Source organism: Leuresthes tenuis, unplaced genomic scaffold (genome assembly GCF_036924035.1).
Source record: "Leuresthes tenuis unplaced genomic scaffold, fLeuTen1.0.hap1 SCAF_4, whole genome shotgun sequence".
Classification (NCBI taxonomy): Eukaryota; Metazoa; Chordata; class Actinopteri; order Atheriniformes; family Atherinopsidae; genus Leuresthes; species Leuresthes tenuis.
Window position 1 is genome coordinate 26,666,754 of NW_027325358.1, and position 266,613 is coordinate 26,933,366.

The window sequence follows — 266,613 nt, forward strand, 5'->3', positions numbered from 1 at the left end:
AATTTCTAAACACATACGGTTTTATAGGGACGAAGGAAACCAAAGACAGAATAAACTGAATCTATTTCCATACCCATAGTTTCAGATATCAACTCTTGGTGAATTGTGAAGTTTCTAAAAAAGTATCTAAAATTAATGTTAAAACAGTTAATGGTATTGATTACTCTCAGCCTTTCTCTCACTTGTGGCACAAACTATTGAAAATATAATGAGGGTGCCTTAATTCTTGTTTTAATTCATGCTAAGCCTTAGATGCTTTCAAGATGTATGTAAGGCTTATTGAATTTGGAAGAGAGGAAGTGGGAACTCATTCACCCCCGGCATGCAGCTAATGAGACACCATGGCTTTTTTTGGTCATTCTTTGAAAGTTTTGGTTTGTTTCAGGGTGAAATTACAGAATTGATTTAGCCCTCCTGTATCTCCTTTTGGACTGTAATTCATGGAATATTTTTAAGAAAGCAGGTTCACATCCAACATAAGGTAAAAGAACTAAGGTAAAATAACTAAGAAATTATTCAACATATGAAATAAATCCAAAATTTTCTTTTTTTTCATGAATTGTCTGTACCACTGCTATGGGCATATGACAGAACTGCTTCATCAGTGCTTTTTATGGGTGTTTCATGGGAATCTGGATCTCTCAGTTAAGTTTAATGAGTGTCAATTATGTCCAAGTTCAACAGTTAACTGGTCTGGTATTGGTCTTGACTTAATCTCGACCTCTCAAAATCTTGTCTGGGTCTCGAGACACTCCTGGAATCGACTTAGCCTCAGCTTAAGCTGTCTTAAAGGGAACATTACTGTAGGGAGCAAAATAGCCCAGGGTCAGAATGTCACTATCAGACATACTTTACATATGTCTGATGGTGATCTTTTTATGCACAGACAATACATGCATATTGACTTGCTTGTCAGAGAAAACACAAAAGTTTTATCATTAAAAAGACTGAGAGCTGGTGGTTTCAGGGTAAATGAGCCATCAAGTGATAAGCCAACTCCAACATTAAGATGACTAAAAACATCTAAAAAATCTGCAGTACCATGGAAACTGAGTGAGACAAACTCACTGATGAGTGCAAAGGAATTTAGAGTTGAAAATGAAATGTCAAGCTGAAATTAGAAAAACAACAGCTGCCTCGTGTTAGTTCTCAACTTTTATAACAAAACTTTCAAAGTAAATCTCCCAAACTGGTGGAATAAATAGACACAGACACTGTCAACGTTATCTATACATCTGGTAGAGAATTAGTTAAATTTCAACTTGTGTTTGCCCCATTCGAAGCACTGTACTCATATCTGTATCACTTTCAACAAAGCACAAATTTGGAATGCTATGGATACATTAACATACAGACATGCACAGCAGCAGGGGATTCATTTGTCTTCTGATGAAATGTTCAGAGGAACCCGACAGATTGTGTTACTAAATAAATAAATAACACAGCTATTCAAGCGTTCATCTTTCATGGGTTTATCTGCAATAATTAGCTGCAGCACTGAGTGTTTTTTTTCTCAGTATCTGAGCTTCATATCTGTATAAATATCAAAATTTTCATTTTTTTTCCTTCCACTTCCATTTTGTTTAACACAATCCTCTGTGGTTGTTAGCTTGATGTGAAGTTTTATGGAAAAAAAGACTCCAGAGGGACTAACAGAGTTTTATGTGTTTGAGAAGCTTTATTTCTGACAGACGATGCATTCACAATGTGGCTGCCTCAGGTGAAGTAAAGGTTTCCTTGAGCTGATTGAAAACTACATTGTTACTTGTTGTTGGATAAGATATTGACTTAAGCATGTCACAGTTTCATCCTCCCTGTCTCCCCTCCTAGCCTTATGCCTCACTAATTTTCCACTCTCCCTGCCTCTGCTCCTCTCTCCCTGCCTCTGCTCCTCTCTACCTGCCTCTGCTCCTCTCTACCTGCCAGCCACTCCCACCTAATCAGCCCAACTACACTCACCTGCAAGCTCAGTAGCAGCTCATTCCCAATTAGCCCTGCATATAAGCCTCTCCTGCACACACACCCTTGCCAGGTTGTGTTACTACATCCATGCGAGACACGCCAGTGTCCGTTAGCCACCTGATCGCTTGTTGCCGATCCTGCCTGCCCTCCTCGCCTGCCTCCCAGTGAACTTACCTACCTTCTGTCGCCTACCACGTGCTCTGCCTCAGCGTCTCTGGGGTCTGTCTGTTCTCCTGGCTTCGACTCTGCTGCTCGCTCCTCGTTGGCCCCTCTGCAACATCTTCTGGCTCTGGACGCCGTGACTTCCTCTACCTTGAGACTGTGTGTTGGGTATTAGCCTGAAGAATGAGCTGTTTGCCGAGTTTCCTCATCTGCTCAAGCTCCAGTTCTGCTGGTATAAAAATAAAAGTCATTACCAACTGTTCCTGGTTTCCAGAGTGCTGCTTTTGGGTCCTAAATACACCTGTTACAAAGCACAAATTTGTAGTAAAGTTATATTTTCCAATGCTTCCATCCACTGCTGCTATGTTTCCCACAACCCTTGCATGCTTGGCATGCTCTGAAATATTAAAGTGACATGACCTGTTGTTATACCTCACTTTATGTAATGGAAAATACATTTGTATTTGCAAATACATTCTCTGTGGCTCTTTCCAGTGACTTAACCGACAGGTCTGAATGAAGCTCTGCAGAACATTAAAGTGAATGGCTGAATGCCATTGCTTTAACAAACGTACAAAGCCATTAATATGTCGTATCTCAAGCGTGAAAGGGCTTATTGTAGTGACCCACATTTTTTCTCCTTATAAGTATATGATGAATGAATATTGTGCAAATTCAGTTCTGATGCGTTGACCCAGAAAATGTGTCATGCAGAGCTCTTGTTAGGCTTTTTTTTTTAATACAAATTACATTTTCATTCCTCTGCTTCTTTTAACGAGGTCACGATAGGGTGAATCACTGGAGTTTTCTGTATTAAGTTTTTGTTGTTTTGAATTTGTGTGATGTCATTTTGGGAAACAATGTTGCTGTGTCATAAGCATGGAAACTTTTATTTAGTTAGAGTAAAATCATTAGCTGTGAGCTTGTGAAAACAGTCATCAGTGCAAAAGATTTACTTTCCATGACATGTTGTTTTTGTCTACAGGGGATCTTTCACTTTGAAATTTCCCCAGTGTTTTGGGTCTAAAGAGAGTGTTAGACCTACTTTTCTCAATCACGAGCGTCATAAACATAGAGTTAAGCTAAGTATAAAGTTGAGAGAAAACTTTCACTCCAGATTTTCTACAGCTGTTTCACAAAAGCAGCTCATATAGCAAGCTACTTGTTTACTTCAGTATAACTCAGAGGCTCGTACAGACGTCATCCCTCCATCAATCCTCACAGAGTGGACTGTAATCCATTCAGCTTGCTACAGCTTATCTGAATAGCTACTCAGTGTCTCTTTTTTGGGGGAATTGAAGCAGGATAGAAGACTACATCAAAGTCCTCCTCTGGCTCCCTTTCATTGCTTCTGCAACAGACTGTCAGAATTACTTACCACATCACAACAAAATAGATAATCTGTCCTAATATGTACTTCTTTCTAACATGCTAACTGTTTTTTTTATACTTTTTCAACAGCATGATTATAAAAACAACACACAAGGCAATGTTGGTTTTCAACACCACAGTGAGTGCAGAAATGGGTGTCTGGATGAATAGGACATTAACTGTATTCATATGATCATCTGTGTTGTCAACCATGTAAACTGTGATTAATGCTCAAAGTCCACCCAGAAATAAACAATGTTTTCTATGTTTTCCCGAGACATTTATTAACTATAGCTAAATTGGGTTTGAATATAAAGCTACCTTATGTACACAAAATTCCACCATCGATTTTGTTGTGAAAGTTCTCTTCTGCTTATCAGAATTTTCTTTCAAACTGGTTTTATGCTGTTTTATTCATCACAAGTACTGCTGTATGTTTTTTAGCTTGTAAGACAAAACCGATGAGTCAGTTTTAATCTTTGATGGAAAATTCTCTTAAGAGCATGATTTCAGATGTTTTATGTGGCAGTTCTCGTGTTCTTAATGTGTGAAGAGTCGACTCTGCTCTTACTTTTCATTGGAAGTAAGAATACTGGAGATGACTGCTTCCTCTTGTGGCTCGCAGGCTTGTATTTCATGTACGTTGCATGAATCAGAGGGTTCACTTTTCTTCGCCCTGTTTCGCTGTCCTTCACTCAGCCCCTTAGCCCCAGCTGTGCCAGCGACCAAGACTCAGTGGGAATCTTGCATAAACATATCTGTGTATCACCATCAAATATATTTATCCAAGCTTGATATTACTTCAAAATATTAACCAGATGAATGGGCGCTGTTAGAGCTTGGCGTGGGGGATCTGAATCCTCCAAAGCCTCTCTTGGTATGGGTCTCAGTATGTGACAGACAGAACTCATTTAACACGTGCTTGTGTGCGGAAGGTGAAGTCTGAACACAGATCTTCACTTTTCAGTTTGGCACTGAGAGCAATTAACCAGGCCAGAGTAGTGACGCACTGATTCACTGACCTTTGAGTCTGTGTAGACTGACAAGAAGAGAGAAGCAAATACAGTGGGACACTGTGCACTCCGTAGAAATAAGTTCAACAAATTGGAGTGGAAATTATCCGTTGGAGACCAACATTATTATATGTATTATATTATGTATTATTTGTCAGTCTGAATAAAGTGAGAATAGAGGTCCAAAAATGAAAGACTGCAGTGCACTCTGCAACTGCAGAGTTAAAAATACATTTTTCATGAACTATGTATTTCAGAACCTCTGATTATCTCAGTAAAGGAGTTCATGTGGTTGGCTGGGTTGTTTGCTTACTGGATTACTCCAAAAGTCAGTAGATTTGCATGAAAGTTTACCAGAACTTCTTCTTATTGTTCTTTTTGCCGATTTGTTTTTAGAGCATCTCATTTTTGTAATTTGCTTGTCAGTTTAAGATTTTTTTCAACTCCTCTTATGTTTATCTTCACTGTGACAACATGTTCAGCTATGCAACTGATACTAAAGCAAGAAAGCATAACTGTGCTGCAAGAGAATCTCTTCCTTCTAAGCATTGATTGCTTTGTACAATGTTCTGAGAAACCTGTCAGTGAGAGACACGGATGTCTTCTGTGAAGAAGTTGTGATTGTTGAGCTACATTTCTTTAAACTGCTTTAGCTACTTGCACAAGCCTTAGAGTACAAGCTAACAAAAGTACAGATTTAGTGGTTGTTGGGGCAGTAAATGCATGATTAGAGATGCACCATATTCCACTTTTCAACTGGTTCTGATTGAAGGTCCGATAAGCAATTGTCTTAGCATTACAGTTGCAAAAATCCAAATAATTTTTGGTTTTAATTAAAAAAATTCAGCTTTTTTATCTAATTTATACTCTGAAATAAATAACTTATACAGTTTCTCCAAGGCTTCAGCTTGTTACAGAAGCTTCTGTCTGTTACTGGATAGCCAACAAACACAGTTCTTCGTGTTACTGAATGGGTATTTGTACAAACAACAACTGATAACAAGTTACAGTATCTCCCTCTGTGTACCAGATTATAGGTTCTTTATCATTTTCTGTAAACACATCTGTAAATATGTAAGTAAATCAAATAACAGGACAAATCTGGCCAAAAACAGATACATTAGATAATAAAAACAGAGAAATTATATAACGTGCCAGTGACATTAATTTTCCTCTCATTGGTTTTATGTTTTATTGCTCAGAGCAGAAAAGTATAATTTTGAAATCTAAATGATCTCGTACCCGCTAAGATCAGGTGATTGAATCTTTTCCAACTGAGGAATACACACACACACACACACACACACACACACACACACACACACACACACACACACACACACACACACACACACACACACACACACACACATCAATAAAAAATCTAAATCAATAAAAGCAGGAATTAATAATGATTTCTCTTGGTCTGATGTTGCAGTGACCTTTCATATCCATTCAAGCTGAAAATGTACTGTTTCCTGTCACCACCGCCCAAGCAATCAGTCACATATGATAGGACCTTGGTTCATGACCTTGGTAACAAGTTGTTTTTCCACTTTGTTTCGCATTGGGGCACCACAGTTCCGGCCTTTTGCTTTCTGTGAGAGGATACTTTATTTCTGAGTTCTCATTCCCATTCACTGTTTGGTAAGAGAGAGAGAATATTTCTCTAAATCTAACCAAGTAGTTTTGCTCAAAATTAGGCAAAATACAGGTTTAATCAAGGTAGCAACAAAATGGGGTTGATAATTTGGTTGGGATTGAGTAGGGTTTGGGATCAAATAGAGCCTTTCACATTACTTTCCCAAACTGTTTTTTGACAAAAAAAAACGAACAAAAAAAACAAGAAAAACACTGTGTTGTGTCCATGTCATGAGAGGAGTGGTGTTTTCATCTTTTATTAGCGTCCAATTCAGTGCAGTGATGCTGACAGGCAAGCTGTCAGAAGCAGCACTGGGAAACGGCCTTCAGGGTTTTTATGTGCTGATAAGTCACAATTAGTTGAGTAACTGTCAGCTATCTGAAGTCTAAATTGTTCAACTCACTGCATGCTGTCCAAGAATGCTGTAGGCAAAAGCAGACTGGCAACATTAATCAAAAATACTAGATATGTTTTTTTATTTTCTATGTTTTTGTGAACGTACACAAAAGGAGCTTGAAATTGTAGTACAGGTAAGGCTACCTGTTCAGCATCTGCCTGGTTAACTTCCGCCTGAAGCCACATCTCACAAGTGTTTCACTCTTTTAATCCCAGAACACCTGGTGGTGGAGCAGTGGTGGGGACATCTCCCTACCATCCTTAGGATCCCTGGATCTCCTACAATTTAGCCTTTCTGCGGAGCCAGAACTAGAAATTCCCCTCTTCCACCTGTACTTTGGAGTGGTGGGAGCCATTTCCCTGACTGAGACCTAACTCTATGGACAATCTGCTTGCTACCAATCAGAAAAACTTGAAAGCTGCTGTAAAAAGGATGGGGGAGATGGAGCAGCCCATTGCCATCCCATTAGATATGGTACCATCCAGTAGAGAGCTCCTGGGTTATATAGCAGATAAGAAACTTCCTGAAGTATTTTCGTACTATGGTCTTGATAGTTGTCGGTATGTAGAAAAAATCGAGAGCGAAGGCTATGACTTGGTGGGTAAACCGTTAATACAAACTTTTTGGCAGATAAACTCATGAACCCAGCGTTGTAATTCAGGAATATAATTCCGTTTTTGTTTTTGCCTGTTGCTAAAGTTTTTGTAAAAACAAAAGTTAGAACTGACACAACTAAAGTAATTATCACAATTTATTTTAATGTTTAAGGCTGTATGCCCACAGATTTAAACTTCATCTGCAACAGAAAAGCCCCTATTTGAGCTCTAAAAGCAATTTGAATGATGTTTTTAAAGAAAGCAAGAGTTATTTCTATTTATATATACAAAGACATCAACAAAGCTAGTAATAGACTTTTGAAAACATTTAGTTAAGAATCAGCCTGGGGGATGTTAGCATTGTTTTCTGTGCCTGAGGAAAAGGGAGCGTTCTGTTTATTATGCTGTTCATATTCAATTAGTGACATATGTTGATGAGAATTTTAGAATGTCATATTAATTAAATTGTGTCACTGTTTGTTCTCTTCAATGCCAAAACAAAGCCAGACCTCAGACAAGTGGATTTAGTGAATGTAAAGCTCGATCTATCGATCTATCGAATGATAGATAAGTAGATCTAAGTAAAAAAAGGAAGCAATCCTTTAAAAATACAATACATTTGTTGCACAAATGGACAAACATAATAGTTTGGTGTTAAAATATACAGTAAATACATTTAATTGAGAAAAGGTGTGCTGATATTTCCTGACACTGCCATGTCACAAGCAGGCTCTATAGGGTACCTTCTCCATTCAAAACCAGCGCTCCGGGCTCTCCACCAAGTGAAAATGTGTGATGAATTTTAAGTGAGAATGGGTTACTAAAAGGGAAGGTAAACAGCATCTGCTTGAAAATGCGAAAAAATTTGGATTAGTGTCATAAGCCATGTTGAATCAACCATGCAGATTTTTCTGTATATTTTCCCCTTAATCTTGCCTCAAACCACTTGATGCTGAGAAAACCCATGAAGATTAAAAGCTTTGCCTGTTCCAAATGTTTAAGCATGGTAGGCTCCCATTAGCTCCACTGGCAGACACGATATTTCCCCCTGGCAACATGTCGCCCCACAGGTCGTCTTTACACCTACCTGCCTAAAAGATTACAACTCCAACTGATATCCTCAAAACCCCCACATGCTGAAGAGAAAGCCAGTTTCTGCAGAGAATAGAGAAGGCTGAATATCTAGGGAAATCAGCTCCTGTGTCTTATCACACTTCTCCACCTTATCCTGATTACTTCTCATTCTACTTTGCCCCTACTTCATCTTCTCATCACTCCTTCTGCCTTTTGTTATTTTGTAATAACTCTCTGTCCTTTATCTAATTTTGCCCAACAATGCTTAAACCATTCCATACATAATACCTCTGTACACCTTCCATAGACGGGAGAAGGCAGAGGACAGCAAATTGACAGCTCTAGCCTGCCATCTCTACTCATATCTCTATCATCTGAAATGCTTTGTTAGTTGTTGACTGGACTGTGGGAGCTCTTACATTTTTTTCCTCAGTTCTCTCATCATAATTTAGACTGCATGGAAAGCTTCTCTGTGGTGTTTCTTGGAAAAAAGAAAGTCCCAGCATATCAGCTTCCTTAGTTGGTCAAAGAAGCTTTAAGAATCAATCAAGTGCATGTGACAATTTCAGATCATAGGCATCACTTTTAAGCTGAATGGCATCAAACACCTGCTCACACACTCTTGCCTCTTTCTGTTTCTATCTAGAATGGAGATGGGGCATTTGTTGGAAGTTAAGGTCGTTCTTGTGCATGGACTAAAACCCCAAAAAATCCTCTACATCCATTACTTATAAATGGCTTTTTTCATGTGTCTCTCCTGAAAATAAGAAAATGTATTCCATGGGTAAATATATTCTATAAAGCAATGTTGGAGACCAGTGTTACATCCATCTGGCTACAAAGTGCCTCTCTGTAACACACTGAGTACTCTTTGATAGCTTTTTTTCAATGTGCTGGTCTAATATTGTGATAATTTCCTTCTGTAACAAGTTGTATTTGTGCCTAAATCAATTTCTTTTTCATGCTTGAACCGAAAAAAAAAAAAAAAAAAAAGGTAGTGAAATGCTCTCATGGTAGTTACAGTCACTGAAACGTGATTTCATAGGTCAAATTAAAGGGGAAGAAAAGAGGAATGAGGATGTAAATGGTGATGTAGAGCAGAAGTCAGTGTGGTTGGAAGAAAAAACATTTCCAAATGGGGCGGAGCTCCTGGAGATGAAACAGGAAGCCACTTCCACATGGGTCCACAACTCACAGGGTGGAAATTTGAGGTCAGGTGCCAATCCCACACATTCCAGACTGGCTCTTGATCAGTTTCCACAGCGTGGTCTCTGGAATCAACCTGCTGGAGAGGGGCTGGACTCATACTTGGAAGTTGCCCATAGAGAGAGGCGTCGAGTGAGTATGGGGATACTCACAAGCCCCCAGCTGAGCAATTTGAACTTGGAGTTTTCCCCACTGAGTGAGAAGGTCACCTAACTGTGGCCGAAAGACTTTGAGGATCTCCTCAATCTGGCTAACCTGTCTTCCATTGAGGAGGCAGAATGGGAGGACTTGGGGGAAGATTCTTCCATGAACTTGGTTGAAGTCATCAGGCTAGTAAAAAAGCTTCCAGGTGATAAAGTGCTGGGGGTGAATGAGATGCACTCTGAGATGCTAAAGGCTATGGATATGGCTGTCTTGGCTGACACGCCTCTTCAGTGTCACATGGAGGTCTGGGATAACCCTTGTGGAGTGGCAGACCGGGGTGGTGTTCCCCATTTTTAAGAAAGAGGACCGGAGAGTGTGATACAACTACAGGGACATGGGGGTGTTGGAGAGGAGACTTTGACCAATCGTCAAACCTTGAATTCAGGAGGAGCAGTGTGGTTTTTGCTCAGGTCATGGAACAGAATACCAGATCTGTTCCCACTGCAGATTTTTAAAGGGGGATAATGGGAGTTTGACCGTCCAGTCTACATGTGCTTTGTAAACTTGGAAAAGACTTATGATGACAAACATCATAACCATAACCACACATCTATTGGATGCTGGCATCAATATAGCCTCAGTTGATCATGAAGAATTTAAAGCAATATGTATGCTTATATATGGCTATATATATGGCAATATGTTTACAGAAAATACACTCCTCCCCATCTGTGTCTGCTCCCTCAAAGTGAAGCCAATATATTGCTTTCAGCCATAAAATAACACTAATAAAAGGATTTGAGGAACATACCCAGGTGAGTACTTATCAAATTCATGTTTGCTTTCTCGCGTACAAGTCAGTCTCACCACAGTTTCCCAAGCAGTAAGAGTCTGATGAAACTGTCTGTAAGCCTTGGCACCAGGCAATCCTCTGCAGAGGAGGCTGGTTGTTCTAAAGAGGGATATTTAGAACAACCAACATAAACACTTGAACTTGAAGACTTCAGCTGCTGATGATAAACACAATTAAAAGGGGTAAAATAACACAATAAAGTGCACCCAAGTAATAATCAGCAGTGTCTTAGTTTTCTCAAAGCTAACAATTTGTTAGTGTTACAGTTTGTGTTCTTAAGTTAAGTTTTTTATATATATAGATGTGTGTTTTACCTATATTTTGCATATTTGATCTCTGGTTCCTATATTCTTTGGAGTGTTGCTCTCTTTAATGGTGTCCACATTTTCCTCAGGTTTAAACAATTATCAGTTGCAATTGGATACCATGAACGACGCAACTGAACTGTTAGTAGGACTATTAATAAAGGATAAATAAAGGAAAAAACAGTGGATAATCTGTTCTGATTATTACATTAATTGTACCAGATAGCAGCAACACCAAAAGTAACCTAAAAAAGAGAATGCATAAAGACTGTTGTCTTTAGAATTAATTGATTGCCAGTTTTTACCTAGACTACATCCATCAGTTCATTGGTGTTTCTGTTGAAACAGTAAAAAAAGTCATATTTGCAATGCTTTTACATTTTTTAAATAGAGGTTTTATATTCTTCTAACAAAAGCATGTATCTGTATTTATCCACAATAACAGTGGAAAGCAAAAAGGACAGCAGCAGTAAATACTCTACTAAATACTTGCTGACACATTAGCACGTTTTCTCTCCTGTTGATATTCCAGAGGTTTTATTTGGGGGCTTGGTGGTCTGTACATACCGTATCTGCATGCATGTTTCCTCTGTGCATATTTAGGAGGAATTTACATCCAATCAAGAGACTGCATATATTGACTGACTGCATGTTCACATTCATCTAAATGTTTATATAAGATTTTCATTTTAAAAAAGTTAAGAGGAAATCTGTGAAACCCAAAATATATATTTTAATATGAGGAAAGTGGCAAATATTTCAGAAAATAAGCCTCCAAATTTGGAAAAATTGCCTTTGTTTTAGCTCCTGCAGCTGAAGGTGTTTCCAAGAGCACATCCTGTCTCAGCGACACACACATGCACACATAGACTCAAAAGGTGAAAATGATACTAGCCTCACAGCTGGTAACAAACAGCAGTGTTTCATCATCTAATTGATTTTTTTATGTGTGAGTGTGCGCCTCTGTGACTACGCATGTGTGTCGTTTTGACCCATTGCCCCTGAGGTTTTAATCTATCTGGAAAGCTCTACAAGGCTTCTGCAAAAATAAGTAGGTCTCATTGATCGTGTCTGAAAAACTTCTTGTCTGAGGGAGGTCAGAATGTTCATTGGGTATCTGCAGACCTCTTTTACCTCAATTATCTTACTGGTGGTTTTGTGTGTTTGAAGAGTTTTACTGACATCAAGATTTTTATTCCCTCCCAACATACCTGTTTATAGAGCAATGGCTTTTACTTAAACTATAACTCTGTTTTGAGTTAATGTTAAATTCACAGAGAAAAGAAAATGCATCCAATCAAAAAGCACAATTTAAGTTTTTCAATAGTATTTTTTACTGACATAAAAAATTGTGACTAACAGGGTTAGGAAATATAATCTGAGTACTGCATGTTCTACATATCCAAATGACACATCACACATCTGAAACATAATTAATTCAGCCAGCATCAACACATCAACCAATGAAAAAGAACAAAACAGTTGGTAGCTTGAGCGTGCTTTTGAGAAACTGGATTTTCTTTAAGGAACCTGTACTTTTTTTTATCTCTTTTTTTTTACCCGTTTTACCTCGGTTTCTACCTTAGCTTCCTTGCTGGTTTAGAGAATATATGAGCAACGGATTAACTTCAACCCTCCTGTTTGCATTCTGGTATAGTGTTTAGCACTGTCACCTCACAGCAGCTGGGTTCCTGGTTTGAATCCCAGTGGGGGTCTTTCTGTATGGAGTTTGCATGTTCTCCCTGTGCAAATTTGGTGTCTGTCTGGGTACTTTGACTACTTTGGTTCTAAATTGACCCTGGGAGTGAATATGAGAGTGCATGCTTAATTGTTTCTGTGTGGCTATGCTGTATGTGTAACCTGCTTCTCACCCAATGGCAGCTGGGATAGGATCCAGCCCCCATCAGCCTTGAACTGGATCAAGCAGATGTAAAAAATGGATAGATGGAAGGACAAGTTTTAAGATTGGGATAGTTATTGTTTAGTAAAAGTGTTGAAACTGAAAATAATGCACCATATGTGAAAGATCTTGTTTGCACATTGTTTTAATATATTGTGTCATAACCAAATTTGTGCTCCTTCATATTTGCAGAAATTAATAGAATTTTTAGAAAACATTTTGCTAGCGATATTTAACCACGCACTGAAACAGATCTGAAAAAAAGGTGAATATGTTGTCATTAGAAACACATTTGATGGTTTTCACATTCTGTGTTCAGTGTTGTTGGAGAACCCAAATGCAGACCAGATGACCGGATGACAACAGGAGGTTGAACACATTTATTCCTTAACAAACAAATAGAAATAGAAATAGAAAAATACTTTATTCATCCCTCAGTGGGGGAAATTCAAATTAGCAAATTATTGATAAAAATATGATAAATATTTACAATGATTGCATATTAGACAACAACAATAATAATAATAATGTAAAATAATGTAATATAATGTAAAATATACAAAAAATAAAACGAAATGTAAGTAAAAAGCAAATCACTAAAAAAGTTTAGATAAAAATTACATATAATTATATAAACAACGAACAAAATTGAGAGTTACACAGACTTGCTGCCGATAAGGCCGGCGCATAGCAACCTTGGTAAATAGCGTGGCAGAGTCGGAAATACACAAATCCAAACTGGAGAAGAACAAAAACCAAAACACTGACAAATCTAGAAAAGACTAAACTAACCAGAAATCAAATTAAACTTTAACTAGAAATGAAAGTTATTCAGTTAAATAACTTTAACTGAATGAAAGGTTGTAAAGGCGAGGATCTGACAAATGCTGAGAAACTACAAGGAGACTAAATACTGTGGGGAGAGTGACTGGTTAATGAGTGCAGCTAATGAACAGGCTGTAGGGAACTGAGAAAGAACAGAGAGGGATGGTGGAGCAAGAAACAGAAGACAAGTGTAACCCTCTTGTTACTATAGAGATGTTAATTTAAACCAAATGTACTTCAAAATGTTTTGGACCAGAAGGTTCGGCTACTTACAGGAGCAGTGATGTGAATGAGACCCAGACAAAAGCTTAAGTTTTGAATGCCGGCTTGTATTGAAGACATAAAATAATAAATGTTAGAGAAAATAAAAGTATTCTTTGGTACCAGCAGTATTTTCAATAATACTGTTACAACAATCACAGTAGTTTCTACCTGGGTGCACCCTTTTTAAACAATCACATTTCAATGTAATTTCAAAAATAAATCTGGATCAAATAACATTACAACAAAAACTTCAATTGGAGGATTTACTCTCCCCAGCCCAAGTTCACTTCCTGTTTGTGAAGATATGTATAGTCTGTAAAGTCCTTAAGAGTCCATGGTAAGTCAATTGTTCCAGGGAAGTGTGTGTATAAAGGGCAGCAAGTGAAAAGAGTGTGGAAGGACTCCTTGTTGCAGTGGGCCTACCACACTGCACCGTGCAGCAGAGGATCCAAGTGTTCAGTTCGTCCAGTGGGGTGGCTCGCCATCAATGACAGGTCCGCCCAACTAAAAAACCTGACCTGTCAGACAGTGTCATAATACTCTTAAGTAAGTAAATAAAACAACTTTACAATCTGTCCTGATTGTAATATTGCTTTAAGCAATTGTAATTAACCTGTATTTCTGTCTATACAGTTTGCCTTTTTACACATTAAGTACATTTTCAAGTGAAAACAAAACAATAATACTCTGCATTAAAACTGCAGTAAAACATGAACATTAATAATTCCTCTCAACTTCTTTTCGCAGTGTAAACATAAGAATTCAAACATGTGCAAGAGAGCTGAATGTGAACACCTGTCTTTGAGAATAGTGCTAATAGAATTGACAGACTTTGTTTGAAATGTTTTTAAAATAAAAGCTCACACACTTTGCCTAAGCACACAAACCTTCCCATGAGTAAGTAACCGATGTTCTGCATAACACACAAATGCTTCTTTATCATAACAAGATAACTATTCACTCATTTTCCATTTTCTCTATGATTGTTTCAAACTCATCAAGTTCTGGCTGGAATAATTAAATTCTTCTGCTATGCAGCGGTGAAATTACAGTTGCAAACATTGATATTAATGACATGATGATCCCTATGTAGCAGCTACATTTCCCTGCAACCCTGGTATTGTGAGTGCTTGCACACAGTTAGAATATCATGATTGAGTGATAGTAACACTTGAGCAGTAATTTTTTTATTATTCAAATTGTATTGACGTTGAAAGTATTTTACAAAACATCTTCAGCAAACAAAAACAACCAAGAATGATTCTATTGAGTGTAAATGAAAATGTTGGTTTTCATAGCCCTTTTCATACATGCACTGGAGCCCTGAAATGTTCACGTTCTGGAGGGACAGCATGTGAGAAGCTGAATGCTCACATCAGCTGTAATTTTTCCAGAAAAGAACTAATTGAGATCATTTATGAATATAGCAGGTAATCCTTTGAGGGATTTGGCATGATTGAGTGTGCGTGCTGAAAAGAATAGCTTCCTCATCCTGGGTCTGGAAGAACCTTGAAGATTCTGCTGCAGACAGCTGGCAGATGTGGTCGGGCCTTTGTCCATAGGTAAACATTTGAATGCATGCTTTAAACAACACTGTAACCCAAAGAAGTCCCAAAAATATACACACAAACCTAACTCTATATTGCTTACAGTTACATTAGATTAGGAGATGCAGGGCTCAAAGAAAAACCAGACCCTATAAGGACACTGGCCAGGACATCTTTAGATGGGTCCTGTATGTGCTGTAAAACTCACTGCTGAGTTACCAACATTAGCATTACCAACACTCAATTTTGTCCCTCACTGAAGCAACTGTCCCACTTCAGTTTAAAAAGACCATCATTAACCTAGTCACCAAGAAATGCCCAGTAACCTGCTTGAATGAGTACTGACCAGATGCATGTAAACTAGTTACTGTAAAGTGCTTCAAGAGAACTTTATAGGAACACATTAAATCCACACCACACTGAACTCTATTCATTTTGCATACTGGCCCCACAGATTTACCGAAGGTGTCGTTGGTATAACCAAACACAACACACTTTCCCTCCTGGATAATAAGGACACCTTCATCAGAATGCTTTTTGTGATCTAAAGTTCAACACTCAATAAAATCAGCCCCACCACACCGACACAGAAACTGTGTATCTCTCAAACTCTGTGACTGGATCTCAGACTTCCTAATCTACATACACTAGTCAGGTCTATCAGGTTTGAAATCCATCTCCAGGACACTTGTTTTGAAAACTGGCTGTACACTCTACAACCATCACTTAGTTGGTTGACGTGAGAATGTTCAAATTTCGAGAATGTTGAACGGACATTTGGAAATTTACTGACAAGACAACAGTCCATAGCCTCGATAAAATGAATGATGAGGCAATGTACTGCTGTGAGGAAGGAAACCTGGAGCAATGGTGGCAAAATTACAACCACACGCCAAATATTTGTGAAACTGAGGAGGTGTCGGTGGATCTGAGGAGGAGGAGAAGCCATCTTGTCATAATTATTAGTGGGTGAGAGGTGGAGTATGTCAACACCTTCCAGTTCTTCTGTGTATAAGTCACTGAGGACTTTACCTTTTTGTACCTTCTTTTTAAATGGTCTACCGCTGAAAGTATGAGTTGATGCAATTGGCTAATCATTTCTGAAAATATATTCACGTTATCGTTTACGTCATTAAATGGAAACACAGGAAACCAAGAGCTCATTGTACTGATAACTTATTCATTATTGAAATGAAAAAATAAAATACAAAAATACTTAATTTATTCAATGATTATTGCAAATTTAAGAATTTCCACCTGGGGATGAATAAAGTATCTATCTATCTATGAAAAAAAAGCTTTAGATCTTCTTTACCTTTGTTAGATCTAGTCCTCCTTTTATTCAGAGACTAAAAAGTTTGTTTCATTTAAATTCTTCTACAGAAATTCATTGACTATATCAACACACTTTTTAAATTAAAATTTTCATTTTTTTTGTGTTTTTTATTTGTTATTATTATTTGTGTCATAATTATACTAATTATAAAAGAGCCATTCCCAAGGCCAAAAATGTTACAATAATATATTGTTACAATCATATATATCATATAGTGGTATATACGGTTTTATATGAAATGACATATGAGCTTAGTGTAAATTATGTAATCAAGCGTAGTGAGTTGGTGAGGTTTATAATCAAGAGGTGTCCCAGGGCAACCAAGCCTGCAAAAGACTAAATGCAATACAGGTTAGCGTTGCCTGAACCTGAACAAAAGCAAGCAAAGAGGAAGGCCTGAATGCCATAATACCAGCCTAATGTGAGTATGCACATACCCCCTTTGCCGGGGAGAGGCGTGTATACTCCATTCCGTTGCTGTACTTTCACACATGACAAGGTGCACAAAGAAAGCTCATTAGTCCTGGCTTGAAAAGGCGTATGTGAAATAGGGCCGTGATTGTTTGAAGGCGGTATATCTTCAGATAAAGGCTATCCACTTTCATTTACACTAAGAAAAGATTCTCTACAGCTTTTCTGCCACCACTTTGAATGTGGAACACCTGTCATGGCATGCAGCTTAGCTGATGTTTTTTCATCCTCATACCTTTCACTTCTTCGGTTTCTGCTGCTGTAACCGTAGCATTTCAATACACCCCAGCACAGAAATTAAAACAGCTGAGACATAGCTCATATATCCTTCTGAGTCAGTCATGCATTGATCTCTTTACAACTGTCACATAAAGCCTTTCAGTAGCCCACTCTAAATGACATAAAACAAACTTGTACGTACCCTTCCAACCTCAGGAAATGCGTCTGAAAAGAATCTTTCAACTATGTTAAAATCAAGTCAAGTAGTGTTTAAGGCAGTTATGCTCTCTGATTGGCTATACAGAGATGAAAGTAAGGCTAAATACACCTTCTCTACTGTTGCCTGTAGACAATCTCCGCGAACACTGATGTACATTCAGTGTTTGAGACAGGTCTGCTATATGTAGCAGCAAACCACTGTCCAGGTTCGGATTAAGTTGTGAAAGCATGTTGCTGCTCACACTATCAAGTACAAAGCCAGAAAAATGAGTGAATTTCAATTTACTGCACCACATAAGTAATGATAACAAAAGCAGTACAACTCTAATTCCAAAAGGTTGGGACGCAGATCTCATACACCAACATCTAATTCACAATAGAACATAACTAAATATTCAACTCATTTCGAAAGAATTTTAGATCATTTTAAATTTGATGGCAGCAACACGTCTACAGCTTGGACAGAGGGAAAAAAAGGCTGTGAAAATAATTGGTACTAAAAAGATTTTTTTTATAAAAAAAGATAAAATAGAAACATGTTGCAGCTAATTAAATTAACGGGCAAAAGGTCAGGGACATTATTGGGCATAAAAAGAGTACCTTAGAGAGGCCGCGCATGCTCAGGATGGGAGATTGGACTGGAGAGAAGTTTTGGTGCAATCTGTTGGTTTCCTTAGCTAGGAAATTGTTTTTGAATTAGCTTTGTATGTATGAATCGGATTGTTTTTTATTTAATTAATTGGATTTGATTGTCCCGGGTGGGGCCTTTCTGTGTGGAGTTTGCATGTTCTCCCCGTGTATGTGTGGGTTCTCTCCGGGTACTCTGGCTTCCTCCCACCGTCCAAAAACATCTTAGGTTAATTGACAACTCTGTGAGAGTATGTGGCTGTTTGTCTCTGTGTGGCCCTGTGATGGACTGGCGACCTGTCTGGGATACGCTCCAGCTCCCCTCGCGACCTGACCGATAGATTAAGCATGTATAGAAAATGGATGGATGGATGGATTTGATTGTATTATGATTACAATGAATTGAACTCCAATTGGCTTGAATTGGACTATATTATTGAAGTGCCTTGAGATGACATTTGTTGTAATTTGGTGCTATATAAATATAACTGAATTGAATTAAAATTGAATTAACTAAAGTAAAGCTACAAAAATCTAAGTCTACAAATCATGGAGCAATTTCAGAATAATATTACTCAACATAAAATTGTGAAGACTTTGAGTATACTCTTATCTACAGTATGTAATATCATCAAATTTGCTGCATGGGCTCAGGAACACTTCCAGAAGTCATTGTCTGTGGATGCAGTTCACCGTGCTATCCACAAATGCAAATGGATCTGCCATGTAAAGAAGAAGCCTTATGAAAAAATGGTACCGAGAGGCAGTTCTTTTCTTAAAAGCTCATCTAAAATTAAATGACGCCAGCCAGGTCTCACAGAAAAACATGACATTTTTTGTCATTGACAAGGGTTATTCAGCATTATGAGTATTGTGTTTCTTTTTAAAAATGATTCAGAGCTTTTTAGGGCAGGATTGCTTGTTTACAGAACTGAGTAAAGGCATACAGACCATCGGGCTGTGAGCAAATACTGATGTTTGTTGTGATTTTAAAATATGTTGGTGTATTTTATGAAAGAAGCATACAATAGATGCTCATAATGCGATTGGTATACTGTATATGCTTCTTACAGCTAAAATAGATGACAAATATTCTAGAAGAAGATAGACAGCACAGAGAAGTCAGTCAACAACACTGAGTCATGTGTACATCAGCTCTCAGGGCAATTAATCCTAAATTGATTCCCATTTACCGTAATGTTAGGTAACAGACTATCAGTGCTTCGCATAAATCTCCTCTGTTTGTTGATATAATCTGGCTTTTATCTCCTCTTCCCATCCCTCTGACCCTGTCTTTTCTTCCTCTCTGTTCAATCCATCCATCCTGCATTACTGCTCCTGTCAGTCAGCCTCTTTCCCTTTGCCCCTCTCTCAATTCATGTGTATGGCATGACTAACTGTGGTCACTCACCTGAACAACGACCACCCAGCTGTCAGGGCAATAATGTAAGCCTTTGCCAAGAGGAGATAACAGCCGACCAGGATAATTTGTCAGACGCGCGAGCACACAGCCACACACCCCCCAAACACACACACACATGCACACACAAATGAAGTCAAGGCACACAGTGAGAAACCTCTCAGTTACCATAGGAACATGACCCAAAGCCCCGAATAGACTCGTAACAGTGAACTGACCAAACACCCCCCTATGTGTACTTTGCCCAGACAAGGCGCTCACAGGAGAACAAAACTTCAATCACAGAGATGATGTAACAAGGCAGCAGGATCCCTTACAAAACCAGGGACCTGCTTCATCAAGTGACAGAAAACCATAAAGGTCACATACAACACCAGGAAGGTTTCTGATCATGTCAGGGTAACAAGGAAAAGAAGCAAAATATTGAGAAATATAGGTGTAGATTGACCTGCTCAATGATAATAGTGTAGCCATCTGTTTAGTTGTATCTTAGAAATAATTCATAACAAAGTGAATTGCTGGATGTACATGAAAAAGACTTTACTTGGATTAAATTAAGCCTGATAACTTGGACATTTTGTACCCTGTGGCTAAAAATCACCACCAATGCGGCTTCTTATCAGGATTTTGTCCTGTATGTTTTTCTGTATGTAACTTGCACCTCCTTGTGGTTACAATTTGATTTCACAGCTAAAAAAAAGAAAATAATCCAGATAATTCTGTTATTGAACAAGGGAGGAAGTTGTCTTTCTTTTTAAAATGTTTCTTTATTGATTTATTTTTCTAATCTCCAAGTCCAGACTGAGGATAGAGACTTCGTTCACTTTAGGTTATCTCCATAAGCATTCTTTTTATTTTAAAAGATTTTTAAGAAGTATAGCTTCGTATTGACTCCTAAGCTGCATCAATTACCATTGCAAGTAAAGTTTGGAAATATGAAACTCTTCCCTGTTTAAAATTATATGTAAGATTTTAGTATTTTAGATGCAACTATTTGTGGTAAACTATCTGAAACCATCACCTTATATTCAGTCCTTGAAGTCAAGTTGTAGTGATTTATGTCTTAACACATTGCTTTCTTTATAATGTCATTTAACTTAACCGTTATTAATTTGACATACACATTTCTCCAATTTAAATGCCATACAGTCCAACCTACAGTCAATCACGTGATGGTACCATAAGACTTAGACGTTGAGCCAGAAAAAAAAAGAGCAGGAGTAATTTTTTGTGAATGCACCTCTTTATTTACAATTTGGATCAATTACAGCAATTATCGATTACCAGAAACATTTTTCTAAACAATAACAGCAGTTAAAATTTTCCAAAAATCTGAAATTATGAAAAGCATGAATTTGATATCCTAAAAGCCTTCTTCAAATTAACTTGCTTGAACAAATACCAGTAAAACTATGGCTCAGTGATTTAATGCTTGTGTAAAAAAAAAGAAAGTTTTTAAAATCAATAATTCCCATTAATTTCCTGAATCTTCTCTTGTTCGGCATCCAACAGAAAAAAAACATGTTACACTCAAGCTTATGTTGTACATCATTGTAATTGTTCTGACTCATTGGTGCACCTAAAAGGCTTTAATTCTGCTCTTCTACATAGTTGTTCAGTGTCAGCCAATTATACAGTATCGTGTTTCTTTAGGCCATTAGCAATATTTTTCCAAGTGAGGCTTTGACAGATTGTCGAAATACATTTGAAAGACAACGCAAATAGCATATTTGAACTGGTGTATGTGAGGACATAAATCTGTTTGTCACTTTCAAAACAAGTAACTTCCGTTGCTGTGAATGACTGTGGTTTAGAGATGTTGATTCAAGCTCCTAATGTGAGGTACACAGCCTTTAGTGATCTGAGCTTAACTTTGTGTGATTGCTAGTCTGGATGCGTCCATTCTGCAATAGTCAAGGTGATCTCAAGCTAGTTGACTGAGGGGCACTCAGCTGCAGACCCATCTCACTCAAAAGCTCAACCTTCACCTGCGAGGCACCGACTGAGTGACCTCATTAGCAAAGTGGCATTCTGACTTTAAAAAGCTCTTAGATGTCTTGTCGGATGAGGAAGTACTGAGGCATAAAGAAGGTAGGACTTTTCTCTTGGAGCTGGTTTTGTCCCCTGGCTACAAGCTCTACCTGCAAGGGCTTGATCAGTGACAGGCTGAGCTAAACTGAACATTGTAAACACGGAGAGATGATTTATGTTCGTCTTTTTGCTCATGCTGACAGTTGGTCTGATTTAAATTGAAAGTAAACAAAACTGAATGTACAGATAACCACAAACTTCATGTTTAAATTTAACCATCTAAGAGAGTTGATCCAAGCAGTCAACACATTTTTTCTCTTTTTTTGCTCTCTGAGAGTAATACAAGGTGAATGGAAATTCATATGTGGTACACAGAGCACTAAATATGAGCACACTGCTCATCTCTGAGGGTAAAACCAAAGCAAATTCAGTTGCACTGCTACATATCACAAATAAAAAAGAAAGCTTAAATTGATGTAAATCAAACCTTTAAATGAAAACACATTACCTGCTATGTGTGCAGCCCTAAATTGCCTTCACCCTCTTGCTCTCCCATTTGGTGACTTAAGTGTTTCTTAATTAACAATATTGGAAATAAGCCTTTTCTACCATTCTGTTTAGGTATCTTATTCTATCACTTTTTCAAATGTTGAAACTTTTACTACCCAGTGACATCTTAACCTTAAAAAAACAATGTTGAGTCTTCTTTCCCCAAGGGAATGAAAGCGCAACATAACACTGTTCAATTATTTTCTTGAGGACATTAAACAGTTATAGTTGCTTCTTGCTTATTGACGATCACTAATAGTTCACTAGAGGGCAGCATCCAACCACAAACAGAACTATTGCTAAACTGACAGTTCGTGTATACTGCTTTTTTTTTTTAAGCTCAAAGGCTTCTGTTTTCTATAAAAAAAATGTATCATGTATATACCAGTCAATAGTTTAAAAAACAAAAAACACCTTAAAACAGATTTGTAGCTTGAGACTAGTTGCCAGTCTAGTTACATGAAAGTGTGCATCCTGTTAATGTTTAGCTGTGTGTCCTAGTTGTTTTCTTTGACTCTCTCATCAATGACTCTCTATCAAAATTAAGCAGTAGTTATGTCTTACACAGAGTAATGATTATCAGCTCCCTTGTTATCACCTCCCAACAGTCTGTAATTTGCTTGTTTACTTTAGCCATAACCTGAAAGACAAGACTACCTGTGCTGTGCAAAATGATTCACTTAATCTAGAGCACTGTTTTTGTTTTATGGGAAACAAAGAAAGAAAAGAAAAGAAAAGAAAAGAAAAGAAAAGAAAAGAAAAGAAAAGAAAAGAAAAGAAAAGAAAAGAAAAGAAAGAAAGAAATCTCTGTACCTTATTTGTTTTGATTAATTTTAATCATTTACGATGTTTGCTTTGTGATGCGGTCTTACTTTGTCAGATCCAGTGTTTCAGTGTGATAATGAGTGAAAATAAGACAGATAAAGCTGTCGTTATGCTTTCCTGTGATCTGGTTTTACAGGCTTCGGAGTGTAAATGACTGTCTCTGACCTGATATTCAAGTTTCTGAACCAAAGAACTTGCAATGTATCTACCAGATGTAGCACTTGTCAGGGAGCAGTTGTAAGGCACATTTGAACTTCTCCACTCCAGGTTATCAGGGATAGTCAGCCAACTATGGATGGTCACCCATCCCTGTCCGTCCACACTTTTTGTAGTGTCATGCCTCACAGACTCATCCGAGAGATTGTGGGAACCGTGAAACCAGTGTACATCTCCATCTGGATAGACACGTTTGAAGGTGCAGCTGGGACCGTCACTCCTTAAAACACTCTCAATTGTCCCACAACATTCTAAAGAGAAGACCACAAAAAGTGTGTTGAAATGCATTTGTTGTGCAAAACTTTTGGGACATTAAGTGTTCTCATTTAGCAAAACCGTCAAATTCTGGATGTGCTTACCTAATTTTCTCAATCAAAAAGTACCATTGTTGGACAAATTTACATCACACATTATTTGACTATATCCAATGAATATGGCATATTCATAACTGAATAGAAAAACTTCCTGAAAAGTGGAAACAAATAGCTTGCTTTAGGTGCACAAAACAAGACATGCTGACGTGGTTTCTGGGAGATCGGCAGGTACAGTATGCATACAGCTGATGCTTCACACATCTCTGTCTATTGTTTCATGATATGTTGATGATCTGAAAACAAAGGCAGGAAGGAAGAAACCCGCTACCCAGCAACACTTTTTATGAAGGGGAAAGAAACGCCTGTGGTACATTTGTTAGAGCTCAAAGTTAAATGTTGATAATAACGCTGAAAGGGCATTTTTATTTTGTGCATCCATTACATCAGTTTTAAAAAAGCTTTTAAGAGACATTCTTTGCTCAGCAAGAATAAACATAGACTCTGACCTTGTAGCTCCACCCTTGTATATTCATGGAGCACTCCTCGGTTAGAGCGCAGTTTGCACCTGTAGGGCATCGATTTTACGACCTCCAGAGGCAGGACTTCTTGAAACACGAGGGACAGCCGCCCATCTTTGTATTCACAATGGAAGTCACTGGGAGAGTTTTTCTCGTACGTGATAATTCTTTCCTCACTGTCCACCAAACATAGAGGATTTTTATCTTGGGACCACTCCATGTGTGTAATTGATAGTCCATGCTGAGATGAGGATATGTTGCAGTGCAGGGAAACTTGTTTGCCACACTCTGCCGAAAGCGCAGCACTCACGTTCAGTCCCACTAACTCTGCAGACAAAGATACAGATATGCTTAGGTTTAAGTTAAACTTGCACTATCAAGATATCATCACACAGTTGCACAGTAACCCCTTACATTTTCTTTTTTTTCATGATGTTTAGCTCTGTAACTCAGAGAGGTTGACAGATCACATACATACCTTGTGTTGTAAGAGTGAATGCAGAAAGAAGCCAAAGAAAACACAAAGCTGTGAACTCCATTGTCAGCGCTTTTGCATTTCACTGTAACACACAGAACCATTAAATTAAAACCCCTCTTAATACATACACTCTACAAGTTTCCCTGCAGACGGGCTATCACCTTGATTGTAGAAAGCTGGTTTCTAACCAACACGTTTGTTCAGTTTTTACCATTGAGCAGAACTGACCTCTGGAATATTGTTGCTTCTCCTTATTTCTTCTTCCGTGCTTGAATTTCAGAGTCCTACTAATTCGTTTCCTTCTTCAGGCTTAGGAAGACATAAAGTTAATCATTACAGAATTACAAAGCAGAATTACCAGGAAGGCTGACGACTTGCCACTGTGGAGGGAGTGTGCTGAAACCTAAACAACAAGGAGAGGGCAAAGGAAATGTCTGTGCATGTCTATGTATGCGTGAGGAAGAGAGAGAGTGAAAAGAACAGAGAGACTGAGAATGAAGAGCTATTCATGAAGCAGAAAAAGCTGCCACAAACAGACACTTGTATGATGCCTTTGATGTGTTGCAACAGTCTTCTGCAGCTTAATTTTATTGATATAGACTTTTCCCATTACGTCATTATGGCTATTTAATACTGTTCTAATCGGCCTCAAGAAAAATGCTCCATTGCACTGTACCATGCTCCAGAGTGTCACTTTTACTCTGTCAAGAGCTTAATTGTGTAAAGTCATGAGTCACTTTACGGGAATCAGTTGTACTCTCATGGAAGAGACATGTACATGTCGAAACAGTCTTTTTTTCACTTTCAGCTGCCAAAGGTTGGGTAATAAAAGGCAAAGACTAAAAGCATAGTTGTATTGCATAAAACCAACGATACAGTGAATGTAGATAAAAGTAAAAAAAAAAACTGTATACATATATATATATATATATATATATATATATATATATATATATATATATATATATATATATATATATATAAAGAATTTGACTCTGATGGTGAGCCACGGTGGATGATTGGGATAAGATCCCCAGAGCCTAGACACTTGTGGTGGATTTAGGAGATGGCAGACTTCTAGTGAAGCTACTTATTGGGCTTTATTTTTCATAAGATCTTATTTCACTGGTATTCGCAGTCTGACCCTGACAGGGATTATAATCAAAGTTGATGTCTTGGATCTTGAACAGCCTGCTGCTGATTTTAGTCAATGCCATTGACTTGGCATTTTTACGCTAAAGACTGCATTTTACGGTGTCATTGGTCAGCCTCTGGTAACTCATTATGTATGACACAATGATTTTATTGGACCAGCTTCTGCAACTACACAAAAGATAGCTTCTTCCAGCTGGTGGCCCAACCCCTTTGATCTCCTCAGTCTAATATTTACAGGTACAATCAACTTTTCAGCAAACACTTTCACCTCTGGTTAAGTTATCTATTCACTGACCTGTACTGGATAGTGCTCAAGCCATCTCTGCCACAGCTATCACTGTCTGATTGTGCTTTTGTGCACATTAATATATTCTTTAATAGTTAAAATACTACATTGTTTTCCAGTTCCGTTAATCCGTTAATCTCCAATTTCTCTTATTATTTCACAAAAGAGACATTAAGAGAGATTCTGGTAGATTTTAGAGTAAGGATCCAGAGACCTGTAAAAGTTTCCAATGTGATCATTATCTTGTCATCTGATCTGATGAGACAGTAAAGGAAGTAGCCAGGCTGTTGGAAACAGCTTTATTGGAATATTACTATTGCAAAAGTATGAAACAACCCATGGATGACAGAGCCAGTGGTGATTGATTAGTTACTAATATGTACTGATAACTAATATTTATTTCTACAAGTCATTTCCTGAAGAGACACTGTACAAGTAAGTCTACAAAATTTCAGTATGGTAACAAATTGGCACAGAGTTGAAGTGATGTAGAAATGATTGCAGTTTTCAAAAACAAGACACAGATTAAATATATATACATGAAATAAACTTATAGGTGAACCTGCAGCTTTTGAGCCAGATCTGCAGCTTTGAAGCAAAAAGACTCATAGGCCTTTCCTACTGCATCGTGGTATGTTGAGTTTTATCCTGTTTTCTCTGCTGACCAGATGGAGAGTTTTATGATGCAGAGTTTTAAATGTGAATTTTGCACGATGTACTGAAGGACTGAAAACTGCTGAAGATGGTATCTCTCTAAACATAGACTGACAAAAAGGTTGATCACGACAGTCACTCTAAAGATTCATTAGGTAGCAAGTAGTCTGTAAAAGTGTGTCTGCTCTGACCACACAGGAGGTAAAACGTGAAGAGAACACTGTAGAAATTGATGAATTCCTTATGACACATCACAAATAGCATTTAAGGCTCCTTGATGGCCATTGTGTTATTATCAATACTGATGTCTGAAAAAAATTCACAAATGTAAGGAGTGAGTTGAAAAACAGGTCTGCAGAAAGGAGACTTGAGAGCAGTACTTAATAGTATGCACACTCATTCCAGTAGCACCTAATACTCTGGAATACTTGTTGCTATGTTTTGCATGTCATCTCACCTGCTGATGTTCCAGAGATTTTACTTGGGTTCTGCATGGAAAATCTCTGAAAGACGCCTTGGGTGAACGTTGCTGACTTTTGCGTTTTCACATAACATCTCTCCAAGACATCTCTAGAATATTTTAAATAATTCTGTGACCTCTCCCGGATGCCACATTATTAGACAAATCCCCTGTAACAGTAATCGTAACTTTAGGTAATTCCTCTAACTGCCATTCCTCAACTTCCTTGACAACTGAAAAAGAAATGAAGCAGTGAGGCATCTGTTTTCGGTTGAAGATTATTACTTGAGCTGTTGATCATATATTGCATCACAGCTTTGAAGGTACAAGTAATAATGTCTGCACCCTGTTACACCCCCCCCCCCCCCCCCCCCCCCCAAGTCCTACTCAGCTTAGCCTCAGAGAGATTTTAAGAATTTAAGCAGTGCTTGCACTGAAATGAAAAAGGTTTATCCAAATTTCAGCAGTTTCTATTTAAATTACCATTCCTTGCAGTACTTGTGACGCCTCAAGACATCTGCATTTCTTGTGATTAAACGGATGTCTCTACACTGTGAGTTTAACAGATTTAAACCAGTTCAAAAAAACATTGTAGGAATTACTCATATCAATTCACAGATATAGATGTGAGCATTTACAGTCACCGTTTTAAAAGGCATGGCATTGCCTCAAGGTATCCCACATAATTGTTTTGCATGTTTAAACAACGTTTTCTGTTTCTCGTGGATGGCAGGTTGGGACATGCCTTACAAGTCCTTCTACCTAAATGAGGTGACTTGTACCTGCTGTCAGTTACAATTCAAAGTAGTGCCCCTGAAATGACACTGAGGAGTTTGTCCCCTTTCAGAAAGAGCAACAAAGTTTTTGTAAAGATGTTGAATTGAGTAAGGAGGAAAATTCCCAGTTTGACACCACACTGTGACCTTTATTCTTTTTTGGGTTTTAGTTTAGCTTTCACTCACTGTTTGTTTCTGCTTGCTGTTTAGTTTGTTAATGAAAAGTTAACCTCACTCCTTCACTATTTATGCGTGAGAGTTCAACGTTCTGGAAGTCCATCATGTCCACCATGTTACCAAAGGTTGTACATATACAGAAATGCTATGGAAGCACTCCACAGTGGTCCCCATCCCTAAGAGGAGCTATGTTAAAACCCTGAATGACCTCAAGCCTATGGCTCTCATGAAGGCTTTGGAGAGGATCATAAAAAACAGGCCAAGGATGGACCCTCTCCAGTTTGCCTGCCAGACGGGAAGGGGGGGTCGATGATGCCAAAACATTCATCTTGGACACTGTACACAAGCACCTGGAACAACCCAACACCACAACCAGATTCTTGTTTGCAGACTTCTCCTCTGTATTCAACACATTACAGCCACACATCCTGGCAGAGAAACTCTCCACATGCTTCCTCTTGAATAACCAGCTAATCCTGTGGATCACTGACTTCCTGATCAACAGGTCACAGAGAGTGCTTGTCAACACCTTCTCCTCTACTGGCTCCCCTTAGGGCTGCATCCTTTCACCTCTGCTTTTCACCCTCTACACAGATGATTGTAGGTCCACCCACCCAGACTGTCATCTTGTCAAGTATGCAGATGACACATCTATGTTTATGTTTATGTATTTAGCAGACGCTTTTATCCAAAGCGACTTACAAATGAAGATTTAACAAGCTATATAAAGCTAACAATAAACTACATAGAAGGAACCCACTAGTCTGACTATGTCAGAGGTGACAGAGTAGAGATAGGGTGTAGGCATAGAAAGAAGTGCAGAAAGATAAAGTGCAGAGATAGAGGGGGTAGGGAAGTACAAGGTAAGTGCTAGGATAGGAGATGCTCTCTGAAGAGCTGGGTTTTCAAGAGCTTCTTGAAGATAGACAGGGACGCCCCTGTTCTGGTAGCGCTCGTGGGACGACACATGAAAAGAGTTTGGATTGTCTTAGGCGTGGTGAAGACCCTGCTAGACGACAATCCTGGGACGAACGGAGGGACCGAGTTGTGACATAAGCCTTTGCAAGAGCATTCAAGTAGATGGGAGCCGTTCCATTAAGCACTTTGTAGGCTAACATCAGTTCATCTCTCTCATCTCCCTGCTCTCAGGACCCTCGCATCACCTCGGCTCAGTCTTGATGAGTTTGAGAAGTGGTGCAATAACTGCTCCCTTGAGTTAAATGACAATACCAAAGAGATGGTGGTGACCTTCTCTAACAAGCAGAGGCAGTTGGCTGTTGCAGCACGTTCCATGGGAGGACCATAGAGATAGTGGGGGAGTATAAATACCAGGGCGCCATCTCTGACAACACCCTGAAATTCAATGTCAATGCAGAGGAGATGCTCAGGAGATGCAAGCAGAGACAGTACTACCCGAGAAAACTCAACTTTTGGAATTGACCAAAACGTCCTACGGACCTTTTATTATTCCTTCATGGAGAGAGTCATCACATTCACAATAACTTTCTAGTTCCACTCCATTAGCCTACAAAACACGACTCGCCTACAAAACACAGTAAAAATCTGCTCTAAAACTATAGGACTCAGATCACTCTCCACTGTGTGACCAGCAGAGTCTGAGGACAGTGCGCAGGGTCCAACAGGACCCCTCACAAATGTCCTCCTTTTTTAACTTAACTTTTAACTTCACTTTTACTTACCTTGACATGTGTCTTAACAACTGCTCTACAAACATTTAATTGCCCCACAGGAACAAAAAAAAGTTGTTTAAATTTAATTGAATTGAATTAAAGTAGCACAACTGATCAGTGCTGTTGTTCTAATGGGAATCAGATGAGGTGGTGGTGGTGATAGTGGTGTTGGTGGTGGAGTGGGCACTGGGGCACTATGGAAACAGCTGGCCCCTCAAGTTACAGTATTGTTAAGTGTTGCTTGTTTTACAGTGTGGTCATTGCACAGAAAAGCCAAACAGAGACAACTCTCTCCCCTGAAGATGGGATGCTGATTTTAAAATGTTGAAATTGGCTGAATACACACACCATTTTGAATTTACTTTGATGGTTTAAATACTGCTGAAATAACTAAGCCCTTGCTTTGTGGTATTCACAAAATTCTCACCTAATTTATACATACAATGTCACTGAAATCATTTCACCTCTAATATACAGTGCTAGTTGCAAACTGCTCTTTATCATTACTGGAAGATTTGTGTGAAATTTACGAGGTAATAACTTCTTACCATAAACTTGACAGTGCTTTATAGATCCCCATTCATTCATCCGGCAAATATACAGATCAGTTCCATGATGAATTTGCCTAAAATAGCAAGATAATCAATCAATTGAGCATGTGAGATTGATCTTTCTTTGAAAAGAAATGTTTGCTTCGTTCTAAGTTCAGTTTTTAAGTTTATTTCCAGTAACACTTGCTTTTCCTCACTCTGACAGCCACACCTTCAAATCACTTGAACTTTGACTTTTGCTTCCTGTATTCGTGTTAGAACAGCTCTTTCTTTCCAATTAAACCTTGTAGACCAGTTGAAATAAGAGTAAAGAGAAGAAAGCTAAGCAGGTCTTGCAAATAACACACTGATTTATTCATTCAATTATTCTACTCTATTTCCATTTTTTCAGTTTTTCCGTGATTTCCTTCCTCTGCACTTTGTACACCCAGTCAACAACAGGTTGTAGGTTTATAGTGCCATTATCCAAAAGTAACAGGATATAATCAATACTACCAAGAGAAAATTCAGGATGAGGAGAACAAGACTCTAAATTGCTCAGAAATTGTTTCTTGAGCAAAGAAGAACAGAAGCACTTTAAGCAACAGTCATTTTTTTTTGTTTGTTTGTGAGAGTGGCTTTGTGTATGTTGCAAGTGACTCACCATTAAAATAAAATGGAGCCAATTTTCCCAAACTGTCATTAGACTGACATCAGCAGGTTTGTGTTTGTAGGGTTTTTAGTGTGTTTTTTAGGTGGAAAACATTTGAAGAGGCTGAAAGTGTGCTATATGGATGCATTTGGGACATTTCTTCAAGACTTGGCATCTTATCAGAACCAAGTTGATAGTTATTTCTGGGTATGTTCAAATATACTATATAAATATCCCTGCAAGAGGTAAACATACTAAGACATTACTCAAGGTGAATCAACATGTTTACCATAGATTTTTTTTAAACAATAATTGTTAAATTATTCTATTGAGTAACAAATTCCTTTTTAAGATGCACAAAAAATGTATAAAAATATCAGTTGTGAGAAACATAAAACTTAAACTTATATTCCTCAGATTTATAAAAGATAAACATTTCAAAGTGCCCTGTGAATGTATTCAGGAAAGGGTAATGGCAAATGTTCATAATTTACATCTACAGTTCTTTGACATAGACATACGACAAAGTGCATCAAGTCACATCAGATCAATGAATATTTATCAATCTTTTTGTCAGGGAACGGTGGTGAAGGTAGGACCCAGATGCAGTTCTTCAAAGTAAAACCTGATTTATTTTCAAAAACAGGGAGCAAGAACAAAAAGCGCAGCTGAGCCGGATAATCAAAAATACTAAACTGTGGAAACAAATCAAGATAAGGCAAGACTATGGACTGAATAAATAAACAAGACTATGAGGCAGGAACCAGACTTAACAAGACTTAACTGTGGCATGAAAGGTTAGTGGGGATTCTGCAATGGGTGCAAGTGAACATAGAAACTAAATAGTGTGGGGAAGTGATCAGTGATGACGTGCAGCTGTGAACAGAAACAGGAGACATGAGTGAAAAAAGCATGACCTGGAACATAACAAAGAACCTGAAAACATGAAGATCAAACATAAAACGTGACAGAACCTGAACATAACAATAATCAAAACATAAACTGTGACACTTTTATGTATGTGCAAATTATTGTTTCACTCTGTCATACCACATTCTTTTAAATGTCATTTCATTTAAAATGTTTGAAAGAAGTCAACACTACAGTAAGGAATAGCTTGATATTACAACACAAAAAGTGGCACTGTTGCAGAAATTACCCTCATGATAAGACAACGCTGCAGCAACTATGAGAACATTGAGACATTAGGGAGCATTGTGCTTTGCCATCTGTGCCCTCATTATACACCACTTTCACTATAATCTACAGACAGCTACAGGCTTCAGAAGGATGCGTCTGAATAATCTTGATTGTGGTGCAGCTGCCTGCTTCAGTTGGCAGGAACAGGGCTTTAAGGGCTCTGAGATTATAAAAACTATCCTGGGAATATTCTTACTGACACAAAATAGATGATACCTGGAGCACAGCAGAGAACTTTGCCTTTGCAATGACTTTCACAGCTCTCAAAGTGAGAAATGTTTAGATTTTTACTTGTACGTAATCTCTACAATAGATTGAAATGTGTGAAAAATGTGGTTTGATTTGGTTTGTTTTTGTTTGTCGGTTACTCTGAGTTATGGATGGACTAAAGTTGGCGCATAGCCCAACTTTGGAAGTGATTAACTTTCGACATTGAGTAAGATCTATATCTGTTAACAAGTATTTTTTAATCCAGTCTCAGACTCCTATTATTGATTTTTGTAGCACTGAAAATACAACCATATTTTCAAAAAAAGACTGACAATACTGGAAATGTCCATGTAGATCATACCAGATGAGCATCATTATGTCCTGCACAGAATCAGTATTTTCCGAGCCGTAATTGTCTGTAATTGTCTGTAATCTCTAAAAGAGCAGTCAATGCAGGGATCAATTTTTTTTTTTGTTTGGACTAAAAATAGGTGAAATATAGCATTTGGATAAATATGATCATATATCATATGGTTCCTGTGAACCAAACCTTGTCAACAGCTTTACTGCATCACAAAATTGTGTTTGAGGAAGAGTTCATCACTCTTAAACCATCTTGGAGGAGATCAAAGGCATGTTTTGCCGAATCAGAAAGCTAATCTGGCTCAGAGCATAGAGGAAAGCTGACCTACCTTCTTAGCAAACAAAGAGCCATGCTCAAACTTAATGCCAGTATTTGCCGGAGCAAATGATTAGTTTCCTATGTTTGCTTGCAGTTTGCAGTTGGTGATGTCTTATTACAGTATTACTAGACCTAAACTTATTCTTTATCTTGGCTCAACTCCCAGATTAGATTCTGGCCACTAAAGGTGTTTTGTGATAGGCTGATTAAATGTGGTTCAAACTGCCCCAGTGAAAATGATGACCCACTCTGTGATAAACAACACTCAGAAAGCCACATCACACTGAGGTGCTTATAGACTGAGGGTTTCGTTTCCAGAGATTTAAAGTGAGTGCATCTGTGTCAGTTATAAAAAGGAAAAGATTATGGTAATTAAACAGGAAGCAAAGGAGGATCTCTAAGCACTCCATCCCCTCATGAACTAAAGAGAGAATCATGTTGCACTCATTGCCAAGATTGTACAGATACCTGCACACAGTTTCTTACAATATGCACCGTTAATTCAGCTTAAAGTTTTTACCTTAATTTGGACATGGTGAGTCTGCAAGAATCAAAATAAGGATAAACAAATGATGGCCCAGAAGACGGAAGAAACACAGTAGCAGAGATCTACAACCAAACAAGTGGTTCTGCGAGGCTGTAAATTGTTTTTGATTTAATCTTTAGAAATGCACCAGTCACAGTGGCATTAATCCTGCTCACCAGAGGGCATATTTGATAAACTATCTCACAAGCGTTTATTGAGCTGACTTTACAGAACAAATTAGAGAAATTCCAAACTTCTATATTTTTGCTGGTTCTAAGCATTTATTTGAAAAAAGATGTATGAGGTAGTGAACATTTAGATATCAAGTATTTATGAATTATAGCCAAATCTTTTCTTATCCTTCATTGAACACTCATTTGAAATAAGTAGGACGATTGATTGTATTACAGGTTTTTATATAATGAAGTATGGTCAGTTGAAAAATGTGATTTGTGTATGATAACATTTTATGTTAGAAAATGATCTGATCAAAGGTTATCTGACCTATTTACAAAGAGAACAGGTAACGACCACAAACTGCACATAAATGATGGTTGTAGCAACTGTGACTTCACGCACTGGTGTGTGAACTGTCTGAAACCTTGTATTTGTTATTTAGCTGTTGCCATCTTTGGCTTCAGCCAGAATGTGTAAAGTATAAGTCTTAGCTTCAACCTGAGAGCCTATGCACATCCACTGGGTAACTCAGCAGTCACTCACGGTTGACCTTCTCATGATAAGGCATAACTTTTAGTCTTATTATGATTTAAGCTGATAAAGGTGAAATCATAACAAAACAATAAGTCTTGATTAAAGAGTTATAGGTGGCCCTTTACATGACAGCACGGTGATAGGATGGTAAGTGAAATAAACAAGTAAGTAACAAGATGGAAATAAACAGGGAGTAGTGAGGTAATCCTTCATTTTTAGCGTGTAATTAAAAGGTAATAACTAGGTAATAGACTGGTTAAAAGCAACAGGTACAACTTAAAATAAATAAAACAAATATTTCAGGTCGCAGAAACACGTGTTCTACAGCTCATTTCAGTGGTAGCTCCATGCACAAATTTGAGCAGAAATGCACTACGGAGGGAAGGAAACACATTTCCTTTAACCTCCTATTGTTAAGGCCGGTGGACTTAAGTGTTTGTGAAGCAGGAAAGCGGCATCTCTCTTGATGCACTCTCAAACTGTCCCCTAGTACTACATCTTTAGCCCAAATTGTGTGTACAATTTTCAATTGCCCTGCAGTTTTAGAAGTGATCTCGCCTCCCCTGTGGCTGTGCAGCATAGGCCCATCCATCTTTGAACTGACTATGATTAGAGATATTGGACTGGCCTCGCTGCTGATGGTATTCATGGACAGTGTGTATTAGCCTTCCAGCCTCCCCTGGGCGCTCACCACTGATTTAGTGAAGCTGAGGAGCCATGAATTTTCAGTCAGGTACTTGAGAAGAAGCCTTGTTGATTTATGCTTTTGTTTACAGGGTGCTGTGGGGACCTCAATCAGCAGTGATGAAAAGGGCAGAGTGTGTAACTACACTAGACATATGTGGGTATGAGTTAGTGCTTGCACACCTGCATGCATACCTTTCTGACTTCTGATTAATGAACAAGGTGCACAAGAAAAATCAGGAAAACAAAATCAAGAACAGTGGAAAACATTTTAACTTTTGAAACAGTGAGAACAGAAAATTCCTGGGGGAGAACACCTTAGCAGGTAAATTGAAGATGTATGTCCATATGTAACATGATCTCATGACACTGCATAATAGCTCACCACTTCAACCACATAGTGTAAAGCATTTCTCAGCACAGTCTCTCAGAACCAAAGTGAAATTGTTACGTCACAGAAAACTAAATGCAGACGATTTAATATTTCATTTTTTTAAGTGGTATCCAGCATAACTTTTAAAGTAATGTATTTCAATAGATCTTCTGTATCGTGTGTCCAACAGGTTTTACGTGTTTAGCTCAGGGGGCAGAGCTCGTCAGCCTGTAATCCAAGAAAGGATATTGCCATCCTACAACCACTTTGACCATTTGGGCTTTTTTGCATATTGAATATGTGTGCATATCAGTCAGTACATGACTATTTCACAAAATGCTGTGGCATTTTATTTCTTCATTATTTTTGTGTGCTGTAGGACTAAAAAACTGCAAATTATTTCTGGCATTGAAATGATTCACATAATGGCAGAAGTGCCTTTACAGTATATGCTATGCAATAATACAGAAAACAACAAAAGTTGAATAGTAATGACATGATGTGATAAGACTTGGTGTTATTACTCTATTTTCTGAAATCAGGCTGTCACAAAATATTTCATCTACCAAAGCCATAGTCAGTGAGTTGACTGTAGGAAAGTTTGGGACAAAGCCTCGAATTAAGAACTATGTTATCTCTTATTCAGCTGCAGGGTACAACATGTATGTAGTAAATCACTGAGTGAAATTAAGGAGCTTGGCAAAAGTCTACCATTAACATTTCTGTGATCAGCTAACAATTTATCACCAGAAGTACCTCATAAAAGTTAGTTTGAATGTCATTCACAAGAAAGAATTCCCTGGGACATAGACTTGGTCAGATCATTAGCCTTCATTGATGTCCCCTTTGAAGGCATTACCCTTCCTAAATGACGCCCCTCTCCATTAGGTGTGGAGCATAAAATGAGCCTTTTGAGTGCTGATCAAAATAGCCTCAATCAGTGCTCCCACATCTCTCTGACACTGTGAAAAGAGAACTCTTCTCTTTGCAGGAAAGGGAGTGAAGGAAGTGCAATCCATTATCTTTGCCTTAAAGGTCACTATTACAGAAAGCAAACATCAATAATGTGTTTCAGTGATCCCTACAGATTTCAAGTGTTAAGTGGTGTCCTTGTTGGAGCTGAGAGGGGTTTAGACCTTAAGGTGGGTGATCTGAGGGATGGTGTTAGAGGAAAGTATAGGTTAGGAATGGACAGATATATTTAGGTGAAAAATACCTCTAAGTATAAGACAAGAAAAGTTGTGTTGGAACTCCACCTTTTTACACACATGCATGTGTATGCCATGCTATTTTTAAAACTGACAATCTCTATTGTTCTAGGAGAATGATTGTGGAAAAGGAGGTGTGGGCAATTCACTCATATTTCCAACATCAAAGAATTTGGCCTTCAATCCTTTTTCTGGACTCTTTGACAAAGTGACAAAGTTATTTTGCCAACTCTATTTTAACACTCAGTTGAAACATCAAAACATGTTTAAGAATTAAGCCGGTGCTTCTGCTCACCACTGTCTTTTCCATTTTTGTCTGACAGCTGCAGCCGCAGGACTTGTCAGAGTGATGTCAGAATTAGTCTTGAACATAACTATAATCTAAATGTTAGTCAAAATCAATACATGTTGGAGAGGGCAGATTGCCAAAGGCTGTCCGGTCAAGTCTCTCACATCAAATTATATGAGCAATGTTGAGGATGACCGCTGGACTGTCTTTGAAAATTCCACAAACGACAAATAATCGCAGACAAAGGGAGACCAATAGGAGTAGAGACCCAAATTAAAACAGAAAAGATCATAAGGGTAATGGGTTATTGACCCTTTTCTCGTTTCATCGAGGAAAAAAAGACACAGCTCACATTTATGGATGCATTTGTTCCAGTCGTAAAAGCAATGCAGAAACTTGCTTTGAAAATAAAAGCTTGTTTTTTCCCCCTCTTTTTTTTACTTGTAACAACTGAAATTTAGTTGGGTATTTTTGCTTAAACCCACCATGTGCCTGGAAAAATATCCAAAATGTTAATGAAATTAAAGTACAACTCAAATTAAAAAAACGTTTGGACATTATGTAAAATGTAAGAAGAAAAGAAAATGTTTTCATTCACATAGTGGAAGGAAAATATATCTAATGTTGAGATGTTTTATTATTTCAATAAAAACTATTTGCTCACATTGAATTTGATGGCAGCAACATGGATGAATGAAATTCTTCTACTATGAAGTCTTGTTGAAAGATGAAAGGACTTCCCTGTAAAACCTGTATATATCATTCAGCATTAATTGTGTCTTTTCAGATGTGCACATTGACAGTTCCAAAGGCACAAATACACTCCCACACCATCTGAAATGCAGGCTTTTGAACTGAGTGCTGATAACAAGCTTGGTTGTCCCTTTCTTCTTTAGAGTTCCCATATACCAAACCGATGCCAAGAACAAGATGGCAAACCCTCTGCTGCGTCTCCTCAAGTTGGCAGTGTCAGGGAGAACAATTGCACTTGAGCACACCACAAGCATAACCTCCAGGTCAATACTCCAATGTTCAATGCATATTGCCATAAAGAATTGAGAAGTCACTTAATTTTTTAATAAGATAAAATTTTAGAAACAAAACAATTTTTGTATGAAGTTGCAGAAATTTTCAAACACATTTTTGACACTGTTTTAATGAACCCAAAATTAACTTTTAAACTCTCAAAATCTGACTAATACACCCAGATAATGCAGTTGTGGATTAAATCACTCAAACTTAAATAGGGCAAGGTGCTCAGCACAAGCAAAGATTACATTTTATATACCTGCTCTTCGTAGACTGCTAGTTTTTCATCAGCACATCGAATACATTCCTTTAAAACTACTTAGGACTGTACCTCCAATGTTTTAAGCAAAACATAAGCAATGGGCTGTAGGTGTTGCTATACATACTCAAATAAGAAATCCCTCGTCATTGTCAGTACGGATGGTGCGGGAGAAGGGAGGACCCAGATGCAGACTTCAAAAAGGTATCGGAGGTTTATTTTGAAAAAAACAAGGCATGAAAAAAAAAGCGCAGCTGAGCTGGATAATCAAAAATACTTGACAAAAGCGAAACAAGACTGTGGATAAATAACAAGACAAAACAAGACTATGGATTAATAACAAGACTTAACTTTGAGGCCCAAAAAAACCAGACTTGCAACCCATTGATGTGAATCATGGAAGGTAAGGTGAGAATCTTGCCAAGACTGTGACTGAACCTAGAAACTATATACTGTGGGGAGGTGATTGGTGATGAGGTGCAGCTGTGGAACAGAAAACAGGTGACTAGAGTGAAGCTAAGTGACAGGGGAAAAAACATGACCAGAAACCTGAAAACATGATGAGGAACCTGAAAACATAACAAAGAACCGGAAAACAAGAAAATCAAAACATAAAACGTGACAGTATTGCATTGATGCCTGATTTTGCTCATGACATGTCTTGTATACTACTGAAAAATCAACTTGGAAGGGTGAATATTTTACAAAGTAGACTTGTAAACAATTGTCTGTGTCTGTCTGTACTTGGGACTTCGATCTATCAAACAAAAAGATAGACAGAATTGAAAAATTACACACATAGCTCAAAAATTGCAAAAACATGCATAACATCTGGAATCCAGTTATTCCCAATGAATCGATGGTCTTCAGCTATAGCTACTTTTCATTGTGATAGTAAGTGATCTTTGTGATTATGATTGAAGCATGGAAGAAAAAAACTGTATCTGTGTACCTATAAAATGCTTTGATGGACTGTAGTCAGTGGGTCAACACATACCCATACACTGCAATCATGACAACGTAATTAGATTAAATCAAGACAGAGAGTAGAATGTAGTTCCACAACCTAAGAATATCGCTTGGCCTTATTTAGCAGAAACACTGCAGGATACTGTGTCCATGTACATGGCAGACTGATAAAAAGGAAAGTGTCACTCCTCACAGAGCAGCAACTCTGGTCAAACAAGATGAGGGTAGGATCGCCTGGAAAAGAAATGTACAACAAACCCAAAGAGTCACTAAAACTTTGACTGTAAATCATTTGTCAAACACGTCAACAAATTTCCCATAAAAGCTGGCAAGATTTTTGTCACTTCACCCAAATGATGATGAAATCATACAGGAAGTGGTCCCAGAGTCTGACACTGCTTCATGAGCAACTTTGAAACATAATAGGCTAATTCAGGAGCATATTGAATGAATATAGATTGAGAGGAGCCGGTTGGAAAGTAACTGAGCTCACCATCATTTTAATTTCCTCTCAGTGCTGAAAGGTTTTGAGATTTTTTCCATTAGGCCTGTGACCACCAACAAGCTCTTACTTGGCCACAACATGTTGCTAGTACTGTGTGGTTGGGACTATGATGAGATTTTAATGGGCCTCTGTCAATAGCATTTTGCCACAGTTTGTTGTACCATGTAAGAAAGCTACACTAATGTTTTAAAACAGCTTTGCAGGAACATTAACACAGATCAGCATTCATTACTGGCTGATGCAGCATGTAAGTGTTCTAATGATGTCACAACTTTCTTCAGAATTCTGTTTTCTTGAAGAACTTTGTATGAGTTTCTAGTCAGATGCTAGATTTTGTATTTTGATTCATGAACACACCTGCATTAACTTGTTGCTGAAAGTGTGAATATTTTCTTCACGAGCCTCTGTTCATTGCACATGCAATTTCAAGAACAGAGGGAAGCTACGAAAGGGTCAGTTTCTCTGTCACACTTGTTCAGTCCTCTCTGCTATTGTTCCAATGCTCCTCTGACTCTGTTCAATTCTGCTAATTGACAGCAGGAGACCTCATTGTAAAAATATAAGAATTACTATGCTTGTGAAAGTTTTGATTGTCAGTAAGTGCATTCCTGTATCTCCCTCCCTTCATCATTCTGCCCAGCCATCTTAGTATACAGCCTTTTATTATGGTTTCTCAATTCCCAAGGTTTAGAACTGATAGCATCTCTGAAATGGCATTATGAATGTTTCCACTGTCAAAAAGAGCCACAGAGGGGGCTGTAGGGTTGGAGGATTTAGATGGATCGGATAAGAAGCAGTAGATCTGAGTCTTATACTGAGATTACTTTTCCAGTTTTATTTTTGCTTGTTTTTCCTTGTGACATAATTAGGTGTCGTCACTAAAACTGCCTGACAGCAAAAATACTTGGTCAGGTTGAAATTCATGGTTGGGATTAGACTTCACTAGATGTCAACCAGATTTCAGTGAATCCGGGTAATGAGTAAATTGAAATATTTCCATACATTTCCTCTCATTTCCGCTGGAGGTCATTTTATTTTAAACATGAACCTCCTGTAGTTTGGCAAACATGAATCTGTTGCTGTTAGTGAGAAATATTTTATAATAATGTATTTTATTCTGACGTTTGTGTGGAATTATTGACTCAGTGCAGCTTGCTGCTCAGGACAGTGCAGCAGCTTTAGGCAAAGCTGTCAGATTAGGTGTAGTTGTTCAAATGTCATATAGTGAAACAACTCTGATGTCTCAGATACTAATAAATGCTTTCTGGATTTATTTTACTTTTTAGCACTACACTGGCATTGTCTGCATATTTAGTTGCATTTGTGTAGTGCAGAAATATAGCACCCTGGTGAGCGTTTGGATTACAAGACACTTATGTGACTGCAGATTTTCCTCACCAAGGGAATTAGCCCAGCTGTGTGTGTGCTCACACCACTCGTCTGTGTGCTTCATCTTTCAGCCCTCACTGGAAGCCAGACAAACAATTTGTTTGTTTTAGGAGTTGATTTTTCTGTCCTCTCCATTTTTGTGTACCTCCTTTGCTTGTCATGATTCTGCATGTGGCATATCAATAATCTAATTCTTAACTCATGGCTGCTGGGTGCTGGACTAATTACCTCCTCCATTATCTGACCACATCTCTCATTACGCTGTAAGCAGCATTCATTAGGGCCGAAAGGAAAAATACTTTGGGGGGTGCTGATGCAGAAAAGACACACACATGTGCGCCAAAGACTGATGTGCATCCACGAACATCCTCTGAGCAGTATTACACATGAGTGCTCAGGAAGACAAACAGACAAACCTGTCACCTTTCTGCACTCACTATCTTCCCTTCCTCACCTGTCTTCCTCTCTTTGCCCAGTCAATCAGATATCCATTAGCTAGTATTGGTCCCAAGAGGTAGTCTCTCACATATTGCACATCCACGGGAGCATTTCCATTCAGCAAGATGGCTCACCTCCTCACCTCACTGTGATAGCAGTGCAGCCCAGGGGAAATAAAGATAGCTGCAGCCAGTGGGAGAGATGATGGCTCAGATCAGCACGTTACTGACCACTTCAGGCTTCATGAGCCAGGATATGGTGTGGTTCTCCTGGTTTGGTACCATTTACGCTGCAAAGGCTGAAAAACTACCATACGTAGTGTTGAGGGAAAATCTAAAACGGTATCCTTTGTCAAATACTGCACAGTGCTTAGCCATGCACTGTTTGTAGTTAACCACTATCTCACTCTCATCTCTTTAAGACTTTACTATGAAGTACATTTTCGGCAATTGTTTGCTTGATAGCCCTTTCAGCAAAGGCAACAGTCATGGTGCATTAGCATGAAATGCGGAGATAAAGGCCAGTGTGTGACAGAAGCAGGTCACTGTACTCAATGACCTTTGTAGGTAAGACTTATACAGCCTTGTTAGTTGTGGAGTACTGGACCAGTTTCAGCTCTCCTGCAAAAATGAAAATAAAAAAGTAAGAAATTATTTGGTTGTAGGATCAGTTAAGGTTTGATAGTTTTAGTATAAAAACAATGCACGTCACTGTACACTCAGTAGGCAGCCTGTGTAAATGCACTGTTTAACATTGTGTGTATTCTCTGCAAATGAATTCATTGTCATCCCTCTTTACCCCTCTATCCACCATACCTCTTAGAGCTTGCAGCGAGAGATGCAGTCTGACCTGTAAGAAAGAATTAGGTGTTGTGTTGTTCATCATCAGCTGCTTCTCTGTCCTTTCTCCTCAGCTATCAGCCTCTTGTTATACGACTGTTTATCAGCCTGATGGCAGTTTGCTAATGGTGTCAGCGGACTTCAATTAGCTCTCTGCCACGCTCGATAGCACCGTCCTGCTGGAGAGGGATTTTAAATTGTTTGAAATAGCAGAGCCATTAAGTGTGAATGTGTAATGGGAGTTTAAACAAAGAGAGAAGGAAGAAGAGCACAGCAGCACCAAGCTAGTCTGATTTTCTTTTTTTTTTCCTCTGCAAACTGGCTGAAGGTTATAAACACACTATATGACTTCTTCTAGCAGCGGACTGCAAATGACTCTCCCTCCGAAATGTAAACAGAGACACTTTTTATTTCAGTTCACTTTATTTCAGACTGATTGTTTTTGGGTTACACACTGTGGAACAAGTATTTATGAGAATTTAAAAAAAAAAAACATGACATGAAATCCTCTTTGTCACTATTACATGAGCATTCTGGGATTAATGAAAAAAATTTAAAAAATAGTGCAGTGTGACATCATAAAGATCTCTGTGTTTACAGTTTGATGTGGTTTGTAGCTCTATGCATTTACATCAAAATGACATTTTTAAAAAAAAAAAAAGAAAGAGAAAGCCAAAGTTTGCAATCCTACTGCCACTGTCAAGATAATACATGTAGATACATGCACATTGTTTCCACAAGATTGGAATTCGTGTACAATGTAAATAAAGACTGAATTAATCAACTTTTAAATAGTCCAAACCCTATATTTGATATATAAAGATTCATGTGGGTTTCACAAGATTACAAACACAAAATAATCCATTTCCTCAGCTTCCAGGCTATCTATTTCTCGCCAAAACACAAAACTTCAGACCAATGAGTGTCCTATACTGGTAGCTAGAGGGAGCATTAGGTGGGGTGAGAAACACAGTGTTTTTGTCTGGTTTCAAATGCTTTATCTGACTGGCTGAAGTTAACATGTGACTTTGACAGAAAGATTCCTCATTCAATCACCTGATAAGTGTGTTTTTTTAAGTACCTGTACTTTTTCAAATGGTTTTCTACAAAAGACATCCAAAGTCTTTCTGGACACCATCGAGCAGTTGTTTCAGGTTACTTACACACATTTCAGAAGCCAAAATCCCCATGTAAGGTTAGCGAAGGACACTATTAATGCTGGAAGCTGTATAAAGGTTTTGGTGCATCATATGCTGCCATCCAGGCAACATTTTTTCACAAGGAAGAACTTCCTTACTTCAGCTAGATAAACAATGTTTTGTATGCAGAAAGTCCAGCCGCTTAGTCTGCTGTCCAAACCTGTCTCTTATGGAAAACAATTGGTACATTGTGAAACAAAAAACAAAACAAGGAGGCCCTTTGCCTGTTAAACAGATTAAATCATATCTAAAGCAACACAGAGAGAATATTTCCCTTTTAAAACTACAATAATTGTTATCTTCAGTTGCCAAAATCTTGTGCTATTAAAGAATACATGATTAAACACAGTGACAAACATGTCCTTGTACCAATTTTTAGAATTGTTGCTGACATCAAATTCAAAATGAATTTGTAATTTTCAAAATACAATAACATTTCTCAGCTAAAACACGCAAAAGGGGCTTTTTTATTTTTTGTAAAGCAAATGAGGCTTTTTAAAGCTGGTAAAAGACAATTGCTTTTCGTTTAATCTAATAAGTTATATGTGCCAAACATCAGTTAGTTTGTGAATGTTTCTTGGCTAGTGGAGATCTTTAAGCATAAAAATCGCCTGTGACAAAACGCCTGATCAGGAATGGACATATCTGGTTGTACAGACACAGCAGGTGTCTCAAAATAAAAACTAATTTATTTTTGGTCTCCAGGCATATTAGATGCTACTGTTCTTCTCTAAACCAACACCAACTTATAAGTTATTTTGAACAGGGAAAGAAGGGAGCAACCTACAAAGAAGTTGTTTCTATGAAGATTAAGGTCAAGTTATATAAGCTTATCTTATAAACTTTGCACGTCTGAAATATATATATTTGATGTCTTTTAACTAGCAGACAACTGAGAAGGGTAGAGATTGTGGTTTTCTGTGTTGTTTCTGTCAATAAAGAATCAATTAAAGAAAAAAGTCGGAGAAAAAACCCATAAAGCTGCCTAATATGTCAATGTCACCTTTTGATGGGTGGCCTCTCACTGATCAATCGCTCCTGACTGAAGTCATCCCTCAAAGGTAAGATTTAAAGCTTGTACTTAAATGCAAACTAGCTAAAGTGTCTGACTGCATTTTATCAAATAGATTTTTACATATGTAAATGTATGCATACTGGGTACTTAAGACCCAGATATGCAGTACGGTACCCCGCAAACATGCAGAGACTGTTCCTGTTGGAAAATGGTTACAGGAGGACAGGAAAAACTGTTGCTAGGGGGGCAAATGATGATATGGTTTGAGTCTCCAGTAATGATAAAGACTTGAAAACAACAAAATACTCAGAAAGCCTTATTGGCTTGAAAAAGGGACCAAAGCAAGCTGGATCAATAACTGAAAATTGTCTTAAAAGCCTAAGTTACATTACCAGTCACAGCCTGTATGATCTCTCTCAACAAGAGTAAGAAACAGTACATGTTTATTTGCCTTTAGTGGACACTTAGTGTTCACTCCATTATGAATATAAATAGAAAAACATGAAGCTTATATACTGAACAGACTGATGAAACAAGTGACAGAAGTTGACACCAATTAACTATAGTCAGGCATCTGAGGACTGAGGACAACTACTGGTGAGTATGGGCAACTAAAACATAATAAATATATTAAAAACTAAGATCAGGACTAAAATAAAATAAACACAAGAACAAAACTGAGGCAAAACAAACCCAAGACTATAGATAAATATATAAAAAAGCAAGAACAAAATTTAAGGTAAATCATAAAGGAGAGACGAGAAACACCAATAAGTAAACACCTCACAGAAACCAAACCAAAGCAAAGGTCACAGACTACAATAAAAAAAAATTAAGAAACTAAATGGAGCAAAGAATAAACTAGAATAAGAAGACCAGTAATTACAAAATACTAGGGAAAAAAGTAGAAAACATGAATCAAATTAAACACTGAAAAAAAAATCATAAACCACAAGCAAAAACAGGAAAGCCAAAAACCCTAATACAGGATCAGTAATGCAGAATAAGGGTAATAGGATCATTTTCTAATAATTCTTAGAGACAGGACATAGTTTGATATTCAAATAATGACACTTAGATCTCTACATCTTATCTTGAACAGTAATCTGCTATTTGAAAGACAGACTTCCAAACCATTTGAAAATACACACTTTTTCATAAGAGGGGTCATACTGGTATGCTCTCGATTGTCTATTCGTCCAGTCACAGAGAACTCTCTTTTAGAGTTTCTTAGACAAACTGCTAGTAGGCTGGATGCTTCAGGTTCATGAAAAAAAATCTGTAGGCGGTAACCAACACCCAGCACACTGAACAGCTTATGCAACATACGGCTTCCTGTATTGTGCAGCTTGTATGTGTACTTGAGTCTAACACTCAGCCTGGGGCTTTATTTCAGTGATGAAAAGCACAAGCAGTTGGGAAACCATGAAAACATTTGGGAGATAAAAATGTAATAGGAAAAATCAGTTAAATCATAGAAAGTAGATCAACATTTTTGAAAACTGAAAATGTCATTGTCAATGTCAGATTTATTTATATAGCACATTTAAAGGCCAATGGCCAGCCAAAGTGCTTTACAGGATGAAATAATCAGCCGCAATAAACAATACAAGCAAAAGTAGAACAACAAACAAGCAAAAATAGTAAAACAGTGAAAGGCAAACAGATAAAAGATCCATTACAGGTGACTTAACTCAGCCAAAGGCTAGGGTAAACAAATGGGTCTCAAGGCGTGTTTTAAAAGTGGAGAGGCTAGTCGCAGACTGCACAGAAAATGGCAAAGAATTCTACTGTGTGGGAGCCTGCGGGGCCTGCGGGGCCTGTGGGGTCTGTGGAGCCGGCGGAGACTGCGAAGGCTTGATCTCCTTTAGTTTTAAGGAATGAACTAGGAACGTCCAGAACTGGTCAGCTGACCTCAGGGCTGTGAAGGCTCAATACATTCATAAGGTTGGATAAGTATTCTGGGGCCAGTCCGTACAGAGACTTAATAACAAATAAAAGATTCTTAAAATCAATTCTGTACCTAACCGGAGGCCAGTGAAGAGAGGAAAGCACCGGCGTTATGTTCTCATATTTCTTTGTCCTGGTTAGGAGACAGGCGGAAGAGATAAAAGCTTGCATTACCTTTTCAAGATCAGCCCTTCTTAGATAGGGTTGGACTTTGGCTAGAAGCCGAAGCTGAAAGAAACTAGCCTTAACCACAGGGCTGACCGGCTTATCCAATTCAAATGCCCAATCAATAATTACACCAAGATTTATGGCCTGGGAACCTATGTAAGGTGCTGGGGGGCCAAGGGAGCTGGCAAGGACTGGGTCTGGCTAGTGTAGTACTTTATTCCCTTTGTTGCCAGTTGTCAGTTGAGAAGGCAATTGGTTAGAACACTTTAACACCCACATTGGATACCCTCTTGCTGCAACCGTGTGAAGATGGAGTTGAACCATCCAACTCCGCCCACATCCAGGCTGTTAACCATGTTACTTAAAAGCCGCGCCCACTAACCTATAACCCTAAACAGTCAATTTGAGTGTGGTTTCTCGATATAAAGAAGCAGTTTCTTAGCTTTTGTAAAAAGTGAAATAAATCAATTGTAATACATTCTTGGCTGTGTCAAAAGACAAATTTCAGCCTGAAACCTGTTGCTCTCAGGTCTTTGATCAAGGAGTCATGCAGCTTGTGTAGTTATCTTCAAAATCTACAACAGAGCCAACTTGGCCTTTGATCAGATATTATCAGCAGGTAGCCAGGAAAAATGTTATTTAAATTTGCCATTTCTTACATATCCTTTAATGTTTTATGGACAAAAAAATATGTATATATATATATATATATAATCAATTAACACACCTCTCCTATTCTATTCTAATATTCTTGGCTTACAGTTTAAATGCACCTGTCAGTAAAATCCAGATGGCATTCATATTAGAAAGCAGAAAAGCTGAGTAAAATACAAATAATTTACATATACGAATCTGATGGATGACAAATAGTAGCACAACTTGAATCAACAAACTAACTTTATGTATATGTACATGACAAGATTGTTATCTTTCCCGTTAGTTTCTAAGTGCAAGGCACAGCTGCTGGAAGAGTTTCTTATTACGGCCCCATTCTGCTGTCCTGGAGAGGACAGTTTGTGTTTTGCTTACTGTGGAAGTAAAAGTCAATCACATTTGATGTTACTAAATGTTGGCTCTGATGCCATACTAACACAGGATTAATAATGCAAACAGAGCTGTGAAATGAAAGACAGGATGATTATATTTTCTTGGGGTTGGTGGGATGGGTTCAGCTCTAAATAGTTTAAGAGGAAGCACATTGTGTAGAGGTGAGTAAATATGACATCAAAATAATCACTTTAATGTTTTAAATGTTAACTATTTTGAGGGGAAATTTGACTTTACCTTACTTCTTTAAGTCAGTCAGCAATATTTGATTATCTTGGCACATTTGCTAAATGTGTACAATGTTACACAACGTCATCATAATCCTATAAGAATGCAGGAATTTAGAAAAGACAAGCAAAAGGCTAAGATTGGTATTTTTTCGAAACATCATCTGACATCGAAACATCATCATCTGTTCCAGACTGAAAACTCCAGGTCTAGATAATGATGGTGTAGGCTATGTTGATTGGTGGAACATTAAACTTGCAAACAATAGTAAAACTTCAGCCATGTAAAAAACAATTAAATAACTGTTCAGTTAATCTTAGAGAATGTGTACAAGAGGATAGCTGGATAGCTAGCTCTAGCCCTATCTAGATTAAGGTGACCAAACGTCCCCGATTTCCGGGGACAGTCCCCGTTTTGGGTGACCTGTCCCCGGTCAAAGTGTGTGTGTGTAGTGATGTGACATTAAAGTAAGTATGATTGTTTTTCTGAATTGAAGACCTAACGTAACGTTATAAAAGTCAGTGAACATTAACATTATGACACTGTTTTCATGTCTGTCATTAGTGAAGCTGTAACGTTAATATTAGCATGAGATTACCAGGTGATGACATGTTTTTCTCATGTTCTCCTCTGCTCTTATTCTACCCAGGCTCCTGAGGTGGAGGTGGATGAATGAGGAGATAACTGTATGTCACTCATTTTTTTTATTGCCACCTTTTGTGTAAAAAAAACAGGTTAAGATACATGAAAAAGTAGTTGACCCTGTTTTTTATTTCATAATTTTTCACCACTGCAATGAAAATGTCCCCGATTTTAATTTCAGACATCTGGTCACCTTAATCTAGATTGTTTAGCAATGTTGTTTTGGGATGCTAACTGTCCCATCCTTCTCCAGTGACACAACCTGATCTCAAAGCAGAACAACTAATTACTACCCTGGTCCATAGTGCAAAAAGTTGTAGTTTCATGATAAAAAACTAACAAATGGACTGTTTTCCACTCTCATCTTACTTTCTCTATGTGGACACAAAGCTTACGCAATGACATATAAGTTCATTGTCTTCCCACATTCTCAACGTGGTGACTTTCAACTGGTATGTGTCCCCTCGTGAGGACTTTGTTAACCTGCAATGTCTTGCTTTTGTTTTTACTCTCACTGTACTCTTCTACTTCCCTCTCACTCGCAAATCCTTAATTTTCTAGTGCACTTTCACCCACAGATGATTAAAGTTAGGTGCATAAAGTGCACTGTTTGTTTATAGTTTACTTGGTTGTATATAAATGGATAAGAAAAATATACGTTTAGGGCTTTAATATCTATGCACCGTTATGGTGGTGTCACGTAGACAGAACCCCTTCACAAAACAACAGCCTACACATAATACCAACTCACGATTTTCAACCCTGATTTGTGAATGCTTTTGATATGGGACTGGAAGGCTGGACTTGGTGAAAACCAAATTTTTTAAGGTGCATTGAACATGTTCAACTGAACACTATACTAGCCTACAATTTGCAATAAAACTTAAACCCCCAATGGAGCGGGACTCTGATTTATGATATGAACAGTATGCTGTATTACAGAAAAGCTCAAACTTGCAACTATTCTATTTATTAGAATAGTGTGAACTGAGGCGATAAATCAAGTAAAAAGGGTCAAATTCTAAAGGACTGCTATACAATCTGCATTCAGCTGGCTGTTTTAGTTAGATTAGAACAGTTTATACCATTGGTCTGTGGCTAATGTAAGACTGTATTTAAACCAAATATATTTTCATTTAATTTTGGCTCCAAAATTTAGGATTTTCTTTTCTTTTTGCTTGAAACAAAAGCATTATTTTGGTCATTATTTTTGTTTCCATTTGGAATAATGAAATAATGCCTGTGACTGTGTTAAGCAGCAGGGACCCTCCCTGCTCCATTGCTCACCATTGCCCACCTGCAGGTAGCATCTGAACTCCTTTGCTCACGGCGTGACAAAGTGATTGTGGCTTTCTGAACACATCGACTATCTGGATTTATGAGTCTTGTTTTGACTAGCGAGGGATGAGAGTGAAATTGAACACATTTGTACGCAGCAGTATAAACAGTGGAATTAGAGATGTGTCTACATCAAAACATCTCTCTTTATCTCGCTCAGTCACATGCACACCACTCCAGGTCCTGTAGTGTCAGTAAAGTATTTCTGTTGCTGCTTTTGGGCATCTCAAATTGCCAGCTTGCGCGCGAGATGACGCCAGGGGCTGAGACCTCCTCAGTAGTGATTCATTGCTTTAATCACTCGAGCTCTCCAACCTCTCACCAACCGTTCTAGAGTTTGACACATCACTGCCTTTTTTGAGTCTTCACACCATTTGTCCTACTTAGAACACTGTCTTCACTCCTGTAGACAATTACAAAGTGGGAGCGCAGTGTTGTGTGGAGCTGGTAAAAAATGGCAGCCAGCTGAACAGACTGAATTGCTATGAAATTCATTATAAAGTTTTCCTCTATTCACTTGAGATGATGGTGGTTTTCTTGCACATTTTTTAAAACATCGACATCATCTCGCCCTATGACTGGAAAAATCTCAGAAACTAGAGAAAGAAAGATCCTACATGTTGCTTGCATTAACAAACTTTTTCTCAGGTCCTCTCTTCTTACTTTTCCTTCACCTCACTCTGTTATAACTTTATATTCACAGCACAAGAGCAACCTTTCTAAGCCTCTATTGATTTTTGCCTTGGTCTGTCTTTTTATTGTTGTATGATGGAAAAAGGACAGAATCAATCACACCTATTTTCTCCATTTGCCACCTAAAGGCAGCAATCTCAGGAGCTCTACAACACTAGTGAATGAAAAACGCCCACAATACGACAAATATGTTGCTGCTTTCCAGAGTCAACAGAGGATACTGCAGCTGAGAAGCAAAACCTTAATCTTCTTCTCATTTATGCCAAAATGTTTAATTGCATGAAGAAACCGTGATGGTGGGCAGCTACTGTGGCTACTATTTGATTAAATCGGTGAGAAGGTTACAGAGAAAGAAGCTTTACAGATGGCAGTGATTCCCTTCCAGAGTTTTTGAGGACACGGATATATACTGTGTGTGGCAAGTAGCATGGTTGTTGGCTGAGAAAGCCATCTTGGGACTCAGCTCACATTGAGATAAGAAGTTTATCTGAAGTAAGCTCCAAAAGGATGTGACTTCTCACTCACTTACACTACAGCTCCTAGTTTGCTTTCCTTATGCTTCATAGTCAAGCCTCCTGACTGCTTCTCTCTAGCATAGTTTTCCAACAACAAAAGCGGGGCAAAAAATTACACACAGAAATGATGCCGGATGATTGTGGCCATGTTTGAAACTACTGAGATGTGGCTCTATGGGAGGCGAGAGCTGTTCCAAATAGGACATATATCAGAGTATCTCGAGTTTGCATCTTATGGGACACTGATGTTCCACTCCCAAACCACCATTTAATCCAAAGAAACTGAGTCAGAGGCTTCAATAGCTGAAGTTTTTTCCCCCATGTTGCCTCCTGTGAAACACCCACAGCTCGAAAATCTAATTCTAAATCCATGGACATCACTATGCTCTCAAAAAGAGATTCAGTTAGTCCAAGATTTTGGGACCTGACTACAGGAATTTTCTCCCCAAGAAATACGAGAGTATTTGTGAATTCAGCTCAGCTGGTGGATGATGAAGCTCAGCTTGCAGCTAATGTTGCAGTGCCATCTCAGATGTGAATGGGATTCAGGACAAGGTTGGGTGCTGGAAAGATTTTTCTTTATGGACCTTTAAAATGTATGTAATTAAAAAAGCTTCCTAGAATAAATTATGCAAAAAAGGATTTAAAAAATCCAGAATGATTTTAGATAAAATGATAAAAAGCCTGTGATTGGAAAATAATGCATGGTGACCTCATATCCTTTGAAGTATAACTGTCTTCTTCCCACTTGCTGAGGAAATACAGGAATTAGAGCGCAGACTGAAGTGATGAAAGGAGAAGGTCTGCTGCCCCCTGTGCATGCTTAAGTATAATTTTATAGTCTAATTTTAACTCAAGTACCTCCAGTATTTACTTCTGCCAGGACAGAATATGTGTGTTGGCTGCCCAGTGAGTTTTGTGTGAGATCCAAAGAAAAATTATATTTGGATCACAGTGTGGGGGATCAGCTCCTTCTGTCTTCTGGAAGATGCTTTTAGGAGCCTTTCTTCTATTGCCTATTCCCTCCTTGCCCTGCTGTCACAGAGTAGGACTGCTGATCTGTCATTCACTATGTCAGTTAAAGACCCTCAGTGGCTTCTGCAGCCATTTATTCTTTGGCGTTCTGTTGTCATGCTACAGTCAGATGGCTGCTCCTTTCAGCTGAGGGCCACTGGCTGTCAAAAAAGTCGGCTTGACGAAAGTGACTTTGTGAGAAACCATGTGTGTGGTGTGTGTGTGTGTGTGTGTAAAATTTATGTAGCTTCACCACACAAAAATATACAAAGCAATATCTCAAAGTCTGGTTATTATGAGCTTGTTTTTTCAAAATGTAACTTACAAGTGTTCACAGACCTGTATTGCGTTTGTTTCTTTGTCTTTTGTTGTGGGCATATTGCTAATGTGTCTATCTGATCTCATGACAGAATGTGAAATAGATATTAACACATTTTCTGTCTCTTTCCTTCACAGATACAAGTTTCCACACATACAAGAGCTTTGATGTCCTACGTCTCCATACCTGATGGAAGAAGAGAGACAAATCTCTAGACCTCCGTGACCACTTTTGAGCAAGAGATCACTAGTTTGAGACTCGTTCTGCACATTTACGACAATAATTCTACTTTACCTCTTTCCTCCCACTCGTAGTTCACTACTTTTTGCCCTCTCCTTCCATTATACACAAAGATGACAGTGAGTAGTGAAATCAAAATAGCTTGATGAAGTTTCTCTAGTTACTTTTCAAACAGTGCTCAGGGCTTAGTGGCTGAAAGGATGAAATATAGCAAAGAGTGGGACAAAAGACTTGATTTGAGTAGAGGCGAACATATTTTTTAACATTTTTAACTAGTTATTTTGTATATATAGACTAATAAGATAAACTATTATGTATACATGTTAAAGAACACCCACTTCTGGGGAAAAAAATTAAACAAGTACAGCAAATTAACAACAAATGTGCATCACAGAAAAGGTTAAGAGCTTTTTAATGATTACTTTTCCTACAAAACATCTCGGTTTGTTACACTTTGATGTAAAAACAAAACTAACAAAAAAAAACAATAAATAGAAGCAAAAATATTGATATAATTACATCCTTTAAGCTGCAGAGCAGTTTCTAAAGTAATTAATTAGTTCCAGTTGCTACATTAAAGTGATTTATTCCACACTGATTCAAAATTTATAAACAGTGATGTCCTGTATATGAATCTGAAATGGGCATTTCGACATAATCATACATCAGGCAATATAAGTACAGTTTAACTTTACTTTTGTACTTTAGGACAGCAAATGCAGATTTCTTGTTGACTCCTAACAGAGTAGTTGCACTTTTTCTTTCACAATTTCTTCCTTCAAAGAGCTACAATAAATCTTCTTCCCTGTGTGTTCATAGAGCAGTGGCGGCATAAATGGATCAGATATGTCTCTCTTAGATAGGGATCAATAAGATCACATCGTTTTGACATTGTTTTGTAGGACTCAGTCGCTTGTTTTGGGATTGTTTTCATCATTTCTGTCAATAATCTGGCAACACAAGGCTGTAACAACATACCATGATGAATTTGTGTGTAGGTGCACGTGTTTGGCTTTGACTATGTGCACGTGTGTGTGTGTTAAACCAGAGAAGAAAAGGGAGTCAATTTCGATTGTAATGAAAATGCAAATTTCTCTCTCTCGTGCCGACCTGCACTGTCAATCAGCATCGCAACACTCCATTCAACATCTGACAAAACAGCTCACAGTCAGCACTGTCGTGACTGGGTCAAATCTCTCCACCAAGCCATTTCTATCACTCATACAAATAAATCACCCCCCTTATTGTTAAGTTCACCCCTCCTCTTCATTCCCTATCCCTCCATTGATTTCTGTCATCCCTGAGTTTGTCTGAGCTGTTTTGTCTTTAACTCTCCTATCAGCACTTTCCCTCCCTACCAATCAGATTGAAGAGGTTTTTTTTTTATTGGCAGAAAAAAAGTTAGTGGAATAAAGAGCTCTAAATGTGGGCAGCTGGTGGGATGATTAATGATTAGTAATTAACTTATGGCTCCGCTTTCAATTACAGTTCAGAAGTAGGCCTAATGGATTGTTTTTCATTTATTTTCTGTGACCAAGTGCTGACTACCAATTAGCTTGTCTGAAGGGGGTAGGATTAACAAAATGAGGCCCCTGTCATCACTTGATCTAATTTCCTGTCTTTGCTGGATTGGACAACATGGATAAACTGTTAACTACTTGTAACCAGCATTTTTTGACAGTAACATGCCCTTAATGTTATAGCAACTCATTGTATCTTTGAAGGGAATTCTGGTTGGATGTACCAGCAGTGGTAGTGAGGAGCTGGAAATTTGACTTTTCAGCATATTCGGTTTGTTGAACAAGAACTCTGACAGGCTTCTCACTCATAAATACTTTATTTTATTCAGAGTAACAAATTATTATCAATTCCAGAAATACATCTGTCCTTTCACAAGGGCAAGTTGTGTCCCTGTCATTGGGTACTGTGTGAATATCTTACAACAGATGGAGGGGAAGCTTCAGCTCCAATGCTGTAGAGAAAAAAAAGTGAAAAAAACCCCCCAAAACTTGCACATCAATTTGAATTGAGAAGAGTTGCCAGCAAGAAGCCTATTCTTTCTACAAAGAACATGGCAGCACAGCTTAGGTTTGCAAAGTTGCATCTAAGCAAACTAAAGGATTTCTGGAACAATGTCCTTTGGACAAACAAGACCAAAGTGGAAATGTTTGACCACATAACACCACATTAGGAGTAAACCAAATACAGTTTAACAGCACAAACCCTACGGCTCAAGTAGAAGAGCTGAACCACATGTTGAAGTGTCCTTGGACTAGACACTGAAGCCCACATCGCCAACGATTGATATTACGCATGTGTGTGGTAGAGAGAGAAACACTGTGTAGCTTATAATAACATATTGACTAAGAAGTAGTGTGTGTGTGTGTGTGTGTGTGTGTGTGTGTGTGTGTGTGTGTGTGTGTGTGTGTGTGTGTGTGTGTGTGTGTGTGTGTGTGTGTGTGTGTGTGTGTGTGTGAGTGCGTGTGAATGTGGATGGTGAGTAAAAGTGCTTTGAGTGGTCAGCTACAAAAGCACTACTTAAATGCAGTCAAATTTCAATTAGTTTTAGCAGTGACTGCCTTGGGTTTACAGTTATCAGTATCTAACGTTATTCCTTCATGGTTCATGTGAAGATCACATGTAACCGCTAAAACAAATGTCCATATATGCCCTCCTTCCTCTGTCCCTGTTTGCTGATGGGTGTATTGCATTCCCTCACTTGTTAAGTTTCTCTTTGTGAGTCTGTTTGTTTGTGTATCAAGGTTTAACAGCTCCCCTTGATATCTGTACACTGGTTTTATTATATACAGCTCGTTTTGTGCAGCATTCTGTTGGGGTTTTTTTAGCTTTCGTTGGATCCCTTGTTGGGGACTGTATGGTGGTGTGGCGGTTAGCACCATCGTCTCACAGCAAGAGGGTTCCAGGTTCAACTCCCGGCTGGGGCCTTTCTGTGTGAGGTTTGCATGTTCTTCCCATGTATCTGTGGGTTCTCTCCAGGTCCTCCCATCATCCAAAAACATTCATGTTAGGTTAATTGGTGTCTCTAAAATTGTCCTTTCTCATTTGTCTCTGTGTGGCCCTGTGATGGACTGGCAACCTGTCCTCTTGCCCGATGACAGCTGGATGGACTGATAGATGGATAGATCCCTTGTGTTTGCATCGTACTTCAATTCAGCCCTCTCATATTGTTCATACCAACATTGACACGTCACAGCAGTTAGACACCCTCTGTTCCACTTTTTCAGGATAAACTTTGATGAAGTTTTTTTAAAAGACAGCAAATGCACAAAAACGAAGATATCTGAAAAAGTCAGTTCTGTGCAGAGGCTACAGGTAAAATTTGCCACATATCTATTGAAAGGCATTTTTTAAAATCTTTATATAAACTAGTGTTTATCATATAAACCATCTGCGTTGAAATTTTGAGTTCACACAGTTTAGAATTGAACAAGTTCATAGTTCATCATTTGAAATTCTTCCACAGCCACAAAATTAGTTTCTCACTTTTTTATGACCTCTAAATTCTCCTCTTTATATGGAATGTCGTCTTATGGAGTGCAATGAAACAAGAACATGGGCCCCACAGCCATCTGAGCAGATACATGTACATCTCTACATTCTTCTGTTGTATTACAAACCATCAGTCTGATGTTCATTATGAACATCCAGCAACAACATGTCATGCACCTAAAACAACGTCGGAAAAAAGATCAGTACTAGTAAAAAATAACAAACAAAAAAAACAGTTGTAGGAGCAAGACACCAAATAAAATCATACTTAGTGGCAGGGCATGAATAATGTGAGGATACAGTCAGTGCACAGCTGTCTGCGCCAAGACCAAAACAGAAGTTAAACTTAGATTAGAGTTGCTTTCGTCTGGCTTTCTGTTGTACACAGTCCATCCTTCAGAGCCACATTTTTAGAAATCACCACTTTTAGTCAGTTTTTGTTTTGCTGTATGTTGAGGGAGCATTGCTTTTCAGTTCCATAACTACACATGTCAGTAACTGTCCTAATGCAGTTGCATTAGTTGTATGTGAGGTAGCTGCCTGTGACTGGTGCAGAAATCATTGAAATGTCTGTGGTTTTTGCCGGAGTGCACTGGGTGCGTGGAGGCATTATTCAGCATGGTCTGTTCCCTTTTGGCAAGAATGTCGTTGAACTGCTGCAAGAAAGGACTAAGATTGCTTCAGTTAAGAACAGCCTCGTTCATTCAGAATTCACAGAAAATATGAAAGCAGCTCATGAACGTACTCATTTTAATGCATTCATGCGCAATGCTGTAAATCAGAAGGATTGTTTTTAGGGAATTATGAAACTGTAAAACTCCAACTGACATGTCTGGGTACATTTCCTATGGTTTAAATGGTGACAAAATTCAAAATTCAAGTTTATACTAAACCTCAAATACTTTTGTCCTTTTTTCCCTTAACAAAAACATCCTCCTTGCTCTATCCCGATCCTCCCTGATGCACAGGCAATTCATTCATTTAATATTGTTGTTTATTTTATGCATTCTAAATAGCTGGCTGTCTAATAAATTCCCTGAAGATCTTTCAGTTGATCCAAAATGCTGCAGCCAGAATACTGACCAGTACTGCCAAGAGAGATCGCATCTCTCCAGTTTTGGCCTCTCTACTTTGGCTCCCTGTATAGGCCAAGTCCCCACCTATCTGAAAGATCTTATTATTCCCCATCACCCACAAGAACCCTTCTCTCAGTGCTCTGGTCTTCTTGTTGTTCCCAGAATGTTTCATAGTAGAACGGGAGTGAGAGCATTTAGTTTTCAGCATTGCCTCCTCTCCTGCGGAATCAGCTTTCTGCTTGAGTGCGGGACACAGACACCCTCTCTGCTTTTAAAATGAAGCAGAAAATGTCTCATTGAAAGAGCCTATTTTTAATGCATTGATATGCATGTGAGCTACTTGTTTTCGAGAGGTTACTATATTCTGTGCTGCATTCCGTTGATACTGCACATTGAACAGTCTTTGGCAGCTTAAATATTTTTGACTTAATTCAGCTAAATGTTATATTAATCAACTGAAAGATGACACTAACTGATCAATTTAGTCATTGGCTATATGAGCTAGAAAGACATCATGTGTAAAGTGTCAGGGCATTACAAAATGTGACGACAAACACACAAAACATCAAAACTGTCTTTAGTTTTTATTACAGGTTCTCTGGTGCTTATGTGGCTGTGGTGGCTTTATAGATGCTTCTGGCTGTCTCAGCCTCAGGGGAGATTTGGTTTGAACACAGACGTCTCATTAACAATAATGACATGTTCTACTGGGGGAACTACGTCAGTTGAGAAAAAGGAAGACAGGAGGACTAAAAGCTGTATAGTAGAGATGTGATAAGAGTTGTCATACTTTTCTGTATATTTCACACCTCTTTTGTTCTTCCAAGGAAAAATCAAACAGATGTGGGCAGACTGTGCATTTTAAGATGTCATATTTTTCTAAATAATTCCTTAAAAGTAGGATTAAATAAAGTATTTAATGGCTTTGTAAAAGCCTGATTAGGGCTGATTCTTCAGACAGTACCTATGGGTTTTCTCTCTGTCTGATGGAATGCTATTTAAACTTGAGTGATTTCTGCTACTGTGCTTGCAGGATATGCCTAATTCCCGTGTTTAAGAATTTGTGTGGACTGATATATAGCCATCACACATGCTCACACAAAACTGAAAGGTGTTGAAAAAAAAAATCAAAAAATCCAGTGTCTGTGCAGTGGATCCCCGCTGACAGAGTATAACTATTCCCACAACCCAAAGAGAGGAATAGCAAAGTGTGCGTGGTGGACTGTCAGTCAAAACCACATGTACAAGTACAAGTGATGCATGAAGGGAGTTTGAGATTTCACTGTCATCTTTAGTCTGGGCCCCAACAAACCATACACACACACATCTGGTTCCATTTCTGCTCCAATTCTCTGCTGGCCACAAAGGCAGTATAATCTGTGCTGTAACTAAAACTGTTTGAAAAATTATTTAAGTTAACAGATAAGGTGGTTGACAACTGTAGTTATTGTTCCTCCTCATTTGTTCAAGCTAATTTTGCATAGTGCTGCCGGTTGTGTTTTCTGTGAATGTACAGCAATGTACAATGTGGTTGCAGAGGAAAAAAGACTGTAAAAATGTATTGTTATATATATATATATATATATATACATATAATACATATATAACATATTCTTATTATCTATACCTGTTTTTGTTACTACTATTTTAATGCTACTTCTGCTGCAGTCACGCGACCTACAGCTGGGTGCCGCTGTGCCATCCTGATCTCATTCGCTGTCCATGGTGCTGATAAACCTTTTACTGGCGTCTACCTTTTTAAGCCTTGGTAGTGGCAGATATACAACACAACTCTGGCCAAAACTCTTTCTACTTATTATTATCATAATTGTTATCGTTATTATTGTTAATATTGGTATTATTATTATTATTATCGAATATTATGTAAAGTTGTAACTACAGTCAGTAAAACCTACTCTGTTTAACAAAAATGTACCAATTTAATATTCAACTTATATCTGAAACGTATATCTATTTATGTTATATTTGAAAACTGAGTTAGGTAACTGGTAACAGACCCTTTGCAACTCAACTGAGGGAGTCACAACTCTGAAGAAATCGATCTGATACAGGTGGGCTCTATTAAAAAGCATGCTGTAACAAATTCATAAATGCTTATTGTGATAGGAACAATGGCAGCCAACCCTTTACGCACTTCTTGATTGCTTCTTAAATTGCTGATGCCACCATGCAAATATGAATGCAATTGTGGAGGGTTTCAACAGCATCTGTCCGTCATTGTGTCGGACCAGCATCAAGTCAGCCAGAGGGAGCTATGAGGATGCAGGAAACAATGGTGATGTGCCTCCCAAGTAAAATAACTAAATGTTATCTGCAGTCAGTGTTGAATGTGTATGGATAGTTAACGTTTGAATTCAATGACAAAATACACCAGTATTGACCCTTATTAACCGTGTACAAATAGAATAGAATAAAATAATAAGAAAACAAAAGGACTCCTACCAGGAAATCCATTGTGGATACAGTGGAGAAAATTAACTGATGGAGAACAGGGTATTAAAAAAACCTGTGTTAATGCACCAAGCAGCATTAACAAAAACACAAATTTGAGGAAAATGGTGTTCACAAACAAGCAAACAACATTGGAGAATTATCATTGGAGAATTTTTGTTCCTTTTCTCCTGTTTGTTATCATTGTTATTATTTCTAATCTTAGTGGTTGTTCATTATCGATTGACTGACAAAAAAAGCATGAATTCAAGGTTTTTGTATTTCGAAATGTGTACAATTCGTAATGCTTGTATATTTTTTACGCGCCTTCTGCAATCATGAGAAATCACCGTTCATTGGTAAGGTATTATTTTGAAAAGACAAACCGGAAGCTGTAGCTTTCACCAGAACAAATCACTTCTAGAGAAGTGAACATGTAGACTGATAGACCGGTCACAATTGCGCTGGCTTCGGAACGAAGTTAATTCCTTCCCGCGGTGCTTTTCCTCCCTTGAAATCCTTCTAAATCCAAATGACACGCACCCCCCCCCCCCCCCCATACTTCACCACAACGAAATTTTGGTGAAAGACTCCAGGCAATTGTCGAGAAAGCCCGCGGCGACCTCACCTCTGATTCGCAGTGATTCCGTGACGACGGGATAACGTTTTAAACGCGATTTTTCATACCTGGATGAGGAGACTTCCTGAAAGAAACTTTCCACCATTTTTTGCGCGTGAGTTTCGGAGCGCTAATGGCTGCTGTACACATCCGAGATAAGTAAGCTGACTGATGCTGTGGACCGCTGGATGGGACAGGTGTAAAATGTTCAGTCCTTTCAATTGTCAGGTCGGGAGGTTAACAACAATGTCGGAGGTCGCTCGTTTTGGAAAATGATTACTGGCAGCACCGACGGTAAAATAATGGTCAGAAGATGTCTAGTAACGTTCAGACCTTTCAGGTAAGAGACAAAGAGCTGACTATCTTTTCCTTTAGTCTCCAGCATTGCGATTGCTTAAGTTTTTTGCCTGTATGTTTAGTATTGTAGCTATGCCCCTGTCAGCTAGGCTGACTGGAGCTAAGGTGTTTGGACGTGAGCGATCACTCATCCAAACGCCCACACGCCAGATGTTACTGTCCTTCGTCCAGATGAATTACATCTAAATCCATATGGATAAGAGCGACAACAAGCAGCTGGAAATCTATAAAGAGCCGTTTTACTGTAAATAAGCCCATACTGCCGGTCAGCTGAGCTCTAACTTAGTTTCTCACTGCATGGATAGCTCTGTTATCAGGCTATGTGGCTTTGCTTTGTTTGAGGGTAGACATGGGGAGCTGGAGGGGATTTTGACAACCATATTAAAAGTTGATACTTTACAACCCATTAAACCATGTTCTGCCAACCAGCGTAATGTAATTTATCATCCACAACATAACCACCAACAAGTGAAGTGATTGCTTGATTATCTTGTACCTGATCATCAAGTGAACAGTCATCACTTGAAGTTCAAGTGTTGGAGAAGAAAAGGTGTGAAGGTGTGAGGAACCGAGCGGACCTCACCGAGAGGAAAGTGTAAAGACTGGGACAGAGGATTTCTAAAACAGCATTTTAAATTTTTTTTCAAGCCTTCCAGGAAAACATAATCCTAAGTGGTCCAAGGAAGGGCAACCAGTGAACCACCTGAAGAGTTGTGACAGCTCGCATGTGAGAGAGGAATAGCTGGATTGCTTGGTCTGATCTCGCAGCAGAGCGAGCGTGGCACAGAAAACCTTAATGCTGTTTATGGGGGAAAGTTATCGTGACGCAGTGGTAGTGCCCTTCCTGACCTCTGCCCACTTCTTAAAGGTTCTGCAATGTAGATGTTAGCACCAGAACTGGATCATGGAGCAGTGTTAGGGGAAGTCATGTTAGAAGAGGACAAGTCATTCACAGCGTGATGCTCAGTGCAGCGTTTGGATGGGATGAGTCCAGACACAACAACACCAAAATGCGAGTATCATAATGCAATTAATGGAAAGAATTAAAAGTCTACATGATATAAGAACGCACTCTTTGTATAAGCCCATTACCAGAATTTAAGCTAGGAATTGTTTCTTGGAAATCACCGCAGCTAACACCTTCAACAAGGCTCCTCCACACCTGGCAGAACTGTTCTACCTAGAGGCAAAATCTGATAAGTCAATGTGTGTAGGAAGCCAGTTAGTTGATAGCACATCTCTCCCACTGATCCAATTAAAAGGAGCAGAGCGTTTACTTTAAGCCTGTTAATTAAAGACTCGTCAGGCAGGACCGGGGCTTAATCCTTTCATATCACCTATCTCACAGCACTTTGGAAAAGTCTTAAAGATATGAAAGGATGTGATTGCCACTGGACAGCATGACACGGCATTCTTTACTCCTAAATGAGCTGATTGTCTTTTTTTTCCTTCCTTTTCCCTTTAGTCAGTCTTGGTTGCTTGCCCCTTGTTCCGTTGATAGCTAAAAAGAATAGATAAAGCTGACAAGAAATGTTACAGTTTGCTTTAAATCCACCAATTTTCTCTCCTATCCTGAGCATTACCGCTATCTTTTCAAAGTAATGGGTCTGCTGATTTTGATTTTCAGTTTGTGCTCACTGGGTTTGCTGACCAGATGGTTGTATAGTCGGCATATAATCCACAAAGGTCAAAGTATCTTTCGGTCATGGCCTCATATTGTTGATAAATAATCCCATGATTATAGTGGTGTGGTATGTGATTAAATTCACATGATGTTATTTATTGCTGGTCTCTGGCTGTCAATGGCCGAACTATTCTAATGTATTCAACAAAATGCCCAGAACAGATGGGGAAGATTTTTATCATTTAATAACATTATAGTTTTCTTGGAGAGACAATGAGGTAAATGAGAAAGCTTAACACTTAAAGCACTTAGATGTGAACGCTATGACCACGTTTTCCACACGTTTTGTTGTGTTAATAAAGAAATGCTACACAGAGGAGCTTTCAGTAACGTGCTGATGCATTGCTTTTAAACCACTTCATGTCCTCTTGATAATGACACTGATCATTTCATGACAGTGTTGCTGAATAGTCTGCCTCTGCCAACTACAGTCATGCACAAATTACTGGCACTGACAGGCACTTTGAAAAATACTGAGCAGGTGACTGCATGAAACATCTGTCCATCACAAGCAGACGACAAGATACACAAACTTCAGCCAATTAGATGAACCGAGCGTTACACTTGGAGCCAGTAAGTAAATAGGAGCCACCGTTAATGAGGCTGTTATTGTGGTTTTGAAGATGTTGAAGAGAAATTAGAGAAATGTGTAAAGAAAAAGACGATATGCTCAGTTGAGGCTTTACACTCGCTTGGGTTTGTTTTAGTCTTTAACAAAGACTTGAACGACAATAGTGGATGAAATGGAGACAACTGTACGGACAGCATCACCGAGCAGAGGTTAAAATGATGTGACTCACCAGTACCTTAAGAGGGAACTCAGGTCACTGATGAGCATCTCTCAAGTTCACATCAGATTTGTGAATGGAGACCTGGCTCTTGCTGATTGTCATCATTGTTGCAGCCACAAATAAGCAACATGGATCTCGCAACATGGTCTCTCTTTTTATTCTAATCTTGCAAAAATGCAGCCGTTTTTTACATTAAACAGTTGTTGTGCAGCAGAATACAAAAATGACTTGTTTGAAAGCCATCAAAAAGAAAACAAAAACATCAAATTAATAAAAAACACTATTTTAACCTGGACTTTAACCAGGATTCATAGATTTACAGAAGGATATTACACGTCCTAAAATCCTAAACCACAACCCTAACCCTGGTCAGACAGTTTATTAAACCCACAATAAGAAAAAAAGACTAAACTGAAGAGAGAAATGACTTGTTTGTGGGAAAACCAAGATAAACTACCCAAGTCATCAAGATATCATTACACTTGCTTTGCCTTTTGTAGGTGATCAGACAGCTGTAATCATGTTTCATTTAATTCAATGATCATTTAATGTCAACTGGTTCCTGTGTTGTAAAAGAGAAACACTTCTCTCTCAAAGAAGTCGCATGGCTGTCCTTAAAGCAGCCTGAATGAATTATAACTCAGGACAAGGGACACTAGCTCTATCTTGGACTACAGCCTCGCCCTGTGGCGTGCCAACTATCAAGCTCTGTACTTAACAGATTATTTGACATCATCTTGATTCTTTAGGTCAATTAGATCGGCTCAGCAAATGTTCTTTTAAGTGGCCATCCTCCCATCCTATCAGAGGTCAGAGTCATTTTTTACAGCATCATAAATAATGAGAAGTTTCACTCAGATGTTTGCGTGACAGGAGATACTTACCATTCTAGGAAGTGCTGTCAGACATCATGCTGAGCCAGACATTCATGCAAACAGCGCTCACCTAGCTTTGGAGAAAAAAGCAATAGTTATGAATAATTCATATTTTCTATGTTAGGATAAAACATTTTTGTCACAAAAAAGTTCTCTTTACCTCTCATGTATTTTCTTCATTTACATTCCCACTGTTGTGTATTTGTTCCATCTTCTTTCGTATTGTGCCGTTTCTTCAAATTCTTCCAAGACTTTTCTCCTGCGGGGTGAGCAGTGGAGTAACAAGCTTTATAAAAGTAGGATTTGACTTGTTAGTCATGGAGGCTGACTGGCATTTTGTCCGCTGGATGAAAATCAGAGGGAGCTTTTCCTCCCCGTTTCCCCAAAGAGTCCCAGCGTAATAAGGTAACCCTTGATCCATATACTCTGAGGAGAGTAACTCAACGAGGGATGAATTTAAAAGACCTTATTTTGAACTCTTTTGAGTCAAAGATCTGTGGTGTGGTAGCATTCAGATATCAGATCTGAGCCACTGAGCAGGGTAAAGCAGAGGTTCATGCTACAAAGCCCGGCCTGGATCTGAGCCACAGTCCAGATGTATGACAACGTATAATCACCTGAGACTGATTTAATACAATTTAATCCACAGAACATTTTTCATACAAAGTCGAGAGCACTTTTAATACTGCGTGTTCAAAGTTGGACTGATGCAACTTGACTGAACAAATGCATTCCTGTTTGCTGTAGACGCAGGTTTTTGTCGGCTAGCGCTTAAACGCAACATCCAGGTGCACATGCTAACTTTCACTGAGGATGATGTGGCCATGGCAGCATGAATGGCTGCAGCTAACTTTTTCTTGTTTACCCACCATAGCAGGATGAGCATATAAAAGCTGTGATGTGTTGCACTAAATCATTGTCACCTGGTTTACTATTTTAGGACATCTATTCCTGTCAAATAAACAGTGGAATGAGATGAACGTCTCACACGGGGGCTTTGAAACTGACAGAAACTCATGGACAAAAAGTGATAAGCTTGATCAGTTTTACCTAAGAACAAGACAGCTGGCAGCAAACTTTCAGTCAGGCTATCTGTAATCACCACAGACCACTCCAAAAAAAAGTAGCCTAAATAACTGAAAAAGCCATGCTTATCAGAAATTGTTACACAATCTGTTGGCAGGATTATGTGCAAAAAGGAGTGTGCCAGATCTATATCTGAAACTTAGGACATAAACAGAATTGATGACATTCATTATTTTCTAAGGCGGAACTAAAACTTCAGACACTTTCTTTACTCAAAAGAACTGAGAGAATCTTTCTTAACTATGAGACTCAAGACCTGAGGTTTATGCCAGTTTTTCTCATAAAGCAACGAATAAATGAAAAAACTCAAGAGGCTCCTTTAAAGCAAACCTGGTTATTCTAAATGCGAATTATCGATGTGAAACCTGCGTATGGGTTGCTATCAGTCTTTACAGAGATTCCATTCATACATCTGCATTGAGTTTTTAACTGCCTGCCGTCATCTCTGTGTCTACACGCATCTATATGTGCATCTATGTGTTGCATTAATAATCACAGCCATTTTGCCTGCACTTAGAAGCAAACTGCTCTCTGTCATTCATGGAGTTTTCCTCCATGTATGCTGGGTAATAACATCACAACACTAGTTTGTCTCAAGTGCTCTTCGGGCTTTGAATTCTACTTTTCTGCCTGTGATCTCTCCTCTGTTTATGCTCTGTCTTCAGGAAATGCCCCCTGTGTTTTCCTCACTCTTTTATTCTTCCCCTCTCCTCCTCTAGTCTCATCCTGCTATTTTTGCTGCTGTATTTCCCATACCTCACTCTTTCCCTTCCTGTCAGTCTTCCATGATAATTGGCAAGTGAATCTGCCTGCATTCCTGCTTTTGTTTTTTATGCCACTTAATGTTGATCTGCTCTATTGTCTGCCCTCATATATATCTTACTTTCCACTTCTGTCCATCGCCTTTTTTCTGTCCATCTTAATGTATTACTGCGACTCACCCAAAAGATCTATTTACCTGCTCTGCACCATAACTATGTTTACTCCTCTTTCATCAGTTCACTCTCTCCTCCTCCTGTGTTGCAGGATATTCGTGGTGGGAGTAGGCTTCTTCAGCCTGTGCTTTCTAATGACCTCTCTGGGGGGGCAGTTCTCAGCCAAGAGATTAGGGGACTCCCCTTTCACCATCCGAACAGAAGGTATTGATCTGTGTTGTGTGTATGTGTGTAAACAGTTCCTTCATTAAGTTGAAATGCAGTTGTGTCACTGCAGATTGCAAAACTGTACGTTTCTACCTTCCTGCTTGTGCTTCGCTGTCTATATGCAACTCCTACATTCATTTAGATTTTCAATAAGCACTGGCAAACAAAGGAAGCACATCCTTGTGTTCTTAAGTCAGTGAGTGGTTTACTGTTAGGGTACAAGGTTGCCCACATCCACTGAGAGGCCAGAGAGAGGCTCAAAGACGTTGTTTTGACACAGTCCTGAGATGAAAGATAACCAGAGAGTAATTTCAGTCTGTGTTAGAAGTTTTGGATGGTCATCCTGCAGTGACAGCTGCCACGATCTCTGAGCAAACCAACGTAAACACAGCGGGGAGTGATGTGTGAATCATTGTGACTTTGGCACCGTTGCATAAACCAAAACTAAACTGAAGAGTGTGGAGGGAAGCCGGATGAGGTAAATGTAAACTGCATTATTCAGACAGTTAAATTATTCTATCTGCATTGTGGCAGAAGAAGCCTTGTCTGTAGGACGTGTCCTTCAGCTCAGACCCTGGCTGTGCCAAGACAGATGCAGCATGAAATGAAAAATCATCAGCTTACAAACACTCCTCTCTTTACATATCTTTAAAGGTGCTGTAAGAACTGTGTTAAAAGAAACCTGTTGCTGTTTTAGTTATTTTTTCCACCTATGTTAGTTTTATGAAACTGGTTTATTAACTGCCTGTGTCATATTTTATTAAAAGTTGAAATAATCTTTTATGTGAAACCTTATGTTAATATTTTGTCTTGTATTGCATCTTGACCAGCCTTCCCTGGAAGAAGATATCTTGTATCTCAATGGGACTATCCTGGCTAAACAAAGGAAATAAATGAATAAATACATAAGATAGCAGAAGAATTACATCTCTCAAGTAGTACATTCATTTTACAGTCTGTCAGATTATAAATCCTAAGTCTGTGCTGCTCTTCACTCGCAGCCTGCCACTATTCAGATGGTAAAATAATTGTGCAGGCAACACATGATGTCGTAGCCAGATGACATGGCTTTCAGTGTACTAATAAGATGGTTAAAATCGCACAGTGTACAATTGCCAGAACATATGCTAAGCTTGTGAAGTATTCAGCCGCAAGATGGGAAAGGTGAAAAGCCAGACTAAGAGAGAAAAGAAAGAGACAGAAAAAGAAATACATGCAGGGGCTGACAAGTCATAGGAGGCAGTAATCAAGAGTAAGATGATAGGGACAGGCAAGCAGGGAGAGTAGAAATAACCAAACTGCAGAAGGGAAGCGGATTTAATAGTTTTACTATTCAGGCTGGAACAAAGAATCACTCATATCAAGTCTAGCTTTTGCTTAGAGATGAGATCATTAACACATCAAAGGGAGTTTTTTTCAGGCGATTTGTGGATTTCTGCTAAAATCATTCTAAACATCAAAATGGATCTTAAGTCCCTTCTAAAGATGAAGCCACTGCTCAGTAGCTATTACGAGCTTGTTGTAGTGGCACATAAAGCAAAGGGATTCATTTGAGATATAGCTAAATAAACAATGACATCAGTCTCTGGGACCAATAAAAAAGGTATATAGATAAAAGAGTATAAAAGGGTTGCCAATTAAATGTTGTCAGTCATAATACACCGAGTCTTAATAACGTCAGAGATATGTGCAGAAAATGTTTTTTTCCATTTACAGAAAATATGTCCGTGAACTGATAAACAACTCCTAAAGATTATGCTGTAAGCATCACTAACCTGATGTGTGCATCAGCTTTTGATCATCTGAGATCACATTTTTGCAGGACATGGTTCACATCAATAGATTCTTCTTGTGAATACCAATCTCAGAATAGTGTTATGCACATCAAAGAGACATCTTATTTAAAATGAATGGGTTTGACTCCAATTTGTTTGTGTTGAGGTTAGCATATTTTTTCCTTCCACACAGTAAATGCTGTGTCCATGGACACGCACATTGCAATTACCAGTATTTATGAAATATCCAACAAATACTTACAGATTGAAAGTGATTCCCTGGGTAGAACTTTTCTAGCTTTAGTGCAGCTCTGTGGTCTTTGGTCCACAGACACTACTTCTGACCTTAAAAGTCATTAAATCTCATATCACTGAGCCCAGTATAAGGTTTCTGCACCTACTGCTGCAAGGAAAGTGCTTTTTTTTTGGCAAAGCCGCATCTTACCAGTGAAATGTCATACACTGGTCAGCCAGCAATATCGCATGACCCAGAGTGTGGGTTGATACCAGTGGCGAGGCAGAAAAAATTAGCCCTGGTGGGAAAATTGAAAGTCAGAGGTCATTTGTATGGAGGCCAATGATTTTCCTCTCGCACTAGTTAGAGTTCTGAGGGCATTCCTTGACGTTTGTGCGTTGAAGCTTTGCTGTAGGTCAGTTTGTGTTGGCGTGAGAGCACCGTAAAGACAAAGCGAGCATCGTTGTGAGTGTGAATTCAGGAATTGGTATGTATGAGTCTGTCAGACGGAGAGATGAGCGGATGAAAATGGAGGTGAAAACTACTGGTTTTTAACACTAACGCAGACACAAATCTCAGCTCAGGAGCAGTGTGTGTGAGAGCAATAGAGTAGGGGGAGGAAGAGGTGTTGTGTGTGTGGGAGGAAGGTCATCTGGGATTATGATGTCAGAGATAAATTGAGATTACTGTGTTTGTGTGATGAATTAGGATTCGTGTATATGTGTCAGTGATTCTTAGTAAAATGTGCTTGATTAATCAACCATTCATGTGCTGCAGCCTGGTAAGACATCTGGAGCAAGCTCATTAAAAACTGCATAGTCTCCAACTACATTTTCTCATAGGAGTTCAGTGTGTGTGCGTGTGTGTGTGTCTGTCCATATTTGTTTGTGTCATTTCTGTAGTTAAATATCTTAATTCTTGACAATGCACGGAGGCTGCTCATAACCCTGTGGTCTTCTTTGCCTGGCTTCAGTTGTTCACGTGTGCCCAGCTGTTTCAGCTCTTTTCTCTCTGGATGCGTGTGGTTCGCTAGCACACGCTGTTGTGCTGCTTTCTTCTTTTGTGTTTATTTGTGTGCTTCTGACACACGTGTGTTTCTGACGAGCTGGCTGGAAATTGGCTGTTAAATGGGGCGATGGCAGAAATGTGGGACAAGATTTAGACCAGAGAGACAGAAAGACTGATCCATCTGCTCCCTGCGAAATCAGCTTGGCAAAACAACTGGCCCTTTCATTAAGCTTCCACTCGCCACCTGCAGTGCTGCACACACACTCTCACAGACAGACACATGCAGACCCACTCTCACTTTCACATCAAGTTCATGTCATCTCTCGCGGACCGTGTATGTGAGATCAGGAAACATTGGCAGCAAAACACACTTTATCATGTAATAATTTTATTCAGGGTCATTTTCCTGCCACTTACAACATCTGGCCTTTTCATGATTGTAACTATTTCACAGCTGCCAAGAAATTTAGAGCCTTGCGAAAGATTTCAAATTGCAAGAACCAAAATTGTAATTGCCCTTTATACAAGTCCATCCCCAACAAGGTCAGGACACTGTGTGAAATATCAATAAAAAGTCTCAACAATCAATATTTTATGTACAGCAGAGCAACACAAACCACATTTTGAAAGTGAGACATTTTATTATTATGTGAAAAATATTATCTCATCTTCAATTCGATGGCAACAAAAAAGTTGGGACAGGGCCACGTTCACCGCTGCCTGGCATCCTCTCTTCCTTTAACCACAATGTAAATGTTCAGGGACTGAGGAGACCAGTTGCTGGACCTTTGGAAGAGGAATTTTGCCCCATCAGCAGTTCTGTGTCCTCTGTTTCATATTTTCATGATGCACCAAATGTTTTTAGTTGGTGAAAGGTCTGGACAGCGAGCAGCATGGCCTCTCCGGCTGCTTCCTTGTATGATAGAGCAATAACCTGCATTTGCGGATGGCACGATGAACTGTGTTCACATACAATGATTCCTGGATGTGTCCCTGAGCCCATGCAGTGATTTCCATGACAGAATCGTACTCGTTTTAAGAGCAGTGCGGCCTCAGGGCCCGAAAATCAAATGAATCAAATCAAAAATAGATTTTTGGCAATGGCCTTTGAGCACGGAGATGTCTGCGATTCTCTGAATCTGAATATCATCTTCTACAGCACATGATATTCAGAGAACAGTTTTATCATATTCTCATGATATTTTCTGAGTATCCAGTATTGCAGATGGTGGAATATTCAAAGTCTTTTTGCAGATTACCCGTCTTTACTTCTGAGACACTCTGCTTCTCTGAGGTGCTCTTTTTATACCCGGACTTGTTACTGACATATTTCCAATTAATCCAATTATCTGCAACATATTTCTCCAGCATTCTTTTAAGTCCCACTTCCTTTTACAGCTTTTTGTTGTCACTCTCCCTAACTTTTTTTTGGATGTTTTGCTGCCATCAAATTCAAGATGAGGTAATACTTTCTTATTAAAGAGTAAAAGGCAAATTTTCAACATTTGTTATGTTTTCTATGCTCTATTATGAATAGAGTATTGGTTTATGAAGATTTGTTAATCGTTGAATTTCTCTCTTAATCTGCATTTCACATAGGGTTCCATCTTTTTTGGAGCTGGGGTTGTGTTTCTGGAGAAATGTCACAGGACAACACAGCACATCTGCCTCTGACTGAGGACAGTGGAGGCAATGAGACGGGTGTTTCTGTAGTATGATAAAGACCTTGCTATTGCAGTGCAATACTGGCAGTGCTTGTCCTAAAAGTAGCCAGATTTCACGCTAGTTGCTAAGAATACATGTTTAATTAACTGGTCAAGCTGGCGACTGTTTCCACTTGTTTTCTCATCATTTTCAGACAGTGTAAAGTGTGAGCATAATTGCAGTACTAATGATTGCAGCAATCGGACTTTGCCAAGTCAGATCACCATCATCAGTGGTATTCCCCATCCTGAGAAGGCTGATGATGTGGGAGCTTCTCCAGCTGAAACGACTGAACATGTCTAATTTTGTCCGGTTATGCTGCCTTGTCTCAAATGCTCTTAGTGCACTTGACAGCACATCCTGACAGAGGAATGTCTAAGACCAGTGTCTTCAATCCAGTGCCTTTAGCTTTTCACTGACATGACCTCTTTATCAAAGGACTTCATCTCAGAAAGCCCTCACATGGGTAAAGTGAACTTCTTTCTAAAAGGGCAATATGTCTATGTCTAGGATTTAAAGTCATTCATGGGGAGATTTTTCTTTTGTATTTTGTTTTATTCATTTCTTTTGCTAAAGACTTGGAATAATAAATATGCGATCCAGATGAGTTTGCAACTCTCCTTCGGTGCAATGATTTTCTAAATATATAGACAATCATATTTTGTTGCTTTTATCAGTATCTGTTTTCTGAGGCTAATCAGCAAACATGTTGAGTTTACTGCAAGATTATTATGAACACAAGTAGTCATTTTCTCTGTATGAATCAAATAAATAGGATTTCATCTCACATTGTTTTTTTTGCTCAAAATAGCATCCAAATTTCTGTGAGGCTCTGTGACCTTAGTGGAAGCTGGACTGATAGCAATTGTCTGTGTATTAGCTGGATTTCATCGCCACCTCTCGCTTCCTTGGATTATCAGCTTCCACCGGAGATTCAGAGTGCTCAAATCCTTCCTCAGTGACTCATCGAGAGCTGCGAACCGGAGATGGAGAAGCAGCCTTTTCAATGGCGAAAATGGAAAAGTGGAGTATGCAGCAGGAGGTGCGGAATTGAGATGTGTTTGTGTGTCTGTGAGAAGCATGAAGATTGCATTGGTCAAAAGAGACAGGAAAAGAGAGATTAAAATGTGCATTTATTGAGTTTTTTCTCATGATTAGAAACACATCATATATATTAAGGTAACACTGTTATTGCAGCTTATTACTCAGGCAATTCTCTCCATTTAGGTGCTTGCAAAATGGGACAGAAAATTTGAACTTTTACAGTTTTCTGGTGTACATTTTACTGCTACCTCCTTGCAAATATCATAAATCAGCAAGAAGAAATCACCCAAAATGGGAGACATTGAATTATCAAGAGCAGAGCTCTCTGTTTGGAAATGCTGCTGTACTTTGATCCAAGCAGGGGCTGAGACGAATGGCTGCTTGACTCAGATTAAACTGTTTTTTTGTGACGCTCCTTTGCCCTCAGCCAAAAAAAGGATTCATGCTAATGTGTCACATTCATGAGAGACATTTTTACTTGCGTCCTAAGAGGACCTCAGTCCAGAATTTACACTGATTAAAAGTATTATGCTTCATAAGTGTCATTAAAAGCATGCACACGCTGTTTTCACGAGAAGGAGTTCACTTTACGTCACCTTAATTTCGTTGTACCTGTAGAATGAACAATAAAGATATTCTACATTCTATTCTATTATTCTCAACAGTTTCTTGCAACACTGACAGACTTTAGTTTGTTTCTGCTGGTCAGCTGCAGCTTTTCAGTGTGGAGTATTAGTGTTTTCAGCAGACTATTTTTGAGTGGGCTACCCTTGTATGTTTGGCATCTTGTTCACATATTTATTTTGTAATTCCTTTATGACACAAAGTACATTTTCTATGTGCTCAACACTTCTTCTCTCTCTTTTTTTTTTGTTAAAATGCAAAGCCAGTCTGAGCCCCACAGAACATATATATACAGGAGTAATTTGACTTCCATTGGTATTATCTGGTGATGTTAGTCTGACTTTGACAAATTCAGTTTTGTAAGCTTTTAGTCTGAAGTGTTGACATGTATTTCAAAAGTCTAATTTTGTTGGACTAAAAAAAATTGACATGACATTTTTTTCTGATGGAAACATATTGTCTGTTACAATTAATGAACACTGCACAAAAACATCCATCCGTCATCTATACCTCTTAATCTGATTCAGGGTTATAAGGAGCTGGAGCCCAGTCCCTCACAGGGCCACACAGAGACAACAGACAAACAACCGTGCACGCTCACGCTCACTCCTTGGGACAATTTAGAAGCACCAATTAACCTGCCATGCATGCTTTTGGACAATGGAAGTAGGCTAGAGTGCCTGGGAAGAGCCCACGCAGACGCAGGGATTTGACGCAGGAAGCCTTTTGGTGTGAGGCGACAGGGTTAACCACCACACCACCGTGCACATCCATCACTGTTTTGAGCTAAAGTTAACTGCTTTCTGTCTCTCGCACTGCCCCTCTTCACTGCAGACAAAGAAGGAAGATTTTGCATTGATACATTACTACAGCTTGTTTGACCACAGGTAGCAGCTTTTTGGCGCCCGAGAGGACAAACAGCAACATGGCTCCTGACTTTGATATGACATGTGAGTCAGAAAGGAGGAATTAAGACATGCTGTTGCCTCCAATGTGATCATGTTTTAATCACAGCCAAAAGTAACTGAACTAACCAATATTTTAAGTCTTCTTTTATGTAGTAAAGACCGTGGGACACCCAAGGTTGAATGACTTACTTTTAAACTCTTGCATAGCGTACTTTCTATAATATATACTTTCTCCTGGAAACCTTTCAAAAGAAATCATTCAGTGCATGTTTTTTTCATTGTATTCTCATTAACTTTGACATTTAAACGTGCTAACTGAGTCCTGTAGAGCCTGAGATGTGGCTCTTCAGTTTTTTGCAATTTCTCTGATCATAGCTCAGCCTGACATTGTGTTGAGCTTGCTGTGACATCCACTCCTCAGAGGATTGGTGATAGTGACAAAACTCTTTATAACTTTATAACTGTCCCCAGAGGTTTGGGGAGCAACAATTTCATCAAGATCGTTATTCGTATCAGTATCTTTCCTTCTTGGTATTGTGTTAACACACACAGGAATGCTTCTGACCAGCAAACTACCAAAACATTTATAGAGGTAATAACACTGACTGATAATCAAGTAATCAGGTGGTTTTGATTAGCAGCACCTGGCTGCTCCTTACCTTCTTAGTTCCTCGCAGTGTTTATAGTGTTGCATTTTAGCCCAGTTGTTCTGAAACAATGACAAGATGTGTTGAGTTTTGCTGTTCATCAGAAGACATATTTACCACATTTAACTTGAAGACAAAAGGACCAGGTGTTCCTTTTATTATGTCCTGATTTATAAAGCCTGGTAGTTGAAAAAGGGTTTGCATTCTCTTAACATGTGACTGTATATGTCAAAAATGAAAATGCAACATTCTATTAAGGCATTGACAAGCATTGAAAGGTAATGATGTACTTTGTTTTTACAGCTAACCGACCTTAATTTAGTCAGTTTTACAGAGATGGAAATTCAGCTACAGCTTTATCATTTGACAGCAGACATTTCACTGTGTATATCTTAGTACGTCTGAATCTAGTAGCTTGTATCAGTGAAGCACATCCCACACCCACACTACTGCGGTCCATATTAATGTTTTTTCTTCTCCCCTCTACACTGGATGTTGATCTCTAAGGTACCTTCCCTGCAGTTATGTTTTCTTTCTTGCTTCATGTCGAACAAATCTGGCGTGACAATCTTCTTCATGTCACTGGTGCTGGATGCAGCTGGGGAGTCACTTAGGGAGTCCACTTTATCAGTGCAGTCATAGCCTGTGGAGTTTGAAAAGATATGTGTGTGTGTGTGTGTGTGTCTGTGTGTGAGTGAGAGAGTGTGTTTCTCTCTGAATAACACCATCAACTACAGTATGGGCCAAAAGTATGAAATTGTTTGAGAGATCAAAGAAGCCTTCTGAAACTGAAAGATTTTGTTGAATCTTCTTTTGTTATTGCTATCCCACATGCTAGATTAAAATGAACAAGGTACTTTAATATTAACTGTTCTATTTGGTGTAACATATAGAAATGAGAGAACACCAGGTTGCCTTCTATGTGTCTGCATGTGTTTGATTCCAGCCTGAGTGCATTGTATAAGTAAATGTGGGCGTATGCAGCAGCTACAGTTTATTACTTTGTCAGCATAACCTGAACAAATTGATCCAAATGTTTTCAGAGGAATGATCCATATTACAGTAAGGATGTGTATCAGAACTGTGGACCCGGTGAGTTTCTAGCTTGCAAATGTGAAAATTTACAAATCCATTAAATACAATTTAGAGACTACTAAAGGCATCTTTTACAGAAGACTTTTTGTGTGCATTTGTTTTGTGTGTGGAGCTGCTTTTTGATTTCCATCCAAAAAATTAAGTCCAGAATAGCCAAGTTCCCAGTATAGAATGAAACTGTACACAGAATCATACAGAAGTTTAACGGCTGAAATGGTTTCTCTTAATTACCAACGCATTTTCTAAGAATGTGGAGAACTCTCCATTTGTCGAAGTTAAGATAAGCTATGAGGTCATGAGTAGGGTAGTGTAAGAATAAAAGGACGAAAGGTCACAAAAAAACAAAGAAACCCTGTCAGGTTGTGTTTGTATTCATCATCAGGTAATACCTGACGTGACTTTACACTTGCAACTAAAGAACCTGCCCATACAAGTGTACTGTTACTTCAGTCGTCTCTCTAAACTAAAGCTGTACTTTGTTTTAGCCATCGGGAATATTGAAATGGATCTCAAAAGAAGGATCCTGATGTGTGAAGCTCTTTGAGGTTATCAGAATTTTCAAAAGAATTTATGTAAAATATATTCTGAAGTCCCAGCCTCAAGTAAAGTATGTTTAAATCTGGGCTGCATCTTGTCAACACACCTTCATTATCTGTATTTATAACTTTCCAACTCTGTTACCCCTCTTTGCAAACCTCAGAGTTTGAGTTTGTCGTGTTGTCCTCAGTCCAACCTTAACACAAATATACATTAGTGAAAAAGCCCATTTAATTCCCAAAGAAAAAGGGACATTTTATTTGATTTTTTTTAACTTAAGTGCTTCAACTCCACAGTAAATGTGCAGTTTCTCCACAGCACATTATATAATCGTCCTCTCTCATCGAAGGTTACTCTGCAGCAATTTGCTGTTGCAATTACCCGGTCTGCATCAAGCTTTGTCTGAAGGTTGCTAACACATCATTTCCTGTGCCATAAGGTGGTTACTTTCCTAGATCCTGATAGTCATCCACAAGTGTGCTCAAGCTTCCATTTTGCAGATATACACTAACGGTGTAAAGCAATAGGCCCTGTAGGCTCACAGTTTGGAAAGACTGCTGCTTGTATTGTTTGCGATGACAAAAAGGGCAGCTGTATGTGTCTGGTTTCTTTCCTGGTGAGGGCTGATAAGGCTTTAAAACCACACTAAGTGTGACTTGAGATTACTTTTTTTTACCTTGAACCAACTCTTTGTCTCATTTTCTATTGTTGTCCTCTTGCTCCCATTCTCTCTATTTCTTTACCGCAGAGATGAATCTATTAAGTATACGATGCGATAATGGTACTGTAGCTGTTATTTTGCTGTTATTTCCTGCTCCTACACCAGGACCTGTGTGAAATACATTTAGACTTTTCCTCCGACGCCAAAGGAACATTTTCATAGTTGTTTGAAAAATGATGGTTGAAGTTATTTTAAAAGGCTGGAGAATTCTTTTATTTGACACAAAGTGTATTTCACCATTAAAGTTATGTCAACATTAATCATGACATTTACATTTAACATGCATATTTTAGCTGTTTTTATACAGGTGATTGAAGAGGATTATGATGATTTTGCAGAAATATCCCAGTTATCTTAAATGATTGCAGTCATACACTTTTGTAGCAACTGTGGCAAGCCAAACAGGACCTATGACCTTTATCTCACTGTGTGCTTTAAAAAAGACTGCACTTAACAGACAGACATTAACATTAGCAACACATCAGAGTGCTGTAGTGGCCATCATTTCAGTGGTTTTCACAGGCTTTATGGCATTGAGTTCAACAACATTTGACAGTGTAATCTGCAAAATACCGCATGTATATAAAACAAATCTGTGCAGACATGAATAAGTCTAACGGAGAATCACTGACCATTTGTTCTCAAATTGTCATACAAGCTGCACAACAGCTGTATGCAACATAATAACTGACAGAGAGCAGAATCAAGTGTCTGCATAAGCTTTTATAAAGAATATGTTTCATACACTGATTGTAGATTAGCAGCACAGTGAATCCTACATTATATATGCACTGTAACTAAAGTGCATTGTTGGATGTGGTGCTTATGTAGCAGCTCAGCACCTATGAGGACACTGGTGCTATTTTAAGAAGGGCTGCTAGGAGCAAGTGAAATGCCTCTGAGGGCAGCAGAACTGCACTATAGATAGACACGTGATGAGAAAACAAAAGATGAGGGAGATTGCTCCCTCATTGTGAGTTAACTTTCCACAGTTCTTCTTGTTTGTTTCTCCCTGCAAAACACAACAGTTTTATTTGCATCATTTGGTGCACTCAGACTGCAGCTCTTTTTCATCTTTGTCTCTGCGTTCTGCTCTTTCTCTCCACTTTGCTGTCGTTTTATTGTCTTTTGGTGTGGTGTCTAGTTTCAGGCCATGTGCTGTTTGTAGGAGCGAGAAGTTGGTGTGGACGCACGACGAGCTGATGCAGTTGATTTAGCTTCATCATATGTCTGTGTACTAGCCTCATAAGGAGTTTCTTTGACAAGATTAACATGAGGTGAAGTTTTCAAGTCACTATGTAAAGTTAATGTGGTTTGTTCATGTCCATGTATCGAACTATCATCTCCAAAACATGTTGTTTACTCAATTGTGTGACATACTGTAACTGGTATTTAAATTAGCATTTAAAGCACATCTGTTCTGCTTTGGGGAACTATCTGGAATGTGGAATTTTCTTTTTTAGATTTGCTGCTGACCAACACTGTCTACCTGACTGAGTTCCAGCATAACACTTTGTTCACTTCTATTTTAATTTAGAAAGTTCAATCTATTTATGTTTCTCTTTTACAAGCATGGTGCTCAAGATTAAATGTCTCTTGTGGCCTCATGAGAGCTATTTCCAAATGGGATTGCGATTCAGCATTTTGCTCATGTGAAAATAATGTTTATAACAAATGAGCTTTACTCCATTCTGTCTGATGTTTAACACCAAGCACTATAAAAGCATTGTGATCTCTTCTTATCCCTACCTTAGTAAGTAAATGCTTACTAGATAAATCTAGTGTCATGGGTCATGGCAGAGAATGAGGAAAAAGCAGTTCAGTTCCAGAAAAGGAACTGAAATAGATAGAGGTGAATAGCATCTTCGACGGAATCTTGCTATAGACTAGACAGGTGGACATAACCTCATTTAGTTGTGTGTGTGTGTGTGTGTGTGTGCAGCAGAGTGAGCGATTAATTGTGTCTTTGCTAAAAGAAAGGCTGAGTGGTTGGTGTTAGTTCAGGAGAGCTGGCAAACGCTGGGACGTTTTCATTTTAAGCGACGGAATATATGGCAAAAGCTAAGATGAGATGGAGCAAGTGTGCTGAAAATGTATGAAAATGTATATCTCAATACATTGAGAGACTGTCACATAGAGATATAATTACAGCCAGGCTCCCTGCATCCACTTCTTTCTACCCTTTGCTTATCGCTCCAGCTCGCATCTTTTCTACCAACACACAAATGTGCAAAATGACATGGCAGCAGCAATGACACGGGCATCACTTATATTACACGTTGTGCTGCACATCCATCAGCAGGTAATGTCAGCCATTGCTCCTGTCAAACAAAGATTCTAACAAAAGTGCTCCCTAACGATAGCCTCGTCCAAGTCACCGTCCAATTGCTGATGTCTTTCGTTCCTGTGAGGTGTTGTTCTATCGACAGTCTTTTTGATAAATGTTGAAGGCTGAAGGAGAGAATTTATAGTTTCTTCCCAATCAAGGTTTCCTCTCTTGACTCTGCTCCATTCATTTGACTGTGCATTGAAAAGATAAGGACTGATTTTAATTTACCTCTTAAACCAGTGCATTCCATTTGTGGCATATTTACATAATGTGATAATGCATCAGAGAGGGCCGTATGTCTCGTGAAATCAGACACGAAAAGCAAACCAGGACATCTTATTAGTAAGATGCCGTGCGCTCTTGATTATGACCCAGTAAATCATGCTAGAATTTACACACTCAAAGCCACATACTAATCTTTTAAAAACAGAATTATAGTATGATGGCCTAGTTTAATGCAGGCATTAGTTTAGAAGTGTTCTGAGATAATTGTACGCCAGGTGTCATACTCCCAAGCCTTGGATATCTTCTATCATTCAGTTTTTGTACACCTTTGAATGAGAACAGCTTTAAAAAGCACATCCCTTTTTCTCTGTCAGAGATGCTCATCTGACACCCCGTGTGGTTGTGCGGTCACTGTCATGGAGTCTCACAAGAGCCAATATTCTTCCGTACAAAAATACCGGCACTAAGAAGCTGGCAATTACGGAGCAAGATTATGGAAATTCTTACCTCAATAACTAATGGCTATTGTGAGCCACTGTAGAAACTGGATTAAATTGAAATCGCTTGTAGCTTGTATCCTTTGGATGACTTTGTGCATTACCAGCAGTGCAAAAGAACTGATTCTCACAGCTACATGTCAACACAAAAAACTAAAGAACAAAGAAAAATGACATTGCCTCATCCATTAACCGTCTTACTATCACAGATTTTATAATTATTTATTTGTAATGTAAGTATAAGATAAATATTATTAAGTATAAGTTAAATATTACAAAAACGCTGTTGTTGCTTTACCCTCAAGTGAAAACGGCAAAGTTTTTGGCTCAATTTCTTTTTTCTTCCTGAAACACAATGAAATGTCTGGTTTCACATCACAGACTATGAACAGTTGTAGCCTGCTAAGCAAAGTCTGTAAGTTCATATTAACAGAGCAATCTAACCCAATATCTGAACTGGAGTTTAAAAAATGGCCTGAAAACATGTCCACAACCTGCCAAGATTTAAGTTAAAGGTATAGGTTCAAGTATGAAATATTTATAAAAATCACCAGAATCTCAGTAAGATTCTCAAGGTTCCTCACGTTTGAGTTGGAATCTGAAAGCTTGCAGCTTTACTTCAGCCCACATGGTATAAGTGCACATATTCATATTTTTAGACATATTTTAGATTTAATATTTGTATTGTTAGATATTTGAATAAGCTGAATCCCAATACTTGTACCCAGTACTACAGCATATTGTTTTCACAGTTGATTCCTTCACTTGTTTCCCCTCAGAGGTTCACAAAGCAATTGCTTCTGGACATTTCTGCATTATGGCTCAAGAAGAAGAGAGATGACAAAATCTTTTTGGTGACAGCCTCTAACAGATTCAGATAACAGTCGTCCGCCCCGTCTTGATCTTTTGAAAGCAGTGCTGAAAACCATTTTCTATTCACTGGTTACAGTATAGTTTGTGTATTTTACTTGGACTCATTCATTTTTATTGTGTATTTCAGTTTATATTTGTTTCTCATTTAGTTTATATTATATTTGTACAGCTTGTACAGCACCTCTGTCAACCGAGACTATTTTTCAGTGTGCCACAGAAATAAACTCGACTTCACAGGTAAAATTATCACAGCTCCAAACAGAATGACAGTAAACACAGAGCTGAGCAGAAATCTCATTCTGAACATACTGAAGTACCTTAAAGTGCAATACCACAGATGACCACGCAAAACATCCCCAAAGGACATCCATTCAAACTTCTCACATAAAATACTAAGCCAATCAGTTTTGGTCCACAGGTCCTTATAGTGCACGTAGTTTTCAGGAGTAAGCCTTTATTGTCACACTTTTGTCCTATAATGGTCACTTATGACTCCAATCAGACCATCTGGCAACAGGAAAATGCTGTTTTGAAGGACTCAAAACTTAGAAACATTAGATCCAAAACGGGTGGCTGACATCATGGTGGAATCGTCCATTATTTATTTGTAGTCTGTGCTCGGATCAGATCCTTGTTGGCCTCCTTTTACATTGGCTTAAATTACATCATGGCTTTTAATCTCTCTTCTTGCTTTGGAAGGGTGTTTTTCCTTCAAATACTTGATAATTACTGCTATGTCATTACACCCCCATTGGGCAGTATGTATATGTCTAAATGAGAGCAGAACTTTGAATATTTGTAGGTGTGCATCTGACTGCATTGGTCCAGATTTAAGTTTCTTGATTAGCTGCAGAAGATCAAGTTGGAGTAATGTATGTTGATTGATCATTCTTAATTTCCTTAATGGATCTTCTTGAGGCAGTCTCAAAGCGGCTCGGGAATCAATCTATGAAGAATGAAATGTGCCCGGCTCAGCATCCTGTGGTTTGTGAATCTGGGAAGGAATATAAATCCGAAATTATCGATTACACATACAAACATATAAAGGTCGTTACAAAACTGTAAACACCAACATGAGAAAGGAAAAAATAGTTTGCTTGATCTGCCACTGTCAGTACCTTTAAACCAAATGTTTGCCACCATCTGCAGCTCAGCAGATTGATACCACACAACTGTAAGATACCAATCTGTTGTCACTGTTGTCAGGACAAGATTATATCTGTTGAGATAAAGTGGTGTGTGGGCGTGTGTTTGTCTAAATCTGTATACTTTCTTGGCTTCTGTTAGACAATGGACAGTGTTATTTATTACCAGCAACACTATTAAGAAGCCAAAGCCACAGAAATGAAACACATTCACACTATTATAGAATCGTAAATTATATACAGAGACAGTTATGTGAAAAAGAGAGTACAAGGTTTTGCCAGAAAAAGCAATTTTGAAAGAAAAAATAAATAAATACAAGATCAGATGAAGAATAAGAAACAATATATTACACTGTGAATTCTTTTTTAACATCAACTAATCTAATGTGCAGATAGACTATTTGAAACACTAAGTCCTTCATTATTGCTTCCATTAGAATTCAAAGGATAAGTAACAATCAGGTACAGCTAAACAAATACACTGGATTAATTCATCACCAGCAGGTGTGAGCACCTCTATAAAAGCAAACGTTTTGTTAGTTTGCTGGTCTGGAGCATTCAGATGTGTGTTAACACAATGCCACGGAGGAAAGACATCAGCATGATCTTACAAAGCTGCTGCTCATCAGTCTGAGAAGAGCAACAAGGCATTTCCATTTCACAAGTGAAGACAGTTGACAATCTTCCCAAGAGTGGATGTTCCAGCAAGTTCACCTCAAGGTCAGACCATGTAATGCTCAGAGAAACCCAAGAGCAGCCTCTGGGACTCTGTGGGCCGTAGTTAGCATGTGATGTAGAAAAAGACTGCACCAGTATGACTTTTTTAGAACAGAAAGCCTCTTCCTTCTTAAAAGAACATGGCAGCATGACTTAGCTTTCCAGAGTTGCATCTGGGCAAACAGCAAAACGTCTGGAACAATGTCCTTTGGACAGAGACCAAAGTGGAGAGGTCCTCATACCAGCAATCAAGCACGGCTGCAGAGGGGTGATAATGGAGCTTGGTGCCTTGCAGTCTTTGAATTGACCATGACCTCTTCTGCAAATCAAAGTCTTATGTGAAGCCATTTGTCTGACAGCTAAAGCGTGGCACAAATTTGGTCATTCAACAGGATGATGATCCCAAGCAAATATGCAAATATGCAAACTCAACATTGTGTTACATCAGTATGCTTTTATTTAAACTTATTAATTATTTGGGAACCTGGAATATCAACTGTTGCAGTTTTGTCTAATGAATGAGATTACACTTCAAACATACAAATAAACAAGACTTGTATTGATAGTAACTGGTAATAATCACATACAGCATCCATAGCCACTTCTCTTATCTTCTTTCTGACACTTTTATATATCAACTTTTATATGCTGAAAGGTTTCATCTGGAGGTGAAATCCAGACTTAAAAAAGCAAGTTATTTTCACAAAAATAAAATTGACATATACACACTGTGGTGCTCTGTTTGCGGTACTGTTTGATGATTGTTTTTCGCAGTTTGTGTCAGGGAGAAAGCATTTGCACTGAGAGGCAGAGGACAAAAGAGACTGAGCTAATTTGCCTTTTTGTATTGATTTTGTAATAGATAGTTTAAGTTCAAGGGTTAAATAGATTGTTTTAAAGGAGAACAATATTTCAATATATTTTTACAGGTTTAATACTTGCCCATAAGATCCCATTTTTGAATCTATGGTCAAAAATAGGGGAAACATATTGAAATATATATTGTAGCATTGTTTTTATAATGTTTATACACTGCATTGGGTTATTTATGGAGATCTGTTTTTGCTTTCATCTAGCTATTTGTCCCACCTGTTTTATCTTCTAAATTGTGCAGAATGCCGTATTGTCATAATTAATCCATCTTTTCAGAGCATTTTCTGCCACATTAAACTGTCAGTTGCCTTGAAACGGCATAGATAACAGCAAAAACTGATTTTAAAAAGCAAAAGAAAATATTCATATCGAGTAGAGCCCTAAATTAGCTCCCTAAACTACGAAACATTTCAAACAAAATGTTTTTAAGGGGGAACGTTTTAAAAGGAGATGGTTTGATGGAATAGCCCTGCTGAGTTATATCTTCTTATATCAATACTGTCATCCTCAGTCTATTTAGTATTCTTCGAGCGTGTAGGATGTTTAAAAAAAATTCAACTTTGTCCATTTGGGGCTCCTCTTTGATTGAATTTATGTATCTCTATAACAATCATATTGTTGTATATTAGCTCCACTTTAAAGAGACTTTCTTGGCGTTTTTACACTGAAAGGTGGGAAGCTGCCGGATGACAATGAGAGTGGATGCTGACTCAAAAACAAGGTCAGTCTAAATATGTAATGACACTCATTTAAGCCCATGAAACTGGCTTTGTGTGTCTGCAGGATATATATCATTCTCAGTATATGTTTTACTGTAATGCCTTACAAATGAAAAACACCTGAGTATGCATAGTCGTACCAAATGTGTCCCAAACAAAGTCCTGGTGCTGCAGTTGTGCTTTTTCTGACCTGCGCATTCACACACAAAGTAACAACACAAAAACACACTTGGCACTGTCAACTTGCTGTTATCAATATTTCAAAGAGAGCATCATCCACATCCCAGAGGAGTTTGTGAATAATTGATTAGCCATCCTGTGGGATTTAATATGTGTGTTCTTTCCATGCATGGTGTTATCATCGCCGTGCTGTGGCACTCAAATGTGACAGGCACTCATTTCTACCAGGGAAGGTAATATTGGCCTGTGTTCTTCATTAAGTGGCCAGCAGTGTTCATCAGCACAGCACACTTTGTTTTGAATGTCTCTCTACACTCACTAACATCTCATTTCTGCACCACCATCATCAGAAATAAAGCCCAGTGGGGTCTCAGGTAGCTGAAATATAATGTAATTAGGGGGAGACCACAGAGCCTCGGATGCAAACAGAAGCTTATTGAAGCTGTCAGATTACGCTGGCAGGGAGGTCGATCAGAGTCTAAGCTTCAGTGTATGCATGTGTTGATTTGTGTGTGAGTGTATGAGTGTGTTTTGAGACAGCGATAGAGCAGGCAGACACTAGCCTGCCGCAGATTACACAACAGCGTGTCAGTTGGGAACAGAGGGCACTCGTCATCTGGCCTGAATTCTGCCTTATGGTTTTTCCTATCTGTTTTCCTCTCTTTTCTTCCCTTTGTTCCAAATGCCCCAACAGTAGATTCGAAACAGCTTTTAAATATTTAGGTCTTCTCTCCATTAATTTGACACTCTTTCACACCTCAGAGCTATCAGTTCAGTAGCCTTGCTAAACACCAAACATCACCAACATTAACTGTGTAAACCCCCTTCTAAGGGCTAGAAACACTGTAAATGAAGCAGTGACTCGCTGAATAAGGGGCAAAAAAATGATTAAATCCCTTGTTGGTCAGTTGTATATAGAATATATATTTATATATTTTTTTAAATTGCCAACCCAGTATCATTATAAAAGCGACAGACTAAATTTTTTTGCATATAGACTAAGTTCTGTATCTGATCTTAAAGCTTTAAGAGCAAAGTAGACACATAGTAGTAAACATAATCAAAATGTATTCACCAATATGAATATGTATACCCGCCATTAAACATATAAAATATTGGTTGGAATGGGTTGGAAACTAATGTAGAGATTTGTATCATTTATTCATAACGTTATAATAAATTCACTCAATTATTTAGTGCATCTTTTAAGAGTTACTAGCTGTTTCTTTGAAATTGAAACAATTCCCTCGGTTTTCTGATTTAGCCATCTCAGGGCAAAACACAACAATTTGAAGTGTTAAAGTTTGGCCCTGTATAAGACAGTGATATCTATTCCAGCTGCTGTTTATTATTCTTTTGGGGGTCAAAGAGGCAGCTTGCAGTCAAGTAATATGGAGTATGGGCTAATAAAAATAACATGAATATGGGTAACTGACCACTGTTCTACCCCTTCAGAACTGCCTGGCATTTCCCAATTTCGCTTTTTTGTACAACATATAGCACACTTGTCTGAATAAAACCCTTTTTGCAACCCCAAAATACCTAACCTGGCCTCATCCTAGCTGTTCACATCACCTGTAAATGTTTGTACATCCCCAGTTTGCAGCTCACCTTTCACCTTTGTCCATTCTTGCTACAGAAATGGTATGTCTTAAATCCCTCACACACAGTTTCACCAGTCATTTGCTTCATTACCCATTAGTCAGAGTCAATGAGATGAGTGAAGATGCCAGGTCGCAAAAACAAGACATTCTGCCAAACCCCCGAGCACAGAGCAGAGTCTTGACAGATGTTAATCTATACCCTGTAGATTGAATTAAAGGTCCAGACGTCCACACATATAACAGCAGATAAAAAGAAGACAGCAATCCTGTAGAATAGTTTCTCTCTGGGAGAGAAATTAGAGACAAAAGTCACACTGATTTGAAATGTCACGGACATGTTAGTATTATGGTGGGGAAAAACTCAAAATCCCCAAACTATTTGAGAATTTGAACTCTACCAGGCAAATAAATGTAGAGAGATAAGGAAATCCTTTTTTGGTCACCAAATAAGCCAACCTGAAGCAAACAGTGGATTTTACAACCTTTACCAAAAGATGTAGTTCCAAATAAGACAAAACAAGGTATGAAAAACATTGGATGAAGCTTGAAAGCTGAAAGATCTTGGAAGAATTAAGAGGTTGGTAAAGAAAGCAAAGTTGTATAAAAGATGGCGTTATTATCTGAGTCACAGATATTCTTTCATGTCTCCCTGTCTGATATTTTCTTTGCTTCCTGTATTTTCTAATTTCTCTAAAACTGATGGATGACTGTCTTTTTCACCTCCTTCATTTCTCTCTCTTCCTTCAGGGCTGCAGTGCAACCACGTTTTACTGTGATGTTCCCTTTTAGCTTATGTCGTGACACAGTTCATACAACAACTGCCTTAGGTTTGGGTTTCACCTTGCACATGTGCACAACAATAGTGTTGTACAAAATGCCAAAACATGTGCTCCTTTCATTTTAGATCCATGTTTTTTTTTCCTTGAACATAGTTGACATTCATAAAACATAGCAAACCATCTTTGTTCAATTAATCCACATCTGGTTAGGCTAAAAGAGCTCTGAATCACTACGATTCTTCATTTGCTGGTTTCAACGTACAAAAAAAACTTAAAACCCTTAAAAAAACACTATTTTGAAACTCAAATTGGATGATTGGAATGGATCTTTTAAAATGAAAAACTGTGAACCCATCTTTTAGTTTATTGTAGTAAATTACACTTTGTCCCAATTATATTCTGCAGTATTTTTTTCTGCTGTATCCCGTTTTCCAACCCCTTCAGCAAATGTGAAAATAGCCCAATCATTTAACAACACCCAGCTGTATGGTAGATATACTCTATACCTCTATTCCAGGAAATTCCTCAGTATGACCTAATTTTCACCTACTCATATGTGCACTCAGACACACACACACACACTCACACACACACGTAAACACACAGCTGAGCACACATATGACCGCTCAAACACGACGCTCTGCGAAAAGGTCACATCATACATATTTCTCATCTAAATTCTCTCATGCCCCAAACTAACAGACACACACCCATTCACACACTTTAAACTCAAAGCCTCGCCGTCTCTGCCAGTCTCAGAGTGAGATAGAATTCTCTGTCACACAAACATAAATAGACATAGCTGTGGGCAAGTAGCCCCTGCAGCTCAGTGTTTGTCTGCTCCGAGCAGCAGAGCAGCAGACAGCAGAGCTGAAAACGTGAAAGTCAAAAAAACAAATGCTTTCTGAGAAACAGTTGGGGGAAATAGTATTGGTTTTGGTGAGTGTTCTACATTCTGATACAGTACAGACTGTGTGCATTTGACCAATTCTAGTATGCATTTTTTTCTTACTGTGGAACATATACCAGGCTTTTGTTGTTCTCATGTAACACACACCTCCTCTGGTCCAAAAAGGCCTTTGATGTAAAATGACATGAACCTCTTCTTGTTTTAGCAAATGGCAGAAAAGGAAGATAAGCAATACCAGCAAAGGGCACTGCAAGGAGGACAACAACTGTGTGGAGGAGAGGAAGCACAAACCATTCAATAAAGCATCCAAAGATTGCTTATGCTTTCTGCAAGCAGCTTTGCAGCAAACACTGGAGAATATAGGGAAAGTGTCCAGAGACATACAGCTGACAGTGACAGTAGCAGCCAATGCACCATGCTAACAATACGGGATTTGATTGCTATCCCAAAAGTTTTAGATTTTTATTGTCTTGATTTTTTTAATCTTTTTGAAAAAGTGCAATGATGGCTTGCACTTGAATGTTTCTGTCTTCAGCCTCAGCACAATGTCTGTGATCGGCTTCACTTTACTGTATGTTCAGAGGCTCTGCACAAGCACACTAGCCAAGCTGTTGCAGGCGTGGTCTTCACAGTCAGTGATCACTGCTATTAAAAATTTAATTTATTAATAAAATTGCTCCATTACCATTAAGCAATGATTATAATCATTGAGTGCTATTAGTGCTTGGAATCAGAGCAGTGCATGAATGTTGTACTTCTTAAAAAAGAAGAAGTTTTTGCAATTAGTGAATAAGTAGTGAATAAGTAACACCACATGTGTTTTTTAGAATGATCTGCAAATCCATGATTCATAAGAAAGGTGCATCAGTCTTGGCTTGAAAGTCATCCGTGAAAGGCCTAGTATTAGTTCAGCTCTGCAGCTGCTGCTCTCATGGCGTGAAGAAAAGATAGGGCTCAGGCTCGTGCTCTTCGGGCTACTCCGTTAGCACTAATCAGTGAAATTTATTTATGGTTTGCCCAACATGTGGCTACATAAAAGTAATTTAAATGAAAGTCAGTATAACACTGAGCTCTACCTGAAGACAACTGCATTGTCTGTATAAAGTGGCAGTCTCTGTTATTGCTGAGGTATGTTCAGCTGACAGTGAACTAGATGCCTGCAATAGTTTTATTCAATTGAATAGTTAAATGTAAATTAAAAAATTTAAAAAAAACTGGATGACATTTCATCATTCGGGATTATTACACCCTTCGACGTACAGATTCAGCAACCAAAGAACATTTTACGGGAGAGGAGATGCATTCCTGTTGTTAAAACCAGACTAAATGCAGTAAAGCTTAACAATGAGCAAGAGTGGAAGGTGTCTGCAGTGGAGATACATAGCTTTTGATTATCGCTTACAAAAGACTTACAAATGATCTAATATGAAGATTTTGTTTGACTTTGTGTGGATCCCCTGAGTTTTAAAGGATATGCTGTACTCCAATGCCTTAAGGATAACAGGGATGCAATGACTCACCTAAAAATTTGCTTTGGTGTGCTATCCATTAGTAGTATCCACTATTAAATTTGAAACTCAATGTGCTGAGACACAGTGTCAAAACAAACACTTCTTTGACGTGATTGTGATTCCAAGAAGAATAATTCTCTCTTATGAAGAAAGACCCCCCCCCAACCAATAAGGCAGGTATAGAAAATGGATGGATGTATTTTTGCAGTCATGGTCATGATGCAAGTGTTGTCACCCCATTTCATCATAGTTTCATCAAGAATTAGATACACCCACACATACACATGGCATTTGTCAAGAGATTAGTCTTTCCTAATGCATATGTGTGTATGCAATTTGGTCTTCATTCAAATGTGTTTTTCTCCTTTTCTTTCTCTAGTCCTTTGTTTTAATGTGCGTCTGCAAGCTTAGTCATGCTGCTTTTTCATCCTGTGTCATCCTTTTAAGATAATCTGTGATAAACCAAAATGACAGAGTGAGATAGAGGGGAAATTGTAGAGTGTTTGAGAAATAAAAGATCAGAGGATAAGTGGCCTTTTACCTTCCTTCAACCTTGGGCAGTTGGTGGAAAATGCTAAAGTCAACCAAAGATCAGTGTCCATTTTGAATGCCACATCTTACAGATAGGAAGTGCTCATGAAATGTAACAGCTCCTAACAAAGGCATAAAAAGAGCGGTAAAGATGGGGAGAGGGCTGAAGAGGATAACATCTGACTTGAAACTGAACTGTTGCAACACAAATGGCGAGATTACAGCCATTTACAATCTTACCACATCTCCTCTTTGATCACTCTAAAACATAGGAAATGGAATGTGGAAAGTCTCTTAATAGTCTTTGTAGATGTGTTTTTTCTCCCTTTTTTATGCATTTTAATTTCCTCTCATCCGGCCCATCTCCCTTCATGAAATCTAATTTGTTGGATAAATGATGAGAAAATATCAAAACCAAATGAACAATAAATATTTCAAAAGTTAATCCATGATGAGGGAATTGAGAGGAGTGTCCCATCCCCCGAACATTTCCATCTGGTTCTATTTTATTAGATTCTATTCTGCTGTGTTCTGTACGGTGGAAAGTCTTATTGATCAGCCCATTACTTCTGGTCTTACATCTTATTACACTTTATTGCAGATCAGCGCTATGCGTTGTTTACTTTAATGCCAGCCCTACACACCACATTCCAAATTCTTCATTTGTTACATTTTTATTTGGCGAAGCCCTTCTCTCACCCTCCACTTCATTCTCATTGTGCAGTCAAAACACTCACAAACACACACACATCCCACCCTTTCCGTCTGCACTCAGTCATGGTGTTTTTTAGCTAATGAACAGTGGACCTCTTGCATCTTAATAATTAAACTCTGTGGGATTTGTAGTAATTGAATATGGGTGTGAAAATCTGGAGAGGAGATGTTCTGGAGTTTTGAGTGTTCGACAGGCATTAAACACAGGTCTGTCTGACTATGCGTCTGTCTGTCTTTGAGTTTTATTGGTTAATGTGCACTTTCCCAGCCTCATCCTGCAGAGGAGAGGATGAGAAATTAGCAACGGGAGTTGGAATTAAGCACAAAGAGACCATGAAGATGCTCGGGAAGATGAAGGCGGTAAAACAGAAGGATAAAGATCAAGGAGAAGGTGTAATGAAAAGCAGAGTGGACAAATGGCCTGGCATTATATAGTACATTCTAATCTTGGCTAGGTTCTACAAAGTGATTCTCGTTCACACACATACAGCACGTTGTGCAGCCTTTCATCAGGTTTTCCATGGACACATCCCACCGCTCCGCTACCTGGGCGACCACTGATTAAGATAAATTCGATTATGGTTTTTCAACATGACAACATGTACAATTAAAGTCTGCTCTGTGATGCTCATAAAAATATCTATAGTTGAAGGAAAATTAATTATTTGCCAGGTCAAGCTAACATACATTACTGTTGTGAGTCCAACCAGAACTCATGACTGATTATAAAATATCTGCACTACTCCACAGCACAAAACATTATAGTTTTGCAATTAAAGCTCAAACATTGTACAGAATTTAATGTTTTCCTTACTCTGTTCCCTACATCCATAGTGTTTTTTTTATTTAGAAGCACACCTACATCTCTACACGTGTTGCTACGTGATGATGACCACTTTCCATGTCCTTCTGCTGTTTACTTGGCCACAAATGCTGATGAGGAGGGAGCTCAAAGTGGTTGTTAGAATTCATTTAAACATTTTATAAAGTATGTGGTTAGACAGTTACAAAAAAGGTTGTAGTCACAGTTTAGAGATTTTTGTATTCATGCTTTATGATTCCTGCCATGTCACATGAAAGCTGCCCTACAGAAAACAACTGTCCGGGGATACCACACTTTCACCTTACTCCACTGGAGTTTTCCATCACAGCAGGCTGTGCTTTTCAGGAGTGGAAGGCCTCCCTCGCTTTGCTTTTACAGAAAGCCTTTATATATGTTAAGTGCACACTGGTAGCTGGTAAATAGGAACTTAAAGTTTGGCCTTTATCTGAGACTGTGGCGATGATGTAATCTAAAGACAGAAACAAATGGGAGAACACCACAACAACAGATATGGTCATACTTGATCGAGACTGCATTTTCAGACATAGCTAGAGGTCTTAAATATAAATCATAATCTCACTGGGTTGAAATATTTAAAAAATAACAGGGAAGTTATCAAGCACTGATGAATTGTCTCAGTAATGTGGTATGTGTCACCATTAAATCAAGTTTGAATGATTTTTACGATCTTGGCTATAAGGTGAGAAATAATCTAAGAATTATGTAAAGAAGTGTATCCTCCATACCATGTGTATGATTTTATGTGTGGGTGACAAAATGACATCAGCCTAAAGTTAATTTAGCTGTGTCAGTTCCTATCCAGCAGGCCCTTCCGTCAGCATCTATCAAACCACAAGTGGTTTTCTCTTCATGAAAATGCAAACATCCCTGCAGCCAATCACACACTATCCAGTTCTGGCACTCATAATGGACTATATTTAGTGTGTGTACACAGGTGTGTTTTTGTTTATATATGCACGTATGAGTAATTCACTCATCATATGTGTTATAAGCAACCTTCCTCAGAGAGATGAACCCACGACACAGAAGTTCATGGGGGTACGTGCATGCCCACACTAACGATCGGCTTACTCACCGTAGGAAGGTTAATAGTTCAAAGCTCTCTCATAAACACACCACATATCATACCATAGCAAGTGTGCCTCAAGGCAGTTTCATTTTCTAAGACAGAGCTCTATCATGCTCGAGATGTTGAGACTAAGAAAGCTTTCTCAAATGGCCGTTGCTCTACTCCAGTTCTACTCTCATTTCTCACTGTTTCTTGATCGGTTTATATACAGCTGATCCTGATCCTGGAGACTGTGGCAGTTATGTAGCATGTAGCATGTAGAATGTTGTTACCCTATTTTAGTGGGCACTTAACTTAATTAGCAAGGAAAAAAGAACTCACAACCCACATCACTCTGTTGACGTGTGCTCCCTCACTCTAATTTCAGTTTTACAATCAATCACACACATAATCACACAGGCTGCCAGAGCACCTTAAGGCACAATTACACTATAATAAGGAGCCCCACTGTTTTTAAGAGCCCCCACAGTTTTTTTTTTTGTTCAACATTCAAAGATAATCAAGACTGCAGATGTAACATTGCATGTTCGGTGTGGTCTTATCCTGATGTTTATCCATTTTCACAAAAGAGAAATTTAGCATGAAACCAGACAGTTTTTTTTTTTATCTCATTGTGGTTCCTTACATTAGTTTTGATATTATCTGAGATTGCCCGGATTGTGTAGTTTGAAATGATAAATGGCTCAGCCAGTGCTTTTGACTTCTTAAGCTGTGTGAAAAATTAAGTTCGCTGTAGCTCTCATGCTGAGGATATAGTGCAGCTTTGTAAATCTTGAAAATAAATATTTACACAGACATATATACACATTTCTGCATTTGTGTAGTCTCACAGTTGATGCCAGTTATTGATACAAGTGCAAAAATCAGCTTATGGACTTTGCCCTTTTGCACCCTGAAATGAGAGAATGCACAGTGTTGGGGAATTTGTTTTTGACATTAGATAGATCTAGAAATGCAAAATAAACTATATTATCAATCTCATCAAAGGATTTAACTTATTGCATAGGATTATGTCTCTCAAGGAATGTTTTAAAGTGTCACTGCAGTATTAAACTACAGTGCCAATCAATAACTTCCACAATTAGAGCTCACACTGTGAAATTAATTAAATGAACGCACACGTGGGGACAGCTCTGTGAGCCACATTCCACCTGGTGTCTGAAGACATGCCTGCAGATGACACTTGTCATTCCTGCATTATGAAAAGATAGAAGAAAACATCATGAAAGTTGCTATCATCATAGTAGTTTTTCACATGTAATGTTGTTGTAATCTGCAACATTTTCAGATTAGACGTTTTTCTCAATAAGCTAATATAGTCACAATAACTTTTACTTTTGTACATGTAAAACGTTTCTCCTGGATATATACTAGGGGCTAGTACATAAAACCTACTGCTCTGACCGCTTTCTTGTCTCACTGTTCTGTTGTTTATCAGCAGCTGTAGGGTTACTGCTGCTTTTAAGTATTGCATGCAACTGCCTCCTATAGTAAAAAGTAGCATTTGATGCTTTATTCATGAAACACTGTTGTAACATACAGCAAAATAAAGCCGTTATACTTTGAACTGCTGTGTTGCGGTCACATAATCGCTTTCATCAACACACACTGTTATTTACTTCTGCCTTCTGTGTTACTGTATGAGCACAAAGCCATACTGTCTGCCTCTGGCTGCAGATTTCAGGTGTTGTATGATCAGGTCGTGCCATTCTGCACCATTCAGACAGTAAGGTAATTTCTTGCATGAGGGAATTTCTGCTTGTTGACTTGTTATTGTCATACATCACTGTGATTGGCGCTGCTGTATCAGAGTGATGAGAGCAGTGATGTGAATTGAGAATGAGAACCATAACCTGTAATTTACAGACCAATTCGTCTGCGCTTTTAGCAGCTGTATATATAGAACATTACTTTTACATGCTCTCTTTCCATTGTCTTTAAGTGGGGAGGATTGAGTGGTCATCTTTCAACCAGAGGGTCGGCAATTTGATTGTTAAAGTGTCCATGTGTTGAAATTTCCTTGGGCAGGACACTGAATCCCACACTGCCCATGATATGTTCATACAAACACTATATGATTGTCTGAGTGAATGAGAAACACATGCAAAACATTTTATAGAACCTGCAGGAGGTTAAAAAAGAGCTCTAAAATGATGTGTTATTTAAGTCAAGCAGCCAGTTGATGGTGTGTTTATTTCATGAACTAATTTCAAAAGTACATGCAGGGTATACACTTGCCAGGACTTTTTGGTTTTAGCATTCTGTAATATTTCTTTCTGGTATTCAATCAATAGTCCTCCATAATAACTGTACTGCACTGAAACTGATAGGGGTTGATTTAGAAAAAAGAAAGAAAAAGCCACCTTTCTGCACATACTGCAGTGTGCAACCTCACATCAACATTAACGCATGCACAAAAAGTCTCTCCTACTCCTCAGGAGTCAGTTTAAAGGCATTAACCAGGATTCTGGTCATGCATTGCAGTCCTCAACAGAAATGACTAAATATTCTGCCCAAATATGGAAGCCGAAGTGGGGCACTGTATATTTGAGAGTGTGTGTACTGTACGTATGTGTGAGGTGATTTATTCCGCCCATGTCAGTCGAGGAGTTCAGGCACTTCATGAAAAAGTATGCCATGAGCTTTGTGCTGTTAACTCACTGCTTTCACTCTCTCTGGATTTATACACCAGCACAAACAGCTTGTCAGTCAAACAGTGCTCTGCTCGATTCCCAGCTGACAGCTCCAAAGCAACTTTTGTTTGATCGCAAGACAACTCATCCCTCCCTTGTACATGAGATAAATTGCAGCGCTGGCAACTTTTGTAATTGATTTGATGTCAGTTTATACATCTTTATTTCACTTTTAAGCTTTCATGTAATCCTTTTCAAGGACAACCAGTACAATGCACAAATACAACTAACTTCCTACTGCGTGCTGTGGTTTCTATCAGTATGTTTTATGATCAATGTCATGAGTTCTTTGGAAAAGATATGTCTTTTTAAATTTTCGCTGTAATTTAAATATACTTTGAACTGAATGTAGATGTTTCACTGGCCAGACATACTTGATTTTATTCGGTAGTCGTCTTTTTCTTAATCTTTTTTTCTTTTTCGATCCTGATGCTGTTGTCCTATTTTTCAGCTGCTTTCTTTGTCTCTTTCTTGTTTGTGACTTCACGGCACTTTGAGACTTAACAGGTCGACCCATAAATTCCCAGGTGGAATATTTCTTCTCCTGTCTTTTAGATACTGGTAGACACTTTAGTTGCACAGATATTACACCTGAGAGATTTGAATGATGCTTTATTTGATGATCAGATGTTGTCTGTTAAATTATTTCTTTTAATTGAATATCATTTGCTGACAGCAGTCAAAAATATAAAAAAATATTTGTTATATATCTAATATTGACATTGGCTGAACTTTACTGGCACAAAGAAAGACTGCTGCTGTTTCTCTTTGGTACTTTACACAAAGCAAACGATGTGTGTCAGCGTTGTAACAATGTGTGCTTACGATGTGTCGTTTGGAAGGCTGGTGTGTTCAACGATGCTCTCCCTTACACAAAAAGACTATTTTGCCTCTGTTACTACCTAGCTTGATGCCTCAGAAGCACACCAGCAGTGAATTAACTTTGACCCTTGCACCGCCTCTGTGCTTTTACACATGACACCAATAAATAACGGAGGTGTATCGGTCCCAGCTTGCCAGTATGATGTGAAATTGACAACCATTGGAATGCAGGTTCTATGACTACGCTTTATTTATATAGTGCCAAATCACAGCTAATGGAATCCCAGGGCACTTCAAAGATATAGTCCAGTTCAAGCCAATAAAATCCAATTCATTGTAATGCTGTCATAAATCAGTCAAATCCAATTCATTCAATTCCAAATTAGTCCACACAGAGACAATTTAGATCATTTAGTCACAATGATTACACTTAGGTGACCCACTGGCATACTCTGACACAGCAATCTATCATAGGCAGAGGACATGGCTCTGTCACTCTCAAATGAATACATCTGTCTGTGAGATGATAACTCACTGAGTGAGTTCCTCCTATCATCCTCCTGTGGCTGGTGGAAATCGTGGTAGACAGTGACCTTGTGCCAGAGCTGATAGGCACTGGAGCCCATTGGCTGTAATTGCTTGTCAACCAGCAGACATGGGTTTGACAAAGTGGTCAGGAAGCGCAATCCAGCTGTTTTCAACACAAAACCAGACCCTACTAAATATTCTTGAATATACTTCAACCTTTGTGTCTCTTTTGCATCCAGCTGTATGCCATAATACTGTTAACCGACACCCTCTATGGTAGTTAAAGAATCAATTGATTCAAAGCCTCTTTACTTGCAAGAAAGCATATTTCACACATTTGGAATCTACAGCTGTCATGTCTTGGTATGAATCAAACAATAAAGTTTGTTTGTTTGGTTGTTTGTTCAAATACAGGGTTGGATGGTGGGTTAAGGACAGCAAATGGCCAACAATCATTAGACATATGCCAACTGTTTTTCAACACAAATGTTGTCACTTCCTGGTTGGCTTTTGGCAGTTAGATTACATGGGTAGGATTAGAAATTTAAGATGTTTAAATGTTTATATAGTTGTAAAACAGCATCTTTATGGACATTGTTTGGATACCATTTTAACATTTTACATGCAGAGCTCTCATTACCACCAGAGGTCATATAGTCTTTGCATTAAATCGTAGATTGTTTCTGGCTGCAGGGACATTTTTGTAAGGAGGACAAACTTGTAGAAATAAACTAAAACAGTTGTTATATCAGTTTACAATAAAGCTATTTGTATAATAACACACCAACCAGCTGTTCAGTTCTATCTATAAGATACTGTCTATCCACCATGATGGAATTTGAGCACTAAACATCATTAATAGTTAAATGCAGTCGAGGTCCATTTTCAGAGCTCTCCAGGGATTCTCTGCTTAGTTCAGGTCTTGGAGTCAGACTGGGCTACTCCAGGACTTTCACAGAGTTTTCCTCTGTGTTTTCTTAGAGGTATGCTCTGGGTCTTTGTCATATTGAAATGTAAACATTTGACTTTAAGTCAAAAGGTTGTCAATTTGTTAGCTATATAGTTTCTAAAGGTTTTTACTTTATTTTCAACGTTTATTTATTGTTTTTATTAAATTATCAACAACTGAAAACAAAGCACCAGCACACCACAACAAATTCCTTGTATGTGTAAACCTACTTGGCAATAAAACTGTTTCTGATTCTGATTCTGAACATGACCGTTCATTAAAGCGTGTTCATGCCTTTGTTCTTGGACGATGCAGAGACTTGGAGGCGTACGAATGACAAGATGCTTTTGGTAAAACTATGTAAGATTGTTCCACATGTGGAGATTTGTGCTTACATTAAAGAATAGAACCCAACTCACTGAATGTACTTTGTTCCTTGATGTTTATTATATGTCATCCACTATCACTTGTACTGAATGACTCATTTATTATGACTGGCTTAAGGTTGGAAAGAAAATGTTAACATCTGCATCATAACATCATTGAACCATAATTCTTCTTGTCTCTTGTTTTAGGTTTCCTTTTTTTTCTGTTAGGATTTAAAAGTTAGGGCTTAGTCCTAGAAATTATCTTTCTTATTATCACACTTTCATTGTCCTCAATTTGGACCATAATGACAAAATTCACAGAAAGTCTGAGCCTGGCAGCGTCAGTGCAATTGTTTTCATGAGGTCTGGTGGACCTCTTATGCAGTGTATTGTTCTGTCCTTGTTGTTTCTGCATCTGGGTGTGCTCATTTGTGTTGTGGCCTGTTTTCTCCTGCAACACAGCACCAAGGCCAAAATAAGACATCCGAGTGTTGGGAATACTCTGTATAGCTCTGTGATTTCTGACTATTAAATGGATGTAAGCTCCACCCTTGGCAGAGACTCTTTTACTGTAATTACTGCATTGCAAGTTGTTGAAGATCAAGTTGAATGAATGAAAATATTAATGTAAACATAAACTTTACACGCCTGATAACTGTGCCAATGGGTCATACTGCACTCCTCATCTTTTTGGAGTGTTTCAGTGCATACCACTAGACCCATGAGGGGAAACACCGGTTCTGACTCACTTTTCCTCACATACAACAGAATGCACAGCTTCTTCTTTCAATTCCCCTTTTCATATACCAAGTGAATGAAATAGATTGGCCTTCAAACACACTGAGCAAGAGGCGAAAAAGACAGAGACTGAGCGCCTGGCCATAATTAGTTCTTGACTTTTCATAACTCATAGTCTTGGTGGAAATCTCATTTTCACATTGTCATATCAAAGGGTATTAAAGGATATAAAGATAAGCCCACATACAGACATCAGACTCCAGAGTGTCTGGGTGTCTGCCCTGATCAGAACTCAGTTTATGATAAGAGATGAGAATAAAGCACTGGGCAGAATAGATCAAGCGGAGGATAATCAGGTTAAGGACTGATATAATCAAACCGTTGGCTTTTAGATTTCAAGATGAGAAGTAACACACAAAAAGGAGCAAGTATGTAAATGGGATGCCGTTCTTCACTGTAAAAAGCTAAAAGTGTTAGAGCTTGTATGAAGTATTGTATTTTGTTCATATACTTGAAAATAAAACAATGTTTTCAAACAAATTTATTTGAGGACTTTTTCACAGTTTAGCACGTAGCAGATGGGACTTTGTTCTTAATATTCACAGAGAGACAGTTCTCCAAAATCAGCTACCATCTGGTTAGCCAAAGAGCTGCAGGCTTTGTGGTGAATTGGCATGCTGTTTGTTGTGTTTGTCTGTACTCACTGTCCAGCCTTCTAGTGATCTCACGTTTCTCCTTCCACATGTGTTTCTCCACTCAGTGCTGGGAGGTGTGGAGTCGCGTGGTGTGCTGAGGAAGATCACTGACATGTTGGAGGTGATTTTGAAGAGGATGGACAGCTTGTCTAAACTCGACAACACCACCGCCACAGACGCAAGGCGCCTGGATGAGCTCAGCTCTGCTATCAACAGGTATTCTGAGTTTTTTCTTTATTTTAAAGCTTTCGCATAGATTCATGTTGATTGTTTCTATCATCCAATTGTTTATGTTACAGCTCAAAAATGTAAGTGGTTTGAATAAACATCACAGTTAATGATGTTTGGTACCTTTGCTTTTATTTCTCTCTCAACAATAGCAATTGCAAATACATAGATAATAATTTAACATAAATTTTATGAAACGAAATAGACTTCCATTCTGTTAAGTGGGCACAGTTTAAGTGTAGTAAATGTTGCCTGGATCGTGCGACTTATGATGCTAAGATCTATTTTGCTAGTACTCGCAAGAGTGTGTTGCTGAGACAAAGGGTTCCAGGGTCGTAAATGCAAAAAGAATTTCAGATTTCTTCAACAAAGATAAATCATCATCAAACATGGAAAACGTATGGCTTGTGTAAAACGGGTCCAGTATTTAATTTAGAGACTATGGAATCAAAGAACGGGTCGGAGTCTGAGCTCACACTGGAATGAATAGATTCAGGACCTGCAACCAATCCCTCTAAAGATGAGGTTAAGTGCATGTGACACACAAAAGGGAACTTTTCCTAAGGGGGCAGTATTGTTTCTCAATAATTCTCTGGTGTGAGTTATACTCTTTTTATTTTTGAGCAGAAACTATGGAGCACCTCGTGATGGGATCGCATGTGTTTTATTCTCTGGCTGATGCCTCTCTGCTGAGGCCATACTGTGACAAAGACTCACAAGGTGGAAAACAATATCACTGAGTTGGACTAATCAACCTTTTAAGGATCAGAACTGCCTCACTTCACATGTCTACAGATGAAACAGCTGGTAGAGCTCTGTAGGATTACTTATTCTTTACAACACATAGATTTACAGTACATCACCTCTTTATCTTCATTATAGTCATGCTCTCTATCTTTTTCCCTTCATACTCTTTGACGTACTGTAACATAGCATTTTTGTCCACTCTCATTTTTTCCCTTCTTATGTTCTCTTCTGGAAATCTCTGGCTATTACCACTAAATCCCTGCTGCAAATAGAGAAGTAGTGTATGATCTTGCTGCTCCAGGTTTACCTAACTGCTTCTCTCTTTGCCGTGTTAACACTAAAACGTCCCATTTGTCCATTATATCTAGCGTTCTCTTGATTTCAGCTTTCATTTCACACAGCTTCACTAAACTCAGCAGGTGTGATGTGATACACACTGACAGAAATCCCCTCATTTCCTCAAACCTTGTTAAATGATCCCCGATAAGCACTCAGGTTCAGATCCACGTCGAGGCACCGGAGCAGAAGGATGAAACGATTAATATGGTCTGACGCGGGTGTTAACTGCAATCAATGTCTAGTAATGGGCTGTTTAATGCAGAGGAAGCTGCTCTACTCTTAGGCCATTACAGCGAAGTGCTTTGGTAAGGCTGTAACTGTCTGTCGCCAGAGACTCAAACTAGAATGGTGCATCCATATATTACTGATGTGATAGGGGTCGGTTGGGTTGGGGGCTGGGATGAATATAGATTAACCGTTAAAATGTAATTTATTTCAAACATGAGCTGCAATCAATGTCTGTTAAATATGGTTAACCTACAGTTTTACCTCAATCACTGTATATATTTGATAACATTTTATTATTATGTAATTATGATTTTTGTAAAACGAAGAGTATGGTAATAAATGTGTTTGTTCTTCAACAAACTATATATGGTGATTATCATTTTTACATCTTCATCAGTCAGAAAATATGAAACTATCCTCTCTTATGTTGAGTTCATGTTATATAGGCTTGGTAGAGATGGAAATAATCTCCATGGTAACAGCTTGTGCCTTTGGAGTGTTCAGGTTGTCACTTGGCAGTGTTTGTAGGAGCCTAACATGTTCATTTTCATATTCTCTGAGCAGCTGTAGGGTTCATTTGCAGAGTTGGCAATGTAGATAAAGTGTGTGTGATCAAAATAACATTCAGTTCTTTTAGGCCGGGCTGCTTAAGTGACACAGTGCGGTAATAAAAAAGAAGTACTCAACCAATGCTGCAGTCAGCTGAGCTTAATCTCCAGCAGTACTTTGGTGCTGGGTGAGGCGCCTTCATGACACACAAGTGGGCAACTATGGCAACCTATTGCCCATATTACTAATGATGAGCATTAGTACTTTCTACACTCGTGCTAACAAATTAAACCTGTGTGAAATAAACTCAGTACAGCCTGACTTTAGCTGGCATGTATTTAAAAAGAGATATAACAATCTTTTTTCAGCCAGTTCAAGGGCATGGAGTGAACAACTTAATGCCTCTTTTGAGATCGGTAGTATTCAATGAGCCTTTGAGCATATTAATACTCTATTACAGAACAAACAGCCTGAGAACTCACACTACCACACATCAAACTGATGCTGTAGAAAAATATTTGACTGGCAATTTAAACTCAATTACTTTGTGTTTTTCCTCCAACAAAGCAAAAAAGCAAAAGAGTTTCCACTTCCTACTCAGCGAATACAGCACTCAGAGATACAGCGAATGGAGCAAGATTTGATCTTGAAATTGGGAGGAGGTCAAGAAGAAAAGATGAAAAAAGATTAACAATTCTACTCTGAGCTAATAATGTGGATTTGAAATCCACTACAAATTGGAACGGCTCATTGAATGGGATATTTTCATAGGGGACCCAAAAAAAGTGCTGGGTTTTTTCTGGGTTTTCGCATCAGCAGTGACTGCAGACACCCAAAAATGTACTCTAAAGCACAGAAAAAGTCATTATGTTCCTTTTTCAGGCTTCGTTTTTTGCCGTGTCTGCATTATTCAAATTTTCCCTTCACGACAAAAGTCAACCTATGCAAGCCATGTCACGCTTCTCCCATCAGAGACCAAACATTATGTTTGTTATTATCAGTTTCATTCAACTGGAGTTCTTCGTGAACAATCTAAAATCAAAATCAGACCATCCTGAAAAAAAAAAACTATTTAATTTTGTTCTCTGCACAGCATTGATGCTTTTTTGACTCAATAGATCATTGGACCTCTGATGGCTGGAGCTTTGATTCAGCAAGCAGAATGAAAAGGTTATTGACTGAGGAAGCTGTGTTGGCCGCTGACATGCATGAGCAGCGTACACACATGCACATATTCCTGTTGATGATGTTCCTGTGATGGAAAAAGATATGCTTTTAGCACATATCTGTGTGTAATTGTAATGTGCGGATAAGCATGTTTGTGTGTATTTTAGTTTATTTGAGGACATTTGTCAAAGCCACTCTGAGCGTGTCACCAGGGTACAGTCCCCTAACGGAACACATGACCTGAAGGATTAATGGCTTGCCACACACAAACTCAAACACACTCACTCCGACTGTCACACAGGGATGACCTAAGTCCCTCTTCAGTCCAGTAATTTTCATTCTGTCATTTATTTCTCCTCTCTGTCTGTTGCTGTCTGTCCATTTTTCTCTCTACATTTACTGTGTCTGCTTTCGCTCTTTATGTCCTTCTTCTATGCTCTCTTGTCCTCTGTCACACATACAGGAAAGTGTGATTTGTTTACCAGTGGGTGGAGTAGCAAATGGGAAAGGAGGGCTTTCTGGAAACATCCCAAATCCAGGCCAGTGTGGCACATATTTAGAGAAAGAGACACATGTACAGGCATACTGTGCAGGAGTCTTATCTCTGTGTGAGCTTCATTGGTGCTGACACACTCCCATGTAGCAGTGAATGGGACTTGATGTCTGAGCCCCAGCCTGTGATTCGCCCACAGGGCAGTCACTCGTTAGAGCAGAAAACGGAGGGAAATAAAAAGGAAGGGAGACGCATGGCAAAGAGTCTGAGAAAATGAGAGAGGGTGGATGAGGGAGGGGGAAAGGATGTAGAGTTGATTTGCTATGTTTTACTGTGCTATGTAGAAGAGGGGAAATTGGTAAGCCTCTCCCTGAGGGATCTGCTCTTTAAAGATCAGTGCCCGGGCTTGGCTTTACCTATCTCTCCCCCCTTAAGCACTCGTCTAAGCTCTGTCAGTAACAACACTTATCCCAAGGGGCCTTCTTTCCACAGCACTGTACTAAGCATGTGGCTTTGCTGGAGGTACTCCGCTAAGGAAAAAAAAAATCCCAATTTATTTTTATTCACAATTTATTTGCTCCATCTTGAACCTTGTATGCACAGGTGCAAATGCTGTTCCAACTGGAGATGTGATGAAACACTCTGAAAGCAATAATAGCTCTAAACAGTTTAATTCACTCTGGTTCCTGTCATGTTTTTATATGAGCACAACGCAGCCCTCATGTATTCCTACGTTGCCACTGGGGCATGCCATTCTGCTTGAAGCAACGACATATCAGGAAAAAAAAACCCAGCAAATGCTTATAAGAAGGAGCATGGGAATAGTGGGAGACACTTAACCACAGGCCTTTGTGACTGTGAACACTTTGTGCCATAGATTGCTGGGTCAATATTTGTTCCGAGCTATGTTTTCCTTGTACTTTACGTTGCAATCCATCCCACTCATGATTCCTAACTTTTCTACTCCACTCTCACCTGTGAATGGTAAGGATCAGCGCATGTTTCAAAATACATGGTTAGACAGTTAAAGCTATTCTAGAGAAGTTTGTGAATATTAAAACTACCGTACATGCTTTTGTTTTGCACATACCCAGGCCTGAAGCTGCTCTAGCGCGCCCAGGGGCTGAGATACAGCAGATACACATGTTCCTTTTTTACTTGAGTGTGTGGTGGTGGCGAGCATGGACGCAGCAGCTCGAGGCACCCTTTTTGAGTGTGCTATTTTGTGAGTTTGTTGCCTTTTTTTGTTGTATCACTAACATGTCCTCCCTCAAAAACTTTTTCTACTGTGTGTATATGGAAATATAGCCATGTGTACATGTATATATATATATGCATATCTATGTGCATATACGTGTGTGTATATTATAGTACGTGTGTGTATATATATATATATATACATCTGCATAATTCTTTTATACTTCACTCTTTTTATTCTTTTTTTTAATTCAGTGCACAAGCTTATGGGGCGAACCCACAATTGTACACACCTTGTACCCTGGTGTGCAATGACAATAAAGTCTATTCTATTCTTTTGGTTTCTAGCCCCACACCACAGTAATTTGCTTTACAGTCACTTTACATTTTGGGGGGCTTTTGATGGTGTCTCTGTGATTTTTGCAACCAAGCTCCTGATCTTCACACTTAGCGTTGCTTCTGCTATGTGGCACTAATCCCAGGAACTGAACTACCACTAGGATCACTTGGGTAGCTAACAGGTCTGAGTTGACCTGGCTCCTGGAGCTAGCTGCACCAGAATTGCTGAAATCATACAGAGTGAATACCATGTCATTATGATACTTACCTATGCATACAGCCTTATATAATTCATGGGTTTTCTTGAGAATCACTCTCTGGTTCAAAGTTGTATAGTTGAAATTATTATTATCTTTTAATTTAGCTTTATTTATTGAACTGTCATAACACATTGGATATATAAAGGTACGTCTTATTTTTACTTATTCTACTTTAAATGTACTCTTGGGTGGTACAGAGATATAATTTTATAGCTTTTATAACTTGCAGAGTGTGACTTTAAGGTTTCTTTGTGTCTTGTTCTTAAATTTCCTTAAATGTTCATCAAAGAATTTCATGTTTTCATCTTAACTTGTCGTTCCTCATACTAGAAGAATTCCTTAAAATAAGGTTAACTGTTGTTAAATTAGATGAATTGACAATGATCCACTGCTTTTGCATGACAGATTTGACTGTTTATGATTTGTTAGGCTGTTTATAGTTGGATCTACTTTATGCAGCAGTGCTATCCCTTCATAGTTAATGGTTGCTCAGTGGTTTTGTGTTATAGAATCTTTTCACACTTATTGGTGAAGAATTTCATTTCCACAAATTAGCTGCATTGTTTACTGAGTCTCAGTCGCTCCTTTTTTCAACATTGTGATAAAGTTTCTGTCTGCAAAAGGCGAGATGACAGAACAGCATGCCTCTCTAAGTTACCTAAGTATGTATCTCTAAGGAAACCAAGGGCGAGTGCAAAAAATACAACCTTAACGCAATCCTCTCCGCCACACCAATCAAGGTATAAATATTTCATACACACAGTGGGATAGTGATGCCATTTGAGCCTGTGTGCATTTCGGAAATTGAATAGTCACTGCAGAGCCTAACAGTTTAACTCTATGGCGTGATGGAATGAATCCGCATGAACAGAAACCCACAGGTTGATACCTTGTTATGTGCATGTCTTGGCCAGATAACTTTGTCTGATGGGATACTGCCTCAGCTCTCATCCTCCTTGAACAGGATGATGTCATTAGACAGAAAGAGAGGGAGAAAAATAAGAACATGAAAGCACATTTCTATTTGTATCCTTAGAAGGGCAAGTTAACATTGATTTTTCTCATGCTGTTTCACTTCCACTTGGCATCTGTCTGTTTCCTCTTGTTACTTATCCCACATACATTCCCCCATTTTGTCTTATCTTTGCTCTTCCTCGTTTCTGTTTTGTTCCTCTTGTTTATAAAAGAGCCAACTGTCGAAAATCATCAAAAGGAATGGAGGTTCATTTCAAGAAGCATGCTACAGTGGGCCATCAAATATGTATATCCATGTCCTTCTTTGATCCTAATCATCGTTTAATGTTTCAGTCAAGCTGTCTTGTTGGCTTCCACACGAAGGCACAGAGGATCTCTTCATTTTATCATCTCTCTTAACACGAAGGTCCCTCTAGAACTCTTGTTCTTTATGCTGTGGATCGTTGTTCAAGTTCCTTTTATTTTCTGCCAGATTTTATTCCTGCTAAACCTCCCAGAGTATGCTTCTCTACGTCGTATTTTTTGTCCTATTTAGAGCTCATTGTGCAGTCCGTGTCTTTCAGTCTTTGCAATCCACTTTAACTGCATTAGTGTCTCCTCTTGTAACAGCTTCCTTTCTTGTTGCCCATTTTGTCATCTCTTGGGAGAAGTTTACGTTGCAGCTGACACAAGATATGAGAGAAGAGGGTCACACTCTAGAGAGGCCAAGTTGCACAAGCAAAGAGAGCTTTAAAGTAAGACCGATTACCCATTTACCAACTGAATGTGTTGTCCTTCAAGCCATTGCAACTTCGTGAGATGGTAGCGGTGATGCTCTGTAGCTGGAAGCTGTTTCTGTTAACTTTACAGTAGTTAACTGGCATGACATACTGTTGGTTAGAATTACTCAGACGAATCTAAACTGATTCAGAGTATTGGATGATTTCTTCGTCCCAGTTGATATGAGAGTCAGCAGTTAACACTGTTGTTCATTTTCTACTGAAAGCAGATTAAAAAGATTATCATTCTTCATCCAGACGCAATGCCTTGAGCTGTGGAGACTTTTTGAGTCAATGGGACAAAGGCTCATGGGACTGTTTTATATTTCTACTTTGGTTAATAATTGGGAACAGTTTTGATTTGTAATACAGCTACTTTACACATATTGGGAAAGTGCTGTGATGTCTTTAATGTAAGTGCAAGCCGTTTTCTAAAAGTCCCAAAATCTGAAGGTGTAAGAATGTAAATGTCCACAACATCAGTTCTGGACGTCTTGTTGAGATTTTCCATAGAGTCCACTGTTAAAATCTTCTCAACGTCAGCGGGTGAGGCAATGTACGAAGGTGTCAGCAAATGCGAGTGTGCGTATATTTGGACTTCAAATATGTTGAAATTGCTTCAACGTGTATATGAAAACTTAAATTGATGGCACTGATACTTAGACATGTAAGATAATATGCTTTACTAATTCAAGCCCTGAAAAAGCTTTACTTAATAGAGGAGTGGAATTAGATTAGTGCCATGCAATGCTTGGTGCAGATGCAGCACACTTACAGGTACAGTAACCACTATTAGACTATTTGTCAGATGATGAGAAATGTAGACGCAATTTTCCTTTTTTTCTTTCAGAAGTTTTGCTGTAAAAACAAATGAAATGGTATGAATGTATGTATCATGCTTTTGTCAAGATACCATAGCAAATACGGCAGCAGAATTTTTCATTATGAAGTGAAAACTCCATTTAGACTGGCCTGTTTTTTTTTTTTTGGGGGGGGGGGGGGGACCAACTCCACTTCAATCCACCATTTTCTTCCAGAAGATGTGCCTCTTTTCAGTAAGCCTTGAAAGACATTATTATGTGACAGAGCACACTGCATCCAATGAGCACACAGAAAACTGAGCCTTTCTATCATAAAACTGATAATGAAATATTTGATAGTAAAATGTATCTTAAAAAACATTTAATATTATGATTACATATTACGGCAGGTACCAATTCCCATTTTAGACACATTCTCATAGCAAGTCATGGATTTAACTGTCCAGGATTAAAAAAACAGCACTACACATGACTGACAGCCAGCTGATTAATACACAAGGCAAAAATCATGTAAAGTCTTCATAAATCATTAGCTTCACTGTGGGTTATTTTATTTGTGTTTTAGGTTTTAAAGGACTATCATTTAAAATGTTAAATGGGTAAATTTTTCATAATATTTCATCTGTAGGCATTTTAAGCTATTTACATATGATTTTCTTTGAATTGAAAAGAACACCCGGATGGTGTACATCACTCAGATTTACATACAAAGCTACTTTAAGCCATTACATGCAGAAGCTTTATCTCATTGAACAAAATTACTCTGCATCACCTCATTTCACATTTCAGCCTTTCCACATTCTGCCGACAGCTGTTGCCTCTGAAATGTGGATGCACTTGAGAATAATGGTCTCTCTGTAGTAGTGAACATAGTGAAGAGGAAGCTAAGAGAAACACACATGGGGAAGCTTACAAGTGTCACTTGCAAAGCTGTTAATGGAGCATAGAGACCGCCTGCTACTTTGATGACTGCCTCATTTTTTTGTTTACACTTTGTAAAGCAACAAAAGGGCTTTTTGCATATTCCCTAGGTCCCATGATTTGCTCAGTTTCATACAGTTGTTATTGACATTTAGTTATCAGCCTTGCATTGAATCCTGTACACACACACGCATCGAGACACACAAAATCAATAATTCTGATCACCTTTTCCTGATGTTTTATTCTGCTGTATTTCAGATTTGCTATTGAAATTTAATTCCCTCTGTTGGATAAACATCAAAGTGAGACATGCATACACAGATAAACAACTTTCGCTGAAATGGAATTATCTAAATGGACATAATGGGCACAACAGTAGAAGTGTGTTTGTACACGTGCTTGGCTTTTATAGCAGGATGTGCAACCATCTTGCAATATGCAGAACCACAATGAACACACAAACCAAAGCCAATTGAACTATACGCACAGAATGCACACAGAGATTTTATTGTGTGACTGGGTAGTCTGTCACCTTATAGAGGAAGTGGTTTTAACAGTGCAGGTCAATTACTAGTTGCACTCAAACCAAGAGGATACCAATTTGCATCTTGCACCACTAAGACTTCTACATCAACTGAAATGTAAAAAAAACAAATGGAGGGGGACAAAGGAGAGGAAGAGGAGAGGAAGGAAAAAATCAGTATGGTAAAAGTATAATAGGGGCTGCCCGGTGCTGTGGTGGTTAGCACTGTCGCCTCACAGCAAGAGGGTTTCAAGGTTCAATTGAATTCAATTCCCAGCTGTGATAGAGATGCTTCACACTGATGCACTGAAGTGTGTGGTTTTTTTTTAATCTTTTGGTTCTTAATTGAGTTTATGTTACATTGGAACACTATAGATTATCTGTCACTGTCTTTGCATGCCCTAACTCTGCATTTGTGTATGTTGTGTGCTTGCAGGTTTCAACCAGCCGGCCTGGTGGAGAGGATCCAAGCTATAGCCCAGAATGTTTCCAACATGGCCATCAGGGTGGAGCAGATACTTCAAAACAGTATGGTCCAAGGCAGAGGTAGAGTATCATCATCGTAACTATGGTATCCTCTTACCTTTTTGGGATGCCTCACACTTATCTTGTTCATACTGTCAGACTTTTAGCTTTCATCTGGACTAAAATAACAGCCAAGGAACGTCCCCATGACCACTGTTAAGAAGAAACAGCTGAACCTTGGTCACACAAAAACACGAGGTCTAGTTTGATTTTTCTTTTGTGTGAAAATATTTTAAAAATGCTTTGGACATTCTGGCCAATCAAAAGAAGTTATAATAGGCTAATTTTGAAATTATAGAGTAAAAAAACTGAGCTGCAGCAGTATTTTGGGGGAGGGGACCAGGGTTTTCTTTCATCTTTTGTAATATATTCCCACACGCCTTAGCTGTCTCTTCTGAAACTGAGTTGAAAAGACCCACAGGACTCCTAGAAGTCTGCACCTGTAATGCCATAACACTATTATTACATTGGTAAAGAATTACTTCCATGTCGATGAATTCACACTGGAAAAAGCTACTTGATAGCGCATTGATACAGAGATTTGTGAGACTTGAAATACAGAGATCTCTGTATAAAACAGGACATAGTTATGCTAGCTAAAGGTATGTGGTAAATCTAACTAGATCAAGTATGTGTAATTAAAACTTTCCAGAGTTAAAAAGCCTTTGCAGTCATGTTAAAAAGAAAGTACACCCTGTGTCAATTGTAAAGTTGTAGGTATCGGGACATAATAGAAAAAATGAACAAAAAACAAGTTAAAATAATGAAGCAGTGTGTGAAGAAAACATGATTCAACAGCCTGTCCATAACTTAGTAACTTCAAGTAATAATTTTCTATATAACGTGATCAGACTCTCACATTGTTGTGGATGAAGTTTGACTCATTTTTAAGTTTGTTTGTTTTCACTTCTGCAGAGCTCTCTTAAGGTCCTGCCACAGCATTTCAATCAGATCTAAATTATGACTGAACCCTTGCACCACCTTGAGTTGTTTCTTTTCCAGCCATTCTGTTGTGCATTTGCTGGTGTACTTGGACTCTTTTTACTCTTGAACGACTTGGGTTTGGCCAAATTTTAGCTGTCAGACAGATGGCCTCACATTTGATGGTATACAGAGGAGTTCGCCTGTGTCACCTTGTTCATTTATTCACTATTGTAAATAAAACCACCTACTTTTTCTCATCTTTTGCCTCACTCTCCTTTTGGGATCCTGCCTAACCACTCACCTTAACACATGAGGTGTTTGTGTTGATATACTGGCTTTGACTTCACCAGACATGAAGTGCAGAGTGCTCTGCTTCATGCCCAAACATATCCACTTTGGTCTCGTCTGTCCAAAGGACATTTTATTAAGAAGGTTTTGTGATTTGTTTAGATGCAACTATAGAGCCATGCAACCATTTTCTTTTTACTTGTTCGCTCTTTTTATGATTTTGCTGGCGCAAAGGTTAACATTTAACATGTTAGTAACTGGGGCTCCTGGAGTCTGATATGTAGCTCATGGGTTTTTTGCTCTGAGCATTGCACTGTCTGACCTTGGGATGAACTTGGCTGGGATGTGCACTCCTGGGAAGATTGACAAATGTCTTTTCCACTTGTGAAAAATCGGAACTGTAGAATGATGGACTTCAAATTGTTTTGAAATGGCCTTATAATTCTTCCAGATTGATTAGCAGCAACAGATGCATCTTTAGGATGATTCCTGATGTCTCTCTTCCTTGACTTTGAGAGAACATACACTTGAATACCTCAGACCGGCAGACCTTTCATAGAAGTGCTCACAGCTGCAGAAGTGCATTTGATTAATTGGTCAAATGCTGTTGTTCATCTGAAGTTGTATTCTTAGTTTCGAAACCTTTTTGAAACCATTTTTTTTATGTCCTGGTACATAAAACCTTTGAATTGAAAGAGGTTTTTTTTTTCCTTTTCTTTTTTACACGATCATAGTTACAATATGCATAACTGAAGCTCATCTAATTTAAATCTTCATTGTTTTTTAGAGCCTGTAGTGATTCATATGCAGCAGATTGAGTAACAAAAATAAGTATACAAGCCATCCACATCCAACTCACTTCCCTCTGATAGCTCACTATGGTAAATTGATTAACTGAGTTATCACAAAGGGAAAAAAAGTTTTCATTGTTGGCACAAAATCGATCAGTAAAAAGCACTCAGTACTCAGTCAAAATCTGTGCTGTAAAAATCAAAGATAGGGCACTGACAAATACCACCAGTTCGCACAGAAGGAATTCTGCGATACTATACATTGCCAACCAGTACTGCATGATAAACTAAAACAAACAAAGGTTTTCAAAGCAAATGTTAGTATTCTTTTCACAAAAGAAAAGGATAGGGATGAAAAAGACATAATTCATCCATAATTTCAACTCGGAGCGCAGCTGGACTCCTGCACAGCTGTCAGCTTGTGTTGGATCGACTCTTCAGCTGCTGCTGTTACCAACAATAGAACAGAGGAGAACACACACCACACAAGAGAAAGACTCACACACTTCTGGTGCTTTTGTCAAAAAGCTCAGGGTCCATCCTTCCCCACAAGAACAGTGTAAGAACATTTTACCTGTACAGCAGTAAATTTGAAAACATTATCGGAAACATCTACCTGATACTGAAAATGTGCACGCAAACTTAACTTCAAAACGTTTAAAAAAAATGTAAAGGAAGTGGTGATTTTCATTTTTGCTTTGAGGTTAATAAAGTAAGGAATTTTCATTCAGCCTTTTATTTTCCATTTAGTCCATCTTCAGGGACAATGGCACACGCCATAATGAAAACATTACTGCTTTTTTGTGTCACAAATGAACTGACATACTAATGGCAAACCTTTTCTGAATAATTTATCTCACGGTCAGGCTCGTTTGAAAATAAACAGGGAAAGAGAGTGGAAGACAAGAATAAGATTTACTTCCCTTCGAGCATTGACAAGGCTTTTATGTAATGATGTGCAGGGACAGGAGGCGAGCCTTTATCAAGTTAAATGGCCACATTTTCAATTGTTGTTGTCGTAATCATATTTGTAGACCATGTGTATCTCTGTGTGTGTTTTCAGTCGCAGGAGAGAAGCCCCAGGGAAGACTTATGTAGAAAAATGTCTCTTTTTCATTAGGCAAATGGAAACAGACAGAATGGGAGAGCAGGCAAAGTTGTTGGTCCAGAGAGAGGAAGAGGGGAGATGGAGGGGGTTTGAAAGACGGAAAAACACAACGAGGAAAATGAAGCTCACCCTCTGACACTCTCCTCCCTTCTTCTACTGACACCAGCAGCAGAGGAGCAGTTAACTAAGTCAGTGGAGCAATTAATGCAGAGAGCGCAGCTTAAGTGAGCAGACATATATACGAGTGTGTCCCCACAACAAGACAGTGTGCACTGCAGTAGAGCAGATATGTTGCAGTGCCTTAAGGGGGCAACCACAGGGAATTATAAGCAACACACAACGCTGTGAATGATAATGTTCAGGGGAAAAAAGTCTTCCGTCTTCAGGTGTTTAGAAAGAAGCCGTGTATTTCTGCGAAACTAATCTCTGTTTGCGAGCCTTTTCATCAAACATTTAGTGTAGATCAATATTAAAAAAAGGTCAATTGAATTCAAAAAGAATTAAGTAGGCGTGATATGATACAAAATAAACTGTGAGATAGTATTACACTGCAAGTTTGCAGCTGGAATGGTTATCTTCACTTGAGAATAAGTATTCACATTTGAGGCAGCTGGTATCAGAGAAATAAACCAGTGAATTCAATGACTGATAAAGCAGCAGTGATTGTGACTGGAGCAAAGGCAAGCAACTTGAGTTTCACTCAGACATACTGTTTATCAGTTGATCATTTATTCTGGGGGCGGCTGCAGAAGAGTAATTGTCACCTTTGGGCATGTTGGTAGTTTCCACAGTCTGCATGTCGATGTGTGCTCGGTCAAGGCATTGGAACCCACTTTGTGTTTATGACATGATAAAAACAATGTTGCTGCACATACTATGCAGTCTGAATGTGTGTGTGAATATGGCTTGTAGTGTCCAAACAATTTGAGTGGTCAATGAAACCAGAAAGGTATTACAGTCACCATTTCTGCCAATCCAGGTGTGTTAGAGGTGTTCTGCTGGGAGGAGTCCAGCTAATGAAAACCAATAAGAAAGATGAAATTTCACTCATTGTCTTTCAGTGGTGAGAGATGGGGCATCAAGCCAGTGTGAAGTACCGAGAGACAGCCGCTTTCCAGAGTGCCCTGGAAAAGTAGATGTGAGTTTGTTTTCAATTTTAAACAACAATAGATAAAAATAGACCTTTTCTTTTTCTTTTTTTTTTTTGCGTTGTTGATTGGTAGCATTGATCTGCACTGGCCAGTAAATGGCTGACCTGCCAAGTAGATGATCTTCTGTTGCCCAGAATCTCAAACCTATTGTTGGTGCTGGCATGGTGCAATAAAAAACAAAGCATGCCACAATCAATGTAATAGTTGCATGAATGGACTGAAATATCCTTTATAGTTAGATTACTAATATTTATCTTTTTATGCTAACTCACAGTCTAACATCGCCTTACAGCTATACGGAACAGGACGTGGGTGTTGTTTTTTTTCTGTGTGCATTTTTGTGATTTGCTCTCTGTACGTCCTCCAGTGGATGCGTGCACGGTGGACGTCAGACCCTTGCTATGCCTTCTACGGTGTTGATGGTTCTGACTGCTCCTTCCTCATCTACTTGAGTGAAGTGGAGTGGTTCTGCCCCCCACTGGCCTGGAGGAACTACACCAGCTCCCCCACCCAGCATACACAGCACGCAAAGCCCCCCAAGAGACAAGTAAGGACAGCACAAACATGACAACAACAAAATCAAATGCCACAATGGGTATGTCAGACTCGCTAACGGTAAAGTTCTATTTAGAGTCACATCTGCATTGGGTGAAGGCTGCCAACAGCCTGCTGCTGAATGATCAATAAACTCAATAATGTTTTTGCTCAACTCACCACCTCAGAGTAGGAGCTAACAATACAGTTTAAATGTGCTGTGAGAGCAACAATTAGCATTGATGCTTACATTAATAAAATGATCTACTACAGATAAAACTACTACAGTATTCAAATGAACACTAACATCATATGTTTCTTTTCAACACTAGAGTTATAATTAAGAAATACTTAATTGAAGTATCCCTCATATGCTCTTTTCAACCATATGGAAATTCTCAGCAAAGACAGCCCATGTTTGGGTCTCAGGACACAAATAAAGCATGTTACTACAGCATGTTCATGATACTCCCTTATCATAACCCCTTAATTGTGACGTTTTTCCATGGTTAAACATGTGGGGCCTGTAGTATGAAGTCATGGCAACTTATGTTTGAAGCCTAACATGCTCAAGAGCAGCTGAAGTTCAAGATAAGATATTGTAAAAGCATCACAAAAAAAAGCCTGACTCAAAATCAACAGAAACAAGTTTGTACAAATATCATAAATAATACTCCTCAAATATGTATGTTTGCATTCATATTCATAACCAACTTATTTAAACTAATTAAGGGTCACTAGACAACCTAAACCCTTTTTATTTAACCATTTATATGACCACCTCAGCAGGTGGCATCGTTCAAAATACAACAGTATATACAGTATATAGCAGTTGTTGTGTGTAAATGCAGCCTTTTAAACTTGGCTCTTCCGCCTCTTTTCTTTGGAAATAAGTTTTTATTGTCTAAGCTGTTTTATGGGTAAACTTTACCCAAAATACCAACAGTGAAATCCATCCTTTTGTGGCATTTTCTTTGATATTTCCCCAGTTGAAGTCCCCAGTTGACAATGAATGTAGCACAAAAACAGATATCAAGAAGTGGGACAGACTGCGGGTCAGTCATCAAACATCATAGTAATTCAGAGAAACTGAACAGAATTTACTGATCCTGCCAGAGCAGACTAGAAATGTTTGAAATTCTGCAAAAGAAGAAGAAACTGGAAAAAAACTGGCGGGTCTCTGCTGAGAGATAAACCAACACTGACGGTCGTTAATAGAGTCATCAATCACATGTCCACAGCAACAATCAGAAGGGGGAGAGTAACAACCCTTTTCTATTGAATATGCTGTTGAGTAATAGTAGGTGAGCAGTCTGCCTCCATGACTACATAATTGTTAACCTTCATCTGAGCCTGTTCGCTCCCTGTTAATTAATACAGGCTTGATCCTCTTCATTGTTATCTTCTCTGCTTTTTTATCCCCTTAATTGACTTTGAGGTCAAAGAGCATTTCAGAACCATCCTTCCACACAAATTAAAACACAAACACCTAATGTGGGCCATTTGCAGGGCCATACAAGACATCCATACTAATATTTACAGTTAGGCATAGTATATGGCCCATTCTTTTTTTACTGATTAACAGAATGCTCTTTGTGAAAAACCTGTGCATAAAGTGCCACCATGGAATGAATTAGGTCTGTACTGCATACATTCACTGAATATAGCGACACTTTTCCCAGTTACATTGGCTTGGTCAGCCATTTACAGAGTTTGCGAACACAAGGAAATCATGAATGTTTAAAATGTTCCGAAACAGGCTTTGTGCTCATTACACCTTTGCATACATGCTTTCATCTAGCCTTTTTAACTTGATAACTGTGCTGGCAGGGAAATTTTTCGAAGGTAAAGCAGAATGTCAGTGTAGATGAAGACTGATGTCTCCTTCCTACCCGGTGACCCAAATAGCTGAATTGTGGATTACATTCTCCCTGGGTGTATATTCTCCCTGGGTGTTTCACACAAACAGAGCCATGGTTGTTTTCAGAGGGGAGAAGTATTGACTGTTTATGGTGCTACTTAGAAATGCATGGCATAGTGTTCAGAGTTCTCTCCATATTTTTTCCTTGACAGGAAAAACTAACCTGCCAAGTGAACAAGGTCACAACTTTTCTTGAAATAACTCTCTAACTTATTGTTGAAACCAACCTCCTTCATCTGCCTCTCTCTGCAAAAGCATCAAATGGTTTCCTCTTGAACCAGATTAGTAGCAAATTGCTCATTTATTTGGCCAACGAAACCATTCATCTGTTTGTTCACCGACTTAAAAGATTGCATAGAAAAAAATCAGAAAAATTGACTCAAAATTGTTGCACTTTTCAGTAGAATCTCTGCGGGCGGGACAGTCAGGCACACACACTCTGTGTCTGTGAAGCCACGCTGTTGTAGGTCGTCAGAATGAGGTCTGGCTTTATCCTGCTGAAATAATCACTTTCCTCCTGGGAGACATTGCTTTTATAGCAGCATAAGTCTCCTACATTCCATCAATAGTACGCTCACACATGTAAAACAATGGAGGTACTCTGCACATCTATATATGGAAACAGGTACACAGGAAAAGGATGAACAAATCCAAGGTCCATTTAACAGTATGTCCGGTTTAATGTGTCCTTGCATTCATGCTGCAGATATTTCCTCTTTTTTGGACCTGAATTTGGATCTTGTAAAAAAAAAGGGGTTTACAATGTAACCGGAGTTTACAGATTGGAATTTGATATTTATTATGTTGGTTTCTGTCCTTATTGATGTTTAAATTTTTTACATTTCTTTGTGTAGTTTTTCTCATATTAGCCCCATTCACGTTTGTTGTGTTCAAAGATGTCCAAAGCAGCTTCCTGTGCATTTAGTGAATGTGACAAGTTGGACACATCCTATTTAAGATGGCTTCTGCTTGATAGAAATTGTTTATCAGATGAAGGTCTTGTTACAAAATGTTGGAAATGTATTCTTTACAATCTTGCATTAGGAAATATTTTTAGAAATTCAGTGTTGATTGTCTGATGAAATTTGGCACAAACTGCGAGGCCATGAACCGTACTTGCTTGGAAAGACAAATCATTTGTTGGATGTTCCTAGATGATGTTACATCTGTATTTTATAAACTCCCTAATCTTCCTTTGCCTCTCCCAGTTTTAATTTTATTTGTGTGTTGCTGCCATCAAATTTTCAATTCAAGTATACTTTCTAATTATTTAGGTTGATCAGTAGATACAGTGGAAATGATAAAGGTTCAAATAAACTAGCAGATATTAAAAAACGGATTTGTACCAATTTCTATTTACTTAGAATACACAACTGAGATGACAAAAGATGAGATTTATTTTACAAAAAACTTCCAAGGTAACGTGGTGCTTTTATTTTCTGCTAATATTTTACATCCTTACAGTTTACTTTCTTTGCATCACCCACCCAGGCTGCCTTCCGCACAGACCTTTCTGTACTGCTGGACCAGATCGGAGGTGGAAAAGAGTCCCTCAGCTTCATGAAGCGCCGAATCCGTCGCCTCACACAACAGTGGGCAACAGCTGCCAACCGCCTCGATGATAAACTGGGTCAACAATGGAGGGACCAGAAGAAGGTAAGATATTATGAAATTGTGATGACTAACAGAGTTTGCTGTATAAGACTGAAATACGGTAAGTATCTATTGTTTTGATTTTCATTTCTGTGTCACATTTTCCAACAACAGACGATAGTTAGAACATAAAAAAAAAAAAAAAAGCAAGAGGGAGGAATTATATCACAATGTAACAAATAACGTACAACATGTAATACACTGCAGTTAATTCCTGTTTTTTTCTCATTCCATCTTGAAAGAACAAGTATGTGCAAGAGTCACCAGCTTGATAATTCAAGGCAAAAGGTTCTGGAAACAATTTTCCCCTCAAGTAGTTTGGCATTAAAAGGCTTTTTCAGATGCATCTTGAAAGTTCTCATTTGAATAATATCTGGTGGGAGAAAAACTACTGCAGTAGGTAATAATAGGTTGTTCATCACTGGAGTCTGTAATTTTTCTGCAACTGTCTTTATGCATGAATTCAAAGTCCGTTTCCACAGCTATCTTATTGTAAGCTTGATTTTGACTGTAGTATTCCATTGCTGCATGGACTCTTCTTCTTTCTGCTGCTAGCCTCTGTCTGTCTGTTTCTCTGTGTTTGTAAAATACTCCAATGAGAGCAAGAAATAGTTGCAAAGATGAATAAGAGAAAAGAAACAAAAGTGGGTAAGCATCAAAGATAAGATGACATTGAATGACTGGGATTATTACATGATGCCAAGAATTTTTCAGAGCCAGAGGGAGAAGATTGAGATGGAAAAGAAGGTACAAGAGGGGGATGGCTAGTCCTGTAGAGTATGTATTAGGAGAGGATTGATGAAAGGTGAGAAAGGAGTGATGTACTGCTGAGATGAGGAAGAAACTAAGCCTGCGAGACTATGTGACTGTGGCTGCTGGCCATTTACTTAATAACTGGTTCAAAATATACAAATAAAGGTGCAATACTGTGTACTTTTCTAAATATCAGTGAAAATATGATGTGGTTATAACTTCAGGTATCTTAAGTATATTTGTTCATTTGTTAATACTCCTTTTGCAATATTCATCAATTTCTGAATAATGCATTATCGTTAAGTTCAGAAACTACAGAAAAATTGAATGTATGGATGTAAGAAGGCAGATTGAGCCCACATTCTGTCTCATCTCTCCAAAATACTTCTCTCTGCCCTCTTCTTAAAATAAGTTAACAAGGGTGGAAATAGTCCTCTGTCACTGTGATTGATGTTCTCCTTTCTGGTACTGCACTGAAAGAATTTGTTATCCTCTATCTTGGCTCCGAAGCTGCTTGAACCTCCTATATGTCTCACAAAGTGCTGCTGCTGCTATCGCAACAGCAGATGTCCTGGTATTTGTAAGAGTTAGCTTTTGATGTCAAACGCTGTTTATCACAATAATTAGAAACGGAAGGAAACTAAGAGTTTGTTTTTTCAGCCTGTCTTTGTCGATCTGTGTTCATGCTTGACTGCTATGTGGGTATTATGGCATTAAAAAGCCACGTGGCAAAACACATTTTTCTAAATGTCTGTGCATGAGAAATTTATTTTGATGCCGTGCCCTCCACCCCTTTGCTTTCACAGAAAGATTGACTTTCATTTAAGCTTTAAAAAGCTAACTCCCTGTAACACGATGAAGGGAACCACTGTTTGATTTTAATTAACTTTGACCCTGGAAAGAAAACATTCTCTGATGTGAATTAGCGATGGCCCTGTGCTTGCCTCACCTCTGTCTTTGACGCAATTCCTTGCTTCAAATGGAAACTTTAGCATTCTGCTTCAGTGTGCATTCTTTTCTTATCCAGTGGGGCTATGTTGATTTAGTTCTCCCTGTTTGGCTTTCCCTTTGATTGTAAGCAGAGTGGATGTTTACTCAAAGAAAGAATAAATTAAGGAAGCAGAGAGGCAAGTATAAAGGGAGAAAACATCAGGAGTAAGTGTGAAATGAGAGACAAAGCACAATGATTCTTTTTAAAGGAGATGTTCAGGATGGCTAACAGGCATGATTTTTCAGTGATTTTACAAATATGTTTCTGTAATGGCGAGTTTTGATGCTGCATACTGATGCTGCATTCCATAAAGAGTTTCCATATCCAAGGTGCAGCAAATGCATCAAGGTTTGAAGTTGGGAGTAGATAAAGATGGAGAGGCTGGATCATTTTACTCTGAGCTGGACCTGAGACACACTCCTTCAGCTTGTAGAGCTGAATGGCTCAGTGAATGACATATTTACAGACCAGTGTGGTCCAAAACTGAGTAACTAAGTGACAGCTTTAATTACATCAGAGGTTGGGAGATGGTGATCACTTCAGACAACCAAAGATATGCTCTCTGTCCCAGAATTTCTTTCTTCATGATAATGTCCCCCTTTTATATGTCCCCTTCAACTGTCAGTCACCCCCCCCACACACACACACACACTCAATTTGTTTCAAGGTGGGAACAATTGCACCTTTGTTGCTTATCTGTGCCATGTGTGTCACATCTGTTTAGTCTTTGTGAATCACAGCAGCAGCTGAATAAATATCTATTTTTGTGCCCTTAAGAGGCAGCCACTGAGTGAAAATGCCTACAAGGACAGGAATAGGAGAGGTATATGGGATAAATGTGACCCTCGAGGTATTTACCTTTATGTTATAACAGAGGATGTATTCTTTAGTCAAGTTTGAAGTAAGTGGCATTTTGTATTAGAGTTGTCCTTAAAGTGAAATTAGCTGAAACATATATATTGTAGATTAAATTGAGAGCTGTTCTTGAATCATTTGGAGAACCTTATTTATTTTGGTCTCACCTGAAAAGTAGTACTCTGTTCTTTTCCTCCCAGTTTTTCTTTTGATCAGTCAGAAACACACTAATGATAACACAACTAAGTAACTGTGTTTAAACAGATGTTCATGCCTTAATTTATTTGTGTGTTTATTTAGTGCCGCCGTGATGTCACGCTTTGGTTTGTGCACTGCTGTTTTGAAATCTTGACTTCAGCATTTATTTGTTGCTGAACTTGAGAATGATACATCAAACCTGATTGTGACACAAAAATAAATGGTTACTTTATTTTTACAGACATTAGCTATAGTTTATCCGGAAAGTGTTCACAGCGCTCCATTTTCTCCACAGTATCCTGTGTTACAGCCATATGTAAATGTTTTATTTGAGTTTTTTTACTTTTTATTAAATATGCAAAAGTTTCAAGCAAACTTGTTTCACTTTGTCTTTATGGGGCATTGTGTGTAGAATTTTGAGGCAAAAGATGAATTTAATCTATTTGGGAATAAGGCTGTAACATAGGATATTTTGGAAAAAGTGGAGAGCTGGGAATGCTTTCCGATTTCACCCTATCTGGCACGAGTGGAAATGTACTTTAAGGCACTTCCACATTGACTTTACATCTAACATCATATTGCCACTTCCTTTTTTCTACAGTTTGTAATTTTATATAACTTTTTCTAAGAGGGTTTTTTGCCATAGATTGATTTAGTTACCAAGTAACTAAGTTAAGTTAAATTTGCCATATTTTACTCTCAAATACAAAAATAAAGTCAAACATTTTCAACATTGTATACAGTGATGCACAAACTTACAACAGGGACTTAAGTTTTCTTCATTGGTCATTTAAATTGACCAACATAAAAAACATTTTTCTTGGCTATTTGATGCCTACAGGAGAGAGGCAGGCACTTACTTTCAGTTCAACCTCTTGTTGGCTATTGTAGCCTGTAAAAATGGCTTGAAAGTGAAAAGTTCAGACAAAGGATCTGTTGTAGTATCTTACATGAGGCAGCAGTTACAGAGAATATGTGGAAGATTATGCATGAAATCCAACTATTCTTATTTCATTGTATTTAAACTTTTGCCATTTTATTTGATGTGAACTTTCGACCCGTTCAGCAGGTATAACCAAGCTGAGCATTTCTTGTGCAGAAAATTGCTGTTGTCCTTTTTCGACGGATCAAAGGGGACATATTCACCTGAGTTGTGCCATAATGGAAAGGTTTTTAAGGTTATAGATTCAAAGACGCTGACCTCATCCTGTTAATACTGTGCAGTAGATTCACTGCCAGAATGCTGTTAGTTTCTGTATTTCAGCAAGTGACTTTGTGTGCATCTGTGCTCCTTGGTGTGCATTGAGCATGCACATTTAGTGTGTTGTAAGCATATGCCAAACTGTTAATTTACCCTCTCCCTGTGTCTGCCCTCATGAGGGTTAATTGACCTCAGATTGATGAAGTGCAGACAGTGTTGGAGACTAATGTGATGCAGAACGTGAAACGGGGTGGCGGAGTGGGGTGGCGATAAGCTGGGGGGAAAAGAGGAAGGGAAGGGTGTAGGTTGCAAGAATAGACAACAAGAAGGAGAGACGTGAGTAGAAATAAAGACAGTGAAATAGTGAGTGGAGCCCTGAAAGAAGGATAAAGGAGAAGGTGAAATTAAGGGTAGAGCTCTGCTGGTTGTCAGTGCCAGCTTGCACTGCCACCTGTGTTCTGCAACCTTCTTAAGGGCCACGGTGCATAAGAGAACAGGGTCACGCACACTCAGAAATGTGAAGTCCTTTGCTAACAGATGCTGAGACAAGCATTAGCATTCATCTGTCGTTAGCCTGTTAGTAATGAGTGGAGCAGAGCAGAGTGCTGGAGTGGTACCACATGACAGACAGGCACTTCAGATTTCCTGCTTTCATGTATCCCACCAAGGACTTTCCAAAGATGTTACTTAGACGGACTTTCACATTACATAAAAAACTAACATCAGCACACGAAAGCCACTGGAGTTCCTTTCCCACAGCTTTTCACTATCATATAGGGATATTGTGAAATTACCATTTTTTCATGGCAGGAAACTTTAATGAGATGACTGGGGCATGAACATTGATGTGAGCACACAAGGGGTAAGATTCAGACGGGATTGTACCCATGTTTCTGTTGCAGGGGGTTTGATGGGTCTGTACATCATTATCATTAACATACATTAAATAAGCAACCTTACTCTCCCACTTCAAGCTTTAGATTCATGCATTGATGCCAGTTCTCTGGAATTCAGTCCACAATTAATGATCTCAGAAGCTCCTGTCTCATATTTCTCATATTCCGTGTAATTGAACTCCTTCTGTTCATTTTTGCATAGTTTCCAATGTTTGTGTGATACACTCTATAAGCAACACCATCACCACCAAGCCAAGAGACTGAGTAGTATTAGCATCATGTATTCTCACTCTTGCCATCTGCCACCCAAACTCTCAACACTCTAATTTAATTTCACTTATCTTTTTTTTTTTTTTTATGAAGCAGAAGTTAATAGAGCAGGTTTATTAAATCAGGGGATTTTTCATGCCAGCTGGAGTCTCACTGGAGCTTGACTCAGCTGCATAAACATCACTGTTAAGCATTTTGTGCTCATTTTGTACATGTTAGGAGACATGTTAGGAGACTGGAAGACTAGTTAGAATAAATAAAGTTAGAATACAGATCGATATATAGATATGGCTATTTTGAAAAAGTGAAGTGTCTGTCCTAAAACTTTTCAAATGTTTGGGCGAAATCAGTGCATTAAGCTTGTAGTGATGAAGCTACTTAAAAATATAATACTTGAATGAGCAGGTTCCCTCTTATTTACAGAGATTTATTAAAGTAATTAGAAGCTAAAGTGCCAAATAGCTCCCTGGGGGGGTGTTTAATGCAAAAAAATTCTAAAAGTGGGGAACAAACATGACTCCAAAAGAAAGGATTTGTAAGTAAGTAAATGCTTGCTGATGACTCATAATATGAACTTAAATTTTCATGGCATGTCATTACTGTTTTTGTACCAGTAAAATTACTCATTGCAGGTTAGAATTAATGATCCACTAAGAGTTTTTCTGTTACTTAAGACATAGTGTTTTCTGGTATCACAATATTTAATAAATAAAGGCACCGTGTGCTTATACTGTGTGCAGGTGCCTGTGTTTGCTCCTCTCCAGTAGCTTCATCACTAATGCTTTGTGGCATGACTAAGAAGGGAAAAGTGGGATACGAGAGTTCTTTGCAGCAATTTTAAGAAGCTGCTGGAAGCCTTTAATCATCAGCTCCACAGTTACAACCTGTGAAGGTACAGATTTGGGACACACTCCTGCACTCACATACAAGTAAAAGAAGACATATAATGAGGCAACGAAATACAGCCAGCAGTCCCCAAGAAAACTTTCTTGCTAACTCTTCTTAGTTGGTCTTAAGCTCATTATGCATGTTTCATGGTCATAGTCGTGGGATACATTTGCCAGCAGAAGCAGCTGGAGGTGTTCATGCTGCGTTAGCTAATCAGGATTACTCAGCAGAGCAACGTTTGGACATGGCTATGTTTAATCCGCTGTGAAAAATAACCTGTTGCTAATTTCTCAGTGGATTACAGTAATTATGCAGCACCTCGCCGGACGTGCACAAGATGACTGTGTTTGTAGGTTCAACGTTGAGCAAGTAGGCCTTTAATAATTCCGTTCCATGACTTGTTTCAAAACAGAGAAGATTTTCATATCTAAACATATGTGAAATTAATTATATGCAATAAAGCCCATAATTCTGAATTTTGCATTTGCATGCTGTTCCTTTGGAGCACGGGGGATAATTCACTGAGGATTTGAAAGAATTACTTCCCAGTTGCTATAATTTCCTTTTCGAAGAGTCTGATATTCTAATGATTCTAATCCTCAAAGTCATTAAAACTGTTTGGACAGCTCAAGCTTAACTTTGAAGCAGCTTAACTTTAATCATTGTGTACAAGTATATAATAAAAACCGGGTGGGATGCAAAGTGCTTCAGCATAAACACAACATACTCTGTGTATGTAAATTATTAGACCACCATCTCTATAAAATGATGACTGTAAAGTGTGTCATTTGAACCATAATGGTACAAAACGGGGCAGATGTTTTAGTCACTGAAAACATGTCTCACCAAACAACATAAAGCCATAAGCAAAGATAATATTTTCAGCAAAAGATGCTTTGCCACCAATGAGAGCGTTACTAAAGTGGGGGACCCAGATGCAGCGCAAGACAAATAAAAATCCCAAAACCAAGTCAGCATGGCGGGCAAAGACAAAAACACAAGATCAGTCCAAGAATTCCAAATAAGCAGGTACATGAGGAATATCTAATGATACTCTCCTCCTTACCAAAACAAGTCCAGGCTTTTGTTCATGCAAGCCGATATGGCCAATGACCCTTAAGTAAAGAAATACGCCATGGCCAGCGGTCGTGAAAGCAACTTCTTGTTAGGAATAAAAATGGCGCCCAGTGGTCACACTGTCCAAAGAATATTTTTCCTAACCATTGTGTTTTGATTGTTCACTAATTCTACCCAAGGAGTTAAGATTAAGATAAACTAACCAGAGATTGACAACATTACATTGTAACGTGTTAGATCTACATGTAACCAAGGCAACCAGCAAAATAGCATCCATGTCCAAGATGGTTACGTAGTAAAAATAATGTATTGTATACCTAACCATGATGGTGGGGTCTTTGTGGATCGTTGTTGCTTCCAATGGGCGCCATCAGATCTCTTCAGATTGGTATCTGGGTGGATGTCTACAAAAAACTGAAACATGACCAAAACGTCAGCAAACAATAACCCATAACCAGGACCCCAAAGGGTTCTGAATCATCATGGAGTCTGTGAGGGTTTACAGACAGTGAAAGAAAACATTTAGAACTCTCGAAAGCTCTCCAATATGCTTCTAAGAGTCTATATGACGACCTCTTAAAACACCGACGTCTCATTGATATGGGCTGTGTGAAATGCCGTGGGTGGCATTGTTCCTTTTCATCATGCGGCTGTTTTGTATGAAGCTGACTAACAAATGGGAACAATTTTGGAATTTACTTTTAAAGCGTCCCTACTTAACTTTTAATGCCTGAATCTTTTGCATAGTTCTGTATGTATAGAATTGTACAAATATATAAGTTTACAGATGATATACAAATCTTGTTGTAGTGTAACACTGACTTCCCTATTTTAAGTGCACTCACTTCTGATGGAGCTAAATAACACTGATTTGGTTTTATGTCTGAACTTCTGATTTATTGCCGTTCATGTTTTTGTTGGAATGTTGCTACTGTTTTTATATCTTTTGTACTTTGTGTTCAGAAGACTATTAGCAGAGACAACAAATTTACGATTGAAAATGGTATAAACTAAAATTATATTTTAGTTCATATTGAAAATCGTATGAATATATCATGTACCTAATCAAATATTAATATGTGCTCGTAGGGGGGAAAAATACAAATCTTTATCACAGCTCTCTGAAACATGGTGTCCCTTTTTCTGTTTTGCTTAGGTCCTGGTTCATGTGGGCTTCCTAACAGAAGAATCTGGAGATGTTTTCAGTCCAAAGGTGCTGAAGGGGGGACCTCTGGGGGAGATGGTGCAGTGGGCTGACATTCTGACTGCCCTCCATGTTCTGGGACACAACCTCAAGATCTCCATGTCTGTTAAGGAACTTCAAGGGTGAGTTCTGTGTATAAACAATCCCACTAACCTCACTTAATTTGATCATTGATGGTCAGTGAGTTAATGATAAGAAGAATAAACTCCATTCTGAACATATTTTACCAAAAGCTAATAAGTAAAATGTCACTAGTTGACTATCTACACTATCATAACTACTATGTTTGCTTTAAAACGTTTATAGAGGGAATGCATGACGTCATCAGAGATGTCACAGTATTCAGGTTACAACCCCCCCAATTGCAAAAAGTCACTAAATTCAAAGACTGCCAACTGTTTGACTGTTTGTCTAAAGTGTGGAAGGGGTATTGTGCAAGTGACTGTACCAAAAGACTCAGCAAGGTTATGATCAGGTTATCATCTTACAACCTTCTAAAAGGTAAAGAGAAAAGAGCCAAATGGATCGCTGAGATTCACAGAGACAACTAGTATCCTGGCTCAAGAACTCTGTGTCCAGTAATAAAGACTTTTGTGTAAAAAAATGATTAATGTACTGTATTTTGGCACATTATACACTAAATGGACCATTTAGAGACTCTGTTCTAGAGACAGTGTATTTGCAATGTTTTTGCAAGCACATGTTGGGAGATGCACTTGTTAAAAGTGCCTCAAGATGACAGTTGTTGTGATTTGGCACTGTATGAATACAACGAGAATTGGTTTGAAATGAACAACTCCTTTTGCATTGTGGATGATAGATGTCAGCTTGTCAAGATGACCATAGACGAACGACAACACATCCATTCTGCAAATTAAATTTAGACAGACAGTGATTTAACAGTTGAAGTTTGCTCTAGATTTATTCAAATTAAGTTTGTTATTGACTTTTTGATGGATGGCTAAATCACACTCATAATCCTGATGTCCAAGTTTTACAATTCAGATGTCTTCTTAAATCAGTATTTTCAAAAAAACACCGTAAGGAGTCATAAAGTGGGCCCACAAAACAATTTTACTGTCTTACAGCTGTGCTAAGATGGTACGGGCTGCACAGTGGGTTTTAACATGTACATGCATTCACAAAATGTCAGCAATGCACAAATATCTTTGAAGTGCAACAAGATATCCAGGCTCCTATATGATCATTTTCCTGGTGTAGAAAATAGGAAAGCTGTAAAAAACAGATTTCTGGGCTTTGTCTGTGCTTCACTGATTCTTTAGTAGGTTGACAGGATCCTAGTCAAGACCAATTGCTTTTAGTTTAAGATGATATTCACTTATTATTCTCCCAATCCCACCTCTGGCAACAGCCATGCTGAATCTAGTTAAATTTCTGCCACAAACACACTTGCTGTTTCATGTGCATTCATTTATTCATTTTTATTTGTCTGTGCTTTCCAGAATAAAAAATGATGCACTCTAATTCTAACTAGGCCTCATTCTTACTTAACCGAAAAATAATGCAAAAAGGGGTGGGTGTGGAGTGAAGGTCCTGTTGAATTATTTGTTTATACTGACCTCACACTGACAGTTGGACTGCATTACTGTCTATTTTTATCCATATCAGCATGCTTACATGTTTCTGCTGATGGTAACAGCTGTAGATCCAACACACATACAGACAAGAAGATTTACTCTACATGGATGTAAATCTGCTATCTTGAAAAAAAAAATCCCTCAGGCTTGCTTCCTCTAGTTTATGCAATCTACTTTGTAATCTACTTTGTGGTCTCAAGGCTGAATATCAAAGTTACAGAGGTTGCCATCTTCCATAAACATAAATGACTAATGCTGTACATTGGAACTTTAAATAGGCATGTTGGAAGGAGACACGTGAATCCTCTGGGCAAAGTCTCTATTCATCCTCAATTGAGTCCATAGTCTTTCTTTATGCCACTTTTGATCGTTGCAGTGACACCAGTTTAGATAAATAAGATGGTGCCTGCAGAGACCCAGCTTTCTGTGCGTTTGAGACTGTGCACTCCTTGCGACAACTCTCACAAATCATAAAAGTATCGCATTGACACCTAGCCTTTGGCTGTCATTTTGTAGACATACAACACCTCTGCAGGGACCAAGAGAAAGTGGGAAAGTCTAGAGGAATTTCATACTTTGAAAATGACTTTGGAGATGGCAGGGACATCTACAAGGCTGAGTTCACTTGTCAGATGTAAAACGGATGACAGGATTGTTTCTACAGTTTGCTTGACACTGTCGTGTCTTGGGACCCCCAGTTTAAAAGTTTTCACTACCCAAGCTGCAATGCTGCACTTGGTATATGCAGTGTAAAGAAACGCACCAGCGAAAACATTTTTTCCCACTTCTTCCACATAGAACAGCAGATAACTTTGCCCAGTTTTGCTGAAGGAACGTGAGACATTTACACATGGGGTTATGCTGCGTGTCCAGTGACTCTTATCACTGTCCTTGTCTTCAGTAAGAAAAGAGAGTAAAGGCTGAACCAAAACAGTAAAGCCGTTTGGATGTCACAGAGATGTCCTGTAAAAATAAAAACGTCATGTTCCACATGCTAATGTCTCCCATGTTTCACATAAAACCTGCAAATGGCTTTATTGATCTGTTGGTCATCAAAATGGAAGCCTTAACACCTTAACACAGCCTGACACTGATGAGTTATTGATGATAATGTAAAAGTGGAATGCCTCTATTCACTTACACCATCAAAATCAGTACTCAGATGCTGAAAAGAGGATACACTGTACCTGTTAGTAGCATACTCAGGTCTTGTGCATGCTATTCATGACCAATTATTTACTACTGGAAAAGAATATGTCTTTCATTGTATGCTCAGCATCGCTATGATTGTTGGTGCAAGATGGAGGCACAGGTGTTGTGCAACTCCAGCCAAAGTAGAGAGTGTGTGAAGGAAGAAATTCTCCATTTGTGTATATTTGTTTAGAATAAATGAAGAAAATGATATCTGAACTGCTAAGCCACATAAATAAAAAAAAATAGTTTTGTTCTTTTGAAGTTATTTAGTTTGTTTTGTTTTGATGGACACACCATGTATTGTAAGTTTGATATCAACATTTTCACCTTCCAGTGCAGAGAAACAGAACTTTACCAAATGTGCTACACTGCTAGTTCACAGTCACATGCCTCCATTTTCTGAAGTCACAGCTGTTAACTGTTATCCCCAGATTGGCCTTCAAGCTGCAGTTGCAGCTGGCTATTTGGTGTATCCAAAAGGTTATATTTTTTTGGTTATTTTTCAATATATTATACTTTCATGAGTCTTTCTCACTTCGTGTGCTGTCAGATCCTGAACAATGGAAACAATAACAAACAGGGTTTGTCAAAGTCAGGGTTTATTTATCAAAGTAGATCTGCTAAACTTATTCTTTCTTTATCTGAGCCAGAGAGAGCATCTTGAATATTTTTAAATGTACAAGTGATTAGGTTCATCCTTATATGTTCTGTGTTGTAGCCACAAGGAACAAGCTGAACCTGTGTTGCTGGTCAGTTACAGCCTCCCGATTATGAAGTGGCTTGCGCCTACACTCACTTCTGCTCCTGCTGCTCCTGGTAGACTGTTTCAGTCCATAATGGAATCAGCTGTGCGTGTGCAGAACTGAACACTTCAATCAGTTCTGTTTATGATCTGCAAACATGTGCTAATTTGCCCTGTTTAGTAAATCCACCCCTATATTTCCTGCCTCATGATTACGTTGCAAACAACAATGCAGTTAGTCATAATATGAAAAGCACGAGTATAGATTTTCTGTTTGTTGGCACTTTGAGATTTACAGAAGGCAAAAGCATTTAAACAAATTAGAGTGTTTGTTTAACACACACACACACACACAGTGAGACTGTATATATTCACACCATTTCAAATGCAGTTTTCATCATATATCACTATTCGGGAAGGTAAAGCTTTCTGGTTTAGTCACTCTGCATCCAACATAACCTTCAGCTGTCTCAGTTAAGTCGACAAAACACATAAATTAAAACACTTAACACTCTATTATTGGCATTAACCCATTCTTATCTATTTTTAAATATTTTTACTACAACAATTGAATTTATAGATTGAGCAAATTATTCAAATTCAAATTAAATCAGTTTCAGACAAAGACTTGTGTTGATCTCATTATCGCTGTTGAAGTTGATTTGTTATTGTACCAGTAGTTTGGGAAAACCATGTATTTTTCAACATTTTTGTTTTTGCTTGTTTAGGCTCATTGATCTATATAGGAATTATTATTTGTTACAGCACTTTTAACATACTACCCATCCATTTTCAATACTTTTTTAATCAAACACAGGGTTGTGGGAGGCAGCAGCCTATCCCAGCTATTGCAGGGTGCACCCTGGACAGGGTGTTGGCCCAGTGATCGACTGGTCCAAAATAAAGACAAATGCTCTTACAGTCTATTTAGTAACACTTGCACTGGAAGAACTTGCAAACTGTACAGAGAAAGGTTGAAGCTGAGCTTCAACAGGGAAACTGTGAGGTGTTATTGTTCTCTATTCCACCACCATGCAACTCTTTGCAGTCATTTTTTTTATATCAACTTGGTCCAAGTCCCTCTCCTGAAAACTGAAATAGAGGCATTGTAGAATAATTTTATGAGAGTGCCTTGGAGTTTTTTATGTTCAAGTTTATGCCTATCCTATCCAAAGAACCCCTCAAAGAAATCCACTCTAAACCCAGGAAGAGTTCCTGCCCAAGCAATATTTTGGATACCTTTTTTTTCTCTTCCTGCTTTTTCTCACGTTTTCCTCATTATTAATTAATCAGTTTCTGCCAGCATAATGTGCCTATTATTCATTCCAGGAGAATGCAAAAGCAGGAATCTTAGGATATTTGAACATTGTGCCTCCAGAGACAAACAGATAACAAGATGGACAAAAATCACAGAGATAAACAACTGCAGAGGGAAGCAGCTAGTGACACAGGTATAAACACAGAGGCAGAAGGTACTCGGAGTGTAGTATCCTGCAAAACTCAACACAGTAATCTGAATCTGCTTCACTCGATCATTGGAGTCCAGGCAGATTGTTGCCCCTCTTGAGCCTCGTTCTGCCAGAGCGCTCAACCTGTTAACAGGGAGCTTTTACTCGCCACTGTTGCCCACCAGCCTGTACAGAATGATGGATTGATTTAGACTAGACTTGTATACTAAGTCCCCTTATCAGTGTAAAATGATGTGATTTTCTGGATCTGTAAACAGATTTGCTTACCCTGTGGCAACACTGACCAACAGTACAACAAAGCTGAACAAAAAGTCTGAGTTTGTGTCTGGAACAAAGCGTGTGCTTTGGTGCTATAGCAGTGTCCCTTACATGTAGCACTTTTAGAAAATGATCAAACAAGCACATGTAGCCCCCTCCCCCCCATAGACAGAGAGAGTGTGTGGGGTTTGCGGGGGCTGTTCATAGTGTAGGTTGCTCTTATGACCACCTCCTAGAGTTGTAATAGGCTTCAGAGGGCAGCTTTAATTGGCCACTGTGGGCATGATTAGGATCAGAGTTGTGTTACTCTGTATGACATCCACCCTGGCTTGTAGTTACCAGTCAGCATTGGAATCCGATGGCTGGAACGTTATTCAGTGTGAATGTTCCAACAGCCTCTGTGGTTAGAGGTAAAAATGGATTTTCTTGCTATAATTCAGGATATAATAAAATGGATTCTTATATTGATGATTTCAGTTTTTGTGCATCTCTGATATTCATTCGTTTCTGTTGTCACAGAAATCATTTGCTTAATTCTTTCCTGTGAAAGAGCAGAGATGCTATCCTTTTGTTGTGAATCTTGGACCCTCCGTCATTTATCCACAATCCTGAAAATTCACTCATTCCCTATCATTCATCCGCCAACACCCAGTAGCATAAAACCTGAGTTAATTCATTACAAGGCTTCGCAGCTCATCGTCTCTGCTGAGTATGCACTCCTCTCAATGTGGGCTTACTGAGTAGTTTGATGGAAATGGAGCTGAATTTGTCCCCAGTTAGATGGGGGAAGGGAGCTGAGATGTATTAATGCGAGAGGGAGCAAAGACATGGGCCTGGCTGCTCATTACAGCTGGAGGGACCAGCTCACCAAGGGTGGCTGCAGTCATTATAGAGGTGGGTGGTCAGCACCTTTGTGCCTTTTCCTGTCACTGCTGTTAAGTGACATATAGAAAGTTCAGTAGTACTGCAGGATAAAAGAACCTGGCACAGGCTAAAAAGTAATTGCCTTTTGCACTATATTGCCCCTGGCGCACACAGGACACAAGTCATAGTGAAGTTGCCCGGAAAAACTGCTGCTTTTTGGTAATATTGTGTTTGCTTGTGTACAGAGCAATATATGTGGGTGTATTTCAAAGACTGGACCAAGGTGGCGAGTGGAAAGCAACTGAGATGAAAGAGAAGAGCCCAAAACTGTCTGAATCTCAGGATGGTTGCTGTTGAAAACTGTGCAAGTATCAAAGTCATCAGGTTTTATTGAATTCTCTCTCAGCACGTCCCATTTTATTTTCTTCCTTTTATTCTTTGTTGACTGAGATGCAAAATCTAACTGCAGCTTCCAGCATGAGTGCTGGTTGTTTTAATGGGAAGTATTAGTTGATTCTGTTCTACCCATTCTATGTTTGTTAGGTTTGATGTTCCATTACCCCATCAGTGGGAGAATAGTGCTGAAGTTAGTTGAATTCCTTCACAAGATTTTCATTTTAGTCAGTACATAATAGCATGGCTAAATCCTAAGTTTTTCCACTAAAATGAGCAAACAGATTGTCTGTTCATAACCCCAACACAACGCACATGTTCATCCTTTAAACTACCTACATGTAGCAAGAGAAATATGTGACTTGTGTCTACATCTGAGCAAATATCATTATAAAATGTTCCCCTTAGTAAGCCACAAAGTCCTTTTATGGAAAAAGAAGGAGAAGTGGACGGTTCGATATCTTGTTTTGCTTTCGCTTCACATTGTCTTGTATTTTGGAAGAGGTAAGTCTGCCAAAGACAGATTATTCAGTCCTCTGAGACATTTTTTGGTCCATTTAGTGTCACTGTGATTTGCAGTTAACTTTACCCTAAGTGCGAGCGTGGATCATTGTTTGTCTTTGTGTTAGCCCTGCAATGGACTGGTGACCTGTCCAGGGTGTACCCTGCCTGTCACCTGATGGTAGCTGGAGTAGGCCCCAGCCTCTCTGTGACCCTGAATTGGATTAAGCAGATGTATAAGATGGATGGATGTTTTGCATTCTGAGTGCATCTTACATGAAGTAATTACATATTTTAAGTCTAGCTGAAAGCTATACCCTCCACCACATCTCCCCTCAAACTCAAGTATCAACTACCACATGTGCACTGCACTGCCTTCAGTCTGATTGCAGCAAAGAACATTTATTGTAAGAGTGGTTACCTCTGTTCTCTCTTCAATCGGCAGTCCAAAAAATAAAAAATAAATCACCTTCTCATGATCTCTTCTTCACGTGTACTTCCTCTCTTCTTCAAAGTTGAACTGTCAAACTAAATCTCAGCTTCAGGTAGTGTCTCAGTTGCCATGGAAATTTGACTTTGATGGAGATGGTGGTGGAAAGACACATATTAACAGCCAATCTCCACTGTTGTAAAGCAGACAGAAGACATATGCAGATTAGATGAAAAATAACACAACAGCTGAGAATGTCCAGTAAGAACATTGGTATTTATCAGCCCTCTTCTATTTTTTTGTAGCCCACTTTATGCTTGGTCAGGAAATGAGTTTTTTCAGTTGAGTTTTAGAGTCACTTAATGCTGCCCTTTGTCATTTTTCTGTTGGCCCAACAGTTCCTTAAAGTGGTTCTTAGAACCAAATTCTGTATTTAAGATTTAGTCTTGTCTCTGTAAGTTACGGCTGTTGTTATGACTTAGTGTTAGCGAGCATTCCTTGGCCACCAGGAAAGTAACTGTCAGTTTTCAACACTGTCAATTTCAGTAAAGGCCAGCTGCACTCAAAGTTTCATCCGTATGACCACACCTCGGTAAGGTTTTTCTGTGCCTTATTACATTGATAGCTAAAATTTCCATCTAAATTGAAGTAACTTTTACTTCTGCAATACTGTTTTCAACATGCTCTCCCCTTTTGCAAGTCGACCAATCATACAAGTAGCAATCTGTCAAATTCAAATATTCTGGTTGAAGTATAGGTAAAAAAAAGATCTGCTTTATCTTGTAAGATGACTATTTTTTACTGTTGACTGTACCCTTCATTCTGCCCTATCATGGGCTTAATATTCTGTTTTTTCCCAGCTCCTCCATTTAGTACATCACATTTGTTCCCAGTAGGCATCTCAGTCTACAGAGTTTCAGTCCTATGTGCTAAAGTCAAAGCTACAGCTCCTTGTAGGTGTGATATAACTCTATTTTTCTTGTGTGAAAGGAGGCGAAAAGCTCAATTTGTACTGTACCAACATAGCAGCAGCTGTAAATAAAAGATTCTTATTTCCCTCATAAGCTTGTTGCTGTCTGGCCATTTTGTCGAGATATGTCTGGCGAACATGCTCACTCCTCTTTTGCTAGGAGAGGAGAGGATTAAGAGTTTGATATGAGAAAAAGCACCTCTCCACTGAGGTTATAGTGTCTTGGAATAAAGTGTTTCAGTCTCTCAGTTTTCCACTCATGTTTCTCTGTGCCTTGTGTGAGCTGAAGCGTAACACATGGTGTTTTGGCTTCCTTTGATGCAATTTCACCTTCTTTTAATTATTTTTTTCCTTCTGTTTTCTGCATTCTAACAGTGTCTCTAATTGCTTTCAGTTTAATGGCCATGTGACTGTCTGCAAGCATCTGAAAGATCGGCCAGATCAGTGGCCCGATGGTCATGTGGTTGGAAGTTGGTTTTGAAAATTGGTAGTAATGAATTTTACTGCAGCAGCTTGGAAATTATGATTGATACTCACTACCTTGCTGAGAGGATTAGTCCTCCTCTACAGTATGTGACTTTCTTTTTAAAGCTCTCTCTTTTTCTCATTTAATCTCAATTCAACATGCTCTGTTGGTACATTTCAGTGAACAATATACGACTTATACGGCTCCTAAATTAAGGCCCAACTCAAAAATATCATGTTAAGTAGCTAAGAGGGGGGTGAGGGTAGCTAAGAGTAAATAAGCATGGAAAAATATAAAGAAAATGGTATTTTTAAAAAAGGCAAGAACACTAACCGTGTGTGTCAGTCATGTCCTCCTGTGCTGTGGTTTCTCAGTGGCTAGGCTGAGTTTGTGTTGTTGTGTCTGGCCAGGATCTGTCTTTGCTTTGTCCCTCTCACAGTAAACAGATATACTGCCAATTCATATTGATGGTTTGGGTCAGATAACAGTTCAGTTTGTTCTGAGTTTTTGGTTGATTTGTCAAATGTTCCAGTTGATGAGCAACATTCAACAGAGGTTGGACAGTGTTGGGTTTTATTTGAAAAACAGGGCTCAAAACAAGAAGACAGGAGGGATTCTTTTTTGGCTCCATCTGGTGCAATGGGTCCTGGTGCTCCCAAAGCACTTTTTGCAAATACAGTGACTGTTTGAATTTAACTGTCAGGCGACTAAATGCATCAGAAAATGTGATTGAAAGTCAGATTGTTAAGACATACTATCAGACATAATCTATGAGAATTATAAACAGAGCCCAACAAGAAGGGAGGGGGGGGTAATTAGACTGTTAATTCACTGATTAATTCTTTCACTTAATTAATTAAAATTGTTTGTAAGCCTTTCTTCTGTCCGCATAAAACATTTATCAACATTTTTCTTGCTTCAGTAAATTTACTGCAGACCATAGTTACATCAGGTGCTGATCCTGAATCTTTGCCCTCTCTTTTATTCTCTCTCCTCCCTTCGTTACCCTCCATCAACCACACTCCTTCTCTCCTCAGACAGGAGTTGGTGACCTCAGTTCAACTCCCCCTCTTCAACAGACTGTCATGAACTTCCTTGTTATATCAGCCCCAGGCAGAAAATTGCCTGTACCGTACATGCATATTTATCAATTTAGAAACCCCATTATTGCTTTGGTTATTGCTTGATTTGCTTCCGTACCACAGTGTCACTGTTTTTGTAGCACCTGTTTTAGATATGTTCTTTTTATATCTTTTTAACAACTTCAGAAATTCTCATTTTTTCTCACTCTGTTGCGCAAGCCATTAACTATGCATGTTATTCGAAAATATCTAAACTTTCAGTTATGAGGAAGGTGTGTACCCTATGTGGTGTAACGTCCACTTCAAGCGAAACTGTATTGAAACAATGGCAGATGTTAGTGAATATGAGAAAGAATAAGCATGTTTACATGACACAAGAAAGAAACTAATTATTGTGTTTGTCTGATCAAAAGCAGACTTTTAATATATTGTAAACACGTTAGTGCATGTATATTCTCAATTTGACTAAATTGGGACTAGGCACTCTGCACATGCTCAAATGTTCCATCTTTTTGTATCCTTTTGTAAAAACGTTAAATTGCCATATTATATAAATACAGCAAATATCCAATAAAGCTACTCTAGTTCACATATTCTTTATGTTTCTTTTGTCAGATGGGTAAATGCATCAAAAATTGTTACAGAAAGCAGCCCATTTGGACTATGTGTCAAGTCGAGTCAGCTTGAAGCATTTCCAGACTGACGCTCTGACAATAGAATTCAGATTCTAAAATTGCAATACCATCCAACAAAATAACAATTCAAGTACGGTAACTTAAATACAACATATGTGTAGTGAATGTGCCTATACTTAATTGTACGATGATCTCCTACAGAAAGAGCTAGAATACGCAGAATGTCTTGAATTTTTTTAGATCAAACAGCCCTCAGTGTTGCAGCATCAGACATACAGTACCTCAGTCAATGTCTCCAATCCCCTTGTGTTGATGAATAGTGGTCACAGTGGACAGTGGTCAATTTAAATGGCACTCTTGAACTGTAACTATAGCTTTACTCTGACTGTCAGATTTTCACTCCTTTATTCATCAGATCCTGCAAATATGATGCTTTATTTGCAACGTTTTGTTTGCTTTTAGTGTCAAAATGAGCAGAAACAAACAACTCCTCTTTTCTCTGTCCTATATCCTTCCTGCACTGTTTCTTCTTTCTGAACCTTTCTTCTGCTTCTTTCAGTCTTTGTCTATTTGTTCCTCTCTTTTTCCCTACAGCTGTTCCCCTTTATAGTCAAATCAATGTGCTTGTTAGCGACTTCCCAGAATTTTAGGGCATTTCATCACTCCAACCATTACTTCTCCCCCTTACAGACACACACCACAGTCAAGCGCACACTTGGTAATGATTTCCCATACACTTTGTCTGAAAGTCGAAGAAGTTAGCGGGAAAAAAACTGTTGTGGAGAAAAGGTGACTTTTTTTTTTTCCAGTTGCTTTAACTTCTTTTTCATTAATGAGCGTATGACTCACATCTCCAAATAACTTCACTTCTAACTGGTCTTAAGTATCACAACCTGAGACACGTCTGTGTGTGTGTGTCTCATTTACATATATTCTTGTGAAATTTGGCTTTTTGACCTTTGCCATCAGGACATAACATAAATAAACATTTCGGAATATGTAGTGATTTGAACTGATTATAAAAGTAGGTACTTCAACAAAAGCCACCGTATACAGTAGGTCTGTTGTCCCTGCCATCAGATACAAACTGGGAAATGTTCTGAAAACAACAAACACCGTGGTGCTGCATGTAGCACCGTCACCTCACAGCGAGGAGGTTCTCAGCTCGAATCTCTGTGTGGAGTTTTCATGTTCTCCTCATTCCAGCTTCGTTTCACTCTGGCTACTCAGGCTTCTGCCCAAGGTCCAAAAATGGGTATGGTTGGCTAATTAGTGGTTCTGAAATTACCCGAGAGGCGAGCGTGCGCTTGCATAATTGTTTGGACTTGCAACCTGTCCTGTGTGTGTCCCCCCTCTCACTCTGTATCAGCTCTGCTGGGACAATGAAAAGGATTAAGCCTCTAGGGGAAATGAATGAAATTATATACATGCAAAATCCGAAAAATGCATTCTCTTCATCAGCTTGATAAACTTTACATTGCTATGTTTCTCTTTCGCAAGTCTTAATCAATGTGAAATTTTTCTCATGTGCCTTACATATACACTTCTTTTTTTAGCCATAGACAGACGCAAGCACTCAGTCATTTGCATAAGAAAACAGTTTTTGGGTGATGCCCCTCTGTATGGTGGCTGAAGGTTCTTGTTGCAGATGGTCTGGTTCAGACCCATGACCCAGACCATGAAGTATGCAACTGTAACCCAAACCTGCTGCATTCAATGTCATTATGGTAAAAAAAAATGTGGCATTCAGTGTCATTATGAAACACTTACCATTCCACATTATATGCTTTTACAGTTTTTATTTAGATTTTCTTGTTTTAATTGTCCCTGTTTTACTTTTGCAGTGTAAGAAAAAAGTGTCTAGAATAAAAATAATTTTGTTTACATTGTAGTTTGGTTAATATTGTTTTGTTTGAACATAATTGAAAGCATTGTAAACACTTATATACAAAGATATTTTTATTCATATGAATTTTGATATGCTTTTTCAATAACTGTGTTGTACTTTTGATGAGTAATTTGCAACTGTGCGTTATAGAAAATGATCAGATTGAGGCTATTGTCGTCAGAAAATCTTATATGACTCAGATTAGAGACAAAAAACGTTGTTTGTAGCATTCCGATCATAAAGCGCTTATCTGAACAAGCCACAAAGTCTTAATTAGGAGGAAGGAGACAGTACAGACAGTGCTTTCAATCATGGCACCCAGTTTTAAAAGCACAATGCAGAAACTGTTTATGGGATGCAGAATGGGAGCGAAGGGAGGAAAATGTTAGCTATAAATAGGCTCCAAGCCTGCAGACATATCAAACTCTGGTAAAACTGACACTATCAGCCATTCATTAGTTCCCTTTCCTTCACTGAGCTCTATTTTTCACATGTACCTGCCTCAGGCAGACAAAAAAGAAATAAGGAAAAAGACAAAAACAAGAGTTTGGACAGAATGACCTGTAATCTCACGCTGAACACATGTAGCTTTTCTAAAAAGCAGTGTCTGTCTTTCCTTTACAGTCGTCTCTCCCTGTCTGTTCTTGAATGTTGTTATTTTGTAGGCAAACTGATTAAAAATTGTGATTTTTGAATGAAAAAGATTAACTCAAACAATCAAAGCAGCACTAAATGGCTTTATTAAGAATACTGGAGCTTAGGTGTTTGTCATCTGACTTTAAATGCAACTACCTTTGAGTCACATTAGCTGAGTCGCTTTGTTTACACATTGGTTATGCACATATTAGTTTGAATTGCTTCAGATTGTATTTTTTAACAGAATTAACAGCCATAAAAAGCCCCATATGTCACTAATGCATGTGATTAGGTGGTTTAGTGTCATGTAGCTACTGGAACATGGAGTTGGTAAGATTAACTGAGGATTAACTGTTTTTACTTCAAACAGAGAGAAAGTTAATGCAAATTAGGAACATCTCAATATAAGATATAGTTATAAAACCATGTGAAGCATGGATCTAAAACTACACTATTTTGTAAATTCTGAAAGCAGCCCACCTAGATTTTTTTATCATCAAACTTGTTAAAACACGTTTTAAAACAGCATCTTAATGTAATTGTTCAATATAATCATGACTATAACTATCATTATTCAGAATGTTACATGTATACTTGAGTAGAGCTGCAGTTACTGCTCGACGGTACCGTTTATGTCAGAATCAGAAAATATTTTATTAATCCCCTATGGGGGAAATTATTTTTGCAACAGGTAGCTTGCAGCTAATGCGCATGCGCACAATTAAAGAGTTGCAACAGGGGGGTTGCAACAGCCCTTAATTTGGTCCCAGATGGAGTCAACAATCACCAGGGGCCTCATGTACAAAGGGTACGTAAGCACAAAAAAGTGGCGTACACACTTTTTCACGTCAACGATCAGATGTATCAAGAGCAAAATGACCGTGGAAATGTGCGGTGCCTCACGCTGCCTCAGGGCTGTCGTGCGCACTTTTCTACAGCGGTTGTTTCTTTGGCGACACTTACAGGTGGTGTTGGGAAACTGTTATAATGAATAAATTTAAACACAATTTGTCCTCAGAATGAGCGATATGCACATCTGAGACACATGAACAATTATCACTGATAAACAATTAACACACCCATATGTCTGCAATTACAGTTAGAGTGAATATAAAAGTATGCGCAAAGTGGTGCAATGCATACTATTAAAAACTATGGCTGCTTTAGCGGTGTTGGAAGACATAGCAAATGGTGCAATAAGGAGAGCGTGTATTTAGAGACAGACATAATTTGTTGGCACATAAGGACAAGTCGCTCATCAGCCGCTTTAGGTTCCCGAGGGCAATCCTCCTGGAGCTATGCGCAGAGCTGCGGCCGGCGTTGGAGCGCAACACAGCGAGGAGCCATGCGCTGCCTGTTCCCATACAGGTGATGACCACGTTGGGGTTCCTGGCAACCGGGGCATTTCAAAGGGAGCTGGGCGACCGATCGGGACTGTGCCAGTTGACCCTGAGCCGAGCCATACCAGCCGTGTGGGACGGGATTATCCGCATCTCAGCCAGGTATATCAAATTCCCACAATGCAGTTGAACAGGCCAACATTAAAGCGCAATTTGCAGCGACAGCCGGTTTTCCTAACGTAATCGGAGCTATCGACTGCACACACATATAAAAGCGCCATCACAGGATGAATTTGTGTATGTCAACAGGAAGCAATTCCAGCCATCAATGTACAGATAATTTGTGATGCGCAAATGCACTTAACTGACATTGTGGCGAGGTGGCCTGGTTCAACGCACGACTCATACATTCTGAGTAACAGCATTGTTGGGAACAGACTACAAGCTGGCTCTGTGCGCGATGGGTGGCTTCTTGGTGAGTAACTTTATTCATGTATTTGTCCTAATATTATTCCCCATGAAGTGCATTGAGCATGTGGGCAGAAAATTTCTATCCCGTCTTCACAGCATCATAGTTGGTGGTTAAAGTTAGTAACTTGCTGTTTTTTTGCTGGTTAAACAACAGCTTAAGATCTTTCTAACAAGCGCCTGATCGTCTCTGTGTGCAAATGTTAATAACCCCGTGCTTGTGAAATGTCTCAATGAGTCTCACCTTTTCCCCGGCGCACTTCTGCTCTAGTTACTGTATGAACACGTTTGTTGTGAGTTACACAAATACAGGTATTTACCTTGGGGGTAATCAGAGTCACCCACATTCCCACACCCACCACCCCTGAGAGAGCAGTGTCACCCATAGTTGTGTTGACTCTCTGTTCAACTCCTCAGCATCTCCCACCCACTCCTCTTACGTTTGCTGCTTATATCGTAGGACAGCGTGCCAAAGAGCACATTTTTGCGGGCCTCCACTTCAGAAAGTAGCACCTCCATCTCACTTTCCGTTAAGTTATTATTTTTTCCGTTTTACGCATTCTTTATTCTTTATTTTCTGATCGTGCAGAGAGGGGAATCGCAGGAGCAGGGCTCATTTAAATATGATTTGCATATTTAAGTAGGGGCGTGGACAGGGGGGAGTCGGGTACTCCGACATGTGCACTCAATTCCACGTTGATTGGGATGTACAAACGAAATGTGCTTGGAGTCATGCGTGCGCACACATCGATACATCCGGATATTTTTGTACGTTAGAGGGCATTTTGGTTTGAGCGTACGCCATGTTTCAGTAGGAAATTCACGCAAGTCTTTGTACATGAGGCCCTAGGTGTCCGTGAAGGAGGGGGAGGTGGGCCTTTGACCGCTGTCTCCAACTTCCAAATTTTCCGATACACCAGGGCAATGCCTAATCCAATCAGCAGATAGCCCATTATCATGGTTCCGAATATGTAAAGATCCTCGATGTCCTCAAAGGAAAGAATCGCCGGGCACACGACCCTCCACTTCTCCCAGGAGTCCCCCATGTAACCAGCAGCGAACGTTCCATCAGGGCAGGCAGGTTCCCCCGAACCCGAGCTTCTCGTCAAGAAAATTTTGTCAATTGCATTTGATTTTAAACCACCATCCTTGTAACCGTTGAAATAGACAGTATCAGAAGCAGGTTATTGACTGTCTCCAGTGCTGTGGACTATATGAGATAACATGTTAGACATTCTGCTGCTTCTAACGTTCTCTGTTGGAGGTCATCATACATAAAAGTATAACCGAATTCACGGTACAGACCTTATTTTTGTGTTACGTGACTGGTGATTTTGTCAGATGCTGTAGTTGTAAAATCAGGATTTTATTAGAGCAGAAAGATAATCTGAGAAGGCTTTAAGTGATCTTGAGTTGATACAGTCGTACTGGACTGATTTTGATCACAATTTCTTATGCGTTTAACCATCTGACAAATGAAAGAGAGAAATATGTGAACAAGAGCAGTTCAGCTCATTCAGAATACACTTACACTTTAATATTTTTACAAAAGGATACAAGAAGATGGAACTTTGGAAAGCCTTGGCCCAACAGTGATATGTGGGTGTGTTAGCCAGGTTGTCAGAAACTCAAATTCTATCAAATGTTAAAATGCATTTAAGAAGTCCAGTTTTGGTTGTATGAATGCAATAATATTTAGCTGCAACTACTTAAGCATCCACACTGATGAACAATGATGTTCTATAAACGGTGACACAATGTCACTGATGCTGTGAGGTTCAGCTGAAAGATCTAAATCCTTTCATTGGGCAAGAGAAATAATGAACCCTGGCTTGAAAGATTATAAACCACTTAATGGTTTTTAATTAGCTCTCTGTGCAATGGTTCATGACCACCGCTGATAAATGACAGTGCAGCACCTGCAGTGCAACCACATAACTATAATTTTTCATGTTAAGATAGTGTGCAGTTGTGCATTAAAAGAAAATAAGAAATAGATACATCATCAATTCTGTTTATCATAAAACTGAATGCTAGGGAGAGAATTGCATTCTGAGCACGAGCTTGTTATCCTTTCATTTTCCCACAAATTGATGTTTATCAGTGATTCATTATGCGGATTAACAGCCTCTCTCTGTGTTGTAGGTCAGTGTCTACTCTCTAGCCTCTCATTGCATCATTTAATATTATCTTAAAAACTTGCACTGTGTTGAATTAAACTGAATTCAGAGACACCAATTTGTCATGCCTGTGCCAAGCAAAGTTGAAATTAGGTCAGAAATTTCTTATTTTCCAAATTTTCCTTTAACAGGCTTGACAGTGTTTCTTACTTATATGGAAGACCTTGTTGTTTCTACTTTATTGAAGAGAACAGCTGATATGAGCAAAGTCAAGCATAATTGGGTTCGGTTCCGACATATTCAACTTCATAAGATGGCCCTGAAGACATTGAGAGTTCACATGAAAGCACAAAATATTATGCACAATGATTCCATCAGTGTCTGCTCTTTGTAACAGCTTCAAAGGGACATGATGTCAAAGCCAGGCTGATGTGGAACTGATGTCAGCACACCTCATGTTTCTGAGCCCTCTGCAGGAGAAAACTTGCCCATTTTAAAGCAACGAGGCTTGAAATTAGATTGAGCAAAGAGTAGTGTTGATTTCATCAAATTCAAATAGATTACTGCTCTTGCCTCACTTTTTGTTTTTGTTTGTGGTTTCCAAATTTGTCTTTCTTACACTTTTCCTCGCTACGGTTTATGCAGCAAATTCTATACAACAATTGAACTTCAAAACAGATGAGTGATAAAAGACACGGATCTTTTGTTAATGCTGTCTCAAATGAGCCTTGGCACCCTGCAGGTGTGCCTAAATTTCATCTTTTTGTAAAACAGCAAAGCATTGGTAGATTGACACAGCTGATTCCAAATAAAGAAGCTTTTATTTTCTTTCAAGAGTTTAGTTAGTTTAGTTTATTTTGTCAGACAGCTAAATGCATCAGAATTGCGACTGAAAAGAAACCCTTTGAAATTACTTGTCCACAGAATCATCTGACCAAATAGCCATTCAAGTTACTGAAAGATCTCTGTGTGGTAAATTTGGCTATAATTACATGTACAATCATCTCCTACAGAGAAGGCTAGAAGTGGTAGATTGCCCTGAACGTTTTCTCACAATGTCTTCCGCATCGTGGCAGCAGACATACGTAAGTCAATGACTCAATTCTGCTTCTGTGAATGTCAATCTCAGCTTTATTTATATAGCACATTTATCCTAATGTATACTGGGATAAGGCTGGTGGTCCTGCTAAATGGCTAAATCGTGCTGTAACCTTATCTCAATTCAACTGTGCATGTAAATATGTTGGCTTTTCGTGAGTTTCCAGCAGACACAACCTTTATGTCTTTATGAGGCCATTTGCCTTATCTAAAAAGAATCCATCAACACGATGTATTTTTAAGCTCATGGGTGTGCAGTTGTAATGCCCAATGCCCAATTTGGAACCTGTTCAAAACTGGGGCCACAACCTGACTGTCATCACTTATGAAGTCATCGCCTCCATTCATGTGCATGTAACCGTTGTCACGATGAACGCACATACTGAGGGTTCCACTCTATGATGCTACAATGATCTAACAAAGTTTAAATTTTAGCAACTATTGCCAATTTCATGACAATCTATTAAAGAAATATATTTTACTGAAAAATGATAAGACCATTGTGTTCCATAAGGAAATAGTTTCATAGAAGCAGCTTAAGTCAGTCAGATTTATTGTAGGGGTGTAGGGGGGCTACTGACTAGCTGGCAGACAGACTCTGGAAGCCCTCTGCGAGCAAGACCAAAAACTTTTACCAGATTGATACATAACTTCATGGTTAGCAGAAGCCAAGAAGACTAAAGCGTTTTCTATCAAGCCTGGATTGCCCATGTACCACCCATATAATGTGCCACTGATAATTTTGCTCTTCCTGTTGTTCCAGCATTTGTTTAACTCTTTGCCACTGCTTAATTTTACTCCCATTAGCTTTACAAGGGTGATACATTTATACATGGTTGCCCTCAGTGTCTTAACTCCTACAAAAAAGTCCAATTTCAGGTGTGAGCTGGAACTAATTTTCAGGAAGCTGAGTGCAGCTTTAGAGAGTAGATTGTCTCCAACATCCATCAATAAAAATTAGCTCCCATTTTGTGTTCTGCCCTGTCAGCGGGGTAATACTAATGAGTTTGCTTATACAGTCTATGTGTGCGTATGTGTGTGCCTGGTAGGATGTGAAATGGCACTTGAATCAACACATCTACTTGACTTGAGATGATCTGTGACTGTGAGTGTTTGTTCCTACACATTCATCTGTATGCCTGTGTTCACTTCACACTTGAACGAAAGGCATCTGCCTGCTGCACCACTTGACTGGCACTTGGCTTCTGTTTCATTCCTTTCTGAGTGCCGGAGGCAGGTTGCGAAGTGGATTTATCTTTTGTGCACCATGTGTGAGAGCATAATGATATATACATCTGCCATAGTATTTACACACCCTTATCCAAGCATACGCGCTATCTTACATTTGTGTGTGTTGAATGGTGTCACGCCCGAGGGTGGGTGTGCATTTTCAATTCCCTCGACTTCCTCCGTCACAGCCAATGCCAGCTCTTATTCTTCTTGATTTAGTGGGATTAGATCAGAAGTTGCTGACGAAGGGGAAAGAGCAGGCTGCTTGACGTTGTGAGAGACAAAGCCAGAGCAGGCTTTATTAGCAAAGGCTTCACACTCAGTTTGGGTGTGTGTGTTTATTTTTCAGACCTTAGTAGTAAAACAGGTGAGTTTTCCTTCTTCTGGCAGTCTCTCTGCTCCCTTCCTTATTCACACGCTTTTCCCTCTCTGACTATTAACCTCTTCCAAAAACACCTGACACTTTTTTTTCACCTTGCTGCCCCACATCTTGTCTGTCTCTCACATTTCCATCGTGTGTCTGATTCTCCTCATTCCCCCAACTCTCCTCATCTGAGACTTTTATTACTTCTGACATGGGTGTTGAATTTTTCCTATTCCATCTTTCATCTCTGATTCATCCCTCCCTCCCTCTGCTACATTTTCTCTCCTCTCCCTTCCTCTGGGCGGATCGGTGTGTATGATGCCTTGCAGCTCCCTTATCTCGTGCACCCTGCCTTGGCTGATAACTGGGGCCTGTTAGCTGATTCTTGCAATGCCCTATATGCCTGTATTTTGGTGCACATGAGTGCTTGCGTTTGAAATATTTCATGAAATCATATCTGGGTACCTGCTCATGTGTCGATGTCTGTCTCTTTCTCTCTCACTCCTTCACTCTGTGTGTTTGTGTGTGTGTGTTAACTAAGAGAGACTTTGTCTGCATGCACACAGATGACCATCCACAGGTAGTAATCAGAGGAAAATATGGAAACAGAGGATTTCATAAATGTTTTGGTCATTATGTTTGTATATACCCAACCATCATTTGACTCAAAAAATAGGAACATGTCGGTTTACAACAGCGTTAATTTCTTTCTGATATATTTTTCTAATGTTCCACCAACATTCCACATAGGCGTATGAAATCAGATCTGCACACATATAGTGACATGGAAAAATCTGGTCAAAACTGCAGTTTTGTTTAGTGAGTAAACCGTGAACTGTAGATAGATTAGAGAAAAAACTGAAGGGTAATATGCAAATGTTTGATCGACCTTAAAGATTTGAGCTCCCAAAAAACCCTTAGCTGATTCTCAGTCTGAGAATTGAGATAATTCATGTTTACAAATTATAGGTTTTAAAATGTAGCTTTTCCTTCAGCTCGTAACTTAACTTAGAAAATGCAGGCAACTGTATTCATGGATTTCACAATTATATCTAGAAGAGAAAAAACAAAAAAAAACTCATGCAAGTGCATGTAGAATTACTACAGAAAGGCTACTCTATATCCTCGGTGGACCGTAAAGGAACTTCAGAGAGCTTTATCAGACACAAATATGACTTCAATTGGAGAGTCTTTCCTGTGTCCTCATGACAACAGTTATCACAGGAAGCTGACTATAAGGATATTAATACGATGAAAAATTTAATGAAAAGAACTCTTTCAAATGTTTAGCATGGGGCTGGATCAATCATGCATTGGGCTTGTGTTGCAGCCCGTGGCACAAGGAGCATTATACTATATCTGGCTATGGAAATGGTTTACATTTGAACTTATGTAGATTCATGTTTTAAAATGATAAAAATTTGGAAACGGAAAAGTAATTTTGACATTAAAAATGAATTGTGTGATGTTTCATTTTTTCAAATCAGGAAAGATTTTACTTGCTTAGCTATTCACTTTTACACTGTTTCTGGAGCAGAAACATCCAAACTTTTGCTTGCCAGTTTGTAATGGCAGATAAAGTCGACCTGTCTGTCTAAAATAGGAGTTTTATAGTGCCTACAGCTGACTTCAGGGTCCACACATGAGAGGATCAGGATGGTGTTGCACAATTTTCATGCATCATGTCAAGGTGTTAAAGTAAACTGAACTCTGCAAGTCTTGAGGCTGAATTTTTTATGTTAGCTTATGCAACATAAATGCAACTTTTTCAATAGATGTAGGATAAATATATTTTCACCATTTAGTGTTTAAAAGTTCTTCTCTGAAATGATATTACACAGACAGTTCCAGTTATAAATGTGTACACAATGTCCATTCAAGTGCATGTTGTCATTTCAGTTGTGTGCATACTTTTTTAAGCAAAGTCCTGATAAAAGTTTTGACAAAAAGGTCTATTTCAGTGACAAATAAAGGTGTTTTTGTTTGTTTGTTATTTTGGTAGAAGATGCATCTAAGAAACATCTGTCATACAAAAGTTTGAGGTTGCTGCAGACTACTACTTGATGGAGCAAACGCTCAAGTCAACAGTAAAAACACTGTCGACCGTCACTGAGAGCATAATTTTTTCATCATTTTCTTTTTTTTTTTTTGATGACACTATACACAACGACACATGTACACACACAAATACGCATACACTGCAATTGCTTGTCACAATCTCAGCTGCCTCACTTTCTCTCTGTTGACCCTCTAAACCTCTGTCAGCCAGGGTTAGTGGAGATGACATTAGCTGACAGCACTGACTGCAATGCCCTTCAACTGCTGTGTCATGCAGACAAACGCATACACACAAATCCCTTGTTTTCCATTGGCATAATGCATACTCTAACCCCTTACCCTAACCTTAGCCATCATAGCTGAAAGTATAACCCTTATCCTAAGCCTAACCATAAGCTAATTCTACCCCATTTTATGCCTTTGTATAACAAGTAACGCAATGCACAATTAGTCCTTACGGGATCAATACAGGCGTTTTGCATTGAGCAGAATGACTACAGAGCAACATGAACGGAAAGAAACACAACTAGTTGCTCATTAAAACTTCAGTCACATACATGCAGAATTTATCCGAGATTAAGCTGATTTATTGTATACTAATGACCAGGAGCCAAGAGAATCTTGGGTAATTAGACCTCAGTGTAGTCCTGGCACCGGATTATGTCTGGGATGGCTGCCATCCTCTGTGTGTATATGCTTGTGCGTTTATGTATGTGTCTGGGTGAGTGGGTAGTTGTGAGGGTGTATAATAATTAAGCCTGGTCTTTTTTGTATGTCATTCACAAATGTATTAATGTTCTAATATGTGGTATGCTGGCATATAGCCTTGTATTGTATTAGCATGTGTTTAAATGATTGTTGTCTATGGTGAAAAGTTGACCGGGCAACTAGATTTTAAGAATACAGTATGCACTGGTTTTTAATTTGGTTTTAGGACTATAGTTTATTTCACAGTATGAAACTGATATTCATCTTAAACAATAAACATTTGCCAACTCTAAGATATTTTTCATAAATCTGCGTTAAAAAGAGAATCTAATATCTTGATGTATGGATATTACAAAAGCAACAAAACAACACGGAAAAACAAACATACCTGTAGTTGTCACGATATTCTTTGAGATTTCAGCTTGCAAGCTTGTTTTAGGGCTAAATATAAAACAAAGGGCTCTACAGTTAAAGGTGGAGTAAAAAAATATATTTTTTAAGGATTTAGTTTTAGTAAAACAAATACAAATTTAATGTTGCCATCATCACAAAACTTGACAATGTGTCCAAAAAGCGGCACATCCAAATGTACTTATCTTTCACTGAAATGTCCTATACAAGTTGTTGCCATCATTTTTATGCTTTGCTACAATCAAAGGCGACATATCGTGCCCTTTTTTAACAAGTTAAAACAATTTCCTGAGGTCTTTATAAAATGTCTATGACATGCTTGGGTGATGCAGTACAACTCTTTCCCTTTAACCAAGGAATTTACAATTATTTTCATAGGTCTGTTCTGTGGGATGTGTTTTGACTGAGGTCCCACAACTTTAAGCTAAAATGGAAGTGGAAATTTAGGAGCTCACACTAGCACACATAGCAAACCAAGCTCAGACTATGTCAATATAAGCTGATAGAAAAACACTTGAGCAGCAGTTTAGCTCTCAAATACTTTGTCTGCATTTCACAAGTTGATTCTGATTTTTAATCAAGTAGTCTTGTCGTGAATCATGTGTTGAAATCTCTCAGGTTGTTAAACACTTTCACCACAAATTGGAAGGCTGAAGTCAGGCACCAGGCATCTGACAGACTATTATAAAATTTAAAAACATTGGTTCCATTCCTCTTCTCTTTTTTTAGTACTTTTAAAAGCTAATGTTGTGGTCTTTTATGGGCTTCTTTACACCAAAGTGTGTCTTTGTAATGACAGAGTGCGGTGTATTTGATATCAAATTGGAGATCAGCTTATCCACCTTCTATTAAAATTAGAAGACCAATTAAATGGCTGATTCAATTGTTGTAAAAAAATATTAGATGATTTATTGATTGTTAGAGTTTTATTAATTATTTTTTGTGAAGAAAACTGTGTAGTTAAGTTGATTAGTTGTTAATAGCAAATAAAGAAAAAAAGCAAGCGTTCAAACTTGGTGAATGAACTTGGTGTCAGATGGGGATAAAGATGAGGAGGCTGGATATTTCTACTCTGTGTTGGGACTGTGCCATAGAAAATTTTCAGATTTTCAATTTTCAATTTAGAGGACCCCAAGCAAAAACTATTGGTAGTGACTTCAGACTCTGATATAAATGCTCTCAAGAAAAGTTATCTTTTTTAAAATATGTCACCTTAAAATTGAAAATTTAATGAATAGCTGCCACAATGGACTTGTGAAGAAATATACTGCCCAGTTGTCAGTGTTTTCTAGAGTTTCATCGACAAAAAAAATTACCTTCAGTGTTCCTCAACAAAAGAGAGAGAAATATAGAAGTTTTCAATAATGAATACATAATTTTTCTTTGAATGAAAAACTGCCAATGTAGGATTAGAGGAAAAGAATTTAACTGGCTGCTTGTGGGAAATGAAGAGACAGAGAGGCAATTGTGTTCTGCCATGCTCCTGTTTTCTCAGCTGGTGCATCACAATCCATGTTTACTATTTTCTTCAGTCTTTCTTTAATTTTATCTTTCTGCTTTACGTTTGAATAATGGTCAGCATAACTGCAGTTATCTAATTCCCTTCTCATTGCCTTTGTTGGCAGCTCTACGTGTTCCAGCAATCAAACTGTGTTCATCCCTGTGTTCTTCAAAATGGATAACCAGAGATAATCTATCACAAATAAAAGTATTTTTCTGCTGATAGATTAAAGTACCGCAACATTAAAACTGAAATATCAAGTAAACAATATTGGTTATGTCATTACAATTTCGACTTCTGTTGGGAGATTCTTGGGTTCTGACATTCATGTGAATGTTGCTTTGAAACGTACCACCATTCCAAACATTGTCGCAGACCAGCCTAATAGGTCAAGGGAAACGTTTCTATTGAAACTGCCTGAAGAACATGGTAAAGGTATTTTCAGAGCAGAACAGAATATCAATGCTGCTGTCATTCTGCTGTGCAGCAACAACTGGGTACCCGTTATATTCTTCCAGTCCGTTTCGTTCATATGGAATAAGAATCTTTCTTTTGCTTAATGCATTTAAAAGTAAATACAGTAAGTCACTTCGTGGAATGTAAGATTGTTACCTATTAAAGACTAAACAAGGCTTGAGTCCCATTTCGACAGTACTGACAGCACGCCTCAGTTTGGCACTGAGTTTTCTCTGAGCCTTTCAGTCCATGAGGTTTTGACAGGCCGGGAGGTATAAAGAACGTACCAGGCTGTGAGAAAATAAGGGAATGAGCAAAAAGGTTTTCTATTATCGAGGACAAAAGTGAGAAAATACTGTGTTGCGGGACTTCAGGGGTTGGTTTGAAAATCTGGAAAGTTTGTAGCAGCACTGCAAAGATTTTTCAGAAAGTTCATCATCATCCTGCAACTGAAGACATAGTCACCCAAATACTCCCATGCTCCTCTTTCCACATTAGAAAGAGTTTATCCTTAATCTTTCCTCTTAAATTTATCAGAGGACATTTTAGCGTGTATACCCTCCCCCACCTCAGTGCTACTTCCCAATATTAACCACGGAAGTTAACACAGAGACACATTTAATACTATCTTCAGATTAGAGAAGGATTTAATCAACAAAGATCTTCACTTTTGTAAATATCAGATAAAGATGTTGATTCTTATCTAAGTCCCCTGTGGTTCTCATCAGGCGCCCAAAGCAAAAACATTAACAAGCAACAGCGAGCACTGACTGCAGATTTATTTTGCGGATAGATTTTATTTTGTCTCTGGCTTGATACAGGCCGCCTGATCTTTAATTGTAAAAGTTGTAAAAGCTGTAAAGAAGCATGCAATCTGTTTACAGTTACAATCTGTACTGTCAAAGAACATCCGAAATATTCTAACCTTTAATGCAACATCCACTTCAAACTTAGTATTAGGATGCAGAATCTTCATTTAAAGTGCAAGTTTTATAACAAAAAAACTAAGCAAGTTGTATCATATTAATGGATAAACTGCTGCAATTAGAGGGACCTCCAGGTTTGGAAAACTTGCAAAATAAGAGGCTTTGAGGTTCATACAGTGAGTTATGTCCAACTTTTGTAATAAGTCTATGTAGTACAGTACAGTTTAAATAGGCCTCTACTTCTACTGTCTGGGAGTTGTCTGTTATCTATAAGGATAAAAGCAACCGTTGTATCTTTAATGGAGGCTAGACTAATTAGGGGTGCCACACTCCAGGTGGAGAGCACACTTACAATCATGCTTTTCTATAATGTGTTTTAGGACTTTAAACCACAGCTTTGCGCTAGTTCCTAAAATGCTCGAATGGAGGCAATGTTCTGATGTGCTTTCAAAAACTCAAGGATAACTGCTGTATTAGTTGCAGTGTAAGAGGTGTGAAATTGTAAGACCCTTTTTAGGCCATCAGGAAGTATATCCCCAATTCTCAAGTCCCAAAAAAGTTGGGACACTATGTAAAAGTAAAAATAAACAGAATGCAATGATTTGCAAAGCTTATAAATCAGTATTTTATTTGCAATATTCCAGAAATCATTGTTGGTGACAGTAGATCACAGTGCCATCCACAACTGCTGTTGGTCAAATGCTCTATCAAACAAAGAAGAAGCTATATGTAAACGTGATCCAGAGATACTGATGTGTTCTCAGGGCCCAAGCTCATTTAAAATGGACTGAGCCAGACTGGAAAACTCTTCTGTGGTCAGATTATTCAACATTTGAAATAATTTTTTGGAAATCATGGACATCATGTCCTCCTTCAGGGAAGGCCTTGCATATTTCAGAAAAACAAAGCTAAACTTCGTAGTGCATCTGTTATGACAGCATGGCTTTGTAGTAGAAGAGCTGGGCCGGCCTGTCTGCAGTCCAGACCTAACACACTAACTGAAAACATTTGGGACATCATTACATGCTAAACACAGCAAAGAAGACTGTTGTGCAGATGGAATCCTACATCAGAAAAGGATAAAACAACATTTCTCTCCCAAAGGTCCAACTGGTCTCCTCAGTTCCTGGACATTTACAGACTGTTGTTCAAAGAAGAAGGGATTGTGAATAAAACAATTGAAAATACAGTTATTATATGAAATTTGCAAGTCATTGTACTTTTTTTACATTTAACACAGCATCCTGACTTTTTCTAGGAATTGGGATAGTACTTATTCCAAAATGATAAATGTATTAATTTGGAGTTGTCCTAAGTTGCTGCTTGTAATTACATGTTATGTTATACAGTTACTTTGAAGAAAGATGATACAAACTGATCAAATTAGCCCATCTTCAAATATTACAATACTGAATTGTATTGAGATTAATATTCTGCTGCACACTGAGTGTTTTTGCTTTTTGTGCACATCAAAAATCATTTAGTCCACCCCCCAGTTTAACTTATTTTTTCACACTGCTCCTAGTCTTTCATCTTAGATCAGACAAAACACTCTTCCATTTCTATACGTGACAGCCACATGCTCCTGTTGCTGCTTTAGAGCAAAACCTTTTTCATTTTAGTTGAGTTGCCACTTCAAGCTCTTTTATTTCCGTTTTTCCCATCCAGTCTGATTGTGGTTAGCAGATGCCAACAAAACTCCTGTAAGTGCTGCCCTAATAATGCTATCAAATTACCCCCCGGATCAGCAGCACAAGCAAACAGACTACAATGTAGAACAAGCAAAGTAACATGAAATTCACTGAGGGTGCAAATTGTATTATAGCCTCCATTAGCCTTTGGCTTCGTGTTTCGCAGAAGTAAGAGCAAGAGGACCACTCACAGGTCAAACGTCTAATAGTATGTCTGTCAGCACTGAAGCAGAGAGGCTCTCAGTCATCAGAGAGGGAACACAGAGCCAGCCAAGACTGTGAAGGCACAAAAATAATAACTGCAAGAATGTCTGATTTACATTCATGTAGTTTTGTATTATTCTTCACCAAAGGACCAAAAATAACACAGTTAAGAAAGTAGGTGAAAATATTGTGTCAATCAGTTTGTAACATACTGACACATGTTTTTATCTGAACAGAATCTATGTTTTCCAGTCTCCTGCAGGTCTGGGAAGTGAGGTGAGGCGAATACATCAAATTTTGTCAAGTGTTCCACTTGGGTATTTATGTTCAGAGTAAATACATCTCTGTTGCTACATCAGCTGCCGTGAAATAACCACAGACTCCTTCTTAGCAGCCAGAACTTCTTGTTTCATCAACTGATGGTTTTGCAGGTTGAGCTCTTGAGATTGTTGTGCCTCCAAAATCTCTGCATGTCTCATATTGAAATGTAAACACAAACTTTTATATTTGCAGCCTTAGTTACCTCTAGACAGAGGCAAAATCCTTGCATTAAAACACATTTACTCTAGGACTTCAGTATAAATTAGAGATGATCGTAGATTTCTTCCTGTAACTCTTTTCTTTTTATGAAAATAGTAGTCTCAAAGATTAAGTTGAATTGTTTTACAAATTAAGATGTTTGTACACAAAGCCTATCAAGAGTTGAAAATGTTTTTATTATTCTACCCAACAGCTGCAAAAATGGAAAGAAATATTATCTTTATCTCAATGATCTGTAAAGATGACATCCTGCTTTTGCCTTGTCGACTTACCTTCGAATGAACTCAGCATTTGGTTGTATCTGATCAACAAACAGTCTTTGCCATAGCATGGTGAAACGTAAACACGATTTAGTGTCTTGTTTAAAGACATGCTGTTACCTTCGACATTTTGGGATACAGTACTGTTCAAGAAGTTCCCTTTAGTTTCACATTGGATCAGTTCATATTCCTCTACCCACTGTGCCCCAACTCAGGTTTGACTCTGACATAGATACATTTCACCTGTCAAAGAACCCATTGGGCTGCCAGCTCACTCCACTGTATGTTCCCCTTCTTGTTTGTAACAAAAACAAACCAAAGGTTTTTCTTTTTCTGTGTGAATAATAGATGTGTGGCTGTAGGCTGAAGTGCAGCTTCTGTGCTCCCAAAGTGTTAATAGCGACTCCTGTCTTGTCTTTCATGTCATGTATTTTTGCTTTCGTATCTTGAGCGTTTTATTTGTGTGTGTTGCAGGTTCCTCGGCGTGCCCCCAGGCAGAGGTAGCTGCCCACTCACTGGTCCATTGCCCTTTGACCTAATCTACACGGACTACCATGGCCTGCAGCAGATGAAACAGCACATGGGACTCTCACTGAAGAAACACAAGTTAGTAGATGTGTGTGTGACTTTGAGTTTTAGCTCTCGCTGTATGTGTATGCTGTATTACCTTTGTGTTGGTGTGCGTGCGTGCATGCGTGTGCGCGCATGTGCCTGCAGGCAAGTAGGTTTATTGGCCGTTTATGGATTAATTAATGCGTGTAATAAGGCATGCATGTCTCTGTCCAGATGTCAGGCTGTAACTCATTCAGCTTGTTAAAATCTGTTTTGCTTCACAAACACACTATGGCACACACACACATAAACACAAAGGGTTTCTCTCTCTAACTCTTCTTTCCTATCCAGTTAAAAGACCTTTAAGTACAGAAAATGTCAAATGTAAATTATTTAGAATGTTGTGATGTAATTTAACAGCATGACTACCTGCTTACACAAACTGCTGCATTGCCATCTGTCATGCATCATTGCTCTGCACAGCGAGAATATTAATGTTTACAATCAATACAACATGTCGTACAACATCGGAGGCATATGAGATACTAGCAAGTCTTCATGCATGCCCGCTGACACATATCAGTAATTATCATCCCCCACACAAGTACACATAAAGATCATTTCCAATCAAACTCTCTTTTAACACCTTATAGCAGTTTGAATCTATCTGTGAGCTTACTGCTGTTAGGAGTGAAGGTTCATGAATCCAGAATGAGAAGGAAGCAGGAAGAAACAGAAGATACCACACATGCAAAAGTGTTCCTAATAGCTTTTGGCATTGCTACAAAGATTCAGAAACTTGGAAACTAGGCCATAATAAGCATGACGCAGGGGCAAGAAAACATAAAACAACACCAAAAGATGGGCTTAAATGCCACAGTGCATTTAAAGAAAAAAGCGTGGCTGCAGATCCCTGCAGAACACTGCATTATGAACCCAAATTATCTCAGAGGTCTTTCATGTTGTTGCCTTTCAATAAGAATTAAAGTCCAACTTCAGCCTTATTCTTTAGTGTCTTAAAAACAGCTTGCAGCCACCCCCTGTGCCCCACTCTCATGTTTCCACATCTAATAAGCCATTGTTTTAGTCTATCTCCTTGTATAAGATTATAGCATTTGATATTTTTGCTTTCCTTGTTTTTGCTCCCGGCATAAAACTGCAACAATGAAAAATAAAAAAGGAGAGGGCATGTATGAACAGGAGCCCAGCTGAATAAAGTATGAAACAGAAAGAGAAAAGATTAAGGGTGAGATAAAAGTGTGCAGGGATGTCAACAAAGGAGAGCAAAGAGAAGAGAGGCAGAAAGATACCAGAAGAAAGAGGACTAAAAGGTTTCTGGCTTCAACCTGACACCACATATAAAGGGGTGCTCCATGTATTTTTAAAATCCAATTATGAGCTAGAGCAATGCATTTCTGCTGGGCTTGGAAGCTGTTTTCCCAGCACACAACCTATTTTGCTGTCTCTTTCTAGGGCTCACGATTTGTCTTGTGCACACACACGGTCCCACATTTCCACCAGACAGGCAGCAGTCAGCACCTAATTGCTTGCCGAGTTCAGCAGTTCTTTGCTCCATCGTTACTGTGTGGTCTTGATTCCTGCTTTTCCTAACAGGATGTGACTTTCAGTGTTTATGAATATGATTTGTCTTTTGTTCACCCAGAAGTCTCGATAAAGATATTATCAGAACTACAGGATTGCAAATAGAATATGAACATCTATCTTAATTTTCAAAAGAGGCTGTGCTTTAGTGGTTACAAATGTAGCATTTGAAAAAAAAAAACACCTAGTGTTGAATAATTTGTTAGACAGTTCAAGCTTTAAGAAATCAGGTCAAATTTAAAGTGGGATAAGATTATTAACAAATGCTATTCATTTTTATGAACTAGCCAAAGCAAGGAAACAGTTACAGTTATGTCAAAAAGAAATGACAGATTTTACATATCATATCATCTGGTCCTAACGGATTGACGGTATAGAAAATGGATGGATGGATATCATCTGGTCCTAACGGATTGACGGTATAGAAAATGGATGGATGGATATCATCTGGTCCTTTGCAAGTCTCACCAAAGCACATTTCTTTGCTTTGTTCAGATGCAACTTTGCAAACCTCAGCTGTGCTGCTATGTTCTTTGTAGAAAGAAGAGGCTTTCTCCCTGCAACCCTTCCAAACAAGCCACACTTCTTCAGTCTTTTTCTCATTGTACTGTCATGAACTTTAACATTTATTATGCTAACTGAGGCCTCTAGAGTCTGAGATGTAGCTCTTGGGATCTTTGAGCTACATCTTGAGGTCTAACTTTGAGGTGAACTTGCTGGGACGTCCACTTGTGGGAAGATTGGCGACTCTTTGACGATTTTCCCTTGGGAATACTCTTTTTCACCCTAGAATGACGGACACCAAATTGTTTGGAAATGGCTTTAAAACCCTTACCAGATTGATCGGCACTGCAAAATTGTTTCTCTAAGGTCATTTGCTGATATATTTCCTCCTTGACATTGTGTTAACACACACTTGAATGCATTTTTATTCTAAGATTATTTCAGGTGTGTTGCTTCACGTTTCAATTTGACTGGAAACTACAGCACTCTATAAGAGCGTATGGCCTTTGTTCTTGGAAGATGTAAAGCTAAATCTGTCTAATTAAATGAATTTTTAATTACTAGAATTGCACAAATAACATTTAAAGACGCAAATCTCATTTAAAAAGCTGTAGCAACTGTTGATTTGTGCTTTTTTTTCACAAAATAACCAAATAAATTCTAATTTCTTTGTTAATTAAACCAGAACACAGTCTCATAGAGGACAAAATGATGGAGATAAAGAGCAAGCTCAGGACTTTCCACAGCCTTTGCTTTTGCTTTTTTCACTCTTGCTGTAAAGAAAAACCTTGCACTTCACATTATCTCCTTGTAGAGTCTAGTGTACTTACGTCTGCAAGTTAGAGATGAATGGTTTGCTGACAGCTGGCAGGGTAACAAACAAACATCTTTTAAAATTGGGTCTGTGCCATTTTAATCAGAGAAGTGAGACAAGTGAAAGTTACGAGATAGATTCCACACGGTTACATCTCAAGACTGCAGGTGACAACACACCACCCTGCCATATTTCCTTCACCCTTGGGGACTGTTGAGCCTTGCCGAGCAGCCGTTTAACCCAGATTAGCCCTTTACTCTGATCTCCCAATAGATATTCAGCTCAGCTACTCCTCCACTGATCTCCCTTTCCTCCACTATTTTCCATCCCTTGGAGACCCCTTATCTGGTGGCGGAAAACCATTACAGATCTGGCAATATGTGGCAGTGCAGTTTGGACCATAGGAAGTTAGAAAACATTGTAGATACAAGTGAAAGCAACGTTTGTCATTAATAATTAATTTTCAGCTTTCTGTGGCCCTTACAAATGAAAATGTGATACTTTCTGCTGAATTGCATTGTCAGCGGCACAAATAATCAATACACACATGATTGCAAATTATTTGACACCCCCCTTTGTTGAACAACTCCTTTCCAAGATTACTAAAAAAAAACTCAATTCTAAACTTGATAAAAACAAAACAAACTATATCCCAAGAATAAGTGACCTAGAGCAATTCTGAGTGATACTATACGCATGTGTACGCTTGTCCAGGCTGCTATTCACACACACAAATATATACACACATTTTTCTGTTTCTTTTATAAGCTAAATGCATAAGAAATTGTCACTGGAAAGCAGTCCATTAAGTCTAACTGTCAACTTCAGATCACTTACATTTTCAGAGTGCTGCTCTGCTCTACTACATTTCTGATATTATAAGCACTGCATCACAATCACCACTTAAGTAACTTACAGAATGTCTTGAACATTTACTTGCAGAGTCCACAGCATTGCCGCGTCAAACATACTTCAGTCAATAACCAGGTTCCGATCTAGTCGGTGTAAATTGTGTAAAGCGTGTTGGTCGAGTTAAATGGTCGACTCCTATTCAACAAAAAAAAAGAGGCAAGAATATTTAAAAGATGTTTCATAGATAAGCCACAGTCTCTCCAGGATAATGTTCATTGGACGGATGAAATTGGAGTACTATTCCTGAAGAATACAGTGCATCGATTTGTTTGAGGAAAAGGGGGGAAAAAACTCGACATGATGAAGTTATAATGAAACCCATTGGAGGTTTTATAATGGTTGGGGCTGATTTGCTGCCTCTGGCACTAGAGGCACTGAATCTATGAAAGCAATAGTGAAATCTAAAGACTATTAGGGCCTTTTAAACTGTAATGTGTTTGCTGATGAGTGAAAACTAGGTTTTCAATAGACGTCTTGGCTCTTTCAGCAGGACAGCAACTTAAAGCCCCCTCAGGAGCGAGGGGTAATGGTCAGAATTCCTTCCTGGTTGGGATTATTGATTTTCTTAACATTAAATTAATGGATAACTATCTTGAAAGGCTCTTATTTGCAACACCTTCATTTTTTTCAACGTGGTAATGATCCCCAACACACTGAAAATGTAGTAAAATCAGACCTTGATAGAAAATCACACAATGGAGCATTTCATAGTCACAGATTGGTCTCCCCAGAGCCACAACCTGAACATTATAGAAGCAGTGTGGTATCATCTTGACAGAGAACAGACCAAAAGAAAGCAACAACTAAAAAAGAGCTTTGGAATGTCCTTAAAGGATCCTGAAGAGCTCTTCCTGAACACTACTTTTTTACAGGAAAACTCTTTTTTTTGCCTCATATACTCTTTTTCAATTCATGTCTGCACGTCTCATTAAATTGATGCACTTATTAACCATTTTCCTGGCAGTATAGAAAGAAATGAGGGGGGGGGTCAAGACTTTTGGACCAGACTTTATTTAGAAACCCTCTGATAACATTGTATTACATATCTGTATTTATTCATGACTACACATGAACTCATCACTCACAGTGTTGTGTTGTGCACAAATGTGTTCTGCTGTCATTTACAGATGTCATATCAGAGTGATTGACACATTTGGGACTGAACCAGCTTACAATCATGAGGAGTATGCAACGCTGCATGGCTACCGGACCAACTGGGGCTACTGGAACCTCAACCCCAGGCAGTACATGACCATGTTCCGTAAGAGCGAACTCACACCCTTCAGTTTCATTCATTGCGTTTTATGCTTTAGACATGCTGTCAGCATAATTGTTCATGACAGAATTCATTACATTGGCTTCAGCACTGTATACAGAACAGTTGCTCAGATCAAGATTTTTTTTTTTTACTCTCAGAACCTACAGACATGCACACACATTCACACACGGAGCTGTTGTCGTTTGACAGTCAGTCATTCTAAATATGCTAAAATGACTCCAAGCCGCTTTTTCACTTTCCTTGACAGGTCTCACTGCTTGTTCACATTAATTTGGAGCAATGTGTTTAATGCAGCTATTTTGAGCAACATCACAGCCTCTAGCATCCCTTCAAGCTGCACCTGTGCTTTCTCTCCTCTGTTACTCCCTCTGTCATATGGTACACAGTATGTCTGATCTGCCCTCGTATCTGTCTGTCTCCTCAAATCCTGACTTAGACGTTGAATACTTTATTCTTTTCTGCTTTCACATTCAACTTTCAACAGCATTGCACAGTTGGCACTCAGCAGCAGGCGCATTAAATCGACAACATGAAGCCTACTGTTGTCACCCACATTTCACACTGTCCAAAGAGTGTAATGTGTGACTTAAACTTGATATTTGTGATAGAGCATCAGGCTGGTCATTTATTACAGTTCTTCAAAACATGAGAATGTACGCTGTGGAAAATAAGATTTGGCTGCAACTGTGAGGATGTAATACCTGGTACCTGGTTTTGAATAAAAGACTACAAGAATCGATAGCTTGGGGATGTCAAGTACCGGCAGGTACGTCGTGGGACTTAGGACACAGGTGCAGGGTTCAGAAGGTTTTATTATATAACCACCCACACACACAGGGCACTGCGCGGCGATCTCCCGGCAGCGCAAAATAAACAAGCTATGAAACCTGATGCGCTCTTCTCGGTAACTATGGCGGAGAAGGAGCGCAGCTATGAAATTTATAAAACATAAAACTCCCCACGCTGGGAGGAAAACAAAAGCTATGAATAGTTAACCAAACAAAGACACGCTCTCCTAACGAGGCGGAGTAAAACAAAAGACGCACTCTTTCCAAAAGAGGCACTATGGAACTTTAACTATAACTTAAGGACTCACCTTTAAAGGTGGCAACTATGACAGTTTACAACGAAAATCTCTCCTTAAAAATGGAGGAACACAAAAGGCTATGAAACTTACCTTGCACAATAAATAAACTATGACTATGGAAAAACTACAAACAAAACAGCACTGCAGGAGAAACGCTCGCTGCAGGTTCGTGATTACTGTGGTACGTGAAGCAAGACAGATAGCTGGTAGTGAAACTCAAAAGAGACAACATACTGGCACAAGACAAGGGAAACGCAGACTATTTGAACACATGAGGGACCAAGGGGAACAGGTGGAAACACTTGGGAATCAGGGAAGACAATGAGACGCATGACACGGGAGGAAGAGCAAGTTACCTGAAACGAGAGGACAAGGTTAATTTCAAAATAAAACAGGAAGTGACGAGACAAGACATGGAACAGAGAATAAACCGTGACAGGGGACAGCTCAAGCACAAGGTTTTGATCAAGTGAAATTCCTTGTGCTCAGGAAAGACTTAAAAAACTATTTCAATACATCAGTCCCTGTATTGGCCATCTCAGACTTACACAGCCACCAGCAGCTGGCTTTCTGACAATCAGTATTTATAATACTTAGAGAGGCAATAATCACGCTCACTGAGCCACGGAACTGAGGTACACAAGAATACTGTGCTTTTTTTCCATCTCTCTTCTCATTCTCTCATTTGCAGTAAAACTTTTTCCTCCTTTTTCTGCCTTTGTGGATTGTTTTCACTCTACTTACCACCATCCTACACATACTTACCACACGCGCATATGCATTCATATACACTCAGCCCACACACCAGACAACTCATTCATAGGCTTTGTTTCGGAGGAGTTGAACGAGACAGAGAAGAGGAGCATCCAGCAGAACAAAGTCAACAACATGGCTGTAGTATATGGGAAAGAAGCCAGCATGTGGAAGGTACAGTAAAAAAAAAACTAATACACTCAAAGTAACATTTACATTGCATACAACATTTACTGTATTTCATTCTTTGGAAGGGCCTCTTTACACTGTATAGTTGTGTAACCAAATACTGAAAAATGTCACAGTAAATCTCAGTTGCAGCTCTTGAATGTTTCCATTCAGAAAAATCAATACTTTTGCACTTGAAATACCACTACAAACACATTTCCTGGATGTAGGCAGCAATATAAATGTACATATATTGTTGAATACATATATGGGCCAGCAGATAACGCCAGAATGTACAATGATAAAGCTCCATCCATACAAATAAAGAAACATCTGATACAGTACAAATGCTTTAAATCAGGGATGTCAAACTCCAGTCCTCAAGGGCCGTTGTCCTGTAGGTTTTAGATTTCTCCCTGCTCCAACACACCTGATTCAGATTGATGTCTCATTAGTTGGTTTGTGCAGAATGTAACAATCTTTTGAAGAGATCCATTTAATCTGAATCAGGTGCGTTGAAGCAGGGAAACATCTAAAACCTGCAGGCCCTCGAGGACAGCGGCCCTCGAGGACCGGAGTTTGACATCCCTGCTTTATGTGGAGGAGTAAAAGTGCCAAAATTGAATAAATTAGATACATCATTAAATAACTACTTAAATGTGTCATTGATTAATTGAAATCGGAATTAAATACATTAATCATTAAATAATTATTTAAATGTGTCATTAATTCATTTTATGTAAAAAACCTATATAAATATTGCACTATTTAATTAATTATTTCATGGTCATTAATTTATTTTATCTGTCAAATACTGAAATTGTGAAATAGTTATAATTATATTTTTTACATAAAATGAATTGGTATTTTGATGAATTAATGACACATTAAACAAATATATTAATGATTTATGTATTTAATTCCAATTTTAATGCATTAATGACACATTTAAGTAATTATTTAATGATGTGTTTATTTATTTAATTTTGGCACTTTTACTCCTCCATACTATGAAAGTGAGGATGCTTTATTTATGTGATATCTTTAATCTGTCAATTTCCTTCATGCAAAATGGAGACACTCAGACTGTCGATCTAGCCCTCTGTGAGGGGGCATGCCATCTGTTTAAGGTTTCCTTCTTGTACTAGAGATAATTTATGACAGTGAACGAGTATTTTGGGACACAAGCAGAATCAGATCATTTGTCCCCCCTGGTGGTGTTGCATAATGGATTAGAATCCCAGCATCTTGAGTGACTAAAACTTTTTCAAAATACTTTTTATGGAAATATTATGTCTCTACATTGAAAATTTAAGAAAATAAGATGAAAACTATTTCTGCCATTCATATACTGCAGTGTTAAGAGAAGAAGACATTGACAATCTGCTGTTTGTGCTGTTAAAGTTCAGCTTCATGTAGCTCTTATAAAGACAACTAAAGCCTAATTTTTAATTTAAGAAACTGCTCACTTGTTCATCTGAATAAAGTAGAAGGAGAAGGTAGTGCTTCTTTTCTTAAAATAATCATGAAGATGTTGTTTACTCACCACTGTCAGTCAACACCATTCACTTGATACCATCATAGCTGTTGGTTACCAAAGGAGTCATGGTAGGTTATAAAATCACAATACTCTAATCTGCAAACGCTTGTTTAAAGGAAAAGAAAATAGTTTGTGTCATTTTTGTCTACTTTTTCTGTTTTGATCACCCATTGTTGAAATGTTGTTCAGCTACAGTACTGTCTAATTGTATTTATCCTCTCTTTGTTTCTTTCTGCTGGCTGGATCTCATAAGATTCAGGTGAGAGTTGTTTCCTTCACAAAATATTTCTGTTGTCTATCCCACAGTCTGTACATAAATGGTTGGGCTTCGTGCCACATGGGTGTAACTGACATCCTCAGTTGAGGCACCAACAAATGATTCATGAGACTCTACTGTCAAAAGCAGGCAACATCCTGCAGCGAAAGCAATCACTTCTAGAGTTTTACTTACATAGTAACAGTGATCTTTTCATCCACTTACCTGAGAGAAAACCAAGGGAGTGATCAGGCAGGCAGCTTTGTGTTGTTGGATGCCTGTGTTGTTACAAAAGAAAATCTGTTTCCTTGTGTTGGGTTTGGTTACATTGACAAAAAAAAAATTAAAAAAACAAACAGGATTGTCAAGGAATTGTTCTGGCAGCTGATCTTTATCAAATTTTGTTATCTATCAATAACAATAGCAAATCTTTGATAATAATTTATGCTGCAGCTATTTAATTTCCCTCCGTTAATAAAACTTGAATTGATTTGAATTTAGGATTCTACAGATTCCTGCAACCACAGCAACCATTCCTCCTTAATCCTGTTGTCTGTCTCTTGTAAAATCAAAAGAGAAAACATTGTTTTAAAATATGAGAAAAATACATAAGCATGTATGAGCAAAATGTTTGATTTTATCTGCAAAACTCTTAGCTAAATACTTGCACAGTGCAATAAAAGAAAGATTAACAATCTCAGGGTATGCTGAGTAATCATGGTTTTATTTTGTCCATGCTTCTGACATTCTGCATACACAGAAATCAGCATCTCAATACCTAGCAAACTTTGTCCTAAACCTGCATAACAAGAAATGGCCTAAGGGACAAAAACCTATTGAGAAAAACACATTTATTACCAGTCCTATTTCATTGCATATTTGATAGAGTTGAAAGCTCAGTTCACAAATTCTCAAATTTTCATACTCCTGTGTTTCCCCTGTTAATTCATTGCTGTTGTTTGCTGCACTTTGCGCTTGAGCTAATTTCCTAATTGGCTGGGAAAATCCTCATAGAGGATACTATTGATCACTACCGTGTCCAGTTACTGATCTGCAGAGGGGGGGCACGCTACAACAGAGGGATACAGTAAGCTGCTTAACTCTAACAAGCCGGTCAATACTACTGTCAGGGTTACACTCCATTCACATGATTAAGTTATGGTTGTGAACTCACTGTTGTTGGTTTTTATTCTTGTAGGCATTATGCTAAACCTTGGCTTTGAAAGTTTGGCACTCTGGCTTTCTTGGCCACAGAATGTAATACTTATATTCTTTTGGGAAAAAAGGCAGTGATGTATCCACAGTAGTGAGTGAGTAGAGGTGGATGAAGGATTCAGGTCTTATACTTAAAGTCAGAGCAAATCAGAAGAAAATGCATTCTGAATTTATCACATCAAAGAAAAATGTACCATTTACCACCCAGCCAAACGTGGACAATTAAAACAATAACCAAGTATGTTAAAGTGGATTTCAAGATTATATGAAAATGAGCAGTGTTCTCTGCTGTGAGATACTGAAGGTTTATCCACTGAAGACCATAAATGACAGATCTCAGACCAGCTCAAAAAACTCTGGGGTTATTGAATATTTTGGCCATTTTTCAACTGTGGACTTAGTTATCGACACTGTTAAATTGTACTACTCAAGTGCAAAAGGTGGGCTTGGCCTGCTGCAAGGAAGTTGGAGAGGAGAGAGTCAGTTTATGCCAGTGACACATCTGTCAATCCCAGCTGTATTCATTAAAAGTAAAAAAAAACAAAAAAAAAACTGCCAGGTGAAAAATGAGGCAGGTGTTGGAGGTGCTCCTCTGCTCTGTACAAATGTGTCCATAAATTATTTTCGCTCCGGTAACTTTGTTCTATGAGTAGATACGTAGACCTCTTCTAGCTCTTCACAAATTAATCCACAGTGTGTTAGATGCACAGTACACATATATTATACATTTGTGATTATGTATGTGTGGACAGTGACTAAGTCCACCTTCACTCTACTGAGCATAAATCTCATTGTCTGAGTTGGCATGTATCTGCTCCAACATCTGTGGTGCTGTGTTTCAGCTTTGCTGTCCACAAAATTTATCCTGTTCTCCATCAACTAAATATCTCTCTGCATTTTGAGCAGGCAGCTTAACAAAAGGAGCAAGGCCAGTTTTGCTTGCATTAAACACTCCATCCAGTCATGGAACCCTTACAGACTTACCTTAAAATTCCTGAACAGAAAATCAAACAAAAACAGTCCAACTCCACAATTTAGTGCAGATTAAGTTCAGTGTCTTTTAATGTGAGTTAGCTTTTCTTAGACTTTTAGTACCAATGCAATAATATAGAAATACTCCATAGATATACCAGCTCTGCTTGGAGCATATGTATTAGTTGCAAAGCACAGTTAAAGTATCAAAATAACAGGTCAGTCTGAAAAATATATATTTGTACGGAACATATTTGAACGTCTAACACTGGATAATCACTTGGTAAGCTGTCTGTCACTCTTATCACTGCAATTTCAGATGTCAGGAATGAAAAATCCCTTTTAAAGTACTTTGTGTTCTCACTTCTCTTTGTAAGAAATCAAAACCCAAAAAGAGGGATCCAAAACACGGATTTAATTTTGTTAATAGTCCTTGTATCAAATTTCTAAAAATCCTAAAAGTTACTAAAGACACCAAACTGATGTAGGAGAGTAATTAAAATCATTTCCTCTGAGATGTGTTAAAGTGGATGTAAAAAGTAACATTAAAAGCAAATGTTCAAGTACATGCACATTAAAATAGGGCTTTAATTGAGTCGATGATTTCAGTTATTTTCCACTATTGTAAGTAATGCATTCTCACACTTCAACCAAACACGAACCTCACTGACAGAGACATGGAAGTTCAATCACCTTCTTTTACTCATAGTTGGAGTAATTTTTATCTTGGTTAATCTGTAGAATTCAAGAATGGTAACTTGTTAACTTGATTCTCCATCTTAGAATGTGTATCTCATGTGTATCTAGTGTCTATCCTAAAGGACAAGCGCACCTCTTAGTACGAAATAGAATAAGACGGGAGCAAAACTAAGAGTTGTTTGGTGTTTGTAAGAAGTCATTGTTGTTCCATGTAGATGTAGTGTAACATTCACACTGTGCATTCCAGTGGTTATGAAGACATCTGGATGGTCTATACACATCTAGGCTAAAATTGGGCTAATTTTGGTTTTAATGTGAAAGTTTGATCGACTTTGAGCCTGATTTGAAGATGCTAATGAACCGTCAGTTGCTTTCTTGCAGATTTGACCAGGATTGGCTGTAGAAATAGAAGCTACTGCTTCAGAATCAAACTCCAGACCTTCACCTTAAAAGCACCTCTTGCATTTTGCCAAGCTAATAGTAAAAGTTACATCCAGCACGCCATCATATTGCACTCCCACAATGAACTGGAAGCTTCTTGTTGGCGGCCTAAACTTTTAAAATTGTGTTCTCGTGTGAAGCATTTCATACACCTATAAAATACGAGTTTAAAAAAATATTGTCATTTCAAGTGGGATTGTCTCTCTCAATTATGACTGATCAAAATTATTGTGCATTTTTTTGACATGTTGATGTTATAAGTGTTTTTTCTGGTGGAAGGTGGAAGGTGGAAGACCCAAAATGCAGAACCAATAGTCATGAGGGAATAGATACATGCAAACAAAACTTTGATTACTTACAAAAGATTATATTAGAAACCAAAAAACACCAATCAAACAAATCTCAATTTTAGTTTAATCCCAGTTTATATTAGTTTAATTCCTGTAATACTTTAATCCCAGTTAGTGTTTCCTGGGATTTTAGCATAAGTGAGAGACTTCACTTTTGTACCTTACATATTTACAGTTATGTGATATGAAAATGCAATTACAAGGACTACATTAAACTACATTAAAAGTAATGGAGCAAGAAGAGAGAAACTCGAAGTCCCACAGACCCTAAGTTAAAGAATGACTGCATTAGGCAATTTGGTTATTTTCAATTGAGAGGAGAGAAAATAGATATCATTGTGTCCCGTTGGATTTTGGTAGATAAGAAAATGTGCTAATATGAAAAAGACAGAACAGATTCTGCACTGTGTGCTTGAATACAAACAATCTCTATGGTTTTCCTTTTAATATACCCTTCTGCCTTATTTCTCACCTTGGATCTTTCCAACCACTCTTTGATCACTTGCCTTTCAGCAGGGCAAAGAAAGTTTCCTGGAGATTCTCCACAGGTACATGGAGGTTCACGGCACGGTGTACTATGAGACCCAGAGACCTCCAGAGGTCCCAGCCTTTGTGAAAAACCATGGACTGCTGCCCCAGCATGAGCTACAGCAACTGCTCCGCAAGGCCAAGGCAAGAGACTGAGAACATAACATGCATACATACCTGATCCGTTGAATTATTTCATTCACAGTAACACAGACTCTTTGGTAGACTGAACTCTTGAATTCATTCAGTAACTTTTGGTATACATAGAAAACATACTATTGAAACTGGTATTGAAATGTGAAAATGTGCATTATAATTACAAAAAAATATTCCAACCTTTTTTTTTCCTTTTTCTCCAGCTCTTCATTGGCTTCGGGTTCCCCTATGAAGGCCCTGCCCCACTTGAAGCAATAGCCAATGGTTGCATTTTCTTGCAGCCCAAGTTCCATCCACCACATAGCTCACTAAATCATGAGTTTTTCAGGGGCAAGCCCACCTCTCGAGAGGTAAGGGAATATTGTTTAATTATTTTCACCATGAGTCTGATGAAAATAGTTCAGCCATGCTGTCAAATAAATCCAACTACCAGCAGAAGGAACTTCCTCAAACATGAGATGCAGATTATACTGTGAGGAACTGAAAAGAGACTTGAAAAGAGATTTGATGGCCATAGTCCAGCTAATTTAACTTTACAGCATATAAAATGAGCATTGATTGCATGTATTTAGCAGACAAATTTACTCATCCATCACTCACAGCACCTACATCACTATCGTGATAAGTTCACCATAAACTGACTTAATTTCTTAGTTTGGCTTTGTCTGTATTTTCTTTAGGTTTTCTCCCAGCACCCATATGCAGAACAATACATAGGCAGACCACATGTCATGACAGTGGACTACAATAACTCACTTGAGTTTGATTCTGCTATCAAAGAAATCATGAGGACCAAGGTACTCACACATACACCTGCAGAAAAACTACAAAGGGCTAATATAAAACAGTATATGAATACAATTTTAGATGTGAGACAGAAACCTTAAAAATAAGTCTGAGCATGACTGCATCATCTTCTTTCAGTGTCCCCAGTTTTACATGTAACATAGTCCATATTTTATTGTGATTGAGATTTTTTTGTGTAGTTGATAATGATAAATTACTATTTTTTTCCTCTTGAGTGACTAACTAAAGTAATTGTTTTATGTGAAATTAATCATTGTCATTATTGTAAAGTGTAAGCTGCTGGGCCCAGTGTTGTTGCTGTGAGCTTGATTAATGGTTTATAAACTATTACATAACCATAGCTTTACCACGGTGGAGTCATTTTTTTTCTTTTTTTAGCATATAGATAGCAGACGGATATTACAGAGTGCAAAAAACATACGAAATAAGAATAAGAGAACGCTGGCAACTGACAAGAGTCTGAGAGAGAACAATTAATTAAATTTGTCTGCTAAGGAGAGGAGAAAAATAGGAAAAATTGGCATTTGAACAACCACACAAAAACAAACAGTCTGGGACTATCCATACAAAAGCTTGCAAAAGCTGTCTGTTCCCATTCAAATATGAGGTATTAATAATAATGATAATGCACTTAATTTATAATGCACTTTATTTTATAAAAACAAAAAATGAAGGAGCATAAGATAGAGCATAAATAACTAGAATGTAAACATTCTTTACAAGACCTAAATCCATTTTAAAAAGTTAAAATGTCATCCCTGCAGAAAAGGAAATTGTGGTGCACAAAAGTTCATGAAACTAAAACTTTGAGAGATGAAGAAGTGGATTACTATCGTCCAGTTTATCATTACAAACAGTAAAATGAATATCTTTAATGTATTCAATGTATTGTACATTCTTATTTATTTGATAACAAAAACATTCACATCTTGTTGTATGTATGTGATATGTGAATATGTGATAATAAATAATTTAATAAAACATCAGTCCCAACTTCAAAGGAAAGGCAGTGATCGGAAGAAAGCTGCCTACATGACCCTTTTAAACATTATATAATAGATAGTTTATTCAACAGATTAGAGAATGTGTCTATGGAGATTAGACTAAAGGTAATATTTATAGTGTTGGCTATTTGTTTGTGTGTGTGTGAATGCTCTTGTTGCTTCAAGTTGTCTGTGTTGTCAGAAAAGCTTTTAGTTTAGCAGCACTGGCTGACTGCACTGCCTCGATCGCCTCTGAGAAAGAGCTGATGGACCACTTCACCCTTCACTGGAGGCACAATGCCTCGGCAAACACAAACACACACACGCATGCACACACAGATTAAGATAGTACTCTTGTGCCTGCACTTACCCAAGCACACACAAACACAGCTGAGATACAAGCCTATCAGCACACAGTGCCTTACCGGCACATTACAGCCATTAATGTCAAGACACACACCAACATACATATAAAGGCGTGCACACAATGTGTGTGATAGAGGTTCATGCTCAGTCATTCAGAACAAAGCAATCTCTGGCTGGCTGACAAATCCTAGTGTTCCCATAAATCCTTTCTCCATCTCTTTCTTTTTTCTCTGTCTGTCTCTCATTAAATTAGATATGCCTTTTTAAGTGGTGCAGTGCCACATTATGGTTCATTATACCATTGCCCTGAAAAATCCAAGATTCTAGGCATTATGGTAAACCTCAGTGAGAAGAACTTTGAGCTGTGGTTGTTTACATAAATGCCACAGAACTCAAATAGCTTCTCAGGTACCTGCACTTGCAGTTGTGATTTTGAATATAGGTTTTATTTTAGGGGAGTCCATATATAATAACAATAGAAACCAAGCCTCAGTTTAAATACTATTAATATGTATGTGAATAAAATTACCCTAATCAAATTTTTATTCTGTGTTTCATATGTTATTTGTAAAATCCACACTTTTCCTTTGCTTAAAATCTCACTGTAACACTTGTCAAAGCAACCACTCTTATCACTGAGATCAATCTTTTGCACATGTAGCAGTCCAGTGTTGTTATTAGTCACTGTACTAAATGGGTCTACTGGAACCCCAGGGACCCAAAGAAAGAATACTGTATAAATACACAACAAAACCAACAAACACAAGACACAAAAAAGACGTAATTCAATTCAATTTTATTTATATAGCGCCAGATTACAACAATTGTCATCTCAAGGCACTTAAGTAATATAGTCCAATTCAAGCCAATTGGAATTCAATTCATTGTAATCATAATCCAATTAATTCATATAGAGCCAATTCAAAAAATTAATATCCTAGCTAAGGAAACCAACAGATTGCACCGAAACTTGTCTTCAGTCCAATCTCCCGTCCTGAGCGTGCCTGTGGTGACTGTGGAAAGGAACGACTCCCTTTTAACAGGAAGAAACCTCTGGCAGAACCAGACTCAGGAAGGGTGGCCATCCGCCTTGACCAGCTGGGGTTTGAGAAGACAGAAAAGAGGGAAAAGAGGGGGGAAAAACACCATAACGCCATTCAAAGGATATCTGTTGGAACAGGGAAACATACGTTAATAACCACAATAATGTCACATGTACATAAAATCAATTGTGAAATTAAACAGGGGGAAAAAGAGAGCAAAGTGAGGAAAGGTGTGACCGATGAGGTCCCCCAGCAGTCTAAGCCTATAGCAGCTTAACTATGGGATGTTTCAGGATTACCTGAGCCATCCCTAACTATAAGCTTTATCGAAAAGGAAAGTTTTAAGCCTAATCTTAAAAGTGGAAAGGGTGTCTGCTTCCCGGACATTTACTGGCAGCTTATTCCACAAGAGAGGGGCCTGATAACTGAAGGCTCTACCTCCCATTCTACTTTTAGAAACTCTGGGAACAACAAGTAAACCTGCAGTTTGGGAGAGAAGTGCTCTGTTAGGAAAATACCTTACAATTAAATCTTTAAGATATGATGGAGCTTGGTCATTAAGAACTTTATATGTGAGAAGAAGAATCTTAAATTCTATTCTGAATTTAACAGGGAGCCAATGAAGAGAAGCTAAAACTGGAGAAACATGATCTCTCCTGTTAGTTCTCATCAGAACTCTGGCTGCAGCATTTTGGATCAGCTGGAGGCTTTTCAGAGAATATGTGGGACAGCCCAATAATAAGGAATTACAGTAGTCCAATCTTGAAGTAACAAATGCATGAACTAGTTTCTCTCCATTACCTTGAGACAGGATGTTCCTGATTTTAGCAATATTACGAAGGTGAAAGAAGGCAGTCCTAGAAACCAGTTTTATATGTGCGTCAAATGATAAATTCTGGTCAAAAATAACTCCAAGGTTCCTCGCTGTAGAACTAGAAGCCAAGGAAATACCATCTAGAGTAACTATATAACTAGACAATTTCTCCCTGAAGCGCTCAGGTCCAAAGAGAACAACTTCAGTTTTGTCTGAATTTAAAAGCAGACAGTTCTGAGTCATCCAGGTCTTTATGTCTTTAAGACAGGCTTGTAGTCTGACCAACCTGTTGATTTCATCTAGTTTCATAGATAAGTACAGCTGAGTATCATCAGCATAACAATGGAAATTTATGCCATGCTGTCTGATAATGTTACCTAATGGAAGCATGTATAAAGTAAAAAGAATCGGTCCAAGCACAGAACCCTGAGGAACTCCATGACTTACTCCAACGTGTGAGGAAGATTCTTCATTTACAAGAACAAACTGGAATCTATCAGATAAATATGACTTAAACCAGCCTAATGCAGTTCCTTTAATCCCAATAACATGTTCAAGTCTCTGTAACAGAATGCTGTGATCGATTGTATCAAATGCAGCACTGAGATCCAACAGGACAAGCACAGAAACAAGTCCGCTATCAGAAGCTAACAGGAGATCATTGGTAACTTTCACCAGTGCTGTTTCTGTGCTATGATGCACTCTGAATCCTGACTGAAACTCTTCAAACAGATTATTTCTATGTAAATGATCACAAAGGTGAGCTGCAACTATTTTTTCAAGAACTTTAGACAAAAAAGGGAGATTGGATATAGGTCGATAATTAGCCAACACTTCTGAATCAAGAGTAGGTTTTTTAAGTAAAGGTTTAATTACAGCAACCTTAAAAGTCTGAGGTACATATCCTATCAACAAAGACCGATTGATCAAATCCAATATGGAAGTGTCAATTAAGGGGAAAACCTCCTTGAACAGTCTGGTTGGGATTGGGTCTAACATACAAGTTGATGGTTTAGAAGAGACTATTGCTGTTGTTAGCTCAGAGAGATCAACTGGGCAGAAGCTGTCTAAATACAATTCAGGTTCGAAAGATCCTTCTAAAGATGCTCTACTTGATGATACATCAGTGATAATAATGGGAAGGATTCCATTAATCTTCTCTCTGATAGAAACAATTTTATTGATGAAGAATCTCATGAAATCATCACTGCTGAGAGTTAAAGGAATACATGGCTCAACAGAGCTCGGACTCTTTGTCAGCCTGGCAACAGTGCTGAAAAGAAACCTGGGATTATTCTTATTCTCTTCTATCAATAATGAATAATAAGCAGTTCTAGCTTTACGAAGTGCTTTCTTATACGTTATTAAACTATATTTCCAGACTAATTGAGACTCTTCTAAATTAGAGGAACGCCACTGTCTCTCCAGCTTTCTTGCAGTCTGCTTTAACACACGCAGCTGTGAATTATACCAAGGAGCCAACCTCTTCTGACTGATTACCTTCCTTTTCAGAGGGGCAACATTGTCCAGTGTTGTACGCATTGAAGCTATAGTGCTGTCAACAAGAGAATCAAGTTCTACTGGAGTAAAATTTAGGTAGCCGTCCTCTGTCATATCTGCACATGGCAGTGAAGAAAAGGATGATGAAATCAACTCTTTAAATCTGGTTACAGCATTCTCTGACAGACACCTTCTATATGTAGAATTCTTCTCAGAAACCGTGTAGTCAAGTAATGTGAATTCAAAAGTTATTAAAAAATGGTCAGACAAGACAGGGTTATGAGGGAACACTGTTAACTGTTCACTCTCAATGCCATAAGTCAGCACAAGGTCAAGGGTATGATTAAAGCAGTGAGTAGGTCTGTGAACACTTTGAGAAAATCCAATAGAGTCTAATATAGAATTAAAGTTAATATTTAGGCTGTCATTTTCAACATCTACATGAATATTAAAGTCACCCACTACAATGACTTTATCTGTACTCAGCACTAACTGGGATAAAAACTCTGAGAATTCAGACAGAAACTCAGAATAAGAGCCAAGTGGACGATACACAACAACAAACACAAGAGGTTTTTGTGATTTCCACTTGGTGTAAGTGACCACACCGGCAAGAGTGCACTGAAGACATGTTAAATTATGCAAGACAAATGTAAAATAGCTGCAAAGATACATAAAATAGCTTAAAAGAGATGCAAAACAGTCAAATCGTAAGAGAAAACAATCAATGAACAATATGAAACACGATATTGTCAACATAAGACAAAAAACAGCCACAAAGAAATGAAAAACATCTTATTTGATATGTTTACCAGTTTACCTGTTTACTGTTTATTTGATCTTTATCAGTTTGCTAGCTTAGTGCCAGACCAGGATCCACATCTTAATTTTTGATCTCATGCGACATGATGCATAAAGACGCAGAGATTCAAAAGCACACAGAGCCACAGAATAACCACAGAGATGTTTAAAACTATGAATATAAGACACAAAGTAGTATTTAAAAAGTCATCATGATATTGAAAAAATGACTAATAATAGACTAGTAATGCTGTTAATTGTCACTGCATAATGTAGAAGTGATGCAGGATGACTTCAAAATGACAAGAATTGACACAAAACATCTGCAAGGTGCACAGTTAAAATATAACCAAAAGATAACCAATAATCATATATTCCTGTCTGGTGGGATATATTTTGCATTTAAATCTGTGTGTCTTAGTTTTCAGCAAGACTCAGATGGGCCTTTGTACCTCTGTGGCCCAGGAGCAGCTGTTTCATAATCCGCCCAAGCCAAGAGTATTTCAAATGCCTCACTCAAGGCTGCTCCTCGAAATAAGAGCACACTCTAAGTCACCTTGCCTGGTTAAGTAAAGTTAAACAAGGAAAGAGATATAAAGAAGATTAGCATACATAGATTGCTTCTGCTGAGAGCTTGTGTGCCCCTGTTGTCCAAGTGTTTACTTTCTGCTTCAGTTTACAGAGTAGATTAACATAAGGCTTTGATCAGATTTGCAGTGTGTGTAACTTTTAAAATTGCATCATCCCTGCATGCTTGCTTCTGACTGGTTTTCTCTTGAAATGGGTAAAGTCAAATTTCACACATGGTTGAATATTGGACTGCTTTGATTTCAGATTGAAAATGTAATTTAGTGAGTCACGTATCATTAACAAAGGCGGGTCTTTTGTATTAGGGTGTAAAAACAAGCCTCCTCTATCCCTCTCAAGTGCGGTCACTGCTGTTAAAGAAAACATACTCTCTTTTTAATCCAGGGTCTGGCCATGCTAAAGACACTCACATCAACTTCACAAACTCTATGCTAAGCGGAAAAACTTAAACAGGTTTAGTTTTCAATAAATTTCCACATCAAAGACTCAGATTGATATGTGACTGAAGCTAAACACATAAATTAGCCACCAGGCATGCTATTTTCTGTATATATTGGACAACATGCTGGCTGGCTTATTCATTTGAGTGTTCATCATCATCTGTTTGACAATTTTGATGTCTGTTTGGAAATTCAGCAGTAGAATGCAACAATAGAGAAGCCTGTAAGCCATTATGAGGACAATAATGGGGCTAATAGTGGGACATTTTGTGTCACACCTTTAAAACTGGAAGAAAAAGGAAATGTGCAAAAGAATATGCTATTAATTCATGACTGAGGATCACAAATACAATTCACAAAATGTTCAATTCAGGCAGCTGATGGTCTTTTAATATTTCCAAAAAGACTTCAAAGATTTAGACCCAAAAATATGAAAATGGGTCCTATAGGTTCAAAGCTAACACAATTTTTTCTTTTAACTGTGCGGAGAAGTGTTTCCATCCATCCACAATGTAGCTGTTATTGAATGTCAGCTATTTATTAAGGCAGCTAAATTAATTTTTAGCAATCTAAACATTGAGGTTCCAGCCATTTCATATCCATCCAGCTTTGTGTCAGACTGTCAGAGTGTATTGAACATGTTGGTATTCGTGAAAAACACAAAAGACACATAGTCTTTCCATCTTACAGTTAATTAGGCCGATCAAAAGTGTGCTTTAGTTAGAAAACTGGTACATCACAGCATGAAATTATCTATTGGTATGCAAATATAGCCTAATGAATTTCCAAGCCGTGACACACTGTGATTAGACGTGACCGAAACCTGACAATAGAGGCATTTATCTGCTGGAATTAACAGGGAAAGGAGGCAATTTATTGCAGCTTATCTGAACAATTAATCAAAAGTAAAACAAAAATACACTTACATATATGCAAAGTGTCACAAAACTAATGGGGTGATGGTTGTGCTTGTGTGCATTTGTGTGGGATTTCAGGTTGAGCCTTACCTGCCTTATGAGTACACTTGCGAGGGGATGCTGGAGAGAGTACATGCCTACATACAGAACCAGGTGAGGTCTTGTACATTTCACTACAACTGTAACAATCCCTTCAAGTTCTTAGCCACAACTACATTTCTCTTTGTTAGATTTATGCAATCATGTTATTTATGCAGGCATGTTTCATCAGATTTCACATATCCTTTTATGGCCTGTTTCTATAGTCAATATATTTGTGTGTAGTATGTTTATGACATTCAGGAGGGTGTGGAAATTGGATACCCGTAGAACCTGCATCAGTCTGAAATATCTTATCGACCTTTACCCTACAGTGTAATTGTATTTTTCTACAAGTCTATTCGCTTCTGTTTTACATGTGTAACTGCAGTGATTGTTTGCTTAACAAAATCACAAGCTTTGAATACATTCAGGTTCATCATTTAGTGATCATAAAGGAAACTTTTAAACCAAATCTTAAAGATAGAGAAGGTACTCCCCAGACACTGGCAGCTGGTTCCACAAGCGAGGGGCCTGATAACTGAAGGCTCTGCCTCCCATTCTACTTTTAGTAACTCTAGTAAACCTGCAGACTGACTGCGAAGTGCTCTGTTGGGAAAATATCTTACAATGAGATCTTTAAGATATGATTGAGCTTGGTCATTAAGAGCTTTATGTGTAAGGAGAAGAATTTTAAATTCTATTCTGAATGTAACAGGGAGCCAATGAAGAGAAGCTAAAACTGGAGTAACATGATCTCTCCTGCTAGTTCTCATCAGAACTCTGGCTGCAGCATTTTGGATCAGCTGGAGGCTTTTCAGAGAATTTTTTGTGAACAAATGCATACAGGATGTTCCTAATTTTGACAATATTAGGAAGATGAAAGAAGAAGAACTCCAAGGTTCCTCACTGTAGTACTTGAAGGCAAGGAAATGGCATCTAGATTAAGTATATAGCTAAACATTTAGTGAAAGTAAGTGTTGCATTACTGGATTTAGTCAGTGGCCATGATATTGATGTAGCACTTCAGAATACATTAGGCAAGCAAGCAACTTTTTAAGCACTTAGCTTTATCCTGCAAATTGCACACTTTTTGTTAGCTATTCTTCTAGAGCTGTACGGTTCCACAACAGTAACAGTGCACAAACTAAATGTATTACAACTTTCTCCAGGACTTCTGTGCACCAGAGCCTCCTTTCATTCCTGGCAACCTCTCCAGACTTGTATCTGCTAGTGGCAGCAGGATCATAGGACCTCTGTTTGTGCCCCTGCCCAACTCCACAGCCCTCGCCTGGGCGTCCAACATGACGGCTCCAGCTGTCTGGCCCCCACTCAGCTCCCTCAGGCTGTTCGTGTCTCAAGAAGGCCAGTCTTGTGTTGAGGCCTGCCAGTTAGTGGGTTTCATCTGTGAACCAGCTCACTTCCGCTTCATCAACAACAAGGAGGCTCTGCGCGGGTAGGTGAAACAGAAGTAACGTAAAGCAGTTCAAGTCAGGTTTTAATTAAGCTTCTAGGCTTAACAAGCAACCTTTCCTTATTAAAGGACTTCGCCCATACAACTTACAGTTTACATCAGGAATTTTCACATCATTTCAGGGAATATCTTTAATTTAACAGATGCTACAGTGTAATTCCAGATAATGAATACAGAAATTGATACTGACCACGTATGCGGGACCTTTGTTTACTTCAAAGGCCATGCATAGCTTAAAAATAATAGACCTTTAAAGGAAATATTGTTGCTCAGAAGATAGCGTGGCCATGCGATAGAGTGGGAGCCAGTGGCCAATTTAAAGGTTCCTGGTTCCTTCCAAATTTCGACGTTTGTACACAGTGTCGTTTGGCAAGATAAAAAAACCCTGCAATATGTGCACTGTGTTCTTCATTTTTTAAGTCACATAGAATAAACTATTTTCTTAATGAATATAATGGTGTTATAGTGGTTTATGATTTCTACTAACTTCAAGGCGTAAATTTGCCAAACAGATTGGTTTCGCTCACTGAGAGACTCAGTGTTGAATTAGCTGAAAATAGCGGCCTGAGAGTGCATACTGTGTGTTGCACGCGGTGTTACAGGTCTGGGGCTCATTGTCTTCCTGGCGTATAAGGGCCCTTAACTATTTGCTATCCGTGTCTCTGCATCAACAATATCCTGATTTTAATAAAAATGATAAAATTACCTTCAAAATTAGTTAAAAACAAGGACTGTGCTGTGACTTTGACTGTATTTACTTGAGACTTGATCATTCAGAAAGTTAGAAGTAATAAAATGTATGCTGGGTCAGCTGCTAACTGCTCTTCTCCGTAAATCACTGAACTCATCCTGAAAGGGGAGAGGTCAGCAGAAGTTCCACTCTAAGCTAAAGCTTATCACAGCCTATATTAACCAGCCTGAGAAACAAGTTTGAGAAACTGAATTATCGATGCTGTAATTTTGATTTGACGCTTGATGTAAGACTGTTTCAGACATGTACTTTTCTCGAACTCTCAAACTGAGAGCCTGCCGCCCTCCTCCCCTCTTCCCAAAAGTCTTTTGTGTCCATTTTTTCTGTTTTTCTTTTTCCTTTTTTACAGTGCCAATCTCCCTTTTTCTGTTTTGTTGCTAGTCTTTATAGCTCAGCTCTTTTTCTTTTTACACACTCACATTTCTTATCTGCTTTGATGCTTTACCAGCTTCCTTGTCACTTCTCCCTTCTCTTAATTCCTTAATTTCCTTTGTTCTCTTTTAAATTAGCATCGGTAGCAAGATGAAAGCATGAAATCTCTTTTTTTCTACTTTTCATTTAGTTTTAGGTCAGGCTAGTTCCACTTTTCTTTTGCTTGTCTCAAATAAAAATATTAGATATAATATAATATAATTTTCCTTGTGATGAGGCCTATGTGAGCTGTTATTATCCTCTGAGTGATGTATTCAGGTCCGCTGCTCTGTTTGACCCCTCAGGTTAAAGGTGCAGTGCGAGGTGGTAGACTCTGAGATCAACCACATCCTTCCAGCCTTCTCTGTAGTGCGACAGGAGTGCAGCCTTCAGCGGGAACCTTTGCTCTTCAGCTGCGCAGGACACTCCCCTAAATACAGACGCCTTTGCCCCTGCAGGGACTTCCGTCGTGGTCAGGTGGCACTGTGCAGGGACTGCCTATGATTACAGAACATGTGAGGGACAAAAACAAAAGGAATAGATTGGAGGAGGTGATCTTTGGAAGCTGCAGAGTTGAGAGTTGGTAGTATTTTGTGAGACTACTAAGGTCACTTCAACAGACTGGAGATGGAGAGCAGTCAGACTGAAGGGCAGTTCCTGGATCCCTCAAACCAACAAGCTCTAACATGAACACACACACACACACACACACACACACATTCCCATTATGCACATTTTATTTTGCAACGGCATTTTCATAATAGTGGAACTGTGGTGCCATTCCATTGTCAGTCTTCAAACACTTTGGCTTGGAGATGGTAACCTCAGGTCAGTATCCAAATTCTCAGCACTTGGACAAAGGATGATGGACACATGGGGTATCTCTCTCTGTCTGAGTTTGCCCCTGCATGAAGTGATGGATGCTTATCAGACTGAACTCCAAGTCTGAGGCAACAGCAATCAAAGCAGTCATCTCTGGTCAGAGAATGAAAGAAGAGAAAAGAGGACAAATAAAAACTGCAGGGCACAAAATAATTTTTCAATAAATAAGCCTTCAGACCTCTCCGATGGATTTTTAAAGAGTTCTTGAGGCTTTGTGATGGAAAAATCATAAATAAATGATTAAAAAGTAGAATGGATCAAAGTGTTGAGGTGGGTTTTCTTTTGCCTCTTTTCTTAACTTATTTCTTCTTTATTTAAAGGTTGGGAGGTTGCTCCCACCTCCATGTGTTGAAGACCTTTAACCGTTCACATTCATTTTGCTTAATTAATCAGTTTAAGTGTTTGTGAGTTTAAAGAATCCCTTACATTTTAATTCTGGGTGATGAAATCATGCTGGGTAACACATATTTCAGTTTCAATTTCACATGAAATACAGAACAAGAGCAATGATATCTTCTTACTGTTTCTATTAAAAAAAATGGTTACAAGAATGTCAATCTTTTTGAATGACTAAAAACGCACGGTTAGTCATAATACCTCATGTCTTTACCTAACACCCCCAGTAAACTTCAACAATTCTGGTACCTAAAGCCAGTCAACCCCCTGGATTTAACATCTGGGTAACATTTTGGAGGAGTTTGTTCCCTATAGAACCATTTCACCTCAGCAATATTCTCAGAATTTCAGGCATTGACAGCTATCCTCAGATCTTCAGCACCTTTACTGGATCAAATCAGGGTTCAGACTGGGCAGGCCCACACAGTGATTTTTTTCTTTGAAGTCATTCTATATTAAATTTACTTTGATGTTTGTTGACGAACAGCTGCCTTGGCTTTATCCTGTGATCCACTTTAAGTGCTTTTGCTGTAATTTTCCCCTCAGCAATGGCAACACAACCGGGTCCAGCAGAGACAGAAAACTGATCTCAAATCATGATCACCTTTCCTCCACCATTCTTCAACTCTATGATGAAGCTCTCATGTTGAAGTGTTGTTTCACGTGTCAAGATGCACCAACAACCATCAAGCTGCGATGTTGTGTTGAAATAGCATTAACTTGTACTAACCAACACTGCTGGCTGCCTGACGTTTTCCTCCAAACTCTTGATATAGTTTTTTTTTTTGTTTGTTTTTCTTCCTGGGTGAAAAAAAAAGCAAAGCGTGACATTCCCATCACCATGTTTAAGTGTAGGGATTATGTTCTTCAGACTGAATCATTCGCTTGTCTTCCTACTTTCACCTCTCTGTGCCCAAACAACCCCGCTTTCATCTTATCCACCGATTGATGAGCAAAAGCTCTCTTCTTTATCCAGGGGAAGGTTGGTGGGGGAGACCTTGGGTTGAGCGTGTGTGTGCGTGTTTATGTGTCAGAGATAGTTATGTTCTTGGTCTGAATCCCAAGGCTTCTGCAGAATTCAATGAATAATAAAGCACAGGTATGAATGCCAAAGTAGATTCATCAAATCCTCATTGACCTGTACCAGCATGGGAAAACTGTCACCAGCTCACCTTGATTTAATGCCAGATGCAATTCAAATTACAGCGAATGCTTTTCATCTCTTTTACTTATCCCCAGTAAAATATTTACAGTGACCATAAAAACACACTAAGGCCCACGGCAGAAAATGTATCCTTTCTACCCCATGAAACATATTCAGGGGGGTTGCAGCCATCCGGCAAGGTTCCAGCATCAACTTTTAACAAATGAATCAGAAAAGGCTTATTATAGATGAAAGGGATATCTATTTTGGAAAATATAGTTAGAGGTTGCAAAAAAAAAGATGAATTGGTCCCACTTTTATATCAGTTTATCCTATATGACACTGTAGCCCACCGCTAACTTTCGTGCTGAAAACCAAAGGAAAGTCTGGCTCTGTTCATCACCCACAAAAAAGAAACCCACCAACATTTTAGGGTTCAAAGACTCACACATGATATCCAGTTGGTTTACATTGTATCAAAAGCTGGCTTTTTTCAAGGTGAAAGATACATGCGTACAGTATAAAAAAAGAGAGTTACACAAACACAATAAATCTCTAGATATGATTAACTTGCTTTGTTGTTCAGGCATCAAGTGCAGCACTTACTGGAGGAAAGATACCAGATAGCCACTAAATACCTTGATGAATTAAGTGGTGTCTATTTATTTCATTCTTGTTGAGAATGTTTGTAATGTTTACCCGTGTCTATTTATATTTTGGGGCTTATAGAGTGGCTGTTCCTTGGTTACTCCAAACATTAAACATTGGCCTTAAGTGAGAACATTAAATGCCTGATTTCCCATGCAGGTTCCTCAACTCTAGTTTTGCTTTGAACTGTGTAAACCTCACATTATGTCACTTTTAATAATGGAGATAAATGGGTGATGTAAAAGTAAAGATTGGCAAACATCAGTGGAGAGGTTAACTGGACTGTATATACTGCAGTAGAAACAGGCCTATGAAACTGAAACTCTGAAGACTGAGCTTTGTTGTATTACTATAAATCTGAACCTTTAAACTTCAGGCTTTCCATATCTTTCCCTCAGACAGTCGGTATCTGCCCATAGACTTTCAAACTTAATACATGGAAGCTTAGTAACCAGACAGGGACTTTGTCCAACTGCTGCATTCCCCCTTCTTAAAGGACTCTTTGTGTTATAAATTTGTGTTTAAAGATAACAAAACACAGCGAGAGCCTGCAGTGAATAGGCCTCCTAAAAATGCCTTTAAGCTACAGAAGCATTTAAACTTTTTCAAAGTGAACAGTTTAAAGAATAATAATACACAAACTACATGGAAAATGTGAATGTATTTAAGCACCTTTGCCTGCCATTGAAAGTCTACTTTCATTCTCTGTCTTTGAAGATAATGATAAAAAGCTCTGCCATAAAGAACTCTTCTATCAAAGAATATCCACTGACACTAAGGGGCAGTTATTGTTTTTTTTAGTGATGGTCACAGCTTACTACAAAAATTGAACAGACTTTGTCTGACATGTTAGGAATCCCACGATGGGAGATGTTTGACAATGATGCTGGATAGCATTAATAAATGGTCCCATTACAAAAACATGAAACCATATGTGATCAAGAGCACAGAGAGTGAAAATTTACCAATCATGCACCCGATCTGTGTGTCTGTGTTTTAAAACATTGCTACATGTCCAAAAGACCTTCCCAAGAAGGTGTGCAGAAGGCATCTTGTTCAGATGCTCAAACCATCCCAACTGGCTCCTGGAGAAGTAGTGATTCTACTCTGAGCCCCCCGACGACTGAGCTCCTCACCCTATCGGTAAGGTTGAGCCCAGACACCCCGTGATGCACATTTTGGCCACTATTTTTTAGGTTATAAGTTGAATTCATGTTACTGTTCTGTTGTGGAACCAAATTTTGTGACACATCCGATTCTGTGACCTGATTAGAACTTCCAGCCATCCAGTCTTATATTTAAGGAGGATCACAAATATATATTTGTTGTTTGTTAAATTTGAGGGCCACTTCACTCTGTGAAGGTAACACCTTTGCCAATCAAACACCAATCTTTGAGGTATTTTCTTCATGCTAAAAGAGTGTGATATTGCATGCTGTGCTGTTTTGAAGTTAATCCAAAGTTTTTTCCATGATGTTTAAGTTTGCGCACCATTGTCATGGCAAAACCTTGAGCAGATGCCTTTAATATAGTTTGTGGAGGATTTTGAGTGTGAGTGAATCATTATTCTAGAGGTATCCTTTTTCTCTTCAGCTTTTCAGAAAATGAACTGAGCTCCCAGAATCTGTTGGTATTCATTCATTCCTGAACGAAAAAGTAGAAGTTTTGGTATGTTATTTTCATACCAAACTCACTGCACTGTTTTTCCTTTTTTTTTTTGTTCATCAAGTCTAATCTATTTTTTAAGTTACTCCAGTTATCAGATAATACAAGGCATCTAAATGATTCTGTCAAAACAGTATCAATAATGAAAACATTCAAATTAAGCACTCAAAATTCTATTCACATGCAGTGCCTGAGCAAAAGTGCTTGTGCACCTATTCTATCTTTGTAAGTTCATGGGCATGTCTCATTTACTTCTTGTTTGTGTCATTTTTCAGTGTGTCCAGGCTCTGTGGTAGACTGCATCCACAGAGCAGCATTAATGAGCTTATTATCAGCTGTCAGCCAATAAGGAATTTAGATAAGAACCACACATGGGCATATTATTTATATTTATGCAGTTTAAACAGTGATTAATTTGTAAAGGAACAGATTGATGTACACAGCTGAATAATTACAAAGTCAATTCAGATAACAAATATATACATAAAGTATATATGAGTATATATATGATGTATATATTTGTTATCTGCATTGATTGATCACTTCAGTACCTGCCATCTCTCATTTTAAAAACTGACAAATTCATGGACATCGGGTCACAGAAGTGAACACATACAAATGATTACACATAGTGTAAGTAACATGCACTCCTGACTACATCTACTTACACACAGAATGTTACCATGTAAAGCCTCAAAAAATAGAAACTATTATAATAAAATATCATATCAATATTAAAAGAATATTGTTTCTTTTCTATTTCTTTTCCTGCTCTGTGTTTTTGTTTGTGTAATTTGTCCAGTTTCCCCCTAAACCTTTGGCACAGCAGTCCTGCTGACATAGTTTGTTTGTTTGCTTGTGCGGAGTGTGTGCCTCTCATAATCAATTGCATGTTCAGATTATCGTGACATATAATATACATACAAAGACAAATGCAGTTATATTTGTGTGTGTGTGTTTCCAATAACATACAGTATCAACATGAGTATGTATGCATTGTTATTTTTATGTTAGTAAGTGGAAGCTTTGCAGTGGCAGTGTGTATGTGTTTGTAAGCAATAGCTTGCCTGTAGATGTGAAGACTCACTCATCTCTTTGTACTACTTTGTGTTTCCTGGCATGGCACTTTAATGAAGCCGACATCCCTTTGAAGTGCAGGGGAAGGAAGGGGAGGATGCATCCAGTGCCTTTAGTCATGTGGTCAGATCCCTACTGGGCTTTTCACATCAAGGTGGAGAGCATCTATCTTCTGCTCACCCACAGCTGTCTTACTCTCTCTCTCTCTCTCTCTCTCTCTCTCTCTCTCTGCTAATAATAATGATTATCAAGGTTCACACTTGGGAAACAATAGTGTGTGTTGATCCTAACAACACAACATTAAAACAACTGACAAGTTCAAATATATAAACTAACAAGTTGAGTTGTGAAGCTTTTAAAGCTGGATGCATGGCAAGGAAAAGGATCTCACCAACTAAATAATACCTAACAAAAGCATTTTAAGGAAGGGGAATTGTTGAGTTCTCAGCAGCTGTATTTCCATTCATTTGTCAGTCAAGGCTGTGAGGTTTATGTGTTTCTACATGTCCTGAACTGAATCTTTTGGAAAACATGCTCAGTTCATTGGCTTTGTCCAGACTTCCATCAGTGTTAATCCCTTTCTCTGTTTCTCTGTGTTCTTTTTCATCCCTGACCACACATCCTGCGTCTTGTTCTGCTATAACTTGTTAATAACTTTTTCCTGGTCATCTCCTTGCTCTCTGTTTGGCTTTACTTCAGGATGTCTCTGTACATTCCTCAACTTCCTGTGTCTCTCTCAGGAGGCTTTCTTCTTCGTGTTCAGTAGCTTTTTTTTTAGGTCAACTGTTATCCAAGGCTTATTATTGAGGAAGCACCTCACTGCCCTGATGGGGGTGATTTCTGTCAAACACTTAGTCACAGTGTTGAAGTCATCTCCATGTGGCTCACAGAGTAAATATCAATCAGTGACCTCAAAGCACTGCCTTCAGAGTTCATGCAGCTATGTGTGTGTCACCTTCTCACATTTCTTTCAGTCACAGTTGCTGCAGAACGATGGGTGTATAGATGGAGGTAAAAAGTACCAGATTATTATCAGATTTTCTGATGAAGGGCTAACGGAGGACCTGTATACATCTGCTATATTTGCACAGTAAAATTCTATGTTTTATTTTCTATGGTGGAGTAGTTAACAAAATGTTTGAAAGCTGAGAGGGAGACATGGTTAAAGTGATTCTCAATAGATACATAGATGGACCACATCTAACAGAGTCCAGGCCACAGATCCTCTTTGCTGTGACATGTCAATTTTACTGCTTTTAATACCACCTCCTTTACCCTTGTAGCTCTTAAGGACTTTGTCAGCTAATATAGTCTGAACATTGGGTAGAGGTACATAGGAATATGCTCCTGCAGCTATGTCTCGGTGAAAGACATAATACGGCATTCCCGATATTCCTGTTGAGTTCTGCTCAGCTTCTCAAGTTCATTCACTCAATTTGTCAACATTCTTACATTGCATTGAGGAAGCATTTCCTCCCTTTTCCCCTCTTTTTTTTCTCTGTCCATTGCTTTTCCTCTTTAACTTGTTTAATTCCAGAAATTAGTTTGATTTTTGGAGAGTTCAATCAGCTGCTCCCACTGAAAAAGATAAGTGGACAGCATAGTTTGGGCACCAACTGTGCGTGAATGATGCAGATCGAGTGTCTGAAGTATAAGCAAGTGTAGAAATCCCAATATGTTGCACATCATTGAAATACTGAAATTTCTTAGGTTTTAGTTGTTTTAGATGAATGTTGGTGTTAAAAAATATGCTCCTGTCATATGAATTGCAGTGCCTTAAAACAATGAGTCAGACATTGCACTTTAGAAAAAAAGGGAACAGACTGCATAGTCAGAAACTATGAATCTGATCAAAACTGAACATAAGTGATTACAGTAAGCAGTGAATCACAACTAATAAAAAACATTGAATTACCTTCACACCTAGCATGAGAATGGGAGATGGAGGAGGAAAATAAGAATAAATAAAATGAGAGAGAATGAGATAGGAGAAAGGCGCTGATTATATGTGATTAAATCATTAAAGGAAATAGAAATATTACAAAAAAAATTAAAAGACGGGAGGCAAATGCAATTGGAGGAGAAGGAAGGAAATCGGAGAGATGTATTCATTTCTCCGATTTCTCTCTCTCTCTGATCTGAGAGAGAAAAAGAAGAGGTCAACACTATCCTCATCAATAATGCACAGGTAATTGGCTGACTCCTCCTGAGCGCTGATGTGAGCCTGAATAAATAAAGTGCCATGTAAATAAGAGAGCACCTCAAATATTTAAAGTGAAGCAAATGAATGGCAGATAACCCCCCAGTGAGGGTGAAGGAGGGGAGAAAATCAATCTTACCCCACTACTGCCTGTTGTTCATTCTTTCTGTTTTTTTCTTACCCTCAACGTAAAGAAAGAAGAGAGGCAGCATGTGGCCCAGAATGATAGGTAAAAATAAACTATGCAGATGACACCCAGGAGTGTAGGTGTGTGTATTTGCATGCATTTCTTCTGTCTATGTTGTCCAACCTCCCCACAGCAACTCCCCACTATCAATGCCATCTCTTTTCTGCATTCCTCTTTCCATTCTTCTTACCACTCCGGCAAAAGCTCATTCTCTTTTCTTCCATCTTCTTTCATAACTGCCCTCGGCGAGTCCAGCTTTAGCTGATAAAAATCCCCTCAGGAAGCTGCAATAATGAGATAGAGAATGAATGTGAGTAAAAAGGAGTAAAGAACATGTGATTTAAAAAGTAACAGCAGTCGTATAAGTCACGGCACACTGAGGTACAAGCAAAGATAAAGTGGTGAATAAAGATTTTAGCTTTGCTGTAGATGTCTAAAATCCAATTCTATATTTTGATTGTTTTTATTTGATTTGATTTGACTATTTCTGGGTTGTGGTGTTCCATTCTTTTAATGGAAATTGTTCAAATGCATTCTTAGACGCCATCTGATGGGTTGGCGACCTGTCCTCTCGCCCAATGACCGCTGGGATAGGCTCCAGCAACCCCCCCCCCCTTCTCTCCCCCCGACCTGATGGTTGGATTAAGCAGGTATAGAAAATGGATGGATGGCATTATTAGACATTAGTTACAACAGTCAAAGCTTACAGTACGCTGATCAAAGCACTAGCCACATTCCAGATATTCCCTCCAGATACTTTCCACGACAATTCCTCCAATGAGTATCTTGAATGTAAGTTTGAATTGAAGAGAATCCTGCATGCCTGTAGGAGTGGTTACTCCTGCAGATACAACTCCATCACAAATAATTTGCCTTGGTGGCACATCACCACACCAACAAGCTAATATAATATTTTGTGACTTTCTGGTTGGGTTTAGGAATTCACACTGCAACTTGCTCATGGTTAGTAATAAAAAATGCCACTCTCACCTTAATTGATGCCATTTTGACCCTTTACATGTCGTTGCTTTTAAACGCACATAGCCCTAACCCTTAAACCTACATAGGCACAGTATTCATAGTGTCCAGTAGCAGCAGTAGAACTTACGCCAAACCAGTGCTGAGCTTATTTTGAATTTTCTCTCCCATGTGGAGAGTTACAGGATACTTGAACTCCTCACAATTGACATAAGCTAATTCCCCTCCAAAAAGTGCAGTTTACCCTATTTTTCCGACAGAGGTCAGAGATTTTAAGGAACTGACTCCTTGTCCAACCATACGCACAGTCCTATCCTATCCGTCATCGTAATCGTTAAAGAATGGGATTAGTGACAAGGTACAAAACAGAAAAAGCCCTGACTCACGCTGATTGTCCCAAAGAAAGGTCAATGCACCCTATGATAAGAGCAGATGAGATGAATCGCCATTATTGGACATATTCCTGAGGGCTATTTCAGAATTATGTAGCATTTCTTTATTGAAGAAAAGTGGAGATAAACACTGAAGCTTTTCCATTTTAGGCCTCAACCATCCTCAGTAGACTTCCGCTCTTAAAATCTGATTGGGTGAAATCAAATATTGACAGTGAAATAAAGAGAGTGTTCTAAACTGTCTCCTATATTAACTTCCCAAATGGAACTCTGGAACAAACCATGTGGGCCTGCAGGTTAACATGCAACATACAGCCAGTGGAAACTATTTGCATCAAGATCATTTAGATTCTTCTCAAACTTGTACAAGCTAATTATTTCTTAAACTTCCTGCAATACCAAATACAGTAAACATTGCATTGAGCTGTAAATGTTACGATTTTACAGAAATATTGCACTGCTCAATGTAGGTGTGCATTTTTTTACCTAAACAAAGATTTGATAACAAGCAATTTCTCCTCATTGGAAACACAAGACTGACTTGGTAAGGCAGAAACGGCGTTAAGTTAAATACTGTAATACGGAAAAAAAGGTATCTCGAGGAAGTCATTTTGTCATCCAACATTAGTAAAATTACTAGAATACTGCTTGATTCAAACTATTACTTCTTCTTCTTCTTCTTCTTCTAGCCTTCCCCTTTATCAGGGGTCTCCACAGCGAGTCAATCTTGCATCACTGATTTTGCATGTTTCATGCCAAATATTCAAACTATTACTGGATAACAACAAATAGTCTTGGACATTCCTTGATCTTGAAATCAAGAATTTCATCACCACTGCATCATTTATTGTCTTTGTTTACACTTTAACAGTGAATAAATAGAAGCAGTACCCTGCTGTAAAGACTTATTTCAGAAAAAAGGTGGTAAGGAAACATGATTGAGTAGATTCAGTACAGCAGGGTTAGCTAAAATAATATTTTTTCTTTGCAAGCAGCCTCTGCAGCCTCTGGAATATCTTACTTATCAGGTTGACAGGCATCAAAGCACACATTTTAAAATAAGGTCAAAGAGTCAATACAGTCAGCAGCATGGTCATAAGAAGAATCATTTGCAAATAGTTTTTTCCTCTTATCGTCTTTCAAGCTAAAAATAATTATTATCAGAGAAAAACAGAGTGAAAGGATGATGAAAGGCAGCATACAAGCTGAGAGCCGGCACATATGGACCTTGAGCCTCTTTCTGACCCGTGAGGATGCTCAGCAGGCAGGCTGAGGAGATAAACAGGATCGAAATAGGAGCATCTTCTAACTTCCATCCGACATTTTCAGTCTGATATCTGAATAAACCTTGAATTCCTGCCACCTCATACATTGACCAGATCACATAACAACAAAATAGACGACTCAAAAATGATAAATGAAGATACAAACACATAAAGTGGCTGTTGTATACAATAAAAACTAATAAACTGGGGTGTTAAGTAGTACACCCTGTACACAGAGATCAGCTTCTTTTCTACATTATTAAGAGATTTCAGTCATTTATTCTTATCACTTATTTTTCATTTCTTTTCTTTATTTTCTGATTTCAATTTTTTTTGCTTTCTTTCTTCTTTTTACGTCAGATGTTTGGGACAGAGAGTCCACAGTGTTGTCTACAAGAGATCAGATCAGATTTGTGTCTCTGTATATCACCTGCCTAACTGCAAGGGTTGCTGTGGTAACAATGTAGGGGTCAATAATCCCACAACTATTCTTATGATAAAATTTCCTATATTTGATTCACTAACGGTTGTTGTACACGTTGTCTTGTTACCATGTTGAGAATTTCTAAGCTGTTATAATCTGTACGATTTTTGTGTTTAAAATGGATTGGATCAATATAATGTTTTCTCAGAGAGCATATTAATATTACTGCACTGACTGCATGTGGGGGCGGTCGTCATGTTGTTGGATTGGATTTTATCATAGCTGCTACAGTGGGACTGGATGAGCCATGTTGTTATGAAGAGAAATGAGAATTCAGATTTTAGAGCGTTTATACTCTTTTTGGCTGATGTGACAGTAAAATCCTTGATTCATAGACATGACAACTCCCTCTAATAAACCCCAGCAACTACACCCTGATGTCACGAAACTGTAAAATAAACACCACTGTGAAAAAAGTTCAGTGCCATGTTTACTTTAATTCTGAGATGAAGTGTGATCTTAACTACTTTTCAACATTAATGAATTAAAAACAAACAAATGGAGCTTGAATATGATGAGCGTGATTTATTGGATGGTACCAGCTGGAATTAACTGATTGTGTTCTTATAGGAATTTATCATGTTGATAAATGCTATGTGATTAAGTGATTACAGACACAGCTTAGTTCATGCAGTATAACTAAATCTAGCTTGTGGAATAAAGAAATCTGTTTCTGAGCTTGTCATCTGGCATCTGGTGGTAGGGCAGGTTTTGATGGTTCTTGTGCTGAGCCTGGACAGCCTCTTCTTCCACATGTGGCCCCACCAGCTCATCACTGAGGGTTAGGGTTACACATGACTGGCACAACTGTAAACTTTACCTACAGAAACAAAGACATTTTTTATGTGTTGTAGGTCAAACTTGAATTTGTTAAGTTACTTTAGTTAAAACAAGATACAAATATATCTAATACTTACATATGTACAGCAGTACTCTTCTCTAATCTTTGTTAAGATTTATTCTTCCCCTCAAATTCCTGTGTTCGTCAGCTTCATCATGCTGATTCCTTGAGCAGTTTGGCTCGGTCGGTTTTACCCTTGTGTCACTTCCCGTGGAAAATTCCACACCTACGACACCTACCTTCGTAACTTACCTGCCTGCTCACCGCCAACGACGTAGTGCCAACTGACAAGTACGAAGAACTGTTCATTATTCATCTCTGTTTGGAAATTCCTGGCATCTATCAAATGCAACCAAGCAAGGATTAACTCGCCTCTCCTATGTAATTTATGTGTTTAAATAGTCTCCCTTTGTCCTGTGCTAGTGTTCTGTTCTATCGATCACCCCAGGCTTATTCCAAGACCTTTTCCAAGCCTTATTCCAAAGCTGTAGTTCCCGTTGCATCGTTTGTCTGTTTGTCTTTTGCCTCCTTGTGAGAGACCTTTTGTTTCCCTCCTTCAGGAGAGATTTAGATTTTGTGTTTTTGGCTTAGAACCTTGTTTTATGTTTTATTCTTAGTGAGCTTTTGTTTTCTTCCCTTTTGGAGTGATTTTGATTTATCATTAAAGTAGGCATTAACCTATCTCTGCTTCTGAGTCCTCTCTCAAGTCCCGGCCTGACAAAACCAGAGTGATTACTCCAATGCTTGTTCCTGCTGACTTTTTTTAAAGATTTGGACTCAACATTAATTATATCTAATTATTAAAATCTATTGACAACAACATATTTCCTCGATTGGACATTTATTTGAAAGAAAAAATTCCATCCATCCATTTTCTATATCCGCTTAATCTGTCGGGTCGCGGGGGTGGGAGCGGGAGCCTATCCCAGCGGTCATCAGGCGAGAGGCAGGGTACACCCTGGACAGGTCGCCAGTCCATCACAGGGCCACACAGAGACAAACAAGACAAACAACCACACACGCTCACACTTGTCCTAAGGACAATTTAGAGTCACCAATTAACCTAACATGCAGGTTTTTGGACGGTGGGAGGAAGCCGGAGTACCTGGAGAGAACCCACGCATACACAGGGAGAACATGCAAACTCCACACAGAAAGGCCCCAGGTGGGGATCAAACCTGGATCCCTCTCGGTGTGAGGTGCAAACGAAAGAAAAGACATTTGATACACAGAGCACATAACAGCCAGTGTTTTGAATTAGAATAAGATTCAAGCTTTCTGACAAGCTTTCAGTAATACAAAAGCAACACATTCACTTTATCTAAAGCTGAAGTGTCCACAGATGTCAGCATCATATTTAGCCCCCTTTTGGCTGGGATTTTTGACAAGGTTGTTTAAAAAAAATACAAGTGCAGGCAGTGGAGAGAAAAAAATCCATCAGAGCACAGAAGAAGGGAAAACATTTGCACATTCAACAATGGATTTGAGAACAAAAACACAGGTTTGAGGTGAATCTGCTCTCAAATAGTGCTTTTGATTAAAGATACCAATATACCTGTACTAAAAGCATAGCTGAAATCAGAGTATTCTCAATTTCCTCAAATTTGTAAGTACTCAATTTGTAATTATGTTTAGTTAGAAACAGACATGTGCCCTAACTGGTATAAAACCTACACAATCACTTCTGACGGGTATTTAAAGATGCATCATAGCTGATCAAACCTTTTAGAAGATTTTACAAACGGTACACTCCACAGCGGATGCGTCTTCAGAGAGCAAGCTGTCCTACTTGGCCGGACCACAGACTGGCTTCTGAGCAGACACTGCTTCTCGAGAACTAGCTGAATTTATTCTGTGATTTGGAACCTATGTTGTTGAGAGGTACTAACTGCAGTAAAGTTGTTCTGGTGTACATCCAAGTTAATCCACCTGGGGGTTTTTGGCTACCAGCACTTACAAGCGTGGGATAGGACACATATCAGGCATTTCAGGAATGGAGGAAGAGAATTGCCAAATAAATGTCCTTTGCTTCCACTCAGTCAGAGTAAATCAACATCAAAATATGTGCTCCATGTGAAGGATTTATGTCACAGCACTTGATGTTTCTTTGATCTACGCTCTTCCAGAAGCCTTCTCTCTCCGTTTGTTCTCCTTTTCTCTATGTGCTATGAGGAAACTGGAAAATCCTTCCAAAGAAGTAAGTTGTGATGAAAACACAAAATCAGCCACATTGAGGTTCAGTCTGCTGCTCCATGTCACTAACATTTCAACCCATGACCACACATTTCTTTTCACTAAATCCTCCTAATACCTCCTCAAATGAGGATGTGGGTGAGCAGATTATTATGATTTGATCCTCCCTGACTCTCCCATTAATGTTAAATGTTTTATGACAAAAATTATGAGTCAATAAAATTCAAATTAGTTCCTAATGCCGAGGATTAGATCAAGTGCATAATTGCTTGGTAAAAGAAAAACAGATGTAGCGGTGAGTTTGTTTATAGTTATAAAATGTTTTCATCATATTTTAATTCAACCTTTGCATCTACATCTTAATATTGGTATACAACTGTATGACTGCATGGCCTTGCCACAAGCACCTGTGATATTTACAAACACAAACCATCTATTTCGAAATAATTCATCTGACATTCCTGTAACATGAAAAATTAAACCATTGTGACTTGGAGTGACATATGTATTGTTTTACCAGTCAAGCTTAAAGTGACACACACACATGACATTACCATTTTCAAGACCAATAAACTATTTTCATTTTTAAAAAATACTTTAGGACAAACACATTACTCTGCAAAAAATCTTGAAGTTTAGCCTCTCAAATGTTTTTTTTTAATGTTTCCAGTTTCTTCAAGGCTGAGATTTGAAATGAATAGCATTTTTTATGAAACCTGTGGTTTGTGTAACTGTCTAAGAGACAGGTTATTAAAGATCTGATTGTGTATAGTTGTCAAAGATTATGTATTTGAGTTCATCGAAACAAAAAAAGTAATAAATAAGATGGTTAAAATATGATAGAATAGATGAAAGTTAACGTACTATCTAAGATCTATTATTGTAAAATTGTTGTCAAAATGAACCTGTATAGTTTCATTTATGTGGGGTGTGATGAGTCACATGACCAGAGTTTAGGTAAAAAGCATGATCGGTGGCAAACTGGGTTAGATTCAACATGGACGCAGAGGAAATACACAGGTCTCATGCAATACTATTCTGCATGTGGTCCAAAAGGAGCACACGGTAATTGTCTAATATTGTTTCATGTTCAATATTAATTACGTGTTTCTTGGAAAATTTTGTGATTCATTTTTTTTCTGTACCACTACAGTGTTTTGTATAATTTCAGTGATGACAATTAGCGTGAGGCTAAAAGAAAACAGAAGTGCATTATTTGAGTCTGAATATTTTTGTAGTTTCCACAGTGTCTACTGAGAAGAGAGGAGAAAGACTAAATATGTATACTCTAAATTCAGACAAAACCGAAGTTGTTCTCTTTGGACCTGAGCACTTCAGTGAGAAATTGTCTAGCTATATAATTCATCTAGATGGCATTTCCTTGGCTTCTAGTCCTACAGTGAGGAACCTTGGAGTTGTTTTTGACCAGAATTTATCATTTGACACACATATAAAGCAGGTTTCTAGAACTGCCTTTTTCACCTTCGAAATATTGCCAAAATTAGGAACATCCTGTCTCAGGGTGATGCAGACAAACTAGTTCATGTATTTGTTACTTCAAGACTGGACTACTGTAACTCTTTATTATTGGGCTATCCAAAAAATTCTCTGAAAAGCCTCCAGCTGATCCAAAATTCTGCAGCCAGAATTATGCTGAGAACTAACAGTAGAGATCATGTTTCTCCAGTTTTAGCTTCTCTTCATTGGCTCCCTGTTAAATTCAGAATAGAATTTAAAGTTGTTCTCCTCACATATAAAGCTCTTAATGACCAAGCTCCATCATATCTTAAAGATTTCCTTTTTATATATTTTCCCAACAAAGCACTTCACTCTCAAACTGCAGGTTTACTTGTTGTTCCCAGAGTTTCTAAAAGTAGAATGGGAGGTAGAGCCTTCAGTTATCAGGTCCCTCTCTTGTGGAATAAGCTGCCAGATTTGTCTGGAAAGTGTACACCCTCTGTACCTTTAAGATTAGGTTTAAAACTTTCCTTTTTGATAAAGCTTATAGTTAGGGATGGCTCAGGTGACCCTGAAACACCTCTTATTGTCACACCTTTCCTCACTTTGCTCTCTTTTTTCCCTCCGTTTAATTTCACATGACATTGTGTTAATTTGTCATTATAGTTGTCTTTAACTTGTGTTTCTCTTTTTCAACAGGTATCCTTTGAATGGTGCTATGGTGTTTTTCCCCTCTTGTCTGTCTTCTCAAACCCCAGCTGGTCGAGGCGGATGGCCACCCTTCCTGAGTCTGGTTCTGCCAGAGGTTTCTTCCTGTTAAAAGGGAGTCGTTCCTCTCCACAGTCACTTCATGCATGCTCAGGACGGGAGATCAAAGAAAATTTCCGATGCAATCTGTTGGTTTTCTTAGCAAGGCAGTTGTTTTTGAATTGGCTCTGTTTGTATGAATTGGACTAATTTTGAATTTAATTCATTGGATTTGATTGGATTATGATTACAATGAATTGGACTCTAACTAGCTTGAACGGGACTATGTTATTGAAGTGCCTTGAGATGACAGTTGTTGTGATTTGACACTTTATAAATAAAACTGAATTGTATTGAATTGAATTAAAAGAATATTACAACAAACGTTGCCTGTTACAAAGGAGATAGCGGGAAACAGCAAGTCTAGCTTTATCCAAAATTCAAAAGTATGCCTCCAAGCCTGCCTTCTCTCACAGGAGTGCATGACATGACCACAACATGTCTTTGAACCAGATTATGTGGGGGATGCACGTCATGTATTGAAATAACATGCTGTCACTACAGAAAGCATGAAGGCCCACCCTCTATTGTCCAGTGACCACATGTATGAAAGACTGCACAGCTTTGCGACAGAAAGAGTTGATGATTCAATAGTTTTATGTGCTGTTATCTGAAGTCTCAGGTTTTCTCCCTGACTCTGAACAGTGATTATCTTAGAATAGACGTATAAGCTGTTTTCAACTCATTAGTCTGTACAATAGTGAGACTGCTTTGTTTGCATTTTTATAATTCTAAATGTAAAAGCGCTCCACTTTTCACAACACTGATAAAAGATCACCTAGCGCACCTCAGACTGCCTGGCTCCCTCTGGCTGTCCTTGTCTGTCTGAGCTCAGCTCTGTTCTTTGTGTTGGTTTCTCCTGATGACACCATTACGAAACATTTTCATAACTTCTTTCTCATGAAGTCTCTATCAAACTTTATCATAACCAGGGACATTCTATTAACTTTTTTGTATTTTATTTATTATTTGCATTTTTGTGCCCTAAAAATGACCAGATTGCTCTTCTTCTCTTCCTTTTCTCAGTTATTTAAATTGACCCGAGTGCCCAACAAACTGGCCCACACAAATACACAGATTGTAAACTGTTTATAGTTTATACATGCTGCTCATGTCAAGGAGTGAGTGTGAGCGTGGATGGTTGTGTGTCTTGTTTGCATCTGTGTGGCCCTGTGATGGACTGACGACATGTCCTGGGTGTACCCTGCGTCTCTCCCAACGACAGCTGAGAAAGGCTCCAGTCTCCCTTTGATCCTAAATTGGATTAAGCGGGTATAGAAAATGAATGGATGATGCTTATGGTTACCAGGATGGCAAGTTCAACCTGTGTGGTTCTGATGACAATACCACTTTCATGAAAAGGTCATAGAGTTTACATGCAGGCCTATTTTACTCAGAGAAGAGCAAAAATCACAGAGCATTTTTCTAATCTATCCAAGCCATTATCTTTTTCAAGGCTAATTAGTTAATTGCCGAAACCAAAAAGCTTATACTTAAAAACAAAAATTTTAAAAAATGATAAAAGAATAGGCTCAAACATACATAAAAACAAACATCTAGCAATGACCCAATTCAACAATGAATTACTCTCCAGTATTCTTAGGTATGTTCAATCATTATAGTGTTTTACTTTACATTAGAGTCAGCGTGTCCAAAGATAGTTGTACTTACTGTGATGAGCTTCCTGTTTGAAACAAAAGTGATGTTGATTTTCTGCTTACATTTAAAAACGCATCACTGGTCATCTCTGCAACTGAAGATAAATCTCTCAATGATCAATATCTTTTAGTGGCACAAGGGAGTGTATTTACAGTTTGGGTGCAGTACAAGGTCACTTTATTCCATCTGGACTCTGAATTCTCACCATTATATTTTCACTCATTCTTGAGAGCAATTAAGAACTGTTATGATTTTTTTTTCAAGGTAGGTTGGTTTATTCAGTCTTTAGCAAAGCTAAGTCTTTTCCACAACAGCTATTTTGATATTAAATAGGTTGATATATGTGTTACAACATATGAGGGATCATCACATGTGTTCACCTGTGTGTGATTAGGGTTAGAAAACTTTTACTGTTAGGGCTAGAAAACTTGCTGGCTGGCTTCTTACATGCTGGCTTGCTTGTGCATACATAATAATGCTTCAAGCAGCTTACCAATGTGTTTTTAAAATTTGTTTTGACCTAAATGTTACCTGCTTCAATGAGCAGATTCCTACTTTTTCTTTTCAAAGAAGTAAAACTCTGCTCCAGGTTATTTTAAACTGTTTTCATTTGTTTAAAGTGAACATTTTACATTTCTGAAGTGACCCTGCATTGTAAAGCAGCACGAGCAGAATAATCTCAAGTGATACAAACATTAATGGCGCTCATTCGACATGACATTAACACAAGTGTTTATCTAGTTTCTTATTATCTTCTCAGGCTTTTTTTTGTACAGTATAGTCCCTGTAGTTCTTCTAAACAGAGAAGTACAGATGGTTGTTCTGAATTAGCATTTTCCTCATTAAAATGAATGTAATACATGTAAAAACTGAATATAAAAAAGTTCAAGGTGACCACATGCAAACAGCTCAGAAAATAACACATTATACAGCTTTTTGTGAGTTTCACTTATGGTCTGTCAGTGCACTTCAAAACTTGTATGTGTACGTATTGCTTTAAGAATAATTTGAAGTTTGCTATCAAAAAAAAAAACATTCATTTGGGCTGTAAATTTGAGCCCACTGAACTCAAGTTTTATATTGATTTAGAGGTCAACATAAAATCTAAAGGATAATTCATTCAATTCAATATTTTTCAGGAACTGATTATTGAAATCTTAAAAGCCTTTCTCATTCTTCACATTAACATTAAACAATAGCTTGTTCAAACTGTATATTGGTTATTGGTTTGGATATTAATGTTTATGTTTCACGCAGCATCCCCATGTCTAGAAAATTACAATTTTGTTTAAATCTGTGTCAGGTCAGGGAAATAACAGCCATCCCTTAGTGCTGAAACGAGTTGTCATAACATCAAGCTCCCTTACAATGTGAGAAAACAGGCCAAGATCAAAAGGCAATTTGCAGCATTGTGTGACTTCCTTAATTTAATTGGCGAATATATGATGCAACAGCACGATCACTGTGCTACCTCTCCTGTACTTTCAATAAAGTTCATTTTAGATTTGTGACTCTGACCAATATTGCAGCATCATGACCTCACTCAACACAGAACACATAACGTTGTGGGAAACAGACTACATGTAAGTCTGTGTGTGACGGCTGGCCTCCTGTTTAGTTAATAATTAATATAGAAATGAATAGTTCAAGCTTTACGTGTAGGCATGTTATTTTCTACAGTTGACAGTAGCTGCCTCCTCAGGGCCTGCCTCCTTATATTTAGGAAATTACTAGCAATGTTGTAGGTGTTCTTTAGTTGTAGAATATTCTATCAGTTTCCTTAAATGCTGAAGGCTGTCTTTATATGTCTCTAAAAATCAGCAAAGACAACAAGTGGTATTAATCCTCTTATGAATCTTCAAAAAATTTGCTTATTTCCAAAAAGCCAAACTAATTTCATAAGGTTTAGCTCACGAAAAGTTGGTATTACAAGTTTAAAAAATGATGGACGGTGACTTGAACTCCTCACATAAAATATAGAATCATTTAACGTGGCAGATGTTAATTAAACTGTTTTATTTTACTTGTGCAAATGTTAATAGCTGTTAAATTAAATATATAACTGTCCTTAAGGTGTTCATCTTCAGCCTCAACTACAGTATGTCAGAATCTCCTTTCGTCTTTGACAGTATGCCACACACTCTTGTTTCTCTTGGTCTAGGAACCATTCGGATTTACAGTGGTGACAGCTTTTCCCGTCCACTGTCCACTGATGATGGGATGAAATTCCCTTTTTTTCAGTTTCCATTCTAATTGAGGTTGCTGCATTAACTGAATCAGCAACAGCATTCGTTTCTTATCAGTTTCTTTTTGTGACGCCACAGCTGTGGTGGCAATGTGTCTCTACCTTAAGCACACACACTTTGTGTCAGTATTATTCCTCTCCCTGGTCTTCCTCACTGTTTTTCCATGATTCGTAGTAAAAATCCACTGACCTATAAACTAATTCATATGCATCAACATTCATAAGGTGCTTTGCATTTATTATTTGTGATTGAACATGGGCATGTAGAGGACAGGATATGAGGCTGATCCACAGGTGTACTTTTCAAGGTGAAAACGGGGGACGCTACTTTTTTGCACATGCCAATTTGTCTTTTGTGTACTTAACTTAAATAAAACTCTCCTGCATTGTTTTAAATAAATTAGATATCTTATCTGGTCTCTCTGTAACAGCAGTGATTTCTCTATTGTTCAGAAATGATGCTGAACCCACAGTGAAACAGAAGATTTGGCTTAAAACAAATGCAGATTCCTCACAGTTCCCACGAACAGTGTGTTTACTAAAGTGGGGGCTCTTCCAGCGGTTTCTCCTTGATATTGTCGAGGCTGGAAAGCATGACTGTTAAAGAATGATTGTCATAACTTGAACTTAAAAACATGGGCATATGCATGTTAGATCACAGACTTCATCACCATTCCCAATGAATGCAACAGAATAACAGTATCTCTATGGACTTTGATGAAAGTTTCATAAGATTCAAAGCACAAAAAACTATTTTCCCCTGAAACAACTGCCACAGGGAGTCTGAGAAGAAGTCAAGAGAACTGTTCCCACAACTGTATATTCCTTCAAGGTCTCATCCAGTATCTCTTGACAGTATGGAGACATAATGTATGAGAGGCATTTACAGCAGCAGCCTCCCCCACAAGTGAGACCCATTCATTTTTTTACTCTAAACTTTGGAAGTATAGATTGAATATTGCTGACTACAAGATACTTTCTTCATTTCAAAAAGAGTTAGGAAGGTTTTTATGAGTGTCAAAGCTTTTATTTTATGGACAAACCTACTATATATGTGAGGAAACCTGTCTTCCGCTATGCTTTCTCATACAGTATCTTGCTAGTGTTGCTGTATCTGTGGACTGCAACAGATAATCCTTCATCATTTATCTGTTTTTTTTTCTCAAGGTTTCCTTTGAAAACATTTCAACTCTATGACTGTGGACAGAGACAATTTCCATCATATGATATTTCTTCGAAACCATTAATACAACATTATCATGTTTGTGAAAACATGGTCAGATGCAAGGCATACTTTTGTCTAATGGCCATGAATAAATATGTTTGCGCAAATCCACAAAAGCAGGTTTCTGCAGAGGATGTCCCATCAGCAGTACCAGACGAACTGAAGTACCAACCCGGTCTCATGGATATCTCACAGCCTGCACCAAACCTCTTCGACTTCCAAATGCTCGCCTTTTTGCCCGGTCATTCTGATTGTCACTTCTTCCAAATGAAACGATGAAATTATGTGGGATCTTATTCCTCCTCATAGTTATTTTCATGACTACATGCAAAAAAAAAAAAAAAAGAGAGAAATTTATGTCCCTGGACAAAATTCCATCAACTAAAGTTCATGGGACGCATGTAGTCTTGGGCTCTTTTTAGACTTTAGACTTTCGTAGTGGCCCCACTATACTTCTTTAAATCCGTCAATGGTCATACGTGTTTTTCTTACTGTTTTGGTATCTCTCCATATCTTCAACTTTGTAACTGTTACAGTACTCAGAGAATAACAGAAATGTCACACAGATAGGATGGATAAACACAAATCTAACTTTAAATGCCTTATAAGATAACGGAAAATAGACACTGGTAAACAAAGCATGGCAATTTTTTGATTTTATGAGACGAGTATACAAAAATGAATGCATACACATCTGTCAGGACAACAGCCTTTTTACTGTGGTTGGTGTAGAACAATGTTTCACATTACCTGTGATTTCTAATCAGAATCATAAATCACAAATATCTGTATTCCCTGCTCTGAAATATTGAAGGAGCTCAGTCTCACTGCGTACCGTGGAATAGACTCAAAAATGTGTGATTCCTGTTCACAGACACAATTTTCTCTCCAGTGGCCTAACAGTGTCACAGCATTTTGTCAAATAGTTACGTCTACACTGCTGCCTCACAATGATATAAGCCATGGTGTATATGGTGTGTATAGCCATATTGCTACAGAGCATTGAAACAACCCCCACAATTCAGTCAGTATGGTTACATACAGAGTTGACTTGAGCTATATGTTTACAGTTTAACTCAGGGGTGGCCAAACTCTTTTCAAAGAAACTGTACAAGGGCAGTCCCTCCTGATGTTTTTTGAGTCATGAGTAACACATAAATGCACTGTTCTAATCAAATCTTATTTTTGATTGACAAAGTAATTGCATTTTCTTCAAATGACAATGTAACAAAATGCAAACAACTCAGTTATAAACAGGCTTCACGTTTCTTCACTATTCTTTCAGATCTGGAGAAAAAAAAACATAGAACGAAAGACCGAAGCTGAAACAAAAGTCAATATGTTTACCTCAGGTTAATTCTAAATATGCAGTCTAACAATCAAGTTCAAAACGTACAAAACTTAATGTGTTACATCTACAGGCACATAACACCACGAGGCGTAAATTTCCTGTGAAAAGCTTTCCAAGACCTTGTGCAGTGCTTGGAAATGTTGGGTGCTGGGCTCAATTTGTGACAAGTGTCTTTGGAAAAGTTGCAGTTTTGTTTTAAAGGCCTTGATGTGTGCATATAACTTTCTCACTAGTGTGTCGTTTCCTTTACAGTAATGTTCAGCACATTCAGATGCTCTGTTTTATCAACCAAAAAGCCAAATCTGTTCTTCCATTAGCTGTCCCTTTTGAACCAAAAACTATCCAATTTCTCATCTGACGGATGTCAGGAACGATGGTGCGAGTAAGGGAGGACCCAGATGCAGACTTTCAAAATCAAAAAGCGCGGCTGGGCCGGTTTTCAAAAATACTTGAACTGCGATAAACAAAACAAGACTGTGGCTATGAAACAAGACTATGAAAAACCAAGACTATGAATAAACAAGACTATGAGTAAATACGAGGCAAAAACCTGATCGGACAAAACTGTGGAAGAAACATGGTAACAAGGTAAGGTGAGGAATTCGCAATGACTGAATGAAACCCGGAAACTATATATACTGTGGGGAGGTGATTGGTGATGATGTGCGGCTGTGAACAGAAACAGGTGACTTGAGTGAGACTAAGTGACAGTGGAAAAAACATGACAGGAAACCTGAAAACATGAGAAACCTGAAAACAAGATTAATCAAAATATAGAACGTGACAACGGAGAACAATCGCTGCAGTGCAGACCCCCGACTCAGCCATCTTACATCGTTGTGATATACTACATCTCCGTATTCCGTATTCAAGTTATTGACAGAAGTATATCCAATGCTGTAACACTGTGGATTGTGTGAGAAAATGTTCAAGACATTCTTGCCCTTCTAAATTTTTCTGTGTGAGATTATCGTACATGTAAGTACAGCTAAATTCACTGCTGAGACATTGTGTTTAATTTATCTGAATGGTGATTTTGCCAGAAGACACTACGGTCATAAAAAAAGCGAAAGTATGGAAATGCTTTAAGTGACTGAGAGATAAAACGTAGTCTTAATGGGCTGATTTCCAAACTACTTCGAAATACTTTGGTTTAGTTTAGGCCTTGAAAACTACTTGGTTGGGGTTGGGAAAACATCATGGCTTACTCAAAGACACTTTCATAACTCTCTTTAAAATAATTTTCCCTTTTTTTACTGCATGATGAGACCTGTCCCCTTTGCAAAGTTCACAAAATATGAAGCAGAAAGAAACCTCCAACAGAACAGAAATACTTGCAATTTTGTGCTGTATGGTATGAAAAGATTGCAGAAGTCATGTCATTAGTAGCTGGAATTACAATGATTTTCTTTTCATGCTTTGTACTGAGGTTGAACTTGAACTATAGCTGTCATGATGTATGCTGTTCTCCTCTTCTAGAAGCTGCACAATTTATGTTCACACTGAAGAAAGTATAAAATGAAGAATGAGGCTTTTCTTTAGTGCAGCACCATTGAAAAAAGAGCCCTCGCCTTTTGGTAATAGTGCTTATGTGTCACCCTCAAGGCTGCTAGGGTGTCTCTGGTTCCCTTTAATTGTTAGGTTGTTCTTCAATCAGACAGAAACAATTCAGTGCAGACCCACATTTTTGTGCTTTTGTTTTCCTTTCTTCTCTGAAGCCTGAGTGCCAGATGGAGGCATTATGTGTTCAAGTAGTCTCAACTTCTGTCTATTCACCTCATTCTTCAGAACTGTATCATAAATGCTTTGGAGGAATTCCAATTCTAAATTAATTATAATTCCAATGGATGATTTTATTTATCTTGAACAAACTTGGACTCAAGGATGGACTTGAATTTTGTGGATTAGTGCCACACCAACTTATCGACTTTGAGAAAGACTGTAGACGATAGCGTCATTGGATATCGGAGGTGTGTCTATAGGTTTATGGCAATGATGGCCGAGGCTAAAATGAAAAAGAGGGGGAGAGTCTAAATTCTAAGAAAAATACCAGTAAAACCGGTTCAGGAAAAGCTTATTCTATGTTTGCCAAATGGAAAATGTTAATATGGAATATGTTGAATAATTGAATTGAAAGTGTGCCGCTAGCAGTAAAAATCCTTCGAGAAAGCCTTGCCAACATTGCTTCAATCATGTTACTGCAGCTTGTGGCACCCTGCAGCTTCATCTAACCTCCAACTGTGGGCTTCATTGTGTTTACAGGCAACACCTGTGAAGTGATCTCTCACTACCAGATGTGAGAGGCAGCTTATTCACTTTCTGTGGAAGCGGTAAACACAGGTGTTTCAGAGGTTTAGCACAAATCGTGAGATAGTTAGACTTATTCAGATGAAAAACAAATCTGTTGTTGACTGAATTCATGTGAGCAGCTTGACTCCTCCAGAGTTAAATATCAGAACAAGAGAGATGAAATTCTGAAAAATATAGGTTAACGTTACATCATCTTACTGTAAATATCATTCTTGTTGCAGCAAATGTTTGACCTCCTACAAAGCTTGGTCGTGTTCTCCTAAATGTCCACATCAGGATATTGTTGACCTCTCTATTTATGTGTTAACATTTTGGGCATCAAATCTAATAGATCATGCTCCCACTTAAGTCATGTTCTACATACTATATTCTTCTAAGGATTCTCTCTCCTCAATTTATAAAATCAAGACGGTTCACTTCAATCACCTGGAAGATCCATATATTTTGCCATGAACCATGGTCTTCTTATTCAGTTCAATTCAGTTTATTCATAGAGTGACAAATCATTATGAGGGACCTGAGGCACACTACTGGAAGAAAGAAGGCAAGATTTCTTCCAGTAGTAGCTGGTTTCTGTTGATCAATGGAGGAGGAGAAGAGCAAATGAGTCTGTGTGTATTGGTACAGAGATGTGATGGGATGTGCCAGTGCAGAATGTTTGCAGTATCTAGGGCTCTATAATACTGCACTTGTCTTTTTGTGGGTATAGAGAATTTAATAAACACTTAACTTTACAGCCAGGTGATCTTCTGCCCTTTTTGACACTGACATACAAACCTACTAAATTACATGTTTACCACAAGTCATAAAAGCTTTTGAACTGCAGAGAAGTCCAATCAGTGGAAGGATAGAAGTCAGTGAAGTGTGAAAATCTCATGAGACAGAACAGCCATCACCTCCTGTTCTCTTCCTTCTGTTCTGGTCCATTTAAAGTCTCCTTGAACAGCAGATACATCTGTTGTATACACATACGATTTGATTCAAAACATCTTCATGCCATTTCTCACTGAAAACTTTTTATTGTAAAAGCAAATGGTCAAAGGGGGCTGGAGCCTATCCCAGCTGTCACTGGACAAGAGGCAGGGGGAAAAATTGAGGAAATGTTTTCATGCATGTAGCAGACACGGGAAAATTTGTTTGCTTGTTTGACTTATTTTGTTTCCACATGCAACAATAGTAAATATACAGTCAGCACAGCGCAACAGCCTTTCCGTGGCACCACGGATTGGATATCAGGAAGTCTTGGCTCCTCTTAAAAAGTTTTCAGCTCTAAAATAAAAGCGATTTGTGGGCTCCTGGGGTTTTTCTAAAATACAATAGTACTCTGTTTTTCATACATTTCTGTGTTACATAAATCATAGGTAAAGGGACTCAAAGTTTGAATTCTCTTTTGGTGGGTAAAGCAGAAGGTGTTCCTCTGTGTGGATCTCCTATAAGTAGGGCATCAGACATACAAAATGAGTGGAAGTCTTAACCTGGAGGCAATAGGACAGCCCTGCACACATTTCTTCTGATGGTTTTGGGTGATCATTTTGCAAGAAGTGATAAATAGATCAAACACTTATAACAAAACACTACACACACTGATCTGCAAAATACTGGACACGCTTGTATGTATGAGGCATAGAGCTATATCATGATGTAATTTTGTTGACATTTCAGAGTACTGGCTTTCAAATGGCTACATCTATTAACCAGTTGGTTAGACACAACTAAAAGGGTGTGAGGACCTAATTGGCCCTCATTGTAATAGGCAAACAATCAGTGTTAAAAAAATTGAAAAGGCAAGAGTTAAGTGACCCTGTCCTCAACAAAAATTAATGACATCAGCAGGGAGAGTAAGAAACACCACTGACCACAGGACTTTTGTCATTGTACTCTGTCAATGTAGGAAGACATAAACCTTTGAACTACCATCACACAGACACACGGCATGGCATCCATTTGTGTATGCAGCATCCTCCATCCTCTTGACAGTTTAGGTCATAACAAGATTATTCTCATCCTCATCTCTCCACTGATCCCTCAAAAACAGGTTTTATTAACATCCATAGTTTGTAGTCTACTACCTTCCACTGTTGTCCCTTTTCCTAAACCCCATAAAAGAGTTTGTCTCAGCATGGTTATGGAAGATATGTAATCTCTGACCTTATGATCCAGTTTCACTTACACAAGCAAAGGAGAAGACCTGTAGTCAGATTGATGCATCATCTGCATGACTTTTCAACTATAATGATTTTGAAAGTAGAAATGCTGAAGGTGTTTTAGGTTGAGCACCATAGTATGTATTACATTCAAACATAATTAATCAATTAATTTAATATATTTGTGTACAATGTGACCAAAAGAAAAGGGCATTTTCATAGATAGACAAACAAATAAAACCACCAAGAGTAACTTCTCTGTAATGTGCCTGTTTCTTAGCTCCAAAACGTGAACCGGGTTTACCAACAGAAAATTTAATCTGAATATATTGGACAACAAATTGGACATCACATGTTCAGGCATTGGTTGTGTCACGACTATAGTTTTTTTCATGTTTTAGGGTTCTGTTAAGTCATTAGTTTTTGCCATGTTTTCCCTCAGTCACTCTTGGTCATCAGTTTTATACACGTCTGCTGCGTTTCTTTCCCCAGCTGCACTCACTCACTAATCATCTCCCTTCAGTATTTAGTTTCCAGGTTCCCCTATGCACCCCATGCACTCCGCCAGACCTTCACCGTCACTCATGAGTCATGTTATCAGGTTTGTCAATGGTTTCCATGTCAAGTTTTCTTTTTTTTATACTGGCTCAGCTGCACTTTGTGTTGTTTCTTTTAAATAACTCAAGTTTTACTTTGAAATATCTGCATTCCGGTCCTAAACTTCCACCACGCATCGCACCCAACCTCGCCATACGTGACAGTTGCAGCTGAAAAACAATTGTGTTTAGGAACTCTTCTAGAGTCAACCCTCACGAATTATGCAGGCATTCATGATCATGCCTTTGATCAGAGGCATTCAGTCATCCTTGAAGTTGATTCTCATATAGTGACACAACTACATATTGTTTTATAAACATGATCAAATGTTTTTTTTTTTTTTTTTACACATATTGTAAGCGTTGTGTATACTCAAAGTTTTGGGGATCCCATGCACAGTTCAGGGAATAGACCCCAAAGAGGACCCGCACATCTATGGTACAGCTCTTTTAGTGTCTAAAACAAATGTAACAACCTTCAAAACATCTGCTGGAACTAGGGCATAATCTTTGTCTCTCATAACAAAATTTGAGGGATTTTCAGCCCTTCTCCTGAATTTTTGTATTTTGTTTAAAAGCCTTGCAGCACTCTTTTTTTTCTAGGAGTAGAACGCTGTGTTAGCTTAGGTTTTTATGGTTAAATGTCAAAGTGTGTTTGTGCATGCGAACAGTTCATTTGTTGTGGATCTGCATTAGGGAGTAATTTTTGGGATTCTGAACATTTGTATGCAACTACTTTGCCATTGGTGTATGTGGGCAGGTGGGATTTGCATCACAATACGAGTTCATAAAAAGAATTTGCAGATGCACCTGAGATGCACTTGTGTTATCTTCAACAAATCAAACAGTAGAAATGCTGGTTTTCCATGGAGGGGGGGCTGCACTTTATTGAGTGTCTTGACAGGACTTAGCAATCTCAGCAAAGGAAAGCCTTTTATTTCTTTGTTCTTTAAAGCTATTACCTCAGGGCTTTGTTTGCACATGGCAGCCTTCAAGGAGTTAGCATTCTATGTGCCTATGATGAAGCAGGGTTCATTATATGAGCTGTGCAAAAATATTAAGCAGGCAGGTTACAAATAAACCAAAAGCTTACATTAAAATACCCAAAGCCAATGGTACTTGGCATCTAAGTTATGATTAGGTCTTAAAAAGGCAGTATGTATCTTCATTGTTTCCTGATCTCAGTTTTATTAACAGTTGTCTCTCAGTTTTCAGTAAGGAGTTGTCAAATGCTTCCGTAGAGTCTTTCTGCCCTATTTTACGTTATCATCATCCCACATCAAAATAAATCAAGTCAAGATGCAGAGAGGGGCACATCTGGGATTCATAGTGGGACTGTGCTTCTCTCCCATCTATTCTTGCTTCAATCCCTTTTTACCCCCACCCCCACCCCACCCCACCCCTCAAACACCAGCCTAATCTCTGAAAAACGTCCCAGTTTTGGTGATGCACAGCCGGAGTTCTATAAATGGCTATAAACTGTGGAGACGGCAGAACATGAACAACAGGGGTCTTAGCAGTATTCATTTCGAAAGAGGTTGGTAGAATGACTGTTAGTCAGACAGATGGGAAAATAAGACAAAAGATTGAACCAGAGAAGAATGAGTAAGAGCTGTACAGAAAGGCTGTCATGAGGTTGTCTTTTGCAGCAAAAAACACAATACAACACATAAGCAGGCCATCAGATCTACAGCAAGCTAAAAATAATTTTAAAAAAGTGAACATCAGGTATCTGTCATGTGGCTTCAGTGTGTTTCTTGCATCATCTGAGAGGAGCAGTACAGTTCTGTCACATTTCAAGCACATTTCTGTCTGCTTCCTCAAGAAGTGAATGTACATCCAAAGTCCTGCTACTTCAGTGTTCCGCTGTGCCAGAACAGACCGCATATACACTTGTACTCCTGTTTAACATCATAGCACTGTGCTTTACAATATTTATTGTAAACTGTCATTTGGAAAAATGAAGGCTCTTATATACCAAACCAAAGTGAGGAACACATAAAGACGTGAGGCCTCCTGTTAGGTCTTTTCGTTTTGCCAACATCTGAGCAAAATAATACTTAACACACCATAAAGACTACTTCCAAATGCCAGCCAAGATATACAAGAAAATGTAACTTGGTAGTGCAGACAGGGGTGGTAGTAAGTATGTTATACAATAAGGCCACATTCATGAGAAAGTGAATATGAGAGACATGTTAAGTTAGCCATTTGCCCTCTGTTGACACTGCCACTTGCCCTCTCTTGTATTCATTCTCTATGCCAATTTAACAATAAAAGTGAGCTCTTTCACTAACAGACACAATGCCGATTGAACATGTTGAATCAGCTGAACAAAAGGCGTTGACAGAGTCAGCCAACCGTAACAATGAACACAACAAAAATACAACTGAGACAGATGTCCCAAATGTAACCGATGCACTGTGCCCTGTGTGTAGTTTAGTACCCAGGTAGAGAGGGATGATGATAGTCCAAGCAGCAGCAGTTCATTGACTGAAGTTTGCAGAATGATGGCACTGAAAGCAACACGAAAGTCCAGAAGCCTGATGTAAGAATATTTGTTCTCCGTGTGGGTGAGAGCAGAGTGGATGACTGACACGACAATGCATCCAACACAGACCAGTTCTTCCAGCTGTCATGCTGGTTAGGGACAACGTTGATGTCAATACGTGATTATCTGTGTGACAGCCAACTGACCATAAACATTCATGCAAGGGAATAATGACATATGTTGATGTCCATCCCCACCTTGGTGAGTTCATAAGCCCAGTCCCTCAGAACCTGTCATGTCACCTTGTTGCCTTACAGCAGTTGATGTGCTATAACGTTCTCACATCCGAAGTGGACACACTGAGCAGCAACTTACCTGATTCAGAAATTAACCTAGAGATTGGGGAGGAGTTGGAGACCTCAAAGCTGGCATAAAATGTGTTTAGGGGCTCTGAAAGAGATGGATCTCAGTTGATACTATTTCAGTTTGGTTCTGAACTGCATCTTTGGTTATTTATGAACATATTTGTTCTTATCTTTTATTACCCACCAGAGTTACATTTGTCTGGTCTCCTTTACTTCTCATTTATTTTTTTATTGTCCTGCCAGTGCTGTTTTGTTCTGCAGTTACTTGCTTTTGGGGTTTTGAATGTTCAATAGCCTTTGCCTTGGGAGCTTGGTTTATAAATTTGCTCTACTTTTTAAACCTCTGTATGACTGAAAGATTTTGTTTTTTCTCGCATAAACTGCAGGGAACCACTAGATGAGCTCATTCACAGAAGTCGGGCATAGGTAAACTTAATTAAACAGCAAAGAGTTTTTTTTTCTCATATCCCTGTTTGAATAATGAATCATTTACATTTATGGACTACACTGAATTTAAGAAGTTCCATTACAGAATGCTTCATAGAATGCTATAACCAATTCAAAAGATTTTAACTAAATGCTGTGTGCCAACATAATGGAGGGCAGCAACCTAAATAGTTGCACGTAGATTATCTTGTTGATAGAGCTATAACCTCATTGTTCACAACACAACACTGCTGCCCCTCTGAAAAGGAAGGCAATCAGTCAGAGGAGGCTGCTTTCTTGGTATAATTTTCAGCTGAGTAGTTGAAGTATTACAAAGGAAAATGTATAGGAAGGATGTTGCATCTCATTAGTTTAGGAGAATTTCACAGACTAGAAAGATACAAAATGAAAAAAGTCCTCTTTGGCAATTCAGAGCCATTTATTTTTCATCATTACTGAAGGAGAACAAAAACAACATCAGGTGTCTGTTCAGCACTGCAGTGTGGCTGATAAAGATTTATAAATCTGGTAAGCCTTTTTCAACTCTTAGTAATGTGTTTATAAGCTTCAAAATTCACCACAAGCTTTTCACCACTCTTACTGATGTAACATCAAGTAAAGTAGATTTAGAAACAACTTTAGCACCTGAACTATATTTGAACGTCGCTCTGCTCTCTCCGAACAAATTTCAGCAATTGCTTAATCTAGACCATCAATTTGTTTTTTGCAGTCAGTTCTGCTTGCTGAGAATCAAAAGAGATGCAAAATGGGTTATTGATATTCATCTTTTTTCTTCTGTGTAACCCACTTGCATTAAGTACACACTGGGTTTGCAGGGCAAAGTAATAAAAGAGTGGACACACCAATGAGTAAAATTTAAATTTAAGCAACACTGTATTAAACACACATAAGAAAATAAACAATTTACAAACACTGCCGGCAGTTACTTTTGGTCCCTTTTTTAAAATGTCTTTTTAAGTGGGTGCACCCGAAATAAAATGTTATCCCCAAAATGAAAATAGTTCAGTTCGATCGCTCTTGGAAGTCCTTTCCCCAAGCCCTACCACTCTGGCAGGACAGAGAATGAAGGATGGAAAGGCCCTCTGTGGATTTTTTCACACCTCTACCGCAGCGTCTCACGTGAAGGAGGCAGGACATGCTTGCCTTCACCATTTGCAACTCACCTAACTAAAATGAACTAATTAAATCGTTTTAAAAGTTGTATTTTTTCTCAACAGAACCACCTACTGAAGTAAAGGACCACTGGGATTAAATTAATGAAGAACAAAATAAAGAATGTAGTTTTGAATTAAATAATGTATGAATTAAATCAAAATTATTGTCAGTGAAAGAACATGTTTCTCATATTTCAACACTTTTTCCAACAGGTTACATGTGATAATAAAAAGTACTTGCAAGTACAATCAGCAGTAACAAATTGATTATTTGAAAAAGTAACAAGCTTGAATTGCAAAACTGACTTGTCACGTTATTACAAAAAAGTCATCTCTATGTATTCTAATGTTGTAGCCCAAGCACTATGTGTCCTTGTCAAATCTGAACACAGAGGTCTGCTTTATACTGCCGAAGGTAAACTGGAAAACTGGTGAAGAGACTTATGATGGAGAGCAGACCAGAGCATATATACTTCTCGAAGCATGATAAGGCACAAGTGTGTGGATTGAGCAATCACAGTGTCACCTACATCCAGAACAAACACAGGCAAACAGGGAAAACAAGCAGGAAATTATATGGAACAGTGGAGACACAATGGGGATGGGAGGACACTGCCAGAGACTACCAATTTCCTGCAGCTTCCACCCTCTACAACTATGCTTTACATAACCACTTTACATAGCTTTGCATGCTAACATGAATTATTTTTTCGATACAACATGATGGAAGAAAACTTAATACATCATAATTCTTTTTTTGCAAAAGGAAAATATTGCACACTCAGTGAGATACTCCTTCACTTTCACAGTCACATCTGCATGAAGCGTGAGAAATATTAATGGAAAAGTGACAAATGTCAGAGTAACTGAAGGCCATTGTTTTGACAGACTGATTAAGCCATTTATGTTACAAGTAGTGGTCACTGTATTGTTCACCTTGACCTACAGTACAACCTTCCTGTTATTAAAATAGCATTGAATGACTTCTCTATGACACTATGAATATAAGCTAGGGTAACTTTAATAAGTAAACATTGAATTTTCACAATACAGTAACCTTTTATCAAGCAAAACTGAAAAATTTAGCTGAAGGCTCAACGCCAGCGAAAGTTATAGTACACCAATTGGAGAGACATAAATACCTGAATTTTGTTAGGATGCCACATCACAAATAGCACTCATCTGATATCTGAAACATGAACAAATTCAAAACAGCCACCAAGCAATCAAAACTGCTGTGAAACACAAGCAACCCTGTCAGAAATCAAAAGGCTTCTCCCCACAGATTCCATCACATCTGCAGGACCAAACATGCATGCCACCACAAACTCAAAAAGGTCACATGATTTACTCCACTAGCAACAATCCAAACCAAGCATTACTGATAATAATCCATCATGACTCAAAATACATAAATTGGAAGCAATCAACCATTCACAGCAGTGCAATATACTGTGCTTTGTTGATGCAGTAAGCCAGGTGTACCTTTTGTAGCTAATACAGGGTTGCTAGCTGGGGTGTTAGTAGACTCTTCCGCACAACGTTAGTTTTTCCTTGAATAGTTCCTCTCGAAAGATTAATTAAAACCAATTCTCAGCGTAGCATACTAGCTATTTCCCTTTGCTGTCGAGCTGACATCTTCAAAATTCCAATGTAAACAGCAAGGCAAGCTATAAGGCATGTGTCAAATATTATGCCTAACAGATAGGTTAGAGCATATAACAGTCAACACTTTCTCCACTTGTTTAAACTAAGGTGACCAGATTTCTGAAATGAAAATTGGGGACATTTTCATTGCAGTGGTGAAAAATCATCAAATATCATCATTATGAAATAAGAAACAGTGACAAGTACTTTTTTATGTATCTTTACCAGCTTTTATTACACAAATGGTGGCAATCAAAAAATGAGTGACATTACAGTTATCACCTCATTCATCCACCTCCACCTCGGGAGCCTGGGTAGAATAAGAGCAGAGAAGAACATGAGAAAAACATGTCATCACCTGTTAATCTCAGGCCAATGATAACGTTACAGCTTCACTAAAGATATATGTGGCGGCACGAGGTGTGGAGGTCTGCCTTTTAAGGCGGTATTGATAAATGTAATTGTTGCCAGACAAAGCCACACTGGGAATTTCACTCAGGGAATTTATTTTTAAGTGGACTAACCCAACTGGAGGAAGGCACTGAGGTCCATTATGCAAGTAGGCAGAGACGGCAGTTTGATTAATACAAAAATACGTTTTATTTATACAAGTACCTAGTTTAATAAAAACTAATGTTAAAAATATTACTCACAGAGGGGGGAAATAAAGGGGAATAATCACTGCTGAGACCTACTGTGAAAGACTGCATCCAAAGGGCAGAGGGATCCCAGGGACACTACACATGAGGGAAAATAAAGAGAAAATCAAATCAAGCGCAAACACAGTACAGAAAGGGGACACCGTGACACTAATCCACCACTGAATGGGGCAAACAAGAGAGCAACCAGTTAGGAACGATAATGAAAACAAACAATAACTAATCACAAGAAAATCAAACAATTAAAAAAAAAGGTACAGAATCTATAATAATTAAGCACGATGGCAAATAAACTAAACTCCATGTAACAACAAATAAGCTGCAATCCATAATAACCCCAAATATCCATAAAACTAGTAAAATAATTATATTTATGGTTGCAACAAAAACAATTTACAAAAGAAAAAGAAATGAACACAAAGGGACAAAATAAAATGAATGTTTCCACACGGTCCTCTCTCGCATGCACACAGATGTTGTTGCAGAAACTAAAAGAGAGAGACGCGTTGCAGAGCCACCGCCAGCCGAATAAACGGGTGAGGCGGTCAAAGGCCGAGATGAGGCAGCGAGTGCCCGACACAAGGCTGACTATTCCCACAAACGTGTTTCCAGACGAAACTCGGTTTCAGTGAGGCACAGCGCTCAGTCCAAATACTATTGTAATCTGGCGCTATATAAATAAAATTGAATTGAAATTGAATTGAATAATGTTTTTAAATAGGACGAAGATGACCAGACACAAACAGAGGCAAAGCAGCAGTGGTCTTACGGGCAGATTAGCTGCACCGCCACAGTCAGTCACCCTACAACAAAAAACCAAACAATGATCAACCTACAAATGGCTGGAGGAGGAAGCTAAACCCACACTTTCCCCCATTCAGTGTCAAAATTGGGGAGATTTTCGGAGACAGCTTTGACCGGGGACAGGTCACGCAAAACGGGGACCACCTTAGTTTAGACAGCAAATGTTATTCACATGAACTTTTGAGGGACTCAGGGTAGATTTAAAAAAAAAAAAAAACATCTGATTTGACAAAAGCTCTAATTTTGTTATTCTGCACTAGCATAAAGGACTGACTGAACTGTTCTTTGTAAAATACACAATTGTTTTAATCAAATTTGATGTAAATTATATCATTTAAAATTTCTAAGTTTGAACATCTCTAAGCGAGCACAGAAGGTTTCATTGGTCCTGACAGGCACACCTTTGAGCATTAGGTATCTCATGGCTTTTGAGTTTTTTTAAGCTTTCGCCATGGTGGATGCTGTTTTGCATATTAACAAATACAACATTGTAGATGTTTGCTAAAAGGCCTTGCATCCAAAAAAATGGTGTTCTAACTATTCAGTTAAAATATCTAATGATTATTGTCCTTGGTATGCTTGATGTTATTATTGTATCTAGGTTTTATGGTGGACCAGTACCAAACAAAAGATAGCGAGACCAGCAGAGAGGATTAGAGAAACTGGATTAGATCTGAATATCCATCCATTTTTCTATACCAACAGTCCGTTAATCGGGTAGCGGGTGGGCTGGAGCCTATCCCAGCAGTCATTGGGCGAAAGGCAGGGTACACCCTGGACAGGTCGCCAGTCCATCACAGGGCCACATAGAGACAAACCATGCACGCTCACACTCACTCCTACGGACAATTTGGAGTCACCAATTAACCTGACATGCATGTTTTTGGATGGTGGGAGGAAGGCGGAGTACCTGGAGAGAACCCACGCATACACAGGGAGAACATGCAAACTCCACACAGGCAGGGATCGAACCTGGAACCCTCTTCCTGTGAGGTGATGGTGCTAACCACCACACCACCGTGCAGCCCCAGATCTGAATATCATATTCTAAAGTATACTAAAGTCTTCCATGCAGTCTGTGATGTTTACTAAGTCTGTTTGGAAAATCCTTTCTTCTACTCGTATTAAAGAAACAATTTCTAAACCTGCTTCAAATTGTGACTTTTGCATAAGAACCCAGACTAACAACTAAAAACATTTAAAAACCCAGAGTAGAAATACTGTCATGAATGTTTTAAAAAATCTTAGGCGATTAATTTGCCTAGAACACGCAACAGACTTCTCCAGCAAACAAAGCAGTGGAAGTAACATATGGAGATGACTGCGAACCAATCACGAGGTTGCAAAAGATGCATGTCAATAGGTAGTTTGATGCCAGGTGTGTATGGATATACTTTGATCAGCTTTCAACATCAGAGCATTTCCAAAGGGGGACTGATCCATGTGTTTGTCTGTACATCCGTGTTAGTATATCTCTAAATAGATTAATGAGGAGTTTGCAATACATCAAGCATCCATCCATCCATCATCTGCCGCTTATCCGGGGGTCGGGTCGCGGGGGCAGCAGCTTGAACAGAGAAACCCAGACGTCTCTGTCCCCGGCCACTTCCTCCAGCTATTCCGGGGGGACCCCGAGGCGTTCCCAGGCCAGCCGAGAGACATAGTCTCTCCAACGTGTCCTGGGTCTCCCCCGGGGTCTCCTCCCAGTGGGACGTGCCTGGAACACCTCCCCAGGGAGGCGCCCAGGGGGCATCCTAACCAGATGCCCGAGCCACCTCATCTGACTCCTCTCAATGCGGAGGAGCAGCGGTTCTACTCCGAGCCCCTCCCGGATGACTGAGCTTCTCACCCTATCTCTAAGGGAGAGCCCAGACACCCTGCGGAGGAAACCCATTTCGGCCGCTTGTATTCGCGATCTTGTTCTTTCGGTCACTACCCACAACTCGTGACCATAGGTGAGGATGGGAACGTAGACTGACCAGTAAGTAGAGAGCTTCGCCTTCTGGCTCAGCTCCCTCTTCACAACGACGGGTCGGTGCAGAGCCCGCAACACTGCGGACGCTGCACCGATCCGCCCGTCAATCTCCCGCTCCATTCGTCCCTCACTCGTGAACAAGACCCCGAGATACTTGAACTCCTCCACTTGGGGAAGGATCTCATTCCCGACCCGGAGAGAGCATTCCACCCTTTTCCGGCTGAGAACCATAGTCTCGGATTTGGAGGTGCTGATTCTCATCCCAGCCGCTTCACACTCGGCTGCGAATCGCTCCAGTGAGAGCTGAAGGTCACGGCCTGACGACGCTAACAGAACCACATCATCTGCAAAAAGCAGAGACCCGATTCTGAGGTCGCCAAATCGGACACCCTCAACGCCCTGGCTCCGCCTAGAAATTCTGTCCATAAAAGTTAGGAACAGAATCGGTGACAAAGGGCAGCCCTGACGGAGTCCAACTCTCACCGGAAACGTATCCGACTTACTGCCGGCAATGCGGACCAAACTCTGGCACCGGTCATACAGAGACCGAACGGCCCCTATCAAGGGGTCCGGCACTCCATATTCCCGGAGCACCCCCCACAGGACTCCACGAGGGACACGGTCGAACGCTTTCTCCAAGTCCACAAAACACATGTAGACTGGTTGGGCGAACTCCCATGCACCCTCCAGGATCCTGCCGAGGGTATAGAGCTGGTCCACTGTTCCACGGCCAGGACGAAAGCCACACTGCATCTCCTGAATCCGAGGCTCGATTATCCGACGGATCCTCCTCTCCAATACCCCCGAATAGACCTTACCAGGGAGGCTGAGGAGTGTGATACCCCTATAGTTGGAACACACCCTCCGGTCCCCCTTTTTAAAGAGGGGGACCACCACCCCAATCTGCCAGTCCAGAGGCACTGTCCCCGATGTCCACGCAATGCTGCAGAGGCGTGTCAGCCAAGACAGCCCTACAACATCCAGAGCCTTGAGACCTCATCCACCCCCGGGGCCTTGCCACCGAGGAGCTTTTTGACCACCTCGGCAACCTCAGCCCCAGAAATGGGAGGCCCCGTCTCCGAGCTCTCCGACTCTGCCTCTTCCGAGCACGTGTTGGTAGGATTGAGGAGTTCCTCGAAGTACTCCCCCCACCGACTCACAACATCCCTAGTTGAGGTCAGCAAAGCCCCGTCCCCACTGTAAACAGTGTTGACTGTGAGCCGCTTCCCCCCCCTGAGACGCCGGATGGTGGACCAGAATCTCTTCGAGGCCGTCCGGAAATCGTTCTCCATGGTCTCACCAAACTCCTCCCAGGCCCGAGTTTTTGCCTCAGCAACCGCCGAAGCCGCGGCCCGTCTGGCCTGTCGGTACCTATCAGCTGCTTCCAGGGTCCCACTGGCCAAAAAGGCCCGATAGGACTCCTTCTTCAGCTTGACGGCTTCCCTCACCACTGGTGTCCACCAGCAGGTTCGAGGGTTGCCGCCACGACAGGCACCGACCACCTTACGGCCACAACTCCGATCAGCTGCCTCGGCAATGGAGTCATGGAACATGGCCCATTCGGACTCAATGTCCCCCACCTCCCCCGGGATATGGTTGAAGCTCTGCCGGAGGTGGGAGTTAAAGCTCCTTCTGACGGGGGATTCTGACAAACGCTCCCAGCAGACCCTCACAATATGTTTGGGCCTGCCAGGTCTGATCGGCATCCTCCCCCACCAGTGGAGCCAACTCACCACCAGGTGGTGATCAGTTGACAGCTCCGCCCCTCTCTTCACCCGAGTGTCCAGGACATACGGCCGCAAGTCCGATGATACAACCACAAAGTCAATCATCGACCTGCGGCCAAGGGTGTCCTGGTGCCAAGTGCACATATGGACACCCTTATGTCTGAACATGGACAGAAAAAGACAGAAAAAGTGCAAGAACTGCTGTATATGCTTATGTGAAAGTTAAAATACATGTGAAGAAAAAACAGACAAAAGGAAAAAATGGGAACAACAGTAGAAAGACAGAGGGTAAGGAAAAACTTTACTGCAGTTTCCTACTACAGTGTGTGTAGACATGAGTGCAGATGTTCCCCGAGAGCCCTCTACACATTAGACCCAGGCAGTCATCCACGATCAGGCCCATTAACTGCCTGAATTCTCATTAGATCCATGCCTATGCCGAGGCTCACACAGAGAATACAAACAGAATTTCTGGTGATATTCAGTATCATGCAATGCAAACCACGTGGATCATGTGAAGATCTTTCACTTTTCTGTTTGGGTTTCATAATTTTGCTTTGTGATGTGCTGTGGTATGGTGGAGTGATTGGAAAGTACAGCATCTTTTTTTTTAAATATTAGTGGTCAAGGGGTTGTGCATTGAACAAAAAAATACCACTTAACCACAGATTTGGTGAGTTCTCACCATCTGTGTTCTTGCTCTTCTGCTCTAAAGTAGAACCAATGAAAAGCAAAAACAACACAAGTCTAGAGGAGTTTATTTATTCATGTGTTGAGTTAAGCAAGGCTGCTTTTGATTAGTTTAGTAAAATATATAGAAGTACTCCTCAGAACATTTTCACTTGGCAGGTTTGTATTGCCTACATTTCTCAGCAATGACAAAACTACTTTGGATATTGAACTATTTCATGCTCCCAGCTTTGTGGAAACAGTTTGGGGAGTCACAACTGTCTTCTGCCAGTAGGGAATATCCCACAACTCGTATCAGCTAAAATGCAAGCTTCCGTTCACTCTACCACATAAATGTTTCCTGAGAACTCTGTATCTGACCTTTGCCGAACTCTCCACCTTTCTCAGAACCAAGTTAAACACCACCAGTCAACTTAAGACAATTAGCAGAGACAGGTACAACAGCTCCTCCAGAACCGACAGCCACAGCGACTCCCACAGTCACTCAGTTAAAAAAATTTAAGGTCAGGAAGACCACCACACAGGACTTTTGACTCAGGTTTTAGAGCATCATAAACATAAACAAGAGTAATTTCAATAACAAGAAAAAGGTACAAAACGAAAAAGCACAGGCTTTTGTGTTAACTGATGAGGAAGGAGATACTGTATATTTCCAAGCAGAGTATGACAGAGAGTGTGGAGAGAAGCTGGTGGACGAGGGGGGGGACGTAGCAGACCACATGGTGACAGAAAGTCTTGCTACATTTGTGGTAGGCGGGGACACTGAACTCATAACTGCAGAGAAAGAAAAGGACAGACCTTAGGGAGGCGGAGAAGGTGGCAATAACAGGACTGAGTGACTAAAAAAAGGTCTGACACAGAGGAAGAAAATTAGGTGTTGAGTTTTTTACACGTAGACCCAATGTTGAATCAAGAGGTAAAACCAGAAATCACTTAAATTGTTGGAACCAGAGAGGTAACACTCCTGTGTGACACTGGGGTATCACGATCTGTAGTACACCCTGATGATTTACCAGATGTCACAAAGTCTCCTGATGTTAAGCTATTTCCTAGAGCGGTTCTTATTAACTCATTTATTCATTTTAAAATGTATTTGATTGGGAGAGACACCAACACACGGATAATCTGAAAGCAGCTTTTCAATACAAGTGTCATAGTGAAGAGATAAGAATGTACACAATAAATCCAGTTAAGAACTGTTTAACTGTGTAACTACAGCAGATCTATGAAACAATTGATCTGTTCTCTTAACAGAGAAGTAAGATTATTAGAATATTAATAAAAACACAGCAATAAAATGTGTGAGTCAGATATCACCAATGACTTCCTTAAAGAGAAAATCTTCATTTAAAGGCAGCTGCAGTGAGCCTGAGTCATAACAAGTCAAGTCAAGGTTTATTTTTAGGGTGCCTTTAAAAACAACCATGATGGACCAGAGAGCTCTACAAGCGAAACAAAATAGGAATATTATTGGCAAACCTTCTAACCCTTCTAAACCTACAGATAAATATTAGTTTAATTAAATAGCGAAGGCATCTATGAATGACTTCAAGCAAATCCAATCCTTCCACACAATCTTTTCAGATATGCTGCCTTATTGAGCCATGGAACGAGCATTCATAACATATATTTTTTTAATTTACTCTAAAAAATTTTGTTCAATATGTTTAATCTGTGCAAAACACAACCCACAAGGCGATCTAAGACCAAAAAGAGGACAATTTCCACGACCATAGTATCCTTTCCAACATATTTTCATGGATTTTATTGAACCTAATAAATGTGAAGGAAAGACATACTGTGATAATTTACAGTATTGTCACAGTTCAGTCATCCAGCCATCAGTAATTTTTCATTGATCCTGCCTCTGCCCCTCTCAGCCTGTCAGCCACACCCACCACGTTAGTTCACTCTACTCACCTGTGCACACAGCTGCCTCTCATCACATGCAATCAGCCCAGCATATAGTTACCAGCTCCACATTCACTCCTTTGCCAGATTGTTCTTTGCCATGCAAGTCTTTCCAGCGTTCTCCTGCCTGTTTCTCCGGTACCGACCTCGCCTGTCCCTGATTCCCTGCTTCGTCTGCCTCCTGGTAATTTGACCCAGCCTTCTGTCCCTGACCAACAACTTCGCCTCTCCTTTCCTGATTCCTGTTTGCCGGTTTCTAAACAGTTTGCCTGTCTGCCAGACTCTAAGTAAAACATTGAACTTTTAGAAAGATCCATTGGAACTGTTAAATCCAAACTGAGAAAAAACATGGAAGAGACTGGAAAAAATTGGATTTACTGTCTACCACTAGTACAGCTAAATATGCACATAGAACCAACAAGCACCGATCCTACGCCATTTGAGATAATGTAAGGAAGACCTTATGTCATTCCACAACCGAGACCACTCACCAGGAGTGATGAAGCAGCTGAAGAAACTCTGGCTGACTACATGAGGAAGAGGTTAACTAACCAAAATGTCCAATCTGCTAATTCAGTTTCAATTCATGAACTCGAACAGGAATAGAAACACTTCCTGACCCGGGTGATAGGCAAACGGCACACCCAGTCGTAGGACTTAGTGAAGCTATGACACACAGGAAATAGAGGGGAAAGAGGCCACAGGAAACCTGATTAAAGTTAGCTAAATTACTTGTTTAAAAAAATGGACAGCGTAAAAGGCCGACCCTGGCACCCATTTACCCGCTTTGAGTGATCAGTTAGACTAGAAAAGCGCTATACAAGTACAAGTCCATTTACCATTTAGCCTAAGACGCACAGTGTGTTGTCTGACAGTTTGAACTATTGTTGTTGTTTTCCCTCTGTTATGGTTTGAGCTACAGAAAATCAAAGCATCTACCTGTAGCAACCACACCCAAGAGGCACACACAAGAGACACCAACCTAACATCACCTACTTCACCAGATCGAGCAGAAGTAGAGGGCCAGCGAATCCCAACCGAACAAGGAAGACAAGGTAACAGTGAATTTGTGCATGGGAGAGAGAACACTACCTTCCTTGTAGGCTTAAGTGCCACTGGCAGCTGCAATGGTAATGATCAATAGTATTATTATTCTGCAAATGAGAAGTATCTTTGTACTAGATTTCCCTATACTGCCTGGGGACCAGTTTTCTTTTCCACTGATCTGAATTATTGGACAAACCCACATTATACAAAGATGGAGTATGGTGAATGGAATACTCACTTCTCTGTGCACTGATAATTGCAATCCGGTGTATATAACAATCCAAAACCCACAAGTAGAAAAGGACTCCAGGACATATGCCCTTGGGCTCGATAACACCAGTGGAGATGTACAGATACACTTATACATCTTTGTGAGCAGCTGTAACAATACATCTGCAGTCAAAACTACCAATGTTACGACTGATAACCAATCTAGCTCACCTCCACCACCATCTAGACCCGTAGTAACTTATCAGAATATTTCTGGCCTCTAAACTGTGGTAGCTATTGAAACTGGTTACTGAAAATAATGAATGGCTGGACTGGCAAATTTTCACAGCCCAAAAAACTGGACCAAAACAAAGCTGTTTAGCTTGTGCCGCAGCTCGGCCAAGTTTGGGCACAGTTCCATTGCCATTACACCCTAACATTGATCTCACAAGCTATACGTGTGTCTTATAGTTGTTTATAACTCCTAAACCTCCTTGAAACTGTACCACCCTACACTATCTGTTTCTCTTGGCAACTGTGGTTCATCCACCCTACCTTTCCCCATAAGCTGGCAATTACTACTGCAATGGGCCGAACGTGGGAAAACTGTTGTGGTGTAATGTCACTATAGCTCTTGAGAATAACTCCAGTCTCATTCAGGATGACATCTGGTGGTTCTGCGGAGGGAAGACACTCAGACTTGTGTTGCCTGTAAACTTGTTAACTAATGCTAGTGATACTAGAAGGGCACAAGTCATGATATTTTATGTTTTACTATTAAATTACAGTCTCCTGACCACCAGTAAAGTGCTAAAATTACACCAGACTCACTCTAAGCAATCTGCTCCTTATGATTCATTTGATGAAACTGTGTATATAGACACAGTTGGCTTGAGTTGAATGGATTAACTACACCTACAACATTTTGGCAAATGCACAGTCTGACTGAACAACTAGTCAAAACCAGTTTAATGGCCTGACAGAATAGAATGACGTTGATATGCTCTTGACCAAAGAAGTTGTAGAATGTACAGAGCTATGTGTTGTACTTCATATGGAAGCGTTACATGGGCCATCCAAGGGCTGACCGCACTCTCCCAAGAATTGGATGAACACTCTGATGTGGACAATCCTTTCACCAGAATACTTGAATCATGGTTTGGTAGATGGAGCAGACTAATCTCTCCTTTTTTAGTGTCTCTTGTAGTAACCATGGCTTTGATCTCAGTGTAAAGGCTGCTGTTGTATCCCATGTATCTGAGGCCTGATTCAGAGACCAATAGAGACGACTAAACTATAACAATAATGATCAACAGCTCCTAACTACTGAAGATGCCTACAATGTTAACTATGATAATACAGAAATCTAAAGCATGTGCCCTGTGAACATGAGTGAATAGCCTATGAGATGCCCTACGAAAATCTAACGAAGTGTAGTGTGTATTGATGTTACGGATGTACTCTGATTCCCTTGTATGTAATATATGAAACGATTTCAGGAGTGAATTTTTACTCTCTTCATGCGTAAAATTTTTTATTTTTATTTTGAAGTTACCAGTATAAACAGGAGGGAAACCTCTCCTCCAGCCATATCTCTTAACAAATCGACAAAGAAGGTCTGCTCTGTCGTGGCTCTTGAGCCCCTGGAGCTGAATGTGCAAAGAGGAAGAATATATTACACAAGTTGACAATTCTGTCCACCCTCTACATAACATGGTGTTGAAACAATGAAGATTGTTTTCAGGAAGATGCTTCTTAAGCTATGCTGTAACAACAAAGAACAATACAGGTCATTCTTGCCAGCAGCAATATCCATATATGTTGAAAACTTATATTGATTGATTAAAAAAAAAAAGTAATGAAACTTTTTCATTTAATTTTTTATTTCAGTTGGTTTTGTTATTTTTGGTGTACGAAATTATTGAAAAAATACTGATATGTAACATTTCCCATACTGGTTGATGTCAAAAGGTATTAAAGGGATGGATACCACAGTATAGTTGGCATGGCAAACTCTCAAACCCTACACATATTTATTCTTTGTAGTATTCACACAGGACTTGGTTTCTAAACAAAGGTGACCCCTGATATAGCATGCCTTTCCTCTTTGCCACAGATTGAGCTCTCATATGTCTGTGTGCTTGTGTGCTTGTGTGCTTGTGTGCTTGTGTGCGTGCGTGCGTGAAATAATTCCCTCTGTTTCAAGTCCAACCTGGGCACATTGTGGCTGAGCTTGGCAGAGACCATCTGGACCAGCAGGTGGTGATTGGCTAATTGAATGCAGGCTTGAATTTCGGCTGGCAGGACAAGTCTACAGTTTGGATAATGATTATAGTGAGGTAAAGAGGCGTAGATTTTGAGCTCTTTTTTTTTTCTTTTCCCCTTGTCGTGTCCAGCATTATGGCAGCAGAATTGTAATCTGAATACCTTTTTATGCCAAACAGATGTGCTTTGCCAAGGGAAGCCTTATTAATGTAAAGCTCCCCTTGATGACCATCAACTGCTTATTTATTTGTTTTTGTTACAATATTTAACTTGTAATAGAGCCGAACCGGACCAGGGACAGGGAAAGAGGAAGAGCAAAGAAGAAGAAACACCAAAAACCAGACAACCAGCTGCTACACCTGTAAAAACAAAACAGACGACAATCCACGGCCTCTGTGGGGGGCTTAGCCCCACCAAGAGCACCTGAAAGCAGACAAGGAGAGAAAAAACAAACATGCAAACAAAGAAAACAAAAACACAAATAGCAGCAATCACGTGTGTGTGTGTGTGTGTGTGTGTGTGTGTGTGTGTGTGTGTGTGTGTGTGTGTGTGTGTGTGTGTGTGTGTGTGTGTGTGTGTGTGTGTGTGTGTGTGTGTGTGTGTGTGTGTGTGTGTGTGTGTGTGTGTGTGTGTGTGTGTGTGTGAACCTGCGATACTACTGTTTTGTTCTATTGTTCAAAATAGTCAAACCTTAGATACATGACAACACATGACATTACACCATTACGTTATTTACATTTTATTTTTCCTTTCACAGCATATGAGTTACATGCAGAAGCAGTGTGGTATAAAATATGTAAATGATTCAGTTAATCAGTCGCTTGTGTAATCACCTTCAGAGGCAACAGCTTGAAGTAATAGTTTCTGTATGACGTTATCATCATCAGGAATTAAAAGCCACTTTTCTTCATAGTATTGCTTTAGTGAATTTAGAGTTGCTTGCGTCCAATTTATGCACAGTTCTTTTTGTGTGCCACCACAGCTTTTCAGGGTACACTAGTCTGGACCTTGATTGGGCCATTGTAACCTTGATTATTTCATTTTTCATCCATTCTGTTTTTCAGCCAAATTTTCTTCATTGTCCTGTTGAATGGCATACATTTTGCCATACTTTAGCTGCCAGACAGATGACCTCATACTTATACGACTCAAGAAAACTTTGGTATACAGAGGTGTTCATGGTGGACTCAATGACTGCAGTGTGCCCAGGGCTTGTGGCTGCAAAACAAGCATATATCATTATCCTTCCCTCACTGTGCTTGGCAGTTGGTATGAGGTGTTTGTTCTCATGTGTTGTGTCTGTTTTTTCTTCAGATGTGGTGCTGTGCATTACAGCCAAACATATCCACTTTGATCTCATCTATCCAAAGAATATGGCTCCAGAAGTCTTATGGTTAGTTCAGATGCAACTTTGCAAAACTAAGCTGTGGTACCATCTTCTTTTTAGAGAGTAGAGGCTTTCTCCCAGCAGCCCTTCCAAGCTAACCAAACTTGTTCAGTTTTTATCTAAATGTACTGTCGTAAACCTTAACAATTCACATGTTAACCGGAGCCATTTAGGCCATCTGAAGCTCTTTATTTTACACTGCTTCTCTCAGCATTGCATGGTCAGACCTTGGGGTGAGCATCCTGGAATGGAGTGCCCCAAAACGGCAATGCAGGCTGAATATTTAGTTAAGTAATGAACGTATATGATGATCCGTGACACAATGTCCACTTTGGGCACGATGCATTTGTCTGTCCGCAATCTGCTGTGAGTAACGTGAACAAAGCTGTGTCGCGGATCATCAAATACGTTCAATACTAAACTAAATATTCAGCCTGCATTGGTCTATGAATGTGGGTGATTCTTATTGTATCTAAACAATATATAGCATGCATTGCCGTTTTGGGGCACTCCTGAGAGGTTGAAGGCATGCTGAGGTTGGCCTGATGTCGTAAGTCTGCCACGACTTCTTTGTTAGAAGAACTGGCAGGGTTATCGGGAGGATTTTGGCCCGTACATGCATTCGCCAGTGTGTTAATGATGTCCTCATACTTTAATATTCATCCTACAAAATTCCGAGCGGACTGACTAATTGTCATTCGCTTTTCACCACAGTATCCACACCTTATACAAGATGGCTGCAGGCACTTCCGTGAAGTCTGACGTCAGTCAAGTTTCATTCAATATATTCAGAGTTTCATTCAATATATTCAAAGGTTCATTCCATATATTCAAGGTTCATTCAATATATTCAGAGTTTCATTCAATATATTCAAAGTTTCATTCCATATATTCAAGGTTCATTCAATATATTCAGAGTTTCATTCAATATATTCAAAGATTAATTTCCTGAACGGCATGCCATACTATATATATAGATAGATAGATAGATTGTTACAAATGTAATATTAGTTCAGTATTAACATATTACAGATATTCCGAAATATATCAAAGAAGATGGAAAGTAGGTTCTATCAAATAATTTGGAATCACTGACAAATTTTCTATTTCTTTAAAAAATGCTTAGTGTACTCTTCGTCTTAATCCCTGAATGATATATGATAATGAAACAATAACTCATTATATTAGGACATTTCTTTTATTTAACTGTATTGAAAAATTAATTTAACTGTAAACTATTTTCTGGAAATTTTTTCACCTTGACACGTTTTGTGTCTTCTATGACTCATCTACACGTGTAAGCCTTTGCTGTGCAAATAATTGATGCATTTTTCAATTGCAAATAATAAGCATGAATGTGAAACTGTTCCATATCTGATGAATTTGGCCAACAAGCAAGTAATTGTGCTATCAATTAACACTAGAAATTTTGATGGCTTGACCTCTGCTGTGTTCTGCCTACAATGCATGAGAGAGGTTTTTAGGCTGTGTAAATGTGTGGTGGTCGTGGACTGTGGAGGATACTGATCAAAGCTCAGGGCAAGAGGGAGAGACTTACTGTAAGAGGATTGTTATGCGGTGCCCTTGTGTGTCTTTGTACCTCTGGGCTTCTGTGTATACACAGCCTGCATGCAGGATGTACCAGCACGTGTCCATCTGTATTTCTGTATGTGTCTGAGGTTTTGTGTGTCTGTGCCATACTTTCATTCTCAACTCATCCCTTGCAGATGCTTTTTATTGACGTTTATCCATTGACCCTGTGTGGTAAAAAAGGATGGTTAAGGATGCCTAAGGACTATTACAACCTAATCCTGACGTAAGTGTCCATGTGTGATGCTCTGAGTATAGGTTAGTGTCTCAGTTTACCTCATTCAAACTCTGCCTCCACTATATATTTTTTGCATGTGACAACCGCTGTTGTCTCATATGAAGACAGTTTCTGGGTTGAACCTGTTAGTTGGCTCAGGTTATTCAAGACTGTCCTCCATGCAGGCAGATTCAGCAAATAGTCACATTCAAATAATATGCTACTTCTGGTGGCTGTGACAACAACAACATGTGAAGGGTAAAAATGTCTCCATGATAGAACAGTTGTGTCAGAACGAGGTGCAAGAAGGGAGGACCCAGACGCAGACTTCCAAATCAAAAACAAGGTTTATTCCAAAAGCAAGACGAAACAGAAAACGCGGCTGAGCCGGATATCAAAAAACACTGAGAGTTACACACACAAAAGACTATGGAACAGAAATCAAGACTATGGTTTAACTATGGCTGTGACTATGGGGCAAAAACCAGACTTAGAATACGTGGCGTGAACAAGGCAGGTAAGTGAAGTGAGGATTTCGCAATGGCTGATGGTAACCTAGAAACTATATACTGTGGGGAGGGGATTCATGATGAGGTGCAGCTGTGTCACAGAAAACAGGTGACTTGAGTGAACTAAGTGACAGGGGGAAAACATGACAAGAAATTAACATGGAACCTGAAAAAGAACCTGAAACATAACAAAGAACCTGAAAACAAGAGAATCAAAACATAAACTGTGACAAGTTGTCTTTAAAAAAATAATGTTTTTTGCCCAAACCATGAATGTTTTCTAACCCTAGCCAAGTAACGTTGTTGCCTAAGTCCAACCAAGTGCCTCTGCTATGAAGCATGATAGGTGGCTTATCATGGTAACTTTATGTTCAGCTGTGGATTTACATTATCACAAAGCTGGTGATAATCACTTCTTTTTGGCTTGTATCACTGGGACAACTTATGCTGGAAAACCTGTTCCAAAGCAGGTTGGGTTCCAAAATAGGAGATCAACACATCTGCAAGCATAGCCTTCAATTTTCTTAGAAAATTTTAAAAATAATACAAGAAATTAGTGCCTTAGAAATTAAAACCAACTGTGCTCATTGACTCATCTTAAAGAGATGAGTCAGTTTGTAGCATATCAAAATTCACTTAAATGCATCAAATGATGTCTGTGTTTTCATATTGTGGCATGTAGGGGCGTGGTTACCCAGGACCTCCGCAGAACCACCAACTGCTGTACCTGGTCAGTTAACAGAATAGCCTTTGTATTTGCTCAGTTTACATTTTATTCTTTTCTCTTTTTTTAATGTTGTGTTTTTATTGATTTTAATTAACAAGAACAGACAAATAATGCATAGTCAGATTCACAAGTTATAAAAGAAAATATAATTTTTTGCACTATAATGAGAAATATAAGAATATATATATAAAGAAAATACAAAAAAAAACCTAACAAGAAAGGCCAACATGCAAGTAAACAGTTTTATATGGTATCCCAAGATGCGGTATCCCAAAATAATAAAAATTAAATTGTACACTTAATAAGTAAAAAATCAGGATTTAGGCTCTGCATGCTATAGCCTATTTACTGAAAGCCTTGGCTATGCAACAAATCTGCCGCGTTTTACTTTTTGACATACTCTATAAATAGACCCCATACATCTTGAAGTTTCCTCTACCTCTCTAAATGTATGTATTATTTTCTCGAGACAAAGTTACATTTGTTTTTTGTTTTTTTTTATCTATTTCTGGATCTTTGACTGTATTCACTCTTCTATCTTGATGCAAATACTTTATTACCATTTATCAGGTTAAGGTCTATAAATAGCTTTTGGCTCTTATTGTATCTGAGCTTATCTGGATGCAGACCCATTAGGAACAATCTTGGATCCAGAGGTACTCCAGATGTCTCAAGTTGCCTGAGGTTAGTTTATATTTTTATGTAAATTTCAGTCTAAATCTTTTTTCTCAAGCCATCAGATTCACCTGGTAGCTATTAAAGGTTTAACCAATACACGGAACAATCATTACCATCCCACAAAGCTTTTAATAGTGGCTATATATCTTTACACATAGGCTTTTCAATCCAGAACTGATGTGTTGCACATCTCAGCTCAAATTCAGCTCATTCCACAATGCCAGCTTGCCAAGTGTGTAAGCACAAAACTAGGCAGGGCCGATATGCCTCTTTCTGGCATGTGTGAATTACCAAGAGGGAACGGCATTGGATTCACTAGGAGTTTGTTTTCTTCACAGATAAACCACAACAGATTTGTGCAAAGGGCTAATGTTTACCTGTCCAGAAAATTGGATGACCTTATACAACTTGACAAGATTTTCATTGTGCTTTCAGCCCATGAAATCCTTTAGTTCATCTTGTCCCTGAGATGCAGTGTCTTAATCTGGCAATAATTAAACCACGAAAATGTTAAACAGCTTGTCTAACATTCTCTATATATCTAATATATATCCTCATAAATGTTTCTGTTTGCCCACAAGCATGTACCAGTAAAAAATGTGTGTGTATGTATATATATATATATATATATATATATATATATATATATATGCACACATAGACCAAGAAAGCCATTAGCTTTGTATCACATGTCGCTCTGGAAATGTCAAGACACCATTATTCAGAGCTGGATTGTTCTCTTTGCTCAGCTCACCTTTGGTATTTCCTTTATTTTACGTCTGAGATGCCCATGGCTCCAGTGTTATGGTAATGTTCATTTTTGATAAGCCGGCACTGTGACTTGATAGACGGGGCCTTGAACAATAGAAGCCCTGGCCCCATCGCTTTTGGCAGTTGGGCAGGGACACAAAGGAGACATAATGAGCAGAGATAGCATTGTGATGGGAGACTGCAGATGAAAGACTGAAGGTATTGTACACTAGTGTGACTGTGTGTGGGGTTTTATATGGATGAGAAAGGCATGGTGTTGGAATTTTCTACTACACTTTAATTACGTGTTTGTGTGTGGGCCCCTCTGCAAATCACAGAGATGGAGGGAGAGACAAAAAGTTAGTTTGCCAATAAGTAATTCTCTGACAACGTCTTGTTGACACAGTGTGCCTCTGAAAATGTTTGTGTCTACAAGTAGTGTGTTTCATGGAAATACACAAAACTTCATAACCGGTTGATCAATAGCCCATTCAAAAGTAATGAAACACCAGTCAATATCACCACCCTCATTCTGAATCAAAAGCTGATAACAGCCAGTCTGTCTTTCTGTCTGGTGCAATTAAAATCAAAAAGATAATGATGTGTTCTTCTCCTTTTAGCTCCAGTTATTTTGTAGTATCAAATAAAACATTATTCATTATTATATCATAAAACATTATTCTAAACGTTCATCATACATATAGTATGCTCAGATCATAAATTATATAAATAGTTTTTTAACCATGTTGTAAATCACAAAGGAAAAGGTGATATTGTATGTATTTATGTAGCTGTGCTTTTAACTTTTTACTTTTCCTATATTTAATAGCAGTTGGGTATTAACTACCATAAGATACAAGCTTCACAAGCTGGCATGCACAACAACAAGAGGTGCACATGGCTTGTATAACATGGATATAACATGGCATGTTGACCTTATGAAAAATGTTCATCAACCACTGCATTCACCCTATAATAATACACATTACAACATTGGCTACACAGACACTTTATTAGATTGTGTATCTTTTATTTTGCCATGAGTTTTCAATGTTACTCTGCCCTACATTTTCACCAGCCTTGTAGCGTTAATGTAAAAGCATTTGAAGCTTTGTTGTCCTAACTGGCTTCAGTGGCTGCACCTGTCGTGGTGTGAATACAAAACATACTTGGTTTGGGTGGTAGGAGACCACAATTTTCAGTGCTGCAGATATAATTTTTGTAGTGTGATGCCTAGACATTTTTAACCGATGAATAATCTGTTAACAAATTTTTTCCTATCTTTTGACTTTTGACTGAAAAATCTACAAAAGCACTGCAAAAATGACTGAAAATATCTGTTGCTTGCTTCTCCTTCTTGATTTTTGTTCCCTTCTGTTGTCAGTTCATCAGCCAGTGGGGTGGAGTTAAAAATTGTGTTTAAAAAAAAAACCTACTCTTGATTCAGAAGTGTTAGCTAGTTATCGTCCTATACCCAATTTCTCTTTGTTGTCAATTGTTCAAAACTGAAGTCATTATCTTTGGACCTGAGCACTTCAGGGAGAAATTGTCTAGCTATATAGTTACTCTAGATCAGTGTTTTTCAACTCTGGTCCTCGGGACCCACTGCCCTGCATGTATTCGATGTTTCCCTCCTCCAACACACCTGATTCAAATGAATGGCTCCTTATCAGGCCACTGCAGAGCTTGATGACGAGCTGATCATTTGAATCATTCTGCTCTAGATGGTATTTCCTTGGCTTCTCGTACTACAGTGAGGAACCTTGGAGTTATTTTTTACCAGAATTTATCATGTGATGCACATATAAAACAGGTTTCTAGAAGTGCCTTCTTTCAGCTTCGTAACATTGCCAAAATCAGGAACATCCTGCCTCAAAGTGATGCAGAAAAACTAGTCCATGCATTTGTTAGCTCAAGACTGGACTACTGTAATTCTTTATTATTAGTCTGTCCCACAAATTCTCTGAAAAGCCTCCAGCTGATCCAAAATGCTGCAGCCAGAGTTCTAATGAGAACTAACAGGAGAGATCATATTTCTCCAGTTTTAAAGTGGTTGGGTATTGGTTAATTTCTTAGTATCCAATTTCAATTAAATTCAGTTTATTTATATCGTGCCAATCGTGTCTGGATCACTAAAAAAAGTGTTTTTCATAATAAAACTAAAACACCATATTGGTTATTCTCCATGTTTATTTTTTAGTTAAGCCTTTAAGCTTCATGCATAGAAAAATAATGTCCATTAATGCGAAGAACTACACTGAACATTATCTTTTCGGTGAAACATGCCAAAAACAATACAATATTCATCAATATCCCCAACAGTTGATCACTGGTTTCGTGTGTTACAGTCTTACACAGATAAAAGAAATGTGCATTTACCATATGGCGAGATGAAGAATGCAGGGGGATGATGTGAAGATGATTACGCTGATGCCCTGCTTATACATGACAAAGAGAAACCCCTGTGTGATGTAATGCAATGCAATGCAACGAGGCAGCACTGCAATAAATATTGCCTTCAAATCTTATGTTAGATTAAATTAGATTATAGCTTCAGTTTATATTGGTTTAGGATGGATCAATTTAAAGTTGTACTTTTATTGCATTATTTGAAACATCTTTCTTTGGAATTTGTTCATTTCTTTTACATTTGACAAACCAGAATTACCAGAACTACAGCAGAAGGTTTAATATATGCTACTTTTCAGGACCGTTTTAATTTAATTCATATTAGTCATGTTGATGGTTTGCAATTTACTGAAGGCAGAGGGAATGTTTGGATGGACAAGACGAACGACCGATTAAGACTAATGAAGAAAGGGCAGTTACAACTGTTTTCACCTTCCTGATTTTTAATTCATCTGTGACTGTTGAATCGTCTTTTGAGGACAATTAAATTACAATCCAACCAGAAGGTGGAGATTTTTGTAATCAGAATTTCAAAAGGATTGAGGAAAAAAGGACTCGTCATCCCCTCTCTAGCTGGACTACATTCATTTATTCAAGGGACACATTAAAAATTTTGGCCAATACTTATGTTTGGACTCTAGTTATATAACACAGTAATCGTATACAAATTTGTAAGTGGCACTGATGGCTAATCAGTCAAAAGTTTTACTTGATTAGTTCCAACTGCTCTGATAAATAATAAGCACAAATTATCGATCGTGTTTTTGTTGGCTAACTAAATCAATCTTTTTCAAGAGTGACTTCATCTTCCAAACTCTATTTCCTGTAATCGCCTGGACAGTGACAACATGACTCACTGTGAGCCAAGTGGCATTCTTCCCATGTTAGGCAATCTAATCAAGTAAATGAAGGTTGACCTGTAATTTATACAGTCTAAACATTGTTGACCTCCAATTAAAGGTTGTCTGGAAAGATGAGAGCCAGGGTTTGATGATGAGGTTGTTTAACTGGGGTCATATACTTCAGAATGAAGTGTGTGGGTATAAATTTGATTTATTTACAAAAAGTTAGAGCAGTGGCGAAACAACTGGAAAAGTTGTGTAATAAAAAAAGAAAATCAATACTACTACAGTAATGGGTTTGGCTGTCACCAGGTCAGTATTACTGGGTATGAAGCTGTGTAACATCCCCAAGACCATGAGTCTTTCAGAGTTAAAGATGAGGAGGAGTTCAACACTCAGTAAAAGCCTGACAACACAACGTTTAACTATAAATGGACATTCTCTTACTACATCTACCTTAATAAAGTAATTCAAATAATCTATAGAAATATCTACACACACAGGACGAGGCTGAAAATCAATTTGGAATTTTGGTTCACGGGCCTCACTGTAATCACTGTAACTGTTTTCAGTTGAAAGAGAAGACTTTTTATAACTGGTTATTTTTTTGGATCAGACCCTAATCATCTGAGCTAGGGCATCGGCATGGCCATGACAGAGGACTGTGCTCTCTGAGCTCCGTTCTTCTTTTAGCAAGGTTCAGTCAGGTCCAACATGGTTTGGCAGCTCAGTATTTACCTTTTTTTCTTCTTCCAGTATTTCAGCTTATTTTTTCTGTTTTGTTTTTAAGCATATTACATGTTAATAAAAATAGTTTTGCGGTCGTAATATCAAGATGGTGTTGTTTTTCAAAAAAACTTTTGTGAGTTTATGCTACTGTAAAACTCATGCTGATAGTGCAAGTTTCCCATATTTCATATTATGTTTTACAACTGATTATTTTCTTTGAGAATCAGTCATGTATAGTAGGAGGTACACAGGCCTGCTACTTACGAAGACACACTCCTAAAGAGACAGACATCAAACACACGCTCATTTACAAAGGCCAGAACAAGGGAAAATTATTTATAACGCAGCGAAATGTGTTTCTTGTCTCTATTAGTGGCTTTGGCACCCAGTCTGAGACCTTGTGACATTGATGGAGCAGTCTATTTCAGCCAGATTGTTAGGAGAGGTGGTGGAATGTGAGGGGAATGAAGCCAGACTGACCCACATCTTGAAGAGAGATTCATTTCATTACAGAACTCCAGAGAGAGAATAAGAAGCAGAGAAGGGGAGAGAGGCAGGCAGGGGTGGAGATTTGTTTTATTACAGAACCCCAGAGCAGAAACCTGTCCCTGTGGTGACAGATCACCTCAGAAAATGCCTCTAATGTTCAGTGTGAAACAGCGGTGCAGCTCTGTAACTGATTAAGTTAGCAACATATCTAATCAGTACCATGTCCAGCCATCAACCTCTGATCACTCGTACTAACACTCTAATGCACATACGCTTGTTGCTGGTGTAGAGACTTTATCTGCAGGCAACACTCACACATTTTTTTTTTCCAGTAACACGACTTGATGCAGCACGGTGCACGTGTGTTTCTTCAAGCAAAGCAAACAATTGCATACACAATCTAATGGTCAGGAGACAGTGAACACTGTATAAATTAAAAAGAGCTCTTGTTGCAGCCATGAGCAGAGCAGATACCTGCACACCAGCTCAGTTAAAATGGGCCATGTGTACACGAGAATCTAATGATTCCTTAGTTGCGGGCTGAAATCTCGTAGGTGGTGCTACTCCAGATTAAATGATCCATGTATTCTTGCCAGACCATGGAGGCAGTGCAGCCAAGGAGGCTGAATGTCCCCGACTGACAGACAAACCAATTTCCACACAAAATGGAAAAAAATAGCCAGTTTTTGCCACAGATACCACTCTTATTCAAACAACACTTTTTACACATAATTCACACTCGAGGGCTGTACTGGGAAATGGTCCCGCGGGACCTGATGCAAATATCCCAGCAGTGGACACTTACAATCAGAAAGACGGTGGGAGCCGACAGGAGAAGAATATATTTGCTAGAGGAGCAGGCGGTGATAGTTAGAAACCCAGCAGGAATGGGCAGGAGGATGATAAACAAAACAGCACCATTTATGGTTCTACTCTGTTTTATATGCAAATCGATTTAATTAGGAACCCACTCAAGGGATATTGAAGAGATAAAGAGATTTTGCAGTAGAATAATTTTACTTACTTACTCTGTTTTCCTCCAGTAACAATGAAATCTAAACATCAACCAAACATCATCCCAAAAAATTAAATGCCTCTGATTTGTCAATGCACAAAATTTGTGTTTTGTTTTGTTGAGGACATTTTGTCCTCTATCATGTTCAGCTTTGATTGCCATGATTCAACATTTTGCAGTGTTGACACCTGACTGGCGAACTGCACCCTTTTCAAAAAACAATTGGGATCTAATATCAGATGACAAGTTGAGATACAAACAAATTTACATGTTAACACATGTCAGTCATGTTGACGGTGATATACTGTACATATTTGTAAGAAATAAAATAGATATATAGCATTGTCATAGCTGTTTCAAGATTATAACATAAATACCCCCCAACTTTTGGTGATCAAGTAATTTTGTCATCTCATTATCAGAACACCAATAATAAGAGGTTTCATACTATGGAAGTGATGATGTAACACACATGAGATGATAGCTTGATCAGTATTGTGATAAGTCAACCACAGACGCTTGCTGGATATGAACAAATATCCTGCAGGTAATAAATTTATAATTAACATTCAATTATAAATAACACTTTTCCAAATTACTAAATTAATTTAGCTGACAGTATCAGAAGTGGATTAAAAATGAGGAATACATTGGAGGTAACAAGGGATTCAGTATCTTTGCCCAACGATATTTCAACATCCAAACAGGGGAAAACTGCCATCAAATCAGCAACATTCCAATTGAGGGACACCATGCCAGATTAATTTATCTATTGTCAATGTTATTCAAAATCAATTGATTTTTTTTTTTTAAAGTTCTATTGAAATGATTGTTCTGAATTTGTTCCTCCATAACAATAAACATCTGAACTTTCTTTATGTATGCATAAATATATCAACATCATAAGATTTCTTTTTACAAAGCACTAAAAGTAAGTAAAGAAAATAGAGGAAAACACACAATAGAGAAGTTTTATACTGTCACGCTCTGTTTTGATTATTCTTGTTTTCAGGCTCTGTCACGTTCTATGTTTTGATTAATCTTGTTTTCAGATTCTTTGTTATGTTTTCAAGTTTCTAGGTTCATCCTGTCATGTTTTTTCTCCTGTCATTTAGTCTTCACTCAAGTCACCTGTTTTCTGTTCCACAGCTGCACCTCATCACGAATCACCTCCCCACGGTATATAGTTTCCAGGTTGCCATCAGTCATGGCGAAATCCTCACGTCACTTACCCTTTCATGCCACTGTCATGTCTTGCTAAGCCGGGTTTTTGCCACCATAATTGCCACCATGAATAATTATTCATAGTCTTGTTTGTTTGCATCATAGTCTCGTTTCACAGTCTTGTTTTGTTCTCACAGTTTAGTATTTTTGATAATCCGGCTTTCTGTGTTTGCCTTGTGGTTTTTGGAATAAACCTTTTGTTTTTGAAGTCTGCATCTGGGTCCTCCCTTCCTCGCACCATCGTTCCTGACATATACCGTTAAGACATTTGATTATTGAGGACACTGATTTAATATTTCATATGTTGGTGGCAAAAGCTTGTGAACCTTTGTTATTAGTATCTGGTTGTGACTTCTTTGTGCTCTAATTACTGTTGACCAGCCCTGCCTATCAGCTGTTGGTAGGATAGGGCTCCTGACATGAGCTGTTCACCTCAATCTTAATCCAGTACTTCTGCTGGATTAAGGTTAGAACTTTTACTTGGCTTATCCAAAATAATTAACTAATTGTTTGGTAGAACAACTTGTGTGCTTTGGATTGTTGTCTTCCTGTCTTCCTGGCCCCATTGAGATTTAGTGCAGATATGCTAATATTTTCCTCTAGAATTGACTTTTATGAGTCAGATTCATTGTTCTATCTATTTGGGCAAGTTGTTGTGGCTCTGATGCAGCAAATAGCCCCATTTGAAGGTCAGTCGATCAATTTTTCAAACAGCCTTCTGGTTAGTAATGGGCAATGAGTCACAACATTGTTGTTCAGTGTTTTGCTGATGGTGGACACATGGACATTACACTGGCCAATGTGGTGGAAGCTTGTAGCTGTTTCAAAGTTACCCTGGCTTCCTTTGTCACCTTGCCTTGAGTGTTATTTACCTTTTTCTTACAGTGCTTTTTGTTGATTGGCCATTCTTGGTTAAAGTTATCAGTGATCTTAAATCTTCTGCATGTACATCCAATATGACTGTGTATTGGTGGAGTTGAAACTCTACAGAGTTGGCTGTCTAATCGTTTCCAGCCTTTTAAGCATCCACAACTCTTTCTCTGTAGTCCTTTTGTCACATGTTGATGGTCGAGAAAGGAGGACCTAGGTGCAGTTAAACACAAAAAAATAAATAAATAAAATAAAATACAAAGTTCAAAATATCCAAAAACTTAGGGAACTTAGGGAAAGAGGATCGGAGGAACAAGGACCACTCCGGGGAACTGGCAGGAGGCCTCTCTCGCCGCCCGCCAGACTTACAGCGACGAGGGAACTGGAGCCGTCCTGGTGGAAGTGAATCCACCATCGCTCCACAGGGGACAAGACCAGGAAGAGGAACTAAAGGCAAGCCCTCATGGGCACCCTCAGAAGCAGGATCAGGAAAAAGAGGCGAGCCACCTTGGGCTCCCTCGAGAGCAGGAACAGGAACAAGATGGCGAGCCCGGCAAGGCTCCCCCTCAGAGTAACTGACGGGCAGCGGAAATGGCAGAGGTGCAGGGGAACGAGGCAGACGAGGGAACATATCCGCTGGGTCCATAGTTTTGGCTAGATCCTGCCGTCACGTGTTGATGGTGTAGGCGAGGAAGGAGAACCCAGGTGTAGACACTGACCAAGAGCCAGGAGGCAAAAATCAAACAAAACTATTTATTTTAAATAAAGGCGTTGAGAAGCCAGAAATACATAAAACTAACAAAATCAAAACGCTGAGAAAACTTGAATGTACTAGATTGACAAAAAAAGATACAAGGAACAAGGAAGAGCACGAGAGGGGGTAACGGTGAGGATCTGGCATAGAATAAAGGAAACCAGGAGTTTGGTGAATGAGTGCAGCTCAGAATAAGTGAACATAAGTGAAGGGAGTGGAGCTGATGACTGGACTGGAGAGAGACTGAGGAAACAAGTGAGGAAGTGACAGAACCCTAACAAGAAACAGAATGGAAAAAACACACACCAAAAGACACCAAAACAACACGGATCATGACACCTTTTAGATCGCTTTTGTTTCATACCATACATTAACACAAACACGTGTTGTGAAGATTGATAAATTCCTTTTTGAGAGACAGTCACGCCTGAATGTAATCTCATTGAAAACATCTGACTCTAGTTTAGACTTTTTAGAACTTTACAAACTTTTGCCACAAACAGACAGTTCTCCTCAATGAAGAAATAGGCATAACACTTTTTTTTGCATTCTTTTCTAAATCATGTACTCTGTCCAGTGACACACTTGTGTATTATGATAAATAAAATCACTTGACAGAATAAAAGCTGAAAATCTCAGGAGATTTCAAGAACATAACTCCTACATTCAGTCCATAGAGTGGTCTGGAAAACCCATTAACAATCCGCATGAAGGCGAACAAGTAAAGTGCTGGGCAAATCCCTGATATATATATACCCCCCTGATTTACTGATTTACTCAGCAGTCTTTACCAAATTATCCCCCTTTGTTTAGCTATTGTTTTTATTGTATAGATATTTTCTAAACCAGATATCCAAATCAACATTATTGAACCTCTTTCACGCAGGCGTCAGCGAGAGTAATGGGATTTTATACAGTTTAGTAGTGTTTTTGTTGAATCCAAAGGGGCAGCTGATCAGTGTCTAGATCCATTCTCTCTTCCATTACTTTCATCTGTCCCAGTAAGTCAACTCGCAGTGCAGGCAAATAGTGCTGCAAATATGTGGAAATGAAGAATGTAGAAGGGTAAAAATAAATCTGGGTCCTGGGAGTGTATATAGGCACGCAAAAGCAGACTTTACAAACCAGAACTGTCTGATAAACTTTAGGTGATTTCAAAGTGCTTTTCAGAGACGTTAAAACAGTAGAGATAGCAAGCATGATTTAAAATTCAAACAAAAACAAAAAAAAAGAAATAAGAACAATAGATTAAATCAGAGCAATAAAGATAAGATTGAATAAAAATGTAAAATATGATTACATTTTGAAACTCAAGCTTATTTGGAGCTTTATTCAAATGCAGCTGAAAATAGATGTGTCTTCAACCGGGACTTAAATACATCAGTGTTTCAGCTGATCTGAGGCTTTCTGGAAGTTTGTTCCAGACATGTGGAGCATAGAAGCTGAATGCAGCTTCTCCATGTCTGGTTCTGACTCTGGGAACAGACAGAGAAGAGGTCCCAGTACTGAACCTTGGGGGACCCCTGTGGCGAGGTGGTGCACTGCAGAAGTGTGACCAAGTCAAGATACTTTGAATAACAGTGAGGTATGATTCAAACCAGGAGTGTGCTCTCCCTGTGATGCCATGCTAGTGAGTATGGACAAACGGATGCCGTGGTTGACAGTGTCAAATGCAGCCGATAAGTCGAGCAGGATAAGTACTGAGGACTTAGCTGTCGCTCTGGCTTCTTTTATGGTTTCTGTCACAGCCAACAGAGCAATTTCAGTGGAGTGGCCACTTTTAAACCCAGATACGTTTGGTTCAAGGAGGTTATTTTGTGAGAGGTAATCTGTGACCTGCTTAAATATTGCCTTTTCAATGATCTTAGACAGAAACGGGAGGAGAGAGACCGGCCGATAGTTCTACACTTTAGTCGGAGGGAGGGAAGGTTTCTTGAGCAGTGGTGTAACCCGAGCTTGCTTGAATGTGGTACGAAATGTGCCCGATGTCAGTGAAGCATTAATTACGTGTGCTGCAGTTACAGTAGGAGCAATGGATTGGAATAGATTAGTGGGAACGGGATCTCTGTGAGAGGGATGAAAGAAGAAAATGATGCAATAGGACTTCTGTATGCTGAGTTTGTGGCACAAGGTTCGGGTGTGGGCAGTTCGGTAAACTGTTTTCTTATAGCTGCCACTTTGTCAGTAAAAAATTAGGCAAAGGTAGTAGGTCACAGAGAGTTAAGTAGAGTTTTGAAGGTGGAAAAAAGTTTCAGATGTGTCAGATGGCTGACGCTTCAGGTGAAACCCCTTATTTTATCCTGTGCGCAGCCATTCACGTGTTAGCTAATTGCACTTGGCTGAAACCACCCACCTAGAGTTAACCAAGAAGTGCGTTCAGAGACGGGAGTTTACAGCCCCTGATCACTCTGAATTGATTTCTGATGGCCCAACCGAGGCTACTAGACAACAAGTTTTACCCATGGATGGGTTTCGGTCACTTGCTCAAGAGCAGATATTGATTTTAGCAAGGAAGCTTGGAAGTTTCTAGCATTTTGATAATGAATTAAATTCCAAAATAAATGGTCATTCCTTAACTTATGTCAAATAAATTTTTATTTAATTATTCAAATTCAATTTGAAAATTTCTACCAATTTGAGAAATTGTCTTGAAGGTCTTAGAAAGAGGTTAATACAACCGCAGAAGATCAGCCACACATGACATATTTCCCCGTCAGTATTTATCTAAAAAGATTTCGGTCAAAATACAGAAATGCTGTGTGAAAAAATATATAAATAAACTCCATGATTCAACACCATGTACAAAGTGCTCCTCTAACAAAATTTATTATTATCTTTATAGTCAGTAACAGTAGTAGTAGTAGTAGTAGTAGTAGAAGTAGTAGGTAGCCATTAGTATTTTTATGGATAGCAAATGATGTTGCTGGAGGGCAGCTGTTGAAAAAAACATGTGTTAACCTTATCTACACAATAACCTCTCATTCAACCACAGGTCTGGATTAGATTGTGACTATATTCTGGTATACAGACCATGTAAAAGTGTCCATCCAAATACACTCTGCTTCTGACAAATGTACAGGCACCTGCACCTGGTCAGTCCAGCCCATTCAGTCTATTGTGCAAACATTCAGTCACCTTAAGAATCTGCTTAGACAGCAAGATGATACAATACCAGACTAACTTATTAATATTTACCACCAACAGCACCCCACCGAGTTGGGAAGATGTGTTTTTAGTGCTCTAGAAATGTGATTGTTTATAAATTGTTCACATGGTGTTAGATACATCAGTGCCATATCAGAACTGGTTGACCACATCTTTGTCCTTCCGTGTCTTATACATGACAAAGTCCTTTTGCCTCATCCTTATACCAGCATGGTCATCAGCCCCCTGACCCCATCTACTGCCTGACCCTCATATGAGCTGGTTGAACTACCACAGGCCCAGTTTATTGAGCCTCAAGCTACACATATCAACTTGTATTTTTAGTTAAAGTAGTTAATTGGTCTGGTTTCTTACATAAAACAGTTAAAGTTGTTTTCATACTTCCCTGGACCACAAAAAAATACTACAAATGGTTTATAAAATTCACGCACCAGCAGAAATGTGCTATTTAATGTTCGACACAAACACAGAGGGACATAAATATGTCATCTCTCTCATGGTCATTCCACAGAGGACAAAGCCATTACAGTTTATTTCACTTTGAAAGATGTTCTCGTCTTTCCATGGAGGGCTCTGTATGACTGCCCTGGCCATAATAAATAGCCCACGTACCCTCTGTGCTGCAATCCCTTTAATAGCCTTTTCCCAATTTAGACTGCAGCTAAAACCAAGAGTGTGATCGAACTTACACAAACACATATCTTCCTAAAGAAAGTAAAACTCAGTGGAAGGTGAAATTACTCGTTTGTGAATGTACCTGAACAGAAACACAAAGTGGGCAAAAAAGGGAAAACTATAAAGTGATGAACAAGCTTTGGTTTACAAGGAGACAGAGACTATCAAGGGAAATTTATTTGGGTTTGTGGCTGAAGCTTTCACTCGTATACAAGCTTTATTGGTATTTTTGTGGAAAGTATATGTTAAGCTTGCTGCATACTGAGATGAGGTGAGATTTTCTCTGGATAATGGGTCTAGCAACATAATGAGATATGTCTTTGTGTAGAAAAATGGGGGTAGATGGGGAAATCATAGAACATTCATGTCTTACGTAGATTTTACATTTTGGGGAGGAGCCACAAAACAGAGCCAAAAAACTGTAGGAGATCCACCTTCACAGCAGTTGAAATTGTGAGTAATTAACTTTTTGTCAATTGTACAAACACTAAAACAAAATGTTAGGTAATTGTTTACAAGCCTGTAGTCAAAATGATATATTTAATTATTTGTTGCTTAATGTTTTGTGCTACATGCCTGTTTTGTCATTTCAAGGTAAAAAACTGGAGGGAAAAAGGTTTATTTCCCCACAGCAGAGTTAGGGTACTAATAAAAACAAAGACACCATTTTGCCAGACACATCACATCTTTGAGTCTTGTTCCTTGTTAAAAAACCTCAAACAAACAACACAATAAACATAACCAAGAAAACTAAAGGTGTAAAATGCACCACCTATAAATCTTTTAATGTTTTGGAAGAAGACAAAAACTGCATCTGAAAAGTTTGAAGATATCATACATCACAATGGGAAAACTTCTAAAGTAAATACAAGGGATAACTGTGCACCTTTTTTTCAACCTTATCGTCAGTGCTTAAACTTATCCAAAGAAGCGGAGAGGAGAAAGAAAAGCAAGAGCAGCTTGGAGTCATTTGCATGCCTTGTGTAAATCTCTGAGATACACTCTGTGAACAAACCCTTGGGCTTTACAGTATCTCTTCTCCTGGTCTTGTCATAATTGTATTTTTTTCCATCATCCTCCAATGGTTCAATTTCCCAACTCTATTTTCGATGACCTTAATCTTCCTCTTTGTCCTTTTTAATTTGCTAGTATCTCATTCCTTCATGGCCGATGTAACGTAAGATCAACATCATGCATTACCACCACTTCATATCCTTTTACTGCCTTCAAAACACAGAGGAGGATTCCATAAATTGAAACAGGAATACTTATTCTTTTTTTCTGTTTTCATCAGTGTCTGTATCAGTTGTTAGCTCTCTTTATACTTTAGTTGATATCTGTAAAAACATACTCACTCCTCTCTCCGCCTTCTGTGTGAATCAATCTCCAAGAGACTGACCTGTCCACTTCAGCCAAGGACACTTTGGTGACATGATGGAGAGCCTGGCTGAAAACATTTAGGTGGCTTCATTTCTTCCCATCCTGGGCCAATGTTCGGTGTGCGTGCGTGCGTGCGTGCGTGCGTGCGTGCGTGCGTGCGTGCGTGCGTGCGTGCGTCTATGTAAGGCTGCACTATGAAGTGATTAACAGAAGCAGGGCTATCAGAGCAGGACAGAACAGAGGGTAGGAGCGCAGGTCTTGGTCTGGTCTTGGAGAAAAGTGACGCCAGTAGTGTGTGAGCCATACATAAAGTGTATGTGTTTGTGCTTGTGTGCTAGTTGTGCAATATTAAATCCCTGTCAAAAAGTCTGTCAGTCAGCCTGTCTGTCCATGCCTTAATACAACGTTTAACTATTTCAAATCAAAAAGTTATTTGTTGCTACAATAGATGTAGAGAAATCAATGTACTTCCGTCTTCATGTCACTAAAGAACAAAATCATATTACTCTTTGTAAAAGCCCAATAACTGTCATGTGAAAAGGTTTTAGTGCCAGATTTACTAAATTAAAGAAATAGTCAGTTCTACTTAAGAGGATCAGTGGTAAGTTTGGAACTAATGTAATAACTTAGATAAATAAGTGTTAAATAAATACATGCAAGGGCAGCTGTAGCTCAGGAGAAAGAGCGGTTGTCTGTCAATCAGCAGCTTCATTCTCAGCTTCCTTGGGCCCTATGTCGAAGTGTCCTTGGGCAAAACCCTGAACCCCATGTTACCTCTGATACATCCATCGGTGTGTGACAAAGAAAAAAGCACCATGTAGTCTATGATTGCAATGACCAAGACGGGCTATAGGAGTGTGTGACTGTGGCTTGTAGTGTAAAAGAGCTTTGAGTGGTCAACTAGACTAAAAATTTGCTAAATAAGTACAGTCAATTTACCATGTCGTGCATTTATGAGAGTTTCCCTACAGACTTAGAAATTAGAGAAGAGTACAAAATTGAAAGTATGTGTTAACAAAGTTTGTGGCGGTCAATTTGCTGTTGCGTCATTATATACAGCAGAATAAAAAGTTTGGTTAAAACAACATACAAAAAAGAAGCCATATGTGAACATGAGCCAGAATTGCCAGGGTATTCGCCAAAGGTTATTTAGAATGGACTCCTGCAAAGATGATAACTGTTCTTTGGTTAGACAAATCAACATCTGAGTTAGTGCCTATGGAACTCAAAATACATGAACAGGAAACTGGAATACTCCAACATTTTCTACTGGAGTCTGCTGGTACACTGCACATGGGGAAATTGAGTCTTGTTTTACAGTTGCTGAGGAAAATGAATGTTTGATTCTCTCTACTAATCACGTTACCGAAGGCCTAAAGTGGAATAAATAAATTCCACATGGAATAATAGGATACTGCATATACTTCTATATAGAAGGTGACCAAAAAAAGAAAAGAATAGCCCTTTCCGGGCTATTTCAATAAAATTTGTATTTGAAATCTGCACAAAAAAATAGTGGAATTTATTCGTAACATAAAATCAACAGCCTACATATGCAGGTAAATGTGGTTGAAGATTAGTTTTAGGGTAATTTCAACCTGAAATTCACTGCAGCGGGATGAGCATACCATTTGTCATTTTGAACGTTTTAGCTTAATCAAGCCCAGAAAAAGATCTGTTTTATTTTTCTCTAGGCTAATGAAACAAGTGCAACAACAACACAGACCAAAGAAAAGTATATCAGGGGTTTTCTGTCACTTCTTGTGAAAAGAAAAGTAGCACAACAGAACAGAAACTTTTGGTGCTCATTGCAAAACATGCATCACTGATTATGGATTTTGAAATGTTGAGTGCTCCTGATGATATGGTAGACTGGATTTTAAGAGGCTTAGCCTTAGGCAGCCCCTGCCCAATTTAACCCCTGTATATGGTACTCATTTCCACATGGTGAATGTACTAGGAAGTGTAGTGAATACCCGGAGGCACTGTAAATTAATATTTTCAAAGGTAATTACCTGCTCTGAAAGTATGATTAATCATTCTAAATGAGCAGTGCAGTTTGCAGAGATGAACCCTGCACTTGTCACATACTGTATGATGAATGCAGATACGTATCAGAACCAAGGCACGTGTATATGTATATTAATTAAGTCTTTATCAATGCTTTCTCTAAGACTAAAAGACTGCAAAGCACAACATGTTCTCTTTGCTCATGTCATTTTCAAATTAGCCATAATAAATCAAGCAAGGCTCGTTGCTTGTATCTTACAAAGACTGTGACCAACGTGTCATTTAGAATTACCATTATTACTGTGGTATAAACTATATCATGGTTGTCTATGATAAATTGTCAATAATATCTCTAATAAACAAGATTGCACCATACTTTAAAGGCAGAGACAAACAAAAGAAAAAAATTATGCATACAATTCATACCATTTAATAACCAGCTACTATTTTGGGTTTGTGTGCTCTAGCTTCCTCCCAAAGTCCAAAGACATGAGATTGTATAGATTAAGAAGTGTTGGATGACTGTGTGTGGAAATTGGTGAATCATGGTTGTAGTTAAAAAAGGCTGTGAGTTGTCAACAAGACTAAAAATGCTCTATATAAATGCAGTCCATTTACTATATCACCATTTGTATCTGTGTGTGTTAAGCCAGTGATGGACTGATGACCTGACCGGCGACCTGCATCTTGGTCATAACATCTGGGCTTCAACCTCTCTGCAACCCTCAACAGGACATAGCTGATATAGAAAATGTATATATGCATATCAATCAACTACTGCCATGTGCTACATGTACAAATACTGCCAATAACTAGTAGATGCTGCTTATTCTTCTCCCACAACTGCAAAGAAAGAGGATTCAGTGAGATGACATGCAACCTCATTTCCCAAAACGTTGAGAAGTTGTGTAAAATGTAAATAAAAGCTGAATGCAATGATTTTTCAATCTCATAAACCAATATTCCAGTCGTAACAGAACATATAAATATGTCAAATGTTGAAAGTTGCGATATTTCACTATTTCATTAAAGATATGAATCAAGTTGAATTTCATTGTAGGGACATGTTCATGGGCTATGTTTACTACTGTCTGGCATCCCCTCTTCTTTTACCAACAGTTCATAAATGTCTGGAAACTGAGGAGACCAGTTGGGAGAGGAATGCTGTCCCATTCTTATCTGTTATAGGATTCTACCTGCAAACAGTCCTGGATCTTCTTTGTTGCATTTTATGTTTAAGGCTTTGCCAAATATTTTCAACTGGGCAAAGGTCTGGATTGTAAGCAGGTCAGTCCAGCATCTGGACTGGTGTGAAGCCATGCTGTCATAAAGGTACCATACCATATCATACCAACTTTATTTATAAAGCACTTTCACACAATCATAGCAATGAAACAAGTGCTGTACATCAAACGTGCCTTAAAAAAAAATACAAATAAAACAAGACAAGAAGTCCAACAATAAAGAAAATACATAAAATCCATGTCTCATACTGGGTCGAGAGCCAATGAGTAAAAGTCGGTTTTAAGATAAATTTAAAGTGGACAATGAAGGGGTCTCTCTAACATGCAAAGGCAGATTGTTCCATAGCATGTAAGAGGTACCAATGGAAAACATTCTGTCCCCTCTGAGCTTCTGCTTTGATTGTGGTACAACTAGGAGCAGCTGTTGAACTGACCTGAGAGAACAAGCAGGAATGCATGGGTGAAACAGTTCAGAGAGGTAAGGTGGGGCAAGACCATTTAGGATTTACAAACAAATTAAAGAAGTTTAAAATGAACTCTAAAATATACAGACAGACAGTGAAGCAAAGCCAGAATGGATGTAATGTGATCTTTCTTACATGCTCCAGTTAAAAGACGTGCAGCTGCGTTTTGAACCAGCTTGAGACGTGAGAAGGTGGACTGGCTGACTCTAAAATAATTTGCATTGCAATTATCCAGCTGAGACATGATGAAGGTATTGATTACTGACTCAAAGTACTGTCTCAAAAGGATGGGTTTCACCTTTGCCAACTGCCTTAAATGAAAAAAGCTGAACTTCACTACTGTAGTAATTTGGCAGTCCAGTTTGAAATCGCTGTCTATCCTAAAGCCCATATTTGTAACTGTAGGTCTTATATATAGTGACAAGGGATCCAGGTCAACAGTAGGGGACTCATAGGAGCCCCTGAGACCAAACACCATCACTTCAGTTTGTTTGTCATTCAAATTTAAAAAGTTAAGGGCCATCTAAGCTTTAATGTCATTGTGGCATACAGTACAAGGAGAGGTGCAACTGAAAAAGCATTCATCCGCTTTAGTGATACATAAATCTGACTGTTATCAGTATAACAGTGGAATTAGATACCATGCTTTCTAAGAATAGAGCCCAGAGAAAGTGAATAAAGTGAGAAGAGCAGGGGGCCTAAGATTGAGCCCTGTGGAACCTCATAACAGGGGAGCGGAGGAGGATTCCAAACCAGCAATATTTACACAAATGATTCTATCTGCCAGAAACTGACCTATGTTTGGGAAAAGCTCTTTAAAAAACCCATCAAGGACAAAATCACAGAGGGAACCTGAAGGCTTAATATGGCTAACCACCTCCTCTAACAATGACTAAGTCACTGGTTCAAACTGATCAAAAACAGCAAACAAAGGACAGGAACCGATGGGTCAGAGGCAGGAGCAGAGATTGGAGACCTTGTGGTGGTGACCTCATCAATAAAAACTGAATAAAATTATTATATTATTCAGAAGAGGCTTTCAAGAAGATGGTATGAGAGGTATAAAGAACAGAATCAATAGTTTTAAATAACACACGTGGGTTATGCCGATTGGACAGAATAATAATAATTATTTTATCTTTTTAACAGTGTTCTGGTAATTACGACAACAGTCCGTTAAAATTTGAAGTGACACCTGCAGCTTGTCCTTCTTCCACCTGCGTTCAGCTTTACGGTACTCCCGTCTGACTGCATGACTTCTGTCAATAAACCAGGGTTCAGGTTTAACCCTTTATTATCTCACATCCTAGAGTGCTTGATTTTAAATGGAGCCACAGAGTCCAGGATGGTTTTGCAGGAGGAGTGAAACCAGGAACTGAGTTCCTCCATATCAGGAGATATTGAGTCAGCAGGGACACATAATTGGTCAAAAACAGCAGAGAACTGACCAGCAGTGGAAGAGTTAAAAAGCTAGTTAAGAACAACTCAAACTAAATGGCTTAGCACAGTCATAAATGAAGCAGACATCTCCAGGAATAAAACATACAATCTGTAGGATTTATAAAACTTGGGTCTTGCCTACAACAAACTCCACCTCATTGGGAGATTACTTTCTTACACATCTTCACCGCCTTCACCTTCAAGAAACTGTAGCCTATATACATGACAAGCGCACTAAACCTTTCTACCTATGCTAAGCCAGTTAAAACATGGAGTTGTTATTTTTACCTCATGTGATTATTATTTTATCAATAACCATTTTAGACATTTGTATTTGCATTAACAGACATTACCTTGGGTATTTTGAGAACCGGCCTACTCTACCTCTAACTGGTTTGTTGTCCTGTCTTCATTGGTCAGGTTAGTTAAGAGTAAGTAAGATGTCTAGCATAAGAATTTCAGAAGACTGAATCTGAAAACCTGACATACAAACACCTCCCAAAAAAAAAACAATCAAATAAAGAGCTTGATTTACAATTTGCCCCTTTTGGTGTTCTTATGCTCACTAGTACTCTTCTGTTATAAGTAGGCCTTTAATTCTGCCATTCCAGAGGGAAGCTAATTACTTGTGCTTTAATTGGGCTCATCGGGGCATCTTACAGTCATTTGGCCCTGTGCATTTATGTGGATGCGCAAGTGTGTAGTTCCACGATAATGACACAGAGCTCATTTCACCTCTGGGGATCCTTACTGACAGAAAGCCAACTGACCTTTGACTGAACCAACAATTACACACACTCCAACCCTGTTAAAAGTAAGGGCATTGTCTTGGGTTGATGCCTAACCACACAAGCTTTCCCATAGAGACAGAAATGTGCTTTGTTGTTACCCTTATATGATCATAGCAACAAGTTTTGTGTTTTTCTTTTTCACATTCACTTTTATCAAAATAAACATTGATATAAGAACTGCAGTCTGCTTCTTGTCCAACCCTTCAGTATCTTTCATTCGTAAAATGTCAGCAAAAGTTTGCTTTTTTGTTGCCAGAATGAGCCAAAGTGGTCAAGAAATGTGGAGAGGCCAGTCAAAGTCCTAACCTGAATCGTATCAGCCTGTGGAGGGAAGCAAAGACTGAGTAACTGCAAGGACTCCTGTTATCATTATTACTATTTATTACTCTCTCATCCCCATCTTTGTGGCAACAGCTGCAACCGTTTCACAGATGTGTTGCATTCAACCAGTGTGTTGCTGATGCTTTCTGCAATGTGTGGGTTTTCTCTAAGCTCCTTAATAAGCAGGATGGAACTGTCAAGCTTCCACGAGTCTGAAATGCAATGAGCTGTGATGGTTACATGTTGTAAGCGGGAGTGGTCAGCACTGTCCATTCATCTGTGGTAAGAAGAAGTGTCTTATCCTTTAACATCATCTTAAAGTTTTTGTACAGCTGAACTATGTCTGATAACATTGTAATGCGACGTAAAATTTCATAATGTTGCTCAGGTTCCATCATAAGAACCAAAAACCATCCATCCATTTTCTATACCCACTTAATTCGTCGGTCGGGTCGCATGGGGGCTGGAGCCTGTCCCAGCGGCCATCGGACAGGTCGCCAGTCCATCACAGGGCCACACAGAGACAAACAACCACACACACGCTCATACTCACTCCTAAGGACAATTTTAGAGTCACCAATTAACCTAACATGCATGTCTTTGGACAGTGGGAGGAAGCCGGAGTACCCAGAGAGAACATATCGCTGTGAGGCGATGGTGCTAACCACCACACCACCGTGCAGCCCAGAACCAAAAACCTCTTTCCCAAAAAAATACAGACAAACTGTAGTCAATATTGACCCTTGATGGTGCTTCCGCTGCTCCACATGGGTGGCAAGTCATGAGGTGAATCTCCAGATTTGTTATCAGAACAGCTCTTTTGTACAGAGTAGACAATCAGCCTTATCTTTACTTGTTACCTCGCCATTTAAAGTGTACAGTCCAAAAATTATTTCCAGTTACTGATTTGGTGTTGTGATTGTCCACTTATATTGGTATTAGCTTACTAAGAAATAACCAGGGCTGATAGTACCTCTGCCGGATCACAAGACAAACTATTTCTCACATGAAAGCATGAGCATGAGCATGAAAATATTGACTCTTGGTATATATCTTATAATGGTATCTTAAAATGTCACGATCCAGGAACTTTTCTGTACTGAAGGCAGTCAGTGTGTGAGGATTATGAATACATTTGTCAGTGAATTTTCACACACAACATTTGAATTTTGATGGTCACTTTAAGTAAAATGACAACACCTGGTTACCAAAACAGTGGTCTAACTGTTGGATGATCTCAGATTTGCAGTGTGCCAAATTGCAGTTTGAGGAGTTTCACAGTTTGATCTGTGCATCACTTTCACGACTCACTGCAGTGTGCCTTTTAAATCATTTGGCTTGCCATTCCACACCATGTAAAGTGCAATAAACTTTAAGAGGAAAGCAGCAAAATCCCTGCAGGTTCTTCTATCTTTTATACAATGCTTTTCCTTTGAAGGTCATTCTGCCGGTTATCAGATGGCCTCCAATAGGTGTTTGTGTTTTTATGTGCTTAAATGAGTGTGCCTCTATGCTGCAAAAGTGTGCTAAGGTTAAGCAGTACTAAAAAGGCCTTGCAGGTGGAGCTTCTTATCTCTATTCTGGATGCAGTTAGCCCCAAGGCCAGGGAACAGTTAGACCCCTTTATTCTGTACACACAAACAATAACAACTAAACTAAACACACTCCCAAACACAAAGGTTAAGGGATGCACACAATCACCTGCCTCACACTGAGGAGAGGGGAGGGGAAAAAACACAGCATACAGACTATGATCCTTGGGAAGTACAATGGGGAGCTGGGAAAAAACCTCAGCAACATCAACAACAGCAAACATTAGCCCACCATCCAACTCAAAACATAAGCAAACATTTGCTCGCTTCACACATAAAAATGCAAAAACAACTTGAAGGCGTGGGATGGGAGTGGGGGGGTGTGCTGCATATCTGCATGTCAGTAAATCCATGTGTGTCCATAAGCCCAGTCGCTTCGTCTAGCACCCAATCAGTGTCTCAGTTCACAGGATATTATCGCGATAACACAGCAGGTTGCCATGGAGAAATCCATGATCGGGTCCCAGACAGGTGTCCGTGAAGGAAGGGAGGGAGAAAAAAGGAGTTCAGAGCGTCTCACTGCAGCGATCTCAGGGGGAGTTGTTTCAGCCTTGTCCAAGGAGCGGTGCCACAGGAGAGCCGGAATGCAGATTAGATTATGATTGTTGGGTTAGGGAAAGTAGTTCAATACAATTATCATTTCAATTACAAACTCATGAGGACAGTTAAATTGTTGTTGTTGTGCACAGAACTCTAATAGCAGATTATAGAACTGCTTATGAGTCACCATTCAAATCCATCACGGATACATAAGCTCAGACAAATTCACTCTATATGCTTTCTTCTGTGTTCTCTATGGATCTGCTATTTTAATTCATGGGCACATATTTCCAAACCACCTCTGTTGTGACAATGTCTAAAAACACTACTGTAATAACACACAGCTCAAACCCTTCATACCATCCACACTGTATTGACATTATCACAAGAACAGAAACACAGATGATGTTGACTCTACAGAACCAAACTTTGTCTTGTCACACTTAGCTCAGTCAGCTATCAAAGCTAGCCATCAAACTCAGTGTTCTAGTCTTTCCTTCATTCTACACCTGCCTACCTGCATGTAGACAACTACACTTCATCAGCCATCTGCCTAAGCACCGCCATCCCACAGGACTGTATGCTGAGACCCCCCCCTTTTTTTATTTTTACTCACATACTCACTTCAAATATCATTATGAAGTTTGCTGACAACACAATGGTGTTCGGCCTCATCAAAAACACAGTGAGTCAACCTGCAGGAAGAAGGTTGAGCACCTGGACATCAAGAGACTCCATCCCAACTAAGAGCATCACTGTGTGGTACAGGAACTGCACAATCTCTAATCAAAAGGCACTACGAGGGGTGAAAACTACCCAATGCATCATTGCATCCATGCATCTCTTAGATGCACAATGCATCTAACTCTCCACCTGTCGACAGAAAGTGATGTCTATGGAAATAACCTAAAAACTGTTTTCCTTCCTGCTGTCTGGGAGGCATTTAAGAGTCTTTTGTCTGGGACCAGCAAGTTTAGGAATATTTTTTTTCCCCACAGATGTTACCCTGCTTATATTTTATCTGTGTATAATATAATGCAAACCCAATTTTAATCTAATCTAATATGAACTATGATAATCTGAACTAACCACTAATTGTAGGACTCAAAGCATGATAAATAATTTGATGATGTCCTCCTATGATAAGTAATTGGTTTTTGCCTTATTTACATATGGATGACACTCAGTAACAATCAGAAATGTGGACAAACCTGCTAATCCATTTTAAATTAGTAAGTGTGTCTAAACTTTTGACTACATAAACATCCCATCAGTCACTGTGTCTACAGCATTATTACATGACATACATTTTGTGTCAGTCGCTATCAAATCCTCGTTTCCTCCCCTCTAAAATGTGTTGAATCACAAATATTCATAGTATATTTCCTCCATTATTGATAACTGAAATTTATAGTGTCCTATTTGTTACAATAGAAAGTTTTGTGCAGCACATGAGCCTTTTAAATTCCTGTAGTACCTGTGTGAATTGCTGTTTATATCAATAGATGAAGACTGTAAGGCCTTCAGCAGTAGTGCCTTTATCCTGTACAGCATATTTATGACACTGCTGCTAGCAAATACTTAAAACTAATGGGGGTAACTTACAGAAGACACTAAAAAACTAGAGACACAGTAAAGACAGCTCAATTAAATTTAGCATGTAGGATTTTTTTAGGAGGGTAATTGCAGGATGTTGCTGATGTTCTGTTCATTCAATTCACTTAAATGGTGAGAAATACCTCACCATCATAAATTAACCAAAACAGCACAATAACTATAACAAAATCAAATTCTGTGGAATGCTTCATTCTGCTTTGAATGTAACATGCCACAGACGGCAAAACTTTTTCTGGAATATTAGCAAATGGTCAAACACTTTCCAGTAAGCAAATGAAACCTACATTCACACTATTTCCTGTACCTAATTGTATTTTGCCTTCCTCTAATCAGTTTGTGAGGAAGTACTACAACACTGTGGCTGTCATTGAGAAAAAACAGCAAAGCCAGTGACTTAAACAAAATGAAAAAAACTGTTAAAGAACACTGATTTTGTGCTGAAGACAGCCCCTGGAGCTAAAAAAGAACAAGGTTGCACACATTGCTGAACACTTTGCAAAGTAATGAAATTCTTTACAGAACATACTGATTAATCAAAAGTGTATCTTTGTCAGCGACTTCTTCAGCTAAGCAGTTCAGAAGCTAATTCTTGTCCAGTATAACGATTATTATGGAGGCCGAGAACGGCCGTGGATTATTTTTTTTTTTATGCACCGTTATCTCCTGATGACGACTTATCATCTCGATATAACAAAGATTGTTTTCTCATGATAATGAATTGATTATTTCATTATCTCTATATAAAAAAAAAATTTTCTCGTGATAACGTATTAATTGTTACCTTAGCTGAAGCAGCCGGATAGATAGGAGTTGGTCAGTCTCTCATCTGCTAACCGGTAGCCCCTAAACAAACACAGTCAAGTTAACAAACTAACGTAAAGTGTAACTTAACTTATCGGTGGGCTACAGCCATTTAGACATATAAAGAGATCATCTTCATATAACATCTTTATATGTCTATGATAACTACAGCCATTAGCCATAACTACAGCCATTAGCCATAAAGAAGCCATTTGTGGCAGCTCTTGAAGGTTGAAATCAAGACTTACAGATTAATTTGTTATCACGAGAAAACAATTTTTGTTATCTCGACATAACGAACTAATAAGTCTAGATAACAGCACGTAAAACAAAATAAAAATCCACGGCCGTTCTCGGCTTCGGTACCGTACTTTTCAACAATATATACTCCAATAATAGAATTATGATTTGGGATTCATAAAGTGAATTTCCAATCAATTCAAAATGTTTCTAGGCTAGCCAGGGTCATATCCAACCACTCTCAAAGCCAATATCATAACATACTATCAATTAAATGCTGTATCTTAATCAAATGCATTTTACTAACTTGATTGAAAATTTAATACAACTTAGAAAAGTTAAAGGTGAACTCCGGTATTTTTAAACCTAGACCTTATTTCTTCGGAAGATATTTAGATTCCTCGAGATCCATATAACAGAGTGAACGGGGCATAAACAATGCAGCCTCTAAATAAGGCATTATCTGTCTTTATTTCACCAATAATTTAAGACGAATGAATGAATGAACGCGTACTATTGCACTGTTACTTCATAGCTGCATTGCTGTTGTTATTGGCGGCTATCGGGGGGCTTATAGAGGGCTTTCTACACACTCATCTACTGGGATGACGTCATCGACGCCCACCGCTGCAGCAATTCAATTCAATTCAATTCAATTTAATCTTATTTATATAGCGCCAGATTACAACAATTGTCATCTCAAGGCACTTAAGTAATATAGTCCAATTCAAGCCAATTGGAATTCAATTAATTGTAATCATAATCCAATTAATTAATATAGAGCCAATTCAAAAAATTAATATCCTAGCTAAGGAAACCAACAGATTGCACCGAAACTTGTCTTCAGTCCAATCTCCCGTCCTGAGCGTGCCTGTGGTGACTGTGGAAAGGAACGACTCCCTTTTAACAGGAAGAAACCTCTGGCAGAACCAGACTCAGGAAGGGTGGCCATCCGCCTCGACCAGCTGGGGTTTGAGAAGACAGAAAAGAGGGAAAAGAGGGGGGAAAAACACCATAACGCCATTCAAAGGATATCTGTTGGAACAAGGAAACATACATTAATAATCACAATAATGTCACATGTACATAAAATCAATTTTGAAATTAAACAGGGGGTAAAAGAGAGCAAAGTGAGGAAAGGTGTGACAGATGAGGTCCCCCAGCAGTCTAAGCCTATAGCAGCTTAACTATGGGATGTTTCAGGATTACCTGAGCCATCCCTAACTATAAGCTTTATCGAAAAAGGAAAGTTTTAAGCCTAATCTTAAAAGTGGACAGGGTGTCTGCTTCCCGGACATTTACTGGCAGCTTATTCCACAAGAGAGGGGCCTGATAACTGAAGGCTCTACCTCCCAGCACAGCTTATTCGCTCCGGTAAGGACGTACATCATACTCAAAGTTGTCGTCCATGTCGTCAAAATCTGATAAATATCCAGCCATGTTGCACAAAACTATCTGCAGCAAACTACGTGTGACGTTAGTTCACAGAGAAATGAGTAAATAAGCTGCACAGCATTTCAAGTACAGTGTGGCAGGTTAGGGGTTTTCCCTCCCCATCTTTCACCAGGGCATGGGCACACGCAGGTGCTGTGATTGAGAGTAGCGCAAATATAGAGCGAAGCAATCAGTACCCAGGTGTGTGTCTTGGTCCTGGAGCCTGGTGGTAGCAGTCATGGCAGAGCCGTTTTGATGTTTCGTGTTGCAGCGGAGTAATTTTGGGACGCAGAAAACCTTAATCCAGATTTGCAGCCGGCTTGCCTCCCCTCCTTCACCGCCTGGAGTGGCGGTTGCTCCGCATTGTGGAGACCACTTAAGTGGTCCATGTTGGCTGATACTGGTATAGCTGTGCGATAAACCTAAGGCGGCGGAACATTGCCTGAAGCTGAACTTTCCCTTAGCTGCTCCGCTCCGTGCTAACTGCAGAACTGTTGCGACGGCGCCCTGGCACCGGCGGAACAGGTGGCCCCCGCTCAGCCTGGTCGGACTCCATCATAGACTGCTGCTTTGTTTTAGTTGAGTTGCTTTGTTTTTGTTTAGTTACTTTATTCTGTTTTAGTTACTTTGCTTTGTCTTAGTTTAAGTACTGCTTTGCACTGTTTTGTTTTGAGTTGTTTTAGTTCGGTTTTGTTGTTTTTGCGTGTCATTTCCTTTATTAATTGGCACCACGTTAACTTTAAATTTAATAGATTAGGTTGGCTGGTTGCTCTCCGTACTTTCCTCCTATTAAACACACCTCTCGGCGTGGTGTGGCGCACCATTCGCGCATGCACAGGTGTGCATGTGGTGATTTCCCTATAAATTGATTTGCGTTGCATTGGGTTTGATTTCTCTGTAGTTGCATTATTTGTATTATTTTAGGTTTATCTACAGGGATTGTGTGTTTTCTTTTCTTTTCTTATTTGGGAAATCCCCTGTTGTAGATGTTTGTATTGTCTAACCATTACCTGTGTAAGTCAATTCAGTGCCGTCAGTTGGAGGACGGACAACCAGCTATTTGTGTTATGGTTCCTTATTTTGCCTCTCTTATTTCGCCAGTTTTAAAAAGGATTTAATAAACTTATTTTAGTACTGAAATCACATCTGCCTTGTGTATTACTCGAACCTGTGTGACCTTGATACTCCCTTGGTGGAGTTCCTGGGGTTTAGGTCCCCCCAGGTGGCGTTGTCGAGCTAATACCTACCCTTTAATATTGTCATTCCCTGACACACACACACATTCAAATACAGCATTTCAAGTCTATTTATTAGTATAGAACATTTCTGAACTATTTTGCATGAACTAGGGAACTGTGTAAAAATGGAGCAAATTCTTTGTTGGGGGATAATGCAGTCAACTATCAAGAGGTTGAGATTGGTCAATTCACAAAAGAGAAAAGAAAGGAAAGGAATTTTTGACCAGGTAGCATTTTCTTTAGGTAATGGGATAAAACAAATAAATTAATGAAACAAATAAAACAAGGAGATCTACGTCAGTAACCCAAAATCTATGTATTGATACGATCAGCAATTCTGTCTGTAATACATAGGGTGCCCATTCAGCCCATAGTTTCATGAATCTATTCATTTGTAAGCAATGGAATAATTTGATTTTCTTCCATCAAGTACAAGTCATGAAGTATCTCTGTCCACTTTTCTGTTGTCAGATTGTAACCAGCATCTAGTGAGAGTTTTCCTACCAGCTGATATCCAGATACCAAACAGATACTTATTGAAGTATACATTCAAGTTTAAATGAAAAGCAGTATTTTCCTAATACAAAGGTACTAAACTGAAAGGATATAGAAATCTAAAAAATATTTTCCATTTTCCAGAATTATATTAACACTGGACATTTCCAAAATATAAGCCAATGATTAGCATCTTGACTCCCACATAGCCTCTAACATCTTGAATTTCCCTCTGGTATATATTTTTCTGTTTCAGGCGAATAAAAAAATGTAATCGCACATTTCCATCCAAACTCTCTCCACGTGTGCAAGTTAATACAGTTCGATTGAAACTCGTAGCAACTAGACCATTCCTCCTTTGAGATTGTCAGGTTACTTTCATTCTCCCTTTTATTCTTAACATATTCTGTGGAGTGCGCCTTTTTGGTCATAATGCCCTTAGTCCAGATACAAAGCTTTTGTTCAATGAGAAGCTGGCTCTCAATAGAACCATATATAGTTCAGTGTAAGAATCTGTGTTTTATGGATATTAAGTTCATATCCATCATATTTTCCAAAAGTGTCAAGAAGCTTGAATAGTTCAGGAAGTGAGTTGGTAGGTTCCCCTAGATATAATAATGCAACATTTGCATAGAGTGCAATCTTGTGTTGGTCTCCATTTATAGATATGCCACTAATTCTATCAGTCTGTCTTATTCATTGAGCAAGGGGTTCTACATAAAGCCCGCAAAGAAATGAGGATAATTCACAATCTTGCCTTGTACCCCATTCTAAATGAACATTATCTGTTGGGTTGCCATGTGTTCTTATATAGACTGCTGATTGCCGTAACAAAGTTTTTATGAAATCCAAATCTCTCAAGGACCATATATATAAGTACATCCAGCTCACTGAGTCAAAGGCTTTCTTGTCATCCAGGCTTACTAATAAATCTTTTATCTTATTATCTTGGAAATGATTTAGTACATTTAGTGAGCGTCTAATATTGTCATGTGTCTGTTTGATTCTGCCTCTCTTTGCAAGAATTGATGTATATAGTTTGTAATCTGTGGAAAGCACTGAAATTGGTCTGAATGAACCACATTCCAGTCAATTTTTTGAGGATAAATGAGATAATAGCCTCCCTACAGAATGGCTACATTAAGTGCTTGAAGAAGGCTTGGTGTCAGTTCGGGCCAGAAAACTTTGTACCATTCAGAGGGAAACTCATCTGGAGCAGATGATTTGTTTTCCTATAATCTCAAAATTGCATTCCTCAACTCCTCTTCAGCAATCTCAACTACTAGGTTATTGGTTTGAGTTTCTGACAAAGTAGGCAAGTTAAGAGATTCTAGAAATCTTTCTGTTTGATTTTCATCTTCCAAATATGGCTGTGTATATAACTGTCTATAATATTTTTTAGAAGCAATTTCTGATTTAATTTTGATGCTTATTTCTTATTGCTGTTTTTTAAAATCACGGTATAAAGAAAATATTACACGTCATCATCGATGCACACATTTGTTGCAAATGCATGACAGAGATCAAATTCTGCCTTCAAAAATGTTGCAGATTCAGTCAGACTTCAGATGTAGAATTCTTGCTGCAGCCAGGGTCTGGCTGAGGGTCAGATTTACTACTAATTTCACAGATAATTTATTTTAATAGCTGACACTCCTGCATGCATTAATAGCAGTTATCCCTTTCAGACCACTAGATTTAGGGCAAAGAAAGTATTCAAATTAATCAGGCAACATGATGTAGCCAATTTACCTTGAAGTGCGTAATTGTGTTATATGGTAAAATAGCATTTGTGCTCAACGTGTGTGATCATTGCTGGTAGGAAGTGGTTATGCTAAGAATAGAGTAGAGTGTGTGAAGGATGAGAATTTTCTTGGCTTGTTGATTTATTTGGAATTTAATGATGCTTATTGGCAGTGCTGGTTAAAGAACATTTGGAGCCTGAGGCAAACCTCATGGTGCCCAATTAATCCCAAACTGGTATAAATGTATAGTAATAAAAATTAAAATACTGTGTATTCATAAACTGATGTAACCAAAAATAAAATATGATCAGTGATCTTTAAAAATGAGATGTAAGAACGTTCAAGGAATTGATATACATTCAAACTTTTAAAAGATTAAGAAATATATATGAAACCTTCTGATATTAGTTTAGTGTCAAAAATATACATTTTTGTGGAACATTTCTTTATATTCAGATTTTTAATTTAGATTAAATTATTTACAATGAAGTTCAAAATCAGGTTGTTCATGGGCATCTTCATTCGTCTTTGAAAATTGATTATTGTATTCCAAAAACTTACTACAACCCCAGATCAAGAAAGCTTGGGATGCTGTGCAAAATATAAATAAAAACAATGCAAAGATTTGCAAAACCAATAAGAATTCAATTCAAAATTTGATATACAAGTATTTTACTAATTCATGAATTAGCTCATTTTGAATTTGAAAAAAGGTTGGAATTGTAAGTGAGAAACAGCTAAAGGTACATGTTGAAACCAATTAGGTTAATGACAACAGGTTAGTAACACGTTGTTTCAAAACCTTCTAAAAAATGTGTTTACAAATTAAAGAGCAATTTGTGCGTAGTGTTCCTCAATGTAAAATTGTGAGGATTGAATATTTCATCATCTATAGTATATAATAATCTTGCACAGACATCTCTGAAAGGGACAGGGCTATAAAATCAATATTGTTTGTGATCTTGGGCCCTTCTGCAGCACTGCATTAAAACATGCATGATTCTGTCATGGAAATCATCACATGGACTCTGCATGGAACACATCCAGAAATCATGGTCTGTGAACATAGTTTACTGTGCCATCCACAAACGCAGATTAAAAACTCTATCACGCAGAGAGGAAGTCATATGTGAATATGATGCTGAAACGCTGATATCTTATCTGGACCAAAGCACATTTAGAATGAGCTAAGGCAAAGTTAAGGTCAGATTATCCAAAATTTTAAAAAACATCAAAAATACATTTGAACTCAAGAAGAGAAGGAACATCCTAATTGTTATCAACACTCAGTTCGAAATGATGATATTGGGGTGCATTAGTACCTTTGGAACTGGCAACTTGCACATCTGGACAGACACCATCTAAGCTAAAGGGTATGTTCAGGTTTTAGAGTAACATTTGCTCCAATCTAGATGACCTGAAGGCCTTGCATATTTCAACAAGACATTGCTAAACCACATGCGACCTCTATTAAAGCAGCATGGCTTTGTATTAAAAGAGCCCAAGTCCCGAGCTGGCCTGCTTGTAGTCCAGAGCTTTTACAATTTGAAAACATTTTGCACATCCTAAAATTCAAAACACAATAAAAAAGAAACCTACATATAAGAAACTTATATCAGACAAGAATGGGACACCATTCCACTCATTTTCCAATTACTGGTCTCCTCAATTCCCAAACATTTAACAGACTGTTGATAAAAGAAGACGGGATGGTATGCAGTGGTAAACATGGCCCTATTCCAAAGTCAAGTTGCTGCCATCAAATTCAAGATGAGCTGAAATCTCACTGTCAACATTTGATATGTTTTCTATGTAGTATTGTGAGTAAAATGTTGGTTTATGAGATTTGCGAAGAATCACATTCAGTTTTTATTTACATTTTACACATCATCTAAATATTTTTTGGCAATTATGGTTGTAAAATTAAAAATAGAATAATTAAAATCAATCTACGGATATTCTGTTTGCATATTTTACATTAGAGATTAACTGGATTAAGAATACTAACATCAGTTTATAGGAAAAATTAACAATGATGGCAATTGCTGTGAAGAAAAAGATTGCAGCCTGTTATCGTTTAAAACAACTATTCATATCTTCCAGATTGCAAACTATAATGGGTGAGATGTAGAACACACAAACGTACAGATTCCTTCAATAAAAAGAAATGTAACATACAAAGTACAACAACAGGTGAGCAAACAGCCCACTTTAATAGCTTGTACACAGTATGAGCTTCCAAATAAATTTTTTATTCAATTGAGTTTTATCTATATAGCGCCAAATTACAAAAAATGTCATCTCAAGTTATATAGTCCAACTCAAGCCAATTCAGGTTCAGTTCATTGTAATCACAATCCAATCAAATCCAATGAATTCAATTAAAAATCAATCCAATTCATTCATACAGAGCCAATTCAGTTTTCATTTTGGTGGTTGTGAGTTCCCAAGGAGGTCCATCAACACCTGCCACACATTTTGAAAGGTGGCGCTCCCCAGTAGATGTTGACCTTGGCTACCACCTTTATCGTCAACAAAAAAGACCAGCACAGTTTAGTGGCTAAATCTGTACGACTACATTTACTCAGAGCATTATGAAGAAATGTACTTTTAAGTTTAATTTTCTTGAGATTAGGAGTCAGCTATTTATTTTGTTTTATGCTGGATGTTTTTTCCTTGTGTGTGCTGTTGTACTTTCTTCATGTGTGCCACCACTGAGATTGTGTGATGAGTTTATCGGATAAGCTTTTTTATCTACTTGAATTTTCCTGGTTTAGGACTTTCAGTGTTGTTGCTATTTTTGTAATATTTCATCATTACCATCCCATCTAAATTATGTTAAAGTTGTTTGTTCATCATCTTGCCTGCTTCTCTGATGTGGTACATGTGGCTCTTCTTTAAACAGTCATATCTAAAATATTCAAGTGCAACATTATTGAATATGTAACTGAAATGCACCTATGTTGAAGTACACTATAACTGATAACGTGGTAATAACAGATGCAGGTAAAGTATATCTAATTCTATTTCTTTTTATGGTTATGTTATCATGTAATTTGCTTAATTTACAATGTGCAAGTATTTCTGTTTGTTCACACTGCTGAAACATACTGACATGTGTCAACAGATACTTAAGCTGGTTAGTAATGATGATAGATACACTTGTTGTCAAGCCAACAACACAATGAATTGTATAAAAACATATTAAATAAATCGTATAGCAATGATAAATGATTTGATGACTAATATTTGAATTTGGTTTATCATCAGGGTAACCTCAATGAGAGATGAGACTGCAGCAGTCTGTTTCTCCAGGGAGTTTCTAAGCAACCTTCAGTCTCATTTCATTCAGGTCAACGATCACTGAGTTATAAGTAGAACGGGGATAGGTTTGCAATATAAAACTAATATAAGTTAATGCCAAACATTAATATACCACTTCTCCTTTTAATCCGTTTCAACATTTAACTAAAAGCCATAGAAAAAGCTAACTCTGCAGCTGTATACGAGCACATCAGGAGAACATTTATCTTTTTGATAGACAGATCACTCATTATTTTCTTATTCAGGTCTATTTCAATAGTTTGAGACTCATCCACTACTTTGATTTTGATACATTATCCCTATTATCATGAATCAATGTACTTAGTAGTTGGACTGAGTATTTCAGTCAGCATTAAACTGACAGCAGTATCTAATATATGGAGTATATATGGAATACATGTAACAAACTCAGAGGAGCAAATCATTTTGAAGAAGACTTAGAAATGAAACCGTAATAAAGATATTTTCTTCTTGTTCGTTTGGTGCCTGTCCTTCTTGTTTCTTGTGTTCCATGCTTTATGTTTTCTTTGCATGTTTAAAACCTTCGCTGCTGCACTTGTAAAACAGATGTGTTAAAAACAACACATGATGTGTTCATTTTTAACACGTCCTGCATCCGATTAGGGACAACACATTTTGTCTAATTTGACACATTTGATACGTTTGTTCTTTTTACACATCTTTTGTGTCAATCAGGACAGCACACACTGCGTAAATTTTGACACAAAGATATGTGTAAATGTGCTGTGATGGAGATGGTTGAGTAGGTTTTCCAGGAAGCCCGGGACAGAGCTCCTGCTCTCACACCTGCTCCTCATCTGCGCTCATCAAGATGCCTTCTTAAGGATCTGCGGGAGCAACCAGCCCTTTTCAGATTGTTTCACTACATCAATGATAATTCGGCCGACTTCTGTGCTTCCTGTAAAGGATCTTACATCCACGTAATAACCTTGACTTTCTGTGTAAACAGTGCTGATTCTTTCATTGTTCTCCTCGCTCTGGATTGCCAAGTTAGGGATCTAGCAATCTACTGTGGATTCTGAGACACCTACCTGCTCACCAACCTACCTGCTTGCCCTCAGTATCACTGCACCACAGCCAGCATCCTCCCCTCCACTCTGGAACCCAACATGGACTCAGTAAGGACAGATCCACACCTTTACCTGGATAAATCACTCTCTCAGATCATCACTAACCATCTCCCTCTCCTCTCAGTTTCCCGTTCTCCTGGATCCTCTCTCTGGTTCACCACATCTCCTGCCTTTAAATAAACCTTGTCTTTTACCCAAATCTCCCAGTGTCAGCGTCTGCTCTTGGATCCTTTTTGTGAGTCAGCGAGGCATTAGCAATGACAATAGGTAGCAACACCCTGCAGCCCTGAACAGGATTAAGCAGACATAGAAAATTCATTTATGAATGAGTGTTTTGATGGATTAACTAGATTTAAACCATGTAAATTTCCATTATTGTTAATTTATTACCCATTGAATTTTAGGTCTTTCACAAAAGCATAAATATAAATAACAAGTAACACACAAGGCAAAACAGATAGAATCATAAATTGATATGTTTCAGAATTTATTGAAGCATTGTTCAACTCAATTTTTACGCTGCTTTGTATGGTTAATTACCAAATATTTAAAAACTGAATTTTTACACTCTGTAATCAACATACAGGGCAATAGAATCACAAATTAGCAAAGATAACAATCTCAAGCAATCATAAGCCATCTTAATGCCTTCAACATTCAGCAGTTCAGCACTGTAGCTGCACTGAAAAGTCTAAACACATTAACAATGCAGTGGACATCCAGTCTACAAAATTTTGTTCCTTTTATTCAAAACTAGCTCAAAGCTCATCATGATATCTAGAGGTTTCAGGGAATGTTATTAATTCACTCTTTGTTCAGCATAGGCATAGAAATGGTCAATCAAAAACATTAGATTATTCTAAGATTTAGGTAGAATTACTGTGTGCATGATATGATATTAATGCAACCACAGAAAGCACTGATCAAATTCTAAAACATTAATAATGTGGTTACAAGAACCTGAAATAAGATGGATATTGCTCTCTATATGAAGGGAATAAAGTTGTGTTGGATGATATGCTTATGATAAACTTCCATATTAGAGTAGAGGATCAGTAAATACACCACTAACAGGGAAGCAAGCAAATCTACCAAACCAGGCGTTTCCAAAAACACCTGGGACATTTGAACATTTTTTTAACAGTGGGGGAGTCTTTGGTAATCCAGGCTCTGCATTGCATATCTTCTCCATGCCTATCTTTGTGGCCGAAAGATTGTCAGCTGAGGGTTGTAGCCTTTGGGTCAACGTAACCCTCTTGTTTGTACTGCTAGTATTTTCATTCTCTGTGATATCAGGCCTCTCAGTTTCATCACAGTCACTAGTGACTTTCCGTTTCATGTAGCATCTTTGTCCTTCTTCAAGATTACACCTAAGATTGCGCAGTTTAGTTTAAAGGAATCCACAGGGAGAGACTGGATCATAGTAATGCTTCAACACTTTTGTGTATTCTTTAAAGATGTGTAGGTCATAGGCAATCATACAGTATTTGACATTTTCTCAGTAATCTTTAAATTGAAAAATAATTAAATTTGTGGTTTTGGGCTAAACGCAAGAAAATATACACTGAAAGCCCACAAAAGTTGACTGTCAGACAAACCACATCCTATTCAAGGACCCAGGCAGCAGAGTTTGACAAAATAAGCTCCTTGTGCCTGCTCCATCGGCCATACTAACCTACCAGGACCGGTCCAGCAGTGCCATGACAACCAAAATAGGATCCTTCCCAAAGTTATGGTTAGTGTTTAGAGATGAAATATTATTTGCCGTAAACCCAGGGCCAATTCTAGCCATTTTGGTGCCCTAGGTGAAATTATGGTTTAGATTTTGATGGGTCATTTCTTTTAGTGACACTGAGGTCAATTCAAGTGAGAACTCCTAAGGAGCACTGTGAGACTGATTCAGATTAATTATAAAATCAACCTTCTATTGAGGTTTTCTTTTTGCCCTTAATTTGAACAGAATTCAATTGCTTAACCACAGGTTTTCTTACTGCTCTAAAATTTGAACGTTATCCCTCAAGGCATGGGAAACTCAGTTGGCAGCTTTGTGTTACTTTGATCCTTGATGTCATTAAATCTTGTAAGTATGAATATATTCTTAACCGTTACATAGCAAGAGTAGCAACTATGTCAAAAAATGTTCACTATAACAGCTTTTTAACATTTGACATTAGATATGATTTACAGAAAGCAGTAAAGATTCAAAACCGCATGTTAATCTTTAATTTTTCATTTATTTTGGTCATCTTAAATAGTAACACAACTTTAGGGGGCAAAGTTATGTCCTACAGTAGAAAATTCCCCCACAGTCACATCCCGAACAGAGCAAAGATATCAATTTTCAATAAACACGTAAGCAGAAAAGTTTAGAAGATTATAACTTATTACAGTAAAGTAACAATATCTCGCTTGGGAGTAAAATATTTGGGAGGCATTGCCAACTTGCCACGGTCTTA

General features: G+C 38.6%; 1 protein-coding gene and 1 long non-coding RNA gene across 2 annotated transcripts; one reads left to right on the top strand and one right to left on the bottom strand.

Moving 5' to 3' along the window:
* Positions 1–22,959: 22,959 nt before the first annotated feature.
* LOC140305112 (uncharacterized) lies at positions 22,960–25,047 on the bottom strand. Its single transcript, XR_011915335.1, has 4 exons — positions 24,713–25,047; positions 24,485–24,566; positions 23,995–24,333; positions 22,960–23,425 (listed from the first exon to the last, which is right to left on the bottom strand). It is a non-coding gene; the product is annotated as an uncharacterized lncRNA (long non-coding RNA).
* Positions 25,048–60,053: 35,006 nt separating this feature from the next.
* LOC140304728 (alpha-1,6-mannosylglycoprotein 6-beta-N-acetylglucosaminyltransferase B-like) lies at positions 60,054–179,948 on the top strand. The gene is made up of 18 exons (XM_072383482.1): positions 60,054–60,540; positions 66,020–66,132; positions 98,812–98,962; positions 108,728–108,837; positions 112,989–113,065; positions 113,446–113,625; positions 117,025–117,189; positions 125,472–125,641; positions 154,495–154,626; positions 159,532–159,665; positions 161,567–161,697; positions 163,485–163,490; positions 167,678–167,836; positions 168,052–168,198; positions 168,529–168,645; positions 176,186–176,260; positions 177,358–177,641; positions 179,127–179,948. The coding sequence occupies exons 1-18, from the start codon at positions 60,473–60,475 to the stop codon at positions 179,323–179,325; spliced, it is 2,418 nt and encodes an 805-aa protein (XP_072239583.1). The 5' UTR covers positions 60,054–60,472; the 3' UTR covers positions 179,326–179,948.
* The last annotated feature ends 86,665 nt before the right edge of the window (positions 179,949–266,613 follow it).

Excerpts from the sequence above, each read along its gene's own strand:
- LOC140304728 (XM_072383482.1), top strand. The coding sequence starts at position 60,473 with ATGATTACTGGCAGCACCGACGGTAAAATAATGGTCAGAAGATGTCTA. Across the intron at positions 60,541-66,019 it reads GTAACGTTCAGACCTTTCAG|GATATTCGTGGTGGGAGTAG; the intron begins GTAAGAGACAAA and ends CCTGTGTTGCAG. Across the intron at positions 168,199-168,528 it reads GCAAGCCCACCTCTCGAGAG|GTTTTCTCCCAGCACCCATA; the intron begins GTAAGGGAATAT and ends TATTTTCTTTAG.